This window comes from Mesocricetus auratus, unplaced genomic scaffold (assembly GCF_017639785.1).
Source record: "Mesocricetus auratus isolate SY011 unplaced genomic scaffold, BCM_Maur_2.0 Super-Scaffold_100676, whole genome shotgun sequence".
NCBI lineage: Eukaryota > Metazoa > Chordata > Mammalia > Rodentia > Cricetidae > Mesocricetus > Mesocricetus auratus.
Window position 1 is genome coordinate 110,722,600 of NW_024429266.1, and position 288,358 is coordinate 111,010,957.

At 42.8% G+C, this 288,358-nt stretch overlaps 4 protein-coding genes, 1 long non-coding RNA gene, 1 other non-coding gene and 1 pseudogene across 28 annotated transcripts; 3 read left to right on the forward strand and 4 right to left on the reverse strand.

The window, feature by feature from the left end:
- Positions 1–44,863: 44,863 nt before the first annotated feature.
- Positions 44,864–79,243, forward strand: Rnf32 (ring finger protein 32). 9 transcript variants are annotated; one of them, XR_005874188.1, is made up of 10 exons: positions 44,894–45,013; positions 45,460–45,515; positions 46,930–47,017; positions 47,556–47,820; positions 53,350–53,492; positions 56,444–56,476; positions 56,970–57,094; positions 57,466–57,574; positions 66,966–67,068; positions 78,047–78,086. XR_005874188.1 is itself a non-coding variant. In XM_005084198.4 (10 exons), the coding sequence occupies exons 3-10, from the start codon at positions 47,003–47,005 to the stop codon at positions 79,084–79,086; spliced, it is 1,107 nt and encodes a 368-aa protein (XP_005084255.1). In that variant the 5' UTR covers positions 44,910–45,013; positions 45,460–45,515; positions 46,930–47,002; the 3' UTR covers positions 79,087–79,243. The 9 variants fall into 9 exon arrangements, 8 of the variants coding, with proteins under 8 accessions (XP_021091071.1, XP_005084255.1, XP_021091070.1 ...); XM_005084198.4 differs by lacking the exon at positions 66,966–67,068 and adding an exon at positions 78,838–79,243 and having other exon boundaries at positions 44,910–45,013; positions 78,047–78,214; XM_021235411.2 differs by lacking the exon at positions 66,966–67,068 and adding an exon at positions 78,838–79,243 and having other exon boundaries at positions 44,910–45,013; positions 46,933–47,017; positions 78,047–78,214.
- Positions 79,244–82,866: 3,623 nt separating this feature from the next.
- On the reverse strand, positions 82,867–198,826 carry Lmbr1 (limb development membrane protein 1). Of its 13 annotated transcripts, XM_040738656.1 has the most exons (19): positions 194,712–194,728; positions 183,206–183,278; positions 182,117–182,730; positions 180,938–180,977; positions 179,269–179,391; positions 174,733–174,872; positions 159,678–159,781; positions 139,993–140,119; positions 138,473–138,541; positions 136,842–136,906; positions 131,764–131,836; positions 116,767–116,847; positions 109,377–109,453; positions 108,795–108,872; positions 105,789–105,862; positions 105,485–105,575; positions 103,746–103,812; positions 87,769–87,930; positions 82,867–84,563 (listed from the first exon to the last, which is right to left on the reverse strand). In XM_040738656.1, the coding sequence occupies exons 7-19, from the start codon at positions 159,729–159,731 to the stop codon at positions 84,478–84,480; spliced, it is 1,104 nt and encodes a 367-aa protein (XP_040594590.1). In that variant the 5' UTR covers positions 159,732–159,781; positions 174,733–174,872; positions 179,269–179,391; positions 180,938–180,977; positions 182,117–182,730; positions 183,206–183,278; positions 194,712–194,728; the 3' UTR covers positions 82,867–84,477. The 13 variants fall into 13 exon arrangements, with proteins under 13 accessions (XP_040594590.1, XP_040594596.1, XP_040594584.1 ...); XM_040738662.1 differs by lacking the exons at positions 179,269–179,391; positions 182,117–182,730; positions 194,712–194,728 and adding an exon at positions 198,804–198,826; XM_040738650.1 differs by lacking the exons at positions 179,269–179,391; positions 182,117–182,730 and having other exon boundaries at positions 194,712–194,913.
- On the forward strand, positions 174,160–174,636 carry LOC101831001 (annotated as a pseudogene).
- A 26,671-nt stretch (positions 198,827–225,497) lies between the features above and the next one.
- On the reverse strand, positions 225,498–235,834 carry LOC110343552. 3 transcript variants are annotated; one of them, XR_005873872.1, is made up of 3 exons: positions 235,724–235,834; positions 234,573–234,679; positions 225,498–226,625 (listed from the first exon to the last, which is right to left on the reverse strand). It is a non-coding gene; the product is annotated as an uncharacterized LOC110343552 (long non-coding RNA). The 3 variants fall into 3 exon arrangements; XR_005873873.1 differs by having other exon boundaries at positions 235,472–235,739; XR_002385858.2 differs by lacking the exon at positions 225,498–226,625 and adding an exon at positions 230,071–230,572 and having other exon boundaries at positions 235,472–235,739.
- On the reverse strand, positions 225,539–225,642 carry LOC121137308. The gene has a single exon (XR_005874568.1). It is a non-coding gene; the product is annotated as a U6 spliceosomal RNA (small nuclear RNA).
- A 193-nt stretch (positions 235,835–236,027) lies between the features above and the next one.
- Nom1 (nucleolar protein with MIF4G domain 1) lies at positions 236,028–255,893 on the forward strand. The gene is made up of 11 exons (XM_021235415.2): positions 236,028–236,999; positions 237,295–237,422; positions 239,285–239,480; positions 241,642–241,965; positions 243,169–243,279; positions 243,832–243,999; positions 244,778–244,899; positions 246,688–246,820; positions 247,249–247,380; positions 248,950–249,059; positions 250,088–255,893. The coding sequence occupies exons 1-11, from the start codon at positions 236,028–236,030 to the stop codon at positions 250,260–250,262; spliced, it is 2,571 nt and encodes an 856-aa protein (XP_021091074.1). The 3' UTR covers positions 250,263–255,893.
- A 22,121-nt stretch (positions 255,894–278,014) lies between these two features.
- Positions 278,015–283,494, reverse strand: Mnx1 (motor neuron and pancreas homeobox 1). Its single transcript, XM_040738794.1, has 3 exons — positions 282,464–283,494; positions 279,511–279,671; positions 278,015–278,949 (listed from the first exon to the last, which is right to left on the reverse strand). The coding sequence occupies exons 1-3, from the start codon at positions 283,149–283,151 to the stop codon at positions 278,581–278,583; spliced, it is 1,218 nt and encodes a 405-aa protein (XP_040594728.1). The 5' UTR covers positions 283,152–283,494; the 3' UTR covers positions 278,015–278,580.
- Positions 283,495–288,358: the final 4,864 nt, after the last annotated feature.

Below are 288,358 nucleotides of genomic sequence, written 5' to 3' on the forward strand. Positions count from 1 at the left end.
CCAACATCCCTTGATGATAAAGGTCTTAGAGAGACCAGGGGTGCAAGGAACATAGCTAAACATAATAAAGGCAATATGCAGCAAGCTAACAGCCAACATCAAGCTAAATGAAGAGAAACTCAAAGCAATCCCAACAAAATCAGGAACAAGACAAGGCTGTCCACTCTCTCCATCCTTTTTCAATATTGTACTTGAAGTTCTAACTAGAGCAATAAGGCAACAAAAGGAGATCAAGGGGATACAAATTGGAAGGGAAGAAGTCAAACTTTCACTATTTGCAGATGACCTGATAGTATACATAAGTGACCCGAAAATCCTACCAGGCAACTCATACTGCTGATAAACACCTTCAGTAATATAACAGGATACAAGATTAACTAAAAAATTCAGTAGCCCTCCTTTATACAAATGATACATGGGCTGAGAAAAAAAATCAGAGAAACATCACTCTTTACAATAGCCACAAATAACATGAAATATCTTGGGGTAACTCTAACCAAACATGTGAAAGGCCTGTATGACAAGAACTTTAAGGCTTTAAAGAAACTGAAGAAGATATAAGAAAATGGAAAGATCTCCCATGTTCTTGAATAGGTGGGATCAACATGGTAAAAAATGACAATCTTTCCAAAAGCAATCTACATATTTAATACAATCCCCATCAAAATCCCAAGACAATTCTTCACAGAGTTTGAAATAACAATACAATACTCACCTTCACATGAAAAAAAAAAACAGGATAGCCAAAGCAATGCTGTACAATAAGGGAAATTCCAGAGGTATCACTATCTGCGACTTCAAGCTCTGTCATAGAGCTATAGCAAAAAAAAAAAAAGCTTGATACTGGCATAAAAACGTGGATCAATGGAATTGAACTGAAAAGCCTAACATTAATCCACACACCTATAAACACCGGATTTTTGGCAAAGAAACCAAATTTCTTGAATGGAAAAAAAAAAGAAAGCATCTTCAACAAATAGTGCTAGCATAAATGGATGTCAACATACAGAAAAATGCAAATAGATCTATCCCCATACAAAAAAACTCAAGTTCAAGTGGATCAAATGACTCAACATAAATCCAGTTACACTGAACCTTTCAGAAAAGAAAGTGGAAAGTAGTCTTGAATCCATTGGCACAGGAGACTGTTTCCTAAATATAACACCAGCAGCACAGACTCTGATAGCTACAATCAATAAATGGCACCTCCCGAAACTAAAAAGCTTCTATAAGGTAATGGATATGGTAAATAATAAAAAAAAGAAAGCCTACAGAATGGGAAAAGATCTTTACCAACTGCATATCTGACAGAGGGCTGTTCTCCAAACTATATAAACAATTCGAGGAACTAGACACCAAAATACCAAACAAGCCAATTTAATGGTGTACAGATCTAAACAGATAATTCTCAACAGAAGAAACTCAAATGACAGAAAGACATATAAGGAATTAGTCATGAGGGAAATGCAACTCAAACGACTCTGAAATACTATCTTACACCTATTATAAGGGCTAAGATCAAAAACACTGGTGATAGCTTATGCTGCAGAGGATGAGGACAAAGGGGAACATTCCTCCACTGCTGTTGGCAGTGCAAACATGTACAGCCACTTTGGAAATCAGTATGGCAGTAGCTCAGAAAATTAGGAATCAATCTACGTCAAGATCCGGCAATACTACTCTTGGGCATATGCCCAAAGGATGCACAATCATACCACAAGGATACTTGCTCAACTATGTTCATAGCAACATTATTTGTAAAAGCAAGACCTGGAAACAACCCAGATGCCCCTCAACCGAAGAATGGAGTATTATTTAGTGGTTAAAAAAAAAAAACCAATGACATATTGAAACGTGCAGACAAATAGATCGAACTAGAAAAAACATCCTGAGTGAGGAAACCCACAAAGACAAACACGGTATTACTCATCTCACTCATAAGTGGGTATTAGACATAAAACAAAGGGTAACCAGGCTGCAATCCACAACCCCAGAGAAGCTAGGAAAAATGGGGGACCCTAGTGGAAACACACATGGAGGCCTCCAGGAAGGGAAAACCATTAAGCTCTCCTGGGTAAGCTGGGAGGGAGGTAGAAGGGAAGGGATGGGAATATGAGGGATTGAGAATATGAGTTCGGAGAGAGATGCTGGGGGAGAACAATGAAAGAGATATCTTGATAGAGGGAGCCATTATGGAGTTAGGAGAAACCTGGTGCCAGACAAATTCCCAGAAATCTACAAAGATGACCCTAGCAATAGGAGAGAGGGCCCGTGAATGGGACTTGCCTTTTAATCAGATTAGTGACTACCCTAATTGTCATCTTGGAACCTACATCTAGTAACTGATGGAGGCAGATTCAGCGACTCACAGCCAAGCACTAGGCTGAGCTCCCGTGAAGAGTGGGAGGAGGGATCATATGAACAAAGGAGGTCAAGAGCATGATGGGAAAAAACAGAGACAGCTGGTCTGAGCTAGTGGGGGCTCATGGACTCTAAACTGACAGCTGAGGAACCTGCACAAGACCAAACTTGGTCCTCTTAATGTGGGTGTCAGTTACATGAGCTGATATGTTGGTGGGCAGTGGCTAGCAGTGGCACCAGGACCTATCCCTAGGGCATGAACTGGCTTTTGGGAGCCCATTCCCAATGGTGGGATACCTTGCTCAGCCTTGATACAGGGGGGAGAGACTTGGTGCTGCCTCAACTTTATATGCCAGACTTTGTTGACTCCCCAAGGAAGGCCTTACCCCCTCTGAGGAGTGGATGGGGGTGAGAAGGATGGGAGGTATGGTGGTGGGAGAAGGGGAGAGAGGGGGAACTTGAGTTGGTATGTAAAATGAAAAATAACTTAAAGAAAAGAAGTGAATCTACTTCAAATTAAACAACAAAAAAAGTTCCTCACAAGTATACCCTTCATATTTGCATTTTAATTAATACGAAATGTAGTCAAGTTGGCAACCGAGAATAACCATCATATATGGAAATGCCACACCACATACATACTCACACACACACACACACACACACACATACACATGCATATACCATATGTGCACTTGCACTTAAAACACACACATGCACACACACCAAACTAACAACTTTAATTTTCCTAGTTTTGAGGTGAGGTAGCTAAGACCATGACTTCTCCACTGTGAAAGGACTAGTAAACATTAGAGCTCTTATTTGGATCAAAGTAGTATAGCTATCCAGTTCAGTTTATAAAGCTTGATGCCTAAATACAAAACTTAAACTGCATTGTTGCACCCAGATAGACAAAAGAGATGGGACCCTGCTGACCATCGTTATTTCACAGAGAAATTACAAATCTAGAACCAAAGAATTGTGCATGTTGAAACCTATGGAAAAAGGTGTTTGTGGCAACATAATGGAAATATTTAGTTTTATGTGCATGTATGAGAAAAAATTAAAATTTAGTGTACAAACATAAACTTGTAAATTCAAAGAAAAGAGAAATTACATATAGGCTATCTGTTTTAATAAACATTTATTCATATGTTAAACTCCTGTCCCCTGAATGGTTTTGAATATAGGTTCCTTAAAGAATAATCAAGGTTAAACATAAGACTAACGCACAACAAAAAGACAAGCACGGAAGGTGAGGCAAGCCTAACTTCCGGTGGCCTGAGCAGAAACACCGGAGACCTGAGGACTGTGCACAGTGGATACAGATCCCAGCCCAACGAGATTCAGCCCACCCAGAGACTGTCAGCTTCCAAGTCCCATTTTACACCCACGGGGCAGGCAAGGCAAGGGTCCAGCCTACCCAGAGTTTGCTAAGGTCCCAATACTAGGACAGCCTACATCCACGCAAGAGGAAAGCCACCAGGGTATTGGACATGCTCCCACCCACTGGAAAGAAACCGTGGTCACATACCCACAGGAAGAGACTCCTTCTGCACCCACAGGAAGAAAAGATGGGAAGGAGAAAGTACAAAAACACACCCACTAACAGAAAAATCAATATGACACCGCCAGAAACTAGAGAGTCTATACCCGCAAGACCTGAAAAGTCCATTGTGGAAGAAGCAGATGAGAAAGACCTTAAAAACAACTTCATGAAAATGATAGAGGCCCTCAAAGAAGATATGAGAAAATCCCTTAAAAACATGGAAGAAAAAACAAACCAAAAAATGCAAGAATTGCAAGAAATGGAGGAAAAAAACATTCCAAAAAATGCAAGAAATGGAAGTAAAGACAAACCAGAAACTTCAACAAACACAAGAAGGAAAGGAAAAGACAAAGCAAAAATTACAAGAAACAAAGAGTGCAAGGGTTGAAAACTGAAATAGAGAAAATAAAAAAACACAGTCTGAAGGAATGCTGGAAATAGAAAAGCTGGACAAATGGTCAGGTACTACACATACAAGCATAACCAACAGAATACAAGAAATGGAAGACAGAATCTCAGGTGTTGAAGATACACTGGGAGAAATAGATTCATGGACCAAAGAAAATCTTAAGTCCAACAAATCCCTAACACAAAATGTCCAGGAAATATGGGACACCATGAAAAGACCAAACTTAAGAATAATAGGTATAGAGTGTCTTCCGTTCCTTTCCCAGTTCTTAAGTGCTTAAGGTGAGCAGGGGCCCTATTCTGAGCCCCAACTCCCTGCATCCCTGGCTCCATCTTCCTGGGCATTTCTGTGCCTAGAGAGGACCTGCCCCCCCTGGAAGAATCGCCCTGAATCTGCCCACATCTCAGTCTTCAGTGTCTTCCAGTCCTTTCCCAGCTCTTAAGGTGCTTAAGGTGAGTGGGGGCCCTGCTCTGAACCCCAACTCCCTACATCCCCCAGCTCTGTCTCCCTGGGCGTTTTCTGCACCTAGAGAGGACCTACCCCCTTCCCAGAAGAATCGCCCTGAATCTGCCCACACTTCAGTCTTCAGTGTCTTCCGGTCCTTTCCTGGTGCTTAAGTGCCGAAGTGCTTAAGTTTCTTCCTGGTGCTTAAGTACCCTCTGGTCTCCGCCCTGTGCTTGAGAGTGTCCCAGACCCACCTGCACCCACTGAAGTATTGGACCTGGTTGAACGCACTGGAAAGGATCCTTAGACCCAAACCCACCAGGAGAGGAAGAGACCCCACAAGCTCCCACTGAAAGAAAGGATGGAAAGAAGGCAATAAAAAAACACAGCTAACAACAGAGGAACCAGTATGACACTACCAGAGTCTACAAATTCTACACCAGCAAGACCTGAACATAGCAACACAGACGAAACAGAAAAGAATGACCTTCAAAACAACCTCCTGAAAGTGATAGAGGCCCCCAAAGAGGATATGAGAAAATCCCTTAAAGAAATGGAAGACAAATCAAAAAATGCAAGAAATCAACAAATCTCTTAAGGAAAGCCAAGAAAAAACAATCAAACAGATGAAAGAAACAATTCAAACAGTTCAAGACCTGAAAACCGAAATGGAGACAATAAGAAAAATACAAACTGAGGTAATGCTGGAAATTGAAAGACTGAAAAAACAATCAGGAACCACTGATGCAAGCATAACTAACAGAACACAAGAGATGGAAGACAGAATCTCATGCACTGAAGATAAACTAGAGGAAATAGACTCATCGACAAAAGAAAGACTTAAATACAACAAATCCTTAACACAAAATATCCAGGAAATATGAGACACCATGAAAAGACCAAATCTAAGAATAATAGGTATAGAAGAAGGCAAAGAAGTCCAGCTCAATGGTACAGAAAACATATTCAACAAAACCATAGAAGAAAATTTTCCCAACCTGAAGAAGGAGATGCCTATGAAACTACAAGAAGCTTACCAAACACCAAATAGACTGGACCAAAAAATAAAAAAATAAAAAGTCCCCTCGCCACATAATAATCAAAACACCAAACATACAGAATACAGAACAAATATTAAAAGCAGCAAAGGAAAAAGGCTAAGTAACATACAAAGGCAAACCTATCAGAATTACACCCGACTTCTCCACGGAAACTATGAAAGCCAAAAGGTCCTGGATAGATGTTCTACAAACACTAAGAGACCACAGATTCCAGCCCAGACTACTATTCCCAGAAAAACTCTGAATCACTATAGATGGAAAAAACAAGATATTCCATGACAAAACCAGATTTATGCAACACGTATCCACAAATCCAGCCCTACAGAAAGTTCTAGAAGGGAAACTCCGACCCAAGGAAGTTAACTACACTCAAAATAACATGGACAATAGATAATCTAACTTAACCAGAAATCAGAAATAGGAGAAAAACTCACACATAAAACCACCACCAAAAACAGATCCAAAGCAAACAAGAATCAACAATCAATGGTCATTAATATCCCTGAATATCAGTGGTCTTAACTCACCTATAAAAAGACACAGGCTAACAGAATGGATACAAAGACAGAATCCATCCTTCTGCTGCATACAAGAAACACACCTCAATTTCAAAGACAGACGCTACCTCAAGGTTAAGGGTTGGGAAAAAACTTTCCAATCAAATGGACATAAGAAGCAAACAGGTGTAGCTATCCTAATATCTAACAAATTAGACTTCAAAATAAAATTAATCAAAAGAGATGAAGAAGGACATTTCATATTCATCATAGGAAAAATCCATCAGGAAGAAGTTCCAAATATAAAGGCACCCACGTTCATAAAAGAAACATTACTACAACTCAAATCACACATTAAACCCCACACACTTATAGTGGGAGACTTCAACAACCCACTCTCACCACTGGACAGGTCCACCAGACAGAAACTTAACAAAGAAACAAAGGAAGTAACAGAAGTTATCACCCAATTGGGTTTAAAAGACATCTATAGAACATTCCACCCAAACATAAAAGAATATACCTTTTTTCTCAGCACCATATGGAACCTTCTCTAAAATCGACCACATTCTTGGCAGTAAAGCAAACCTCAACAGATACAAAAAATTGGAATAACCACCTGTACCCTTTCAACCACCACGGCTTAAAATTAGAATTCATCGTCAACACAGACTGCAGAAACCTCACAAACTCATGGAAACTGAACAATGCTCAATTGCATCACCCTGGGTAAACGAAGAAACAAAGACAGAAATAAAAGACTTCCTAGAATTCAATGAAAACGAAGGCACAACATACCCGAACCTTTGGGATACTTTGAAAGCAGTTCTAAGAGAAAAATTCATAGCACTAAGTGCCCACATGAAGAAACTAGAGAATTGCCACACCAGAGAATTAACAGAACACCTGAAAGCTCTAGAACAAAAAGAAGCAAATTCACCCAGGAGGAAATAATCAAATTGAGAGCTGAAATCAATAAAGTAGAAACAAAGAAAACAATACAAAGAACCAATGAAAAAATAGTTGGCTCTTTGAGAAAATCAACAAGATAGACAAACCTCTATCAAACCTAACCAAAAGACAGAGAGAGAATATACTAATTAACAAAATCAGAAATGAAAAAGGGGACATAACAACAGACACTGGGGAAATCCAAAGAATCATCGGGTCATACTTTGAAATCCGTACCCCAATAAATTGGAAAATCTAAAGGAAATGGATGATTTTCTGGATAGATATCACTAGCAAAATTAAATCAAGAAGCAATAAACAATTTAAACAGATCTATAACCCCTAAAGAAATAGAAGCAGCCATAAAAGTCTTCCAACCAAGAAAAGTCCAGGGCCAGATGGTTTCAGTGCAGAATCCTACCAAAATTTCAAGGAAGAGCTAATACCAATACTCTTCAAATTGTTACACACAATAGAAGCAGAAGGATCAATGCCAAATTCTTTTTACGAGGCTACAATTACATTAGCAGCCAAACCACACAAAGACACAACCAAGATAGGGAATTACAGACCAATCTCCCTCATGAATATATATGCAAAAAGAATCAATAAAATACTGGCAAATAGAATCCAAGAACACATAAGAAAAATCATACACCATGATTAAATAGGCTTCATCTCAGGGATGCAGGGATGGTTCAACATACAAAAATCCTTCAATGTAATCCACCATAAAAACAATCTGAAAAAGAAAAACCACAGATCATCTCACTAGATGCTGAAAAAGCCTTTGACAAAATCCAACACCCCTTCATGATAAAGGTCTTGGAGAGATCAGGATAACAGGAACATACCTAAACATAATAAAGCAATATACACCAAACCAACTAAATGGAGAGAAACTAAAGGCGATTCCTCTAAAATCAGGAACAAGACAAGGATGCCCACTGTCTCCATATCTCTTCAATATTGTACTTGAAGTTCTAGCTAGAGCAATAAGACAACAAAAGGAGATCAAGGGAATACAAAATGGAAAGGAAGAGGTCAAACTTTCACTATTTACAGACGATATGATAGTCTATGTAAGTAAACCAAAGAATTCTGCCAGGAAACTCCTACAGCTGATAAACACCTTCAGCAAAGTGGCAGGATACAAAATTAACTCAAAAAAATCAGTAGCCCTACTATATATAGACAATAAAGAGGATGAGAAAGAATTCAGAGAAACATCACCGTTTACAATAGCCACAAACACCATAAAATATCTTGGGGTAACTCTAACCAAACAGGTGAAAGACCTGTATCACAAGAACTTTGAGTCTTTAAAGAAAGAAATTAAAGAAGATACCAGAAAATTGAAAGATCTCCCATGCTCTTGGATAGGTAGGATCAACATAGTAAAAATGGCAATTTTACCAAAAGCAATCTACAGATTCAATGCAATCCCTATCAAAATACCAGCACAATTTTTCACCAACCTCGATAAAGGACAATCCTCAACTTTATATGGACAAACAGAAGACCCAGGATAGCCGAGGCAACCCTGTACAATAAAGGAACTTCAGGAGGCATCACCATCCCTGACTTCAAGCTCTATTACAGAGCTATAGTCCTGAAAACAGCTTGGTATTGGCACAAAAGCAGACAGGTAGACCAATGGAATTGGAGATCCTGATATCAACCCACACACCTTTGAACACCTGAACTTTAACAAAGAAGCTAAAACAATACAATGGAAAAAAGAAAGTATCTTCAACAAATGGTGCTGGAGTAACTGGATGCTGGAATGTAAAAGACAACAGATAGATTGACATCTATCACCGTGCACAAAACTTAAGTCCAAATAGATCAAAGACCTCAACATCAATCCAGCCACACTGAATCTCTTAGAGGAGAAAGTGGGAAGTACCCTTGAACGAATTGGTACAGGACATCGCTTCCTGAACATAACAACAGTAACACAGACACCGAGATCGACAATTAATAAATGGGACCTCACAGACACTGAGATCAACAATTAATAAATGGGACTTCCTGAAACTGAGGAGCTTCTGCAGGGCAAAGGACACAGTAAACAAGACAAAATGACAGCCCACAGAATGGGAAAAGATATTCACCAACCCCACATCTGACAGAGGGCTGATCTCCAAAATTTACAAAGAACTCAAGAAGCAAGTCTCCAGAACACCAAAGGATCCAATTAAAAAATGGGGTACAGAACTAAATAGAGAATTCTTAATAGAGGGGTTCAAAATGGCCAAGAGACACTTGAGAAAGAGCTCAACATCTTTAGTCATTAGGGAAATGCAAATCAAAACAACTCTGAGATACCATCTCACTCCTGTCAGAATGGTTAAAATCAAAAACACCAACAACAGTTTATGCTGGAGAGGATGTGGAGAAAGGTGAACACTCCTCCACTGCTGGTGGGAGTGCCAACTTGTACAGCCACTTTGGAAATCAGTATGGAGATTCCTCAGGAAAATGGGAATCAGTCTACCATAAGACCCAGCAATTCCACTCTTAGGCATATACCCAAAAGATGCATATTCATACAACAAGGATGTCTGTTCCACTATGTTCATGGCAGCATTATTTGTAATAGCCAGAACCTGGAAGCAACCTAGATGCCCCTCAACTGAAGAGTGGATAGAGAAAATGTGGTACATTTACACAATGGAGTACTATTCAGCAGAAAAAAAAACAATGGAATCTTGAAATTTGTAGGCAAATGAATGGCACTAGAAGAAACCATCCTGAGTGGGAGATGTCATTCTGAAATCTGTCTCTTATTGGTTGTTGAATAAAGCACTGTTGGCCAATAGGAAAGCAAGATAGGTGGGACTAGACATCCAGGAGGACTCTGGGAAGGAGAAGCACAGGGAGTCACGATATAGCCGTCATAGGAGTAAGAAGTCCAGACCCTTTCTCCGGTAAGAGAAATACTTAGATTAACAATTATGGAGTAATTACTTAAGTCAGAGATAACCAGTAAGAAACCAAACAAACGGCCAAACGCTTCATAATTAGTATAGCCTCCTGTGTGTTCATTTGGGACTGATGCGGCTCTGGAACCAGGCTGGCGGGAAGGCTTTACCCAACAGGTAGCCCAGTCACGAAAAGAGAAACATAGTATGTACTCACTCATTTATGGATTTTAGACATGAATCAGGGGAGTGCCAGCATACAATCCCACTGCCAGAGAGTCTAGGAAACAGAACCTTCATCCAGCGACTGATGAAAGCAGAGGCAGAAACCCACAGACAAACACTGAACTGAACTCCTAGAATCTAGTGTCAGAAAGAGAGAGTTGATGAGCAAAGGAGTTAAGACTGGGCTGGTTTAACTCACAGAAACAGTTGACCTGAACAAGGGGGAGCTCTTGGACCCCAGATTGATGGCTGTGTGGAAAGCATGGACTGACCCAGGCCCCCTGAATGTGGGTGTCAGTGAGGAGGCCTAGGTAATCTATGGGGCCTTGGATAGTATTTATCCCTGGTGTACAAATAGACTTTGAGTGCCCATGCCACAATATGGGATGCTCTCTCAGCCAGGATTCCTGGGGGACGGCCTAGGCCCTGCCCTGGATGAAATGACAGTTACTGGAGATCCACCATGGAGGGCCTCACCCTCCATGGGGATCGAAGTAGAGATTGGGTGGGGACTGAGGGACCTGGTGGGGAGGGCGGGGGAGGAGAGGAGGGAGAGGGAGCTAGGATTGACATATGAAACAAGATTGTTTATAACCTAAATAATAATAATTATAATAAATTTTTAAAAATTAAAATAAAAGACTAGTGCCCCAATCTGTTAGAACTGGTGATCCTATGGAAAGCAATCTCAGGAAGATCATTTATCCTGACATGCTACCACCTTGATTGATCTTGGATTCCAGCCCCAGGACTCTGAGAAAATTAGCTTACATCATTTAAACCATACAGTGTCCAGTGTTTTGTGGCAGTAGCCTTGGATGAGTAATGAATGACAATTAGGACAGAAATAAAATACAAAAACAGCCAACTGACATCAGAGAGTGTTGGGGAAGTCCTGTGTATATGTTAATAAATTACTGCTGGCCAATAGGAATCTAGATAGGTGGGGCTAGGAGTCCAGGAGGGTTCTGGGAAGGAGAAACACAAGAGAGTCGAGATGTAACGCCATTGGGGTAAGAAGCTCGGAAACCTCTCCGGTAAGAAACATACTTAGATTAACAATTATGGGGTAATTACTTAAAGCAGAGCTAGCCAGGAAGAAACAAGCAAGGCCAACAGCTTCATAATTAATACAGTGTCTTGTGTGTTTATTTGGGGACTACAATGCGGCAGAGCCCAGGCGACTGGCGGGTGATAAACCAAAGCGGCTAGCAAAGGAAAAAGCTTCTCTTAACAGAGAGAGAGAGAGAGAGAGAGAGAGAGAGAGAGAGAGAGAGAGAGAGAGAGAGAGCCCTAGGTGCATCTTAGCACTTCAGTCTATGATGACTTTACATGACAATGAGATGAATCATTATCCAACTAGTTTTCTTCAAAATTCATTTCACTATTCTTGGGTCTTTTTCATTTTCATGTAAATTTTACAAAATCTATCAGTTTCCATAAAATATTTCTGTGAATATTTAGATTGGAAATGTGCCAAGCCTACTTTCACAATAACGTGTATTCCAGTTCATGGAGAGTCACTCTGGGGAAGGTCCAGGGCCATGAGATATGAAATCATTTTTCATTTATTTCCATGAGGTTCTGTAATTTTTAGTTCAGTGACCTCATCACTCACTTCTCTTACAACTGGGTATTACTATGCTACTGGTAAATTATTAAATTATAATTCTAATTATATAATGATACTCAGTAGAAATATAATTACTAATAACTTTGTAACCTTCAACCTGGAAAGTTTTTCCATTAATTCCAATAGGTTAATTCTTGTAGGGTTTTCTTCTTAATTCAATCTACTACCTGAACTATTTTCTGTTTGTATCTCAGACTGCTTTTAAAGGTATATGCAAGTACTGTGCTTCTAGATTGCAGCATATCAGTCTCTGATATGTTCATCCTCTTCAAGCTCGCACAATACACTGTGCCAACACCTACCTTCCTGCAAGGTTCTGTGCATGAGGCCTTCCTGATGTGTCTCCCACACTTCAATAGCAAATGCGGTCTTCTTCATCTGCATGGCCCAGTGCTTTCTGAAAGGCAAGGAACAGCTATAGAACTGAATCAAACTAAGTTATCAGAGTTCAGTAATAACCCAAAGGCTCATAGTGTGCTCTAACTCAATTTTCATTAAAATCTTTGCAATAGTAAGGGCAGATGTAAGTAATAACAGAGCTACAGGAGCCCACACATCAAGACGGCAATAAAATAGACACTGGACATCCAACTTCAGGGATGAGGATTTTGATTTGGGGTGGTCCAGGGTCATGAGATCAAACTTTTTTCCTCCCTGTGAGCTATTTCCTGGTGGACATTCAGAGTGATTGTCCTTTCTCAGTTTAACTTTTTTTTTTGAAAAGTTAAAAAATCCTTAATTTTTTATTTCTGATACCACAACCACAATTTACAGGGCAATATACCTGATGTAATAAAAAGAAAAGACAAAGCTACAACAGGTAAAAGACCTCAGGGATGTACATCTAATTGACACTACATTGCATTAATCAATGGCTGCACTTTTTGCAAACTGTGGCTATGACCGTCCTGAACAAGAAGGGTTTCCTGTTCAAGCTGCAGTAACTTTTCTGACTATGATCATCGGTCCTCCCGTGGCAAATTTTTACAGTTCCTCCAATGCGTTTAGGACAACTGTCTCAAAGTAACCTGCAGCTTTCCTGACAACTCCTCACTCTCTCCTGCTAAGAACTGTAGCCCTTTTCTGCTATATTCTTTAAAAACCTTCTGCTACCATATCCACCTCTTCCACCACCACAGGGACTGCCTGAGCTGCTTCCACCAAAGCTGCCCCCTTTCATGGTCCGTAATTTGATTGCTGTTGTCCACTATAATTTGCAAAGTCACTATAGTTTCCACCGCCACCATAGTTACCTCCACCAAAATTTCCTCCTTCATCATAACCATCATATGCTCCTCCACCACCACCACATCCACCACCCTGGTTTCAATATCCTGGTCCACCACCACCATAGCCTCCTCTACCACTGTAACCAGGACACCACCAGAGTTGCCACCATCACCTCCAAATCCATTCTATCCACCATCACCACCTCCATCACTACCTCTGCCACCACCACCTCCACCACCAAAGTTCTCACCATGACCAAAATTACCTCCACTACCTCCAACATTTAAAGTTGCCAGATATACCTCCATGACCTCTCTGTGGTCCAGCAGACTGCATTTCGTCTTTAGAAATGGCCGTTTTCACTTGACAGTTATGCCCATTAATAGTGTGGTATTTCTGAACAACAATTTTATCAATTGAGTCATGATCATCAAAAGTTACACAAGAAAATCCTCTTTTTTTCCACTCTGCCTGTCTTCCATAGTTTCTATGGTTTCAATCTTGTCATACTTTTCAAAATAGTCTCTCTGATTATATTCTTCTGTGTCTTCTATAATACCACCAACAAAAATTTTCTTCACTGTTAAATGGGCACCATTATTTACAGAATCCTCTCTAGAAACAGCTGTCTTTGGTTCTACCACACACCCATCAACCTTGTGTGGCCAAGCACACATTGCAGCATCTACCTCTTCAACATAAAAGTAGGTCACAAAACCAAAGCTCCTGGAATATTTTGTTTGGGAATATCTCATTACAACCCAGTCTGTAAGTGTGCTTCATTTTTCAAAATGTTCTCTTAAGCTATCATCTGTGGTTTCAAAGCTCAGATCACCAACAAACAGCTTAACTGTTCTGGTTCCGTTGGATCATGGCCCTCCTCCCTGCTGCAGTGGCAATGACAGCCATAGTCCTCAGTTTATTTTCTAATTGTACGTCACAACCAGCAGCACCTTGTAAGTATTGCTAGTCAGAACAAAAGGCATAGATAGACTCCAAGTAAATTTATGACAAGTACCAATAAAAAGGAACAGACTGAATCTGTCCAATAAAACCCTGGACCTTCTGCTCTATGCTTGATGTATGATTGTCTAAAACAAGTCTATGAAATATATATACAATCCCCAAATTCAGGTTGTCAAACATAGGATTGAGAAACATAAGGTTAGAAAAAACCCTAAGAATAAGATATTTTTTCCACTTTTTAAGCCCTCTAGTGAAATGGGAAGAAGGCAAAGGCCATTGAGTTCAGGTGAACATTGTCTTACTTCCAGTGCCTGGGGACTGCCTGGGGATCTCCACTGAGCCTCCCCTAAAAGCAGGAGCCTACGCACCCCAGTTTCCTGGTCTTCCCCACAAATGGGACCAGGCAATTCGGTGCCTGTTTCTGGGCCCCCATTCCAGTGCCTGGAGACCACCACTGAGTCTCCCCTCCTGGCAGGAGCCTATGCACACCAGATTCCTGGTCTTCTCCACCCAGAGGACCAGGTAAACCAGGCTCTGTATCTGGGCCTGCCTTCCAGTGCCTGGGGACTGCCACAGAACCTCCCCTCCAGCAGGAGCATTCGCACCCAAGATTTCTGTCCTTCTTCTCCACCCACTGGACCAGGACTAGGATCAGGAAGAGGAGAACTACCATACTATTGGACTTGCACCCACCAAAAGGGAACTCTGGTCCCCTAAACACATGACAGGAAAAGGCTTTTTCTGTACCCACTAGAAGAAGCGATGGGAAGGAGACAATACAAAAACACATTCAGCAACAGAAAAACAAATACGACACTGCCAGATTCACTGCCAGATACTAGAGACTCTACACCAGCAAGATTCCAAAATTCCAATGCAAATGAAGCAGAAGAGAATGACCTTAAAAACAACTGCATGAAAATGATAGAAGCCCTCAAAGAGGATATAGGAAAATCCCTCAAAGAAATGGAGGAAAAAACAAACCAAAACATGCAAGAAATGGAGGAAAAAACAAAGCAAAAATTACAAGAAACAATTCAAACAGTGCAAGAGTTGAAAAGTGAAATAGAGACAATAAAAAACAGAGACTGAAGGAAGGCTGGAAATAGAACACCTCAGCAAATGGTCAGCAAGCATAACCAACAGAATATAAGAGATGAAAGAGAGAATCTCAGGCACTGAAGATACACTAGTAGAAATAGATTCATCAACCAAAGAAAACCTTAAGTCCAACAAATCGCTAACACAAAACATCCAGGAAATATGGGACACCATGAAAAGACCAAACCTAAGAATAGGTAGAGAAGAAGGTGAAGAAAACCACCTCAAAGGGGCAGAAAACATATTCAACAAAATCATAGAATAAAACTCACCCACCATAAAGAAAGACATTCCAATGAAGGTACAAGAAGCTTACAGAACAACAAATAGAGTGGACCACAAAAAACAGTTCCCTTGCCACATAATAATCAAGACCCCAAGCATACAGAATAAAGGAAAGAATATTAAGAGCAGCTAAGGAAAAAGGTAAAGTAACATATAAAGGCAAACTTCTCAGAATTACACCTGACTTCTCCATGGAAACTCTGAAAGCCAGGTCCTGGATAGATATTCTACCAACACTAAGAGACCATGGATGCCAGCCCAGACTACTCTACCCAGCAAAGCTTTCAATCACTATAGATGGAAAAAAACAAGATATTCCATGACAAAACCAGATTCAAACAACATATCCACTAACCAAGCCCTAGATAAAGTTCTGGAAGGGAAAATCTAACACATGGAAGCTAATTACAACCAGAAAAACATAGGCAATAGATAACCCTACCTTATCAACAGCCTAAGAAAAGAGGGGTGGAAATCCATATATAATTCCACCAACAACAAACATTCCAAAACAAACAAGAATGAGCAATCAATGGTCATTAATATCCCTCAATATTAATGATCTTAACTCACCCATAAAAAGACACAGGCTGACAGAATGAATTCAAAGACAGAATCCATCCTTCTGCTGCATACAAGAAACACACCTCAGCCTCAAAGACAGACATTACCTCAGACTTAATGGTTGGGAAAAGATTTTCCAATCAAATGGATCCAAGAAAAGCAGGGGTAGCAATCCTAATATCTAACAAATTAGACTTTAAAATAAAATCAATCAAAAGAGATGAAGGAGGTCATTTTATACTCATCACGGGAGAAATCCACCAAGATGAAGTCTCAATTCTGAACATCTATGCTGCAAATACAAAGGAAACCACGTTCGTAAAAGAAACATTACTAAAACACAAAACACACATAAAGCCCCACAAACTCTAGACCCTCACCTCTAGACAGAACTACCAGACAGAAACTTAACAAAGAAGCAAAGGAACTAATAGAAGTTATGACCCAATTGGGATTAACAGACATCTATAGAACATTCCACCCAAATAAAAAAGAATATGCCCTCTTTTCAACAGCACATGGAACCTTCTCAAAAGTCAACCACATACTTGGCAACATATCAAACTTCTACAGATACAAAAAAATTGGAGTAACTCCATGTACCTTATCAGATCACCATGTGTTAAAATTAGAATTCAATAACAATACAAATTGAAGAAACCCTACAAACTCATGGAAATTGAATAATACACAATTGCACCATTCCTGGATCAATGAAGAAATAAAAAAGAAATTAAAGACTTCCTAGAATTCAATGAGAATGAGAACACAACATGCCCAAACTTATGGGACACTTTGAAAGCAGTGCTACGAGGGAAGTTCATAGCACTAAGTGCCCACATGAAGAAACGGGAGAATAGTTACATTAGAGAATTAATAGCATAGTTGAAAGCTCTAGAACACAAAGAAGCAAACTCACCCAGGAGGCATAGACGCCTGGAAATAATCAAACCGAGGGCTGAAATCAATGAAATAGAAACTAGGAAAACAATACAAAGAATCAATGCAACAAAGAATTGGTTCTTTGAGAAAAAACAAGATAGACAAACCACTGCCCAAACTTACCAAACAGCAGAGTGTGAACATGCAAATTAACAAAATCAGAAAGGAAAGGGGACATAACAACTGACTCTGAGGAAATACAGAAAATCATCAGGTCATACTTTGAAAACCTGTACTCGACAAAATTCAAAAATTTAAAGGAAATGGACAATTTTCTGGATAGCTATCACTTGCCAAAATTAAATCAAGAACAGATAAGCAATTTAAATAGACCTATAACCCCTAAGGAAATAGAAGCAGTCATCAAAAGTCTCCCAAACAAAAAAAGCCCAGGTCCAGATGGCCTCAGTGCAGAATTCTACCAGAAATTCAAAGAACAGCTTATACCAATTCTTCTCAAAGTATTCCATGCAATAGAAGCAGAAGGGTCTTTGCCAAACTCTTTCTACGAGGCTTCAATAAACTTGATCCCCAAGCCACACAAAGACACAACTAAGAAAGAGAACTTCAGACCAATATCCCTCATGAACATTGATGCAAAAATACTCAATAAAATACTGGCAAATCGGATCCAAGACATCAAAACAATAACCTACAATGATCAAGTAGATTTCATCCCAGGGATGCAAAGATGTTTCAACATACGAAAATCCATCAATGTAATCCTCCATATAAACAAGCTGAGAAACAAAAAAATCACATGATCGCCTCACTAGATGCTGAAAAAGCCTTTGACAAAATCCAACACCCATTCATGATAAAGGTCTTGGAGAGATCTGGGATAATAGGAACCTACCACAACATAATAAAAGCTATATACAGTAAACCAACAGCCAACATCAAATTAAATGGACAGAAATTCAATGGGATTCTTGAGATTCTAAAATCAGGAACAAGACAAGGCTGTTCTCTCTCCATACTTCTTCAATATTGTACTTGAAGTTCTAGCTAGAGCAATACAACAACAAAAGGAGATCAAGGGGATACAAATTGGACAGGAAGAAGTCAAACTTTCACTATTTGCAGATGATATGATAGTTTACATCGGTGATCCAAAAAATTCTACCAGGGAACTCCTACAGCTGATAAATACTTTCAGCAAAGTGGCAGGATATAAGATCAACTCAAGAAAATCAGTAGCCCTACTATATACAGATGATAAAAGGGCTGAGAAAGAAGTCACAGAAACATCACCCTTTACAATAGTCACAAACAACATAAAATACCTTGGGGTAATGCTAACCAAACAATAACTTTGAGTCTTTAAAGAAAGAAATTAAAGAAGACACCAGAAAATGGAAAGATCTCCCATGCTCTTGGATAGGTAGGATCAATGTAGTAAAAATGGCAATCCTGCCAAAAGCAATCTACAGATTCAATGCAATCCCCATTAAAATACCAGCAAAATTCTTCACAGACCTTGAAAGAACAATTATCAATTTTGTATGGAAAAACAAAAGACCCAGGATAGCAAAACAACCTTATTCAACAAAGCAACATCTGAAGGCATCACCATCCCTGACTTCAAGCTCTATTATAGAGCTGTAGTCCTGAAAACAGCCTGGTATTGGCATAAAAATTGACAGGTAGACCAATGGAATTGAATTGAACACCCTGATATTAACCCACACATGTATGAACATCTGATCTTCAACGAAGAAGCTAAAAATATACAATGGAAAAAAGAAAGCATCTGCAACAAATGGTGCTGGCATAACTGGATGCTGGCATGTAGAAGAATGTGGACAGATCAATGTCTATCGCCATGCGCAAAACTTAAGTCCAAATGGATCAAAGACCTTAACATAAATCCAGCCATACTGAACCTCTTAGAAGAGAAAGTGGGTGGCACCCTTGAATGAATTGGTACAGGAGACTGCTTCCTGAACATAACACCAGTAGCACAGACACTGAGGTCAACAATTAATACATGGGACCTCCTGAAGCTGAGAAGCTTCTGTAAGACAAGGGACACAGTCAACAAAATAAGAAAGCAGCCCACAGAATGGGAAAAGATATTCACAAACCCCACATCTGACAGAGGGCTGATCTCCAAAATTTACAAAGAACTCAAGAAGCAAGTCTCCAGAACACCAAAGGATCCAATTAAAAAGTGGGTTACAGCAATAAATGCAGAATTCTCAATAAAAGAGTCTAAAATGGCTGAGAGGCATTTAAAGTGATTAATATCCCTAGCCATCAGGGAAATGCAAATCAAAACAACTCTGAGATACCATCTCACTCCTGTCAGAATGACTAAAATCAAAAACACCAATGGCTGTTTATGCTGAAGGAGATGTGGAGAAAGGTGAACACTCCTCCACTGCTGGTGGGAGTGCCAACTTGTGCAGCCACTTTGGAAATCAGTATGGAGATTCCTCAGGAAAATGGGTATCAGCCTACCACAAGACCAAGCAATTCCATTTTTAGACATATATCCTAAAGATGCATATTCATACAACAAGGACATCTCCTCCACCATGTTCATAGCAGCATTATTTGTAATAGCCAGAACCTGGAAGCAACCTAGATGCCCCTCAACTGAAGTGTGGATAGAGAAAATGTGGTACATTTACACAATGGAGTACTATTCAGCAGAAAAAAACAATGGAATCCTGAAATTTGCAGGCAAATGGATGGCACTAGAAGAAACCATCCTGAGTGAGGTAATCCAGTCACAAAAAGAGAAACATGGTATGTACTCACTCATTTATGGATTTTAGACACGGATCAGGGGGTACCAGTCTACAATCCCACTACCAGAGAGTCTGGGAAACAGAACCTTCAATCAATGATTGTTGGAAGCAGAAGCAGACACCCACGGTTGGTTAAACAGTGAGCTGAATTCAAGGAACCCAGTGACAGAAAGGGCGGACTGATGAGCATAGGGGTCAAGACTTGGCTTGTTTAACCCACAGAAACAGCTGACCTGAACAAAGGGAAGCTCTTGAACCCCAGACTGATGACTGGGAATCCAGCATGGGACTGATCCATACCCCCTGAATGTGGGTGTCAGTGAGGAGGCCTAGGCAGTCTATGGGGCCTTGGGTAGTAGATCAATATTTATCCCTGGCATACAAATGGACTTTGGGCATCCATCCCACAATGAGAGATGCTCTCTCAGCCTGGATTCTTGTGGAAGGGCCTAGGCCCTGCCCTGGATGAAATGACAGACTATGGATACCCCCCCATGGAGGGCCTCATCCTCCCTGGGGAAAGGAGTAGTGATGGGGGTTTTGGGGGTTTGGTGGGAGGGCCTGGTAGGAGGGAAGGGAGAGGAGAAGGGACCTGCGATTGACATGCAAATCAACCTTGTTTCTAATTTAAATTTAAAAATTAAGGAAGACATAAAAAAGATCAGGTGAACAATAAATCTTGGAGGTAACCAATGGCTCCCAAAGCTACCCGAGGGCAGTGGCTTCTAAGCCTCACAGATTTTTTAAAAATGAATTTTACAGATAATGGAAGGGTTAGATTTTAAAAGTTTTATTACACAAGAGCTCAAGAAGAAAGCAAGCAGAGTTCCTGTATAGCAGAAGCAGGTCCCCAAAAAAGGTTGCCTCGGAGGATTTAATATGACTTTACTAGGTTGAAGCATGGGGGTGAACTGGTCAACCCAACCTACAAACTGCTCACATGCCTTTCCATCCAAGGATCTAGAAGGAGCTTCAGGCATACCTCCTTCAAAACCAAGCAACAAGCATCTGGTTATGCACTGCTTCCAGGCATCTGTGCTTATAAGTCACCATGTGAACATTGAAGAAATTAACACAGAACAACAAGAAGGAACTCAAGAAACTAGATCATGAACCAGCGCCCCTTAACATTTTTAGTATCTCTATGACCAAGACAGAACTAGAAATAGACCCAAGGAACAGTTCCATCTTCTATCCACACTGGTTGTCAGTGAAGCAGAGCACGAAGCAGAATTGCTCCTTCTTGAGTTCCTAACCCTAAAATGCTTGACAAGTTTCCATCGTAGAGAAGACCCAAGGGAACTGAGCATCACCCCTGGAACCTACACTGTCCACATGCACCCCACTACCACAGTGGTGAAGGCAAGGATGTAATTATATCACTAGACCCAAGAAAAATGATAAATGGGTGTTTACTGGGGAAATTACATAGAAAAATACAAAGAACCGCTGGAGCGTTTCCCTGCTCTTCCTACTGCAATCTGTTGACCTACCAGAAAGAGCGCCAAGCAAAGCCATGCCTCAAGCTCCTCTCTTCCACTTCTGACCACCTGAAGCCACACACAAAGGGGTGTGGCCACCATTACAGGTCCACAGACTAGTAAAAGATCAAGTGCATAGATGCCCTGACAGATTCCAGGAACTCTGAAGTGGAGGCATGCAGGTCCTGCACAGCCCCGTCGTAGCCAGCTAGTTCCCTGTGATTCTCCAGGCAGGACTTCTCACCTAAGGACTATCTAACTGGTGTACTTTTCACGCTGAACTCCTAAAAGACATGTTAGGGCTGCATGTGCAGGACCTCTCACCGTCACCCCTTTCAGCATTTGTGTGTGAATCCCCAACTCTGAAGAGCTCACCTTTCACTTCAACTCTGGCTCCTCTGCATTCCTCTGACAGGCCATTCAAAACCCAGTCTCATATTTGACAACTAGAACCATTAAAAAGTTCATCTCCTTTGGATGCCCATGCTGTTTCTTCTTCTTTAGTATTACCTAGGGCTTTGTACTCTCTTCCCAAGGTCAAAACATTTCCAGCAAATACCCCTTTCTCCTTCCTTTTTGCATAGTCGGTCACAGGAAAAAAGTGCCCTGCTCCAGGAAAGCCTTACAGGGCTTCCCACCTCACAGCCCAGTGCCAAAGAGCTGAACAACTTCTCCCCATCGGCACTGATGACAATGAGCTAAACTTTCCTCCAGTCTAGCCACCAAGATGAAGCCTGTACATGAAGGTGTCTGCAGCCACTCACCACGCTGGGATTTAGTCACTACAAATGACCAGACCTTTGAAAAGTGCACGTTCCTGAGTAGTGGTATTTGTTCTTATACTAATTTGGCTGTTTAATAAAAAGGGAAGGAAGGAAGGAATAAAGGAAGGCAGGAGGCAGGCAGGCAGACAGACAGACAGATAGACAGACAGATTTCCCTTTCAAGAAATGCATGTGATAGAAGCAGGAGGGCACGTTTTAATCAAAATAAATGAGAGGAAGAATCTTATTCTTTGTGACTAACTACATAGACCATTGTCTCTCTGTCCACTAGGGATCTAGGTAAGCTCTACTCTCCCCTTGCTTGTGTCAGTCACTTAGAACAAGGTACCATCAGTCAGTTTAAAGGGGACATGTTCACTAACAGCTCCATCTATTTAGTATAAATACACTTTCATGTTTATTTGCAAAAATTTAAGGTAGCAGACAATCTGAAATCACCACCCAAAACCTTCCAAAGCCTTAAATCCTCTTGTCAGTCCCTAGGCAGCTGTGTGTCTACTTCACACAGCACATAGCGTCAGCAGTCCCTGTTAAACTTCCTCTACTCCCAAAATGCCAGGAGCAGAAGCTAGCATGTTTAATAGCTAGTTTCCATTTTTACTACTCTGTGATGCTCAGACAATAAAATAATAATAGGTGTTGCCTTGAGCCAAAAAAAAAACTCCTTCCAATACAATCACCTCAAAATGCTGAAAAAAATCAGGAAAGTGTTTAATTGAAGATGATATATGCCTATGGATAGGCATGGGTAGGGGATAGACAGACAGACAGACAGACAGACAGACAGACAGACAGACAGACAGACAGGTGTAGAAGCAGTGCTAGGGATGGAGCCCAGCACATTACACATGGCAAGTAAGTGCTCTATCACTGAGATACACTTTCCAGGCTGGTCAGTGGATGTGATATATTTAATAGGCCAACAATGGCTTGTAACCTCATAGCCTGAGGCTTTTGGCCAATCATTCTGTGGTTACTGCGAGGCACAAAGTACAAAGTATAGATTTTAAGGAAATTTTAACAACAGATTGTAAGAGAATACCACCATAATTATAATGCTCTGCTTGCTTATATTTTTTAAAGATTAGGTAATATTTTAAATTGAATTTACCTATAAAATTTCCATAAAATAAAAATACATGATCTCATAAAATAAAATCAGTCTTTAATTGTAATAATAAAAATTGCATTTCAGTAATGGTGTCTCTGAGTTAATAGGTCCATAAAACAGAAACCATACAGCCAGTCTCTTCTACCTGGATGGCTATTTCTGCAGTCAGAAGGCAGGGCTCTGAGATACAGCTAGGCCTTGCTCAAGGCAACCTGCTAGGAAGGCCTTCCCAGGGTTAGGCAATAAACCCTGTACCAACGAAAATGATATTCGACTAGGAAAGTTAGGAAATTCTCATATTACAGTTAAGGAGGGGCATAGTAACTACAGTAACTCAGGAGGTAGAATTAATTTTTCACAGTATCATGCAGCTACTACTGATGTGCGGACCAAGGAATTTATAAATATGATACCTACTTGTTGTTTTTCCATTACTGCATCCTAGAGCTATCAATGAAGAGATTCAACTTTGTAGGTACTTTGTATTTCTAAGAGAGGCTTCTGTTCATGTAAGTCTTCAAGATCACTAATGAAAGAAGCCCAATTTTTCAATATGCTACCAACACAGAGCCCTAGCATTTCACACCCTTACTTCACATCCATCAACCTCCTCCCTGCAAGGATGTACTCTCCCTCAACTATCTGTCCTTCTCTTGTGACCCTCTGAAGTCTAAAGTCCAGCCTATACATGTGGGTGGAGCCATCGTCACATCAGACAAAGCTAGGCATGCTCTCATCTCCTACATCAGGGTCCAAATGCCTTCTTTCTCCATCTCTCTGCTCCTCAACATTCCCCACACTGATGCCCTGATTTCTATGGTCTCCACAAAATGGGGATCATCTGGGCTATCTACGCCCTTGTAGTACCTATGAAGGCTGCTAGCTAGATGAGGAAGCCTTCTGTTCTAAGCCCTGAGTTGTCTGTCTAAACACCATCCTGGCCACACTGACCCCTCTTGAAGAAGCTGTATCTCCTGCATCTCCTTAAGAACAGAGAAAGTTCTCAAGCTGGATGTGTCTGACTCCCAAGACCTCTCTCTCCCTTCTACCCTTCCTCCTTCCCTTTCCATGCTCCAGAGGATTATATAGCTTCTTCCAGTGCTCCAGGGACTTGGTCCCCTGCGGTGTGGTTTGTCATCCCCTCCCTTCCTGATCAGCTGTACTTTATTATAAACCTGTGGCAACTCTAAAAAGCTACCTCCTTCCCTAACTCCCAGAATATTTGGCAGGTTTTAGCATTTTGTCTTTTGAGTACATAATTTAACTCATTGGTGATAACTATGTTAACCAAGTATCTCTTCCTGCTGACTAGCCTGTAAATTCCTCTAAACACACCTTAAAATAATATTCTACCTCATGTCTCTCCACCTTATCCACTTTACACCTCTTTAGTGAATTTCTTTTCTGAATCTGGTAACAAGGGAAATTATAACTACAAAGTCTTCAACTCCACCAGAGACCTGAAAAGGAAATACTATTACCTGAGTAAGCAGGAAGCACAAGCAAGCAACTTCCAAAAGAAATGTGAGGAATGACAAAAACAGCTGGCTGCCTGGACAGTCACCCAAGGTTCCCCTGCAACATTGGGGCATCCATCTTTGGTCTACACACCTATCATATCTGACAGATGTTCCTGTGAAGCAGGATATTCTGAAGTGCTATCCTACCTTGTCTTGGCAAAGCTTGGCAGTCCTTTCTTTTGGGTCCTGCTTGTCCAATTTGGATAGCATATTGTCACCAGTTGAGGCAAGAGCAGGTTCTTGTCCATTGGCTAATTTTTGCCACAGAAAAGTAAACTCCTTATGGAGTTTCTTCAATGTTCATCATCTTCTCTGAAGTAGATTGGTGCTGCCAAGAACAAACATGTCTCATTGTCATAAAAATTTTTTAAAAACTATGTTATTAAAGCATCTTAAATGCCATATTCTATAGATCTCTGAAGTATTTGAAGACAGCCTGTCTATCTAAAATATATTTGTTTGACCTTGAAAACATACCTAATATGACTACAAGTAGGTGACTAATTACTAACCTGCATTTCCTTATAATCCTATATAGTCGGTAATAATAACTTTCAAGGGCTAAAAATTTGCATTACATTGTTAAATGGTTGCATAGGTACAATATCTTGAACAAAATTACAAATGTATATACAGTATGTTCTAACAAAATTAATCTCAATTTTGTATCAATATACAAAAAATCCAAGCCAATGTAAAATATTTAAAACTAGTAGTTGCTTTTTCGGTTTAAAAGAAGATTAAATAATCTACCTTTTTATTCTTTTTTCTATATACCCCCTTATTTCTCTTCAAAGTAGATTCAATAATCTACCCTTATGTCCTATCCAATCTGTATCCCATTTTTCAAAACAAGAACTCTGAATCTAACCCCTTTGTTCAATATTTTTCCTGACCATTACCAATAGTAACTTGTAACCAACCCCCTAAACAATTATAAATATCCATAACCCACTGAACAACCAAAAACTACCCACTCCCTCTTGGGAATGTGAGCACCATATTCTCAAATTTACTTCCTGCTATGTGGGGATAACACCATCTTTAGGAAATCCTGAAAAGAAAATTTTGGATTAATTGTCAATTCCTGGGAGAGATAGCTGTATCATTTGTTGTTCAGCCCTGAATAATGGGAAAGTGTGGGGCTTGTCCTGGCTAGAGTAGTCTGTGGAGCTGGATCATCTCATCTACCCACCTCAAAATTGTCCTGAGCAGGTTATAGTCCAAAGCCAATCTTTAGGTGGTATTTTTCAGCTTAGTGCTGTTATCATAGGTCTGATGGAATGGTCATTGTGGGGCCCCAACATCCTTTGGAGAATTCAAAGGTTGCTGTTAGACATGGTTATGGTTCACTGTAGAAAACATAACATTTTAAATGTCATATGAAGCAGATTTCAAAGAAGTTAAATGATCAATATTTGTTATGTACATCCAGAATACAAAAACTTAATTCCTAGTTATCTGATATATAATTAAATCCAAAATCATGTATAGGAAGCCAAATGAAGCTTTTTTTCTAGATCAGTTAGTACTCTATATGACCACTAGTATCATTACAAAAACTTTAAAATATATTAGTCTTATAAATTTTTAGATAATATTTATACCTCAAGAAAACCTTCAATGAGTCAAAATAAAACCAAATGATTATTAGATTAGTGGCAATAAAATAGTTCCTTAATTTTTGTTTTTCTTCTGTTCCATATCGTGTGGCTCTTATAATATGAAACAGAGATTCAGGATTTTACTTTAACAAACATGATTGGGTTTTGAGAAGGAGAGAGCCACATTCCACCCCCAAAGCCAGCTTTAATTTTTAATTGGACTGCAACTACAAAAAGACCATTTGAATTGTGTCTGTGGAGAAAAACAGAAACAAACCCTTGGGAAGACTTATGAAATTGTATCCTATTGGAGATGTGATACACTAATAGGCCAAATTACTCTTTTTCTTGGGACATTTTTTTCTGGATAATCTGTCCTTTTCCTTCATATGTCTTATTTGTCCAGTGGTTTTCAGATTCCTTATCTGGATGCCTCCATTCTCCTAAAAAGACAAAAACAAAACCCTTCCCCAACCCTAATTTTAGGGAGGTTCTCTTATGGCAAGTTATATCTGATCAAATGAAAAGCATTTGTTAGTTTTAACGTTAGTTTAGATTAAGCGGCCATGCTGTTTGATTAACTATCACCTCTTCTAACTAAGAGGTGTATCTTGTTCAAATATAATCTTTATCAATTTTGAGGTTAACCATAGCTTTTCTTCTGCTGTAGAAACAAAAGCAAAACCCCTTCCCCAATGTAACACATATCCTAGTTTCCATTCTGAAGTAAAAAATATCTTTAAAGTATACAGGCTGATTTATTTTCATAGTCTTTCTATTATCCAATGTCTCTTAGCAACCATGGTCCCTTTCTCATTAACATTCAGAAAATTCAAAGCTAATAAAGGATTATGCAATCTATTTATGGGAGAGTCTTTATTAACCCTTTCTGTTTATTTAGCATATCCTTCAGAGTTTGATTTGATCTTTCTATAACTTCTTGCCTTGTAAGGACTGTGTGTTATACCTGTAATACACTTCATATTGTAATAAGTAAAAACAATCTTTCATTTTACTTGAAACATATGCTGTAGCATTATAAGTATTAATTTGTACAGGTATACCTACCCATGATGGTCATAACTTCTAATAAACGTGTGATTACAGAATCACCCCTTTCAGAACTCAAACCATTTGCCCATTGAAATCCTGAATAGGTATCAAAAGTGTGGTATACATATTTTAACTTTCCAAATTCTAAAAAATGGAACACATCCATCTGCCAGATTTCATTCCTGTGAGTACCATTTGGGTTACTTCCTGTAGTTAGTGGATTTTAGTTATATAAAGAACAAGTAGGACATTACCTTATAATTTCCTTGGCTTCTTGCCAAATGATGGAAAAATCTTTTTCAAACCCTTGCTATTGAATGATTTTCTATGAAATTCTGAGTCCTTTAGCACATTTCCTATCAACAGCTTATCAATTTCATTATTACCTTGTGCTAGAGGGCCTGTCAGACCCATATGGGATCAGATGTATAATATATATATAATATTCCTGATTATTTCTTGTAAATGAATAAATAATACAGTCACTTCTGCATCATCTGGTATAAATTCAGCAGTTTCAATGTGCAAAGCAACTCTTTCTACATGTTAGAAATCAGTTACTATGTTGAAAGGTTCCATAACATCCATTAACACCATGATAATAGCGTATCATTCGGACTTTTGGGCAGAATCATAAGGGCTTTGAGCTACTTTGCTTAAATTTTCTGATTTGCAACCTGCCTTTCCTGATTTATATGCATCAGTATAGAATGTAGGGGCTTCAGATATCGGTGTTCCCTGTATAATGTGAGGAAAGATCCAGTAATTTCTTTTTGTAAATTGAATTCTCTTGCTTTTGTGATATTTGCTGTTAATCTCTCCCAAAAGATTACTGCAAGCTCTTTGATAATGTTCACTTTCTGCCAATTTCATCATTAGTAAAAGGTATTATAATTTCTGTAGGGTCTATTCCTTCTAATTGATGAAGTCTCAGTTTTCCTTTTAGAATCAATGCAGAGATCTTTTCCATATAAATTTTAAATTTTTTAATCTCTTTATGTGGTAAAAAGATTCATTCTAAGATAGTATCTTCCCTCTGCATTAATATTCCTTTGGGGGAATTCTTTGAGAATAAAATAACCAAAATAATGCAATCAAGTTTTGGGTCCAGATGATCCACGTGTTATCCTGTAATTTCCTTTCCACCAAAGCTAATTCTCTCTCAGCTTCATTTGATAATTCTCCTGGACTATTTAAGTCCTTGTCACCTTGTAAGGTTCTGAAAAAACTACTCAGTTGATTTTTTTCTATTCCAATCATGGTCCTTAGATAGGAAATGTCTCCTAGCAATCCTTGAAAGTCATTAAGATTCAGCAATCGATGTCGGGCGGTGGTGGCGCACGCCTTTAATCCCAGCACTCGGGAGGCAGAGGCAGGCGGATCTCTGTGAGTTCGAGGCCGGGTTGGACCGATAGCCTCCAAAACAATACAGAGAAACCCTGTCTCGAAAAACCAAAAAAAAAAAAAAAAAAAAAAAAAAAAAGATTCAGCAATCGAACTTGCAAAAAAAGATGGACAGTCCTGAAGGGTTCCTGCTTCATGAAAGAGTCTGCCAGACATTCTGCAGGACACAGATAAATAAGTGACAAACTGCCAATGCAGGCGAACACTTTCAAATTTCTTGCTTTGCTGAGAAGTTTTCCAGACACACTGTGGCCTATGGGCTGATGATGGATGCTCCAAAACAATACAGGAACTTCGGGTGACTGTCCAGGCAGCGAGATGTCTCTGTCAATTCTAGTGTTTATATTTTATCCTTCTGTGGTCTTTGATGGAGTTGAAGACAGATAATTATAATTATAGTTTTCCTTAGTTATGATGAAAGAAAAGTTATATATATATGTACGTATATATATATATATATATATATATATATATATATAAGACTTTAGACTCACAAAGACAAGATAGGTGATAGAATATTTTCTTTAAATCTTGCTAAATGCTAATGAACTAAATATTGTAACTATAATTCTTACTTGATAACTGTTTTGTTATGCATACTTTTACTATGTTAAAGTTAAAACCTTCTTTTTTTTTTTTTGGTTTTTCGAGACAGGGTTCCTCTGTGGTTTTGAAGGCTGTCCTGGAACTCGCTCTGTAGACCAGGCTGGTCTTGCAGTCACAGAGATCTGCCTGCCTCTGCCTCCCGAGTGCTGGAATTAAAGGGGTGCACACCACCGCCCAGCCAAAACCCTTCTTTTTATTTAGACAGAAAAGGAGATGATGGGGAATGTTCTATGTATATGTTTGACTTATTGGTTTATGAATAAAGCACTGTTGACCAATAGGGCAGTAAGATAGATGGGACTAGAAGACAAGGAGGATTCTGGAAAGTATAGGCAGAGAGGAGTTGTCATAGGATCCCAGTAAGTGACATAGAGGGGCAGAATCAGAATATAAGCAGGAACAAACAGGAAATCCCTCTCTTCTCTTCACTGAGGAGATGTTAAGCAGTCGCCATGTAGCAGACAAAGGAGTTGCATGTCTGGTAAGCCAAGACCACATGGAAATACATGTAGTGACGGGTTAAGAATAAGAAGTTCAAGTCACAAGTCAACAGCTTTATACAAAAAAAAAGATTCAGCAATCAGTCTCTCCTAATTATTTAGGATATAAAATTGGTCTACAGAAAATTAGACCCCAAAAGGTATAAATAAGGAGAGACTGTTCTTTATAATACCTTCTAATATTTTTCCCAGAAACATACATTAATTTACAGTTTGTCTCTGAGATTTGAAGAATGTTAATCTAAATATTCCATTTCTATAATGAATCATATGCCCATAAATTCATTGTTATGTTAGTCACATATGGCTTTAATTTTTCTCTCTGTCTTTCTGGCCCTATACATTCAACCCATCTTGCACTTGCACTGTTTTGCCTGAGATAAAGTTCCAATCCCTCAAAGCTGAACATTTACCTCGTGAAGTGGTCAATTTGTATGCCAAGATTCTGGTGCAATTATTTTGACATCCATACCAGTGTCAATCAGATCTTCAATGACACATCATTTATTCTATTTTTAATTTTGGAGTTTGTTCATTTATATAAGTTTGCCAAAATATTTGATTTATAGTTTCTCCTGAAATTTTTGTTTTCTCTTCTATAGCTTTTCTATCATCCAGAGAAGTATGATTTATTATGAAAGGCATTAGGTTCTTTAATTGCTCTAAAGAGTTTCCTCCACAGCTATAGGAAACAACTGAACCAAATTTGGCATGGGGATCTGTGAGAGGCCCCTCAAGGCATTTCCTGACAGCAAAGAGTTACCTTGACTGTCCCTTGTTGACATATATTCATTTGTCTAATGCCTGCCTTTGCCACACCTTCTGCATAATCCAGAGGGAAGAGGTATTCTGTTTGAATTACACTTAGAAAAAACATTGTTTCTAAGAACACCCTACCTACAATCCCTTTTTAAGTGACCTGTGTTTGCCATAATTGAAACTTTTGAAATTTTAATTTTTCTTCAAACCTCTGGAAATCACCTTTCCTATCCATGTATCATGATGGTCATGAGATTCAATATCGATTGTATGTTTGACCCAGTCCTCCAAGGATGTTGATGTTGCCTTTTGCATTGTGCATTAGCATTTTCAAAAGCCAGAGATTCAATTATTATTTGTCTAGCTTCTGAATCTGAATCATTCTATTTACTGCTGAAGTAAGTCTTTGTAAGGAAACCATTAAGACTTCCTTTGGGTCCTATATAACTTTAGTAAATGACTCAATTTCTTTTCTACTTCTCTAATTCTGTTCCAAGCATTCAAGTTGCTGCATAGCATAAATTCAGGGTGTGGTCATCATGTAGAGATTGCCTTTGTACATCAGCCTAATCTCCCTCTCCAATAAGTTGGTCTTGGGAGATTTCCATACCTCCGACCCTACTTATTGGTTAATGGTCTTAGCCTCATCTTTCTATCAGGTCTTCCATTGTAATGGTGGACCATGCTCCAAGAAGATTTTAACCAAGTCTCTCTAGACTCTAAGAATAATTTTATTACAAAGTGACCAAGAGTTAAACATCTGCTTCACAAAAGTGAATGAATGCCATATGAGACTATCACTTCCTTGAATCTCCTTAAATCTAACATTTCCACAGGAGTCCATTTAACTCTTGCACAGTCTTGGGGAGATCTATCATTTTGCAGTTGTTCTAAGGTGACTGGATAAATTAGAGTTGATTTTTTGAAAGCCTTAGACTGTTCCTTTCTAACCTTATAATGCAATGCTGAAAATGGTTCTGCATTAAATTACTCTGTCTGGGTCTGAATATCTCTATCTTTTTTTTATTAAGTTTTAAGTTTTTCTAAAACTTGTATTTTAGCACTCATATTAACCAACATTTTTAGTGATAAAACAAAAAAGGTAAAACTGATGTTTATAATTGACATTATATAAGTCCCATCTAAATTAGTTATCATCTCATTTAATTGTTCCATTGTCAAACCGTCCAGCATATTATCATACAGAGACCTAAATCCCTCCATTGTAATAGTGTTTCTCATTTTTTAATATGGGAAAAAAAAACTCACTCTTTTAACTAATTCCTCCATTTAAGAATTCCCAATTGTCTTACCAGATCTGCTGACGGTGACGGTGAGCTGTGAGGCACAGCATGCCTGAGCAGAGAACACAGGTGGTGAACAGCCTGGCTGAGGATGGGCACAGCTGCCAGTGTGTAGCTGGGAGCTGAGAGTGGCAGCCTGAGCAGAGGCGGTCTTAGGAAAGCCGCAACCCATGGAGGAGATGGGAAAGGGAAGGGAGGGGAGGGGGGGAGGAGAGGGGGAGGGGAGGAGCTAGAGACAACCATCTGAAAAGCACGCATGGGATTGTGGGGAAGAAGCACGTGTCTGGAGGCAGGGCCAGATGGTCTAGGGTGGGTAAGTCCTGTGGCATTTGGAACCCAGATGCTTCTGGAGTTTGGGTGCCAGCTGGAGACTGTTTCAGAGAGGCTACAGCAGGAAAATCCCACATTCACTCAGAATTAGGGAAAAAAAGAAAAGAAAACCTAGCCAGGAGGTGCGGTGACTCTGGTGGGAGCCCCAAGTGAGCTCTAGCTTGAACTGGTGGCTGCAAAGCCACAGGCGAGCAGCTTTTCATGAATTCGTGTCTTTAAATTGGGCACCAATATGTAACATGAGTTCTAATTGGTTTTGTAGTAAAAACCTGGAGTCAGATATTAAGGGATGGACGATGAAAGATCAGAGAAGCAGAGCAGCCAGCCAGGAAATCCTCAGACTGAAAAGAGACCGAGTTCTGTCTCATCCTGTCTGTACTCCTCTCTCCACCAAGTCATCTCACTTCCTGTCTGTCTGTACAGACCTCCAGACCAGCTCCGACCTCTGATCTTCAGACAGGCTTTATTTGTTACAGTATAAACAAGGTATCACCACAGGGAGCCCTTGTAGATCTCAGGATTTGACAGAAACTGTATCACAGTTCTCAAGCAGGCCTCCATTAAAGGAACCCTTGGCTCTGTGAGTGTTCAGCTCATCTTTAGACCTAGGAAGTTAGGATTTTCTTAGTCCTGGGCAGCATTTAGCATTGTAGCTTCAGGGCCAGGGATGCCTGAGACTTTTGACCTCCAAGATCTTTGGCCTCACAGCTCTCTGAAAATTTTTTGTGTGTGTGAACAAGTTTCAATTTCTCTTCTTGACTCTTTATAGCCTTCTATCCTTCTTCAGCCTCAGTTACTAACCTTTTTCTACTTCCAAAATTCCTTTTGCCCTGCCCTAGCTGCTCCTTCAAACTGTTCAGCTGACTGTTACTGCCTTGACTGCTCTCACAGATGCTGCCATTTGGGAGGCAGCCATGGGCACTCTTTGCTGCTGCTACTGCTGCTGTTGACGTTGGCCCCAAACACTGTCCTTTTTGTAGCTGTCAGTGCAATAAACATTCACCACTTTTGCAGATCTTTCTGCCAGTCCCTCAACTCTGATTCTTCTTCAGCTTGCAAACAGCTGGCTGTCCCACTGTTTTTGCAGCTCATCCTGCCTAGTGTTAGATGTCATTACTGCTGCTTCTCTGCTGCCTCTGCCATCAACACCGCTCTGCTGTCTCCGATACGTCCTCCTTCCTATTACCAGCTTAGCCTGCTCTAACAAAAGCGGGCAAGAAAAGACTATACAAGAGAAGCCATTTGCTGGGCCTAATGATGTAACACTGGAGAGACAGATAGAAGACAATCTTCCAGCAATATCACAAAACAAGCTAACCTGCCTGAGAAGGCATGTTTGCAAATAAAGGTCTGTATTTGTACCAATCATGGCAATGTCCCTTTTGCATGGGGCACAGTAGCCTCTCTGTCAAGCCACCAGAAAATGTGCTCCCCCTTTGGGTCTAGGTCACTAGTTCTCAACCTGTGGGTCTTGACCCCTCTGGGAGTCAAATGACCCTTTCACAGGGGTCACCTAAAACCATCAGAAAACAGATATTAACGTTATAATTCACAATACAGTTAGAAAGTAGCAATGAAAATGATTCTATGGTTGGGGGGGTCAGCACAACGCGAAGAACTATATTCAGTGGTCGCAGCATTAGTAACATTGAGAACCACTGCTCAGGAGGAAGCCCTTGTAGGCTTATCTGGAGTCCACCATGGCTGTGACAACAAATGTCCAGTAAAACCCAAACAGTCCTGGCCTGCACTTTGCCATCAGGCACCAACTACCATCACAGTTCAGTTTCCTCAAGCCATCCAGAGAGTGTTCAAAATCAAAGTGACCGTATGAGTAATCCAGATAGTTTCTGACTAACAATTCTTTTGTTCAAGAGTCAGAGCATGTCGCTAGAAAAACATCCAAGAGCTCTGAAACTGGTAGTAGAAGTGTCCAACCCCAAGCCCATCATTGCTTGTTTTTTGTTTGTCTGTTTTTTTTTTTTTTTTAGGAATAGAAACGTCTGAAGGAATGTTTACGTTAAGTACTTAATGAACTTATCAGTAGGGCTAGTGAGATTGCTCGGTGGGTAAAGGCATCTATTGCCAAGCCTGAGGTCCTGAATTCTATCTCCAGATCCCCTGTAGTAGAAGGAGGGAGACAACTTCTGCTATTTATCCTCTGCCTCCACATGCACCCTGTGACACCTGCAGAGTAAATAAAGAGATGTAAAAGAAAATTTTAAATAAATTATCATTAATACAAATACTGAACCAACACTGCTTCAACATTACTAATACCTTCCCAGTGCCCTAGACAGAGATGGATGGATCCCTCTCATCTTTTCATTCCCAAATCAGCCTGTGAATTTAATTCAATTCAACAAAAATCCCTCAAGAACTTTTGTGTATACATTCAAGCTGATCCCATACCGATAATGGAAAAACAAAGGAGCTAAGACTGTCAAACGACTGAGTTGTTTTACGTGAAGGAGTTGAGGACAGAACTGACAGAATGAGTTGGAAGACACCCACGGCACAGAGTGGATAATTGCTCTCTAGCTGCAGCAAACAATTATCTGCTAGACACCAGCTGCAAAGCCGGTGCAAGAAGCACCTGCCAGGAGAGCAGAACAGATTCAAAACCAGCCCCTCACAGACACGGGGCAGTCCTAGTGCCACCAGGACAACTGGATGCTCACAGAAATTAATTTCAATCAAAACTGAAACCTGATGGGCAAAAATGAACTGAAATGTATTGTAACTGTAAATACAAAATGTCACTCTGAAAAACTTTTAAAAGTCATAAGGAGAAATCCTGACACCAAAATCAATCCAAGAAAACAAAAACTGATTAACTGGACTTCATCGAACTTATGTTCCTCAACAAAAGGCAGTTAAGAAAACAAAAACATATTACTATAGACTGGAAGAAATTATCGCATATTCCCTTTATTACAAAGGACTTGTATTCAGAAAATACAATGAACTACAGTAACTTTTTTTTTCAAAAAATGGGCACAAGGATTAAACAAATATATCACCAATGAGAGTGTGTGGCTGACAAAAAAGCCTCAGCACTATTCTGCATCTTAGAAATACAAACCTGGATGAGCCTGCACATTATACATCAGTAGAAAATGGAAGAAGAGAGGAAAAACTAACAGTACTATATTCTAATGAGTATGTGAAGCACCTAGAACTCATCTATTGAGCTCCAGGAAAGTGGCAATATCTTATAAACTTTGCAAACTTGAACACATTGACCATAGGACCCAATAACTTGTATTTTTATCCAACATAAATGCAAACACATGCTCACACAGAAATCAGTACAGGAATGTTCATAGTGAATTGCCTGTAGTTTCCAAAAGCTGGAAAGCAACAATTGACCATCAACCAGCAAAGGAATAAATAAAGTGAGATACCATCCATGATGGAATAAATCTTAGCAACAAAAAACTGCATGCATGTAGCAGCATGCAAGAATCTCTAATGCATTCTGCTAAGGGAGAAGAGCAAGATTTCAAAAGTTACATATTGCAAATCTTCCTGAATGTAACACTATGGAATAGACAAAGCTACAGGCAGTTCAAACAGGTGAGTAGCTACCAGTTGCCACAAAGGGGAGGAACCACCACAAGTAACCTTAAGAGAGCATCTCCGTGGCAGTGGTTATGCTGTAAAGGTTGAGTATGGGGGTCATCATGTGACTGCATTTGTCACAGAATTGGGAATTGTAAAAGGAATATGTATTTTTCCCTCAGTACATTTGACTTTAAAAACATAGATGCATCAATGCTAGTTACTAGGCCGTCTCTTACTGTAGGGTATGAGACAAAAGGAATGCAGTAAGTGCGTAAGTGGATTATGCCATAGGTACTGCCCACACTGTCCCTGGTGATGTTACAATACACAAGCTCAAGTTCTGCAACCTCTACAAACGCAGACAAGCACAAAAGTAGCATCTAACGCTCACACACATATAAAGGTTCCCATCCCAGTCTCTATAACATTTCTTGATTTTAGCAATTATTTGTTTAAAACTAGAAAAAAGACAGAAGTAGATCGGTGCTGAGAAAGAATCTTGCAGAATAATCAACTCCACTCAATAAAAGAATCTGAGACCCAATGTTCAGATTGAGATTATATACCTTTGTTTTCCATCCAGTTTTTATAGTGTTTAAACAAGGATTTTTTTTTTAAGCCCTGACTTTTAAAAGGTCACATTGTGCAACATTTTTCTAAATCTTTGTCTGGTCTCACAACAAGGTAAGTTTCCTTAATGCTGCTACAAACCAGGTAAAAGGCATGCCGAGGTGAAAGTTAAATAGAAAAGCTATCTCAAATAGCATTTTTAAAAGGCAAACATCAACCTTGTTAGCATTAAAAGCACGTTCTAAAATCCATTCTGATGACAGTTTAAGAAAGCCGCTTTTATGTGCTGGGAGCCTGGCTCTGCAAGGTCTTTTAAATGCCAGTGTTTACCTAAAAATGCAGGCGAGGACCAGAATCTGGCCTTGAAGAGGCGCCTTTTGACTGCACACAGTGAACCCAATCTTTAACCAATAAATTGTTCTATACCTTTGTCCCTGCCAAGAGAGGCAGAGGTCTGCTCTCACAAGAACGCACAAGCCTCTTTAAAGTCAGGTAGCTTTTGACTCTGCACCTCTGTACTTGTTGGTTTAGAGTCTCTGAGTGACAATGCACATCACTGGTGTTATGGGGGGTTTTGTGCTGTCATCTGTGCTACTGATTGTACTTTGACTTAGATCAAAGTCAAAAGCTTCTAGAAAGACACACAGACCACAATGTGACAAATAGCATGCCACGTTTGACACGGCAAACAATAAATTACTTTCATCAACCTGATTAAGAATCCCATGTTTTCAATGCTAATTCTGATGTCTGAAATGATAGAACTTTCTACATTCTCAAACAAGGAGTTTCAAATACTAAGGAAAAGACATAAATAGAGCTCACATACCACAAGTTCTGAAATTCCTACTGTTCAAAGAACTGTGGTTTCAATCTGCTATTGTACAAAGCTCATTGTAAAGCTTAAGTTGAATAGTACACATTCAAACCAAACATGCTAACACACCACTATTTTCTTGGTTGGAAATAATTTGTGGTGCATCTCTCCCAGACCAGACTACATAACCAGACTTGGCAATGTGTAACAATGCTGCTACAACCAGAAGCTTTCCTTATGAGCCTCAACTACAGGTGCTCTCCACAAGGAACAGCGTCAGACAGAGCTGGGATAGAAGTAACTTCATCTGGACTGTCATACTCCGTCAAGAATGCCACAGTCAGCAGTGCTCATCTCTTGCTGAACGCATTACATATGATCTCACTCACTCCTTACAAAATTCTGCAAGATGGAAATTGTTTCTTCATTTTCTAGGTGATGAAATTGAAGCATAAAGGCCAAATAACTTCCCCCAAGGTGTCACACATCCAGTAAGTAATCCAGTCTGGATTTGAACCCCCCTCCCCATCTCTCTCCTTTGTGGTACTAAAGATGGAAACTGAGGCCTTGCAAATGCTAGACAAACATTTTACCACTGAGCTACACCACCACCATCCCTTGTCTTTTTATTTGTACAACCCATACTACATTATGACACCATCTTAGCTAACATATGCATATACATTTATAACCATAGAACCAAAATAGACAAATGGCAATCTGGGGTTCCAGAGTCATTGGCCCATCTTTTTTTTCCGGAGCTAATGAGAGATGAAGGAGAAAAATATGTAAGAAGCCCTGTAAAAATGGCAACCGTAGAAATGGAAAAGAATGGTTTTAAACTGTACAAAAGCAAAAACATGGTAACTTGGCTTTGCACACTCACTTATGGTTTACAATGGTAAACACATTTTAACGGTTATGATTGAACTTCCTTACTATTAGGAATCTTAAATCCTCCTCCCCTTCAATTTTAAAATGTATCAGAGTGTGTGATGTACATGACATGAATGTGGAGATCAGAGGAGTTGGTTCTCCTCTCCCACCTTTTCATGGCTTCTGGTGATTGAACTCGGGGGGTCAGCCTTGCACAGTAGGTGCTTTATGCACTGACCCATCTTGCCAGCTTTGAGTATTTTTTATATCTGAGCCAATAAGGAAGACTCTGGCCCAATATGGCAGGACACATTTCTTCCTTCTACCTTCACATATTCAATTCCCAGGCCTCACCCTGAAGGCCTGACATCCAATGGGATGGAAATACACTTAGAGTCCACATCCCTGGGACCCATTCACTTGTATGCACACAGTTGAGGCCCATACACCTTGAGGTCTACATATCAGGAAATGTACAGTTAGGGCCCATATACCCCAAGATCAACACAATTGGATTTCACATATTTGTAGGTTACACACACACCAAGAGTCGTCACACCAGGAGTACAAATACCTGGGGCCCACATTCCAGGTCTATATACCTAGAACCCTACATATCTGGAATTCACACACCTGAGGTCCACATACCTGAAGTTCTTATACCTGTAGTCCACACACACTCCCAGTGTCCAGGTCTATATACCTGGAGTCTGCACATCTGTAATCCACACTCTCGGGACACAGATCTCTGAGGACTATACATCTGGAGTCTTCACACCTGAGGCACATAGCCCAGGTACCCATAACCCTAGGGTCTATAAACCTGGGGCCCGTGTGCAGTCCTCACACATTTCTCACTCTTAGGGATGGCCCCAACAGCTCTTTGTAAACACTACCTCCCCTCCTCCCTCCTGTTCAACCATGTCCTCTGCTCAGCTTCTCCACCTACATGCCTTGTTACTATTTCCAGATGCTTCCCCACTCCCTTGCTTTCCAATATCTTGATCATTGTTGATTCCTAAGGCCATTATTACTCCAAATCTTGTGATTCTAAAGTCTGGCCTCCAAATGTAGATGAGGACTTCAGATAAGAAAGCATTTCTGGGCAATCTCAAGAGGACACTGCCACAGCCGAGGTACTGGACCCAGCTGCACTTAAATACAGATGTCGTCCTGAAACCCATAGCTGCTTTATTTGAGAATAAACACCATTTCTTCATGACTCATTTTAAAGATAATAAATGGATAGTGACAAGTACTGCAACAAGATTTAATATCTGTGGAAACAACCTATCAGCAAGATCAGTCTGCTATTGCTAAGAAATTGTCCACATAAAAGAAATAGGTTTTCTCTATGGAAAGTCCTTAAGGATTCAAAGTAGGAGTACAAACAAATATTGTATGAATTAAAGAGTCATTAACAACTTTAAGTTTTTCACAAAAAAGTATTTACTCCCAAACTCTTAATTTCATGTATGTAAACTACAAAATAGTAGTTTAGTAGTCTCATTTTTAATACTGATCTGTGAATTCATAAATACTGAGCTCTTGGACTGATATCTTACTTGAAAGGATAAGTAATAATACATTTCAAATATGATGCTTGAACCATCTTCAATTATGCTGTCTCCTCTTCGTGTATTTATGTGCAACCATTTTCACTTACCTGGCCAAAGCAAATTACCTGGCTACACAAGAGATGGGGGAAGGCCTCTTTAAACCCGGCTCACATCTCTCCTGCCTATGCACATGCATAGTACCAAGCAACGCTAGTTCAGAGCCCAGCCACGGACCTATTTTGACTAGTAACATATCTGCAGAAGTAAAGAACTGAAAAGGCCCCCAGCATTCTGCACACCAGGTGTAGCCCTCTTAGCTCCATGAAGAACTTGCTGAGCCAGCACAAAAGCCTTAGGGAGTGGGACTAGACTGTCTCATCATCCAGATATGGCCAGATTAGGTGACCCAACAGCTCATTGGTGCCATCTGAATATTACCTCTTTTTGGTTATTTTTTCTTCCTTTTTTTTTTAGAAAGTCACCATTCATCCCAGATGAGACCAATACAACCTCCTACTTAGCTTCACTATAATCACCAATCTATAGAGTAACTCATCAGACAAGTAAGTCTGCTGCTTGGCTGCCCTGGCTAGCAGTAACGAGGTGGTGGCACAGCCTTAATGAACATTGGAAACTGACGCAGTTCATGGAAGCACTCAGAGACTCATGCACAGCATGATATAGTTAGTATGGTGAGCTCCTGGGCATCCCGCCTGCTTCCCAATTGCGACCAAACAGAGAAAGTCAACTATGTGTGTCTCTGGACTACAGCACCAAAGGACACAGAATTCATTTTTAAAAAACCTCAAAGTCACTGTGTGAGTATGGAAAGCTAAAATCATACTAGAGGATACTGAGTACCTTGATCTCTTTCCTGCTCCGACAGTCAACAACCCTACCCAAAGAAGCCTCAGATCTCGTTAATGCTAACAATCTAGTGGCTTTAGATCGTATCACTCAATGCACATGTCCAGCTTTCAACAGGAAAAGACAGTGCATGCAGGAAGGCAAGAAGATGCACTTCCTGAAGCAAGAAGGCACAAGAGACAAAACCATGGCAGAGAGTCTGAAGTTAACAAAGGAGATATTTAAACTGTGATTAATGAGATAATGGCTACTATGGTTAGAATGTTGTCTGTTCTCCAATGGTTATGTTAAAGGCTTGGTCTTCACTGTGGCAGTGATGGCAGCATGAAGTCTCGGGGCACTGGAGCAACCTCTTGGGAAAAGTAAAGGTAAGATCAGGGTTCTGATCAAAGTAGGACCCAAAGTTAGTTCTTTTGTTACTAAAAGCCTGAGACGATCTGACTCACTAAGGCTTCTGGTCAAGCCACATAGCCGCCCTACCACAGAAACTCTTACCACTGCATAGCATTCAGTATGAGTCTCTCTCTAGAGTCAAGTTGATGCTCAAACCATGCCTATGAAACTCCAACATCAAGCTAAATAATCCTTTTTCTTTCTTTATAAAGTAGCCTGCCCTGTTGTGGTAAAACAAGTATGCCACCTGCAAGGGCAGATGGGAAATGTGAGCATAGAAAAGGAAACAAGACAGAATCAAAAGGAAATAGGAGTTGAAAACACTATAACAGAAATGAAAGTTGTCTTGAATAGCCCATCAGAAGAATGGGCGTGCCCAACCAGAATCTGTGGGTCAAAGATTTGTCAGGAGGGTACTTCCCACTGAAGAGCTAGTCCATGAAGACACACCACATCATCAGTAACAAGGGAGATACAAAACCATAATACCACTTCTTAACTAATGGGATTTTTTAAGTAGAAACCAGACATGGTCGCTCATATCAGAATTCCACCACATAGGAGGCTAGGGCAGAAAGATCATGAGTTCAAAGCAACCTAAGGTAATAATGAAAACCTGTCTCAACATCAAGGCAAAAGTAGAAAGCAAGTTTTAGGAGAGCTGTGAGAGCATTTAAAGCCTCAGACCTTGCTTATAGGAACAAAACGTGGAGCACCCGCTGTGAAAAGCAGCCTGGTAGTCACACATACTGACCAGAAATTTCACATGCACAGAAGTGATAAGAACAGACATGCAAACCTGAGTCCATATAATCAATTGGGATATAAATGTATAGCACTGATACATACTATGACATCAAATAACCTCAAAAATATATAAAAGAAGCCAGACACCAAAGGTTATGTATTGTATAAGTCTAAGCCTATAAATACAGAATGCAAATTGGCAGCTGCTAGGGGCTGGGATGGGCAGACCCTGTTGGATGGATGTGAGATTATCTCCACTGTGCAGTACAGGAATATCTTAGAACTAGAGAAAGGTACTTATACAGCACTGTAAACATATAAAACACCACTGAACTACTCACTCTGTGATGATCAGTGTTGTTCTATGAAGATTTTACTTCAGAGAATTTCTTTTAAAAATTGATGCGAAATGTTGGGCATGATGGTTCACACCTGAATTCCTTGCAGTCAGGAAAGCGACGGGAGGACTGATGCCCACACAAGGCCAGCCCAGGGTACACAACAAGTTATAGGCCACCCAGGAATACAAGTTAGACCCTGTTTAAAAACAAGCAATGTTCTTTAACAAATGAAAAGTTCAGGAAGCTACCACCGGAAGACCTAACTTCCAAGAACTGTCCAGAGAAGCCCTGCAGAGAAAAAAGAAAGTAATTTAGGACAGAAACTCAGAGCTAGTCTGTTTTTCCATCTTCCAGACTGATCCACTGATTCAAAGAAAGGAGTGAGGACTGAGTGCTTACAACGAACAGGGGAATGAGTGGCATGGTGTTAGAATTCACATGATGCTGTAAGGGATGGGCACGGGGACTGGGGATCGTTTGTGTAGGTGCCTGCGCTGGCCAGGACATAGTACAACGTTACTGAACTAAAAAGAAAATTTTTAAAGTATTTTGAACTACATGAAAATGAAACCACTAGTCTTCAAAATCTGTTGGATGCAGCAAAAGCAATGTTTAAATGAAAAGCATAAGCCAGACATAATGGTTCATATACGTAGTCCCAGATACTCATGCCCCTGAGGCAGGAGAATAGTTTAACCTAAGTCTTGGGTCCTAAGAGATCAAAATCACACTGAGCAACATAAAAGACCCCTCCTAAGGGGGATAGAGGAGAAAACCGATAGCAAAGTAATAATAACGAGGTTAAGTTTTCAATCAATGACTAAAGAAAAATCTTTATGACTAACTGAAGAATGGCCAACCTATTTTGAATAGCAAAACATCATGAAATTTTAATCATTTGGATAAGGTGGGGAATTTTAAAATGGAATTTTTTTAGTACGTTATAAAGTTGAAGAAATACCACAAAACAGAATGATTAGGAGGCACTGTCCAAAGCAAATCACATACAACATCATGTTTTAACTTCACCACTGCCGTAAGGTAGTAATAGAACCCCTATCTTCGTTGAAATTCTTCCTGCTCCAAGTAACAGAAAACCAGACCCACGACAGATGAAGCAGGTAAGAGAAAAGAGCCAGCACTGGGCTAGCTCCGGGGCTCAAACTACATCGCCCGTCTTGGACTGTGTCCAAATCCCAGTTCTGCCATTTCCTGTGTAATCCTCCTTGTGAGGTTCACCTGGTGGCCCCACACCTTCAGGCTCTCACCCCGTGATGCTAATGGAGCAGACGCAGCTGCAGTTTCGTGTCCCTTCTTGTTCCTTCATTCGGTAGGAAGAATTAAAGGAATTTTCAAATTGCCCCCCACCCCGCCCACTTGAGTTCCTGTGACTGGCCCAGCTAGCCCAGGTACCTCCCCTTGCTGATGACACCATCATCATGGTACCAGAGTTTCCAACTAGTTTAGATTGGCCACGTGTTCACTCACAGACTGTGGATGGGGATACGTGATAGATGTTCAATGACAGGATTCAGCAAGGTCTCCTTTGTAAATAAGAAATCCATAGCTTAGAAAAGCAAAGTGAGCTGCCAGAAACCAGACATCTAGAAAACGAGTGTAGGTTGAAACTGAGGTCTAGCAAAAGCTGTAACCAACGAGGATTCAATAAAGACCAGTCTTAAGACTGCTAAAAGGTGCCTTACTGCTTTCCCGAATCCATCACTCGCTGTAACATAGCTAAAATTATACTTTTTCCTCAAAAACTCCTGAACTACCATATGAAAATTCATAACCTAAAACTAATTGTGAATTTGACTTTTAAAACAGTTTAATCTGCTTTTACTTGCTTCAGACAGTAAGAGCTAGTTCAGAAAGTTCATTGCCAAGAAAAAGTTACAACTTTTAAGTGGAGTTTAAAATTATATTGTTCCAGAGATAAATCATGTGTACCAGATTCATATCGACTTTTGGGACTTTAGCGTCAGAAGACCAGTTTTCTGGCTCAGTAACTTCTGCAGGCTTTACTTTGTAGAGAACCCTGTGTCTTCTTTGTACTTCCACGTGAATTGTATTCCAATTAATGTACAACAAAACTGTCATTCAAGGCAGGAGAAAATCAATGCAGACTTCTGCTTGGGGCCAAGAAGGGAGAGACTTTTAAAGGACCCCAGGGCTCACGCTTGGTTCAATGGACAGCGCGGGGAGAGCAGGTTTAAGAGGGGTAAGTAATGTCACTGTGAGCTGAGGGGTTAGGTACCCCAGAAGGCCAGTAGCCTCAGGGACAGCTCTCTCCACCTTCCCCTTGGCCCTCAATGCAACATGAGTGACCCTAGGGCCAGGAAGGAGTCACTAGAGGAGGGGGCGAACGCGAAAAGGCCAGCACCCGGCAATACACAGCAGGCCGGGATTGTCCGGTCAATTCCCGGGAGCCAAGGCTGGACAAAAAGAAGCCATCGTGAGAGGCGCGCGGGGAGGCCGGGAGGCGACGCCAGGGCGCACGCGAGAGACGGCCAACAAATTTCTCGACTTAGGGGGCGACAGCAAACCCGCTGCGAAAAGCCACGCGGGTGAGCGCACGCCCGGGACGCACCGCACAGCCCGACACACCAGTCCACCCAGCCAGAGTGCGAGCGACGGCCGGCGCGCGCCACGCCGTCCACGCCCTCGGCGTGCACTTCGCGATGACGCCGCGGGACTCGCGCTGACGACACGCGAGGGGCGGGGCCGTGACGCCAGCGCCGGAGCATCCAGCCGCTCGCTGCGGGTGGGGCGAAGGCGACAGGCCTGGGGCAAAACCAGCGAGCGTGCGCAGCGCCGAGTGCCAGCCTCCGGCGAGCATGCGCACTCCGCCGTGCGAGGGCTGCCGGTTGCCGTGGTAACTGGGAGCGGTTAGGAGAAGGCGGCCCGAAGGCGGGGAGGTCGGTGTGCTTTGGTCAGCGCTGTCTGAGGCTTGGAGGAGTGCGGGTGCTGAGGGAGGCGGCGAGGCCAGGACGCCGGGTAGCGTTGGGGCGGGGGAGGGGGGAGCAGGGGTGTCGCGGGAGGTCCGGGTCGCTGTGAGCGCTCCGCGTGTTGTGTGGTTTGATGAAGGACATTATGGGCCACGTCCAAGGGCATCTCTCAGCTCTGCAGGAGTATTTACAACTAATAAGCCCTGTCTCGTGTGCATTCTTATTGATGTGTGTATCAGCTGCCTTCCGTTCACTTAGAGCAATTGTTGACTAAACGTCTTGTCACCAAGGGCTGTGTTTTTCCTACCTGGCACAACCTCCTAGCCTTGTGCAACCTGAGATTTACAAACAGGCGGGTTTCTGTTGTGGCTGTTGGTGTCTGGCAGAGGCTAAGTTTACCACTTTCCTTTTGCCAGGCTAATGGGTCACCTCTTCTCCGTGTATATTTTCTCAGACAGCCGGACTACATCTGGTATGTTTGGAATATTTTTTAGAATTATACAGTCTGCTGATACTATGGGGCCTTGACGAGGCGGTTTTAACGCTTGATATTGATCACATCGGTATAATAAAAACTAAGTGAAATTGTAGACTAAATAGCTACCTATGGTTAACGATAATATGAGTCTTGTTGAAAAATTAAACGATTTTTGGTATGATGCATACTTGGTCCATACTGAATTATAGGCATTTTGAACTTGGAAAATGATGGTAGTGACCTTTCAGTATTTTACATGCCTTTTTCCAGCTTTGGCCATGGCAAGCAAGGAACACTGAATACAAACTTCTTGCATAGAACTCTATGCCAGAACTGAAAAGGAACAAGGAGGACACAATGAAAATTATCTAAGCTGCTGAAAAAACTGAGCAGCCACTGGTTCTTTTCTTAGTCTTGACTCTGGCATCTCACACATTAGCTCCTATGGAGCTCACTTTCCTATAATCTTTTAGGTTGTAGTGTTGGGACTAGAACAGAGAGGGATGGCCTCTTGTGCATGCTTGGGAGACTACTCTGCCAGCACCCTGCTAAAAGTCCCTTGGTGCTATCCCCTAGGTTGCTCTTTTAAAGACGCTCTGTTTCCCTTTGCTGTGGAATATTGTAGACTCTTGCCTTCATAAAAATAACACCATGAAATAAATAAATACATTTATTAAATAAAAAATATTGCATGAAATTCCCAAGGTATTAATACAAATATTGCAAAAATAACACTGTGGTCCCAAAACTAAAAGATATTTCCCCCAGCTTTGAAGGGAATTGGAGCAACAGTACCTATTTACAGGGTATCTTGTGCAAAACAGTCCTTCTAAACCCTTAGAATGTTTTGTTCTTTTGTATAATGATCCTGCAACGTCAGTGTTTTGTGGGTTTTTTTTATAGATTCAAAAACAGCTGAAGATGTTTAGATAGCTTACCCCAAAAAGCAGAAGGCAGGTTGGGACGCGGTGAATCTGTCCACCTGCGTGTTGGTCAGGTTGAAGGTAGCCAGCATGCCCTTATACCCACTTCTTCACTGTTTCCTTTCTCCCTGAAAAATGAACACACCATGCTGAATGTCTTTACTCTTGCTCCTGTTACCTAACATGCTCATTTCTCTTCAAGACTTGGCTTAAATAGTGTCTTTAAGGGTTGTTCACTTACGTAGTGACTGATTTTGGTCTGAGACCTTGCTCTGAAACTCTTGGTTTTGCTGCTAGACTATTCTTTGTATTCACATTCTTTCTAGCACTGTGGGGAGCCGTTGGAGGACAGGGATGGATTGGGTTGTAACTGTATAAATTGGAAGGCGTAGCCCCATGCTGCCCTGTAGCTGGCCTGCCTGGTGTTATCCCCATAACTCTAGTAGATGTGAACATTCATGAACACTCTCTCTTTCTGTTCACAGCAGAAGAACAGAAGGAACTGTATTGTGTTGCCATCGTCTGTTGAAGCCACACCGCCATGTTTCCTGATTGAGCATGTTAAAAAATAAGGTATTCCATCTTCCTCAAAACTGATCCATGGCTTCACTCATGGAGTATAATCTAACTGGATTTTCTTTGAGTATAAAAGTAGTTTCCAAGCCGTGTGCCCATGAGGAGCTGTGAGGGAGAGGGAGGTGTATAGTGTGGGTAGCAGGCAGTAAGTCACTGAGGCCTCTCCTGACTCAAGCACCTTGTCCTGTAGGAAATGCTGTAAGTTTTCACCACAAAGCTTATGTGTAAGAGCATAGTGTTTGCCTGAAGTCTACTTAGTTCAACAGCAGGGATTTATTTAGACACAAACGGGTTTGAATTTATTGGTTTATAATAAGGCTCCAGTAATTACATCAGAAGGCTTCCTTTGTTTCTCACAGATGTTGGGCCTGGGTCTGCTCTGACTTGGGTACAGTGGCTCTGGCATTCCTTCTCATTGTTTTGGTAATAATGCCGTTGGTACAGCACGAAGCCTCAGTTTTCTTCTAAAAGCTGTTATTACCTATGTTACACACTGTTCCAGAAAATAAGACAATCCCCACCTTCTACTTTGTAGGGTTGTTCATCTAAAAAGGCTAACGTGGCAGTCACTGCAGTTGCCTTACAGGACCACATTTTACGTGATCTTCAACTTGGACATCTCTCAGTAGCGGACCCTTATAAGACAAAAGTGCAGAAGAATGAGAACAAGTCAAAATCTCTCAAGAGAGACGTGACAGCCGTAATAGATACCGGGATTAGAAAAACTACACAGGCCCCCAAAGCGGAAGATCCAGAAAAGGAATATGTTCTAGACCCCACGCCACCACCACTAACTTTAGGTAAACTATCTGGTCATTTGTCGGCTTAATGCTAGTTAACGCAGTGTAGCCTCCTCAAGCTGGACAGCACCCTATTTTTGGGTTGAAGCAATGGTGTATTGCTTGGGGTAAAAATACAACCTTAACATTTTCATTTATTGGCAGATTCTGATAGCTAAGTATGTTATTTGTAAGGCTTTAAGTGCCAACTCTTCATCTGCCAAGGTTTTTCTTTTTTTCCCCCTCTTCTGGTGGAGCTATTCAATAAAAAGATGGCTGTCAGCAATACTCTAAAGTTGCAGCAACAAGGTAGGTGACTTGCTTTTATGAGTAACTTCCTGGCTGTGTACATTGTGCCCGACTTTATCATGTGCCCTGTGGCACTCCATATAATGCCAGAGTTTGTCTGCGCTTCTGCATTTTAAGCCTTTCTGCCTTCCTTTGCATATTTTTGTTGGCTCTGGGAATCTCTTTGTGTAGCCCAGGCTAGCCTCCAACTCTCAGTCTCCCTGCTTCAACCTTCTGAGTGCTTGGCTTATAGCATGTGTCTGCATCTTTGTGTTTTGTGAATGTAGTTTCCATCTGGCATTTTCTAGAAGAGCCTGATTACATTGAAGACTAATTTCAGGTGGTGTCCTTCCTCCTTAACCAGCTCCCTCACCTCCAGGTTAGGCAGCAGCGTTCTTCTACGTTGGTGCGTAGCCTCAACAGTAATCCATCTACTCTTCAGCCCAAACCTTACCTTAATCTGTGTAGTGATCTTTCACTTGAACTAAATCCTTGATGTTCCTCATTTCAAGGGACCCCTTCCCAAAATTTTCACAGGTTCAGTGCTTTCTGGTGAAACCCTTTACATCAGTTTAAATACCATCCACAAATTTAGTGCCTTTTCTATCTTAATTGGATCCCTGTCATACACTGGGGCCATAACTTTTCTTTGAGAGAAAGTCTCAGTGTGTAGTTCAAGGTGCCTTAAACTCAACCTCCCAGCCTCTTCTCCCACCATAGCCCTATATGACTATTAATCAGAGGTAAATAAAACTGTAAAATTCTCATGAGTCTATTTTTCCGTATTTATAGTTTGGCTGAAGATTTATTTGTCTTACCTTGGCAACCTCAGCATATTTGTTTTCTGTGACATCAAGAGCTTTCCCGTTTCACTTAAAGAAAGCCCTTTACTTCCTCTCTTGGGCACATCTGAGTGACCCAAAACTCTGCTGTGTTGCTCTGGAGCCTCAACAAAACCTACAGCTGTGGTACTGCCACAGTCTGTCTGACCACAAAGTCTACTACAGAGAAACAAGGGTACATCACATACACAGCCTGATACACTAGACAGGAATGGAGCACAGGACATCAAGATTGCATTGTGCTGCTTAGATGGGCCAAAACTGAAAACTTATGGATTTCTTCTGGAATTTCCCATTGAATATTTTCAGATAATAGTTGACTGTGACTCATTGAAACCCCAGAAAATGCAACCACGGATAAGGAAGCATGACTTGAGTGGATAATCAGCTCAGCATTAATTCCCTGGTTTCTATAGTAGCATGTTGAGGCCACAGAATTCTTTATACCATTCTTACAATCCTTCTTAGTTTCAGATTGTTTTACCCTGGAAAGCTAGAAATAAAAGATTTCTGAATGATTAGGCATGGAAAATGGGTTTGGTTAGGGCTGATGAGTTAGGGCTGATGACAAAGACAGGAGACCTGCTGCACCCCACACAAAGGGAACTCCCTCATCAAGCAGTTACCTGTTTTATACCCTTTTGTTCTTCTAACTGCTGAGGTAAGGAGCAGAAAGATTTCACATTTGGTTACGAGTGCAGAATAGCCAGCCACGAGTGACAGGCTGACGGGTACCTTGAGAGAAAGCCTTGTCACTGGAGTTGACCAAGAAAGCCTATTCTCAGCCCTGCTGTTTGGGGAATTATTACAGATACAGATATGTGCAGTTCAGAGTCTGGCCCTTGACAGTCACTTCACCTACAGTAAGTCTAGGCCCGTCAGTAGTCTAAGAATAAGTAAAGGTTGAGCTCATTGCCCAGTACGGTAGGTACTAAATCAAGACAGGAGAGGCTCTGGGCTCAACTCAGCCTTTGTTTCTTCTCCTGATGGCCTTAGTGTTGGTATTTTTCCAGAAGTAAATCAAGTGAGGTGAGTTCATCTCACCTGTATTATCTGGTGAGTTTGGAATATAGGTGCTCTTCACAGGATTTTTGTTTGTTCGTGTATGGTTTCACAGAGGTAAGCATGTGCACTGGAGAGCACATGTTGGTATCAGTATCTCCCTCAGTCACTCTCTACATTAAGTTTTGAGACGGGGTTTCTCACTAAACTAGAGCTCACCGATTCTCCTAGACTGGCTGGCCAGCAAGTGAAGCTCTAGGGATCTCTTATCTGCCCTGCCCACAGTAGGGTCACAGACACACACTACTCACTGGGGTCACAGACACACACTACTCACTGGGGTCACAGACACACACTACTCACTAGGGTCACAGACACACACTACTCACTGGGGTCACAGACACACACTACTCACTGGGGTCACAGACACACACTACTCACTGGGGTCACAGACACACACTACTCACTGGGGTCACAGACACACACTACTCACTGGGGTCACAGACACACACTACTCACTGGGGTCACAGACACACACTACTCACTGGGGTCACAGACACACACTACTCACTGGGGTCACAGACACACACTACTCACTGGGGTCACAGACACACACTACTCACTGGGGTCACAGACACACACTACTCACTGGGGTCACAGACACACACTACTCACTGGGGTCACAGACACACACTACTCACTGGGGTCACAGACACACACTACTCACTGGGGTCACAGACACACACTACTCACTAAGGTCACAGACACACACTACTCACTAGGGTCACGGGCACACACTACTCACTGGGGTCACAGACACACACTACTCACTGGGGTCACAGACACACACTACTCACTGGGGTCACAGACACACACTACTCACTGGGGTCACAGACACACACTACTCACTGGGGTCACAGACACACACTACTCACTGGGGTCACAGACACACACTACTCACTGGGGTCACAGACACACACTACTCACTGGGGTCACAGACACACACTACTCACTAGGGTCACAGACACACACTACTCACTGGGGTCACAGACACACACTACTCACTGGGGTCACAGACACACACTACTCACTAGGGTCACAGACACACACTACTCACTAAGGTCACAGACACACACTACTCACTGGGGTCACAGACACACACTACTCACTAGGGTCACAGACACACACTACTCACTGGGGTCACAGACACACACTACTCACTGGGGTCACAGACACACACTACTCACTGGGGTCACAGACACACACTACTCACTAGGGTCACAGACACACACTACTCACTAGGGTCACAGACACACACTACTCACTGGGGTCACGGGCACTACTGTACAGATGTTTTACATAGATGCTTATGTGATTGGCACTTTACTGGCTGAGCCAAACCCCCCCACACACACACACTTTGGGTTTAATTTTATGATTATCTCCTTTTCTTATTCTATATTTTTCCTTGTGCTTTGTATTTTATCTTTATCAATTTCATTAGAAATGTCTCTTTGGAGAAAAGACATTTTAGGTTTATACCTACTATTGGATCTGGTTGCATTTTGGCACGTGTTTTCTTGGAATTTCTGCTGTTGTCATTTCCTTTTTGTTTCTTTTACTTTGTTGTATTTCCTTTTCTAGCATCTTAAGTAAAACATCTGTCTGCAGACTTTGTTTCCTGGCAACTGCATGCAGATATTCCTGTCCCCGTGAAGTGTTATTTCCCCCCATGTTGACACAAATGCTCTCATAGTTACTCAGCTCTTGGTACTTAGGTCTCCCAGCTGTCGTTTTTTTTGTCTTCTCTACACCCCAAATTATTGAGTCCCATAGGTTGTGGATCTGTTATGTGACTTTTCTTGAGAAAACATAGAAGTCTATTTAGCTAAAAAATATATCCTCTTTCTGTGAGATTACCTTTCTGTTCTAGCCTTTCAAAGTATGTTCATACTTCTACCATGACTTTTTCTAGGACCAAGAGTGCCTTTCTGATTGTCCTTTGTGCTGGGCTGATTTTTTTTACTGTACCTTTACTGTTATTTAGCAGTTTGTAGATAGTGGTTTACACTCACAGTCCTAGCAGCCCTATGCCCAGGTACTTTGTCGAAGTAAGTGTCCCCATGGGAGATAAGTTCATGTGATGGGTACATATAAGCCTCTTACTTAAGGAATGTATCCTTACATAGCATGTGATTGATGTGCACTTTATAAATGCCATTGGTGAGGGCAGTAAGGGTAAGTGGAAGAAGGCAGTGCTATAGGCTAACAGTTAAATTAGGTGAAAAACAAGAAGGAAAATGGCAAAAAAAAAACAGTGTTCTTCAACTTCTATACAACTAAATGTCAAGATTGCTTGAAAATCAAAATGATGACTAAGTCTGTATAATAAAAAAATGATCATTGAGAACATCAAGTGTTATCACTGCCCTCCATAGAAAAGCACCTTGTTATGTGTCGTGAAAGGTTGCATAATGCCTCCCTAGAATATCTGCATGCAGATTGTCTCTTTAAAATTACATGTGATGACAATTAGGGTAGTCACTAGTCCAATTAAAGGGGAAGGCCTGTTCTGACACTCTCTCCACTATTGCTTGGAGTTTTAGCAGGGGTCATCCTTGAGAATTTCTCTAGCATGAAGCTTATCTCTAATCCCACAATGACTCCCTCTATGAAGATACCGAGTTCATTGCTCTCCTTTTCCACCCCTCCCCCAACTCAGTCTTTTGCATCTCTCATGTTCCCATCCCCTCACTTCTCCCCCTCCCAGCTTACCCAGGAGATCTTAACTGCTTTCCTTTCCTGGTAATTGTCATCATAGAACCTACATCCAGTAACTGATGGAAGCAGATGCAGTGACCCACAGCCAAGCACTGGGCTGAGCTCCTGGAGTTCAGTTGAAAAGAGGGAGGAGGGATCATAGGAACAAGTGGGGTCAAGATCATGATGGGGGAAACCACAGAGACAGCTGACCCCAGCTAGTTGGAGCTCACAGACTATGGACTGACAGCTGGGGAATCTGAATTGGACCAAACTAGACCCTCTGAATGTGGGTGACAGTTATGTGACTTGATCTGTTTGGGGGGGGCAGTGGCACCAGGACCTATCCCCAGGGCATGAACTGGCTTTTTTGTAGCACACTCCCTACGGTGGGATACCTTGCTTGGCTTTGATACAGAGGGGAGAGGCTTGGTCCTGCCTCAACTTGGTATGCCAGACTTTGTTGACTCCCCAAGGAAGGCCTTAACCTCTCTGAGGAGTGGATTGGGAGTGGAAAAGGTGGGAGGGGGAGGGGAGGATGGAGGGAGAACTGGGATTGGCATGTAAAATGAAAAATAAAATTTTAAGTAAAAAAAATTACATGTGACTATGTATGCTAAAATGCATAAGCTTACATTGTGTCTTATCTTTCCTGTAGCCCAGAAACTGGGCCTCTTGCCACCTCCCCCATTGCCACTGTCATCAGAAGAATGGGAGAGAGTGAAGCAGAGATCCTTCCTGCAAGGGGACTCCATGCAGCCATGCCCAATATGTAAAGAGGAGTTTGAGCTCCAGCCCCAGGTACATGACAGAGGTTTCGATCAGCAAGGCAATACTTCCCCCCTATTAGCCAGTGAGACACCCAGTTCCTTGCTTCCTTGTAACTTTCAAATACTTAACATTTTCTCTACCACCCCTAAAGTGTATGTGTATGGCTGAATACTATCACTTGGCAGTGTCCACTTGCTGGTGTGACACTAAGTCCATTTGCATCAAAGGATGCTTTGAATATCTTCAAAGAACTATGGGAGAATCCTGGTATGAAGTAAAATCTTTGTTCTCACATCTCTCAATATAAGATGGGTGGTTATCCTGGTGTATAAAAAGCTCATGAGCTGCCACACAGATCCATTGCTGTGCCTGACTAAACTGCCAGCTCCAAGGAGCTAAGGTCACTCATGCTTTCAGAATTTGGGGGAGAAATGTCGTTTTCCCTAAAGATTTTACATAGTTGTAGCCTTAGCTTCTATGTGGTAGGCACTGAGACTGCAGCTGAGAAAACCCAGCAACATCCAGGGGTGGGTCCCAGCTGAGGACCCCAAACTTCATGGGCTATCCTGACTTTCAGACTTAAAAACGCTTCATTATCAGCAAGGAAGCTCACAGTCACTACACTTTTGCCCATCAGTAATGTGAATAAGATGCTTGAAGTACACTTTCATTCTAGTTCTCCAAGAAGACCTAATCTTATGTAGGAGTTGGATATTGGAAAGATTTCAGGCAGCCCTCGAACCACAGAACTGTCATATGTAGGGAAGTTGTAATTTAGTGCCGGAGCACAAGATCATTAAAGCTGCAGGGACTCTTCCAGCATCAACAACCTCATTCATTGTCCTGAACATGTTTAACCTGGCTGTATGAAGAATGAAAACTTAAATAAACACCCTTAGGGGTGGTTATGTAAGCATTTCAATAAACTTTGTCATTTTGTTTGGTTAAAGATACTAACACTATTATGTTAATCTTGCACTTAGTTGTAACACGAAAAATAAAAACTCCAAGACTGATATTGGGGCTCAAGTTTCAAGCTGAAGATATGAGAAGCAGTCATCCACTAGCTCTTACCTCTACCTCAGGCTGAAAGGGCTGATCCTGTCTCCAGAAGTTCTCCACCAAGCCTCAGACTGCTGCCTCTCCTCAGCATGGCTGGAGAATAAATCTCTAATGAGACCCTTTAGTTCTGCCTTTTATACCTCTCCCTGCTCAGCCGTATCACTCCTGTCTCCACCTCCTTAGTGCTGGGATTAAAGGTGTATGATCCCAAGTGCTAGGATCAAAGGCATGATCTCTGTTGCTCTTCAGGCTTATGTAGGCCAGGGTGGCCTTGAACTCAGAGAGATCCATTGCTTGTCTCGAGTCCTGGAAGGTGTGTGCCACCACCGTCTGGCTCTATGGCTTGTGGCTAGCTTTGCTTTCTGTACCCTCAGGCAAGTTTTAATAAATCTTAATATATCACCACATTTAGTATTCCCGTGTTAGATTTCTTCTTAGTTAAAAACAGTTTTTCTGGGTTTGAGAGATGCCTCAGTGGTTAAGAGTACTTACTGGCTATTCTTCCCGAAGACCCAGTACCCACACAGTGGCTCACAACTTTAGTTCCAGGAAATCCTATGCCCTCTTCTGACTTTCATGGGCACCAGGCATACAAATCAGACATACATGCAGGCACAACAGCCACACACAAAAAATAAATAAATAAATAAAAACAAAAACAATTTTCCCAACATATGATGATTTCAAGATACTTTCAAGTAATCTCTCCAGTAGGTGACACCATTTAACAGTGAGAACAGAACTCAAGGGATTCACAACAGGTCAACTCGGAAATTGTGGCAAAATGTAAATGGAGTTTAGTCCTCACTTGTGTAACTGTCACCCTAAACTGTTTGCCTGTAACAAATATATGGATATCTCAAAGTATAATATTCTAATAAATATTAAAATTATATAATTATATTTTAGAGCAGATCAATATCTCTTAATAAAAGACTTTGAAAAATTATATTGAAAAAAATAACCACAGATGGTTTTAATACAGTAGTTTATTAAATTTAAGCTTACAGTTAACACAAGTTAAAAGCACTGGCTGCTCATCCAGAGTACTGGGGTTCAATTCATAGCACCCACATGGTGTTTACAACCAGCTCTAACTCCAGTTCCAGGGAATCTAATGCCCTCTTTCTGGCCCTCATGGGTACCTTGTGGATATGGTGCACAGACATACATGCAAGCAAAACGGCCATACTCCCAAAGTAAAATCAATATTTTTAAAAGGTTTTAGGTGTTTATGAGCTCTATTTTGAAATTACTTTCCTTAATCCCACTTGAGAAAAGTGCAGAGTGAGTAATGGTCACTCAAAACGGTAGGACATGCATCTGCCCTTTCACCTTCTCCACAGCCAGTTATACCTGCCCACGGCTAATGGACTAAAATCTTCTCTCCTTACGGAGTTTACACTAGTTTTCCTTTTTCATTTTCACTGTTGGGTGGGGAGTTTGAGTCATAAGAATGAAGTTGCTTATGAACTTACTTGTTCTCCATTTAAAAAGAAAAATGTAATTTGTCTCCCCAGTGTCTTGCTATTTAAATGTAAGATTCTCAGAATTATGTAATAAAAACCTGTGATTTTAAGTTTAGGAGTGTAATTTAACTGAGCAAAGCCCTGTAAAAGATGTCGTGTCTCTGTTCCTTCTCCTACCAAGTCCATACCACATGGAGGCTCCTTCCTGCCCTGCCCCATCTACCTAACAGTGTCTACCTTGCCATTCCTTTTGCTGGCTTCATATCAAGCATGATGTGTTTTACAGTATTGGGGTCATTGGCTTTGTTTAGGTGATATGCTTAGACTGTATTAAACTTAAAGCTGTGCGTGCTCAAGTGCTCAGCTGTGTGAATGTTGCCTTCAGGTACTCAGATGCTCTTCTAAGGGATGCATTACTAACCCAGGACTCCTTTCTCTCCTGGTGGACAGGTGCTGCTTTCTTGCTCACACGTGTTCCACAAGGTAAGCAACCCCACTTGGGCCTGGCCTCCTTCCTTCACTCATTCAAAGAGCTGCCTGTTGGTCCGCGAGCACCAATTGCAGTGAGAAACATGGCTTTAGGGTAGACGGCAGCTCGTCCTGCTGTGGAAATCATGGATCTTGGGTGACAGGACCACTGGTGTCTGTGTAGCAGATTGTTAGTACTGCATATCAAAGCCACCAATGGCTCACCCCCTGCCGGCTGTTAGCAGGCATCTGACACATAGTGTTTTACCTCTACACCGCTTGACTCTCAGAGGCTTTTGAAGTCTCTGCATGCATGTTCTTGTGGAAAATCATTTTGGAACAGGTTTCATGAGGAAGGTGTTAACATCTGATGAAACTACTTCACTTCATAATCTAAATTGAACAGAGTCTCAATTATGAGAAAAACAACACTATAATTACATTAGAAGTAAAAATGTTGTTTATAAGTAATTACTTGTAAAGTTTTAAGTGAAATCCTTTTCTTCAGGCATGCCTTCAGGCTTTTGAAAAGTTCACAAATAAAAAAACCTGTCCCCTCTGTAGAAAGAACCAATATCAAACCAGAGTGATACATGATGGGTCCCGCCTGTTCAGAGTAAAGTGTGCCACCAGGTAAGAGTGTCCTCAGTGCACCTGGAGAGGGGAGACAAATATTTGCAGCTCAGGCTGTGATTACTAACCCAGAAGGTCACCAGAGTAGCCCAGGCTGGGAGGAGAACTTAAGTGTTTGTTAAAATGAGGCCACCAGAAGCTGGAGAGATGGCTCAGTGGTTAAGAGCATTAGCTGCTCTAGAAGACCCAGGTTCAATTCCCAGCACCCACATGGTGTGGCTCACAACTATCTATAACTCTAGTTCCAGGGAATTGGCTGTCCTCTGACCTCCATGAGCACCAGGCACACAGCATTCATATACATAATATAATTTTTAATTTAAAAATAAGGCAAATTAGGTGGTCATCATTTCTCCAACTCTGTGTTTTAGAATCCAAGCCTACTGGAGAGGGTACATCGTTAGAAAGTGGTACAGAAACCTGAGGAAAATAGTCCCTCCTACGGATGCCAAGTTAAGAAGAAAGTTCTTTGAGGAAAAGGTGGGTGGTCTGTGTGAGACTATTTGGGACTAGTAAAGCCAACAGGAAGTACAATTGCAACTTGCTTCACTTTTACAGCTTTTTGCTCAACTTAGTAGCCTCCTTGCATGGGAAAATGACATTCAAATCAGCTTTAGCTTGGACATTGTGTACTGTTTGGTGGTACCATCTTCTGATAAAATAAGACAAACTTGAGTTTTTACCACTCTAAAAGGCCAAGTTATGCCTACAACATCAGTGAAAATGGAGATCTCACTAGCATCTCCCGGTAGCTGCCTGAACCTTGTGGGATCACAACATTACAGAAATAAGCAATTCCTGTTTGTGCTTGAATATGCTCACTTTCCATTTTTTATGTTACATGGCAGGGTGTGGGACTGTCTTAGTTAGGGTTTCTATTCTTATGAAGAGATACCATGACCACAGCAACTCTTATTAAGGAAAACGTTTAATGGGGTGGCTTATAGTTCAGAGGTTCAATCCATTACCATTACGGTGAGACATGGTGGCATGCAGACAGACATGGTGCTGGAGAGGTAACTGAGATTTCTACATCTTGTGCAGGCAACAGGAAGTGGTCTGAGACATTGGGCATGGCTTGAGCATATACCTCCTAATAGTGTCGCTCCCTCTGAGGGCCATTTTCTTTCAAATCACCACAGATGAGGTGCTTTTCTAACAGTTTTCTATGTCTCCATTTGAACAAAAAGGACTGGCAGGTCTAGCCACCATGAGTAGGAACTTTGGGAACTTTTTCTACCTGTGATGTAAATGCCACTGCTGGCCTAAGGATCGGTTATAAAGAAAACATGGTATGCACTAGATTTTGTATTTGCTGCAAACAGTATCTTTCCAACTTAATTTTCATGTGCCTTGTTTTAGGTTTGCTAATATTCTTTGTTTGTTTATGGTATCCCAACTGTGGTATCCCAACATGCCAGCCTCAGATCACTGGGATAAACTTCTCAGCCAGACATGATGATCCATGTCTATAGTCCTAACACCTGGGAAACTGAGGTAGAAAGACTGCTTGAATCTGGAGTTTGAGGCCAGCCTAGGCAACATAGCAAGACCCCATCTCAAAAAAGAAAAGGATTGGGCTAGAGAAATGGCTCAGTTGTGAGAGCACTAGCTTCTCTTCCAGAGGACCTGGATTCAATTCCCAGCACCCACATGGCAGCTCACTGCTGTCTATAACTTCTGTTCCAGAGGATCCGATGTCCTCATACAGATATACCTGCAGACAAAACACCAATGTACATAAAATGAAAATAAATTATTTTAAAAAGTGAAAAGAGAGCTGAGATGTTAGTTCAGGAAAAAGAAAGAAAAGCTCAACTTGTTATAATCACATTGTACTGTCATCATTGCCAATAGAAGTATATCATTGACAAGCTTAGTTTTGCTCTTTGGTTTTCCCTTTAGGATGATGACTATAACAGACAGCCATTAATGAAAAACATGGTTCCTTATTTTCTAACTATTTTCCTCATTATTGCCACCTTTAGCACAAGACTGAGGGATCACAACCATATACTTCCCAGTCCCATAAGTGACTCATTTACCTCAGAGGAAGAAATGGAGTGTCTGTGACCCTGTGTGTGGCTTTGCCCTTACCTGTGTGAGCTAGCCCATTTCAGCTGTGCTAGAACTCCATTGATTATAAAGCAGTATAATTTTTCTAGTATATTTCAGGCAATGATGGGACCGGTATCAGCACAAGACACTCCAAGATCAAGTTCTCAGCACAAAGGAGATTTATTTGCCCCACAGGGACAAAGGGCAGGGAGGATAAGAGACAAAGACAGGAGACAGAGGAAAAGGGGGAAGGGAGTAAGGGAGAGAGGAAGGAAAGGGTATTTGTCCTAGAGAGACAAAGGACTGCCTCTGGATATAGAGGAGATAGACATGGCACTTAGACAAATAGCAGTTTGTAAATGTAAACAGGGAAACCCCAGTGTTAGCGTGAGGTATTTAATTCTAACTGGGCATGTTAATTATGTGAACCAAAGAGGGCTTCTGGTTACTGGATTTTAATATTTAATAGGTGGACCTTTGTTACAGGATTCCTGCCTGGGTCCCGTCACTGCTTTAGCCCTCAAAATAACACATGGAGACTCTATTAGTTACAATGCTGTCAGCCAACTAGCTTCTCATTGGCTAGTTCTGTCTTAAGTATTAACCCATGACTACTAATATATATATACATATATATATATATATATAGGGATGAATTTCTAAAAAGAATCCCTCATTCTTGTCTACTGTTGAGTGAAAGCTTCCTGTTTTCCCACATTGTCAGATCCTTTCTCAAACACTGCCATTTCCAGAAGAACTAAAATTGAGTCCTGCTCATTAGCTGAATGAAAAGAATGTGTCTGTCTTCACTCCTGAGATGAGTTGCTTTCCCTACTAGGTCTAATGCCAGCCTCCCTCCTAGGTCTAATCTCTATCAGGGCATCGTTAATCAAGATTTTACCCTGAATCAAACTGGGATAGGCACTTTGGGCCAATTTACAATTTTCCAGACATAGAGCTTAGTTTCATCTTCCCTCCAGTCTGATGTCTTCTGCAGTTGTTCTCATCATTGTGTCCTCCTGTGCATTATATTCTGTGGTTTGATGGTCATTGTTATTCTTGGAGTCATTCTTAATAATTATTTTTTTGTCTTTTTTCTTGAGAGAGTCTCACTATGTTGCCTAGGTTGGTCTGAATTCATAGGTTGAAGTCTAAGCTGTGACTACAGGCAAACAACACTGAGCCTGAAGCACTTTATAATTTCTAATGTGCAATAATATATGACTTACAGGTCAAAGTCATTGTTTGTTTTTGCAAAATTTTAAGCCAGATTTGATAACTGCTTACCATCTGTATGTGGATAGTTTGTTCATGTTTACATGTAATGGCTTTGGAAAGTCTAGGCTATACTTTACTGTCACATAAAGCAGTCATGACAATCAGTTGATGGTCCTCACTCACTAATATTTATCTATGAGGCTGTGACACAGCACATTAACTCATGTGGTTTGAGAACATGTGAAAGGCGCATTGCTGGTAGTTGTTTTAAGAGCCCAGTGATGGTATGGAAGTTCGTGAGGCTCTGTTCTGAAGCAAAGGGAGCCCTAGTAGTGCCTGAGGCCCAGCCCTATGGCTCTGTTCCATCTCTCAAATGTTTTTCAGACACTGAAAACATTTGTTGTATCTTTACTTGCTACAAATGAACCCTATTGTCGTTTTTCCTTTGAGGTTTTTTAAGTCTCCAAATAACTCATTACATGTTAAAAACACACACACACACACACACACATTTTCAGACTCTCTTAAGAGTGACAAGGAAAACTAGGACTATCCATCTAATGAAGGCAGATGTCTGCTCACCACCACCTTCCATCCCGTGGGGAAGGAAGAGCTGGAAACCTTTGCAGGCCCACAAGGCCTGTGGCTTTATGTGTCTATTACAGCATCAGTTCCACTTCTCTGAAAAGGACAGCACTTGGGCAGTTGTGTCCACTGTGGTCTGAGGCTCTTGGTTAGTAGCCAAGGACAGACTATTTGTTGTCCGTGGGAGGGTGGGAAACAAATTAAAAGTGAAAGAATAGAAGTGAATATACTAAGGAAGTAGAAGCTGGGTGTAAGCAGGAATAGCTATGCTAATAACTGAGAGAGAAGACAGGTTAAAGGGTGGAAAGATGGGTTAGCTGAGAAAATGCTTCACAAGCATGTAGAGCTGATGCTCAGTGCCCAGATAAAAGCAGCACACACTTTTAATTCCAGGTGGGCACAGGAGGATCGTGGAAGCCCAGTGGCCAGCCAGGCTACTTAGGTGAGAGACTCTGTTATAAAAGTTAAGGTGAAGAGCAATTAAGAAAGATACCAGACATCACCCTCTAGCACACACTTGTACCTGCATACATATACCCACCTGAACACATACATACACTAAACACATACCCAAGAGAACATAGCAATTTCAGTTAGAAATTTGAAGCAATAAATAAGGTGATTACAATTTCATAAAGTAACAAAATGTGTCAAGAATGTGCAGTGAATGTAGTATATAAGCACTGGACATTGGTATCCCTGCTTTGTAAATCATGTACTCCTGGGTATTAATTGACATGTGAAGCAACCTTGTTTCTAATTTAAATTTAAAATATATATATGTATATATATATACATATATATATAAAGAATGCAAGTGGCCACGAGCAGTTCTCTAGCTCATAGAAAATTTAAAAAAAGAGTGATATAATAATATGGGAATCACCCCAATTCTCACCAAAGATAATCTATACCAAAAACTCAACAGAGAAAACTGTGCCATAACTCAAATCGACATGTAGGGATTGTTCTACCCAACAGTTATAAAACACAGATTCTTCTCAGGAGCCTATGCGATTTTTCTCCAAAATAGATCACATTTTAGGCCTTAAAGCAAGTTAATAAATTTAAAAAATTTAAAGTAATGCATCATACCACAGTGGCATAAAACAAGAAACCAGTAATGAGAACTTTAGAACTGTACACATGTATGAGACCAAGCAAATATGCTCCTAAGTGCTTGCGAAGACACTGGGGAGGAAAGTATAAAGCAGTATATCAGAATCTTGGCAGTGCAGCAAAGGCAGTGCTGTAGGGGAGTTCATAGAAATGGGGCTAGCTCACCTTAAAAATTCAAAGTTACTGAAAATTAATAAAGATGGACCTCAAGACCTCCAAGTAGAACTAAGTGAACACAAGATCAGAACTAAAGGCTCGATCAGGGCAGAAGTTGATGAGACAGAGACTGGAAGAGCCAAGAGCCAGACAAAGTGTTGGGGACAGCCCCTGCTCCCACTGTTAGGAGTGCAACAATTAGATCTAAGTACACAGCTGTCACATATATGCAGAGGGCCTAGGTTGGTCCCATGCAGGCTCCCTGGTTGTTCAGATTCTGAGTTCCTGTGAACTAGCTAGTAGTTTCTGTGGGTTTTGTGTAATATCCTTGACCCCTCTAACTCCTATAATCCTTCCTCCCTCTCGGGGAATCAAGCAGGATTCCCCAAACTTGGCCTAATGTTTAGCTGTGGGTCTTTATATCTGTTTCCATCAGTTACTAGATGAAGGTTCTTTTATGACAATTAGGGTGGTAACCAATGTGATCACAGGAGATGACCAGTTTAGGCTTATCAACTATTGCTAGGAGTCTTACCTAGGGTGATCCGTATGGATCCATGGGTGTTCCCTTGCATCAGGCTACTTGTGTCCGAAATTCCACCCCCCTTCCAGTTATCGCCTTCAGTACTCTCCCTCTCCATCCACTCCCCAACCTAATCCCTCAAGTTCCCATCCCCACCTGCCCTTAGTTCATCCAGGAGATCTCTTCTATTTCCCCTTCCCAGGGAGATCCATGCATCCCTCCTTGGGCCCTTCTTGTAACCTAGCCCCTCTGTGTCTGTGGATTGTAGCATAGTTATCCTTTACTTTACAGCTAATATCCACTTAGGAGTGAGTACATACCATGTTTGTGTTTCTGGGTCTGGATTACCTCAGGATGACTTTTTAAGGATACAAAAAAAATTATAGATCAATTCCTAATAAAACACTAGGCAAGCTGAATTCCACAACACACGGGAAAAAAATCGTGCACCATTGTGTTATGTTTCTGTGCTTGTTATGGTTACTATTGCTGTGATGAAAAGTCATGACCAAAGCAACTTAAGGAAGAAAGGATTTATTGATTATCATCACTGTTAATTATCAAAGGAAGTCAAGGCAGGAACCTGAAGACAGGAGCTGATGCAGAGTCCATGGAGGAGAGCTGTTTACTAGCTTGCTTTCCATGGCTTGCTCAGCCTGCTTTCTTATAGAACCCAGGACCATCAGCCCAGCAGTGGCACCACCCACAATGGGCTGGACCTTCCCACATCAATCACTAATTAAGAAAATGCCCTACAGTGTAACCATTTTCTCATTTGAGGCTCCCTCCTCTCCTATAGTTGGCATAAATCTAGCCAGTACAGTTTCTCGTTGCTATGAGAAATTACCAATGGAAACAAAAGTTGGAGAGGTTTACTTTGGCTCAGAGTGCCAGAAGGAGAAGTCCATCACAGCAAGAAAGAACTGAAGATGTTCACCCTTAAAGACAGGAACTTATTCACATCATTGTGGATCAGAAAGCAGAGAACAGGCCCAAAAGCTACAGTCCCAACTGTCCCACATCCTCTCAAAATAGTGACACCAGCTGGAGACCAAGTAAGTACTCATAAAAATGATCCCGTGTGCAATAATCACACTCAAGCCATGACAGCCATAATGAAGTTGGTATCATTCTTGCGATGGGTGGGTTCAACATCTGCAGAATAACAAATGCAATATAGCACATAAATTCAGAAACAGAAATCAATTATGTGATCATCTCATAGATGCAGATAAGGCCTTCAACAGTTCAACATCCCTTCCCGATAAAAGGTTTGAAGAAACACAGGAAAGAACAAAATACTTGAACATAATAAAGGGCGTGTATAAAAAATGTTAGCCACCTTCATACAAAACGGGGGAAACCCTCAAAGCATTCCTCCTAAAACCAGGAGACAGAGATATTCATTCAATATAATATCTGAAATTTTTGACAGAGTGATAAATAAGGCAAGTAAAAGGAATAAAATGGGTACAAATAAGAAAGGAAGTCATAGTTTGCTTTGCAAGTGATGTGACCCTGTTCTTAAAGGACCCCAAAGGCTCCATCAGATCAGAAAGTGCTTCTTGAGAACACTTTTAGCCAAATAGCAGAATAAAAGAGAAAACCTTTTCTATATACCAATAACAAGCATGATGATAAAGAATGAAGTGAAAACAGTCAAATTCATAATAGCCTCAGAAAAATAAAACACCCAGGGATAAACCCAAGCAAAGAGTTGAAAAACAATGAAAATTTAAAACACTGAAGAAATTGATGGAGACATTCAAATATGGAAAGATGCTCATGGAGTTACAGAATCAATTTTGTGAAAACTGGCCATTTGAGCAAAAGCAATTTACAGATTCTGTGTAATCTCCACCAAATCTTTGATAACATTCTTCATAGGATTGGAAAAAAGCCTAAAATTGATACAGAAGCACAAAATAGCCAAAATAACCCTGTGCAGAAAGAACAAAGCTAGAGGTATAATACCTGATCCCAAAGTATACGACAGTCGTAATAGCAAAACCAACATGATGCTGACACAAAACTGGACAAGTGAACCAATGGGGTAGAATAAAGGAGCCAGAAGTAAACCCGCACTCCATAGTCTCCTAATTATTGACAAAATGTCAAAAGCACATTGAAAACAAATCTTCAATTAATTGTGCTATGAAACTGGATTTCACGAGAAGAATGGTACTAGATCCTTCTCCTCATGTAGGAAATTCTATTCCAAATGGAACGTGTACCTTAATGTAATACCTGAAACTAATAAAAGAAAACATAAGTGCACCACTTCAAGATACAGACATAGGGAAGGATTTTCTGAAGAGGACTCGAACAGCCCTGGAAATAATACTGAGAATTAACAAATAGTGTTGCATAAAACTTAAAGTTTCTACACAGCTAAGAAACAATTGGGTGAAGATACAGCCTTTCAGAATCGCAGAAAAAGTACTTTCCAACTATTCATCTGACAGTGTCGAGGCTACATAACAAAAAAACAAAAAAAATGAACCCAAAACTCATTAAGTCAATAAATGGCCAAATAAACTTCCCAAAATAAACTCAAAAGGCTAATAAACATGAAAAGACAGCTACTGTTTTTAGTCAAAATTAGGGAAATGCAAATCAGAACTATACTGGTAGTCCATCTCCCCCTGTTCACAAAAGCTAGTATGAAGACAACCCCAGCACACCAGTAAGGATAGGGGAAGAAGAACTCTTGCTGCTGCTGCTGCTGCTGCTGCTGCTGCTGCTGCTGCTGCTGCTGCTGCTGCTGCTGCTGCTGCTGCAAACAGTTATCGTATGCCCACTAGGAAAGTCAGTATGGATGGTCCTCAAAAAAAAATCTAAAAACTGAACCGTCATGCACTACAGCTGTGCCACTCGTGGGCACACACCTGAGTATCTTGAATCAGAAAACAGACAAAAGTGCACAGCCATGTTTCCTGCACAAATGTTCACAGCAGACAAGGTAAGGAACCAGCCTGGATGTCCACCTTCAGGTGGATGAAGAAAGAAAACAGGAAATGTGGTTGACATACATACACAATGTAATTCTGGCAAAAAAAAATGAAATTAGATCATCTGTTGGAAAATTGATAGAGTTCATGTTATGTGAAATAAATTCTATTAAAAACAAACAGATATCAATGTTTTCTCTGATACACAGGAACTAGATTTATAAATATATGATATGACAGCCTAAGGGGGACCACTTGGAAGGAAAATTGCTGTCAGGGAGGGGAGAATAGAGGGTTTGGAGGGACAGACATGAGCAGAGTGTTTTATATATATATTTAATATTATATTTATTTTCATATATATTATATCCCTATATAATATATATGACAATGTCATACTGGTCCATTCCTTGATATGCTAATTTTTTACAAACTAATAATTACAGCTTTTAAGAGAAAAGGAAAAGTATAAGATATATTTAATATATGTTAAGTCTGGCTTTTTATATTGGGTTAGTGTACAGACGAAAATGCTAAGCACAGACATTTTTGTTGTTGTGTAGAGCAGTGGTCTAAAAGACACACACAGTTTTTCTGAGTCACAATAAGAGACACATTGTTTAGAGACCCAGCTTATATGTACACGTGACAAAAAAAAAGCCTTTGTTCTTCATCCACCTGAAGGTGGACATGCAGGCTGGTTCCTTACCTTGTCTGCTGTGAACACTGGTGCAGGAGACATGGCTGTGCAGCTTAATTTGTTCTGTGATTTAGGGTACTTAGGCTTGTGGCCAAGAGTGGCACAGCTATAGTGCATGATGGTTCAGTTTTTATAGATTTTTTTAAAACTTCCATACTGACTTTCATAGGCTTGTTCGAAAAGCCTTTAAAGAGAGTAGACTCGCTGTTACCACATGCACACTATGATCGCTTGCAAAGGGCAGCCATACTCCATAATTGCTGGAATCATTTGGGATTGTTATGTGGAGCAGCTTTTTACATAGAAATAGTTGGACATTAATATAATCAGCCTTCTTTTCTTCCAAAGATAATCTTGCTTCTTTCAGGTATGATGTATGGGCAGGGAGGGACACAGCTATATAATTCAGATCACCATGAGGTTGTACTCAAAATTCAAGTCATGTCACAAACAGGCATTGTGTCAATGCCTCTGATTTAGGAGTTTGATTGATTCTGGAATTCAAAAATTCTCAGCTCTCTGCTTGTTTTCTAAGCCATATCTTAAATTATCTCTCTTTAGGCCTCATCACTGCCTTCTTTCCCACTGGGCATTTGAAATTCATAACCTCAAGTCCATTTTAAGCAAATGAAGATTATGGTACAACATGGTGCACTGGCAGCAGGCATGTACCCTTGTCACTGTCCTTGGTTGTCTGGGCTGTGTGACAGTAGTCAAATGACTATCAATGTGATGGCTTCTCCTTCTCTTAACAACTGTGTAGAACTCTGAGCTACAGAAATACTCTAGGAAGTATCAGTCTGCAATTTGTAGAAGTTAGGTTTGTGGAATCTGGAAGACCAGTGAAGTGGGTTATTACTGAACTTCACACTACCCAGGTGTCACCTTGATTGGTTTAAGGGCTGCTCGGGTTATCAGGCTGACATTGTCCCTGGGTGTGCTGTGGGGTGTTTCCAGATGAGAGGTGCATTAAATTCATGAACTCAGCAAAGTAAAGCACCCTCCCCAGGGTGGCTGCACAACTTCTAGGACTTATAACCCCTTTGAAGCCCTAATAGAACAATTAAGAGAACATGAGAACAGAAATCACTATAAGCAAATATTATGATCTGGGATGGGAGTCACCTTCCTCAGTATGGTAGACCCACAGTAAAGACAACTACACAAAATTGTCAAAATGTCTTTATAGATAGAAAAAGTACAGAGACTAATGGCAAATCATGAAATATATTTGTGATTTAAAAAACATTCTAGAAGCACATTTTCTTAATGCACTATCAGATATACTCCATATGTTTAAAGCTAAAACAAGAACCTGTTTGACCTATGATATTGGCAAGAATTAGAAAGCCTAACAACATTCTCCATTGCAGACCTGGCAACTGGCTGACAGCCACTAAAATTTTATCCTATAGTATATGCACTCATTAAGGCTGGGGATTAGCTAAGTTGTTAGGCTGCTTGCTTGGCCTGATTTCAATCTCCAACACCACATAATCCAGGTATGGCAATATACACCTGTAGGCATTAGAAGTAGGTACTTGAAGTAGGCAAGAAGATTCAACATTCAAAATTATTCTTAGCTACAAGCTAGGCAAGGATGGCAAGCTACATCCTAGGCCCTAGAGGCCAGACTGGGATGCAAGAAACCCTGTCTGTCTGTCTGTCTGTCTGTCTGTCTGTCTGTCTTGTTGTTTTTGAGACAGGGTTTCTCTGTGTAGCCCTAGCTGTCCTGGAACTCAACTCTGTAGACCAGACTGACCTCAAATTCACAAAGATCCTCCTGCCTCTGCCTCCCAAGTGTTGTGATTGAAGGTGTGTGCCACCACTGCCTGGCCAGAACAGAATTTTATTTTTTAACAAAAATGGTTTCAATAAAAAACAAAGTTTGATGTTTCCATTTAGAATGGCTGTAAAGAAAAGTGTGTGTGTGCATGTATGCGTGGGTATGTTTGTACAGGTGTATGTACAGGTTTGCATATGTGTGTGCACAGGTGTGTTTGTACTGGTGTATATACAGGTATACACGCATGTGCACACAGGTGTTGGTACAGATGTGTATGCATGCAGGTGTTTGTGCAAGTGGTATGAATGTGTGTGTCTCGCACGCATGCCGCTGTGTGCTCATCCAGAGGTGTGTCCTGTTATACTGGTTTCTACCTTCTTTCCTTAAGACAGGGTCTCACACTGCACCAAAGACTTGCTGTTTCAGCTAGACTGAATAATCAACAAGTTCCAGGAATCGACCTGTCTCTGTTGAGGCATTGGCATCCATGTCCAGCTTTTTACGTTGGTGTTGGGGATTAAACTCAGGCCCTCAGGTGGAGCACTAAGTGGGTCATCCCCCAGCCCCAAAATAGTTTAACATAAGGTTGTAAATAAAGATTCTTTAAGAGTTAGATTAATATATCTAAAATAAAAAATGTAACTACTACCCCTGGCTTCTTAGTATGTGAGTAACTTTTCTATCAAATGCAGTTAGCCCAACAAAGGCCCTTATTCCCTGAACCCCCTTCCCTTTTGAGCCAATTAGCCAGTCACATCAGATAATGAAGTCTAGCTCTCAGCAGTGGGATGAGAAGTAGTCACTTCCTGCATGACTATTCGTGTGTTAATGAAATATGGAGGCTTGACCAGGTGTGTTTACTAGCATGGTTTGGATTCCAGAGGACCCTTGTTTTTTTTAAGAAATTGCTTTTCTAAACTTATTTTCACTTTCTTTGTGTTAGCCCAAGCAACCTTACTTTATAGTTCTAAAAGTTTTTTGTTTGTTTTGTTTTGTTTTTATGTGAACTCTGTAGCTTGAACCCATCAAGGTCTTCAAAAACAAAAATGTTTACTAAAATTAAAGTCCAGTTTCAGGTGAACCAGTGTGTCTAGAGGTTTCCTAGTCGTAACTCCATTAAGAACAAATTCCAAAGCCACAATGAACAATGGCTCTAGCAAGGTTCCTTTGGGTGAGAGACTAGCTTTGTGATACAGTTAGCAGCATTCCAGAAATACCAAGTTATTCTAGGGAGATGGAAGGCCCTATGTTTTTTCACGTGCCTTCTGGCCAACATAACTACACAAAACCTCAGATCAGTAAACTATCAGAGCCTGAAGGTTTGGGTGTCAGAAGCTGGAGATTCTCCTAACAGGATGTAGTGAATAACATGTGGAGGTGGCAAATTACCTGTGGAAGGCAACAATTATTTTAATCTGGAAATTACCACATATTTAAAATATAGCTCTCTTTTCACCATGATCAAAGAGTAATGGACATTCATTTGTAGTCAAAAAAGAAATTGCAAGATACTAGGAGAAATAAATCTACTGGCTCACTGCAGCGAGAGACAGCTAACTCTGCTTCTGTGGGGCAGTAGAGCAGAAGTGGCAGCTAACCCTTCCATGCAGCCACTGTCATCTGTGCCTTAATGGAAACCAGAATCAGAGACTTGTTAAAAAACAAAACACCATTTATCTTGGTATCATGTAATGGCAGTTGAAGCAACAAACAAACAAAAACCAAAAGTCGTGCAGCACCAGGAGAATGGCTGCTGAGCTGCCGCTCTGCTTCACAAGCTGACCTCATCGGCGCACTGCCGCCTTAGCTGGTATGTGGGCAAAGCTCTGCTCTGCTGGGAACCACTGGCCTAGATCCAACATAGAGTCCCAGTGGAGAAAAAGGAACTCTAACATAATCGCCCACTGGAAGCTTTAACTGTGAACACCTGGAGGTGCTAGTGTCCTTGAATGCTTCATGTGCTGAGATGATGTTCTCAGGACTCTGGATCAGGTTAGCCATTCTGACTTTATAATCTATCTTGCTTATACACAAACTGTGGTTCTGCATTTCCCCTTCTCTTCCTAGGAGAGTTATGAAGCCCTTTTCTTTGGTTTTTATCTATCTAAATTCTACAAACAAGATGTTCCCATACATTAGGAAGTTCTCTTCTCAAGGTGGCCTAGCTTTAAAGTATCATTGGCCCGTTGCTAGCAAAACAGAAGCAGAGCAAAGTGGTGTAGTGTGACAAGGCAGGTTCTTTTAAGCATACTGAACTTTTGTGGTAAAAACCACAAAGGTCAGGTGTTGGGTTTTGTATGGGTGAGTGTTGGGATTAAAATTCAGTGAGGGAGTGTTGGACCTGTCTGGCTGATACAGTAGTCTTGGTATACTTAACTTGCTTGAGAACTCAGATCAAAGGACCTGGAAAGGTTGGGAAAACTGATGTGCTAATTCCCTAGCAGTGTGTACAGAAAGCCTAGTGTGGCCCAAAGTGCAGTGACCACTCCTTGGATGCCTTTGATCCTTATCTGTAAACTCTGCTAGCATCTGTCATATAATTGAGGTACAGTCTTTTATTGCTGCAATTAAAACTTTCCAAATGCACTATGTTATCTTTGCCCCAGCTAAAGTCCAGACCATTGTTTGAAAGGTGAGGCTAACAATCTGTCAGATGCTGGACTTGAGGACCCAGCTCTCACACACCCCCAACCTGTGACTTCTCTGGCTTTTTCATTTCCATCTCACCAAACAGCACAATGGTCCTGAAGTTTGTTCATTCCTTTGACTCCCTTTATCACAGAGATGGCAAACATTCTGTTGCTAACTTGAAGTGGCTCCAAGCTGCAAGCCTGGAAGGATATTAAACCAGTAAAAGCTTATCAACTGATGCATTGATATGCTGTAAATTCCAGGCTTTTCATTTTGCTTTTGAGGGTGGCCCTAAGTCAACACATTAGTAAGCAATTTGCTGACATGAGATGGATCACTTACGACTCTCCTGAGCAGACAAGAGTTCGCCTAAATGCTTTTGTTAGTGTTTTTTTAATGTTTAGCCAGTAATTGCTTTACATATCAATGACTAAATTTATTAAATATCCAAAATAGGAGGCTTAAAAGGAAGAATATGTTATGGTACTCATTTTTCCTAATTGAACTTTTATATATTTCACGTTTATATGAAATTCATAATATTAAACATGAATTTTTAAAAATGAGAACTAGGTTTACATGGTTTTTTTATTCATCCTTACCCTTTGAATTATGAAGGTTAGCAACTCATAAGTGAGGGAATAAGAATTTCTGAAAACAGGAATGTGACACCTCAGAAATATTTAGTAGTTGCTTTGAGTTGATTGCGTTGAGCGGTCAGTACATGTGTGTTGACTTTTTCAGTATTAGCCTAGAGTCTCACCCATGCTAGCACACACTATCCTCCTGGCCACAGCTCTAACTCTGAAGAGATTGCTGTTTCTGAGCTGCACACTACGACGTTAAAGATCAAGAGCAGCTCTGTCTGCTCCTTCAGAAGTGCACCCTGACAGCCTTCAGTGTCTTGACAACCTTACATCCATGTTGTGGTTTTCAGCTAAATACTGGAGTTTTACTGAATTTTGCCACCAGAAGTCACTTTAAAATCTAAATAAGCATTGTTCTTTTTCACCTTTTCCCTCCTCCAAGAAGGAATTGTGCTGCTTCCAAATATATGCATTTAGGGCATATATTTGTTCTCATCTCTAATCTTTTGCAAACATAAAGTCAACTTTTTTCAGTGCTAAGGGCCTACATAGATGAATCAGGTGCTTCCCTAGATCTGTGGTACTCATCTGAGGAGATAAGAAATGTACACAGAATAGATAACATGGGCCCTCAAGAGCCAGAAGTCTACTGGGTGAGGGGAAGAGAGATCACTTTCAGACCACATCACAACACATAGAGGAAGAAGAAAAAGAAGTTATTCACAGAACTGAGCAAATGCGTGGGCCAGACCACACGATTCCTTCAAGACAGCTTTTGCTGAAGTTAGTGGTGATCAATGAGACAAACATGGCAAAAGCTGGTGCAGCCTCAGCTCTGGCTACCTGAGTTCTAAAACACAGTACAGCTCCCTCTCCTCACCTCCCAGGAGCCTGCAGGTTCCCAAGTCACCAGCATTGTCAGTGGTGTTCCTACTGCTTTAGGAGCTCTTCATTAAAAGAACAGTGTTTGTGGTCTTTGATCCTCAGGGCAGCACACTGCCTTTTAAATACTAGCTCAGTCGCCAAGCTGTTTTAATAACCAGCCCCACAGAAGTGGTAGAAACCTTTGTCTACTTCATGTAATGCCTGTAACTGATAAAGTGAAATTTAGTTTAGATTCAATAAAAAGCATTTAATAGTTCTTAACCATCATTACAAATGAAGGAAAGTATTTTTATTTAAAAACAATTTCTTTAATAGAGTTTAAAATAATTAAGTTTATAAAATTAAACGTAAGGAAGTATACAGGGGATATTACTCTGATTGGCAGTGAATTCCTCTCCGAGTTCCAGGCCAGCCAGAGCTACAAATTGAGATTCTGTCTCAATAAAACAAAACAAAACAATTAAAGTTTCAAGGAACAATAAGTGCCAGGAAGGCAGACATGGAGAGAGGGAGGGAGCAGAGGTTAGTCTGAATAAGGGATGTGGGTAGATGAATGTGAACAGAAACAGCCAGTGGATCCCTGCTGTCTCACCTCCATGATGACAGGGTCCAATGTATCATTGGTAGTAGGCAGCCTCTTACTGGAGTGGGCTGGGTGCTGGCCTACAGGCTACTGGAAAGGGTAACAGCCATGATACATAAACAGAGCCTGCTGGGAAAGGGCTCAGGGACAGACCACTGGATCTGCTCATGAATCAATGTAGGATCTTAAGGAAAAGATGCCTACAGGTGTGGTCCTGTGACTCGGGCCCACATCCAAACTTAGCTCTGTTTGGAGTTGGGGAGGATGCCTTGGGCTTGCTGCTTGGGGTGCCTGTGAGATCTCAAAGTGAAGTGCTTCCTGGCAGCAAATAAGATTGGGTGAGCCGAACAGATAGGATTCAGTACTGCAGTAAGCTGCAGGGTGCACAGGGAAAAAGACAGAAAAAGAGCAGACTCTGCAGCTAGCCAGCAGAGAGAGATGAGAGAACTACATGTCTGGGAAGCCCACTTACATCTCCTGCTCCCAGAAGGGAGTGACCAGGTGTGGGTGTGGGAAGCAGCCTTGCTCCCCAGCATAGTCTTGTCAAGAGCGCCTCCTAGAGGAGAGGCCAGGAGCTATGAGTGGGAACAGCTGCAGCTGATGACAATTATGTGAGGGATATAAGTACGGATTCCATCCAGGTGATGGGACCAAACCAAATTATGAAATGAAAACACAGAAAAAAATTAATAGTTTTTTCTGCCCTTTCAAATTTTAGTGATCTCTTGTTTGAAGTAACATTCTAAATTATTAGCATGAGCTAATCACTTAGCTTTAAACTGTATGGTGTCTGTTTAAGGACAGATGTGTGGACATAATTCACATGTGGAAGCTCAGAGTTATATTTCCCACCAGCACACATGCCCATCACTTCTCAGCAGAATAGCTGCACTGTTAAGGAAACTGGCTGCCTGGCCTGTAGGCCACATTGCAGTTCCAATATTCTGTTGCTGGTACCTCAAGCCTTTCCCCTCACCAGCACATGTGTGACACGGCTCTGGGAAGATGTGAACAAGTGTCTCCTCATTCCAGAAAGGGAACCAACAACAGGGCAAAGTCACAGTACCACCAAAGGCCAGCTTGGTGAACCAATGACTTTACTAAGGTTACTGGATGACTCAAAGGCATGTCCATCACAGAAAGCCCACCACAGCATGGAGGTGCCCTGTACACAACATGCAAGTAGTTGGACAAGTCAGAGTCTCCTCTCTACAGCAGTCCTTACTGCTTATATAACCTGGGGGGGGCTTGTATGTGCTCAATTTCAGGGACCTCCATTGACTATGAGTTGCTTACTTCCTGAGTCTTAATGAGCTTCTCTCTTGGATGGAATTCCTAAACAGCACTGGGGTCACTGGTGAGCTCTTTCTGCCATGGAAAGGGCCCTTGCTTCCCTGGCTGCTGTTTTCTTCTCCTTTCACTGGGCATGTCAGGTTGCAATAGGCCCCATCATGTAATTAGAACTGAGAAGGAAAAGTGAATATGTAGGACAAAGAGAACAGCTAGAAGCAGCAAAGGAAAAGGATTTTCCAGATCTGAAGCTAATCCAGAGCAAACTTAAGTGGTCAAAGGACTCTCCATAAGACTTAAAAGGGGGGGTCAGCGTTCCACTTAGTAATGCTGTGGAAGACCTCAGGAGCAAAGACACCCAACAGGCTGTTCAAAGGAACAGCACTGCACCACACAGATGTCACAGAGGTTCAGCATGAGCCAGAAGTCTGGACATCAGCAGGGGAAGTGCAACAGCCTAGAATTCTATGAAAACTGTGACAACAAGAGTCTGAGAGAGACATGAGTTCAGATGGACAATGCTGTTATGACTCCAAAATGTCTTCTTGGGAAGAGCACTGAAAATTGCATTCCCTAGAGAAAGAAAATTACCCTAGATGGGAAGTCTGTGTATAAGTAGTAAGTAAAGGGAAAGAGACTTACAGGCATTGAATCTGCCAAACAAGAATAACAGTGTGTCCCCAACAAGTTAAGTCAGAGAGCTCTAGTATTTGCAAATCTGGACCAGAAGGGGATAGTCAATTGAAAGCATGCAGAGATCCTCATGTTGGCTGTGAGGATGAAGATCCTGGTTAACTTTGGACTGTGATAATCTAAGCATGCATCTCTAGGATGGGAGCTAAAAGAATAAGAGTTTTCACCTTTAAGGTGATAGAGAAAAAAGCTAAAAATACAAACTTTTTATAAGGAGAACAGAAGTTTATTTGTTTTGTCTTTAATGTGGGCACACTAAGATGGCTCAGCAGGCAAAAGCACTTGATGTGGAGCTTGATGTTTAGAGTTCAAACCCCAGGACCTACATGGTAGAAGACGGGAACTGACTCCTAATAGTTGTCCTGTGACCTCCACCCTTATGTGCACACCCACATAGAAAACAAGTGCAATAGTAATGGGTAAGGTAACAGAACAAAAGAATGCACAGGAGAGAATAGAAGAGGACACAGCTGGACAGGCATCAGGAATTACACAAATGGACTGATCAGCTGTAAGGAGAGTGGGCAGTCACATCCAAGTCTTACTCGTGGGTGCAGTAGGTGCACTGGCCTGCAGGCAGCCAGCCTGTGGGTCTCTAGGCTCACAGGTGAATGGAAAAGTTTCTAAGTGAGATACCAACTGCTGTGAGCAGCAGATGAGCATGTGATGGTCATCTGTCTCTCTTGTACCCCTCTAACACCCGTCTTCTATATTCTAATTTCTCAGCTCTTAAGATTGAATCCAGTGTCTCACTTATGCTAGTTAAATGAACTGCTGCCAAGCCCTTAGATTTTCAAAAAAGAGCTGTGGGTGGCCCTGAATTCTTGCCTCAAATAGCACTGGTGACTAAATTCTTAGTGGTCTCATCTCCTAAACTGCTTGTCTTTCTGGGGCATCAGAGTCCTACACAGATGACCACAATGCAAAAGACGGGTCTAACCTGAGATGGGGAACAGTATGTAAAATACCCCATTAATAGTCATTCAAGTGGAAGTGGTGAAATGGTATTCTGGATATACTGGGTAGTAAAATATTACATTTATAAGCCTATTCAACATGATTACTAGAAATTTTAACACTGCACATGTAGCTCCAACTGCATTTCTGACACAGTGGTGTAGTATAACTCCTGAATCTTTCAGGTCCTCAGAGCAAATATATTATGGCAAAAGATGTACAAATACCTGTAAAGGATGGGCCCAGAAAGGCATTACTGGTTGAAGATACAAATAATCTACTTGTTAAGAACAAACAGAGCTAGGTTAGCTCACCTAGTGAATTATAAAAAGCATCTGTAAGTTGGAAACTCAGTTTGATTACAGAGTGCTCTTATGACTGTCATGCCCAGCTTTCATAAATACTGGTATAATAGAAAAATACTGTGAAATTTCATTTTCTAAACTTATTATATAATGAAATTCTGTGTGAAGTGGTACCATCTATTAGTCATTTATATACATTTGAACTTGTCTAGAATTCCCTACAATTGTGTTCGAAGTAAATAAGACCACAATTACAATGACATTTAAGCACAGGACCAATAATGTACATTTTAAAACATGTTTTAATTAAGAAAAATAAGTCATGAAAACATACAGAAAAAAATGAGCTGGAGCAGACTACTATATAACTTTGTAAGCAAAACACTAACAACAAAAAATTACTTTGAGACAGGGTCTCATGTAGCTCAGGCTAGCTTCAAACTTTTGATGCCTTGCCTCAAGTCTCCTGACTGCTGGGATTATGGGTGTGCACCACCATGCCTCCTTACTGTCTTAATACAAACCCACTAAAGTTTAAGGCATGTTACATTTCTAATAAGTAATATAGTACTCAGAAGACTTTGCTCTTTTCAAATAGGTAACAGCATTGTGAGGAAAGGGCAGGCACAGTGTCAAACCTTTGTAACTGTAGAAGGTACAACCACAGACGTCAAGAATCACAGCAGACATACCCAGATGAGTCAGGACGCAGGCAGATTAAGGTCTATTTAATAGCAGTAAGTAAAACTAGTGGGAAACTTGCCCAGGAATGCCCAAGCTTCCTGTGTGTGTGTACAGTAGTTCACTCTAGTATGTGCTTAAAAGTGTTGGGAGTCCTGTGCATCCAGCAGCTCCTGTTCATGCCATTAGGAAATGACTAACATGCCCTGCCACAGCCAACCAGCATCTAATGCCCAAGTCATTTGTCCTAAGATCAGTTGCTTTCCTAAATCTGTTTTTGTATGTTTTTATAATTGTGTGTGTATATATATTATGTATATATGTATATATATAACTTTATAAAGTAGCTGAGTTTAGAGGAACACTAGAGACGTATTTAAGATTAATGTTCAAGTGGCATGCATATGCTGCCTCTGTACTGTCACTACCAGTGTAGAATTCAACCTAAGTCCCAAGGGATCTGTTCTGTAGTGGGGCATCTTAGTTATCCATATCTGTGCTTAGAGGAAGATTTTTAAAGTCATTAGGCAAGGTGTGTTTCAAATTGTGACCTTAGAAAAAAGGGAAAAAAGAAAGCAAAAGACAACCCTCCTTTGCTTGGATTTCCTCTTTTCTGCTTACACTAAGATCATCTATAATCTGGAGCCACAGCTTCACGGGCGGATAAGCAAAGCATAAGAGATAGCTCTAGTCCCCACATGCCTGGTAGCCGTGCCAAGAAGTTATACACTGTGCTGTGTAAGTCCTCTAAGATTCTAATTCCTCCCTCCTGTCAGCTTTAGTCCTAGACACATTCCTTGCTAACTGCAGCAGAGGAAAAAGTATCTTTTCTTTTTTTACACTTCCCTAAATTGTTGAGTTGGAATCCTGTGAATTAGACCAACAAAAGACAGATTAGCAAGAGAAAAGTGTAAACGCTTACTTAATAAAGTCTCCTGTGACATGGGCACCTTCTTACAGAAATAAAGACCTGAGTCAACAGCTAAGCAGCAGTGAACTGGGCTCTCACTGATGAAGAATGTTAAGTCCCCAAAAGGAAACAGCTGAGGACAGTGACACAGGCAGCTTGGCCTGGTCTGTTCTAGGTTTTTCTCAGGACCACTGTCCTCAGAGATAAGGGCACTCCTGTTACTTTACAGTGGGGCCTACCAACAGCTTCTGGAGAGAAGGGGAAGCCAAGTTCCTCCTTCAGGAATGACTCTGCCCTGTCATTCAGATGCTCCAGCCTATGCCTCTGTTCTCAGTTCACAGAAATCAGCCACCGAATCCTGTGCTCATACAACACCAACATAGATGAACTCTTCTCAGAAATCGACCTCTGCTTGGCTGTAAATCGCAGCATTCTTCAGCAGTTAGATGAAAGGTGTGGCCATGAGCTCACTGAGGAAGACTGGGAGAAAATCCAAGTGCAGGTAGGCTTCAGGCCAGTTTCCTTGCTGCCTCTGCAGAATGGACTGCAATCACACATAGGTCTGTAAGGGTGGGAGCCTTGGTGAGGTATGCCTTGGATGGAGACACCAGACCTTTGCCATGAGCTCAGTGATGACCATTAGGGTCTTTCATTTTGAAATGTTAAAAGTTGTAGTTCGATGGTGGGTGTTATGAACAATGAAAACCCAGAAGAGCAAGGCTATGCTTCCTGCCCTCCTCCTATATCTGTAATAGCCTAAGGAAGGAAGGCAGGGCTTTTCAGTGACTCAAAGCCAAGATGCAGAGAAAACTTAAAACATAAAATTGGGAGTTTAAAAAAAATCCTAAAACATAAAATTGGGAATGTTTTAAAATTTTAACAGTTATCAGCCAAATGTTTTTCCACTTTTAATTAAAAGGCACCTTATATTCTGTATTAATAATGCTCACCATTTTAAAAGTATTTTTATTTTAAGATGCTTATTATAATCTCTCATCTCACATCTTAAACATTTAAGATTTTCAATGTACTGCCCATTTTTAGAGGCCCCACATCGTGGGATACAGTTCTCACTGTAAGTCTGAGTAACTCCGATTACAAATCCGTGTCTGCTTTGTGCTACAGGCCGCTCACCGGGAGATCTATGAGTGTTCCATCTGCCTGACTCCACTCTCTCTCCGTGCTGACTGCCGGCAGGCAGCTGTGGGAGCCAGCAGCCAGCGTCCCCGAGAGACAGTCCTCCTGTCCTGTGCACACCTGTTCCACCATGCCTGCCTCCTGGCCTTGGAGGAGTTCTCCTTGGGAGACAATGCCCCTTTCCACGCCTGTCCTCTCTGCCGCTCCTGCTACCAAAAGAAAATTCTTGAATGCTGAACGAGAAAGGGGGTAAAAAGCTTACCTTGGTTTCTGATGAGTTGTATGAGTTTTGGGTTGTGTACTACACTGCTGTCTGTCCTTTGTGATTGTACAAAAGAAATATAAGGACCCACCTATAACTGTACCCTTTATTATATAAAAAGTAATTTGTGCATTTGTGAGTTTATTCACTTGAAATAAATGAGGAATAGTGTTACTCAAAATACAGCTAGTGTCTGACCAACAAGCCAGGAAACTAACACACTTATCCAATGCATAAGTATCTTTCCTTTGTTTTTATGTAATAGATTAGTCGTATAGTGAAGTACTTTAACATCTAAACTGAAAAATATTAGTGGTATTCCACATCAAAACAAGTTAAACCAAACGTTAATGGCAGTGGTGCAGAATACTGTGATCACATATGAGCCAGACAACTGAAAAATCCCTGGAGTCCACAGGATTGGTGCCAGGGCTCCAATGCCAGACCCCACAAATGCTCAAGTCCCTGGTACAAAATGGGACATTATTCCTTTGTAACTGGCATAGGTCTCTCCACATACTTTGAAGTCACTTCTAAATTATAATGCCAAGTATAGTGTAAGTGCCCTGTGAACTGTTGCTGCACTGTATTACTTAGGAACAAAGGACAGGAAAAAGAAAAAAAGTGTGATTATTTTTTTTTACTTTAAGCCCCAGGTTGAACACAGAGAATAGTGCTAAGATTGGTGTACATAGTAGACAATGAGCAGCTCTGCTCAGGTGGCTCCTGGCCACTGGAATAGATAAAGACCCATCCAACAGAATTAGCAGTATGGTAATCAACACTTGGGGGTCTATCTTACAGACTTTTCAAGCTCGTTTGCTCTTTCTATCTCAGGGATTTAAGCCTCTTTTGCCTCAGGCTCCACCAGGGAATCTGTTCTCTTTGGGGAAAGAGCATGTTGACGACTGCTGGGCAGTGTTCATGTGAGACAGCATCCCAGTGAAGGGACCTCTATTGGCTCAAGACACCAAGATCAAGTTCTCAGCACAAAGGAGAGCTATTTGTCCCAGAGGGATAAAGGACAGGGAATAAGAGACAAAGACAGGAGATAGATGATGAGGGATAAGGGGAAGGGAACACAGGAAACGGATATTTGGGGGGGGGGGTAGGAGAGTACTGTCTCTGGATAGAGAGGAGACAGATGTGGCTAATAGGCAAATGGCAGTTTATTAATGTAAAAGGGAAACCATGTTAGAATGAGGTCTGATTTTAACTGTGCATGTTAATTAGGTGAACCAAGGGGTGGGGAGTTGATTGCTGGGCTTCAATACCTTGATAGATGAACTTTGGTGGTCAGCTTCAGGAAGAGGAAGTGGCCAGATAAGGGAACAGACCTTGGTGGCTAGTTTTAGGAATGTAATCTAACGGTTTTTAGCAAGGCAGAGGGATAGGGGAGAAGGGCAAGGCAGCCTGCCAGAGCCATGTTTGCTATGCTCAGGCTGGTTAGACAGTCTTCACCCAACCTGGATGGTAGCACAGCACAGAAGCAGGTAGCAAGCAAAGGTACATGCCAGGATTCAGAACTGCCCCTACACAATGTGAGTGTGTTTAAAATCCATGTTTATATTTTTATCCTCTTTAAATGGCTCTTTTTGGTTTATAATGTAGAAACATAATTTGTGGATAAGTATGTATCTGTTAGGCTAATACTCAAGAAGTTCTTAATGATTAAAGACATACTATTACAACATTTGGAAACTTAGAGAATACGTTAACAAGTGACAGAGATAACCTGCATCTCAGAGACTAACTTTTCTACTCAGAAAATTCAACTGCAGGTGTCTCAGCATCTAATGGGACTGCAGCAAGGGTTCCAGGAGTCTGACTGCTCTGACCGTGGAGGGAGGCCATACACAGACTGAGATGGCACTGCCATTCCTGGAGCCTGTGAATGTCCACAGTAAGCTCTGCTGCTGAAGTCGCAGAGTCCATTTCTACTGACACAGGAATGGATGCTAGCTGTTGGCAACAAACAGGTCCTGGGGTAAAGTACACATGAGGCATCAGCTTTGTGGGGGTTCTGAGGGCGGTGAAAACTCTAGTGTTGAAGGTAAGGCCTCAGGCAACTTGCAGTAGTCAGTGACAACTCGGGTACATTTCGTATGAAAAAGCACCATTTCAAGAGGACAGCGCAAACTTTTACCATACTATCATGCTTTTGGTTGGCTGTCACATGGAAACTGGCACACTGATTGGGACACCACATGCCAGTAAGGTTCAGAGACCACAGAACTCTCAATGTGGCTTCTTTCTCAGAGCAGTCTTTATTTTAATGAACTGATCTCTCCGTTAGCTTAGCAGATGTCTCATCATTCTTGCAAAAAAGAAAGCCTTTTTCTCACTGTCTCCTCCCAGTGACTTTAATCATACTTTGGAGGCTGGCATGCTCTAGATTGTGGACAGTTATAAAGTCTTCCTTTCTTCTCACATGGTGGACGGACATGAGTTCTTCCACACTTATGAATTTGTATGACTGCTGCTTCTTCATCAGACCTAACTAATCCGTGGGCACTCTCAGTAACTCATGAACTGAGTAAGACACTGACCAGAAGTGGTCTGTGTGAGCCAACAACAGGTTTTCTGAGGCTTTTTCCAGGACCTAACAGAGCAGTGAGAGATCTAGAAGGCTAAGCTTTGTAGGATTCTTGTCTTCCCTTCACATGAGACAGTCACATGGTTATAAAGCTGAAATGCCGCATGGTCCTCTGTTAGCTGTCCTTACCACTCAGGGCAGAAGTAATGATTTGGAAATGGGTTATAGATTTTCTTTTTTTAGTACCTTCAGTTCCTATGCAGAACTCCCTATCTGGCCCTGGAAATTCCAGGGCCAAGGCTGGTACCAACTTTTCAGGCTGTAGCTACAGAGTTTCCTGCTCTGCAGTGTAGCCAAAGCTGGACCTACTTCAGGCTTCCTGCACCCTAAATAAAATTAAGGTTTGAGTGGAGAGAGAGAGAGAGCAAGTGCTTCAGGCAATGTGTGACAAGGGCAATGCTCTAAGATAGCTGCTACTATTACTATTTTCAAGCTCTAAGTCCTCGCAAATTACATCCATAAAATTGGTCTCATTTTAGAATCAAAACATCTTAGATATCTGCATATTGATCTACATTAAGTGTCTGCTTCGTGTAAAGAATAGAGAAAGAGGGTCACCACGTACAAGGTGCATGGGCAGGCAAGCTATGGTGGCTGTTCACACTCTTAAGCCCCATCAACACACAAAGAGTGACGTCTCCAAGACCTGTCTGCTGACTGAGAACTCTGAACAAGCCAATGGGAGTCACTGGGATCTGGGCAGTCCAGACGACCTACTTCTTTACTCAAGAATCGGCAACTCAAGCACCTTTAGTTTTCTTGGCTGTGTTCCAAAGCCATGAACTACAGGTATACATTTCCTGTTTGATAGTGTTCAGAGCTACCCATGTGTCTAGAAGGAACACCTACTTACTTCCTTTCCCCATGCTCCTTCACAGTCTGATGTGCGTTCACAGTAAGAAATATAAGACAAATTGACCCACCCTATAGCCTGATCAATGCAGGGCCAGTGAGACAGCTCATCAGGTAAAGACACCTGAATTCAATCACAGGCACACACACGGTGAAAGAAAAGAACTGACTCCTAAGTTGTCCTCAGATCTTCACTCATGAATGGACGGGGACACACACACACACACACACACACACACACACACACACACACACACACACACACGCATGCATACACAGACACACACGAACATTAAGAAAATTTAACTTGAGACATATTGAAAAGTTTAATAATTTATGAAATATTCAGACACCTTACCTTACAGATTAGCCAGGAGCTCTGTGTTTGGATGTATCAGCAAATGCTGTGCACTGAAAGTGAGTGCAGTGGAAAACTGCTCTCTGATCTCTCCTTCACTTGGTCTGCCCAAAGGATGAATTTCAAGTTTCAATAAAAAGCAGAGCCTGGCATTAACTAACATAGGCATAATGATCGGGGAAATTGGAAAGCAGCTGATTTGCATTGTGCTAGTGCAGGAGCTCACACTCAGGAATCTACCAGTACTCACTGAAGGCATGCACTGAGTCACTCAGAGCCACAGCACCAATGGTCCTTCTCCTTAAACCTTAGGAATCAGGAAATGCTATGATGTAAGTAAAAAAGTGCACTCAATGGCTTGTAAAAGTACAGCTAAATTTTCTTCTTTTTCTAAGTAAAAAGAAATTATGTCATATACAGCCTGTTTTTCATAAATTTCTCCAAAAGAAACTATTTTCAACAATTTGAGGAAAAAAGGTTTTACTTCTTTCTGAACACAAACCTGTTTTGTCACCCACACAGTGCATGAGAGCATCACTATATTTCTGTGAACTGTGTGCTACCTAGGGACAGCAACAGCGTGCACTCGCGTTTTTAATCAGTAGACTCAGGAGTTGAGAAACCATCTCAACAATTACTTACAACTGAGTAATTATGAGCTCGTATTACACTGCACCTGAACTTCCATGACCTTTAAGTTCTGGTGACTTTCCTGAGGTGGAGTATATGAAGGTCACCAAGGCCTGAGAGACAAGAAGAAGAAGAAGAAAAAGAAGAAGAAGAAGCAATTTCCGTCTATGGGTTTCACAGGCACAACAAGCACAGGAAGTAAAGCAGTTCTTAAAAAAGGTTTTAAAAAGTGAATGTACATATGGCCTATAAGGCAAAGTCTAAGTTACAAGTGTGAACAACACTGGCACTGTGCTGTGAGAAGAATTATCAGGTGTATACACACAAAAGTCCAAATCTACAATTATATTTTCTTCCTACTGCAGCTTACCACAAAGATAGTCCTGGGGCTGCCCACCAAGGCTCAGGTTTGAAAAGAATCTAGTATTTTTCCATTGGCTCGAAGTCTAATGACGATTCTGTAATATGAATCAGAAACTCTTGCTTTTGGTTTTTTAAGGAAATAAAAATTTTAGTTTGCTACTAGTACAGAAGTTTCCAAGACTTTCTGAAGATATTTTGGAGTACCAGGCAACTTTGAAGCAGGCTTCTACCTGCAGACTCAAACTTCTTATGGCATAAAGCAAAGCCTCAGAAAGTCCAAGTCTGCCTCATGGCACATCTCCTCCTCTCATCCAGATGACTCCCTGCTGTAGACGTCCAACTGTTCCTCAGTCTCAGACTCAGGGTTTAACCAAAAGCTCTAAGGTCAATGAGAAAACTCAAATGTGAGACTTATCAGCAATACCAAGTTCTCAGTGCTGATGAGAAGGCAGCACTGACAGGTGGACTCAGACCCCACCAGGAGCTAGCTGATCAGTATCTGTGGGAATGTCGGGGATCAGGAGTTGTCAAGGCTTGGCTGCAGAATGCTACTGAGGCAGTCAGGTCTCACAGTGCTTTCTGATGCCCATTCACAGAAGGCTTCGCAGTTTCTGAATCCCTTGAGGTATGTGACAAGTGAAGTTTGTGAAGTCCTGCAGGAAAAATAGGATAAGGATGAGAACGGGTCAGTTAAGGGACCAGGTGACCAGACAAGACCTGTTCAGCAGCAGGATAGCTATCTTGTGGAGACTGTGATGTGTTATCTAAAGTCTTCTGGAAATGAAAGCTTTCTCCTCCCTGGAGGCAGCTCTGTGGAAGTCATGCCTCTTTTTCCAGGACTGCTACCTCCAATCACTGGGTGACAGGTGGATATGGCTCTTCTCAACACAGTGGGGTCCTACCGTTTTTTTTTTTTTTTTTTTGAGTGTATGTGTTCAAGTGTATGTGCCTACAGATAGAAGTCAGAGAACAATCTTGGATATCATCTCAAGTGCCACCCACCTTGTTTTATGAAGCAGGGTCTCCCACTAAACCTGGAACTCCCCAAGCAGGTGAGGCTGGCTAGCTACCAAGCCCAAAGAGCCACCTATCGCCACCTCCCCAGGGTTGGGATTATGTATAACTTTTTTACAGGGGCCCTCATGCTTGTGTAACAAATAGGTTACTGACTGGGTCATCTCCCCAACCGCTCAGTGTGGCTCTGCTGGGGCCTCCAAAGCATAATACCCCACAGACCACAGGTTTCAAAGCACACGTCATTCTGCACTGCTTCTTCTTCCGCCTTTCAGAAGCCTCTTGCCTAGAAGCTAACCTGATACAGATACATGACTTTTTTGTTTTAAAACACATATATGCAAAGTGCATGACGAATATCCCAAAATATTAAGCACATAATTGTTGTAAAGAAATGCAAAAACATCAATAGTGTGACAAAAAAATTACAAAGGAATAAATACACAAACACTCCAAGATACTTTACAGGATAAAACAACCATCACTACGTTTTCAAGGGCATTAATTTCCATTTTCTCACATAGCAGTTTCTCACAGAATACACCTGACACATGGATCATAGTGCACCCACACAGAAAAGTCAGAGTTTAGATCATACTAAAGCTTCAAGTACTTCAGCGAAAGTGAAAACTATGACGTGAGAGTTCACAAGCAATGCATCCACAGGAGAGACTGGAATAGCACCCACACTACTCAGATTTTTAAATGCCTCAAAAACTAAGTTGGGGGTGGGGTGGCCATTCATTCTAAATTTCCAGATAGTAATTTTCTCATTAGGAAGTTTTGTATAACTTCTAAGGCAATAAAGTACCCCCTAATTTAAAGTCTTTATTACTTGTATAACTTAATGAAAGGAAATTTAAGCTTGAGCCTATAACTGAATTAGAAGAAAAAAGAAATCAGTATAAAATAGTATAATCCCAGAAATGGCCAAACCACTGAGTGATCAGAGAACCTCTGAAAATTAAGACAAGACATGCACTGAAGAAAACTTGTTAGAAAAAGGGAAAGGGGGAGGGATGGGGCATTGAGGGGCATACTTGCCACACTGACCTGAAATCATACTGTTTCTATGTGAGGAATATGTGAATTTCAAACACAGGATCTTATACTTGGTTGGCAAGCATTCTACAACTGAGACATATTCCTGACCCTGGAACTACTCTTTTAAGACAGAAGACATAAGAAGGTTAACTTTTTTTTATTTTTTGTTTTTTCAAGATAGGGTTTCTCTGCATAGCCCTGATTGGCCTAGGACTCAAAGAGTTCTGCCTTCCTTTGCCTTCTGAGTGCTGGGATAAAAAAGTATGTAGCACTGCCTGGCCAAGTTGTACTTGACACAGGACATGCATTCTGATAAAACTGCAATATTGTCATCTGTAGACCTCCCCAGAAACAGTCCTTTGGTCACCACCACCACCACGGATACTGTGCAGCAGATGTTCTCTGAAAATACCTGTTAGCAATGGGTTAAAAGTCATCGTGGGCCATTTGAATCTATATTTAAAGAGGATTTTTTATATGAAGAATTGCCCCCAAAGAATATACAAAAGGATAACAGAAAACATTTGGAAAGGAAAACAAGTGTCTTGGGAGTGTTACACAACCCTTGAAAACTCCAGTGTCTTATGGTCAGATTGCTGTTATGACAAGGGCCGCTGGCCTCTGGCAGGTTGACTAACTCAGCAGAGGCTCCACAGTAGGACACCAACACTGATGCACTGCAGCCATCTCAGCTGGAGCCAAGTGGGAATTGATCTGAGGTCCTAGCTAAAAATGAAGTTTCAACCAGACATGTGACTAAGGGTTTCTTAATCCTAGGCATCTCACTGTTTTTAATGTGGCCAGTACTGTGAAACCCAGGCACTAAAATTCATAAATTATCTGGTGTTTCAGCTGAGATGTAGCTTTTTCATTTCAGGGAAATATTTTTATCAGTTGATCCTTCACAATGTATGTTCCAAATAAAATATACATGGAGCAGTAACCTGGTGGGTTTTTTTTTTCTTTAAAGGTCAACCTTTCAAACACCAAGGTCATAAAGGTTGGTGCTATGAAAAGCCTTATTGATGCTCCTATAGTTTAGGTTTTCTGAAAATGGGCCTTAAATGAATCTACAAATATGCTGCCTCTTAAAATATCAAAAACCACAGCCTATATGGAACATAAGCATTCAAGTGGTCTCAGGCAAATGAGTTAACGCCAGTGTTTTTCCTATATTTCCTACAAGAAACCACCACCTTTCATTCTGCTATGGAGGTAGATGCCTGGGAAGCTTCCAGAGTGCTTTTCATCCTAAAGCATAAACCCTGGACTATATTCAGCATGAGTGTAGAAGTAAACACAGCAAACCTACATCACTTAGAGCAGACCTTGATGCCACCACAATATATAGGACACAGCACATGACAGCAAACCTCCAGAGTTACCCGGCTTAGTGAAGAGAATTATAGATTGCTTGTACACCTAAAAAAATCCAAGCCCCCTCAAAAAAAAAAAGGCTTCAAGAAAACAGCAATAAAGGCCATCATTACCAGAAAGCAAACCTTCAGTATTAAGTCTTTCTCACCATTATCGTGATAAGAACAAAGGGGATGATTGTGATTCCCAAGTTCTTAGGATGTCCTAGGCACTGTACTAAGGCCCCCACAAGAACCACCACAGTTCCTACCCACACACCTTACAGATGAGGCCTTACAGTACAATGACATGATTCCAAACTAATCACAACCAAAACATGAGTCAAGATGTAAACTGACAGCCATGCATACTTAGAAACTACATAGAAACGCAAATACAAAGTCATGATTAGTAGAAATAAATGTTCATAAACCTCAAGATTACCCAGGGCCTTGAAGAGTTCTTCTCGTACAGCTGACGTGAATTTTCTGACCAAACACAATGTTGTCACAATGGCAAAGAGTAAATTGTAGGATAATACGATATAGAAATTTCCCAGCCAATTAAATCTTCCAAAGTCTCCAAGTAGATCAAATCTAGTAATCCCTGTTAAAAATAAATAAAGAGTCCTTAATAAAGTGAGGTGCATTCATATCTATAGCAAAATACAGTTGAAATCAGGTCAGAGTCCACAGACTTTCTCAGATGTTTATGGGATGTTCTGGGAAGGCTCTGCCATGAATCATATGACTGTTTCCTAGCAGGGCAACCCAAGCCATCCTCAACCTTCATGTCTGTCCAGTTATTGCATGTGATACACAGGAAAGTGGCATGAGTGCCTATCACCTTTGTGTGCCTGCATTAACGAGAAAGCTCAGGTGCCATTCACTTGAGCCTGTTCTTCCCACTAGTTACATAGGAATGATGTCTATAACACTCCTGCAACCCCAGTTCCAACACCTTACACATTCTTAATACTCATCACATAGTGAATAAATAGGATCATTTCCTTACGATACACAATTGGCAGAATTTACTGCTACTGATTTATAAAGTAAGAGAAGAAATCTAGGAATGTATGAGGACTACATCACACATGGACTGGACTTAAGTTAGTAAATTCACCCACATACACATTTAAATTGTTTTTAACTGAAAGAATATTTAAATGAGTATGTATACCAGGTCCAAAACTTATCAGGAAGAGGGCATGAGTAGTAAGATTTTCTGGCCATGGATAGGTAAATACATTCTACCAGTCAGATGGGTAAGTGTAATGAGAAAAAAGGCCATGACAGTCTTGAGGAAGACACTGAGGACTACATGGGGCTATATGGACCTATAACAAAGAGTTACAAGAAGCAATAGATACTTCCTGTAGAACTGTACAAACACAATTATGTAGTGCATATGCTACAGGTCATTTAAGGGTTTTATGGGTGATTTCAAAAATACCTTTGACTCAATTTCACATCATCAACTGACTTGAGTTTGGCTTTCAGCCCTGATCCAACACACTTCCATCAAACACTACTGCAAACCTCACAGAGAAGCTTATGGACAGCAGAAAATCTCCCTGTGCAAACAGTACAGTTAGAACAGGGCATTTCAAAAATAGCTCCATAGTCACTTCCACCTGGAACCAATGTATGTACGTTTGAAAGACACTGCCAAAGTGTTTTAAAAATAGATGAAGATTAATGAAGACATTAGATAATACCTTACAAAAAGAAGTTTAAAAACCAGATACCAGAAAAGCATTCAGTGCCTATCCTGCATTACTTTAAGATGATGACAACTTTGGCTTCAGTCTCTCAGTGATAAGCCTAAAAGAAAGGACTTTGTTTTAAGGAATCAATGCCTAATTAAATACCTTACTTTTCAAACCAAGATATGTAAACAGTTATGGTCGTAACAACACAAGCCTTAAGGCTTCAGCAAGACCCAAGACTGGCAACTGAAAGATCTCCTTTAGTGTCCAGTAAAAGCTATAGTCACCTCATAAGAAAAGCACTCTCAAAGTTCTACATCTGTAAGGCTCCCAAAGGAGAAGCTGAGTACGCCCTGGATGATGTCTACTACGATGGCTAAGAGCAAAAGGAGAAATTGGTGTGGATTTAACACAGGTATCATATGTTTAATGTGTGCACTTGATTAACCATTGCTATATGCACTACTGACATATGGACAAATCGCCTTAACAGTCATAACAGTGATACAAATACAATGGCTAGTATTTTCTTATCGGTGAACCTGCATGTGTATGCAGATACCACTTTGGACCCCTGCTGTCTACAACTCTGTAGAGTTAAGCTGAGAAGTCAGATCAGTCACATCAAGCACAAAAGTCCTAGAAGAGTGAGAAGAGTGATCGCAGGCCCTAGAAATGGACCCCACCTGGCACATGGAAAGTAAGGTTCTGGGCCTAACAGGATGTCTAGTCAAAGGACAATCTCTTGCTCAAAAGCTTTGTTTTCAGGTGTTTCAAGCAGATATACACAGACACCTAAGAGGAACAAAAATGCTAGTTCACAGGCTTGGGTCTGAGGACACTATTGTTCCAGATACACTTTAGAAAAAACCTTGTTGACCAACCAAAAATTGTTCTGGGTGGCATAATAACTCTACCTAGAAGCAAAAAAACTATCATTTCTCTGAATTCTGGCTAGGCGGCTTTTGTCCCAGCAACAAATAATAAAAATGTCTTTTTCAAATTGAAAGTACCAACACTTAAGAAAAAGTAACAATGCAGAGATAAAGTTTATTATATAAATGTATAATACTTCCAAACTTGTGTTTCTGGACAAAGGTAACATGGCATTAAGACATCACGTTTTAAAATATAATAATATCAAACTATCAGATACCTTTGGGCAAATATCTGAAGGTCTTCACCTATCCTATCACTGTTAAAAGACAAGCAACACACACACACACACACACACACACACACACACACACACACACACACACACGTACGCACCCAAGCACATGAAAGAAGTTTCATTAGACAGCAATAAGGCACAGGGTCATGAGACCTGCGTACAACACTTCATGACAAGCAATGCATTGCCTCCCCCACACAAGGACTCAATTCATGAGTAATTCTTTCAAAAACAACTTTTTTCCTACTCACGTTTTTAAAAGAACTGGTGCACAAAATACAATGACTTTGAGAAGGCGCAGGTTGCCCCACCCACATTGTAAGTCAATAGAACACATGTTCTTTTGCCCACCTGAGTCAACTTCTACTCTGAGCAAGCATGTTCATGTTGGCGAAACTGCACAAGGCCATTCAGAGCATTTGTAAGGTGTGGGGCACAAAGGGCCTGAAAGTGATGTTATCAGTAAATTACACAATCTGGCCTAGGACACAAGTATCTAGCCCAAATGCTCATGGTTTTAATGTAAAGGTGCCAAAACAACATGTGTTTTTATCAAATTTATTAATTTGTATTAAAATTAATCTCTAAACTCAAATGATTAGTTTCAACACCACCTTCACTATGTTTCCAGATTCCCTCCCCTACTTACACTTCTGAAATAATTTGGCTAAGATAGTGTCTAAAATAAGAATGACCTAGAAGCAGCCAAGCAATAAAATCTACAGTCACTCTAAACATCCATGCTTTCAGGATTGGTATAAGCAGGCACATTTTTATTTAAAAAGAAAAAAGAGTTACTACAAAACTAAGTTTCTGTTCTGGGGGTAGAATGGAAGATGAAAATTAAAAATCAAAGACTAACTTGAAATTTTTATTTCATTAAAATCTTTAAACATGTATTTATCTTATGTATATGTAAGTTTGTGAGCATGTATGTGCCACTGCACATGTGTGGGAGTCAGAAGACAACTTGTGATAGTTGGTTCTCTCCTTCCACCATGTATGGGTTCCAGGGATTGAACTCAGGTTGTCAGATTTCAGAGCAAGTGCCTCTACCCATTGAGCTATCTTGCCAGCTTCCATTTTTAAAAACATTTGTTTGTTTGTGGGTTGCATATACCAGAGCACTCCTGCAAAAGTCAGAATGGTCAGTCTTACTATGAAAGAATGTTTTTGTTAAACTACATCAATTAGAAATATGACTGCAGGCTTCAGGTGCTAGCCAAAAGGGAATAAAAGAGACAAGATTTTCTCACCTACCATAACAACTTAAAACCTGGATGTGATATTCACAATGGTTTTCAAAACTCTAGATATCAAGTCATGAAGGACAGTGACTGCTGAAAGATGAGGAACAAGCAAAGTGAGCCCGTGAGTGCTGCTGCTTCCTCCCTCAAAAGGCCTTCCAGGAGCAAACAAGGCCAACACCCTCCCCAAGGAGAAAGGAATCAGCATTCAGCATGAGGACGGCTTAGTGAACAGAAAGATGCTTGGAGTGGAGTCAGTGGAGAACTGAGCAGGAAACCCAGAAATGACTGTTACCAGTGGCCACAACCTTTCCTATAGTACACAAGCTAGAGGAAAAGTTGAACTTACTAAGTAAGTACACAAAAGATTTTAAAAGCCTGAAATTGACCTATAAAACACGGTGTAAACTAGAAAAGCATACTTGATAGGATTAAGAGCTGGCTAGATGTTACAGAGACTGGCGTAGTCAAAGACAGCAAAGACAGAACAAGGAAACTAACAATGTCAATGAACTAAATTGATTCCCAGTAGCTGATGATGCTCTTACTGTCCAGAGTCCCTAGAGAGTAGTTGCAGAGATGCTTGGCCAGTTAAGTTCTTGCTATGTAAGATTGAGGACCTGAGTTCAATTCCAAGAATCTATGAAAATATGAGGTTAATCCCTGGGTGTTGCTGGCCAGCCAGCCTGACTAACCTACTCAGGCGAGCTCAAAGCCTATAAAAAAAAAACACTGTCTGAAAAATCAAGGTAGACAGAGCCTAAGGAATGAAACCTGAGGTTGACCTCTAGACTATACTCACATGCACAAATGCATCAACACCTGCATGAATACATACACATACTACACACAAATGCAACCCCACATACATGAATGTATACACAAGGACACACACAGACACACACACACACACACACACAGTCTCTATGAGATTAAAAACAAGAATAAATTCCTTCAAGAAATATTGGTTTAGGAATTGCCAGCTTGAAATATTCCAAATTTGATGACGCATATGGCATAATAGACTCAAAGACCAAAATAATTCTAAGGAGGATCCTGTCTAAGCACAAAATAATCAAACTGCTAACCCTTCCACAAGAAAAAAAAATAACAAATAAGGATCAGAGAAAATTTCTTGTCAAAGCAATGTAAAGGGGAAAACAATACAAAATATTTTAAAAGTATGTGTGCTGGTTTGAAAGGAAATGCCCCTCAAAGGGAGTGGCATTATTAGGAGATGTGGCCCTTGTTAGAGGAAGTGTGTCACTGTGGGGGTGGGCTGTAAGGTCTCTTTTTCTCAAGCTTCCCTCAGTCAGTCAACTTCCTGTTGCCTGAAAGATGGAGCCCTCTCAGCTCCAGCACCACCTCTGCCTGCACGCTCCATGCTCCCATCATGATCATACCGGACTGAATCTCCGAAACTGTAAGCAAGCTACCCTCAATTAAATGTTTTCTTTATAAGAGTTGTCATGGTCATGGTATCTCTTTACAGAAATAGTGAACCCTAACTAAGACAATATGAAAGAAAAATCTAAATTTCATGTCCAAAAAATATCTTCAAAAATAAGGGCAAATAGAGACATCCAAACAGCATGGAATTTATTAACAACAGTCTTGCATTGCAAGAAATGTTACACAAAATCTTAAATTATACCACAGAGCTATAGTAGCAAAAACAGCCTGGTACTGGCAAAAAAAAAAAAAAAAAAAACATACACCAATGAAGTAGAAGACACAGAAGTAAGCCACCACCATCTGGTTCTTGACAAAGGAACCAAAAGCATTGGAGAGAAACAGCCTCTTTAACAAATGGTGCCAGGAAGGGCAAGTATCTTTAGTAAAAAACAAAACCCAAAACTAGATACTGCCTCCCCTGCACAAAAATCAACTCAGAATAGGTTTAAAAACTGCAGTGTAACCTAAAACTTTGAAACTACTAGACTAAAGGTAAGAAAAAATATTGCAAGATACAGGCACAGTTTTTCTGGGCAGGACCACAACAGCTCAGGAAACAAAAGCAAGAGGATACAAATGGGACTGCATCAGACTAGAAATCGGCATAATGAAGGAAACAATGATAAAGGCCTATGGAAAGAGAGAAAATCTTTGACATCTAACAGGAGATTAATATATAAAATACACTTTTAAAACTCAAAAAATTAAACACTAAAAGAGCAAATAATTCAATAAATGAACAACTGAACTAAACTGTTCTCAACAGAGATTTTTTAAATGACTAATAAACACACATACAAAAAAAAATCTAACATCTTTACCCATCAAAATGCCACCAAGATTCCATCTTACCCCAGCCAGAAATGCTTTTATCAAACAAATAAACAAAAACCAAAAGTAACAAATTCTGGTGAAGATGTGGGGAAAGGAAACCTATTCACTGATAATAAGAATGTAAATTATTCAAGCCACTATTAAAATCAGTATGGAGGGTTCTCAAAAAAATTAAAACTTGAACTCCCAAATGATCCAATAGTATCCCTTCTACATATGTATTCAAAGGAATCCAGGCAGCTTACTACTGATATACTATGAATATCACTGCCCTATTCACAAAATTGTAATACTGTATAAGCCTTGACGTAACTGGTCAAATAACTTCCCAGAGTTATATCAATAGACCAACAAAGGAGAAGTTTATCTGTAAGGATGCAGATGAAGAAGAAAGGGGAGAAATCAATTTGATATGAATACTCTCGCTATTCAAATCCAGACAGGATCACACAGCTATTTAACATAAAGACACAGGTTTAAAGTATAAGAATGGAAAAGCGTCATAAGAAAGGAGAAATGGCATTTTAACATGACTAAAAGGAGACTTCAGAAAAGAGTTACCAGCTAAGCAATGAGCACCACTATCATAATTGCACTGGGGACCCCCACACTTATGCATCTGATACCAGAGCTTTAAAGAATGTGAAACAAACTGATAGAAGTACTCAAGAGAGCGGTCCACAATCCTAGCCAGTGCTTTCAGTCCCCTCTCATCAGCAGTCAAGTGGACCCAAGGATCTGGGAGGCATGAGGGCACCTGCCAGCTAGTGAACCTGACCCTGGAAAACACAGCACCCAAGTGAAGCACAGGCCCGCCCTTTCCTTTCTACTGTGCCTTGCACGCAGGCTGTAGAGCCTGCTCAATAAATTAAAACGATGCCACACACGCAAAGTACATTCCTTGACATTGACATCAACAATGAAGCTAAACTAACAATTACCAAAAAGCAAATCTCTTAAACATCCCCAAATGTTTGGGAACAAAATACCATACTTCAAAATATCCCATGAGTCTGGAACTGATCCAGACCCTCCTCCCCCAACCTAGGTATCAGAGAGGAGGCCTCAGCAATTTATGGGACCTCGGATAGTAGATTAGTATTCATCCCTGGCATACAAATGGATTTTGGGAGCCCATTCCACATGGAGGGATGCTCTCTCAGCCTGGACACACAGGGAAGGGCCTAGGCCCTGCCCGGGATTATATGACAGACTTTGAAAATCTATGCATGGAAGGCTTTACCCTCCCTGGGGAGCCGAAGGGGGATGAGATAGGGGGTTAGAGGGGCTGAGGGGACACGGGGTAGGAGGGGAGGGAGAGGGAGCTGGGAGTAACATGTGTAAAAAGTTAAATAATTTAATAATCAAAATAAATAAATAAATTTAAAAGAGTAGGCTAATTAAATTACACATATATTTTCACTTCACTAGCTCTGTTCCTTTAGAGGACCCTGACTGATACACAATAGAAAGAGATTTTTTGATGTTATTCAACTGTAACTTCATGTAATACCCATAAATAAGTAATTTTATAAATATATGTATTAATTGAATGGTTTCCCACTTAGTATATTTCCTCAATGAAATTAACGACACATGAAAGAAAATAAAATCCCATGAGTCAAAGAAGAAAAAGTACTCTTAACAAAATGAAAATTAAAATGCTCCGTGTGAAGGTTTGGGGTACATCAACAAGGGTGATGTAGCTGTGGGGGCGGCAACAGGGAGGCACAGCGAGGGATGGGTGTGGAAGAGTGGCACGGGAGGGGACACAAGGGAGGGGCAGCACAGAGGGGAGCAGCTGGAGCATGGGGTGCGGTGGTGGGGGTGCAGAAACAGGGGTGGCTGCAAGGGGAAAGGGGTTGCAGCCAGCAATACTCGGGTCGGGAAAGGAAAAAGACCTCAAGAATCAGTGAACTCAGCTCCAATTGCAAGAGCGTCAGAAAATACACTCCAAAGGACTAAATCGATGAACTGCACAGTGAAATCAAAGCTGCCACTTGGGAGGGCCATCAATCGACACACGTGGAGAGGGAGGCAGCACAAGGGTCTGTGTCGGTGCAGAGTCTCCACTTGTACTGGTGGCTGAGGGAGCCCACAGGCCTGACACTGCTGCTGACATTAACAAAGCTGGTTCAAGCTGAGGGGGCTCTTCCCATAAGACACAGAACTGCTGCTCAACCTCGGTGAAAAGTAAGTTTCCAACAAGACAGCATCGTCAGTAAGCAATGGAACACTGAAGGAGGAGAGGCAAGTCTGTGAAAACCACCCAGGGAAACTCAAGTGTTTCTAAACGCATGTAGTGAGGAAAGCATTACATACACATCAAAAGCAGAAAGAAGCTCCAAACAAAAAGGGAGAACAATGTCATCAAAAACACTGAAGAAAATGCCTCAGCCAGTTTTCATTATATTAAACCCAAAAAGATAATACATCATAACACATGGAGCTCACCCAAGAAACAGCAGACTAACACTTGAGAATTAATGTAATTCAACATACTTCAAGACTTTTAAAAAGTGTGCGGCTGTCTTGATAGATGCATGAAAGGCATTTAACAAAGCCTACCATCCATCTTGGGAAGAATTCCAGCAAAGCAGGGAAAGAAAGGGTCACACTGAGCATGGTGGATGACAACTACAATAAATACATCAATAAACAGACAACAGCCAAACCCTTCATGCCAGTGCTTGTCACGAGACTGCTAGGGCGGCAGCTCTGTCAGTAGAGCGCTTGCCTTGCACGCGCTTGCGTGTCCAATCCCCAGCACTGCCAAGAAGAAGGGGCCAGGGGAGGGAGGGGAGGGCAGATGAACAGAGAAGGGTGAGGTTGGCACCCCAAGGTGAGCACTACCTATACCACTTTGGCCACCCACAGCATCCTCTCCACCTGCTCCCTCCAACCCCACTAGGATCATGTTATTGGGAGGCAACAGAAACACTCAAAGGCAACTGCATGACCAAACAGTGAGGCCTCCACATCCATGACAGTGCCACGACAGGGGATAGTACAATACTTTCTGTGCACATATTAAGCAACGGGTTTTCCTCTTAAGTAACTCAGATGAAAGTCACATCACATATAGTTAACCACTTAGACAAACAATTTGAAGACATTAAATACCTTCTCCTCAGTTCCAACATAAGTGTACCTCTCCAAAGAGATACTCCACTTCCACAAGGCAGTTTCCATTGAGACTCTACCTTCACCCCTGCCCCTATTAGTGACACCATACGGCATTTGGCCATTTGTGGACAGGCCATGTGGATAGGCACAGGAAATTTCCAAATTCTATCCACCTTATGCCATATATCAAGACTTCCTTTTCCTTCGTTTTTAATTGTGGTAAAAGACATGTAACATTAAATGTACCAACATAAACGTTTTAATGCACAGCTTGGTACTATTAGTAATAGTCACATTGCTTACAACCATCACCATCAAAATCCTTTATCTTGTAAATCTGAAACTATTCCCAAGCAATTCTCCATCCTTCCTTCCAGGGCCTTTGGTAAGCACCAACTGTCCTTGTCTCTATAGACAACTACTGCAAGTCCTCTTGGAATCAGAACTCCACACTGTCTGTCTCTTGACTGGCTGCTATGGGTTAGTAGCACTCCATTTGATGTGCTGCATACCAAGTTTGCTTGTCCTCTCATCTGACAACAGGCTGTCTCCACCCTTTGGCTGTTGTTGTAAGGGTCTTCTGAAACAATGCCTGGTCAAACAAGCTGAGAGCAGGAAAGTGACGGCATGAAGGACTGAGGGAAGGTGCATGGAAATGACTGCATCTACCCTGAAAACAGCCATCCTCAACAAGAAGCTTCCCAGACATCATTTGAGCTTACCAACTACGGCTCTATAAGCCAAGAAGATGTAGGAAGTGGGCCTTGTCCTCTAAGGACTGAAAAGTTTCTTAAGAACATCAATTCAAACAGGCAAGTGTAACACAAAGTTGAAAGTCCAAAAACCTGAGACATTTTACCTGCAACATAGGGTTTCACTTCACCTCAAAGAACGAGGTGTCTTGGGATAGCAAAGAATGGTCAAAGGCAGAAGGCTTTGGGAGCATGCAAACTAAAGCTTAGAGATGGGGAAATGTGTCTGAAATTATCATTTTTCATAACTGTTTACTTGCTATGAAGCTACTTTGTTCTAACTGAAGGCAATTTAATGAAGTAGCCAGGTGGACTTCAGTGTGTGGACTCATATATAAACTACAATCCAATGATGGAGAATAACAAGAAAGAACCAGTTTCAAAGATGGGAGCATCTGGCCCTTTCCTACGGAACTTTCTTGGTCTGGCTTCAAATCTTCTTACCCTACTCTCCTCAAAATCAAAAAGAACAGGAAGGCCCAGAACCCACTTTGTATGTGTGGACTCCTCTCAGGTGTTCAGGAGGAAGAAAGGAGGCTGCCTGCAAGACAGCAGAAACCCTGCCATGACTTTGTCTCTGACCTGACTGGCGTCTTGGAGGGAAGTGCCTAAGATGAATGAGCTCCGCTTTTCCATGACCTGTGCAGTATAGAGTGGGCTCCAAGGCAGCCCAGAGCTAGGCTGATCTCTGCTTAACATGGGGCAGGCGATGGGTCAGAGATGTGCATTTTTGAACAGATGATGAGTGGTAGCAATGAAGGAGACAGTTAAGGGATTGACAAAGGAGGAGGAAAAAAACAGGGGAAAGTGGGTAACAATAATGAAGATGAGATATGGATGTGAGATCACAAATGTCAGACGCCAAAGCTGGGACAACCCAGGGATCCGCAAGCAGCCTGCACCATACAGACCTAATTAAGTGCTTTGGTTTAAAATTAATTTTCAGATGTCTAGATGCTGACAGAGGAAATAAGTTCAAAACCTTTCCTACTTTTTTATCATTTTTTATTTTAATTTTTAATAGCTTGTTTTACATGTCAATCCCAGTTCCCTCTCCCTCCCCTCCTCCCACACTCCCCTTCCCCCCCACCCTCCCACCCTATTGCCAAATCCTTCCACATAGGGGATATCTAGAGTCTGTCATTTCACTCTGGGTAGGGTCCAGGCACTCCCCTAAGAGTCCAGGCTGAGAGAGCATCCCTCTTTGTGCTATAGGCACACGATGACTGTTTGTCCTATGCTGGCCTCCCCACTGTCGCTCTGGGGTCCAAGAGCTCTCCCCTGTTCAGATCAGCTGTCTCTGCTGGTTTTGCCAGCCCATTCTTTGCCAATTTGCTCATCACTCCTCTCTCTCTGCCACTGGGTTCCTTGGGTTCAGTTCAGTGATTAATTGTGTGTTTGCCTCTGCTTCCATCAGTCACAGGATGAAGGTTCCTAGATGGCTATAGACATCAAGTTCATTATCAGGAATGGGCATTCGAGGTGGTCTCTCCACTATTGCTTAGCTTGCCAATTGGTGTTATCACTTTAGATCACTCGAGGTCACTCTGGTACCTGATCTGGACCCCCCAAATGTGAGTGTCAGCGAGAAGGCCTGGGCAACCTATGGGGCCCTGCGTTGTGGATCAGTGTCTATCCCTGGAATACAATCAGTCATCGTGTGCCTATAGCACAAAGAGGGATGCTCTCTCAGCCTGGACTCTTAGGGGAGTGCCTGGACCCTACCCAGAGTGAAATGACAGACTCTAGATATCCCCTATGTGGAAGGATTTGGCAATAGGGTGGGAGGGTGGAGGGGAAGGGGAGTGTGGGAGGAGGGGAGGGAGAGGGAACTGGGATTGACATGTAAAACAAGCTATTTAAAATTAAAATAAAAAATGATAAAAAAAGTAAAAAAAAAAAAAAAAAGATTGTAAGAGCTAGAGTTTAGGGAGGACTTGAGTCAAACAGTGTTTTCTGAATATGACCTCACAGCAGTTGTGGTTGCCCAAACAAGGCCTGCACAATTTCAAGTCAGGCAACATTTGGGCATGGAGCGGGGAGGAGCTCATGAGCCCCACCCACCTTGGTTGGGAAGCTATTGATAGTTGATGACTTCTGAGGAGGGAGAGTCAGTTTTCTTTAGAGATCTGACACCAGGTAGGTTGACATGCTCCAGTGGAAGGCCCTACACTAATGAGCACATGTGCAACACAAATTGGTATCAGTGGGCTTTGAAAAAAGGACACAAAGCTGAGAGGGAGTATGGGGTGGGCAAACTGTGGATCTGGGAGGAGTTACGGAGAGGAGGGTGAATATGATCAAAATACATTGTGTATGCCTGTGACAGTCTCAAAAAAGTAATGAAAACACTATTTTAAATTTTTTTAAAAATCATGGTCAGAAGCCTCTTCAGCCCAATCTAACACTTAATGTTCATAAATGTAATCTATGTATTTAATTACATAATTATTTTTAAACATTTTCTACAACTGAGATAGGCTGTTACCCTGTCTCCAAGTTGACTGCATTCGTTCCACTGGAGATACTCTCTCAGCTAGGTCAGGTTTCTCTATTCTTAGTATAAATGAGACCCTTACTATAACTGTCAAGCTCTGACATCTTCACATTTTAAAATGGATCCTTAAGGCTCCTCACCAGATGATCCCAACTGGAATGACTGTCACACAAGCTAAAGCTTAGGAACTCTTCAACGGGCAGCTACGTTTTAACTGCCATGACCAGCACAGCACTGGAAAGCATGGCCAGGACAGGCAGACATGAGTAAGGTCCATCACCAGATGCTCTCCTGGCTCTGACATGTAATATAGGATTATATGTCAGATCTTCAAATTTTAGTGTTTAAATATATAAGGAACACTAGAAGTCAGACATAAGTTAATTAAAACTGCTTATTTGTTATTATCTTTAATGCAACTGGATATAATGACATTACATACGTTTTTCCTGAGAAATTTTCAGTATGAATTTTGAAACTACTTTTACATAGATACCATAACTGGAATATATAAATTACACTTCTGTTTCACATCTGCCACTGATGGATATCTATGAAAGCATCATTTCCTTCCATCTTACATTGAGAAACAGGAAACAGGCAAAGCCCAGAGTGAAGACTAACAGTTTACCCAAATAAAAAACTCTTCAAGAAACAGTAATTTCTAACAAAGTCCCTGAATCAAGATGCAACAAAAGAGAATAATCTACCTTATCTCCTGCTAGATGACAGATTGCTGAACTCAGATGAGGAATAGGTGGAGATACCTAAAATATGTACAAGCTGATATAAAGGCATTTTTGTTTCAGCATCATAAATACTTTTTGTAAGTCAGCATTTGGACCTAGCCTAACTTGTAACTTATATAGAAAAGGTTTCCAAGATAAAAATAAAGGTAATTTTGAAACATAATTAACAAATGTAATTCAAAGACAGTTGTCTGCAACTGAAGGAAAACTTCTCTGGGACTTCAGATGAAGAATAATGAGAAACAACCTTCAATTGTTTTTTTCTTCACAGAGCACTATAAGGACCATGCTGGCAACTATATGAGACGTGTTCTTCAAAACAGAGAAGACTGGGCATCTACAGATGATTGTGGTTCACTGCTCTGAATTCACCATTTTACAGCCATACCCTCTAGTCACACTCAGACTGTGTTAAACAGTAATCTATTACTTAAGAGCATCCACTATGCCAAAACAGGGACTCTTCACAACCACAGTTTGACCACACAACAGAGCAATGCATCACATCATAGGCCGCACAATGCTCTTACAGGTTTTAAAGGGCTGAATGCAAAAATCTTACATTTGCTACATACAATAAACTACATTTCATTAACTTAAAATGCCTGCTCAAAATAACCCTCACAACTTCTTTGTAGCAAGTGATAAGCTTATTAAGTTACTTAGTGAACATTTTTCAATGAATACATTTTCCCCATTCAAATGTAGCACACTATCTGAGAGTAATGCTTTAATGAGCACTCAAACTTTCAGCTGTAGACTGCAGTACCCATGATGCAACAACAATAGCAGCTGATTATTCTTAAGAGAAAATAGCTACAAGAAAACTCCCTGGTTTTTTTTCTTGAAACTGTATCACCAAATTAACTATGATACTCTGGATTCAGTGTGCTTTCAATTCATAATTGAGATCATCCTCTCCACCAAACCATCATTGAAATAGAGAAAAGTTTTATGTTAGGTTCTATATTTTGTTCCGCTGTATCCCATTTCTCCTAATGACAGATGCTGTGGGCTGATCTCACAGGAGCCAAGGAGACCACGCTGAGGTCAGATCTCCTTGTGGGAGGCGAGGAGAGAGGGAAACTTTCACAGCGAGGAATGTGGTTAATGCATCCTCTATTCTCGTCTCAAGCTTTTCAGCTGGTGCATCACAATCCTGCTCTTCAGCAGGGGCACACTCACTACAGCTCTCTGTATCTCACCTTCTTAAAATCAAAGACTCAATCCTAAAGCGTTAACAGAAGAATTACAAAGTAACTCTCTAGTTTGCATTTCCCATAATACTAAAATAAGGCTTTATCTCTAGTCTAGAACTTTGCTTTTTTAATACTGCAGAAAGCCTCCGTGAATCTGTTTAACGTATTTACTCTTTTCATCTATTCAGTGCCACTGGGCATAACACGTATTGCAGTGCGTGCCGCTGTCTTACACGGCGCCACATGACTCACTGTACCGCGGCGCACTCCACTAATCCTGTTTGGACAGCTGGGTCCAAGAGCTTCTCAGCTGCATTTTAATTGTTCCATCTTTTTTTTTCCTTTTTATTTATCTCTATGGCAAACTACTCAGGAATTTAATTTGTCAGGCTTCAAAAGGTAAATTTTGCCATTAATTTGTTTTCTTTGTATTAAGCCTATACGAGGTGTGTAATTTTTTTTCTCCCACAAAATCGAAATACATTAATGATTACCAATTACTCTTAAATAACGAAGTACAATAAATAAAATTTGCAGAGGTTTAAAGTGGAAAGATGGCTGATCACTACCATTATCTGCTGGACTGTGCTAACAGATACAGCATTTAGCTTCAAATGGTGGCACTAATGTGCATGTTTCAAGATTAGCACACCATAAGCAGACGTGTCCTACCAATCAGACACAAAAGAGACATACCCACTAAATGAATGGCTGGTGGAATAGAGGTCTCTTTTACACTTACACTTGAATTCTACTTTTTATTAAAATATGGAAGACTTTGTAAAAAACAATTACCAAGAAAACAACAACGTTCCCACTTGCTGACATAGCTGCAACACTGATGACATGAGTCTTGAATCAGTAACAGAGGCAGTGTCTGAGCAGAGCAAACCCCCAGGCCTACAAGCGCTACTGAAGCCAGGGTCAGAGTTCACAGATGAAATCCATCTGGTAATTTTCTAATCACTAATTTCCAAAGTTAAAACCTAAGTCTAGAGAATTGTATAGAACTGCCTAAAAGAAACTTCTGCCTGAAATAATATTTAGCCAAAAACACACAGCCTAGAACAATGCTTTGTAAAAAGGGTTAAATGACTTATAACTCAACTCTTTCAGTGACAAAGTAGAATTCTCTTTTACTTTTAAAAGATGGTAAAACCCTATCTGAACCCTGACGACGTAAGGAAATGCTATGATTGGCAGGCATGTGCTCCCAGGGACTGCACATCATGCTCAGCTCTATTTTCATGGACACAAAGCACCTTAAAATGGGTTTACAAATCTCTACTTTTAAAAATCACACATTAAACTACACATTTGGAAAGACACTTCCCGTATAAAAAATTGGTTTAATATTTTCTAGGCATTAAACTGTTTTTAAAAGTCAGCTTCTACACTAGAATATTCAGAAGCCCAACTTGTGAATGTAGTGAGGGAAAAAAAGTCTATTGTTTAGGAAAGGAATGTTTGAAGTGCCTAAAAAATAAATGGCCTTTGTCTAAGAAAAGCACTTGTTTTGGTATGGCCCTATACACAAATGAAATACAGAATAATGTAAAAGAAGTATTATATTTCAAAGGTGATTTTGAAAAACAATTTACAAAGCAAAAGTTGAGATTTAGTAAATCTATCTATAAAGATATGGATTTTTAATGAACATTTCTCGGTAAAATTTACCCAGTGTTCTTGACATCACAGGCAGAGCAGAACTCAAGACTAAGATTGACACACAATTCCCAATGATCTGTGGAGAGAAAGAAAGAATGGTAAGGAGTAAAACTGCAGGAGGCAAAGAGCCACTAACAGCACTCTGGGAAGCCACAGTACAGGGCACTAGGCAACTTCTTAATGATACTAACCATTAGAGTAAAATTTAAATATAATGAGCCTTTCCATTTAAAGTTATCTCTATGAATTCCACAAAACACATATAATGTAGGTGCAAATATAAACTCAATAGAATACTTAAATCACACACATTTTATATTATTGATGTTAATGTGAACGCTTTGACTATGAAATAAAAAAAAAGAATACCTTTGGACTTCTGACTAAATCTTAAGGGCTGGTTGCTGCCAAGTTCTTTTATATAGTATCTACTCTGATCTGTTTAACTTATTATAAGATTCAGTCTTAGATCTGAAAACACTAGAAACCAAAATATCTTCTGTTTATTCTTTCATCTTCAATAAGAGGCACTGAAAACACCGATTAGTATTTATAATCAATCACCTCAACTAAATACTGGCTACTTATTGACTTTCAAGAATCTTTAGCCTTGGAGAGTCAACAAAGTCTGGCATACCAAGTTGGGGCAGGACCAAGCCCCTCCTTCCTGTATCCAGGCCGAGCAAGGTATCCCACCACAGAGAATAGGCTCCAAAAAGCCAGTTCATGTCCCTGGGATAGGTCTTGGTGCCACTGACAGGGTCCCTCCCCCAACAGATCAAGTTACATAACTGTCACCCACATTCAGAGGGTTTAGTTTGGTCCCATGCAGGTTCCTCAGCTGTCAGTTCAGGAAGCAGGGAGAAGGGGAGGGAGGAGAGACTCGGGTTGGTATGTAAAATTAAAAATAAATTTTTAAATAAACTTTTTTTAAAAGAATGGAAAAAGAAAGAATCTATAGCCTTATACATCTGGATGGATGGATGGATGGGTGGGTGGGTGGGTGGGTGGGTGGATAGATAGATAGATAGATAGATAGATAGATAGATAGATAGATAGATAGACTATATATATAATATGTATTATAGAGGGGAGGTTCTTTGTCATACACATACATATATCTATACATACATACACACTTTAAATAGGCTGTAAATATAGACCATATAATAAAAAAGGAAACAGGCCAGCAGCTTTTAAACATTCTTCTTAGGCAGCCTGTGAGACTATTTTACAAAGATCCATTTATTATGTAAGATAACAGTCTTTATTGTTCTGGCCAATGACATATTATATGAAGTCAAATTAGCCTCAAACCACACAGTTTCTGAACAGAGAGCTCCTCCTTCTCACATTAATTATTCAGAATTGAAATACTTTGTCTCTACTACTTGTAGCAACTAAGTTCTTCAGATTTCAGAAAAGTTCCTGAAGTACAGTTAGCATAGTCCAAGTTACTCATTAGCAATATGCTCTCTTTAAGAAGAAAGGGGGTCCTTTCAGGAGAACTCTACAGCTAGTTACCAAGTTCTGTAGTGCTATGTATTTACAAGTGAATGGACGCAGTCCAAATTACACAGAGCACATCCTTTCCCAGTCACTCAGCATTCTGAAAGTCTTCCTTTGTGTGTCTGCTGCTTAAAAATACCTACCAGCTAAGATGAACCATTCAGGGCGATTACTAACTAAAGCACTTGTTTGTCTTGGACGCAAAAGAAAAGCTACCAGCACCCAAGACTTTACCTTACCTTTGTCATAGTTGTGTCATCCTTCTTGGGTGTAAAGTTTCCAAAAAATCTGAGGCTATAGAAACCAACAACAGAAGACACCATGAGATAGCTGTGAGAATGAAGGAAAAATGCTCCAAGAGAATGCACATTTCCCAAAGTCTGAAGCCCACAGGAAAAACAAAACCCAACAAAAAGCCATTGAGGCTTGAGAAGGACCAACTTGCTTTTCCTTCTAGACAAGTGTCTTACTAAATTACCATGTCCCCAAGAACTAGACAGAAAACTTGTTAATAGACATAACATTCAGCTGAAGAAAGGATACAAAATCAGAATGATTTCAAGTGCAGCTCCCACAAAGCCAAAAGTGGAAAGAGAGGCGCTTCCTATCCCAGGACCCTGCAGGGAAGACACTCCTCAGAACCAGTGATACCATTACACAAGACAGTTCCAATTGGGAGCATACAACGCCTAAGAATACCATGAATCTCCCAAAAGCCAACTGACTTCATTACAAACTCAGCAGCATGTTAATAATTTTAACAGGTTCAAAATTAACCCGATTTACCTCAGCTGTACTTTTAAGTCCCTTGCCAAAATGATAACTTTACAATTACTGCTATAAAATGGAATAATCTACTATTTGAGAAAAGCATCTTGAATATTCTAGGAAATTTTTAACTAGACTAATATATAATAGTTTAGAGTATAATAGAGACCCAAACAAGGCAGAAACAACATATGAAAATTATACTATAAAGCCTACCAAATTTAAGATACACTTACAAGTCATGTATGTATATCCGGTTTCCTTTTCTCAAATTTTTCTCAACAATTCAGTTACAAAAGTGTGACTGCTATCACTTTTTTAAAAAAATTAAAGTAATTTTAAAACAAAAAACAGTGCATAACTTTCATAAATATTAGCTCAATCTCACCACCTACCTTTACCAAGAACTTAGACAAAACAGAAAAATAATGTCCAGATGCGGATAACTGACAGTATATATCACTCCCCACTAAAATAGAAACAGTACTTTTAAAGCTTATTGCTAGAGATTAAAAGATAATCTCTGAATAACCATCACCATTCCCCTGGTCGTCTTAAATTACAATAGCAGAGGTAAAGCAAAATGCAGTCAGACTAATAAATAAAACACAAATCAATACATGGTATCATACACATTACATATACACTCTAAGTTGGACATAAAGGAATAAGAATAACCATGGCAATTCCATACATGAATAAAGTGATAGCATGAGTATCATATTTGTCATTTAAGAGAACATGAACAATGCCAAGGGCAAGTGGTCAGTTTTTGGACACATTAGCCCAACGTGGCACTCTAGGAAGATCCCTTGTTGTAGGGGCTGTGCTCCCTACTCCAGAGAAGAGGAGCCTCCTCCTTCCTGAAGGCAGGACCCAGAAGTAGTAGACATATGATTAGGGAGCAGCACACCACACCCTCATGGTCCAGCTTGCCCACTGCTGTCCACTCCTCAGCAAATGGAAGCTAAGCATTCATAAATATTGTATTAAATAAATCCATCCACTTTTCTCTCACTATACCTTTTGCTACTCACACCTCCACCATGAACCCTGTGCTGGATAAGGAAAAGATCCTACTTTCCTCCCCTACAAAGGTATACGGGCCACGATGGAAAAATGTTCTGGAATATTCACTCTCTCAAGAGAGACTGGGAAAATTAAAAAGGGCTCATCTATTTACAGGAGCATGCAGGGAGCCCTGGAGGTACAAGTCACTGTACTGTGTAGTAAGGAGATGACACAAAATGCACCCTGCTCCTCTGCTACAGTCAAGTGTGGTGAGAGTCAACAAAAGTCACGGGAGCCGCTTAATGGTTAGGGACTTTGGGATTTAAAAAGACGCTCTGAGTTACAGAGAGAGGAATGCTCTTTGCAGAAGACACTCAAGGGAGAACTGCTGGGTGAATCAAGGGTGACAGAGGGAAAAAGGTCCCAGACACACTGCTAGTTGGGAAAGTCAAGAAAACGGCTAAAGAAAATAAAAGCAGGGTATCTTCATCTCGTATGAAAAGAAAGGAATTAAGATAGGGACTGACTTTTTTTCTATGAGAAAAAAATGGCAACATCTAGCTTACAGAGAAATGTGACATAGTAAGGTCAGGAGGGTTTTAAAGTCACTACTATGATGACCGGAAAAGCTGGTGACATAGGAAAACAAAATGAACTTCAAAATGTAAATCAAATACCACTTTATATATTCAAAAGCCCCCAGATCTGATGGCCCCTACCTGTAATCCCAGTATGCAGGAGGTGGGAGCAAAAGGATCAGACGTTAAGCTATCCTTAGCTCCATAGGGAGCTTGAGGCCAGCCTAGGCTACATGAGATCCTGTCCCAAAACATAAACACAAGCATGTATGTATATGTATTTATACAAGTATGTGTACATGCACAGACATGTGCACATGCATGTGTGCCCACACACACACACCACCAGCAACAGCAGCAGAAAAGGGATGCTTCCAAATTTTATAAACCCCCTAGAAAAGTGTGCAAGGTAAATATAGTGGCATACATCTGTAATCTCAGCATTTAGAAGGCTGAGACAAGAGCATTGCAAAAGGATGACAAAAGACAGCATGTTAACTATGAATATTTAATGATATATGTCTTCCTAAATGAAAAGACAGTCAAATATATGCCAGAATCTAACAAAATGATCAACTTTTTTATTTGGGACTATTTTTGAGACAGGGTCTTCATGTGTAGCCCAGGCTAGCCTTGAACTCAAACTCACAACGTTCAGTCTCTGGATTGCATGCTAGGATTATATGCATGTGACACCATGACTACTGGAATCATCAATCTTTAAACCAGATAAAAGTTTACTTATGAAAGAAAACACATCTGGACTCTCCTCTAATAACCACACACATTAAGCAATTTCATAAATTTTGTGATACTTCTGACATACAATTCCCTCCACTTTTCCCATTAGATAACAAATTTGTTAAATCTAGTTGATCTGCTCTTTATACATCACTATTTTAGAGCATGCATTTCTTTAAAGAATTACAAATAAAAATGTCAGTAAAAATCAACATCAAGTCTGACACTGAAGTCTATAAGTAATCCTGATACTTGAAAAAAATGCCCTAGAAACCAAAAGTGTGTGTGTGTGTGCATGCATATGTGTGTTTATGAACATGTTTGTGAAATCTCTTTATTTGGAGAAATTCATAGGGCTTAGAATATTTACATCCAGAAAGGTGTTTCCAGGAACTTAAACAAAATATTCAGACACACATGTAGAAAGACTTTTGAATACATTTAACTTTACCCTTGTTCCCTTTGGCATTGCAGTCTCATCAACTAGCAGGCAAAGAATATTGCACGCCACCAAGAGGACCGAAATGGACTGCAACAGAGAGGGAGCTGTCAGGTCTCAGTTTCAAATGCTACTTTTGACAATACCCATCACATGTGTCTTTCAGAATGGGGGACAGCACAGTGTATACAAGAACTCCCAGTCAAACTCTAAACATTCTGAAATTCTAGTTTCAAGGGTGGATTTACTATGTAGACTTCTCAGTGAGAAGCCCGCAGCTCCGCAGACTCTACCAGGGTGAGTTTTACCACAGTTAATCTTGGACAGGAGCCCATCCCTTTTGGAGCAGCAGCCATGCTTTCTGCTTTCTTAATTCTCAAGCGAACCTGTAGTCCCTGCTGCAGGGGGAAGTACAGCCTTAAGGATTTATCTAATTGTCATTTCCACTTTTGCACTGCTGAATTCTTACAAATTGATATACAGACAGATTTTGATTCTGTTGATACAAACCCAGTTTACTGGGAACAGCTTCACTAAGGGAAACACTAAACAAAAGACAATACACTTTATTTAAGCCAGCAAGTAACTTCTTACTGTTTCAATAAGAAGAAGAACCATAACAGCAGGATACACCAAATTTCTCTCCCACGCTGAAGCCTTTTTTCGCCTCTCTATTAAAAATATAAAGAAAATAAAAATTTTCAGCCATTTTCAAAAATTCTCTCCCGGTTCATAATTTCATCACACCTTTAAAAAACATAAATTTTAAGATAGTTTTTTATTTTCCTCTACAAACTATGAAAATCCATTTGAAAATCAGCTTACTACATTAAAAGTTCAATAAAATTTCAGCTTGGTAAAGACAATTTTGCTTTTAAGGAAATACAGCTAATAAGTATCTCACTTTTAAGATGAAGAATATGTATATGTGATACACATGTATATAATGATAAAGACAGATATTTGAGTGAATAAAGGAGTGTGGACAATAATTCCCTCTAGTCTCGGGTCCAAGGCTGAGCATCTGTTTTCCAAAGACTATAAGGGAACTTCCCTTCTGGCTGAAACAAACTACTTTATACCACACCTGTCCCAGGCTATCAACACTAGGGAAGAGGGACTGAACTTGAAAACCATCTCTAGATGTATTAGAGCAACAAGATAAGGAAAGAAAGAGTAGTGTAGTGGAGGTGAGCCCTCCCTGTGGACATCCATCCCCAGCAAGGCATTTTCAATATAGAGTTGGCATGGGCCCAAGAGTCTAAGAAACCAAGTGAAAGCCAAGGGACAATGAATGGCAAAGAGCTGGAGTGGCTCAGCAGCTCAGAGAGCTTCATGAAAATGATAGAGGCCCTCAAAGAGGATATGAGAAAAATTCCTTAAATAAATGGAAGAAAAAACAAACGAAAAAATGCATGAAATCAACAAATCTCTTAAAGAAAGTAAGGAAAGCCAAGAAAAAAAAACAGATGAACAAAACAATTCAAACAGTTCAAGACCTGAAAATTGAAAATAGAGACAATAAAGGAAACACAAACTGAGGAATTGCTAGAAATAGAAAAGATGTGGTAAATGATCAGAAACTACAGATGCAAGCATAACCAACAGAATACAAGGGATGTAAGAGAAAATTTCAGGCGCTGAAGATAAACTAGAAGAAATAGATTCATCAACCAAAGAAAATCTTAAATCCAACAAATCCTTAACACAAAATATCCAGGAAATATTGGACACAGCGACAAAGACCAAACCTAAGAATAATAGGGATACAAGAAGGCGAAGAAGTCCATCTCAAAGGCGCAGAAAAATATTCAACAAAATCATAGAAGAAAACTTTCCCAACCCCCATCCTGAAGAAGGACATGCCTATGAAAGCACAAGACTTAAAAAACACCAAATAGACTGGACCAAAAAAAAAATGTCCCCTCACCACATTAATAATGAAAACACCAAACATACAGAATAAAGAAAGAATATTAAGAGCAGCAAAGGAAAAAGGCCAAGTAACATATAAAGGCAGATATATCAGAATTACAACAGTCTTCTCCATGTGAATTCTAAAAGCCAGAAGGTCCTAGATAGAAATTCTACAAACATTAAAAGACCACGGATGCCAGCCCAGACTACTATACACAGCAAAACTCTCAATCACTATAGATATATCCACAAATCCAGCACTACAGAAAGTTCTTGAAGGAAAAAACTAACCCAAGGAGGTTAACTACACTCACAAGAACATAGGCAATAGATAATCACACTTTACCAGAATCCAGAAATAGGGGAAAAACTCACACACAATACCATCACCAAAAACAAATGCAAAACAAACAAGAATCAACAATCAACAGTCATTAATATCCCTCAATATCAACAGTGTTAACTCACCTATAAAAAGACACAGGCTAACAGAATGGATACAAAGTCAGAATCCATCCTTCTGCTGCATACAAGAAACACACCTCACCTTCAAAGATGGATGTTACCTCAGAGTTAAGGGTTGGGAAAAGATTTTCCAAGTAAATGGCCCTAAGAAGCAAGCTGGTATAGCTATCTTAATATCTAACAAATGAGACTTCAAACCGAAATTAATCAAAAGAGATGAGGAAGGTCATTTCATATTCATCACAGGAAAAGATGAAGTCTCAATTCTCAACATCTATACACCAAATAAAAGGCACCCACATTCATTAAAGAAACATTACTAAAACTCGAATCACACATTAAACTCCACACATTTATAGTGGGAGACATCAACACTCTGCTCTCAACACTAGACAGGACTACCAGACATAAACTTAACAAAGAAACAAAGGAACTAACAGAAGTTATGACCCAGTTGGGATTAACAGACATCTATAGAACATTACATCCAAACACAAAAGAATATACCTTCTTCTCAGTGCCACATGGAACCTTCTCTAAAATTGACCACATACTTGGCAATAAGGCAAACCTCAACAGATACAAAAAAAATTGGAATAACCCCCTGTATCTTATTGGACCACCATGGCTTAAAATTAGAATTCACCATAACACAAATTGTAGAAACCCTACAAACTCAGGGCAATTGAACAATGCTCAACTGCATCACTCATAGGTAAAGAAAGAAATAAAGAAAGCAATCAAAGACTTCCTAGAATTCAATGAAAATGAAGGCACAACATATTCAAACCTATGGGACACTCTGAAAGCAGTGCTAAGAGGAAAGTTCATAGCACTAAGTGCTCACATGAAGAAACTGGAGAATAGCCACACTAGAGAATTCACAGAACACCTAAAAGCTCTAGAAAAAAAAAAGGAGCAAACTCACCCAGGAGTAGTAGACACCAGGAAATAATCAAATTGAGAGCAGAATCAATAAAGTTGAAACAAAGAAAACAATACCAAGAATCAATGAAACAAAGAGTTGTTTTTTTGAAAAATATCAACAAGATAGACAAATCTTTATCCAACCTAACTGAAAGGCAGAGAACATTCAAATTAACAAAACCAGAAATGAAAAGTGGGGCATAGCAACAGACACTGGAGAAATCCAGAGAATCATCAGGTCATACTTCGAAAACCTGTACACCACATATTTGGAAAATTTAAAGGAAATGGATAATTTTCTGGATAGATATCACTTACCAAAATTAAATCAACAACAAATAAGCAATTGAAATAGACCTATAGCCTCTAATGAAATAGAAATAGTCATCAAAAGTCTCATAACCAAAAAAAGCCCAGAGCCAGATGGTTTCAGTGCAGAATTTTACCAGAAATTCAAAGAAAAACTAATACCAATACTCCTCAAATTGTTCCACACAATAGAAACAGAAGGATCATACCAAACTCTTCTTACAAGGCCACAATTACCTTGGTAGCCAAACCACACAAAGACACAACTAAGATACAGAACTACAGACCAATATCCCTCATGAACACTGATGTAAAAATACTGAATAAAATACTGGCAAATTGAATCCAAGAACACATCTGAAAAATCATCGACCATGATCAAGTAGGCTTCATCCCAGGGATGCAGGGATGGTTCAACATATGAAAATCCATCAATGTAATCCACCATATAAACAATCTGAAAAAGAAAAACCACATGATCATCTCACTAGATGCTGAAAAAGCCTTTGACAAAAATCTAACACCCATTCATGATAAAGGTCTTGGAGAGATCATGGATAACAGGAACATACCTAAACATAATAAAGGCAATATACAGCAAACCAACAGCCAGCATCAAACTAAATGGAGAGAAACTCAACGTGATTCCTCTAAAATCAGGAACAAAACAAGGCTATCTATCCTCTCCACACCTCTTCAATACTGTACTTGAAGTTCTAGCCAGAGCAATAAGACAACAAAAGGAGATCAAGGGGATACAAATTGGAAAGGAAGAAGTCAATCTGTTACTATTTGCCAATGATATGATAGTTTACATAAGTGACCTGAAGATTTCTACCAGGGAACTCCTTCAACAAAGTGGCAAGATACAAGATAAACTCAATAAAATCAGTAGTCCTACTATATATAGACAATAAGGAGCTAAGAAAGAAATCAGAGAAACATCACCCTTTACAATAGCCACAAACAATATAAAATACCTTGTGGTAACTCTAACCAAACAAGTGAAAGACCTGTCTAACAAGAACTTTGAGTCCTTAAAGAAAGAAATTAAAGAAGATACCAGAAAATGGAAAGATCTCCCATTCTCTTAGATAGGTAGGATCAACATAGTAAAAATGGCAATCTTACCAAAAGCAATCTACAGATTCAACCCAATGCTATCAAAATCCCAGCACAATTCTCCACAGACCTTGAAGGAAAAATACTCAACTTTATAAGGAAAAACAAAAGACCCAAGATAGCCAAAACAACTCTGCACAATAAAGGAACTTCAGGAGGCATCACCATCCCTGACTTCAAACTGTACTATAGAACTATAGTAATGAAAACAGCTTGGTATTGGCACAAAAACAGACTGGTAGACCAATGGAATCTAATTGAAGACCATGATATTAACCCACATACCTATGAACACCTGATCTCTGACAAAGAAGCTAAAACTATACAATGGAAAAAGGAAAGTGTCTTCAATAAATGGTGCTAGCATAACTGGATGCAGACATATAGAAGATTGCAGATAGATTCATATCTATTGTCATGCACAAAATTTAAGTCAAATAGATCAAAGACCTCAACATAAATCCAGTCACACTGAACCTCTTGGAAGAGAAAGTGGGAGGGCCCTTTGAACAAATTGGCATAGGAGACTACTTCCTGAATATAACGCTAGGTGCACAGACACTGAGATTGACAATTAATAATGGGACTTTCTGAAACTGAGAAGCCTCTGTAAGGCAAGGACACAGTCAACAAGACAAAATGGCAGCCCACAGAATGGGAAAAGATCTTCACCAACCCCACATCTGACAGAGGGGTGATCTCCAAAACACACAAAAAAACTCAAGAAGCTAGCCACCAAAACACCAAATAATCCAATTAAAAAGTGGAGTACAGAACTAAATAGAAAACTCTCAATAGAGGAATCTAAAATGGCTGAAAGACACTTAAAAAAGTGCTCAATATCCATAGCCATCAGGGAAATGCAAATCAAAACAACTCTGAGATACCATCTTATACCAACCAGAATAGCTAAAATCAAAAACACGAATGACCGTTTCTGCTGGAGAGATGCCCCACAGTGGAGCAGGTCCCTAGAGCAGTACTTTTCTGGTCCAGCTTAATGAGATTTCAGAGCCAGGAAACTAAATTAGTTATCTGCATTACAAACTGAGATTTCTTCCTCATAGGAATGCAAAACAAATGTCAACATTCCAAAATGCCTATTTCCCCATCAAAAATTGCCAAGCATGCAAAGAAACACAAAATAAAAACAATAATATGAAATAAAGTCAATTATTTGAAGCTTATCAAGAGCTAACAAGTACGTCATAATTCACAGGCTAAGAGATTAGAAATGCTTTTGTATTAGTTAGGGTTTCTATTGTGATATATAACACTATGACCAAAAATAACCTGGGGAGAGAGGGGTTTATTTCAGTTTACAGTTGTAGTACATCATCTAAAGAGAAGTCAGGACAGGAACTCAAGACAGGAATGTGGAGGCAGGAGCTGATGCAGAGGACACAGAGGGATGCTGCTAACTAGCTTGCTCCTCATGACATGTTCAGCCTGCTTTCTTACACAACTCAGGACCACCTACCCAAGGGTAATACCATCCACAATGGGCACTCCCACATCAGTCATTAATCAAAAATATTCCCACAGACCAATTTAGTAGAGCATTTTCTCAATTGAGGTTCTCTCTTTTTAAATGACTCTAACTCTAGCTCAGCAGTTCTCAACTTGTGGATCTTGACCCATTTGGGGTCACCTAAGACCATCAGAAAACACGGATATGTACATTCTGATTCATAACAGTAGCAAAATTACAGTTATGAAGTAGAGACAAAAATAATTTTATAGTTTGGAGTCACTACAACATGAGGAACTGTATTAAAGAATCTCAGAATTAGGAAGGTTGAGAACCACTGCTCTAGCTTGACAAAACCATAGACAACCAGCACAGCTCTCAGAGGAGTTACAGAGACTGCTCAGTTGGTAAAGTCCCTGCTGTGCATGCACAAAAACCAGAGTTTGATCACCAGAATCCACATGAGAAAGCCTAGTATAATGCACATGCTTGTAATACCAGGGCTGGAGAGGCAGAGACAGGAAGCTCTCTGGGACTTCTGGCCAGGCAAAATAGCCAAATCAGTGAGCTATAGATTCAATAACAAACAAAAAATAAAAATAAATTGAAAATCTCAAAAAAAATCAAAGAAGTACCAAGGAAGAAATCTAGTATTAACTGCTGGCACGCAAGTGCACCCAGGGGTGAGCACACATGTGAGAACACATGCACACACACACACACACACACACACACATACTTAGAGTGCTCTCCTAACTATATTCCTTCTTTTTCCTAAAGAGTTGAGGGAAGCAGACTGAACAATGTCAATTAGCAGCATGAAGATAACAGGCCCAAGCAAAACTGAAAACCAGTGTCTGAGAACAAAAAACAGCAGTTGGGGTAAAAGACAAATCAGACCTGCAGAAGAAATGTTGAGATGAGTGAAACAGCAACAGAAACTATCCAAAACCAAATACAGAGAAAGTCAGCCTTGAGCTACAGTCAATCTGCAAATAACTGAAGTCCCTGGAAAGGGTAACCTAGAGGAGAACAGAAAAATATCTAAAGAAACTAACAACTAAAATTTCTCTAAGTTATATGAAAAGCATGAATTGCCACATCCAAGAAAGCTGATGAACCAAAGAACAAGAAAACCACATTAAAATGACACCTTAAAAGTACATTTTTTAAAAAATCACATTGACAGGAATGTTTTTACATATTATTTCTCAAAAATAAAGCAAGTGTGGCTAACAAGATGACTCAGTAACTAAGGGTACCTGCCACCAGCCTGACAAGTCAGGTTCAACCCCCAAAGCCCACATGCTGGAAAGAAGGAACCTATTTCTGCAAGTTGTTCTACAACCTCCACACCCACTCTGGCATATGTGCAGCCACACACAGGAAAAATCAACTCAAGTGAAGAAACAAAAACCCAACATCTTTGAATATTAACATATTTGAAAAGTAACTTGAGGGGCTGGAGAGATGGCTCAGTGGTTTATCACCAACAAGGTGATTAACAACTACTGGTAACTCCAGTTCTAGGAGATACACAGATATATACGCAGGCAAAACATTCATACATATAAAAATAAAAAAGCCTTAAAAAAACAATTTCAGAGAATATATACTTACCCCCTCCCATAAGAAAGACTAGTCAATGACTCTGAACACAGAAAGTTTTTAACACAGACTAAACTTTCATAAATTTTCAAATATCTTAAGATTATTTACAGTCTTTTAATAACTAACCAAGACCAACAAATAAATCCAAACAAAGTACAATACCTAATTTTGTCTTAAGGGTCTTTACATTCTCAAGTTCTTGCTCCAGTTCCATTATGTTGTATCCCACTGATGGAGACAGCCCTAGGAAAGCAGAAGTATTTGTAAATGTAGCCGTGGAAGCATTAACACTTGGGACCCACTGATGCTGGGAAGAACAGATGCTGGTGTGAGTCACACGAACGCTCACCGTTTAGAGCAGCGGTTCTCAATCCATGAGTTGAGACTCCTCTGGAGGTCAAACGACCCTTTCACAGGGGTCCTCTGACCATCAGAAAACACAGATACTTCTTCTGATTCATAGCAGTATCAAAATTACAGTTATGAAGTAGCATTGGAAATAATTTTTTGGTTGGGGGTCACCACAACATGAGGACCAATATTAAAGGGTCACGTCATTCGGAAGGTTGAAAACCACTGAAGAGCATCCAAGTTCTTGATGGCTGAAATCAGGTTTCTTAGAAAAAATGTCTTTCCTTGCTTGATCTACTATATTAATCTTTTTTATGTGCTTATTTACTGTAGCAAGAACGAGGAATCAAGACCTCCCACTCTAGCTCACTCCCCTGAGATGGCAAATATCGCCAGTGTGGCTGGTGCTTCCATGGCTTTCTTCACATTCATATTTAACTTCCGTCTTACATATGGGTTTTCTCACTCATCCAAATTCTTAGACAACTGTCAAACCAGAAACATTAGTTGACGGTTTGCTGTTGCCTGTCAATAAACATTTCCCAACAGCTGAGTATGCACACCACAATCTGGATGTGCTGCAACTTCACTCAGCATTATTTTATTTGTCAATATTCTGGTGAACATTAACATAGCCAGTTCATTTGCTTCTATTATTTCTGTGAGACAGATTTCCAAACTTCAGAATGGTGGGCCATTTGCAGTTTTAAATGCGTTTTAAAGTTTACAGTTTACAAATGTTCTTATGTATTATAATAATTCAAGTTATTGTAACAGTTTCAACTTCTACCAATAGCTTTTGAAAATTCCTATTTTCAAAATGCCTGTATCATCACTAGCACTGTATGTGGCCAACTGTTGAACTTTTGCCAAAGTGCTGGGCTACTTAAATGCACATTTTCTTAGATGCATCAGGTCACATCTCATGTTTCTCATGTCTCTACCTGTCTCTCCAGTGGTCTGTGTACAGTATCTTCCTGTTCTTTCTGCTTGACCTCTTAAATCCTGAAACATATAAATTTAAATCCCCAGATACCAACTTGTCAGGTTAGGTTTCCTCCACTGTTAAACAATTATTTTCATTATGAATGTGCATTTGGTTGCTGAGGGTCTCCCTTATTATATCTCTAAGATGGTTACATGTTTCTTATAAAAAAAATCTTACCATTTCATAATGATCATTTTCTTAAATGTCCTGCAACCTAAATTCTGTTTTGAGAACTTTAAAGTTTTCCTTCCTTTTCAGGTTTTACTTGCCTGGCATTTGTATTTGTGTGTGTGTGTGTGTGTGTGTGTGTGTGTGTTTCACTGTAATCACTCTCTAGCTAAATCTTATTTGAAGTTTAATGTCTATTAGTTAAGAATTAATTGGTAGCCAGTAGGTGATGGTGCACGCCTTTAATCTCAGTAATTGGGAGGCAGAGGTAGGCAGATCTCTGTGAGTTCAAGGCAAGCCTGGTCTACAAACTGAGTTCCAGGACAGCCAGAGCTGTTATACAGAGAAATCCTGTCTTGAAGAAAAAAAAACCACAAAACCTCAGACCCATGGGAAAATTAATGGCAAAGCCTTCCTTCCAGGTCCAAGTGCAAATGTTGTTTGTGAGTGCAGAAAATGTCCACCATAGCTTTTTCCCCCAGGACTATTTATGGCCTGAAGATTGCTACCCTACAGAGACTGTTACTACTCAGATTAACTAACCCTGCCTCCTAGTTCAGCTCTATGCAATAACCCTGCCTCCCTATTCAACTCAATATGATAAACATGCTGAGTTGCACTTGCCTTGGTTTCCCCATTAGAAAGCCCAGTCCAACCAATACAATTTCTTTCTGTGTCTGTCTTTGCTTCATTGAAACTTAGAAATAAGAAAACAGGCCAGAATGACAAGCATAAGTAAAATATAAGAGGTATAAGAATGTCAGAGTTGCCTTCAGTCAGGTCTGTCCCTGGAGCCTTGAAGAACCCAGCACAGCAAGGAGCAGTCAACCTAACCATCTAGACTCCAGAGTGAACGTTCAGGAGTGCTTCCTTCCTCGGCTGGAAATGTGAGGGGAAGGAAAACTGCAGAGCTTTGCTTCCTCGCAGAAAGGGCCAGCAGGACCGGAGCAAGATCATGTGCTGAGCAGCCCACTCTAGTTCACTCTGTCCTTCCACAGTCAGCCCATCCTATTACACTCAGCGAAGTGCACTACCTGCTTTCAGAACAACTCAAGACATCAGCTTTCCACAGTCTTAGTTTCCAGTGAGTTTTAAAAGGTTTGTCCTTATCAGAATGAAGAGTGCACCAAGCTCAGTGTCAAGCATTTGCCTGGACTCGTTTCAACACCTGCTTCTTCCTAACACCACCTCACCAAGAAGTGTTTTGATGATTCTTCATGCCTCATGGTGGCCAGGAAGCAGAAAGAGAGGAAGGAATCCCAGGCAAAATACCCTGCCAAGGACATGCCTCCAGATTCCCGAAGATAAGAACTACCTTCTAATGCAGTGTTTCTCAACCTGTGGGTCATGACCCTTTTTACATGGGTTGCCTAAGACCATCAGATAGCACAGACATTTACAGTATAATTCATAGCAGTAGCAAAATTGCACTAAATAGCAACAAAAATCATTTTATGGTTGGGGGTCACACAACATGAGGAACTGTATTAAAGGGTCTCGGCATTAGGAAGATGAGAACTGCTCTAATGCTTGCAGCATCTTGCAAACTAGCACCACCAGGCTGGAGCCTTTAGTCATGAGGCTATAGATTCAGCACTGCTTTTGAGAAGTCTGTAGCCGTTCTCAGTCTTACCCCAGAAAGGTCTGCTTGTCAGTGACACTGTAAACTGTACAGGATCTTTGTTCCCAGTATTCTTGTTGTGAATACCTGTCTGTGCAGTGTTGGAAACATGGTGAGCATTTTCAATCCCAAAATTCATACATCAGATGACAGCAATTTCTTGATCCTGACATTTTTCATATTTTCTCTCTTAGCCCTGTCAGTAAGGAATGTCTTGTTAGCTAGAGGCTGTCTCTACTAAAGGGGTTTCTAAAATTCTTACCTCATTTTTCTCATTCTGGATTATGTTCTTATTTCTAAGTTTCAAGACACCTTTTGTGAATTTGATGTCCCAGACAATAGACCTTGGATTTCTCATGAAAGTGGCCTCCTTGTCCATCTGAGGGTACGAGGAGTGTTTCTTCTTAAGTCACTCTTCCCGTACACCCCATACCCACATGCGCATGCCTGCTTGTGTTCACATGGGAGGCTTTCCCCAGCCACCAGTCTTGGTTGCTAGGTTTTAAGAATGAAGCTATGAGGAGTAAATGCTGGTTTGAACTTTAGACAAGTTTCACATATGAAAGTCCAGTGATTCCCTATTGCTAGAGCTGCAGAGGTTTCCTCCTGAGTTCCTGAGAAGAACCCTCCTGACCTTGTCAAATAAAGTTCAGTTGTTCAAGTGGAGAAGGACGGAGCCTATGTGTTTTTGTCTGTAAGCACCCCCACCCTTCTGCTAAGATGGACAAGAGGCATGTGCCTGGCACCTTGGATGGAAGCAAAGGATGTGGAGATTAAGCCACTTCATGACAGTTATTCAATGAGCCCCCTCTTTCTTAGTGCATACTACCTTACCTGGTGGTGCCACTTTGTGATTTGGGGAGATTCTAAGGAATAAATCAAGCATAGAAAACTTAGGAGTGGACTTCTTTTGTTCTGTTAAACTAGTTAATTCCAACATTTTCCTGTCTGCTAAATTCTAAATTTTTATTGTGGTTTTTCTCCTTGGAATTTTCTATCCTCTAAAGTTTATGATTCTCTGGACCTCATTGCTCTCACATGTGGAATTGCATGGACCCATCAGGATGCTTTCCACTAAATCACAAACCCAAGGTTTAGATTAGAATGTATGAGAAGAGCAAACCTCCGTGTGGTTTTCCAGCAGCTCAACAGTGACATCAAGAGACTAAACTGTGCCTCCCACAAGCTAGACTGATGTGTGATGAGTAGGGATTTTCCCTCTGGGCAGGGCAAATGTGTAGACTATTCTACCTTGCCTTTTTCTTTTCCTTCTTTCCCCAGCTACAAGGACCTTTGTTGATTCTTTCCTGAGGTCCATTGGGTACTTCAGTGCTTACCTTCTCATTGGTAGTTCTCCTATAATTATAATATCAGTATAAACAACCTTAGCCTACAGCCTGCTTTTATGTATAGAGTACTGTGTCAAGGTAAAACTCTCACCACCACATTAGCTAATCATTTCCTTATGGCTTCTCACCCTTTCCTCCAAATCCTCATTTTGCTGAAATATTATTTCAAGACTAATGCTACATTTTTCTTTCAGTGTAGAAGTTAGAATAGTGTCTGGCATAAGTTCAGTTCTCAATGCAGAGATGTGAAATGAATAGGTTTTTTTTTTTTTTGCTCTAATAAATAAGCAACATCTTGGGGAATGTGTGTGTAAAACCCTTTACAACTGTGTATGTTATTTAGTGCCCTATAGCAAGTTACAGTTGGTAAACTGATGCTGAACTATCTATTATTCTTTTTTCTGAGACAGGGTTTCTCTGTGTAGCTTTTGGAGGCTGGCCTGGAACTCGCTCTATAGACCAGGCTGGCCTGGAACTCACAGAGATCCACCTGCTTCTACCTCATGAGTGCTGGGTTTTAAGGCGTGCGCCACAACCACCACCTAGCTGAACTATCTATCTTAAATATATACTTCTACTAAAAGTAATTTTTCATGTAATATATTCTGGTAACAATTCCTACTGCCCCAACTCCTCCAAGGTCCTCTTCACATCCTACACCTTCCTTTCCCTTCTTTTTCTCTCTCTTTAGAAAACAAACAGGCAAACAAAAAAAAAAACAAATCAGAATATTTTGTTGTTTTTTCAAGCCAGGGTTTCTCTGTGAAACAGTTATGGCTGTCCTGGAACTCACTCTATAGACCAGGCTGACCTTAAACTCAGAAATCCACTTGCCTCTGCCTCCAGAGTGATGGGACTAATGGAATGAGCACCGCTGCCAGGAAGAATTTTTTTAAGAAAGAAAAAACACATACACACACAACCAAAAACCATTAAAAAATCATAAACCATAATATACAAGCAAATGAGTAAGGAAACAAAAGTCTACAAAAATACCATTGAGTTCGTTTTGTTTTGTTTTGTTTGATGGCCATCTACTGCTGAGCCTGAGGTCTAGCCTTAAGTGTGATTAATATACCCAATGAGACTCCATTGAAGACAACCAATTTTTCTATGCAAGTGATTAATCAATTGGAGATGGTTTCTTGGTTAGGAATGGGAGTTTGCATCTACTTTCTCCAACTTACATTTTTACAAGAGTAGGGCTAAATATAGCACAGCGATACTGAGGCATTGTGACCCAAAGCTATTACATCTGTACTACAAATTTCGTTTTGAGATTCTAGCAACCAAAGCAAAAAAGAAGCAATTAGGTTACAAAGTTAGTGGGCATCTCCAAAGGTAAGAGGACTTGCAGAGGACAGCACAGCACTATAAGACTGTGAATATCTTTAAATCAAAGTGCAAAATAGCTAACAGTGACATTTTACTTCCAGTAATCAGTTTGAGGCTTGGAGAATAATTGATGAATATTCTGAACTTTTAAAGAGAATGGCTACCAGGACATTGTTCCTGGTGTCAATATGAAATTAAGTGAAGAGACTAGTAGTCTACCTTGTGATATGTCTACAGAGCTCAATATAAATGTCTATAACATTGAATACATGCTTCTTCAAAGAAAAATAGCTGAAGTGACATTTTTTTTAAATTTTATTCTGTGTGTGTGTGGTTGCTTTCCTTCATGTATGTCTGTGTGCCGCGTGTGTGCAGTACCCTCTGAGGATCCCAGACTCCCCGTAGCTGGAGTTAGGGTGGTTGTAAGCTGTTGTGTGTGGCTGCTGGGAATTAAACCAGGTCCTTTGGCAAAGCAATCAATGAGTCATCTCTCTCCAACCCCCTGAAGTCACATTTCTGAAATGTGTTATTATTTCAGGTAGCCCAACTCCAGAAACACAAGAGGTAATTGGTAAGTACTATCTTTCACATAAATCAAAACCATATTCCTACTGTCCTCAGATAAGTCACCCGAAGTAACAGTTTTCCAGGGCATTCCCTTCCTTCATTACATGGTAATTAACAACCAAGCAAAAAGTAAGCTTTGTGGGATAGAACCCTTCATTATAAATGACCAAAGGCAACAATGGCTAGTATGAGGACTTATGACATACTGTAAACAAACACTCAACTATTATATAAATTTAAGCTGCATCAAAAATGAAAATATCCTAAAAACTGTATTATCATTCTTTTATTTCAAAACAAACCTAAAATGTTCAGTGTCAGCATTGTCTAGTCAATAAGTCAAATTGCAGACAAAAACCTGTTTAGACAAGTCCTGAAAAATAAAAAGGGATTCTCCAAGAAAACCACAAAGCAGCTCATTTAAGGTCAATTTCACGGTATTATTCTGTTTTTCTTCCAGCCCCGACATAAGATTTCACTACCTCAAAGGAAATTGTAAGAGTATCTATTTGCATTCCCCCCAGGTGATTGGCAGTTCAACACCAATTAGTTCAAAATTACACTGTTACTAGCATGCAATAAAAACAACACCTTTCATCTTCCTTACACAGGTAAGAATACCTTCAGAGCCAATAACTTTGATCAAATGAGTATTTTTGATCCTGCCCCACCCATGTCTTTGGATTCAGGAAAACTAATAGCTGAAGGCATTCTTCCCAGCTTTATTCTTAAGCTGAAGAACTGGTGTGGTACAGAAAATATTTTGCTCCCAAGATAACAGAATTTCCCAAACTCCCTCATTTCTTCAGTAACTGAACTGCCCTTATACTTTTTCCAATATATAAAGGGTCTCAATATATAAGTTAGCTTCAGATGTTCAAGAGCAGATATTATTTAATTTAAAATATACAGTGTACTTTTAAAGAAATACACATTTCAACTTAGGCATATACATAATTCAAATAGCTTGATGAAATAAAATTATTTCCACAAAAAATTGTACCTTAAATAATTCAGCCTCCTGTTAGTATTTTTTGTAAACAGCAATATCCAGCATAAACAGATTATATTCATTTTTTAATTTAACAAACAAACAAAAAGGGGTAAATTAGAAATTCTGATCCAAGTAACTATAAAATTTTAATTGCTTACAACTTTAAATTTGACCACCAATTCCATCTCCAAGAATGGGAGATTTTTCAAGTTCTGATATTATTTCAAGTAACTTGGGAGAGAAGCGATCATTCAAGCCCAAGGCTCCTAATGGTTCACAGAGCACAAGGACTGTCCCAAGAGACACCACACCATGTTCCACAAACCCAATGAATGAAGCATCTGGAAGCTGAAGCCTCATGTCCAAGTATCCAGTGGATCTGTTTTTGTGTACTAACACTGAGGCTGGCTGTGAATCACAGACACACACATACAAGCTCCGTTTCTATGCCCACTCTATTTGCAGTGTTCATACTTATTAACAGTATAGTTTCTATTGGCTTGGGGGCACCAGACTATTACTATGAACCTGGTGTTATAAGACTTCTGATACCTAGTACAACTGTGGGCATGAAAATATACTTTCACTATTAGTAACTACAAGCAAGGGCAAAAATATTAAAACAACCAGCTTTAGGAATATTATAGAATGCTAGGTACAGTCAAAATAATGGTTTGATTCTTTTCTATTTCAGATACAAACACTGTAGATCTTGAACTAAACAAGATGTTAAGAACCACCCCCTACCCTTCATATTTGATGCTACTGTTAGTAACATTACTATTCACATAGACTGCAATTGAAAGGGAGCTGACACATGTTGAATTCACATTCCATTGTTTAAAATGTGAATTTTATAATACAACGTCTCTTATAGATCCCATAGACTATGACACATATACCACACCACAGGGAAAAACCTGACAGAAGGCTCTATGAAAAAGCAGCTATAGATATATTCCAAGTCACTATCTTCGCAAAACCCTGAAACTCAAGCTTCTAAATAGCAAGAATCAAATACTGACAATGACACAGAGACTAGCTGAGAGGTTACCAAGGTCCAGGAAGAGGCTGCACAGGTATGTCTTGTTATTTTCAGTCCCTTTATTTTTCAGTGTACGGAGGTATTAAAACCTAGAAAAAGCTTCTACCTCTTCTGTGCTCTAAGAATAAAGAGTTAATGTAAGTTTCGATGAGAAAGGCTTTTTCAAAAAAGATTAGAATCAAGAGACTGGAGACAGCTCAGAGGTAGAGTGCTTGCCTAGCATGCATAAGGAAGGCACAGTGCTCAATCTCCAGTACTGAAAAAAAAAACAGAATCAAGCAAGCAAGAAATTGCTACCAAAAAAATATATACAAATTTTTATCATGAAGATGAAAATAGTACCTGACATAACTGAATTATAGTTCAAAGACCATAATATTTTAAAATAAATCACCTTAAAAGAACTGTGAAGGTTTTGAACTCAAACAACAAAAATAATTTCTATTCATTATGGAACTTCTAAAGTTACCCAGTACACCCATGGGCTATACACACACAAAAGCTAATTATTTCAATTAATGCTGCTGCATTACTTAAACATTTAAGTATGTTAATGATATATGTATCCTCTTAACACTGGGAAAAAATTATAAAAGATTTTCTACCCAATTACTGTAATGGACTCTCTGTCAGGCTCCTCTGCAGGAGTCCTGGAAGCAAACACTTCTGACTGCTCAGATTTTGTAGGCACAACATCAGGGAAAGCGCCTCATTTCCACCTACCCAAACTCAGCCGTTTACTGTGGCCCAGTGTGTCTCCCTTCCTAAACCTGTCCCCTGGAATTATGTTTTCTGTTCTCTCACTGAATTTCACTTCCCCAACCTGCCGTCTTAATGCTCTGCCTTGTGTTTTGGTCTTGTTTTGTTTTGTTATCTACCCAATGATTCAAGCAACACCCATGAGATACATATATTCTACACACCCAGCCAGAACCTTGCACAACAGTGGCGAACACTTACAAAGTTCTCTGCTCTGAGAGGCTCTGTTCAATGTGGAGAGGCAAGAATGTCAGAGAGTTAAAGGACTGTGGAGAAATAAAGGAAGCAGTGTGCAGTGGAGGTGGACTTGAGGATGTATGACTTGATGCTTGCTGTGCTCATGAAAAATATGGCAAGTCCTGCAAGAAGAGCTTTTGAAATCAAGACCTAGGACAGAGAAGGAAAGTCACTTCTGTATCACAATTGCATGTCTTGTCAGACCAGTTGTTATAATGTAGCTCCCAAGGTTCACAGCTGGGTAAGATCAATGGTTTCTTTTCTTTTCAGTAGCTTGCATAGCACCTTCCTGCACTATGAAAGCTAGCTAGTAGGGAGGAAATTTCCAGGCCTGAACCAGCTTGATCCCTGGACGTCTATAGTATCTTCAGCAATTGGACCTTACATTCATGTTCAGAGGGTAACCAAAAGCACTGGCAACAGACTGTAATGTTTAGGGCTCTATGGGGCTTCACCAGCCAACAACTCCAAAGAGATAACCCAACCTGACACTGGGTTTTTTTGTTAGCCTGTGGTATTTAGTAGGAGAATTGTAGGAGAATTGTTGCCCAATACAGGATAGCTCCATTTGACTTTTTAATATACAGATATATATGTATCACGTTTTCTCTTATTTGTGCATGTTAGCTTTGATCTTTAACATTCATAAATGAGAGAAAATGTGATGTTTGTCTTTCTGAACCTGTGTTACCTCACTCAGAATGACTGTTTTCAGCTCCACCTATTTATCTGTGAATGTCATAATTCATTTTTCTTAGCAACTAAACAGCATTCCATTGTGTAAAGGTATCATATTTTCATTAGCCATTTATCAGTTGATGGACATATAGGCAGTTTCTATTTCCTGGCTATTGTGAACAGAACATCAGTGAACACTAATAAGTATTCTATAGTAATATATAGAGTCTTCTGGATACGTGTTCAAGGGAGGTATAGCTGGATCATGTGACAGATCTACTTCCATCTTTTTGAGGAATGTTCACACTGATTTATCTGCAACAATTTGCATTCCCCCAGTAGAGAATATGTATTCCTCTGTCCCTGAATCTTTGCCAGCACTTGTCTTCATTATCAACTGTGGTCTTTACATAGTACAATAACTCTTAATACTTAACTCCTCTAAGACTTTGTGCCTTTGAGTATCATCTCTTCTTTTTCCCACTCCTCCTTTTCCGGCCTCTGGTAGCCCCTCTGAAACATCAGCATCTAGTCTGCAAGCTGGGTCTCACACTATGTCAGTTATCATGGAGGACCTATAGTTTCTAGTTAGCATCACAGGGCAGACAGAGGCAGATGCAGAACTCAAAGGGATGTAGTCTGTCTCCTAGACCAGGCACCATGCATAGTGTTCCATCAGGGGGCCAGACACAGGACTGGGGAAGGGTTGGTATAACAGATCCTGGAACGCATGATCTCTGTCCTCACTGGGCTTTTCTGGGCTGGTCCTGTCCTCCTACAGAACTTTTGTAAAGATAATGTAAAAACAATCTTTTAAAAAATGTATTGGTGTCTCCATACAGATGGAAATGAGCAAACTTGGAGAAACGGCAGAATGGTAGCAACTAAGTCCCTGGGTCAGTGAATAAAGACAGGTGCTGGCATCTGAGCAAAGTGCACCTGAGCCAGAACACAGCCATGACAGCCAAGAGAAGAGGCTGCACAGTGAGGGGATGGGCACTGACAAGTTTGGAGGAAGAAAGCAGCAGGTAAAATGTCATGTTTGCTTCTAGTTCCTCAAGGAATGGGAAACAAGGTCAGCAGCTGAGGTAGTGAGGAACACCTGAGAAAATAAAAGTCACCCAGCTATCATGAGTAAGGCAACAATGAGCACGGCAAAGCAAGTGTCTGTGGAGGAGGTGTCAAGTCCTTTGGGCAGATGTCAAGGAGTAGAAGATCTGGGTCATACAGTGTAGTAATTGGAATGTAACTGGCCCCCATAAGCTCATAGGGAGTGGCACTATTCAGAGGTGTGGCTTTGTTGGGGTAGGTATGGTCTTACTGAAGGAAGTGTGTCACTGAAAAGGCAGGCTTTGAGGTTTCATATATGCTCAAGCCATACCCAGTGTCTCAGACCACTTCCTATTGCCTGTGGATCAAGATAGAAAATTCTCCAGCACCATGTCTGCCTGCATACCAACATACTCCCAGTTGCCATGGTCTCCACCATGATGATAATGGACTAAACCTCTAAAACTGTAAGCCACGACCTCAATTAAATGTTTTCCTTCATAAGAGTTTACATGGTCATGGTGATTCTTCACAGCAATAGAAACACTAACTAAGACATACAGTACATATATTTTTAGCTTTTTGAGAATTCTCTAAAATGTTTTCCATACTGACTGCACAGATTTGCAATCTTACCAACAGTGACTGAGGGTTCCCTTTCTACCACGTTGCATCCAGCATTTGTTGTCAATTGTTTTGTTGATCTTTGTAATTCTGACTGGGGTAAGAAAAAAATCTCAGTTGTTTTAATTTGCATTTCCCTGATTGCTAGGGACTATGAATACTTTTCTGAGTATTTCTAAATCCATTTTTTTCTTCCTTTGAGAACTCTGTTCATGTCCCAGGCCCACTTTTTTGTACAGGTAGTTCATTTTTAATCTCTGGCTTTTGAGGGTTTTTTTTAATATGTATTCTGGATAGTAATCCTTTGTCAGATGTATAGTTGACAAAGTTTCTCTCCTGCTCTATAGGCTTCCTCTTCACCTGGTTGACTGTTTCTTTAAGTGTGCAGCAGCTTTTTAGTTTTATGAGGTCACATTTGTCAATCATTAGCCTTAATTATTCAGCAAATGGAATCCTATTCAGGAAGTCCTTTCCTACACCTATATCATGTAATGCACTGCCTATGTTTTCTTCCAGCAGTTTCAGTGTTTCTGGTTCACCTTTAGTTCTTCACTCCATCTGGAGTTAGCTTTTGTGCAAGGTGACAGACACAGGTCTTCTTTCAGGTAGACATCCAGTTTTCTCAGCACCATTTATTGAAGCTGCTTCCTTTTCTCCAGCTTATCTATTTGACATCTTTGTCAAATACTAAATAGCTACAGTTATGTGTACTCACTTTTAGGCCTCAGATTTTGCTCCATAGGTGTTATGTCTATTTCTGTGTCAGTACCATATTGTTTGTACTAATAAGGCTCTGTAATTGATCTTAAGATCTGGAATGGTGTGAGGAGTGGTGGCGCACGCCTTTAATCCCAACACTTGGGAGGCAGAGGCAGTTGGTTCCCTGTGAGTTTGAGGTCAGTCTCATCTACAAAGAGAGTTCCAGGACAGCCAGGGCTGTTACACAGAGAAACCCTGCCTCATAAAAACAAACAAGCAAAAAATCTGGAATGGTGATCTCCCAACATTGTCCTTTTTTTCTTAGGATTGTTTTGGCTATTCCAGGTATTTTGCATATGAATTTTAAGATAGTTATTTCTATTTCTGTGAAAAATGAGATAGCAATTTTGATTGGGATTGCAGAGGCAGGATCTCTGTGAGTTCAAGACCAGCCTGGTCTACAAGAGCTAGTTCCAGGATGGCCTCCAAAGCCACAGAGAAACCCTGTCTGGAAAAACCAAATAATAATAATAATAATAATAAATGTTTTTTAAATGGCCCCCACAGGTTCACCAGGGGAAAGGATAACATGTAGGGAGGACACAACAGAACCGCACAATGTGCCCCACCCCCAGAGAGAAGGCAAACTGTAGGAAGACAGTCACCACACAGGGTGATGGGAGAGCAGAAAGAGCAGGGGTGAGAACGCAGGAGTCACAAGTAGATTAACCTTCAGATAAAAGCAGCACACACAAAAGTTACAGGGGCTAGGGAAAGAGGAAACTCAATCAGAAATAAGACAGTGATGCAGGGTAGAAGTCCAGATACTTTCATCTGTCACAGAGAGTGAGGGCTAAGTACACTCTTTGCCTTGAGTCTCTAGGCAGCATTAAGGAAACTGCATGCAGAATAGAATGGAATTCTGTCAGGATCACAGGGAATGCAGAAGCTGAACCTCTACTCCTGCTCATTAAGAGGGGGCATCAGACAGTGGCTGCCTTAAACACATATGTAGAATTCTGTGTATCCCTCTTACTCTCTATGTGCGTGGGTACTAAAGCCTTATTCATTTTTATTCTTTATTTATTCTCCATCAATCAGCTAGTCTACCATCTTGAGACAATCTTAATTCATCTGCACATCTGAGCCAAAACCGGGAAGACAAAGGGAATAATATACCTCAGGACAGAATAGCTTCCTCAGGGCAATGATACTGTAAACAAGCAGGGCTTTTCTACTTCATTAACACGGCTTATGATAAAGAACAAAACCACTCAACAGTTCATACAACAGCACTGTCAAGTGTCAGAAAACACTAGAGAAGCCACGGACAGGCATCCCATGTTTCAGCTACACTCATACATTTAAAGGGACACGGGAACTCCATGCCACTACAGAGTGCTTGCCATAACACACCATGCTACCATCAAGGTAAAACAAGTGTTAGTCTTATAGCAAAGTCCTTCTTCCCCCCAACCAAGTGGAGAGTCTCTCCAGGAGAGCACTATAAGAGCACTCTTATAGTGAGTGCCCTGGAGAGAACACGTATCCCAAAGCTGTCTGTAATAACACCCCACAGCCCACACACTAATGAACCATTAGTAAAATGCCACCATCAGTTCCACAAAGCAGCATCATGAGTGCATTTTTAGAGTCTGATACTCTTGCTGTTCTGTAATTCTTCCCAGAGTAAGGGTGAGACATACATTAACCTTGTAATTTAAAATATAAAATAACTGCTACAACAAAATATGTTTAACATTATATCATATTTAATGAAATCCATGAGGATGACTAACCTTTCTAAGGGCCTACTTCTACTCTTTCCTAAAAGCAGCAAATCATTGGGGCTGGAGAAATGGCTCAGTGATTAAGAGCACTGCCTGCTCTTCCAGAGGACCCAGGTTTGATTCTCAGCACCCAAGTGACCGTTCATACCATCTGTAACTCTAGTTCCAAGAGCTCCTTCTATCATCCATGGGTACTGCATGCACAGGTGTTTGTTTGTATGTGTGTGTGTGTGTGTGTATATATATGTATGTATATATATGTATATATATATATATAGTTTAAAACAGCAAATTATTAAATGTTCTTTTCTTCTTGCTTTTTTCCCTCTGTAGGCATTAACCGATAAACCACAGAAGCTTGCAATTCTTAATAGAGTCAAATATCAACTTGACCCTCAAATAATTTATATAATAAACAGTTCAGCCTATTAGTTTTCACCTGAAATAGCCCACAGTGGCCAATCACAGCAACACATTATTTAGAAGTTTCCCTAAAGTCATCATCTTAAAGGCAGCCTGCCAGCCAGAGCAGTTCCAATGGTACAGAACTAACCCAAGGCTGGTATAAAAGCCACCCGAGTTAACAGTGCTCCTAAGGATCTCCTAAGAAAGGCTTCTCTTACCTTCAGCTCTTAACAGAAAGGAAAAAAGCAGGCTGAGTCACTGAAGCAGTGTGCATACCTGCAGCACCTTTTAAGTGCAGATGTCCAAGTGGCTGCTGCCTCCAGGAAAGCCAGCCACGTGGCCCTGGCCCATTTCCTTTATCAAATTCTCACAAACTCCCTTTATCAGGAAGTTCCTTTGTCACTTGCAAGCCTCTGAGGAGGTATCTATTTCCACTCTTCAATTGTCTGTCTCTGTTGAGTTAGTTTTTCTACCTGATCTAACCATGTAACACACATACCGTGTAGTCTTCTTTGGAGTGCTTCTTCCTCTAGGGTAATCATATAAATTTGTTCATCCAAGTCTTCAAGAATCTAAATTGAAAGATAAACTACTCAATAATGCAGTGTGACACACTCAAGTATATGACACCCCAGGCTCTGAAGTTTATTATTTAAGACCATGTGTTATATTGACTCATATAACTAGGACCCCAAAATTAAATATCCAAACTAAGCATATTTTACGTACTTTATTTTTAATACATTTATGTTTTTTTCTATTTTAGTACTAACCAAACACTTCAAAAGTTGATATAACAAAATCCATATTCATTTAAATTAGGTATTTTAAGGCTTAAAGGATAACACTTTGTAGTATTCTCAGGGGCTAAAAAGGGCATGGATTTTAAACAGAGTGAGATACAGCAAATACATCTTTATGCACAAGCTGTTATTTTAGAGCTAAAAGGAAGAGATCATCTAGTACAGTATTTGTCTCCCATGTGTTTTTACCTACTCACTAAAATTAGAAACCTATAACCAGGAGCTGGAGAAATGGCTCAATTGTTATGAACACTGGCTGCTCTTCCAGAGGACCCAGGTTGGATTCCCACCAGCCACAAGCTAGCTCACAACCATATATAGACTAACTTCATCTACGTAGCAAGTTCCAGGCTAGCCAGAATTATACAATGAGACCCTATCTCAGTGTTAAAATTTTTTTAAAAACCAAACTTATCAGAGACACACAGGACACCCCATTTTTTAACTTGATACAGGAAGTGCTTCCATGAGTATTAGAAGCTAAGATCAAAAAATTCATCTGAGACAAAGCCTTAGAGAAGTAGTGTGCTTACATACACACTCGACAGCATGTCATACAACAGTGGAGGTGTGTGGGGTGTACTCATCAATCACCAACTGCGTGGGATAGTGTCTTTACTGTCTTCAAAACTAATAAAACCTAAAACTTCGATTCTGGCTGTGTTACAGTAACTGTCCTATGAGAAGGTTCTGTCTTCCTGGCTCTGGAGGAAGCACGAAAGCAGCAGGGCTGATGGTAGTACACTCTATCACTCAAGCCCAAGCTACTGATTCCAGCAAAGCAATAAAAAGGGAAGAGTTGCTGGAGTAAAGTAAGAATGGGGGTAACCACGGTATACGAATTAACTTTGGGAGCCCACTCCACATGGAAGGATGCTCGCTCAGCCTAGACACATGGGGAAAGGCCTAGGCCCTGCCCTGGATGAAATGACAGACTCTGGAGATCCCCCCCAAGGAGGGCCTCATCATCCCTGGGGAATGATGTGGGGATTGGGATGGGGCGGGGGGGGGGGGGGGGGGGTGGAGGTGGGGATGGGGCTGGAGGAGGGAGAAGCAGGGGAGCTTGGATTGACATTTGAAGCATGCATGTTTCTAATTTAAAATAAATAAATAAAAATATTTAAGGAAAAAAAAGAATGGGAGTAACCGTTTCTGTGCACCTGCCAACCTGACAAGTTGTCTAAAATCATGTGGTCACCATTTAAAAACATTCGTAAAGCAACCCACTGCTTTCCAGTCTCTTCACAAGTGTCCACGGTTCCCTTCAGCATGGCACTAAGCTACCATTGAACAGATGTACCTACCACCAGACCCACCCTGGGCATAATAAAACAATAAAAACAAAATAAATAAGAAAACGTATATTTGGGTCTGTAGGATCAGTCCCTTCATGTGCTCCAGCAGATCACAGATGGGGTGGCTATTGGGGTGGGCCAAGTCGTAACCTTGGTTCTGGGCCTGGGTAGTTGCAGGGTTGGTCAGCCTGCCAGCTCTCTCTTGTCCTCACCACCAGGGTGACCTCTACTGCATTGCCTTGGCAGCCATGAGCAAGGGGCATGGCCAGCCTCTTTGCAATGAACACTTGCAAGTAAAGATATATGAACAAAGGGGTTTACTTCGTGACTCACTGTGTCACACACAGCTTCCATGACAAGATTCTTTTCCCTTTTCCCTCTTTTCTTTCTTAAATTGTATGGGGGTAGGGTGATGCAAGGAGGGAAGGCAGATACACAGGGGCAGGGAATGAAGGAGAATGAGATGCATGATGTGAAAGACGCAAAGATTAAATGAAAAGAAAGTTAAAAAGAAAGAAAAGGTAGATAATAGATAATGACACGGAGTGGCTGTCACCTAAGAGGAGGAAGGGGACCTCTCCAGAGACCTTACCAAGGCTGAGAGGCAGCACGTGCTAGAAAGCATGAGGTCCTGAGCAGGAGTGGCCCATGATGAGGTCCACTGGATAGCCAATGGGAGAGTAAGCCAAGACCGTTACTCGATGAGGGGACAGAGACAAGAACGCTCCTCTCGGTCAGTGTTTCCCATCACTTTTGGCTGTTTGAACTCAAATTGATCATGTTTACCTGTCCTAAATTCTTTTTTTTTTTTTTTTTTGGTTTTTACCAGACAGGGTTTCTCTGTATTGTTTTGGAGGCTATCGGTCCAGCCTGGCCTCAAACTAACAGAGATCTGCCTGCCTCTGCCTCCCGAGTGCTGGGATTAAAGGCGTGTGCCACCACCGCCCGGCACCTGTCCTAAATTCTAATACTTTAAGGATTTTCATTTCATAGTATAAATTACTGATAATTCAGACCATAGTTGAATGGCACCAGGAGAAGCACAGAGATGTATATCGTGTACCTCTGAGCATCCCAGCAACCTCATTACTTCATACTCTAAGAAGCAAAGGCTTCACAGGGAAACTCCAAGTGCCTTCAGGGCCTTGGCTCATCACTACTGTAAACTAACAGGAACTCAGACATGAGCACCCCATGGGACAACAATGGAGATAAGAATTTCAAACAGTACCTTTGAGATTAAAATAAATGTCAAAACTGAGGTTTGAATAAAAAGTTAGCAAAGGTCAGAGAGAAAAAGTACTTCCACTTGAAGAGAAAGAACACGCAGTGTTTCTAATGGCTAGAACACCTGATTGACAGCCTGAACTCTAAGAAGGGAACAGGCACTTCAGGTAAAGAGAGCCATGTGTAAACACGGAGGCAGAGAGGAGGCAAGCTCATGAGGAGGAAGTCACTACTCGGGAATTCTTAGACGACTAGAAGTTAGTGGTCGGGAGCCTGGGCTCCGGGTTCAAACTTGTCTTTACACAGCTCTGTGACTGACTACTCAGCCTCCCTGGACTGAAGCCAATTTACCTACAAAATGAGACCATCAACACCCAAGTTCTGGCCTGTGGTCAAGATGACATGAAACCATGTGTCACATACAGTACCTAGCACCAGCATGGGAGAGATGCAGAATCGCTCAGGAACTAGCCACAGTCACCGGATAGTAGGAGCAAGGAAGAAAACAAGGACAGCTAAGGCTGTGGAGGAGTTAATAAGGCAGCGCCAGGAGCAGTGACACAGAAGCACTCTGGCTTCATAAGCAAGGAGGTGGAGCTGGCAGCCCCGCATTAGTCAACAGTGCTTAGCAGACTGCAAGTGCCTTCCTGGTCTTCTCACTACCATCCGCAGACAAGGCCCAAAGCACACAGTAGAGCAGTAACAAAACTTTAGACCAAGAGTGGGAATCGAACACCCATCCACAGGAAGTAGAAAAAAAAAAAACAGAGTAGAAGAAACTAAATGAATTCTGTATCACAAAGCCTCTTTTAGAGGGAACTGAATTAGAGAATGTAATTTTCAAAATCAAGTAATAGTTTACTGAAAGATCATCTACCATAATATTGCCTCACCACAGCCGGGCGGTGGTGGCGCACGCCTTTAATCCCAGCACTCGGGAGGTAGAGGCAGGCGGATCTCTGTGAGTTCGAGGCCGGGCTGGACCAATAGCCTCCAAAACAATACAGAGAAACCCTGTCTCGTAAAAACAAAAACAAAAAAAAAAAAAAAATATTGCCTCACCACAAGGGGAGGACAGACGCATGGCCAATATGACCCAGCAGAGATCCCTGGTCAGACACAAGCCATAGACACTGGGAAATGTGGAGAAGGCAGCACAGTGATGTCTGCACTTCCCTCGGGAGCCTGCTGAGGGCTGCAGCAGGTGAGCAGCTCTGCACTGACAGAGCAAGCCTGGAACCCACAGCATGGAGCCCTGTGGCCCACAACAAGGCAGCTTCAAACTGCTCTGAGAGTCCATGCAGGAGCAGAAGAGGGGCGCAGCACAGAGCGCTGGGAAACCTAAACGGGTAGACAGCTGCGACTTAGCTGGCGGCAGTGAGGATCAAGGAAGGAACTTAAGCGCCAGAGTTTCTAGGAATAGCTAAGAAGTTATTATCTGTAAAAATAGCCAAAAAAAAAAAAAAAAAAAAAAAAAGCCGGGAGGTGGTGGCGCACGCCTTTAATCCCAGCGCTCGGGAGGCAGAGGCAGGCGGATCTTTGTGCGTTCGAGGCCAGGCTGGACCGATAGCCTCCGAAACAATACAGAGAAACCCTGTCTCGTAAAAACCAAAAAAAAAAAAAAAAAAAAAAAATAGCTCAAAGATTGGAGAACTAGGAACAGATCATTATATTGCTACCCACTAAAAGTCATTTAAAATAAATATGTAACATTTCTCAAAGTAAAAGTATAATTCAGGATACAATATGCATATTTTCAGAAACTGGTTTCAAAAATCAAAGCATGGATACAGTCAATTTTCTTTTTGCCTCTGTTTTGTGTTTGTTTGGGGACTTTAGCTAATTTATTTGTTTTATCTGTGGACAACTCTCACTCTGTGGCCCAACTAGTCTTGAGCTTACAATCCCCAAGCCTCTCATACCCCAGAATCAGGGACACTAACACCATGGTCAGCTGTGTGATCAGTTCTGAAACACATAAAATTACTGTTGGATTCAGGGCAATGAACACAAAATACAGACATCTGCAAAGTTTGTCTTGAAATTTTCTATACAAACTTTTATTTAAGTGTGTATAGTTAGTTATTATTTTAAAAAGCAAAAAAGATTTTGTTCTCTAAAAAAGTGATTTAAAATATTAAAAATGTGAATGATAAACTTAAAAAAGTATCCTTAGTTTTTTTAATCTTTGTTACATAATCAAATATATAAACACAGGTATTCAGCTAACCCAAATAAAATAAAGTACTTACCGCTGGCTTCACCAGCAACTGACCCATCACTGTGAACATACGGGAAAGGCCAACTGGGGTGCACACTGTAGGAAATAAATCACCAGTGAGGAAACAGGAAACACACTGTAGGAATAAATCACCAGTGAGAAAACAGGAAACACACTGTAGGAATAAATCACCAGTGAGAAAACAGGAAACACACTGTAGGAAATAAATCACCAGTGAGGAAACAGGAAACACACTGTAGGAAATAAATCACCAGTGAGGAAACAGGAAACACACTGTAGGAAATAAATCACCAGTGAGGAAACAGGAAACACACTGTAGGAATAAATCACCAGTGAGAAAACAGGAAACACACTGTAGGAATAAATCACCAGTGAGAAAACAGGAAACACACTGTAGGAAATAAATCACCAGTGAGGAAACAGGAAACACACTGTAGGAAATAAATCACCAGTGAGGAAACAGGAAACACACTGTAGGAAATAAATCACCAGTGAGGAAACAGGAAACACACTGTAGGAAATAAATCACCAGTGAGGAAACAGGAAACACACTGTAGGAATAAGTCACCAGTGAGGAAACAGGAAACACACTGCAGGAAATAAATCACCAGTGAGGAAACAGGAAACACACTGTAGGAAATAAATCACCAGTGAGGAAACAGGAAACACACTGTAGGAATAAATCACCAGTGAGGAAACAGGAAACACACTGTAGGAAATAAGTCACCAGTGAGAAAACAGGAAACACACTGTAGGAATAAGTCACCAGTGAGAAAACAGGAAACACACTGTAGGAAATAAATCACCAGTGAGGAAACAGGAAACACACTGTAGGAATAAGTCACCAGTGAGGAAACAGGAAACACACTGTAGGAATAAGTCACCAGTGAGGAAACAGGGAAAGAGTCTAAAGAGCCCCTTAGGTATGTATATCCTCATCTCCAACTCAGCCTCACCAGGCACTCTGCCAGAAGGCCCTTCAACTCCACCAATGAAGAACCAGGACAGTGTGAGGAGGCCATGAACATCACATGAAATGTGAAGATGAAAGCCTATGGTAGTCAGGATTGCAAAGGACCAACACTCTTGTTTAAAACGAGTTAAACAGACCCAGAAAAAAAACACACAGTATTTCACCTACTAGAACTGAGAGCCAGAAAAAGGTATCTAAAAGTGGCAACTGTAGTCACAAGTCCTTTGAACTATGTTTGACAACTTATACTATTCCTGAGATAGAGTATGATGTCTTCAGTAAAACCAAACAAATTTTGAAATAAATACTACAAAGTCATCAGACAGAACTTTACTCTCTGCATTTAAAGTAACTTCAGTGTTATACTTGAGCTAGAGGTAAAGAATATGCACATGAGGTGGGGGGACAGAGTACATGGGGTACATGTTGGTTTTGGTGTATGCATGTGTATCCAACAGAGCAGAAAAGGCTTTCCTTAGTGAACAAAAGCACCTAATTATTTCAAGGTTCTGCTAATTAAAATGTATCTGGAATACTAAAAATAAAGTTAAGGACAACTCAATAAACAGTCTCCATTGTTAAGGACTCTCATTAGAAAAACTGCCACAATTTTCCAGGGTACAAGACGACTCTGCCTTCCTGCCAGTGTCACAATGAAGAGTACTTACAGAGAAGCAGCAAGCATCCCATCAGAGAAATGCAGGAGTATAAATATGGCAAGTAGAACTCCCAGAGATCTGTGAAAACATCAATGTGTTTAAATAAGTTAAAGTGTGGCAATTAAAATAGTCTATATTTCCAATATCCCCTCATTTCCCCAGGGAGGGTGAGGCCCTCCATGGGGGTGTCCATAGTCTGTCATTTCATCCAGGGCAGGGCCTAGACCCTCCCCCGAGAGTCCAGGGTGAGAGTGCACCTCACATTGTTCTATGGGAGTCCAAAGTCCATGTGTATACCCAGGATGGGTACTGGTCTACTATGCAAGGCTCAATAGATTACCTAGGCCTCCTCACTGACACCCACGTTCAGGGGGTCTTGATCAGTCCCATGCTGGATTCCCAGGGTGTGGGAGGAGGGGAAGGAAAGGGAGAGGGACCTGGAATTGACATGTGAAGCAACCTTGTTTCTAATTTAAATTTAAATTTAAAAATAAAATTTAAAAAAAAGGTTGAGAGAGATTGAAAGATAATTTGATAATGCAAATTAGAATAGAGGGCACATTAGGTACAAGACTCTGGATTCACTAAGATAGGATAGATAATGGAGTATTTTCTCTGAATTTGTCAAATGCTAATGGACTAGACATTCTCAATGTACTTATTGCCTGTATATATTTATATAGTTATTGTACTTATTGTATATAGTTTTTCTTATAACGTTTTTGCTTTTAGACAAAAAGAGATATATGGTGATAACTTCTTTGTACAAATAAAGCATGTCTGGAGATCAAAAAAATAGTCTATATTTTACCTTAATAAATAGCAATATGTGATAAACATTTTAACTGCCTATCTGAGTATATAAATGATCTAACTTCTAATTAAGAATAAAAAGATCTAAAGCAGGAGAATAAGAAATAAACCTTCTGAGCCAGTGGTGGTAGTACACGCCTTTAATCCCAGGCAGAAACAGAGGGATCCTTGTGAGTTCAAGGCCAGCCTGGTCTACAGAGTGAGTTTTGGGGCAGCCAGAGCTACACAGAGAAACCCTGTCTCGAAAGAAAGAAAGAAAGAAAGAAAGAAAGGAAGGAAGGAAGGAAGGAAGGAAGGAAGGAAGGAAGGAAGGAAGGAAGGAAGGAAGGAAGGAAGGAAAGAAAGAGAAAGAAAGAAAGAAAGAAAGAAAGAAAGAAAGAAAGAAAGAAAGAAAGAAAGAAAGAGAAAGAAAGAAAGAAAGAAAGAGAGAGAGAGGGAAAAATCTGTTTCAGAGGAATACTACATGGAATTTTAAGAACAAGAACCAATTAATCAAAAATGCATGGAAAATACTTAGACTTTTGAAACAATGAATATTCACTGATTTGAATAAATATCTCTAAATACATCTAAATTCTGTAAGTTAACAGACAGTTAACCACACAAAGAACTATTTAAAAATTTTTAATCCAAAAAAAAAGTTTTTATATCCTATATAATTGTATCCCAAACTCAGATGCTCATCATAGGAACTAGCTAAAACAGTAATCAAGTACCATATAAAGACTCCATGCTGGCAGCATCACTGTCAATCAGGGCAGAAGCCACCCATACCATCCCAAGAATCAGCAATGCAAGAAGCAGCAACATGACCAGGGTTTCCAAAACTCGAGCTCGGATTCCCTGAAAATACAACAGCAACAGTGTTTTAGTACTTTATATCACCTCATGAGCAAGTAGGCTTTTATTTGAAAGCAAAAAACCATCCCTTGGGAGGGAAGAAAAATATATATTTATACTTAACAATTTGTTTTTCATATAAATCTGTATTTATTAAAGAAAGTGTTTGTGGTTTATGTTTAGAGTGACTTTTAAAAATTATATTTTAAAAAATAATAAACTTGGGATAAAACACACAAAAAAAGTCAACCATACCAGCATTTTACAGAAGCATTTTGAACTATTACTTTACTAGCACTTCCCAGAAGAAGGAACACTTATGGATTTCCATCTGTGGTTCTAATCAAGGAATGTCAGATTGTTTGATACACTGGAGACACAGGGCTAGGGCACCACCTATCAGGAAGGGCCCCAGCAGCACCTTGCAGCCTCTGGAGCCCTCTAGTGACCAGCTAGAGAACTGCTTGCTGGACAGCAACACCAAGAACCCCACAGATAGTACAACAATATATAACCCATTCATTTTTCATATATAAATACACTAGTTTACCAGGAGATCAACTAGTTTATAAGACATGACTAAAATAAGGAATCATCATGCATATTTTTAAAAGTAAAATAGATTCTGACCTCAAAAAGTCAGGCTGAAAGATCAGACTGGGAAACTGCTAAATAAACCTAAGTTGAAACTTTCTTACTCCTAAAAAAATCATCAATAATTGTTTCTGTAAATAAGTTCAAAGATTTACATCCCTGTTTTATGTCTCTAACTTCTAACAACAAACTTGCAAGTGTACCCATTTCTCAGTAATCTATTCCTCCATTCCATACCGAGAATGGTTTAAAGAGGTGAGTTACAAAGACGCAGACACACTTCCACTTGGCTGATCTTGCTAACCCCTGCACTGCAGGAACAAGAACAAGGAACACTGACATCACATCTCCACAGTCCTGCACATGAGACACAGAGAAGAAATGTCCCAGCCCAGTGTGCCAATGTCAGGGGTAGAGTGCCTTTTTCCTACCTGTCCTTCAACAGTGTCATGGTCTTGTACAGGCTTTAACCACTTGCTCAGACGTGTCAGCTCATGTGTGTATGGCCAGCAAGGCCAAGGAATCAAATGGAATCAGGCTCGTATCATAGCACATAAGTTCTAGTAACAAGCAGCATTTCAAGAAAGGGGAAACCGAAAAACTAGGTGAGCACAGTAGTTCCAGTCTGCAATCCCAGCACTCAGAAGCCTGAAGCAGGAGGGTTCAGATTCCCTAAAAACATAGTTCAAGGCCAGCCTGGGATACATAGTAAGTTCAAGACCAGCCTGAGGTATGAAGTAAGATTCTGTATCAAAAAACTGATTTTAGATTTGGCTCCACCCATATCCAAGAAACTACCTGCAACTGATACCCTCTGACAAAAGGAAAATCAGTTTTCTCCAATGAGTCTCAATGGAAATATCAACCACACTTCAGGGAAGGCCCCATGCTCAGGAGTAGTTGGCTAACACAAAACAAAATCAATAGTATTTTTATGGACTTTTAGTTTCATTTTGCTCTGTTGGGCCTTTTCTATGTGTCTTTTGTCTTTTGGTTTTTTGCTTTGATTTTCATTCTTGTGGGTTTTTTGCTTTGTTTTGTTTGTTTTGTTTTTCAAGACAGAGTTTCTCTGTGTAGCCTTGGCTATCCTGGAACTAGCTCTTGTAGGCCACACTAGCCTCAAACTCACAGAGATCCACCTGTCTCTGCCTCCCTGAGTGCTGGGACTAAAGGCGTGCACCACCATCACCCAGTTCCTTTTTGTGTTTTTGTGGAGAATTTTTGTTTCTTGGCTTTTGTTTTTTTGTTTTGTTTCTTGTGGGGATTTTTGTTGTTGCTGATGGTTTTTTTTGTTTGTTTGTTTTGTTTGAAAGACAGAGCAAACATAAGTTGGGTAGGTAGGAAGGTAGAAAGGATCTAGAAGAAACTGATAGAAGGGGAAAACATCAAAATATATTGTGTAATTATTCCATAAAAAAGAAATAAAATTGTTTTTAATGTTTAACTATTTATTTATTACAGTTCAACTAAAAGGTTAAACCAAGGGCTTCATGCTCAAGGCCTCACACATACTAGACAATCACTCACCACTGAGCCAAGGTATTTTTTATGGGTTTTTTTCATTTAAATTAGAAACAATCTTATTTTATATATCAATCCCAGTCCCCTCTCCCTCCCATTCTTCCATGCCTTCCCTGCCCGCCAACGCCCATCTCATCTCTTCTCCTCCATAAAATGGGTGAGGCCTTCCATGGAGGATCATTAAAGTCTGTCACATCATTTAGGGCAGGGCCTATGCCCTCCCCTGTGTGTCTAGGATGAGAGAGTATCCCTCTATGGAGGATGGGCTCCCAATGTCCATCCATACACTAGGGATACATACTGTTCCACTACCAGAGGCCCCATAGACTACCCAGGTCTTCTAACTGACACCCACGTTCAGGGGGCCTGGTTCTGCCCTATGCTGGTTCCCCAGATGTCAGTCTGGGGACCATGAGCTCCCCCTTGTTCAGGTCAGCTGTTTCTGAGGGTTTCACCAACCTGGTCTTGACCACTTTGCTTATCACTCCTCCCTCTGCAACTGGACTCCAAGAATTCAACTTCCAAATAAACAGAAGTTCCATGCTAATTTTATTTCAAAAATAATAAAATATGCAGAACCTTATGAACAAATGTCTCAAATCCTAACAGACAACCTCCATTCACTCTCCCTTCCAAATCTTCCAGGGTGCCATTCTTACCTAGACTCTGAGGAGACCCCGTGTATCATATGGTAACCCTGTATCAATACTGTGTGATGCCCCGTCTTCCACCACACTGACTTAAATACTCCCCACTGATGGGTTAGCCTTGCCTGCTCATCCTAAAGATTAGTATCTACTTTGTTGTTTATGTCAACACTGGAAATTTCAATGTCAGAACCTTTCCTGCCAACTCCTCTAGCCCCAAAGACACACCCCGAGCTTTAGCACCAATCTTCTTAGTACATTATGTGATTACAAATCATACTGGCCCCTCCTCTTCCCCTCTCCATGTCTCCACCCATTGGGAAAGCTTACACATGTCCAAGAGCATGGCTTTTCTATTACAGACCTACAAATACATCAGGAAACTCACAATAAAATAAAAGTTGCCTTGGTCATGGTGCCTTCTCACAGCAACAGAACATTAACTAAGATGGGCATATACTCAAAACACTCTTACTTCCTACTACAGACACACATATTCAGCCAAGTTCATAGCTTCTCCATTGACAATCTGGGACATGGAAAACTGTCTAAATTTCCATCAATTGTTAAATATATAATGAAATATGATATCTATATACAATGGAATTTTATTCCACTACAAAGAAAAAAGAAAATTTCATTTAAATGGACAGAGCCACAAAATACACTAAGTGAAGTAACTCAGATCCAGAAAGACAAATATCACATGTTATCTCTTCTATGTAGATCTTAGGGCTAGAATCATTAAATTTTTGTGTTTAATCAGGAGTATATGTAGAATCCAGAAAGCTAGAAAGGGACCGCTGGTGGGAGTGAAGAAAGTTCTTAAAGGGGTGGGGACTGTAGAACACATGTGATATGAAGGGGAGAGAAGAAATGCTGAGGAGAAGGGGTGGAGTAAGGAAAAGGATATAAGGGTGTGGTGACTGAAAGAAAGGAGTGGCAGGCACTATTGGGAGGTGTGCCTTTGTTGGAGTAGGTGTGACCTTGTTGAAGGAAGTGTGTCACTGTAGATGCCCCCATGCCCGGGAATATATTGGAAGCAGATCCATCCAGTAGTATATTAAAAGAAAAAAAAGGGACACAAAGTCAGGTGGGTGAGGGAGATAGGGGTAGTCCTGAGAATAGATAGGAGGAGTGAAGTAAATATGATCAGAATATACTGCATGAAATTCTCAAAGAGTTAATACTTAAAGGTAACTAAGAAGTTAACAAGTAAATAAAAGTACTGAATTACAAAAGTTCAATATAATTCAAATGTGTGAGATGTGTCTCAGTATATATTACATCACATCAAGACACTTTATTGGTTGCCCAGAAAGGCTCTTTCTTCTATTTCTATGCTAACAATTATTTAGTTATAAATTTCACATTTAAAAAGTGATTGGAATCCCCAAACTCCAAGCCTACTTCTAGTCACCCATCTCTCATACTGGTTTTCCCTGATGAGTCCCTCAAGAACCAAGCCTGCCTGCACTATTCTACATTCGTGGGCCTAGATCCAGACATGTAGCTCAGGGAAAGGCCTCGCCTAACGGGTTGCTCTAGAACATCACCTGCCTGTTCAAGCTCCACACTCCAAGGTCAAGCTCCAAATGTACTGTTCATAAACTAGCCTTACCCGGTGTATTCATCCATACCCTACCCTGTCTGTGCTATCCCCATACTCCCAAGCCTCGCTCCAGTTGTGCAGCTTCTACGCCAGGCTGGACTCTCATTTCAAACATACAACCAATGAAAGAAGTCCCAGGTCACATCACAAAACACAAACAATATGAAAATCCAAGACAGTATGTTCCCATCAAACTCACTAGGCCCTACAGAAATGTTCTCCAATGACAATTACCTTGAGGAACCCCAAGACAGAATTTTAAAGAATAATCACAAATTAGGAGGACTTCCACCAAGAGAGTACTAAAGACTAGACATCCTTATGAAGTCCTTATCTCAAAGAACATCTCAAATGCTAAATAAAATATTAAGTCTTCCTACAATCTCCTCTTTGTCTACTAACTCTGAGTAACATACCAACTGGCACCTTTTAGTGTCAGTGTCCTAGTTAGAGTTGCTATTGCTATGATGAAACACCATGACCAACCAAACGCAAGTTGAAGAAGAAAGGGATTCATTTGGCTTACACCTCCATACCATAGTCCATCATTGAAGGAAGTCAGGACAGGAACTCAGACAGGACCAGACCTGGAGGCAGGAGCTGATGAAGACGTCATAGAGGGGTGTTGTTTACTGACTTGATCAACATGGCTTGATCAGCTTTTCTAATAGAACCCAGGACCACCAACCCAAGAATGCCACCACTCACAACAGGCTGGGCCCTCCCCCATCAATTACTAATTAAGAAGATGCCCTAAAACCAGATCTTATGGAGATATTTTCTCAATTGAGGTTCCCTCCTTTTGGATAACTCTAATGCAGTATTTCTCAACCTAATGCTGTGACCCTTTAATAGAGTTCCTAATGTTATGCTGACCCCCCTCCACCATAAAATTAGTTTTGTTACTATCCTATAGCTGTAATGTTGCTTTGTGTTTTCTGATGGCTTTAGGCAACCCCCAAAAAGTTTAACCCCCAAAGGGTTGCAACCCAGAGATTGAGAACTGCTGCTTTTACAAGTCAAGGTGACATAAAACTAGCCAGCACAGTCAGCTTCTCTCAAATGCTTATTTTTATTCATTTCTCTTTGTATTTGTGAACCCTTACCTTGTTTTCATTTTTCAGGGTGTATACTCATTGTACGCAATTATGTATTTCACAAAGACATTTTCATTTAAAGATTCAAGTATCATGTACCCCCATACCCTGCCCTTTCTCCCCCATCCCTTACCACTAATGTTCATGATCAAATCTGGGGGTCTTCATGAGAGGAAAATGTGGTATTTGTCTTAAATCTGCTTGACCTCAATGTGATGATTCTCTAACTCCATCCATTTCATGAAAACACAATTTCATTCTTTTTTTGGGACTGAATGAAACTCCACTGTGGATGTGTGCGTGTGCGTGTGTATATCTGTGTCTGTGTGTGTTCAGTCATCCACCTAGGCTGACACCACCAGTCAAGATTGTGAACTTTGGCACAATAAACACAGACCTGCAGGTATCTCTGTGGTGTACTGACTATGAGTTTTTGTTGTTGTTGTTGTTGTTGTAAGCAAATACCTGACAAGAAGCAACTTAATGGAGAAAAGGTTCTTTTGGCTCACAGGTCAAGATGTTATAGCAATCACAGCGGGAAAAAGTAAGGCAGTAGGAGTATGTAGAAGCTGTCACATTATGTCTGAAGTTAGGAAGCTAATGGAGATGAAAGCTGATGCTCAACTTGTTTTCTCCATTTTATTCAGCCTATGAGATGATCCATATTTAAGGTAGGTCTTCCCTTTCTGCAAGCATCCTCAAAGGCACATGCACCTAGAGGTATGTCTCCATGATGACTCTAAATCCAGTCAACTTTACTAGAGCCTTTGGGTTCCCAGGAGAAGTATGGTTGGATCATATAATAGTAGTTTGATGGTTCATTTTTTGGTTTTTTGGTTTTTTTTTTTTTTTAGGAAATTCCATACTACTTTTCAGGGTGGCTAGTCTGACTACATTCCCACAGTAGTGTATGAGTGTTCCCTTTCCTCTCATTCTTGAATTTGTTGGGGTTTTTTTTCTTAATGATACGCATTCTGATGAAGTTAAGATAAAATCTCAATGACATTCTGATTTTCATGGTTACTCTTTTCATCATCTCCTATCTCTGGTGGTGGTGGATCTTGTGAGCAGCTATCTTGTCACTTTCTCACAACACTAGGGCCCATATCCCCTCCCGTATCCCCTGGTGGGTATTACTACTCTTGCTGGTCAACACTCCCCCACTGACCATTCCAGTCTTCAAACCCTTCAGCCACACAGCCATCTGAGTTAACTTTCACTAAAAAAAAAAAAAGGCCTATGGAAAATTTGGAGCAGTTACACACAGACATTCATCAGAAATCTGCAGACAATGTGCTAACAGATAGAGGCTGGGGGGGGAGGATGGAATCCCAGAGGACAACAAAATGAAATGTGCAGGTTGTGCATCATAAAGGGCAGGCATCAACTTCGTCTTCACCACACGAGCCAGTTAATTCTCCTTATCCATGTCCTTCCCCATGTCTCACTTGTCCATTTCCAAGTCTTGAACAATGTTTTTAGCTGACACCATAAAATTTTTGTAAACAAAATAAACGATTAAAGTGGGTATCTCAGTCAATGTTCTATGACTGAAGAGAGACTCCATGACAAGGCAACACTTGGAAGAGAGAGTATTTAATACAGTCTCAGAGGTTTAATCCATTGTCATCATGGCAGGGAGCATGGCAGCATGCAGGTACAGATGCTGGAGAAGCAGCTGAGAGTTCTATATACAGAAACTCAGGCAGCAGGAACAGAAGGACACTGGGCCTGGCTTAGTCTTTTGAAACTTCAAAGCCCATCCTCAATGACACACTTCCTCCAACAAGGTCACACCTCCTAATCCTTCTCAATTGGTGCTACTCCCTAATAACTAAGCATTCACATATATGATCCTATGGGGGCTGTTCTTATTCAAACTACTACAGTAGGGAAGATTAATAATATATTCTCACACTAATTACTAATGTACAGTAACACAAACACAATGAATGACATGAAACACAATTTAGGGTTAGCTGTATTTCAATAAAACATTTAAATTAAATAGTGTCAGGTATGGTGGCTCAGGCCACTTAGAAGGCTGAAGCAGGGGATTTGTGAATTTGAGAAAAGCCAAGGCTATATGGCAAGATTTTGTCTAAGATGTTAATGGAGCCGGGCAGTGGTAGCTCATGCCTTTAATCCCAGCACTCGGGAGGCAGAGGCAGGCAGATCTCTGTGAGTTCGAGGCCAGGCTGGTCCCACAGCCTCCAAAACAATACAGAAAAACCCTGTCTCGTAAAAACAAAAACAAAAACAAAAAAGATGTTATTGGAAACAGACAGTTGTCAATATGCACAGGTTTAGCCAAAACCATATGCCTGTGAGAGTGTCCAAGCACACCAAACACAAGGAAGTAAGCATGGAGATTCTGAAGCCCAAGTGCGCTCAGGAAGGAAGGAAGCACTTGCACTGTAGTGTCAAATCCCTTGGGAGGACTTAAAATCACCCTTCTTATAGAGTTTAGTAAGGTCATGAGAGGCCAAAGCAGGAAAAAAATGGCAGGGGGAGAGGAGGAAAAACCTTGTGCCCATCTTTAGAGAAGAAATCTGAGCAGTTTCAAATAGGGGACATGAATCTTTTTTGAGCCAAAAACAAGGGCAGAACACAAAAGTTAGCAGGGAATTCTATGACTCCAAGCAAGAACTTAAAAGGACTCAGAGATGCAGGTTGTGACGACAAGACACACACATGGATAGGAAGGAAACACACAGCATATAACTAATCAGTCTGCCCTTCTCAGCCCTGACCACAGCACCTGTGTAAGCAATCAGTAGTATGACCTGCATCTCACTATGCCTGGACAAACCTGCCTTAAACCTGTACTATATAAGCCACTGTTGACCAACACACTTAAAAATACTATATGTTCAGTTAGTATTATACATTAGATTAAGTGATGAAGTAATATTTAATACTTTTCAGTAACTTTTATGCTAGTTTCTTGACTTAGGGTTTTCTGATAACACAGATATAATACTGAACATCAAATTCTTGGGAGATAAAAGTGGATAGATAAACTCCCAGGAGAGATATCCTTCTGTCAGTGGCAGAGCATACACAAATCAATTTGTCCTGTGGCTGAGAACTTTTCACAAGGAGGCATTCTGCACCTCCTCCATGCACAGTGGACTCACATTAGGGCTGACAGTCCCCATCATCTCCTTCCCTTGATCAGGAGGCAGTGGGATCACATGCTCATTTACTCTCTGGGTTTTGGACCCAAAATTTGTTTTTTGTTTGTTTGGTTAGTTTGGTTTGGATTTTTTGCTTCTTTGACAACTACACACTTAATAATACACAATGCTTGTTACAGAATTAAATTGTTTTACATAGTCATACTTAATTATGGCATCAGCTAGTTAACTTCCTTTAAACTAACCATGAAAGACACTCCACACATGGGGATGTATGGAGCACTCCTGGGCCTTCTCATAAATTCAGAGGACAAGAGAGTACTTAGCTTCCATGCCTCATTTTCCTGCACAGCATTCTGTCCAGTGTCCCAAGCACTTGTGTCAAAAGCGCATCAATAAGCAATCACAATATAACCTGCTGTGGGAAACCTAACAGTTACAAGTACAGAAAGCCACTGCAGAACATTAGGAGAACAGTCAAGAACAGGATGCTGGAAGGGAAGGCCACGTGGGACAAACAATTTACAGACAGAGGCAATGACATCTGCACGTAGACTCCAAGCTGGGAAAAGGAACAGCAGGCAGGTTCCAGGCGGGGACAAGTTCAACAAGAATAGCACAGGATGAGCAGACCTGCCTAGTGGAAACAGTGGCTTAAAAGACAGAAGGCCGACTGGAAAGATGATCCAGCAGTTAAAAGCACTTGCTGCCCCTTACTGAAGACCTGGGTTCAGTTCCTGGTTTCTATTTAGCAGCTCACGATCTCCTGTAATTCTAGTTCAAAACAATCTAATACCCTCTTCTGTCCTCTGCAGGCATCAGGCACACACACACACATATAAAATAAAATATAAATAAATCTAATTTTAAAAAAGTTTAAAACGGAGCCAAGCTTACAGAGCACTCTGTATGTAATGCATGCAATGGAAGTTTTGACAAGTTTGTTAGCAATTAGAGGCCATCAAAAATTTTACGGAAGTTATTTATATAAGCAACCGTATGTTTAAGAGAACAAAATTAGAAAGCATTTTGTATGGGAAAGGAGACTAGATCCAGAGGGGGAAAAAAAAAAAAACAGATGGTAGTTGGACTCTCCAAGTGAGCAATCAGGAAGGTGAACCAACATAGTGACAGAAAAAATCAAGGATCATAACTCATCTAATGCAATATATTCTTGCCACACATAATAAAGTAGTCTTTTATTACATTTTTTCTAACAAAAAATAAATAAACTATGTCAGGTGTGATGGCACATGTCATTAATCCCAGCACACCAGAGGTAGAGGCAGGCAGATCTCTGTGAGTTTGAGGCCAGTCTTGTCTACAGAACAAGTTCCAGGACAACATAGAGAGAGATCCTGTGCCCCCCACCCAAAAAAAAAAAAAACAACTAGAAATATGACATAAATTACACGTGTTTTAAGAAGAATAAAATAATTATTCAGCCAACAATTCTGATACCTCAAAAAGTTTTAAAATGTAAGTCTTGGGAGCTAGAGAGATGGCTCCCAAGACTTAGGAGCAATTACAGTTCTTGCAGAGGACCATGATTTGGTTCCCAGCACAAATATGGTTGCTCACAATCACCCATTAACACCAGTTCCAAGGGATCTGACACCTTCTTCTGGCTTCCTTGGGCACTAGGTACACATATGGTACATGTGTATACAAACATGCAAGCAAAACACTCATACACATAAAATAGAATAAATCTTTTTTAAATGTAAACCTTTCATAATCTATGATAAAACCAGCTGCTTATAGAATGTAAGACTCATTATTATGTAACAAAAACATTAGTAGGTAATCCCAGTTAGAATAAAAAAGTATAAGTATTTAAACCTACTATTACAAAATAATCTAAAATTTCTTCTTACATTGTATTCCAGGAAAAAAAGGGAACTGTTTCCATAAAAGTAATCATTTTACTATATTTAACTTAATTTTTTGGTTATAAATGTACCCTTCCTTTTTTCAGTTTTTGCCTGCTGATCTCATTTTACCTACAAAAAGATACATTTACATATGTTGTTTAACATGTCTGCTGTTTAAAATTCATCACCCCCGTATGACTAGAATTTTCTTTTCTTTAATTGAAGATGTGCACAGCAGTCTGTGAAGTGGTGTCACTGTCAAGGACTACAGTAGTTTACCACAACTTGGAACACCATTTAAACTAAGCTGTCAAACAGTCTCACTGTCACTTCTATTCCTGGTATACAAACTACATAAATGGGCTGTCACTTAATACACTGCACCACATTTCAGCCAGACAGTTTCAGCTGTAGATTCGGAGAGACACTGCCAAACATTTCATAGACACTGCAAATTGTTACCAGAGCAACATGCTGAAAAATAATTTTATAGGCAAGTAAATATGAGTTTAAATGCCAAATAGCCACAAGACCTACAAATTACGCTGCATGGTGAACACTATCTGGTAGGCCTGGGATCCTGTAACTAAGAAGTCTCCAGCAACATTAAATCTTACATCTAACTTCACTCTCAAACAAAACTCATTTTAACCCATAAGTGGACAGATTCCAATCCCCCACACATACAAATTGGGAGGAGGCGTTTCTAATTAGCAATGATTATTTCTATAAAATTGTTTTCTGAATGTAAGGATCAGGACCATGGTAATTAAAAGCATATTATTTTCAAATGTGAAGCTAGTAGCTTTTTATTTCTTCCCTAACAAAGCTTTTTTTCCTCATTTAACAGAGGACTGAACTATGAGACGTTAGTTAATTTAATTATCCTATAAAATAAAGTTTGAGGTTTGGTTCACTATGAAAGCTCCACAGCCCACCTTTTACAACCTGCACTTTTCTAAGTAAAACACATCTTATACCTCAAGAGGCAGATAAGCAAACAGATGTGCCCAATGACAATACAATGTAACTCTTTTTAAAACCTGTTCTGATACCTTGTACGCCAAGCTAGCCTCATACTTGCAACCTTCCTGCTTCTGCTGCCCAAGTGCTGCAATTACAGGTGTGTGCCTCTCCCTGACTCAACGCAATTGTGCTACCATGTAAAAAGTAACCCCCATACACAACACTCTTGATGTCTCATTAGCACCTCCACATACTAGACACATGTGAGCACTGAGTATAACTGTGCTCCCAGCACATCTTAGGCATGTTACCAACACAGGTGAGAGCAGCAAGCTGCATAGAAAGACTGAGAAATACACCTGAGAAGTAGTAGGTAAGGAGAGTCCAGGCTGGAGCCTGGAAACTCAGTATTATGCAAATAAAGATAATCTACCTTTAAATGTAGAAATCCCTCATTTTTTACAGATGCAGAGAAAAATTAAAGTAATACTTAGCAGAGCAAATCAAAGCACTATAAAGCCTGAGAGCTGAGTGGTGGTAAGAAAACAATGTCATCAACAAAACCAGACACTGTAACTAAAGATGTAATTAGTGCCCTCATACATGCCAGGGTACTGAGAAGGGTGGCTAGTTAGGAGCTACATTAATTTTAAGTCAAAGTCTTTATAAACTTGAACAATTGTTTAATTGAATGTTGTGTTATTTCCCTCGCATTCACTTCCTCTGAGATCCTGCATGCACCTTCAGATATGGAAAGCTCAAGAGACCCGCACTGCCTGCCACCTTCCGCAGAGCCGTGCTCCTCTGTTTGGAAAACAGCCGGTCCTATCCTTGCTATTTCTGGGAAGAAACCAGGGCTCCCAAGTGGGGGAGGGCAAAGAGTTCTGATTAATACATGACTACATCTTTTTTTCTTGCAGGTGTTTGGAGAATCAAATTAACACATAGCAACAGTTAGTGAGATATGACTTCATTTTCTGTAATAAATGCCAAGATCAAAACATGCCCAAGTCAAATTTCCTTGCAAGGTTCCCAGCAGGAGCCTTCCTCTTGTCTGTGATTTCCTCTCACCCAGCAGAAGCAGGCTGAGTATGCGCATTTGCCACTAACACTAAGCAGCACTTCCTTAATCGCTCATTTCCAACAATTTATGGATCATCAGTGGCAAAAAAAACGAGCAAAAATAATGAAAGAATGCAATGAAAGCTCATGGAGTCCCAGGCTGGACTTCCTACTCACTCCTCTTTAAGATGGAGGCCTGAGACAAATTAGCCACTGAGGGGAAAAGTCATCTGGTCATAAAATACAGTACAAGGTCACTTTTATGTAAGTTTGCCAAAAGCGACATAAACCAGGGCAATCTCAAACTGTGACACAGGATAGAAACATATTAAAACGATCTTTGTTCCTCCTCCATTGTGCTGTCATGTTGCTTGGCTTTATGGACAGCCCCAGCCCAGCACAGAGAGCTTCGCCTCCACCTGGCCAGGGCAACTAATTAAGAGAGGAAGTGACCTCAGATTTTGTGCACTTTACTTTTATTATGAAAGCACTTTGTTTGAAGTTACAGAAGCTAACCTCTTAATCCTACAGATCATGTGCGAGGTTCTGGACACTCTAGGATGGCTGGATGGTTTGGATAATTGGTCAGGATGTTGCTGTCGTTATGCTAAGTTTAAAGATAGGCATTAAAGTAAAGGGCAATATAAATCTGCTACCAGAAAAGTCCTGGGCTTATGAATTAATCTGTCATGATGTTTACATTATACTTACAAAACAATCATATGGTAAGATATTTTCCCCACTTTAAGTTAATTTTGTCTTTACAAGGTTTTAATTCAAATTATAATGGTAACATACAAAATGGATCAGATATATTTCTCTCATTTAAACACCAGTCAGTGGGTTAACCTCTGTAGTTCATTATGAAATCAGAAAACATCACCTGGAGTTACAGCCAATAACCAAGAGGTCTTTTCTGAATAGGGGAGGAAGAAAACACCGTGCCAGGGACCAAAGGCAATAGCCACAGCAGAGTGGTCTGCCCCAAGATGATTCCAAACCCTAAGACCCACTGACTCTCCCATACCAACAAATGATGTCAAAACAAATTCAACATGGGCATTTCCTATCAGAGTTGAATTATGATTCAAGCACAGAATCAGGTTCAAGTATGTAAGACCCAATGCCTAAGGTAATGCAAGTAAGTGGCTGCAAAACAGTCTACACCTACAAAACCTCACTGCAAGACGAAGTTAAATACCTAAAACAAAAGCAGGCGTCTTACAAAAAAAAAATCACTTTTCAAGACTATGCTTTCTTAGACAGTGAGGAGATGGCCCTAATAAGAGAGCAACTCACCCCGGTGTAAGAAGACAGAAGAAAGGCTACTTACAGCTCTTAAAGGATATGGCCAGCTCCCCAGCCCTGTTTGAATTAACATAACTGTTTAATTAAAAACTAAGTAAAGAATTCTGCTTCATTGGATTTTCAACTCAAGCTCTACATCCATCCTGTAGCCAGTGGCCAATTTCCGCATCTCTGCACAATATGCAAGAAGCTGTTTTAAAATCGACTGCCCAGGGGAATCCATGGATGCATGGGGGGCCATGTGCCACTTAGAGAATATGCCAGATGTAGACTCAGTAAAACAGCCCAGGAGGGTGGCCACAAGGGAAAGGGAAATGGAACTAGCCAGACTCTAAGTTTGTCATGACTCAAATCAGTGGGTACATTCACACTAAGAAAGCTTCTACCCTCTCTCCAGTACCAGTCATCAACACACAAGCCCAATGAAGTCAATCGGCAAACAGCTGTGCATGTACTCATTAGCCAGCTTCGTAAACACTCGGATGACTGTGATCAATGACAGCATGACCAGCAGCCTACAGTGAACTTCACTGTTCTGATGTAGTCTCCTAAGCTGCATGGATGGCCGCTGCTTGAGAAACACTGAGGACCTGTGCAGATAATCCCCAGGAGTCAAATGTCACACTAGATTTCAAGGCACTACAGGGACATTTACTGGGCAGTGCCAACAGCCTTTGAAGCTTTTCTGTTAACTAATTTTGAAACAAAAAAAAATACATAAGCATTTTAAAATAACATTGCTCACTTAATATGAAAACTTTCTAAAAATTTCTACTAGGCTCTGTAATACACCTTACCATCCAGTGGCTTTTTGTCAAAGGATGCTACTCCTGATGCTAAAACTGATTTGCTTTGCTTCTACACTCTCTACTTCAAAGTGCAGAAAATAATTTGGGATGTTAGACTACCTGATAATGTGTCATTACTCAGAGCTGGCCACTGCTTTCGATAAGCACTCATTAGCTGAGCACATTTACTGACTACATACTTCTTAATTAAATCACTGTGCTAAGTAAAACAGCACATTTAAGTCCAGAGGGCTGGCCATGTCCTTTCAGAGCCTTTCATCTCTCTTTTATTTTAATTGAATTTATCTATTTGCTTGTTTGTCAGGAGGCACCTGTGCCACAATGCACATGTAGGGGTCAAAGGACAACTTGCAGAAGTCAGGTCTCTCCTTCTACCGTATGGTCCTTGGGGCTGAACTAGGTCCCCAGTCTTGACAGCAGGCACCTTTACTCACTGAATCACCTTGCAGACCCCATCTATTTTCTTACTATAAGCTGATACTCTCTTAGGGCCATCTCCTCGAAATTCCCCTTATAAATATTCAGATCTAAGGAAATACAAATGGTTTTGAGAAAGTAAAAAAGAAAAAAAACTGTACTAAGTCCTAGTCTGTGTGTATTTACATAAATTACCGCATTCAGTCGTCAAAATGATACAATGGAGAGCCAGACGTGGAGGCACACGCCTTTAATCACAACACTCAGAAGGTAGAGGCAGGTAGATCTCTCTGAGCTCCAGGCCCACCAAGGCTACATAGGGAGACCTTGTTTCAAAAAACAAACAAAATAATACAGCAGAGTAAATATTACTACTGTACCAAGCATACAGAAAGAGAATCTAAGTTCCGATGAAGTAACTCAGTCAGCAGTCTGACGTTAACCCTGATACACCTGCAAATGCCCCTTCTCCTTGGAGTGCCAGTGTAGCCAGGCCTCCCCACTCCATCTCCAAGCCTCAGCATCTCTTTCCATCCTTAGCATTAAGAAACTTGCTTACCAAGTCGGATCAATGATAGTCACCCTGGCCTCTACCTCTTAGCCTCTAGCTGCTGGTCTCTACCTTCTGGTCTTTTTTTAAATTCCTTGTGGCTGGGAATCTGCTCATTTGATGGTACTGACTTGTCTTGTTCAAACATTCAACACTTCTGCAGTCCCATCAAAGATGAAGAAAGGCATGATAACCCTGAAGGGTTTTGAGAGACAAGCATGGTTAAATACATGTTTAGGACAAGTATCTCTTTAATCATAAAAAACTTAGAAGTAAAAGTAATTAACGGCAAGAGACGTACAAATGTGGGTGTGAGATGTCATGCTTGTCTCTTGGGTCCCTGCCCAACTGGTTCTCCCTGCTGATGTGAAGTCTAGACAGTAGTTCTCAACCTATGGGTCTGCAACCCCTTTGGGGGTAAAATGGCCCTTTCACAGGGTTAACCTAGACCATGTGAAAACACAGATATTTATATTATGATCTATAACAGTAGCAAAATTATAATTATGAAGCAACAACGAGAATAACTTGTGGTTGGGGGTCACCACAACATAAGAAGCCATATTAAAGGGTCACAGAATTAGAAAGGTTGAGAACTCCTGGTCTAAGAGGAGGAGCACAAGAGGTAATGCTTCTCGGTTTTGCCAACAGGTCTTAATTTCTGAGGATGTTGTTAATCATGTCTCACAAGCTGTAGTGGAATCCCTTTCCTGGCTGGTCAGTGCAGACAGGGCAGAGGTAAGGACTATCCAAATTACAACCTGCCTTAAGTCATGATCTACCTAGTTAACAACTACAACTTCATAAGGAGTATAAACTGAATTCCTGGAACACCAAACAGGAGCAACACTGGACCAACAGTTACACCTATTGCTTGCATTTAGTTATTACTAGCACACTGGCAGGATTAGGAAGAGGAGGGACTGTGCACACAGCAGACATCAGCATCAGCACGTGGTCAGTGAGTCTACACATCTGTGCCTACACATCTGTGCCCTGCCACCTGAATGCTCCCCTCCCCAAACAGTGCTTGACATTGGGTGACACATGTGCTCCAGGGTATTCCTTTCCTTGATGACAAATGAGAAACACTGAAATGCAGACTAATCACTATACTTAAATGAAATGGTGGTTGTAAAAACCCTCCAGAAAAATCTCTTTCCAGTTCCCTGTTGTCTATAGCATAAAACCTAAACTACCTGCCAGAGCTGAAGCCTCCAGGACCTTACCCTGAGGTTCCCCATGTCCCTGATTGCTCCCCATCTTCCAGCACTCATCAATTCAATCAAAACTAAATACCACAAGGGAAGCCTTGAAAGTCCCTCTTACAAGTCCTGCTTACCCTTAAGGCTCAGTCCCATCCCACCTGGCCACCTCCTCTGTGCTTGCTCCAAGATCAAGACACCACTTCTGTTAGTGGTTCCCACAGTTCCTTGGCTACATCAAGCTAGTGCTTATTTGTGTGCATTGCTGATCCCCCCCCCACACACACACACTGTCTGTCCCTTGATTGAAGATTCTAAGCTCTTCATGAGCAGCCCCAGCAAGCTCCTTTAGGGGCACACTAACTCATACTTAGAGCTGCTTACTAAATTTCTGATGGACAGACACATATCTAGGAAAAACTCTAGCTGCAAACTTCCACAGACACTGACATCTGCAGAGTCTCCCGAGGCTCCCCCTCAGGCTGCCCATTCTCTGGAGTACTCTGTAAGGCTGTGCATTCTACACATATTCTAGAAGCCCTGTGGCCTCAGGCTTCAGGTGTTGCCTCCCTTTCTTCACACCCTCTAACAACACAGCTCCTCTGCTGCCAGCATTTCTTGATCCTCTTGTCTTCCCTTTCCACATTCTGTCCTTGGCCATCTCCTCTTTTCTTGCTAGCTTCCTTGTGCTTTCCAGTTTGGGTCTACGGAGAGAACAGTGCCCTTTGGGAGTGCCACTGCTATTTTATACATGAGGTTTTTAGACAATTTAATAGTATTCAATACCTTTGGGCCTCAGTTTTAACCATATACAAGAATAATTTGAACTAAATCAGTGATAAGACCTTGTTTAATTCCCTCAAGAAACTATAAATAATAAAGCAGCTTTCATTTTTGGTTGGTTGGTTGGTTGGTTGTTTTTTCAAGACAGGGTTTCTCTGTGTGGCCCTCGCTGTCCTGTAACTCACTCTGTAGACCAAGCTATTCTCGAACTCAGAGATCCACCTGCCTCTTGCCTCCCAAGTAATAGAACTAAAGGTGTATGCCACCACACCCAGTACAGCAGCTTTCTAAATTAAAACAAAGTAATTCTTTCCTATTACATAATTTTCACTGCCAATCTTAAGACATAAAGATAGAAAATAATTCCAACATTAAAAAAGCCAGTTTTCTCAAGGTGAAGCTTGCTAGCAAAGTACAACTGATTCTCATCTCAGTACATTTATTAAGTAGGAAGTCAGCTGACAGTTTTCAGGGGCACATCTGAAGTAACAACAAGGTCAGTCCACAAAAGCACTTGACCTCTCAGTGGCCCTTCCCCTGTGTCGCTCAGACTATCGAGTGTTAATCTCATTTCCAAGACCCCACATAAACAGCACTCCTTTGACAGCATAATTAAAACTGAAACAGCACAGTTATCAGCATACCCCTGGGCAGGGATGACACACAAATTCATGAGGCATTCTGTGCTTTGTAAAGTTATGTGAGGGTCTGAAGACGGGGCTCAGTCAGTAAAGCATTTGCCATGTAAGAATGAGGACCTCAGCTCAAATACTTAGCACTCATCTAAAACTGGTACAGTCCTGTGTCTGTAATTCCAGTGCTAGAGAGGCAAGGACATACAGATCCTTGGGGCTCATTGGCCAACCATCTGACCTAAGTTATTGAATTCTAGATTCATCGAGGTCCCGGTCTCAAAAAAAATATGGCCAAAGGAAACTGAGAAAGACACTCAATTTTGATCACTGTCCTCTACATGTGCATGCACCTGCATGAATACAAGCAAACACACACACACACACACACCAAAAAGGGGGTAAAAAAGTTATGTGAAATAAAAAAGCATAATCCACACAGTTTACAACTTCCTGTGTGAAATTTATAACATGGTTAAGCACAATTCATTCCATATATTGCAACAGGAATAGAAGTAAAAATCATAAAGGTGTAAGATACTTCAACTGTAACACTACATCACTCTTTCAAGTATTTACTTAAATCTTTTCATTATATTACAAAGTTTGTGGTTGGACACTGTATTCAAAGTCAGAGTCAGTCATCCCATCCTATAAAGTCATAGTATGTTTTCAGATGTTCTCAAAAAGCTTCCCAGTATGCTCACTGCCAGGCCTTCCATATTCATGTAAGATGAGTCATTCTCAGTACTATGGGGGTCTACATACTGTAGAGTACTTGATTGTATAATGTGCTACTATCCTGACAATATGAGATGTGCAACAGCTTTTACATCAAGATGTACTTTAGGGGCCAGAGAGATGACTCAGTGGTTAAGAGCACTACACCAACTGCTCTTCCACAGGACCAGCATTCAAGTCCCAACACACACATGATAGCTCACATCTGTCTGTAACTCCATCAAGACCTGACACCCTCACACAGACATGCATGCAGGCAAAACACCAATGCACACAAAATAAAAATAAATAAATAATTTTAAAGGATACACTTTAAGTGCATATATCAGGCCTTAAGTAGATGAGGCCTCTAAAGGCCTTTCAGCTGTGATATCAGGCTATCAGTTCCACAGGAGACACTCCTCCAGGGGCATATGCACCACAAATGTACCTTCTGCTGAGCACACAAGCAACTCACTATACAATGTTATTAATATTATTAACAACAATGTGTCAATACCCTTATTTAGTAATTAAACTACTTGTTTAAATCAACTTCTAGGTTAATATGAGTGACATGCAATTCATCATTTAACAAATTTAATCCAAATTCAATTTACTTACCTTCTTCAGGCCCGCAAAACCTTCTGATTCCAGAAAGAAAAAGGCAAAGGGCATCAAGACAAATAAACAGAGGTTGGAAAATAAGGAAGCAAGATTCCACAAACCTATAAAGATGGCAACAAGAAAATAGGGTTAGACATTGCCATGCTGTTTCAAAGTTCACTAAATTGTGGTGCTCATCAAGATCTACATTTTTAATAATAAAAATCAATACCTATTTGAAATGACTATCTACACTTGGCAATTAGAAAGTAATTATATACTTACTTTAAACATTTTGATCTGGCCGGGCAGTGGTGGCACACGCCTTTAATCCCAGCACTCGGGAGGCAGAGGCAGGCAGATCTCTGTAAGTTCGAGGCCGGGCTGGACCGATAGCCTCCGAAACAATACAGAGAAATCCTGTCTCATAAAAACCAAAAAAAAAAAAATTTTTTTTTTGATCTGTGATTTGTACCTACTGGGGAAAGCCAATATAGAAACTAGCTACTTTTCCTCACTCCCTCAAGTAAATTAACCAAGTATCTCATATATACAGAGATCCAAAGGCACAGATCCTTAGACATATCAGCACTGAAACATTTAGAGTCACTGACTGGCATCTGTTTACCATTCAGCAGATTCGGGGTTCACACCAAGTGTATCATATACAAGACCCATTAAGTCTCAGAAGACAGCCTAGAGGAAAACAACACTTCCTGGACCCCACGAACCCAGACTGCTCTAAGTGCCTTGTAGATCTTCTGCGAACTCATTTCTAGGCACAGGAGTCCCTGAGCATGCAGTACTGCTGACCACAGGACTGCAGTGGAGGCTGTCACCTGCCAAGCTGCAGAGCACATGAGTATCAAGGCAGACTACCTGGAATCCTGAAAACTACATCACAGGAGTTCTGACAAACAATTCCAAGTGGGAAAGAAAAGGCTCACAGAGTCATTTCCCTTTTGGTCATGGTATGCCATAATAAACGGCAATGAAAATAAGTACATTCAGAAAGTGACAATTTTAAGTATGTCATTGGCAGAGTGTTTAGCCCAACATCTATTTTTTATAGGAAAGACACTAAAATTCAAAATTTGAGTTTCAAAATGATGTCTGTAATCTTTAAAATGGAGTCAAAGTTAAAATTTATACCAATGCATTTATAGCACTGCATGCAATTAAATATATCAACTCAAACTTCCCATACTATGGCATGAATTAACATGTGTGTGAAGTCACCCTGTTCCTAGAACAGTGTGGAAGACAAGGAGTTAAACTCCTGAGTATTTGCATTACTTACATAAAGACATTCATTTATTTTAGAAGATATTTAATAACATCAATTCATAGTTTCTTATCCAGAAATATAGATTTAATATATGTATTATACACATTTAACCTTTTCAAGACCAAAAAATCATTAGAAATCAATATCTTAATATATTTTTCTTTTCTTTTTTTTTTTTTTGAGACCACATCACATGTATCCCAAGCTGGCCTTGAACTCTCTATGTAGCTCAAGTTGATTCTTAATCCTCCTGCCTCCGCCTCCTGAGTGCTGGGATTAAAGGCATGTACCACAACACCGGGTTAATGGTGCTGGGACTGGAACCCAGGGTCTCACGCATATCAAGCACTCTACCAACTGAGCTACATCTTCAGCTACTGTCCTAACGTATTTTAGTGGAGAACTAATTTGAACTTGTTAAAGGAAAAATTGCTTTAAAATACTTAAATATGTTGTGACCCTTAAAAAGAAAAAAAAAAGTTAATCCAAACACACCTCTAACCCCATATACTAGAGAGGCCAACCAGAAAAACCACTAGAGATCACAAGCTCAGGGTCAACCTGGATAACTTAGGGGAAATTGCCTCAAAAAAGAAAAATAAACTTTATTCTTTTCTTTACTGATGAGCTCTAATCACAATCACAGGAAGAGATGTAGAATGAGGGAGAACCAAATGCACACACCTGAGTCACAGACTTGGCTGTGGCAGCCTTGCCAGGTTCCAGGTTCCTCATTTGTATGGCCATCATCAGGGTTAAATGAAATAAGCCATGGCTGACAACTGGACCAACGCCTCCAAGAGCAGGAACTTCACGCTTTTCTGCTTTTATTAACCATCTTCCCAGAGGCAACTAGTTGCAGGACTGTTAGCTCCTAGCATGTTAGGCTCACCACTCTCTGCATTTTCCTCTCCTGTTTCTTTTCCTCTCACTCCACCGAGGTGGATCAACTCCTGGTTTTCGTTACTAGCAATCTACATGTGTCTATCCACAGTCTCCCCATGCCTAACCTGCTCTGAGTGAAGGTTTCAAGACACAATTTTTCAGAAGCTGTATCTGAAGAAAAGAATAAATGGGCCTGGATCAAAGCTGTGCTGTCAGGTGCAGTCCACTAACTTTTGTGTGTCTCTGGTCCCTTTTTTGGGTGCTCAACATTATTTTCTTTAAGGCCTTCCAGATATAAGAGATAGGGCAGTAATCCCTATTATATAAATTACTACATCCTTGAGACACATCTAATGTTAATATGTTGCTTTAGGTATAGTGGGAAACAGAAACAGCAATTTAAATAACCTGTGTTAAAGAAGATGCCATGTGTCAAGGATCATACTCAACTTGGAGGAAATAGTTTTAATGCAATTAGATGGCACATGCCCTTTTTTAAAGAAACTACCTGCATCTGTTAAAAACCTACTACAGCAGCATGGGGCATCCCCTAACCCTTCAAGAAGGGCGCTTGTTCTACAATCACTCCCAGGTTCAGAAATGCCAGATCAGGGCTGGAAACATGGCTCAGCAGTTAAGAGCACTAGCTGTTCTTTCAGAGAACCCAGGTTGAATACCTATCACCTACATGGTGGCTCATAATCATCTGTAACTCCAGTTCCAAGGGATCCCATACCCTCTTCTGGCCTCCATGGGCACAGGCACACACATGGTACGCAAACATGCAGACAAAACAGTTATATATAACATTTTTTTAATGTTTAAATTTTAAAATTAGTAAAATAGTTCATTTTTTAAAGCAAAACTAAAGGAAAAAGACGAAAAGAAAAGAAAAAGCCAGATCTGAAGCCAGAAAGCAGCTATACTACACTTACTAATTTGTTGAGATACCTTCGGGCAAAATAAATTAAATTTCTTAAACTTCTCATACTAATTCCACATATCTGCAAATTTTCTTATTTATGTGCATGCATGTGAGCCTGTATATATGTACCATATATATGCTGGAACCCTCAGAGACCAAAAAAGGATGTGGGTCCCTAAGAACTTGAGTTACAAGTGGTCGTGAGGCCACCATGCGGATGCTGGGAATCAAATCTGGCTCCTCTGACAGGGTTGGTGCTCTGATCCATTAAGCCATCTCTCCAACCCCATATCTGCAATTTTACAATGAGAAATTTCCACATCCAATCTTTGTAATGCATCATATTGCTCTTCGTTCAAGTGCCCGACTTCGTCCTTAGAGTTAAATTTTAATTGTTAATATAAAATGAAGAAAACCACAATGTATACAAAAAAATGTTCATCTTAATAGCCCCACTGAGAGTAAAGTACAGTGCGCTGGCTCAGTTGCGGTTTGAATGTACCTCCCCACGTGCCCAAGGGTGGGAAGCCTGGTATCCAGTGCAGCAATTTTGAAATGGTGGACTCTTTAAGAGCCAGGGCCTCCTGGAAGATGATTAGATTCTAGGGAGCGATGTGAAGGGACTAATACTTTTCTCATGGAAGTGCATCCTTGTTCTTACAGAAGTCATGGTAAAAATGTACCATTAGTGTGGTATGTTCTGCACATAGCTAACTACTTCTCTGGTGGGCAAGGACCTCCTTCATGAGGAGGCCCATACTCCTGACTGCCAGAGCTACAAGGCAGACCTTCTTCCTAAAGCACCAACCCCAGATGCTGTTACGGCACATAAATCTGACTAATGCACGAAGTGTACAGCTTGGCAAGTGTTGACTCTAACCCTTCAAACAGATAACGAACACGCCTGTTGCTCCAGACATTTCCACAAACCCCGCAGAATCTGCGCCTCCTGCCCTCTCTTCATCACCTTACTTACCCAGCCAACCACTGATTCCATATTTCAAAAATAAATAAGCTTTCTACAATTGTTATTATTTTTGGTCTGGCTTCTGTCACTGTGATCTGTGTCCACACCAAACCCTTACTGAATTGCCCCACCTGTAGATGTCATCTGAGTTGCTCCCACCTGTGGTTATTACAGATGAAGCCATCATTGACTATACATGTTCAAACCTTGCAATGGACACAGGTTTCACTTTGGGTAAGTATGCAGCAGAGGACGGCAGAGGAAGGGAGCCGTGTGTTTGACATTTCGGGAAACTGACAAAATGTTTTGCAAATTGGTTGTATTTTCCATTCCCACTAACAAAGGAAAGTTCTTCACATGCCCTGACAACAAATCCAGATATTACCTGAGAAACAGTGGTGCAGCCCAGAGTCACAGAGACTCTCCTGTCTGCTCTGTACCTTTTGCTGTTTACATTTAAGCCTATGATCCTCAAGCCACTTCTTTATGTGGTGCCGGGTATAGACTAAAGGTCAAGTTTTGTCTGTGATTATCCAACTGTTCCAATTCTATTTGTTAAAAATATCCTTTACCCACTAAATTTTATCTCTGTGCCTTTGTCAAAAGTCAATTGACAATACAAGTGTGCATGTTCTAGGACTCAGCACCCTGCTGGGCTGACCACTGCTCTGTCTTTATGCTGCTACCACACTGTCTTGATCATCACAGACTCAAAACTGTATTGAAGTAAGAAGTCCTCTAATGTTGTTTGGGCCACTGAAAATTCATTGACTTCTCATCTAAACTTTAATCAGTTTATCAGTTTCCACCTGTCTTAGTTAAGGTTTCTATTGCTGTGAAGAGACACCATGACCACGGCAACTCTTACAAAGGAAATATTTAATTGGGATGGCTGGCTTACAGTTCAGAGGATCAGTCCATTATCATAATGGTGGGGAGCATAAAGGCATGCAGGCAGACACGATGCTGCAGCTAAGAGTCCTACATCATACAGCTAACAGGAAGTCAACTGACTGTAACACTGAGGGAAGCTTGAGAAAGAGACCTCAAACCCCACTACAACAATAACACACTTCCTCCAACAAAGCCACACCTCTTAACAGTTCCACTTCCGAACCACCATACCACCCAAATGCCTATTGGGATTTTGACTGGCATTGTGTTGAATCTATAGATTAATGAGAATGAAGATTAGCCTCTTAACATTACCATGGACAAAACACCACCAAACTCACAAATTGGAACCGTGATCCCCAGTGTAATGACTTCTGGAGGCAGAGTTTTGGAGAGGGCATAGTCGCTGCGAGAAAGCGGAAACTAGAATAAATGGCTGCAAAGCCTCCTTTGGGACAGGGTCCTATGACACTGCCCAATACCTGCTACTGGTATTCATTCTTGCAAAAGAAGACCACTTAGAAAAGATTCACACTTTCTATCTTCTCAAGACAAAGAACAGCTTCTCTTTTTTGTAACGGGCTAAACAAAGATCACTGTTTCAAAAGAGATGAACCACTTGTGAGAATCCAAAAGTACAATATTTATATTAACTCCAAAAACAGCATAGTAACAGAAATTTGAAGAAGAAAATTATCTCACTCAAAAGCAAATTTATTTTTTGTTTAAAGAGTTTCAATAAATTTCCCTCACACACAAATTCCCTAAGTCACAATGTCACACCTGGAACTCGACTGCAGGTTCCTTTCTGTCTCCACTAGTCCATGCCTCTCAATCTTACTATTCTAGGTGAGACGGGAATCATAAATTAATTTCATTTTTTTATCTACCAAAAGAACACATCAGTTTTGTAACATTTTATTCAGGACATATGGACAGATTGGCCCATTAATTCCGTCCATTGGCATAAAACAAAGTGCTTAACTGAGCCCATGATCATTTACCCTATTAAACAGGACAAGGCAATACTACAGTTATCTTTCCAGTTATAAACGTACACACACACACACACACACACACACACACACACACACACACACACAGCCTCCCTAAAACACTTTAAAACTGCAGGAACATTTTTTGGAAATTCAATTTCAAGCAACTGGAGGGACAGCTCACTTGGTAAAATGTTTGTTCTACAAGCATGAGGACCTGAGTTGAATTCCCAGCACCCATGTAAAAATTCAGGTGGTATGAAATATGCTTATAGTCTTAGAGCTGGAGGGCTGGAGGTGAGCGGATCCCCAGGCTTACTGGCCAGCAACAGCCCTAGCCTACCTGGTGAGATTCAAGCCAATTAAAGACTGAGTAATAATAACATCTGAAGTTGACCTCTGACCTCCACATGTATACATGTGGACACAGAGTACCCACACAAATATACAAGCACTCACACACCAAAAAACATTTCAATTCAATTTTAAGAACACTAGATAAATTCTATGTACCCAACGCACTATACTGTCTTGCCCTATCTGTGATTTAAAGCAGCCAGCCTACCAGTCTTTACAGCAGTTACCTAAGTGAGAAGAACTCTACATTTGACACCCAGAGTTTGGACCTCTCAACTGTCACGACCTTGAAAGAACTTCAACTCTGTCACTGGTCTTTCTCCTGTAAAATGGATTATGACTCTGGCTCTTAGCAAGGATAGAGGAAAAACAACACACCAATTTTTAAACAAAGGTTTTAAAAAATGAAAATTTCTAATATACCAGCACTTACAAAAAGACAAGACAATGGTATGAATTATAGCTAAGGCTAGTTCAACTCTTTCCTTGCCATTCTCATTAATTTTACTCAAAAAGGCTTACACTACGAAAACACTATATATTACATGACATTAAAGACACATAAAAATGATGGTGAGGAAAAACTAGGCGGGAATGGGGAACTGACTCAGTGTTGTAAGTGCATTCACACTGCAACATGAGGACCTGAGTTTGAATCCGTGCACCCACACAAGAAGCCAAGCATGGCTTTGCCTGCCTGTAGCCCAGCTCTGGAACACAGAGACAGGGCATCCCAAGAGCTTCCTGCCCAGCCAGCTCCACTGAAACAGCTCCACTTCCAGTTCAGAGACAAATCCTGCCTCAAGGAAGTAAGGGGGAAGAGGATAAAGGAAGACCGCCGGTGTCCTGCTCTGACTCTCACATGTGTGTGATCAGGTGTATACACGACACACCACACATAACACATGTGTATACCCACACATACACACAAACACACGTACAAACACAAATGAGCATTTTAAATGAAGCATAAAAAGTAATTTCCAAGAGATGTACAAGTTATTAACAACACAAATATAGCAGACTGGTGGACTTTTCTTCCTATCTACCTTCGGTATAAATCTTCTATAAGAGGCACAGAAGTACTCTAAAATTCATGAAGTGTATATTTAAACACCTCTGTGACACATCTAAATCTCCATGTCTCTGTATCACATTAGTTTCCCCATACAATGCATTAAAAGGGCAGAAAACAACAAAGATAGACTGAGCTGGATACCCAGTCCAGGCTCTCTGCTGTTAGCGACACTGTCAACACCATTCAAACATCAGCCTCAGAAAAACTACCAAATACAAGTATGTGGATGCTAATATCTACTATATTTTCAAAAACAGAAAGATTTGTCATTTGTAGCACAAAAAGAACTTTTTATTCTTAATACTAGTCTATACATATATACATTTCCAGAACAAGAAATCCAAATTCTATGCAGGTCAAAAGTCAAAAAGTAAAATTCAAAAATCAAAAATAATGATTATAATTACTCTAACCAAGTCACTTACTTAAAACCAAGATAGGGCTACAGAGCTAGCTTAGTCAATGAAGTGTTTGCTGCATGAGTATGAGGACCTAAACTTAATCTCCAAAAACAGTGTAAAAGAGTCGGGAGTGGTGACACACGCTTGTAATCCCAGGGTCAGAGAGGTAGAAACAGGAGGTTCATCAGAAGTCTGAGGTCAGAATGGGCTATGCAGCCAGTTCCAGGCCAGCCAGCCAGGCCTATGTGGTCAGACACCATCTCAAAAAAAAGAAAAGAGTGTCGTCTGGACAAGTGAAAAAAATTGCAGGGGATTATCACATAGTTATACATACAAACTGATGAAATTAGATGTCTTTGCCATGCATTTTTAATTAACTTTATTAGGCAGAAGAAATGAAAGTGAACTGAATTATGATGATCTAATTGTAGAATGCTGTAACTCACCATTAGAAGTTTGTCTGATACACAAACATAAAAAGTGTATCTAAAGCCAGATGTGGTGGCTCACCTGTAACCACAGCACTTGGAAGGTAAAGGCAAGGAAGACCCTCACCACAAAGCTAGTACTTTCTGGGGAAAAAAACAAAAATGTGTATTCAATACGCATTGAAAAGTGGCTTACCAACTTTTCAAAGCGCAATACATTTCAATCTTTCCCTTAAAAGCATTCTACAATTTTGATACAGTTGAAAATTATTGTTGCCAGCATTACACATACTTTATGCTTCTAAAACTATATGCTTCAATATATAGAATGCAAAACTTAAGAAAGGTGACTTGTCAAAGTTAGCATCTACAGAAAGCTATTGAAGGTAAGCAGCCAATGCCCAGGCCCAGAAGACATTTCAGTTGGAGGCAACCACAGTCCCAGAATATGCAGTTTCAAACACAAGACCAAATCATCTGATCACCATAAGGTTCTTTATCTTCTACCGCCACCTACTGGCATCACAAAATCTTTCAAAACACACTACTAAACTGTGTTGAAAGAGCCTCAGGGTTAGAGCTTCTGCTGATCTCATAGACTTACACAAAACAGTGAGAAAAGGTCCTGGATTTGAGCCTTTGTACTACAAAATAAACAAGGCAAAGTAGGGCACATCTGATTGCAAATATCCTTTATTTCAACCTCTTTACCTAACAAGATGTATTCATTGGCATCCTCATCTATAATGTACAGCAAACCAGTCCAGTTTGGATCCACAGAAATTTAAGTCATTTTCCTCCTCCAAACACCAAGGCTAGTTTTCAGTATTATAAACAGTATCTCAGTGTCTAGCCCCTATGCTAATGCAAACTGTGACAAGAAACTGAACTATCAGTGTCGATTCACTAAATTGCTAGTAGCATTCAATGATCGTACAATAAAATTTAAGGTTTATCTTTCAATAACTATTCATATGTAAATATATCTTCCTTTTAAGTTTGATTGCTGATAACCTAAAAGCTTGTTTGACCTTCTCTGGATCTTAAAAACAGACTTTGAAAGAAAAGATGGGTTTTGCACTGTTCCTTCATGATGCCCCCAGCTCACTGTTCCTAATAAATCAACATAAAGTGCAGTATTCACAGAGACCAGCCAGATCACTGAAGCTCTTTTAACAACCGAGCCCAAGCTGGGCAGCAAATAAAAGTGAAGCAAATACTAGGTACCACTGGAAAAAAACACCTCCAACACTGGAGATTATTTCCAGACTTTAAGACTAGAAGTTAATTCTGTCACTCTCCTCTCTTTCAAAATGTTTTCATCATTGGTTTCTAATTTTAAACTCACTGCAGAAAAGTAGTCATTCTGAAGTAAGATCTTCAGTGGCATGTGGCATATTCTGAATATTGTGCAGCCACCACCTCTGTCTAGTTCCAGGACATGCCCTACACTGTACCCTGCTTATCCACACGTAGAACTAAAGTTCCGTATCTTCCCACTAACTTACTAACAGTGCACAAGACATGAAGAGTAAACACCTAAATGGATCTTTCTGTCTATCATCTATCCTTTTACTTCTGTTTTAGTCACATCAATGATGCCACTTTGTCACCTCTGCCTCCTCTGTTCCAGCTTAAAATGCATGGCATGCTGAATCAAAGAATCACAGTGGAGTTAACCTCTTTGGATAACTACTTGCCTTTTGAGAAACAGCTCTTGGCCTGATATTGAACTTTCACATAGACTAAGTGTTTGATCTTGGGGCGATGGTAAACCTGAACTTCCTATCTTAAAAGAATATCTTATGATACTCCTAATCCAAAACACTAGGCATATCATCAAATGGAAATGATGTGTGTATGATCCAGCATAAGCAGGCCCTAATAGAACAAGTGATTTCATTTAGAATTGGCGCAAATACTCAAGGCTTCTCCTGTCTATGCAAATTGTTCTCAGCTGAGAGATGAAGGGTCCTGGGCCCTGTTGAGTCTGTAGCACTTGCAATCTCTATAGGTATGTGGGTGGCTCCTGCTCTACAGTGCCCTCTGAACAAAAAAATAAAAAGATGCCTGTGTCCCATGCAAATACTCCCTGGATAGAGGAGATATTAATAATCAAGAGGATAAAAACGACATGATAACCCAAAAGGATAACAGTGGGCCGTTTACCTCCTCTTCCTCTGGAGCAAGCATTAGACAAGGCAGGTACTTTAAACTCTGTATACATTCCACTCTCCATACATAAAAATGCAATCAACTAGCTCTTGTTCTGCTCATTCTTCAGATAAAACACTAAGACTTGAAAAGCTTAAACAATTTGCTCAGGGTTTAAAACACAGAGCTGAAATTCAAAGCCAGGTCTAGCTGACTCCAAAGCCAAGAAAAAGACCCTCATGGAATAACTTCCAAAATAAAAAGGTATCATTAAAGACACTACAGAAGGGGCCTAGTAAAGTGGTGGCACTAGGACAGCGAGATTTGGAGGGTGAGGGACAAAAAGGTACTCTGTAAACTCCCGATGGAGTAAACAGTCAAGTGCAAACACAACTGCTGACAAGAAGAGAGTGTTAACATCCACGGAGAGAGAGGATCTTCTACAGAGAAAAATAACTAAAGAAACCACAGGAAGAAAAAGACCAGGCAACACAAAAATATAAAAATTCCAGATCCCCAAAGAGCATACAAAATCAAAACAGCAATTATAAAAACATTTACAGAGGTTTATTTTTACACATAAAGAAATCACATACTTCAGTATAAAAAAACAGAAAAGGGAAAGAACACTGTCGTGTATGTATTAGATGTCTGTAGACAAACTAAATTGAAAGATGACTAGTTTTTCTAATAACAATCATGAGAACTTCTTAGCCATATCCTTGGCAACAAAGATATCAGTATTTGATGCTGCTGGGTTTATGTTAGAAACAAAGGCACCTACACTGTCTGTCAGAAGGATATTAGCAAGTATTGCTAGAAAACAGTTTGGTAATGATATTTATTAGCCTAATAATTTTGACCCTAATTATCTATGTAAATTATAAGAAACCCAAAGTCACCGTGAAAATCCTCTGGATAGCCAACAAGAGAGAGTTCAGTAAGGGCCCCACAGGAGAGAAAGCTGCTTGGTAGCTGGGGAAACACAGACCTCATCTAGTATCTGTTGGAAGTCACTGGAGAATAAGTGGTCTCGCTCCTAAAGGCTACAGGGTAACTCTGAAGACTTCTGGGTGAGTATACAAAAGCTCTGGTACAGGCCCTAAAACTTTTCAAAGAACAAGATGAGCAGAAAGATGATCAGCAAGGATCCAGGCTTGAAAAGATGCAAGTTACAAGTGCTACAGAAACACGGTGCGCACATGCACTGCAAAGGAGCCGGTGTCGTTTCCTGCCTTGCTCACTTTGGAGTGCTCACTCATTCCAGAGTGAACACATACTACTGCTGTGCTCAGTAAAGGAAGTCACAGCTGCAAGCACAGCTTCCACTCCTCACGCCCAGAGTCGTCTCCTCGGCAACAGCATCCGCAGAAAGTGCTTCCTGTGCTTTCACAAAAAGAAAATATACAAAGCTTACTCCTGTGTCAGGAAGAACTATACTTCAGATGACAGCTTGCTGGTTCATAGCAACCACATGACCACTTCAAACTCACTGTCGCTCTCTAGAGGCTTCAGCACAAACATCACTGTACTGCAACTGAAAAGGAAGCTCTATTTCACAGCCAGCATCAGAACAGACAGTGCTAGATGGAGAATTGACTCCATCTCTCAAATTCCAACTCGGGAAATTACATAATACAAACAAGGTACCTTGGACACAACCTTTTCTAAGTCAAATGGCAAGTCAGCCAATTTTTGTTAAAGGAAAACATTTTACCATTAACTCAAAAGAAGGCTCCTAAATTAGAAAAAAAAATCTGGAATCCTTTAGCTTAAAAAACAATAAATACAACGGAGGGTGGTGGCGGTGCTGCACGCCTTTAATCCTAGCACTTGGGAGGCAGAGATAGGTGGGTTTCTGAGTCTTGTCTATACTGAGTACTGTGAAACAATCTTTTCATACACTATGAATATGTATTACTCTCACTGGCTAATAAAAAGCTGATTGGCCGGTAGCAGGGCAGGAAGAGATTGAGCTCAAAAGTCAGACTAGGAGAAATCTGAAAAAGGAAGGTTGGAGTCAGAGAGCTGCCAGCAAAATGCCGAGAAGCAAGATGAGAATGCCATTAAAAAAGGTACCAAGGTTAAGCAAAGAAAAGAATTATGGGTTAATTTAAGTGTAAGAGTTAGCTAGTAACTAGCCTGAGCTATTAGTTGAATACTTATAAGTAATATTAAGCTTCTGAGTGTTTATTTGGGAACTGGCGGGATGGAAAGAAACGTCCGTTTACATGAAGAGTTCCAGAACAGTCAAGATTATACAAAGAAACCCTGTCTTGAAAAAAAAAAAGGTAAATTCCTGTCACTGACTATTCTTCAAGATATGGTTTCATAGACTGTTTCCACTATTATAAAACATCTTCACTGGGATAAGGGAAATGATTTGTGTCCACACAAAAATATCTCCAATTGAGGTGTCCCAATTTTATCTGCCTTTGGCGTTCATAAACAATGTATCTAATCTCCAATATAACTATCAAATTATATAAACATAATAAAATAGCTTGACAGTAATAATACCATAATTAACAAGACTAGTCACAAAAATCAACACTAAGAAAACAGGAATGGTATGGACAGGAAGAGTAAGAAAGCTATCCAAGTATCCAAGAGTCATAATCCAGTCTATCAGACACCATATAGCAGAGACTATAGTTTAGTACATAGAAATAAATTCATACGACATCTATCACATACTAAGTGCCTATTAAAGGCAGGTATTTTCTATTAGATATATTCCTAAAAGCAAGTGCAAAGTGCATTTACTATTCTACTTAAGAGAGTAGTGACCTGAGGACAGACAACACAGTGGCCTGCCCAAAGTTGCACTGTAGATCTACCCCACTTCAAGGGAAAGAGACCTTGTGATCTGTACAGTCTTGTGTGCATGTGCATGCATGTGTGAGTGTGTGCATGTGTGTGTGTATGTGTGTGTGTGTGTGTGTGTGTGAGAGAGAGAGAGAGAGAGAGAGAGAGAGAGAGAGAGAGAGAGAGAGAGAGAGAGAGAGAGAGAGAGCGCAAAACATGGTCTCACTATCTAGTCCTAGATAACTTGGAACTCTGCATACATCTGTCTTCCAGTGCTAGGATTAAAGGGGTGTGTTACCATATGCAGATACCATCATTGCTTTTAAAATCACATCAGAAATTTAACTTTACAGTGTTTTTATTCTATCATGTTTTAAAATGGCTAAGAAAACAAAATAACAACTGTATCCCCTGCTCTATCCAGTCTTCAGTGGAAATTGAGGCCCTCTGACATATTCAGATGAACCAAAAAGTCTTTTCATACAATATTTAAATGAATCAAAATCAAGTCAATACCCAGGCTAGTAGCTCACATCTGTAATCCCAACACTTGAAAGGCTGAAACAGGAGAACTGTCATGAGTTCAAGACCTACAAGCAAAGTCCAGGCCAGCTGAGGTTGTAGTGTGAGACACTATTTCAAAACAGACAGACAGACAGACACACACACACACACACACACACACACACTCAAGTGCAAAACTTATAGTAAGTATAAGAACTGTTTCTTAGTGAAGTAAAGGAAAATACCCAACTAAAACTAGCAATGTTAAATAAAAGCTAGTTTCTCACTTCACAGAGGTCTTTGACAGTTGTACTGGTTAATTTTTCTGTCAACATGACATAAACCTTCCATATGTAGGAAGAGGGAATATTAATTAAAAGTCCTCCAAAAGATTGGCCTGTAGGCAGGTCTGTGGGGAATTTTCTTGATTAGTGATTAATGTGGGTGTCAGTCCAATGGGCATAGTGACACCCCTAGGCAGGTGGTCTTGGAATGTGTAAGAAAGCAGGCTGAGTACACCCTAAGAAGCAAGACAGTAAGCAGAACTCCTCCATAGCCTCTACATTAGCTCCTGCCTCCAGGTTCCTGTCCTGCCTTCCTCAATGATGGACTATGATGTGGAAGTGTGATCTGAAGCAAATCCTTTCCTCCCCAAGTTGTTATTGGTCCTGGTGTTTATAACAGCAATAGAAACCCTAACAAGACAACAGTTTACGGGAAGAAATTACAAATTGTGGAGGAAACTAAGAAAACCCTGTAACTCAACAGTGTAGTTAAAAATTCAAGCATTATTCTTTTTCTCAGGCTGCCAGGAAGATGGTGGACATTCAGACTGAACGTGCTTACCAAAAGCAGCCCACAATCTTTCAAAACAGGAAGCGGTTCTGCTGTGAGAAACCAGCAAAGAAAAACTCCCTCAGTACTATACTACAAAAACATCAGTCTAGGCTTCAAGATGTCCAAGGAGGCCATCGAGGGCACCTACATAGACACAAAATTCCCCTTCACTGGTAACGTCTCCAACGGAGGTCAGATCCTGTCTGGTGTGACCAAGATGAAGATGCAGAGGACCACCGTCATCTGCTGGGACTATCTCCATTACATCTGAAAGTACAATCTCTTTGAGAAGCACCACAAGAACATGTCTGTGCACCTGTCCCCCATTTCAGGGATGTACAGATGAGCGACATCATCACCTTGGAAGAGTGCAGGCCCCTGAGCAAGACTGTGCGCTTCGATGTGCTCAAGGTCACTAAGACTGCTGGCACCAAGAAGCAGTTTCAGAGGTTCTGAGAGGACTCTAGCCAATTCCCTAGAACAAATAAAGTTATGTTCCAGCTTAAAAAATTCAAGCATTAGTCAGGATTATATTAAGGAATATATACTAACCATGGATCAAGGAGCCATTTAGCCACTGAATATAGTAGTTTTGAGGAAAAGCAAGCAGGATTTCATTGCTGATGATTGAGAAGGGTAAAAGCAAAACAGCTCCAGCTGAAACTGCTAGAGTGAAGGTGCTCAGAAACAACCTGCAAGAGAGAAGAGGCATCATCACTGGGGGTCTGGAAGGCAGTAAACAGGAAAGCAACAGACAGTATATTACAGAAGAATCCCATTACAGACATGCAACTGAGGGACAACCCGAGTGCATAGGATCTGGACAGTGCAACCAGGTGGGATCCATAACAAGAGAGAGAGAGACAGAGACAGAGACAGAGAGAGAAGAGACAGAGAGACAGAGACAGAGAGAGACAGAGACAGAGACAGAGAGACAGAGACAGAGAGACAGAGACAGAGAGAGAGAGCTGTACAGTTTTAAGAAATTATCATTATTGTGTGTGTGACAGGGGGAGGAGGACAGGGAGAGACTAGAGTGGGGAGGGTGAAATAAATAGCATGCATATAAGGTCAGGGACAACTATGTGGAGTCTGTTTTCTCCTTCTACATTTACACTGATTCCAATATTGAACTCAGATATCCAGGCTTACAGAACAAGTACCTTGACAGACACCCATCTCACCAGCCTTGATACCTCATTAATCAAGGTTAAATTAAAGTAGTAAATACCAGAGAAGTAGTAAATAATACTAATCAATATTTCAAACACTACTTCAATATTTCTTAAATAATACAGCTTCAATATGTAAAAAGGGTCTAAAATAAATTGACTCAACAAAGCAAACTGAAGAAAAACATTGACAGTAATACAAAGCCGGCTCTCTATTCACACCAAGAAATGCTTACACATCATCAGGAAATGTGTTGTTCCAAAATCCATCATCATTTTTAACAACCCACAGAACACAGTGCAGTCATGAGGGACTTCCACTTCTCAGTTACACATTTCTGAAAAACTTTAAATTTTTTTATAACAAACACCTAATTTTGAAAATGTTTTTAAAAATGAATAAATAGCAAGACAAAGGAAGGAGGACTTCTGTGAGTTCAAGCCAGCCTAGTCTACATAGAGAGTTCCAGGCCAGCTAGGGAACATAGTGAAACCCTGTCTCAGAAAACAAAGGGGAAGGAAGGGGAGAGAAGGAGGGAAAGGAGTGAAAGGGAAAGGGAAGGGGAAGGGGAAGGGAGGGAAAAGAGAAGAGAGGAAAAAGGGGGGGAAGGAACGAAGAAAGACGGCAGATAGGCTGCAGACACAGCAGCAGTAATGGCAAAGGAACCTTATAAGCATTAAAGATAGAATTTGACTATCCGAAAGACGGAAGTTAATATTCAAAGAATGTGAAAATAAATGTAAGATTTTTTTTAAGTTATAGTAGTAAGGCCAAGCAGTGGTGGGGCATGCCTTTAATCCCAGCACTTGGGAGGTAGAGGCAGACAGATCTTGAAAACAACCAACAAAAGTCATAGTAAATGTTTCACCGTGAATTTAATCAAGTAACCTTGCACTCAGTGCCATCCTGTGGCAAACAACAGAAACGCAGACCTACATAGCCACAAGTACCCTGGATACCCCCTGAGCTTGGTAAATCAAAGGCCAACAACTATTAAATGTAGATCAATGGGAAAACTCCAAACAAAGCCTAACTCAGACACAGGAGCATCTTGAATTGATCCAAAGAGTGAACAGCACGTGTCCTGGAAAAGTACTCAGAAAAGTAGCTCACCTAGCCAGTTCCAGCCCAGAGAGAACCATCACTCTGATTAGCATCATTCCTGCCAATGTCAAAGCCAAGGTCGAATCCAAATACTCACCATCCCAGGGACTGCACAGCCTCCCAATACCCTGGGTCCCCCAGCAGGACACATTTCATCTTACACTTATTCCCCAACCTGTTTCCTAACCCTCAATGGATTGTGTAGTTTCCAAGCCTCTGCCCACAGGCTGTTCTCTCTCTCTCTCTGTATCCCTACAACACTCCACATGACAGATTGCCTGAATAGCAAGACAGACCTCAAATGCCACTTGCTTGTGTCCCTTAATTCCTACCTTCTTGTTCCTCTCCATAAAATCAGCTCCTCTTTCGTCTTACCTCCCATAACACTTGATTACATATCAAGCCAACATAACTTCCAAATCCAATACCTGACAAAAGGAGTTCACTTATGAGACAAAGAGATAAATCAGTAGGTCACAAATGGCCCAGAAAATCTAATGTATATGTCACCATTACTATTATGCTGTTTTTCAACAGCTATGGAGCATCCACTCCACACTTTGTTACTGTGATAGACCTGTCCAGAAAGCAGAAAACCACTTTTGCTGACTATGAAGAGCCACTCATAAAAGGTTCCTGTAGAGTTAATACTGACAAGGGGTTCTTAAAATAAGACCCTGAACTAGAAAACTATAGTGTAGACACTGCTTGTGTAATCATAGAACACGCCCTTTCAGAAATGTCACTTTCTAAATGGAGTGGGGGAAAAAAACCTACATCCAGAATATTGTACCTTCTATGATTATGGTAGTAATAAAACAAAAATATGAATATCTGCCATTTGTGACTATCCTCGGTAAGCAGGAGAGTGTGTGAACCTACTTGGATGCTAACTGCTTTCAGTGGCTCAGAAAGCCACCATCTACAAGTCATAGTAAATTACTTCAACAAGCCCGCCACACATACATCCAAGATTCAGGACCTTGAATGTTGGGTCTTGGATATTTCAAGTGGATAAATATTTCCTTCTTGAAATTCTACAACTTCTTCAGCATTCCCTCCTTTCTTTCTACATTCTCTATGAAATGTATCAATATGTCATTCTAAATGTTTTGGTTTGAATCTGAAATGTCCCCACAGGCTTACATTTTGAAGATACATTCCACAGTTTGTGGCACCATTTTAAAAACTGCTATAGTTGAATGAAATGGGGCCTGGCTGACAAAGATCATAGGTCTCTAGGTTTCATCAACCTCTGGTTCCAGCCTATATGCTTGCTCTATTTTCTGGTCCATCTGCAGGTAACAAAACACTGGCATACACTGCTAACACTGTGGACTGTGAACTACATAAATGTTTATAAACCTTTCCTCCCTCATTAGCTTCTGCCTGATGTTTTGTCACAGTGGTGAGAAAAGTAACTGTCACAGCCTTTATCTGGCTAATCAATAAAGGCATGCTTCATGAATTCAGCCCCCAAGTGCTCACTCTGACCAGTGCTCCTTAACCAGTGGGAACATCAGAATGTATTACCATCAGGATCACACACAAGCAACCACCTGAAAGGGCTTCTGCTGATGCACACACCACAGACTGACCCAGGAGGAATCGCTGGGTGATACTCACTCACTAAACAACATTGATTCTGAACCAGCACTGTACCTGGCATGTTAAAACAGTAAACAAGACATTTTTTGCCTTCATAGGGCTTCTAAACAGAGCATCGCTTAATGCTATGAGAGCATCAGACAACAAACAATAAAATATTAAATGGATAACTGCATAACATAGGCACTATAGAAAATAAAAACAAGTAAGGAGAACTGAAGTGGCAATGGTAAGACAAGACAGACTCTGAACACAAAACCAGCATGGCTCCTGACAAGAAGCTGGAGAGGAGTCAAAGGCGATGGAGAGGCCAGGGGCCTAACCTGGGAGTCTGGTGTCTTGTGATGTGCTAAAGGCAGGCTGACTGGGGAAATGAGGAAATCAGCCTTAGACAGATGGAGTTTGATGCCCACAAGGCAGGACTATCACAAGCTGCTGCTCTGTGATTTTTCTCTGCAGGCCACAGGAGTTGCTGTCTCTCTACTGACCCCATCTCCTTGGTCCCAGGTCAAGGCAGTGACTACCAGGGTGGTCTACTCTAAGATATTCTTCCTTTCAGTTAGGATTTTGTGGAAAGATAAGTTTGAAACTACAAGAGAAACCTGTCCTTGTCAAACTTCCAATCTACTGGTTTCTATCAGAATGGACTCAAGACTGTCCAACTATATGCAGTGGCTCAAATCCATTACAATCATTTATTTTGATATTTAAATAGTCCCCAATTTGGTGTAAGGACCCTTAAAGAACTGTTTCTTTTAAAATATCCCAATAATTCTTACATTCTTATATTCTGTACAAGTAAAATATAAAATTAACCTGGGCCTTTCCCTATCCTGCCCTTCTATGATCCCCCTTTAAGGAGTCCTGGTTCTACTTAGTGGAAAATTCTATTTAAACATGGCCTATCAAATCCCTGCGGCTGGGAGATCTCAGGAGACAGACAAGCTGTGGCATATAGTGTGCAATCTGCATGTACAAACACATGACCTCACTCACTTTTATACTGCAGTGCTACTACTCGCAGGTGTTGAAACCATGTGTTCATAAGGACACAACCCCAACTCCAAACCAACAATTCAATGATCATTTTTGTTTTCTCTTTTTCCCTTAATTTTTGGTTCCTACTGACTTTAATTAAGCCTCCCCACCGAACAAGGAACCAATTTCCTTCCATACTGATTCTAATTATACACAGATACATACCTTCCTGTCTGGGTAGCTCCCCATTCTGGATTGAATGGGCTTGACACTCAAGACATCCTCCTTCCCCAACTCAGCTCCAACACACCCCTGGCAGGCTCCCTTTGGCATGGATACCCTCTTAATCTATGGTGACAATGACACTCTCATGAAGACTTTGCCACCCTTTGGGGTCCCTGAAACTGGAGTTAGGGATGGTTGCAAGCTATCATGTGGGTGATAGGAACCAAACCCAGGTCTTCTACAAGAGCAGTCAGTGCTCTTAACCACCAAGTCACCTCTTTGGCCCCAGACACATTTTAATAGGCAAAATCTAATAGAAAGAACTTAAGTGTTTGCCATTCAGTTTGATACTTTAAAAATTAAAGTACATTTCTATCATATCTCCTCCACAAATATAAGGAACCTACAAAGCAATCAGGCCCCTCAGTGCTCTCACTGGGCAAATGTGTCACTCTGACCAGAAAGTCTACTTGCTGCTTGCCTCAGAGTCTGCTCAGGACACAAAGTAAATGGCTGACAGCTTGACTGTTTTCCCTTTTACTCAGGGTCTTGCTGTGTGGCCCAGGCTGTCCTGAATCTCTCAGTCCTCCTCCCTCTACCACTAGCGTGCTGAGACCACAAGTCTGTACCCACTCAGCAAACTCGGTGCTTCTTAAACAACTCTTCCACCTTTAAGCTCTTTCCTTCATTAAGTCTCCAGACGATAAAATCTAACTTGTTTTGTGTTGTTTCGTTTTTTGTTTTTCGAGACAGGATTTCTCTGTGTAGCGTTGGACCCTCTCCTGGCATTTGCTCTGTAGACTAGGCCAACCTGGAACTCCTCCCAAGTGCTAGGATTAAAGGTGGTGCCACCACTGCCTGGCTAAAATCTGCCATTTCTTTAAATAAATACTTAGCAGGGGAAAGGAATGTGGTCACATGTAACCTAGGCTGGCCTTACTTACTACGTATCTGAGGCTAGCCTGGAACTCCTGATCAATCCACCTCGCCCTTACCATTATTAGGATTACAGGCATGTGTCACACTCAGAGACAATCAGTTATAAAGTAACCATGTGTATTTGCTTACATGTACTTTTTAAGAATATGATTAATGCGCACGCCTTTAATCCCAGCACTCGGGAGGCAGAGGCAGGCGGATCTCAAGTTCGAAGCTAGCCTGGTCAACAGAGTGAGTTCCAGGACAGCCTCCAAAGCAATACAGATTTACCCTGTCTTGAGAAAAAAAAAAGAAAAAAAATATGATTAATAAGAATTACTATTTTAGGCAATTATTTCCTTCCGACTCTAACTTCAAAACTATAAGCAGTAAAATTAGAATACTGTGGTGGTTTGAAAGAAAACAGCCCCCAACGAGAGTGGCACTATTAGAAGGTAAGGCCTTTTTAGAGAAAGTGTGTACTATGGGGGTGGGCTTCGAGGTCTCTTTTCTCAAGCTTCATTCAGTATGACAGTCAGTTGACTTCCTGCTGTCTCTGAGTCAAGTTGTAGGACTCTCGGCTCCAGCACCACATCTGCCTGAATGTTGCTATGCTCCCCACCCCGATGATAACCTGCTGAGCCTCTGAAACTGCAGGCAAGCCACATCAATTAAATGTTTTTATATATAAGAGTTGTGGTCATGGTGTCTCCTCACAGCAATAGTAAACCTAACTAAGACAAATACATACGATATCCTGTTGACTACAGCATCCTCATCTTCTTGTTCATCTGCAAAAAAAAAAAAAAACAGTTTATAGTGTTACTATTTTATCTCCAACAAAATATTTCATGAATTTATCAAAAAAAGTACCAAAAATATAAAGTTTTAAAAATTAAATTACTAGATGAAAGACCTTCAAAGAGCATTTTGTAAATATTTCAACAATGATCCAAATGTAAATTTCATTATGAGTTGTGATTTAAAAAAAAACTTGAATAACTGACTGATACATGTACATTAAAGTTTTACAAACACACAGTCCCAAGAAAATAAAACTGAGAACCACAGGATGATTGTGAAATGCAGGTAGACAATGTCAGTATATACTACTTGGGAATGAAATATTCTGGCTGTTAAAAACCAACAGACATTTCTATTATAAAATGCCATACGCTTAGAACTTAACTGTTTTTCTTTAATTTGAATTTTTATTAGTAAATGAAATACTAATGTTTTCTTAAATCATTCTAAACTACCTTGGATAGCATTATCTTAACAACTGGAAAGCATTGTCCAAGTTACAGACAGAAAAAATACACTCTCTGTATCTCTTTAAGTACCATGCAGACTTCATTAGGATACCTCCTCCCCCTCCTCTTCCTCTCTCAGGCCTCTGGGCCACCGTCTCTTTTGTCCTTGTTCATAAACTTGCAAGTCAAAAAGACTGCCTAAGTACACAAACATTGCAAAACCCTCCCAGTCCTTCCAGCTCCGTCTCATGTCCTGCAAGGCTCTCCTTGGGTCTGTGAGCCTCTGATAGTTCACTTGCCTCAATGTCAGTGGTGAGTTTTGGCCATTCTTTGTAGTCTTTATCATGAATTACAGTCTGTCCAAAATAACTTTACAGTCAAAGACACCACAAAAATCACACTCACAATTTCCATCCTGATACCCCCACACCTAACCCAATTGCCCTATCTGGAGAAAAGGCTCACTACCTCCTTATGCACATCCATTCTATTCCACCAGCAAGGTCTGTAGTCTTTCTTACTCCCTGAAACTGCTGGGTTAGTCTGAGCATCATCTGAGTCTACAGTTTCCCTGTGTGTCACCCTTAACTTCCCCTTAAACAATATGTTTATACTTTTCACTCAAACTCTCTCCTTTCTCCTATGTGTGTAATCTATGAAGCCATGTGACCAGGTACCTTTAAAAATAACTGAGGCACTGTCTTGAATCTGCAGATCTTCACATTTCTGGCAGATTACATGATTCAGGATACTTCTAAACCATCATAGAGATGACAGCTCCAAAACAACATACTGCAACAAGGGCTGTTCCTTTATTTCTCTCTAGTTTGATGAATTTTAAGCTGATAATATTATATCAAAGAATCTTTAATACATGGAACCTTTAAGTATCATAGAGCAGTAGCCAGCAGCTCAGCACCACAGGTAGGAAATATTATGATCTTTTTAAAAAGCTGAGTACTAACAGAAGTACATATAAAACTCTAACTAAAAAATGTGTGAATTGATCAGCTGCTTAAAAAAATAATAAAGACAAGAAAACCCCTCTGATTAACTCAAAACAAAATGAAATAATACAAGGATACTATATAAATAAATACTGGTACAATTATGGATACTCTAAATTCTACATTGCTTTGGAGAAGGAAAACAGTGGCTGGAGAGATGGCTCAGCAGTTAAGGGCACTCGCTGGTCTTGCAGAAGACCCAAGTTTGATTCTCAGCAATTAAATGGAGGTTCAAAGCCATTTGTAGCTTCAGCTCTTGGGGATCCAGCACCCTCTTCTGGCCTCTGCAAACATGAGCCATGTATACAGTGCATAAATACACATACAGGCAAAACACCCATAGCACATAAAACAAAAATGAGTAAATAAACAAACACATCTTTCTTAAATGAGAGAGAGACAGAAAGACAGAAATGATGAGACAATTCTGTAGTGAGAAAATTAAGGAGGCTGGGGTGAATAGGATGCCACAGTGAACCAAATACCCTAATAAACTCTGGATTTCCCAGGTACTAAGCAGCCAATGCTATTCTTAGCTGGACATGAAAAGTGTGATAAAGCAAGGACTCTGGTCTAGTAAGGTGACCCTGAGCATAGTCAGGTTCCCTAGGGGTTATTTTTAGAGTTTAGTACCAGGCAACTGTTTACTTCAGCCAGCAGCATATTCAGCATGGCTGCACTACAGTGTGTAGGTGGAGCCCATATACCACCCACACACCCAGCTCTGATGAAAGCTGCAACAAACCTGCTTCTACTTACCTGATTTTCTCTTGTATCTTGTAATGATGAAGTAGGAAACAATGTAGAGAATGGCAAAAAGAAGAAAACATATCTGAAATGAAAATTAACAGGTCATTTACATTTTTTGTCTGTCATTTTTATAACAAAAGATACAATCCTTAGTATCTAAGAAACTAAAGGATCTAAACTATTAAAAAGTGAAACTTTTCAACATTTCACAAATGTAACATTTTTATTTAAAAAAATTATTAATTAATGTCAATTTTGAAATTCTGCAGTATTCTAGTTTGATACTATTTTGGTGAGAAAGCCCCCTAGAGAGTTTCTCTTTTCATAACTTGATCAAATGTCTTTCAAAGTTATGTAGAAGGGTAGAGAGTCAAGCCATTATCAACAATTCTGAAAACTGAAATCAATGAGCACACATTTCCCTCCTGGAAATCAAAGCATGCTAAGAGCTTCAGTAATGCATAAAGGATGTACTGGTAACCCATCCTGACAGTCAGTCAGATGAAGCTTTAGCATAAAAGAAGCATCACAGATCAATGCAGATAAAAATAACTTCAATAAATACACCTCATATCAAAATTATTCATCTGTGGTTTAAGTCTTAAAGATAAATTCCATTTACTTCATCCAATAAAAACTGTACAGTATTACTATAGATGACCTGAGGTTCTGCTACCCCCATGCATAGCAGTGCCCTCCCTCACTGCGCAATTAGTGGAGGCATGAGCACATCAGCTTACCATCTTTACTGATTAGAACTTACAATATACTCTCAGGGTTTTTAACATACACACAGTGCACTGTTCTTCATCACTCACTATGTCACACGGTAGACCTACTAAACTCACCCTCTTATGGATGTTGGCAACCACTGGCTACACCTCAACCTGGCTGAACTGTTTATTCTACTCTCTACCTCTATGAGCTCAAATTGTTTAGATGCCATATACAAATGAGATTATTCAGTGACTGTTTTTCTATATATGCAGACTTCACTTGGCAGAATATCCCCAGACTTTGCCTTGTTGTCCCAAATGGCTACATTGTACATGTCAGGATTACATTTTCTTTATCCTACTGACGCATGCATCAGTTGCCTCTGTAACCTGACATGGTGAACCCTGAGCACATTGTCTCTCATAAACCAATTCATTTCCTTTGAATGTGAATCCAGAATAGAAGAGGCAGACCACGTGGGCTATCTGCTTTGCATTCTGGAGGGTACAACATGCTGTTTCGATGCCAGTGGTATGCAAGGCTTCCTTTTTTCCATGTCCTCAACAGCATTCTCTCTTGTTCTTTGGAAGCAGCCATTCCAACAGGTATGAAGTGATTCTTCCTTTCCATTTCTCTATGATAAAGGATGTTACGCACATTTTCATACACATGTTGTCCATTTGTATGTCTTCTTTTGAGAATTGTCCACTCAGGTCTTTTGCCCATTTTTATTTGGGTTATTATGTTTACACTGCACTCCTCTTGTCAGAGCTGGGGCAACAAGTGGGTAAACAGGGGAAGGTCAAGAAACAGGATATCCATCAAAGATTAAATGCTACAAATAAAGCCCCCGTCAAGCTTATGCAGCATGTAGAAAAAATATGAAGACTTTCAGAGTGCTGAAATCTAGAAAGCATCCTGAGCATGCAACTGTCAGGATAAGTTGTGGGATATGGTAACAAAGACTTGGTGCCTGTAATGATACTACTCAGAAAACACTGAAAATGGAGAGGAGCACTACAAACTGAGTGGTAACATTCTCAGTACATGGGGGAGAGAAATGAAAGACAATCCTAACACCTGTTCTGGAAGCCTGAAGACTGTTAGGAACACAGGCTAACAAGAGGATGCTAGCTGAGTTACAACCTCCTCCTGAAGTCCTCTGAAGTACAGAAAATGGGTCAAAAGGAAAACTAAATGGCGAAGAAACATAAAGAAATAATGGTCTACAATGCAATGGAAGTCAGGCTCCAAAAGCAAGGAAAGAGGAATAACTTGGCAGTAAAACAATAAATCATAATGCTAAAGTCAGATGTCAGGTAACTGACAAAGGCTTCCTGAGTTGATTTGTAGGGGATACTACATCAAGGAACCCATTCTAAACTAGGGACACTAGCGAGCAAAGGTGAACCCTTGTGATACATTCCAGAGAGAGAAATAACAATACAAATAGATATCAGTGTGTTTGAGGATGGTTAGTCTGGGCCTAGGAAAATAGAGAGAACCATTAACAACAGAGGCTCATCTCAACAGGATGTCATTTGAGAAAGAACGATGGGTCAAGAGGAACAAGACTAGCAGTGTGTGATATAGAGAAATCATGTCAGGGGCCCGAGGCAAGATGGCTCGGTTGTGTTCAAATGAGAGGGAAGAACAAGAGATGAGCCTAGGGATTAACAGGAGTCCCCGGCACAGAGGACTTTGTTCCAGGTGCTGGTACTTACACATGGTAACTGACAGGTTGGTTCTGATCCTGAGGGAAACAGGAATCCATGCAAGATTGTGAACAGAGGAGTGACATGATCAGATTCAACTCACCCCAGGTGCCAGGACAGAAGCAGCGACCAGAAAAGAACTGAGCACAAAACGATGCAGAAGAGACCTCACTCAGACCTGTGGAGTGAGGCTTTAAGAAATGTGTTTTGAAAGCAGGCCTGCTAAGACTCATAAAATAAACACAGAGTTCTAGTCCTGGGAAAGACTGAGGTGCCAAGTCCTGAGTCAGGGAAGATTACAAAAGGAATGGTCCGGAGGAGGAACAGGCTCTGCTGAGTTTGAGGTATACACTATGAAGGAGAAAAGCTGAGTGAGTAGGTCTGTATATAAATCTATACTTTCCAGAGGGAAAGGCTAGGTTACAAGTCAAAAAATAAGAACTATTCAGCAGATGACACACAGTGTCCCAAGATTGATGTGCAAAAGCAGGCAGAGAAGTCTGAAAACAAAGGGCAACTCTCAGATGCTCAGCATCAACACAGAGGCTACCAGACAAGCAGTTGGCAAGGATGGGGCACTAAGGACCTGCACATCTGACCCACGAGAAACTTACAACAGTGTCAAATACTGCTGACAGGTCAAGCAGAATGAGAACAGAGGACTGACAAGGGGATTTAGTGCCACGAAGTCACTGCAACCTCAACAAGAGCTGTTTTTCTGAAGGAATAGAGACAAAAGTCTGGCTAACGTGGACTCCGGGAAGAGCAGAAAGAGAAATGCAAGCAAAGGAAAGGCACTAGAGTTCTCCCTGGTGCTACAACCAAACAAAGGAGTCGTGCAGAGGAATTCAGAGTTAGGAGGCTTTTTTAAAAGATGAGAAGTCACAGAAGATAGAATAATCCAGCAGTCAAAACAAAGAGGGAAATGAAATAACACTGAAATAACCGCAAAGCTGAGGGACTGGCAGAAAATCTTTCTGAATAAAGGGGCGGGGAGTGAGGGGGAGAGAAGAGAAGAGAGGAGGAGGACCATAATAATGACGGAAGTGCAGCTGAAACTGGGTTAGGCACCGGGGAAGTTACCGCAACTTCGACAAGAGTTGTAGTGGAGACAAAAACCTGGCTGGCATAGTGCCAGGAAGAGATGGAAAGAGAAAGGAGAGGAGGGGAAGGAGGAGGAAGAGGGCAGTTCCACTCATCTCTGCTCTCAACTCCTGTTCTCCTCGCGGTTTGAGCTCAAAGGACCCAGGCATGGAAGGGATGACCCAAGAGCCAAACTTCAGGTCCTAACGTTCCTTGGCCTCCATGCAGCAACCTCTGTCAGTAGTGTCCTTCCTTCTCTGACGGCTTCCCTTTTCCTCAGCCTTACCACTGTGCTCCTCTGACTCCTGGGCTGAAAGCACCCTTCCAGTCCCATTCCACAAGTTCTTCACAGGCTCTCTCGTTTTCCCGGGTTTAACCTCCAGCCCCAGGAAGCCCTTGACCACTAGAGAAGCATCCACTTATGAAAATGCAAAACAAAGTGAGACCCAAGAAGACTGGAAGACAGTGGAGACGAGGACAGCTGAGGACGAGAAGAGCAGGAGCCAGAGCAGACACTTGGCTACAGTGAAGGTCAAGGACAGCAGAAGAATAGATACGCTGGTGGAAGAAGAAGGATCGGGGAGGACCAGAGAAAAACTGTCTTCTGGACATGACAGGCTCACTGCACTCATGAACTCACAGCAGTGTTGGTTGCCTGAATAAGATCTCTGTAAGATCAAGCTAGTCAACTTGATTCCGGCATGGAGTGGGAAGGACTCACAACCTCTACCCTTAGCTGAAGGGCTACAGAGTGATGGTGGACATCCTTCTGTATGCTGAGAATATATGTTCCTTTTATTGATTGATGAGTAAAGCTGTTTTAGTCAATGGACAAGCAGGATTTAGCCAGGCAGGAAATCTGAACAGGGCTAGAGTACGGTAATAGGTGGAGTCAGAGAGATGCCATGTAGCTACAAGGAAGGTAAGATGGATGCCCAGGAACCAAGACTACATGGAGATACACAGATTAATAGAAATGGGTTAATGACTAAGAGAGAGCTAGCCAATAAGAATCCTGAGCAATAGGCCAAACATTTTATAATTAATATAAGCATCTAAGTATTTATTTGGGACTAAATGGCTGCGGGACCGGGCAGGACAGAAATTTTCATCCACAACAAAGAGTTAAAGACTTCTGAGGAAGAAACAGTCACTTTCTTTAAGGGTATGCCACTGGTAGGTCAGTCAACCATAATCCAGTAAATGGTCCATACTCAGATGTATATGGACAGCAAAAACTGGATGGTCAGAGAGGGGAATATAAGGAGGGAGAGAGGAGTCAGGATCTAGGGGGATGGCAGTCTGAGGCTTGATGGAGAGCAGTGCAGTCTGCATTGCACTTTGAGGATTCCTGGAGACAGGATCACCCTTTTTGGACTGAGGTAGAGGTAAGAGCTAGTGGCTGACTGCTTTGCTTTTCTGATCTTCAGTTTGAACCCCAAAAACTGTTCATGGGTTTTATTAATCATGTTACAAAAACTAACCAAAACCTTACTTGAAGTCATAAAGACCCCAAGAATCCAAAACAATCCTTAGAGAAAAAAACCAGTATGATCAGTGGAGGTACCACAATTCTTGACTTCAAAATACACTACTGCACCATACTAACAAAATCTGCATGTATGCAAAATAAAAACAAACATGTAAACCAATGGAATAATAATGGACCAAGAAATAATCTATGCATCTACAGCTATATGGTTCTTAACAAAGTTCCAAAATTAGACAGTGAAGAAAAGGTATCCTCTTATACAAATGGTCCTGGGAAACTGAATATTCACATGGAGAAGGTTAAAACTAGATCCCTAAGTCTCACCCTATACAAAAATCAACTGAAAATTAGATCAAAGATCTTAATGTAAGACTTGATACTACAAGAGGGAAGCACAGGAGAAGCACTCCAATAGCTCAAGAAATAAACGCAAGAACTGACAAATGAAATTACAACAAATTAAAAGGCTTCTGGGGAGCAAAGGAAACAACAGTGTGAGGTGTCAACCCACAGAGTAGGAGAAAATCTCTGTCAGCTATTCATCTGAAAGAGAATTAAAAACCAGAATATTTAATTCAAACCTTAATAGCAAAAGAATAATCCAATCAAAAAATTACACATGATCTAAACAGATACTATTCATTAAAAGGGGGGGCTGGGTGGTGGTGGTGCACGCCTTTAATCCCAGCACTTGGGAGGCAGAGGCAGGCAGATCTCTGTGAGTTCGAGGCCAGCCTGGTCTACAGAACAAGTCCCAGGACAACTTCCAAAGCAATACAGAGAAACCTTGTCTTGAAAAACCAAAAGAAAAAAAGAAAGAAAGAAAGAAACACAAATGGCCAATGAATATATTGAATATATTTTTAAATGCTCAACATCCTTAAGTATCAGGGAAATGAAAATCAAGACTCCACTGAGGCTCCATTTCATCTCAGCCAAAATAGCTTTTATCCAAAATGCTGATGAAGATGTGGACAAAAAGGAGTCTTTATACACACTGGAAAGTATGTGAATCAGTACAGCCACTATGGAAATGGAAATTCGTAAAAAACTAAAAACAAAACTACATATGACCCAGCTATACCACTCTTGAATATATACTCAAAGAAAGTAAAATCTGCATTCTTGGGTTTATTACAGTACCATTCACAATAGCCTAGATGCCTACTGACAGATGACTGAACCAAGAAAATATAGTATACATACACAGTGGAGAATTATTCAGCTGTGAAGGAGGATGAAGCTATGTTTTTTGCAGGGAAATGGAAGGAATGAAAGAACTCATGTTAAGTGAAGACAGTCAAGAAAAAGAAGTATTAATTTTTTCCATAAGTGGAAACTAACTTTATTAAAGACCTGAAAGTAGAAGACAGATATTAGGGAAAGGTAAAAAGGGCCAGGAGTTGTGTAAAAGAAGAGGAAAGCAAATGGGAAAAGTGAACACATCATGTCAGTACCTATGAGTACATAGAAATGTCACAGTAAAATTCAATCATTGGTAGAGTTAATGTACATTAAATAGTTGTGATTGAGGCTGGAGAGATGACTCAGTGGTTAAGAGCACTGGCTGCTCTCCAGAGGTCCTGAATTCAATTCCCAGCACTCACATGGAGACTCATAACCATTTGTAGTGGGACATGATGCCCTCTTCTGGCATAATGGCGTACATACAGATAGTTCTGGAAAAGAGATGAACATGTGACTATCAAAGAAGGCTTGTCTTGAATGAGGTCACAGTTGAAGACACCTGTGAATAGATATTTGTTTCAATGTAACCCTGGCATATCCTGCACACAGATCCATAGTATTCTGAATGTGATAGGAATGAGTATGACCTGAACTCATTCTTTAGAGACTTGGGGTGTAAGCAAGGAAGAGGCAGACCTACACTAAAATGGTTCCTAAAGTAAACTGTTTGAAGAAATTGATATAAAGATTCTCCAGAGGACGGCTTTGAAATTTTCATGAATGTCTGTCCTTAATGTATGGAGAAATAAAAGAATTATGGGCTTATAACACAACTGAATTAAGCACTGGTTCTTTGAGAAAGAGCTATCTTCAGAAATCTTGAACTTCAGTGACCTTGATGGACAGTAGGGGAATCACACATGAAATCCCTTAAATAAAAATGTGTTAACTTTACAAAAAAATAAAACACTATTTTAGCTAGGAGACATTAATTCATTATGAAAGAAAAAGTAAACCTAAACCAAATAAGTAAGAGAAAATATGAATTTTAAAAGATCCTAAGATTAGGACTGGAGAGATGGTTCAGAAGGTAAGAGTACTAGCTGTTCTTCCAGAGGACCCAGGTTCAATTCCCAGCACCCACATGGCAGCTCACAACTGTCTGCAACTCTGGTTTCAGGGGATCTGACACCTTCTATACCAATGCAAATAAAATTAAATAAATAGTTTTTTAAAAAATTTAAAAAAATAAATCTTAGAACAAAAATAAAGATCCTAAGATTAGAGGCCTCCCTCAATTGTTAAAGAATATCTACAAAGCATCAATAACATACTTAATAATGAGAAACTGCAATGCTTCTCTAAGATCTACAAAGCAAGGGTACTTTTTCTCATAATCTTCAACAAAGTGCTAGGAATCCTAGTTAGTGCAAGAAGACTAAAAAAAGGACCTACATAAAACTGCCTTTGTACACAGATAACTACTAGCTATACAGAAAAATCTGAATGAATATACAAAAGCCTAGAGCCTAATGCATAACTGTAGCAAGAATGAAGGTCACAAAGTTAATATACTGAAGTCAATCACTTTCTTATATGCCAGAATGCACAATGAAATTTTTGCTTTGGTTTGGTCTTGGTTTTAGGGTTTTGCTGTTTGCTTTTTTGTTTTGAGATAAGGTCTCACTATATAGCTCTGCCTGTTCTGGAACTCACCATGTAGACAAGACTAGCCTTGAAATGGCATAGATCTGCCTGCCTCTACCTGTGGAAATGCTGGAATTAAATGTATGTGCCACTCCCACAGCCACAAAAAAAAAAAAAAGACTGGGAAGTGGTGGTATATGCCTTTAATCCCAGCACTAGGAAGGCAGAGGCAGACTCACTCTCTGTGAGTTTGAGGCCAGCCTGGTCTACAGAGCTAGTTCAGGCCAATCAAAGAAATCCTGTCTTGAAAACAAACAAAAAAAAGTGTGTGCTACCATTCCAGGAACAAGTGAAATTTAAAGGTAAAACCACATACCATTTACACTAGCATGCCAATATATATATAGATACGAATGGATTTTAACCGCCTATTTAGAAATCTAACAAAATGCATTCAAAATGTTCATTAGAAAAAACCATGAAACTCTGATGGAAGATGTCTAAAAATAACTTTAATTAATGGGAGATAGGATAGCCCATGTTCATGAACAGGAAGTGTCGGAAGCTGTCTTTGTCAAGCTACGGTCAGAGCCATGAGGTTAGTAACTGAGAGCCACAACTTCTCGTGCCTGGCCTATCAAGTCAGAAGTAGCCACACCTGTGCTCCCTGGGGTTTCCCAAAGACAGCCCTCAGAGCCTGAAGGGCACGCTTGTGCTGCCACACCAGTCATGTCTCAGACTCACGAGTCTGCCAGAGCACATCCACCCTGACAGAACTTTCAGGAGCTAGCAGATGTCCACCACCAGGTGCCCCAGACCCAGAGGAATGAGTGAACCTGCCACTTCTCTGGGCTGGCACTGTAGTTCAATGGTAGAGCACCCATGTTTGGTGTCCAGCAGCAATGGGACAACTTACTACTAGTTCTAACTCCAGTTCCAGGTTATCTGGTGCCCTTTTCAGGCTTCCATGGGCAGAGGGCATATGCATGATCCACAGACATAAATGCAGACAAAACATTCATACATATTAAATAAAATAAATGATTTTTGTAATAAACTGAAAATTAACCTATGGCCTTAGAAGCCAGAGCAGCAGTTACCCTTGGAAGAGACAAAAGTGACAGCTGTAGGGGAAAGGTGGGCTCTAGCACAGCAGTAAAACTCTGTTTCTGCTTCTGAAACCAGGATTAGTCAAATATGTTTAGGAAGAAATGCATCTAGGGCATACTTACAGTCATAGATCCCTTCCTTGAGGTATAAATGTTGTGGGAGTAACCAACCACTTTCTGACTGGATTTAAGGTCCACTCCACAAAAGGAGACCCATACCTGGCACTGTTCCTGGAGACAAGAACCGGTGGCTAGAAAACTCATAGGCCCTAAAAGAGAACCTATTACTACTCTATTGCTAAATAGACATCATAGTAAACTGACTCCTAATGACTTATTGCTATATCTACAGATCAATGTGTCTTTTAACCTTCATCAGAGATGCTTTCTGTGTATATGACTACTAATAGAGGTCAAGACGGCACAGCATAAGAGACTAAAGATTGAATGGAACACTCAGGAGGCAGAGGCAGGCAGATCTTTGTGAGTTCGAGGCCAGCCAGATCTACAAAGCTACCTCCGGGACAGCCAGAGCTGAGAAACCCTGTCTCAATCCCGCTCCAAAAAAAAAAGGTATACAAGCAGATTAAGCACTCATACACATAAAATAAATATTTAAAGCCAGGCATTGGTGGCACACACCTTTAATCCCAGCACTCAGGAGGCAGAGGCAGGCGGATCTCTGTGAGTTCGAGACCAGCCTGGTCTACAGAGCGAGTTCCAGGACAGTCTTCAAAACAATACAGAGAAACCCTGTCTTGAAAAAACAAAAAGACAAAAAAATTAAAAAAGATTGAATGCTCAGTCCTAAATAGAACTTCTATATCATTCTCCCTCTCCTTAAGGTTTAAAATAATTATGGAAGAGGGGACAGAAAGACAGTAAGAGGCAGAGGCTGTAGATGGCCATAAGGAAGCAGTGTTTTCCAGTTACACAGGGCAGTTGTACAAATGAAATGAGGATGATTGTGAAAACACAGACAAAACCTGGGCAAGTTCAATCCAGACAAAATCTCACCATGGAGAGGGGAAGCGGGCATGAAATCCCACCCCTAACTGAGAAGTTATTGGCAACTGATTGATGCTGAGAGAGGGAGAGTCACTTTTCTTTAAGGGTATAGTACCTCATAGGTCAACCACACTCCAATGAATGTCCACACACCTACGAATATAAGGGCAGTACAAATTTAATTCAAATGGTTTTTTTTTTTAATGTCACAAAGTTGAGTAGATAGGAAGAGGTCTGGGAGAATTTGGAGAGGGGGTGAATATGATCATATAGTTGTATGAAATACTGAAAGAAATAAAACTTAAGCCAAATATACCACACCAGACTTCTGCATCTCCTTTTACTCCCAAATGATTTGGCATGCCAATCCTCAATTTTCAAAATCGGTAACTGCACAAACTGGTCTACTCTGAACCAGAATTTGCTCACCTCAAACCAAGGGTGTGGCTGAAGAGGAAAAGTGAGCTAAAAGAGGGGTGGGGGCAAATATGTAACTTGGACATACTTTACACAATTATGGAGACGCAAATAAACTCCTTTATACACTATAGGGTATCCTGAAAGGTGCTCATCACAGAACTTAGGCAGTCAAGCTTTCCTGACCTTTGGAAGCAGCAGAACGAAGCAGGCCTATCCTTTCCCGAACAACTGCTTCAGAGCACTGTGGGCTTCTGCTGTCACCCGTCCCAGGAGAGACCTGCCTTCCCTCCTCTGGAAGTTTTTAACTGTCCTGGCCACGGGGGCGGAGGGATGTGATGTGAGTGGGAGGCCGCAGTCAATGCCAGGCTGGAAGCTTGGGAAGCCCAGGCAGTCTGCACCGCCTCCACCTTAGCCACGGGCAGCTCAACCCAGGTACCACCGCACCAGGCTAGAGGGCACGCAGCAGCCCCCATCACCCCGCACCCGGGGCGTCAGCAGGAGATAAGAGATAAACGCAGGTGAAGAAGAAGGTGAAGACGGCGAAGCAGGTAGTAAAGGAGATGAGGGTGCGTGAACACACACACGCGCGCGCACACACACACGTGTAGGTGACTGGGACAAGCGACAGGAGGGGAGAACACTGGCGATGCGAAGGGTTGCAAGTGATGGGAGGGGAGTGCAAGCGACAAGAGGTGGGCACGGGTGGCTGAAGGGCAGAGATGACAGAGTGCAGGTGACGGGAGGGGACACGGGTGGAGGGGGTGCAGTGGGAGAGGAGCAAAGGCGATAGGAGGGGGGTAAGGGTGATGAGAGCGGGGCAGGAAGGGCAGGTGCGGGGCGGGGGCACAGGGTTAGAGAGGGCAGACAGGAGGGGAGGGAACGCGGGTGGCGCCGGGAAGGTCTACGAAAGGGAAGGGCGGCGGGTGACGGGAGAGGCACCCAGGTGAGGAGACGGGGAACAGGTGACCGGGTCGCAGGGGACAGAGGACGTAAGTGACGCGGGGCGTCGGAGTCGGTCTGCAGCAGACCCGGTGGGGCGCCGGGAGGCCGGCATGGGCGGGGGTCTGGGGAGGAGCCAGGGGACCCTCCAGGTCCGGCGCGCGGTGCAGGACCACGGGAGCCGCCCGGCCACGCACCGTGGACTCTCGCACTTGGCTGTGGAAGTGCTGCTCCCGCGCCGACACCTCGTCCTGTCCTTCCATCCTCCTTCATGCCCGCCGCAGGGCCGTCCGCGTCCGCGCGCTCCGCCGCACCATTGCCCGCGGACGCCGGGGCTGCACAGCCGCTCGCTGCCGGACACGAACGCCGCCTGGACCGCAGCGGGCACGGGAAACGTCGCCTCAGCCGCCGCCTCAGCTCAGGAAGAAGAGGCTCAGGCTGCGGGGGGCGGGGAACGGCCGCCGCCTGGGCGGGGCTTGAAGCCGGGGCGGGACTTGTGCGTCACTCAGAGGGCGCCAGACGTCAAAGACGCGCGCCTCGGCGCCGGGGGCGCTGGGACGAGGGTCGGTAGGCGCCAGGGGGGTGTGGCCGGCGGGGTGGGGGCGGAGTTTTAGGACCCAGGTCTGAACTGGGTATCTAGCGCGTGCTGGGGCATTGCCGAAGTCTGTAGCAGGGTCTGCGGTGTTGCATTCGGTCTTGATGCCCATGCCCAGGGCTGGTAACAAGGGCGGTGCCGAGGCTCCAGGCAGGGAACGGTCTAGAGGCGGAACCGTAGGTGAGGGAGGGATTTGGGGGCGTGGTGAGATCCAAGCACAGGTGCTTCTCTCCCTCTTTAGTTTGCTGAATCTTTTGAATGACCCACGGGCTGATCAACCTGCTCCTCCCCTGCTCCCCCCCCCCCCCCCCCCCGCATCTGAGCTCAACACTAGGCTAGCCTAGCCTGAAGAACTGGGGTCTACTACAAAAATTCTCTGCCAAGCAGGTGCAAGGCTGGAAAGCGGTTGCAGAGTGGCGCTCTGGGCGCAAGCCAGAAGCCCATTCTCTGCGGAGATAAGAGAGACGCTGTTTTTCTGGAGGACAGAGATAGCGCGGTTCCCAGCCCTGCAAATGAGCAGGGCCGCTCAAGTTCATGGCCCTCTGTAGGCCTTAACGCGCGTATTTGGAGCACTGCTAAATATGCCAATACTGTAATTTCCCTCCATTCTGCAATTCTTTTGTTTTAAAATGGTAATTTAGAGGAGTATTTGTTTAGCTGGTTTGGTTTTCGAGACAGGTTCCTCCGTGTAGTCGTCGCTGTCCTGGAACTCGGAGATCCACCTGCCTCTACATCTCTCTGCTAGGACCAAAGGCGTGTGCCACTGCCACCACCCAGCTCTTAGAGAAGTATTCGTAATTTTGTTTCTGGGTTCATTTGTCAGGAGATCTTGGGGACCTGAGGTGCTCCCAGACTGTGTTCCAGATACAGCAGACTGATCATCCAGTAACAACTTACAGCTGGTTGAATTCAAACCAGTTCACCTTTGATATGTCTTTAAATATCTCAGCCCTAAAGAACTAGGAAAAGACTAGTATCCTGGTCTCTTTTTCTTGACACCCACATTCTGAGAGCTAGGTTAAATACCCACCTGAACTGATCTAGATGATTTCTGGGTAAATCTGTCCAAATGAGAGGATAAACACATCAGCTTTTAAGTGTGTGGCAGTTGGGTACCTGTTCCAGAAAGTGAAAGCATACAGTATTTCACACCTTTCCAATCAGATACTGCAACCACTTAATACCTTTACATTTCTGTTACAGAGCTATTTGTGGAGGCTTACCCACCCTTTATTTGGATGTTTTGCTGTCTTTGTCACTTTTGAAACTTAACCCAGGATGGTCAGCTTCAAAAATGGACAAAAACTCCTACTCCCCTGCCAGGCACCTTGGCTCACCCCTCTGCCCTATGGCTTTGCCTCTCTTCCAATGAGAAACACTCACCCTTGAATCTGGCCCTGATTATGTGACATGCTCTAGCCAATATGAAACTCAAATTTTAGAGCTTGTGCCTTAGAGCTTGTCTTTCCTGTGTCCCCTAGCAACTCCTGCAGCTGGTAAAAAGAAGCCCCAGGCAAGCTGCAGTTAGGCAGTCCACTACTGAAGGGACACTACAGCATGTGGCTCTGACAAGCCTTACCCTTCTCTCTGTTCCCTCTGCCTTGAAAAAAAAAAAAGACTACATTCCTAAAGCTAGCCACCAAGGTCTGTTCCCTTATTTAGCCGCTTCATCCTCCTGAGGCTGACGACCAAAGTCCAGCAATCAGAAGCCTCATCCTACCTTTATAAACTGCCATTCCCTATGGACCATGTCTGTCTCCTCTCTATGCAGAGGCAGTCCTTTGTCCCTCCAGGATAAATATCCCTGCCCCTTTCCCTTGTCCCCTTCCCCTTCTCCTTCACCCCCTATCCCCTTTACCAAACATCCCAGCCCATCCTAGCACAGACCTCCCATTTTCTCTTAAGAATGACACCTGCAAGGTCGTTGGCTGCTGTTTTTCCACTTGAGTCAGAAAGCAGCCACTTTAACTTTTCTTCTCTGCTTAAAAGGGGGATCTCTCTGTGAAAACAGGTGCTTGGGTCTAATTTAGGATCTGGAAGGAAGGCCCTGCTGCATAAGAATTCCCTTCAATTACTTCTGCTATTCTAATGAGTACCCTTTTCCCACATCCCTCTTCATGATTAACCATACTAGCTATTCATAGAAACCAGGTAGTGGTGGCACACACACCTTTAATCCCAGGACTCAGGAGACAAAGGCAGATGGATCTCTGTGAGTTCAAGGTCATCCAGGGCTACATGAGACTGAATCAGTCTAAATGAGAAACAGAGCCCATGGCTTTAATCCCAGGACTCATGAGAGGTATTTAAGACAGGAACAGGGTCTCAGAGCTGGCATTCATTCTCCAGCCACACTGAAGATAGGAAGGCATTCATTCTGCAACTACATTGAGGAGGCAGCAGTCTGAGGCTTGGTGAGAGCTCTTAGAGACAGGATCAATCCTTTCAGTCAGAAGTAGAGGTAAGAGCTGGCTGTTTACTTTTCTGGTCTTCAGCTTGAAGCTTTAACCCCAATATCAGATTCTGGGTCATTTATTATTCATGTTACAATTAATCTTAGGTAAAATAAGTCAGATATAGACAAATGTAGCATGTTTTATACTCATTTGTGGATAATAGGTTTTGTATTGATTCCTAAAACATATTCATATATGTGCATATATAACATGTAAGTAAAAGCAAGAATGTCTAGAGGAAGAAAGAGGACTAGCCAGAAGGAGAGGAGAAAGGATGAGGAGTGCATGGAAGTGTACATGATAAAAGTATGCTTGAAAGAAAATGCTGTTAGAAGCTGGGCGGTGGCTGCACCATCTTTAATCCCTGCACGGGGTAGGCAAAGCGGGCGGGTCTCTGTGAGTTCGAAGCCAGCTTGGTCTACATAGATAGTTCCAGGACAGCTAGGGCTGTTACAAGAGAAACCCTGTCTTGAAAAAACCAAAAGAAGAAGAAGAAAGAGAGAGAGAGAGAGAGAGAGAGAGAGAGAGAGAGAGAGAGAGAGAGAGAGAGAGAGAGAGAGGCCTATAATGATGTACAATGAACATGTGAACATGCACCAATTAAAAATTAATAATTGGGCCAATAAGATTGTTTCTAAACCCAATGGCCTTAATTCTATACCCAGGACTCATGTGGTATAGGAGAGAACCAACCCCACAAATTTGACCCTCACATGTACCCTTGTCACATGAGCATACACACACCTAAATAAATAAATGTAATTTTTAAATTTAGGAAAAATATTAATATCCCTAATACTATTGTCATGTAAGCTTGTTTGGGCCATTACAAGGCCTTAGAATTTTGCTCTGGAAGGTGTTAGCATTCTGGAATTACAATTGTCACATACCATACTGTATTTGGAGACAAGTCAGCAGGTAAGAGTGAAATCATGAGACTCACTGTGTTAATTCAGAGCCCATGTATTGGATTCATGTGGAGGCAGTCCAAATGATAAGAAGAGGTGTGAAGACTAGATGTGTGTTCACCTAAGAGAGGACTTTGGTAAAGCAAGTGAGGTGAGGTGTGAACCAAGCTTCCTAAAATGAGGGAGTGATACACCCTGCTATCAGTATATAATGTATACCAAGATTTGTATCAGGAGGGCATGACCAACAAGTATTTTAAAAGACGTTTCATTTACTTAATACTTTGAACACATTGCTGAAACCTAAATGATGCAACTCATCACACTTACCTGATGGGATGTTGTCAAGAATGTGCGGGTCCAAGAAATTCTCTCGAGCTCCAAGTGAACCAATACAGTGTCTCCAGAACATAATGAAGCCTTCTCTTGTAAACCTGGAAATAATCAGTCAGCAAGTTATTGGCACATGGATCTGTTTCTGTTTGTACAGTGTTGCCATAACAGAGATTTGTTTGCTATTTTTCAACAACAAACACAATCCAGAGCCTGACATACAACAGCAACTCAGTGAGACTTTGTTGGATAAAGAAAGAATTAAATAAGCAAATGACGAAACTAGCCTGGGTTACATAGTGAGACCTCCAATTACATGCTGTGGTATGCGCGCACACGCACACACACACACACACACACACACACACACACACACGCACACGCACACAATAAAGAAATGTAGATAAACTAAAATCTTGCCTCACCATGCATTACATGCAGCAAAACTACCAGGCCCTGCCCATTTTCTCCCCTCCTAAATTCTTTGGCAGTATTATGTTTAAGCTGAGTATGTACTCCAGAAAGAGAGGAAGGAAGGAAGGAAGGAAGGAAGGAAGGAAGGAAGGAAGGAAGGAAGGAAGGAAGGAAGGAAGGAAGGAAGGAAGGAAGGGAAATGAAGAAATCACAAGCAGACATCCTCACCATTCCATGAGTTTGAGGAGTAACAAACGCATCAGTGTTGTCCAGAGAAACAGGCCCAATGGAGCTGAAGAGAAACAGGCATAGAAGGATACAGTCAGTAAGGATTTGAGTCCCAAAGTTTCAGTGGGCAAGATGGAGACCTGTAGGAGACAATAGTGAAAGTTCTAGACTGAAAGCTGGCAGGTCACCCCTAGATCTGATATTGGAGTTTGAGGACAAAGTCAAGAAGAGACCAGTGTCCCAGGTCAAGAAGAGCAAAGTTCTCCTTTATATGTGGAAACCCTGAGACCTCAGCTGATTGTCAGAGGGCCACCCACACGAGACAGAGCTATCTACTTTGCTTGGTCCACCAATCAAATATTCATTTTGTTCAGAAACACCCTCACAGACACACACAGAATAGCGTCTGTCCAGCTGTCTGGACCCAATCAAGTGTATACATCTGAAGAAGAGATGTCTCTTGTGACCACTCCATCAGGATGGGGACAATTAGCCTCTCATGCTGCTAGCCCCTTGGTCACTGCCTGTGGAAGGTTTCTGAACATTATCAACTAAAATAGCTGCGCCAGCCAGGCATGATGGCACACACCTTTAATCCCAGAACTCAGGAGACAGAGGCAGGTGAACCTCTGTGAGTTTGAGACCAGCCTGGTCTACATAGGACAGCCAGAGCAACATAATGAATCACTGTCTCAAAACACACACACAGAAAAAAACAAGAAACCTTGCATTAAGCTCTGTTACAGAGGGGCAGTTTGAGTTTAAGTGAACTGAACAATTTAGTTCAGTTTCTACAGGAAACATCAGAAACACGTTAAGTCTACTGCTGGTGATCTGAGTCATTTTTATCAACTCATAATGAAATCACTCATATAGCTTTTCCTTAATGCATCTTAGCTCTTATTTTTTCTTCCAACTTCAGCATGCACAGGATAGGAAAGGAAAAAATAGAGGGAGTTTGAGAATAAACAAGCCATCTATGCAACAGAGGAGCACTAATGTCTGTGGGCCACCAGAGGAATGACAAAAGTATAAAGCCAGCAAGACCTCCAAGGCTTGCTGCAGCCAAGATGCAGAGGAGTGTGCAGTCATTCATAGGGACTCATGCTTCCATTCTTCCCACCATATCCCATTCCCATGATGGAAAGGTTGGCAACCACCCCACCACCAGCAGCCTGCTCTCCCGGTGAGTCACTTCACTGTTTCAGCTGCACCTTAAGGTCTTCCTGGCTCTCCAGCTTTCACTTCCAACAAAACTGGCTCACACGCTGGGGCACATACAGTTCTCAGGTGCTTTCTTACTCCATGCTCAGATCCGAGTGGCATGCAGCCAGGCCAGGATGCTTATGCTCTCTCTCAAGTGTAGCGATTGAGCACAGAGGAAAAAAGATCCTCAGTGAATAGATACAGAAGCCATAACCATAACCCGCTTGTTCTAATACCTCCTAACAGCAGAACATAAGACCTCTTCAAGACTATCGTCCACATGCTAGGGAGGTCTGGGCCACCACGAACATGAACTGACTCTGCTTTCTTGGTGGGACTGAGAGCGTAACCTCGTTTATGCACAGTATTAGGGATTAAACCCTGGGTCTTTCACATGACAAATACTCTGCCACTGAGCTATGTATCCTCAGTCCCTAATTACCTCATTATAACCGTGTATTTGAGGCAAGATATAAGTGAAAATATAAGTGATTTTAAAATGATAGGCAACTGATGACAAATGGTAGCTAAGTGGATATATGATAAAAGATACATGCATGATAGATGCCCTACTCTGCTTTGTAATGTGATACATACCATAACCAAAAACAACTTGGGGAGGAAAGGGTTTATTTCATCTTACAGCTTGTGGTCCATCATCCAGGGAAGGTAAAACAGGAACCTGGATGCGGGAACTGAAGCCGAAGCCATGAAGAGTGCTGCTTTCTGACTTGGGCCCTATGGCTTGCTCAGACTGCTCTTTTATACAACCCAGGACCACGCACCCAGGAGGCACGTCACCCACAGGAGGCCAGAAAGTCCCAAGTCATGAAGACCCATGTAGCGCCCTAGGCATGGTCCTCCAATGCCTGTAACCCCAGCACTGAGGACGGGTGGATTCAGGAGGATTTTCTGCAGCTTGCTGGTGACCAGTCTATTGTAAAAGCAAAAGTCATAAGCTCCACGTTCAGGACAAGACTCCACCACAAGGGAATCTCATGGAGAGTAATAGAGAAGGGTATGTGACACCCTTCTCTGGCCTCACATGCATACACAGGCACTTACACTCACATACATGTACACTCACACACAAGAGAAAAGTTTAAGTCAAGGTAATTGTCTTAAAAAATATTGAAAGAGCCAGTGGTGGTGGTGGCGCATGCCTTTAATTCCAGCACTGGGGAGGCAAAGGCAGGTGGATCTCTGTGAGTTCCAGGACAGCCTGGTCTACAGAGAAAACCTGTCTCAAAAAACCAAACCAAACCAAAACCAAACTTCTGACTGAGAAACTCTTGCAGACTTTTTCTTTCAATCTTTTTCAAGACAGGGTTTCTCTATGTAGCCCTGCGTGCACCACCCCCACCCAGCTCAGAAGTTTTTATTACAAGAAAAAAAGTAAACTTGTACCAACTGAAGCCTTAAAAAAGTCTTATTTGAAAGAATATCATGCTGGAGAGATGTCCCAGCAGCTAAGAAAGTGCTGACCGCTCAATCAGAGCATCCGAGCTCCAATCTCAGCACCCATATCTGAAGGCTGCAAGGGATCTGACACCATGGACACCCGAACACGCAAAAATAAACAAACACATAGTAAATAAATAAAATATAAACAAACCTCTTTTTTTAAAAGAGCATTCCCACATTCCTTTATCCCACAATTAATTTAAAATGGTGTCTGCAAAAATGTCAGAATAAGAACTTGCAAAGCACCCCTCCTCTGTTGAGGCCATGAGAATTCAGACAGAAGTTGTCAGAATCAATAGCATCAGCACTCTGGAAACTTACCAAAGGTTTGCAGCAGTCTGCAGAGCTTGTATCCAAGAAAGTAAGCTGAACCTAGGTGTAAAGAGCAAGTTCTGTGGGCGGTGGAAACCCTGGATTTGTCTTCAGTACCCTGGCTTAGGTGATGCCCTCCAAAATACCACATTAACACATCAACAGGGAACAGCAAAAGGTGAGACAGGAAAAGACAGGCAACAGAGAGGGTCCAATCAGAACTTGCCTTCATCTTGTCACAGACACAAACGCATTGCTCTAGAAGCAGCTATGGATTTGCATGTGTGCATGTGCCTCTGGGCTGACACAGATGCTTCTCTTCGGCCTGTCAGCTGAGAAGGGCCCAGAAGTAACGATTCCCCCAGAACAATGAGCAGACTCAGTACCAAGATCTTTGTTTCTAACACTGATAACAGACACCACGAACATGTGGCGTAGAAATAGAAATGAAGCCTAGACGCATAGTCCAGCAGCACAGGCAACAGGCAAGCCTCCTTTGTTGGGCCTCAGCTTGAGCGAGCTAACTCAAGTCAAACTGGTTGTCACTGATAGGAAGTAAGCAGCTGCTCACTGGAACAAAGGAGACAACAGGCTTTTACTGATTTTTCTGGGGTTGTGTCTGAGATAGGGTTTCGATTGCTGTGAAGAGACATCATGACCAAGGCAACTCGGTGCTGGAGAAGGAGCACAGAGTTCTATGCCTAGGTCAGCAGGCAACAGGAGGACAGGGTGAGCTACTGGGCCTGGCTTGAGCTTCTGAAACCCCAAAGTCCATCCCCCCTTCCCCATCCCCAGTGACAACTCACTTCCTTCAACAATGCCACACTTACTCCAACAAGGCCACACATCCTAACAGTGCCACTCCCCATGTCCTATGGGGGTCATTTTCATTCAGACCACCACATGGGCTCAAGGTTCATCCATTAGTTGTGTTTTGTCTTGTTTGGCACAAATATGCTGGCCTTGTACTTGATGGGCTAATGTACAGTCAATGTCATTCAGGAATTGTAGCAATACATCTGCCATTAAGTCCCTCACCATGTGATGGGAGTGATGGTACTTGAGCTGCTGAGAAAGCCCAAGGGAGCAGGCCAAGTTCCCTGTGTTCGACATTTCTTCATGCAGAGCTGGGTACAGTCTTACTAAAAGGCTGAGGCAGGAAAAGAGACAGACACTGTCCATGAAAATATCTTCTACAAAATATCAGACTAGGATTCCCCAGCATTGTCAAGGTCATTGAAAAGAGAAGTCAGAGATACTTCCCCAGGGCAAAAGCGGCTCAGATTAACAGTGTATCTAAACTGGTTCATTGGCCGTGACACATAGACCACAGTCAGGTATTGACAGTGGGGGGACTGGATATGAGGAAAATGGGAGCTCTTTGTTCTGTCTTTGCCATTTTAATGTAAATTTGAAGCCACTCTAAAAGTTACAAGTTTATTTTTAAAGAGGAATTAGAATGCTACCTGGATAGCACACATCTGGGAAGATGGGTGAGAATAAAGGAGTGTCACTACAAACCACACAGCTCCGCATGTCGCCACACAGACACTGGTCACCTCTACTTCCTTTGGACCAGAATACAGCTGTTGCTTACCATGATGGGCTGGGGTGCACATGTCTGCTTAGCAGAGCCTGGGTCCTCTACTGCAAAGAAAGTATTTGGTATTGGGAGCTGCCATCCTTGCTGTGCCAGATGGGGAGTCTCGTAATACGGAGGGAAGTTTCAAACACTGTTCAGCCAGAAACAGTACAAAGCTCTCAGAAGATGCAGCATAGCCCAGGTATAAAATCTAAACTGTAAAGAAATGGACTTTAGAACTCAGTAGGTGGTAAGCAGGCAGTAGGACCTCAAGTGGCTGTTGGCACTGGCTCCTACAAGCTAGTGGTTAATTTCTAGGAATTTTGCAAGCTGGTGTTAAACACAACCATTATTCTAAATTAAATTTCATAAACTTACACACATTGTGTATTCAAATGATAATAAATATTTTAAAATCTACCAATTCCTAATTATCTTACTATGCTGTATTCAATCACCTGATCATCCTCTGTGTGTGCATGTGTTCTGTATGCTGTGAATATATGTTTCTCTTATTAGTTGATGAATAAAGCTGTTTCATCCAATGGACAGGCAGGATTTGGCCAGGTGGAAATCCAAACAGGGATAGAGAAAGGTAGTAGGAGGAGTCGAGGAGTTGCCATGTAGCTGCCAAGGAAGTAAGAGACCCAGGCATCACCGGTAAGCCAAGACCACATGGAGATATACAGAGTAATAGAAATGGGTTAATAATTAAGAAAGAGCTAGCCAATAAGAAGCCTGAGCAATTGACCGAACAGTTTATAATTAATATAACTTTTTGTGTGCTTATTTGGGACTAAACAGCTGTGGGATCAGGCAGGATAGAAATTTCAAACTACATCAATGGATCACAGACGGCCCCAATGACTTTATTTAAGCTTGCCTCTGTAAAGACCCTGTCTCACACACCTTTAATCCTAGCCCTGGGGAGGCAGAGACAGGCGGGTCTCTGAGTTTGGGGCCAGCCTGGTCTACAGAGTGAGTTCCAAGGTAGCAGTGCTGCACAGGGGGGCGGGGAACTGTCTCCAAAGTCAGTCCCATTCTGATGTCCTGGGATTTGGGGGATACAAATCAGCCTGAGCCAGGATGTAAGATCTGTCTTTACTCTACTCCTTCCTCGGGAAATAGACGGCAAGTTCAGGCGACCAAGGGGAGAGGTGAGGAGTGTGAGAGACTTCAGGAGGGAAGAGGGAAGAGGGAAGAATGAGGAATCGCATCATCTGTGGTTCTAAACAGCACTAGGGCACCAACTCTTCAGGCACCCTCAATGACAGCATGGACACCTGTTCCAGCACGGATGTCCCATCTGCTCAGAGACTCTATTAGCTAAACACAGTGTCATACTACGTTATGTGTTGGGCAACACCTGGGTAAGGTTAGATAAACTGAGATTCTGATCATTGGACAGATTATTTAAGATCCTAGGTCTCAATAGCATGAATTTGAATGCCAGCTTTACTTTTGGGTGCCTGAGCTTGGTTGAGGACTTATCTGTTCTATGCCTCTTGTTTCCTTATCAGTAAAATGGAGGGGGGAGGAGAGAGAGATATTCACCAGGTGTGGTTGCCATAACTGTTGACATAGCTATCAGACACAAGGACTTTCATAAAACTCAGCTCTTGGTCCTCATCTGAAACACTGGGATCTGAGGGGAGAGTCTACCGACATTTGTAATGTTGTATTTATCATAATGCTCACAGTTTTCCAAGAACAAAAAGATACTGAAAGCCTTGCATGGTGGTGCATGTCTGCAGTCCTGTAACTCAGAAGGCTAACAAGAATAGAAAGTTTGAGAAATCTAGACAAGCCTGGCTTACATATCAAGACGGCCCAAAAAACAAAAGCAAAAATGCTTAGACTGGTAGAGAGGAGTTTTAATTTAGGTTGGGGATTTGTGACTGAGTTAGCCACAAGAGCTGAGGTCAACAAGAAATGATCAGAGGAAGTGAATGGATACAGAACTTGAGCTGGCTCAGAGAATCATGGACAGCTTATGTGCACACATTGTAACCTTAGCCTCCAAGACTGCCACACATCTATGTAAAGGCTATTAATGTAAACTTCAGTGACTGAGTCTCATTGAAGGATAATGATTGTGTGTAATCCTTGTGCAGCAGAGGCTGAGCCTGGAGTGTTAAGAGAAGCTTTTTCTTTTGCTAGCCGCTTTGGTTTATCCCCCGCCAGTCGCCTGGGCTCTGCCGCGCCAGCCTGGTTCTAGATCCGCATGAGTCCCAAATAAACACACAGGAGGCTATATTAATTATGAAGCTGTTGGCCTTGTTTGTCTCTTACTGGCTAGCTCTGCCTTAAGTAATTACCCCATAATTGTTAATCTAAGTATGTTTCTTACCGGAGAATAGCTCCCGGCGTCCTACCCCCATGGCGTCACATGTTGACTCTCCTCTGTTTCCCCTTCCCAGAATCCTTCTCGACTCCTAGTCCCTCCTATCTAGGTTTTCTATTGGCCAGACAGTACTTTATTGACAAATGCACAGGCAAATAACAGGACTTCCCCAACATCTCCTCTTTTCTGTTTAAACAAAAGAAAGGTCTTAATTTTAACATAGTCAAATTGTATATGACAGAACAGTTATCAAGTAAGAACATAGTTACAATATTTTAGCAAGATTTAAAGAAAATATCATCCATCCCATCCTTGTGAGTCAAAAGTTCTATATGTATCTTTTATCATAACTAAGGAAAACTATAATTATAACTATCTGTCTTCAACTCCATCAAAGACCACAGAAGGATAATATATAAACACTAGGATTGACAGAGACATCTTACTGCCTGGACAGTCACCCGAAGTTCCTCTGTAACGTTGGGGCATCCATCTTCAGCCCATAGGCCACAATGTGTCTGGAACACTTCTCAGCAAAGCAGGAAATTTCAAACTGTCCATCTGCGTTGGCAGTCTGTCAGTCATTTTTCTTTGTCCTGCAGAAAGTCTCGTAGACTCTTCATCAAGCAGGAACCCTGTAAGACTGAGTTCAGTAGTCACTTTCCTGTGGGTCCTGCATGTCCAGATGATACAACAACAGTCAAACAATCTAGGCAAGAGCAGTTTCTTGCCCAAATGGCTAATCTTGCCATGTTGAAAGCAAACTTTATAACGAGTTTCTTCGATGCCCATCTTCCTCTCAGACGTAATTGGTGCTGCCAGGAGCAGACATTTCTCATTGTCAAGACAAACCCTAAACCATTTTAAATGCCATGTTCTGAAGGTCTTTGAGAGGTTTGAAGACTGTCCATCTCAAATATATTTCTGTATATCTAGAAACCTAACTTATGTAACTAGAAATTCTATTATAAGTAACTATCTATAGTCTGTATTCAATTATGCATTACATTTTAAAAGATCAGTATAAGCACAATACTTAATCAAGAGGAGAAATATACACATCACAAAATTGACCTTGAATTTGTATCAATAAATGAAAAACAATACCCATACCATAATTCCCCTTTTTACCATTAAAAGGAGATTGGTTGTGATCATTAACCAATTATAAACACTCCCATTTAAATGAAAACAAAGATTTATAAACAAGATGGGAATTGGGACGTCGCTCATTCCAAACTGCTTCATGCTGGAAGGGGGCGCTGTTCATACCATGGGGATCATGACAAAACTCAGAAACCTGTATAAGTCCATATTTTCGGGGTCTGTAAAGCTGCATCATCTTAACTGTCTCAATTGTTGGAACACCTTGTCCACTGCTTCCGGGGGTCTTGGTTCGTCGAACCACAGAAGCCTGGAAGGAATCCTCAGCTTTTCATTTTCTGTAGAAACATAAGCAAAAACTCCTTTTCCGAGTAACATATCCTTATACTTAAATTTTGAAGTCAAGGCATTTTCAAAAGATAGAAGTTGGATTAATTCAGCAGCATTTATAATCAAGTGTACTTTAGCATTTGTTCCTTCCTTAGCAATCAAAAAACTGAAAAACATAATAGCGTACAGTATCCAGACTCTCTGTGTATTTTCCATCTTTACGTGGCTTATTTATTTATTATTATTATTCTATTTCTTTTACTTTTATTTATTTTTCTCTGAGACAGGGTTTCTCTTTGGAAATCTGCCTGCCTCTGCCTCTGGAGCAATTCCTACTGGCGTGTGCCACCACAGCCAGCTTTTGTATTTATTTACCACTTTGTCGTTTCATTTTCTCTCTCAATCTCACGTATATTTTTAAACACACTGTAAACCTTTAGAGGTTTTGTTCATCCAAGTCTGACTTTACTGTAAAGCTTTACGTTTTTCTGGCCACGTGTCTTATCTGTAAAACCGCGGCTGTTTTAAACTGCCGTTTCAAGGTGGCGGGCGTAAGCGTGATCCCAGCTTACCGCCTCAGTCCATGCTGACATCCAGCAAAAGCTGCCACTTCCAGCTGTACGTACACTCTTTTCAATCGTTAGCAGAGTGTCTTAAAACAACCTTGTTGGTTTTTTTTTTTTTTTTATGCCGAGTCAGGAAGACTCCGGTATGAATCTCGGCTTGTCGCTAGCAAAACAGAGCACACCTGAGAAAAATGCTGCTACCAAAATCTGTGCTTCTCTCTGTTCTTCTGTTTCTAAAATTCCTTTAAAGCTTTTGTCATTCTGCGTGGAAATTCAATCCCACTCCTGATCACCATTATGTTAAGAGAAGCTTTTTCTTTTGCTAGCCGCTTTGGTTTATCCCCCGCCAGTCGCCTGGGCTCTGCCGCGCCAGCCTGGTTCTAGATCCGCATGAGTCCCAAATAAACACACAGGAGGCTATATTAATTATGAAGCTGTTGGCCTTGTTTGTCTCTTACTGGCTAGCTCTGCCTTAAGTAATTACCCCATAATTGTTAATCTAAGTATGTTTCTTACCGGAGAATAGCTCCCGGCGTCCTACCCCCATGGCGTCACATGTTGACTCTCCTCTGTTTCCCCTTCCCAGAATCCTTCTCGACTCCTAGTCCCTCCTATCTAGGTTTTCTATTGGCCAGACAGTACTTTATTGACAAATGCACAGGCAAATAACAGGACTTCCCCAACACTGGAGGGTCGCCTGGATGAAATAGCAAGTTCAAGACCAGCCAGACATGGTAAGAACACATCTCCAAAAACGAATGAGGTACGGCCAAGGGTCTGCTAGCAGAAGAGACAAGGAGGCATAACCAGAACACATGTTATCAGTTTGGTGCCATGAACCCCATGTGTGATTGGCTTGGTTTAATGTCTGAAGGGACGGCAGGAGCAGACCCTGCAGTAATGCATGCATCACAGGGTCTCTGGGAAAGAAAAAACTCACTGGGCCTAGTGTGAGAGACCTGTTCAGACATCATGTGATCCTTCAGCTCTGGACAGCACAGACATTGAAGAGCCTGATCCATCCAGTGAGATTCAGCCCAACCATGGAGAGGGCTGACTGGCCTCCTGGGACACACACTGAATGGTAGGAAGTCGGCTAACAGGATGAGGAAAACACTGGGCAATTTGGTTCATGATCTGGGAGAAAAACAGGATACTTCAAGGCCAGAAGGGCAGAGTCAGGCAAAGGACAGGATGTTTCCCTGTGGTCCTTTCAACCCAGGTTGTGGTAGAAACCCTGGAGGGACTGATTAACCCACCCCTGTCTGGAACCCATGGGACAGGGAGTTCAGGCATGCCCATCCACAGAGTTCTCACATATGTCTTGGGAGTAAGCACTTCAAAGCCAAGTTTGAAACTCTCTGGCTGGAAAACACTCTAACTACACGGTTGCCTCATAAATGCTCCAGGAAGGGGACCACGGAGACGGGTGGGCAATACCTGCTTCACACTAGCTTTTGAAGTGTACTTCCTGAGAAGAAGGGCAGAAGCAGCGAGGAAGGCACGTTTGAGTACTGCACCTTTCTTCCTCCTACTGGCATCGGCCACTTTTAAGCTCTGGGCAGCATCTGAGAGTAAAGTTCCTCTGGAATTCTCTGCATGCACGCACATAAGCACTCAGCAGCTTACCATTGTGATCGCAAGCTCGCTAATGACACACCTCGGTTACTTTCCCATGTTCAGTGCCCAGATCTTATTCTTTGGTCAGTCATTCACTGACTAGCATGGCTGCATTTATTTAACCAGTCTCGGGTTACTCTCGGTGTTTATTGGCTTTGATCCCATTAAACAATGCCCAGGCATACTTCACCTGCTCTTCACACATGTGTGCAAACCTAGGAGGGTCTCCTTGGGTGAGACTGGGTATCCGGGTGGCTCCTGGAAAATGCTTCCCAAGAAAGAATCCCTTGGGTTCCTCCCTAGGGAGCATTCCAAAAAGTAGAGGACCAGACCAGGCAGGACAGGAAATAGGACATAGGATATTTTTTTCAGTCTCACCGGCCCCTAGCTGGGTGGAGTGAAACAGTACTTATAGGAACCTCAAAGATTTTCCCAGACTCAACAGGCCTCATGCAGTTCCCATGAGGCAGCCAGCCCAAAGCCTACCCAGCCCAGGAACATCCACTAAGCATGACGTCAGAGACCTGGTAAGGTTGGAATCACCTGGAGTTGGCTCTTAACCCAGGAAGAGGAAGAGGTTCCTGCCCCCAAGACATCGGGAAACATGGATTGAACCCCTGGGGTCCCGGATCTGGTGCTGGCCTGCCCAGGGCTTCTAGGCCTGAGCTCCAGCTCAGAGGTGAGCTGAGGGAGGAGAGGAGGCAGTGGACTGGAGCAGAAGTCGACTGAGACTCTCCCTGCTCCAGACTCATGGTTTCCTGATTGTTCCCAAAAGTTTAATTTCCAGACAAACTTTATGTCATTTGTCTCCCCTTTAGCCCCCAATCCCTGGTGACACATGATTGGAATTGAACTGGAAAAAAGGCATGTTTTCAACTTCTGGACCTTCCTGACCAAAGAGAAGGATGCCTTTAGGTTACAAGTCAAACCGTCGAACAAAACACGTGAAGGAATTTCTGGGAACAGGCTCCTCCCCACACTAAAGTCATTTGGACCACAGGGTCAGGGCACACAGAGCACAGCAGCCTCTCTCCTCCCACTGTCCTGGTTCACTGTGGAGAACCAGTCCCCAGCTGCTAGACAACCTCAGCGCCAAGCAAGCACCCTTGTGGGGTCTGGGAGAAGGGCCAGGAGAGCCTGTCTCATTGAGGCAGCATACAAACCTTGATGGAGAGATCTGTGTCGGCTCTGTGCCCACATGCTATGGCAACTCCAACACACCCTGCCGCTCTCAGCCCCCCCCCCCGTCCTTGCATCTGCAAACTGAATCCCCAAGGGGCATGCTATAACCCCTGTGTTTGGGCAGTCCCTGGACTGTGCCCATCACACAGACCTTTAAAAGAAAGATGTCAGATGCAGCCAGACTAACCCTGCATGCTTCATACAACCCATTGCTTGCAAATGGACTACAAATCCTACAAAGGGTGTACAAATGCCATCAGACAGCAGATATAAAGAGCTACTTCCCAGCTGTAAGTGGGGACATGGTTAGGTTTTATGACTAGAAAAACAGAGAAAAGCCCCTCACTCTGGACAGAGCTGGGTCATTTGACAGGAGTTTGCTTTCTTGGATGCATCAAGACAAACACACAAAACCAAACAGAGCAGTAGATGAGAACGTTATGTTGCTTTTTTAGTTTAATGGGACATATGACATAGTCCAAAGTGACTGTTGACATCTCTTGCACTCCTGTGTATGTCTTCTGTGGTGACTACTCTTGGTTGTCAACTTGACCACATCTAGAATTAACTAAAACCCAAGAGGCTGGGCACACCTGTGAAGAATTTTTTTCTTAAGTAAATCATTTGAAGAGGAAAGACCCACTTTTAAAACAGATCTTCTGAGGTGTGAAGGTCCACCTTTAATCTGGACCACACTCTCTGCTGGCAGCCTGTGTAAAAGACAAGGAAGAAGGAAGTTTGCTTTCTTTGCCTGCTTGTTCTCTCTCTTGCTGGCAAGTCTATTTCTTCACTGGCATTAGAGCCCACTTCTTCAGGATTCCAGCATATACTGAAGACCAGCTGAGACACCAAGCTTCATGGACTAAGAAACCACTGGATTCTTGAACCCTCCTTTGATATACAGCCATTGTTGAATTAGCTGAGCCTATATATATATATATATATATATATATATATGTTATAAATGTATACTCATTCTATCAGTTCTGTTCCTCTAGAGAACCCTGACTAATACATCTTCTAGTATAGTTTTAGAAACTGAAGTTTCCAGAGAGGGGGAAAGAAGGCCAAATCTATCTTAAAGACCCACTGATTAGAGATTCATGACTGTCAAGAATCAGAATGCTACAGATCAAAATTATCTAGGGTTATTTCTAGTCCCCTTAACAGCCATCCATTGCCCACTCCTGTGTCTAACTAACATCCTTTAGAATGCATCATTAGCAGACTACACTATCTTCCCCCAACCCAAACACTAAGATGATTGCCATCAGACAGCATCTGAAACTTAGAGCAGAATCCCCCCTGCTGTGCTGTAACCCACCTACCTGCACTCTCCACCAATGTGTTTGGTAAATGCTTTGATTGTGACTTCCTCTTTCTGTAGCAAATAAAATATCATGTGCCCACGTTCTGTGGAGCTTGCCTTTCAGGGCAACCTGTGTTCCCAGGCCACGGCCACTAAGATTTGACTCTAAATAAACTCTCTTTCCCTTGGAGGTGAGAGCTGTTTTGCACAGTTTCAAATCTTGCAAGGCAAGGACCACAGCCTGTAATTTCTTTACAGCACCTAGGAGAGTTCTCACAGGGGCCCCTAGAAAACATTTGCCGACATTAGGTGTAAGATTTAAAACCTCTAATGGACTCAGTAATAAGTGGTTCATTTGTACATTGCTATAACAAGTCCTTGCATGAAGCAAAATACTTTATATAATCTACTTAAAAATTCAACACCATGTGAGGAAGGACACCTGCAAACTCAGCGACTTTGACCGTAGCAGTGGGAGGGTAGGAACTCAAGGCCAGACTTGGATACCTTTCTAGTTCAACTTCAAGGCCAACCTGGACTACATAAAGCCCTATCTAAAAAGATAAAAGAAAAACATCTATGCAAAAGCTAGCCAAACAAGGACTTTGTATAACATCACTTGTGAAAAGCTTTTAGTAACCCGTGTCTGGGGTGACCCTGTGAGTCCGCACACGCGCACACGCAGCATTAGGAAGTGGTAACAGAAGGTGAAGTCTGCCTCCCTGAACAAGAAGGCACTCTGGCTGACGCTTCCCACCGCCACACCATTCCTTCATTGATCTAGAGAGGGAGCAGCCTTTCTTGCTCAGCCCTTGGCGTTGCTTAGGGGCAGTGACAACACACTTCAGGCCATGAGCACCGCTAGGAGGCGCGAGCGCCACACGCAGCGCTGGGTGTCCTCCAAGCCCCTGTGCTGTCTTTTCTTGAAAGGGTTCCAAGCTTGCAGGCAAACGCCCATCGTGAATTAAGAGTATTGAAATAATTTGAACGAAAGTTAATGTTGCTTATCATACTTATCTTTACATTTAATGCTTCCAACCCTGCCTTAGTCGGGACCAACCTTGCAGGAAAGGGGTTCTTCAGTGTAATCACTGACTTTAACTCAGGGAATCTATCTCAGGAATAAATCACAGTGGTTTTTCTGAAGAAAGAACTTTAAAACAAAAACACACCCTCTTATTTTACCTCTCCAACTAGACCCAGAAACTTTAGTCAGTTATCATATTTAACTTTTAGGTATTTTCTTACAGATTTCCACAACACGCATATTTAGCTTCACAATAACCCAACAAGTAAAGAAGTGCTGTCTGTGATCACTATTTGCAGACGAGGAAACTGAAAAGCCATGGAATTAAATACAATACCCAGGAATGCACAGCTAGCAAACTGCAGAGCCAATTCTAAACTGCGCATCCCAGGCTAAGCCCATAACTCTCTCATCTACCCTCATGATTCTAGCATAGAGACAGACAGGCCAGTCCGTCTAATGCCAAAACAACCCTGAACACCAAATTGTGTGTGAGATGGACTGGAGAGATGTCTCTGTGGTTTACAGCATTTGCTGCTATTACAGAGGACCCGGGATCCAGTTCCAGCATCCATCTATTGCAATCATCTATAACTCCATTTCCAGGGTATCTGTCCACCTCTCCTGGCCTCCTCAGACACTGCATGCATTTGGTGCACATACATACACACATAAACTGTGTATGAGAGAAGAGAGTTAATGATATTGACAGACTTATGGAGACAGCCCTAAATATGGCTATGAGTGTAGATATAAGCAAAGACATAATTATAATTATGAATACAGGTGCTATCTATACAAATATATATAGTTACTGTTTTGGATGTAGGTATAGTTATATATTAATATGTTAATAGAGAAAGACACAGATACAAATGCCGCTTCGTGCTGGCCACACTAAATACTAATCCACAGCTGGATCACACCTGTACACACAGTTCAGCCTCTGATAGCTTCTTCAGTTCATGAAAGTTCCAGTTTAGGGAATGTAATAAATATATGACCTACCCCAGAAATGATGTCTGTGAAATTAAGAGTGCTGATTGATTGCTGAACACTTTTTTTTTTGGTTTTTCAAGGCAGAGTTTCTCTGTATTCTTTGGAGACTGTCTTGGAACTCTCTTTGAAGACTAGGCTGGCCTCGAACTCACAGAAATCCACCTGCCCTCTGCCTCCCAAGTGCTGGGATTGAAGGCGTGCACCACCACCACCCGGCTTTGAACCCAGTTTTTTTAAGACAGGGACTCACAATATAGCCCTGGCTAGCTGGAACTCAATACATAGACTAGGATGGCCTTGAATTAACAGAGATCCCCCTGCCTCTTCCACTCCCTGGCAGAATAATACAACAAACTATGCACCACAACAACTAGCTAAGTCAGCATTTTAAAAAGAAGATTTAAATATTCCTTTTTCTTGTTATCAAAGTCTGCTTTTTCTGTGATTAGAGAATGTGAGAATTTCCTGGATAGTCTGGAATATCATTTTATAAACTGTATGTATCTTTCTGTACTTGAGGATAAATGTTAAAACTCAAAAAAAGAAAAAATTATTATTGTATGTTTTTACTATTATAAAATTCTGAATTTGGAGATACAATACACTTCCAGCCAAGGTAGATTTTAGGATAATTATGTTTGTCTCTTCAGTAATGTAAGTGCTATCAATTTATTACATTAAAGGTTTGCTTGTGAATTTGAGATTATTTGCAGATTTATAGTCCTTTCAAGTAAAAAGGGTTTTCTTTCTTCCTTTTTTTCAGAAGTACTTTTGATTTCCTCTGTCTGGAGATTCACTTGCCATCAATAACCCCTCCTTCCGAGACCCTCTCAGATAAATCCAGCCTGGCGTTCCTATAAAGAGCAGGGCAGAGGGCTCTGAAGATGAGAAGCAATCCCTGCATGAATTATATCGGGCCAGCATGTGAGAAAACATCATCCCACAATTTATGAATTTCGAATGCTCCTAGAACACACTTTGGTGTTCTGAAGGGAGAGGTAGGTGTGTTCGCTGAGCTGACAGCCTGGATAGATGTTTATTGAGCCCTGAAAACTGCTGATCTGAAAAAACCCATCCGTGATCATGATTCTGGTCTACCTGCAGTGCTCACTGCTCACGTCTTCAGAACGCATGACTCTATCACCCAGGCAAAGGCCTTCTGTGTTTGGTTTCTCGGTGTAAAAATCGTGTTCTGGCATCCACTGTAACCTCAGATGTGGCCTAAGCCTATACCTGTGCCCAGCACCTTGATGGCACAGAGTCCCTGCTTAAGCCTGGCTTCATCTGCTTTGGAAGCTAGGAAAGGTTGTGTGTTGAAACCCGCTAAAGGCAGAGTTGTGTTCCAGCATAGTTGCAATTGTTCTGTTGCATTGCTACCTTAGAGTTGGTATTTTATCAAGTCATATCTGACAATGCAGCTACAATATAAGCAAGTACAATTTTGTGTGAAAGATACTGTAGAGGGCCGGGTGTTGGTGGCGCACGCCTTTAATCCCAGCACTCGGGAGGCAGAGGCAGGCAGATCTCTGTGAGTTCAAGGCCAGCCTGGTCTACAAGAGCTAGTTCCAGGACAGCCTCCAAAGCCACAGAAAAACCCTGTCTCAAAAAACCAAAAAAAAAAAAAAAAAAAAAAAAAAGATACTGTAGAGGACGAGAGATGGGATCTGGGATAAATGATACATACTGGTTTTAATTCAGCACACAACTTCATTTTCTGTCCTATGACTTTATCAGTAACTATGAAGTTTGATTTTTTTTCATTTGCCTGAGACAGGGGTAGCCCAGGCTAGCCAAGAACTCTGTATATAGCCTTGAATTCCTAAGTTTTTTTGCTTCCCCCTCCCGAGTGCTGGGATTGCAGACATGCACTACCTCACCTTGCAGTGCTGAAGACCATAATTATTTTCAGCTGCAGAGATGGCTCAGCAGTTAAGGGCATTCATTGTTCTTGCAAAGAACCTGAGTTCAATTCCCAGCACCCACATGGCAGCTCACAACCATCCTTAACTCCAGCTCCTGGGGATCTGATGCTCACTTCTGGCGTGGTGGGCCCCAGGCATTCACATGGTGCACTGACACACACAGAAAAACACTCACACACATAAAAATGAAATAAATCTACAATATCACTATATATAATCACCTCAGTCCAATCTGTAAGAGCTTCATACATGCATGCAATGCTCTTTGATCATATTTACCCCTAACTACCAGATCCACCCTCCGTGTCTCCTAACATTGTTTCCTCTTTTTAATTAAACCCACCAAACCCTGTTTGTGCTCCCCATGTATTTATCCATAGCTAAGGGTCTGAAGCATAAGCAACCTACCAGGGACCACACTGTTAAAGAAAACTGACTGTCCCTCCTCCAGAAGCCAGCTGCTCACAGCTCCTCAGCTAGGGACGGAAGTTCATGGGTCCCTCCCTACCCCATGGTGGGATGGTGACTGACTCCGTCTTATGCAGCTCTGGTGCAGGCAACCACATCTGCTGTGAGTTCATATGTGCAACATTCCTGTCATGTCCAAAGGACACTGTTTAGCTCAGGTCCTCCTGACCTCTGGTTCTTACAACCTTTCTGCTGTTTCTTCCAGGATGGTCCTTAAGCCCTGGGGAGGAGGTATGACATGAATAGCCCGTTTCTGGGTGAGCACTCTACAGACTCTTACTCTCTTCAGTTGGACCTGTTGTGAGTTTCTGCATCAGTCACCATCAACCTCTGATAAGGTCTGAGAACTGCAATAATCTATGGATAGATACAGATTTAGAGGGAGTTTGATACAATGTCTCTTTAGCATAATAGTAGAAGGCTTACCACTAAGGGCTGTCAGCTCCCCTACCACGGGTTCCTAGCCAGTTCTACAGTATCAGGCATGCTTCTCCTCCTCCGGAGTGAACCTTAAATCCAGTCAGAAGGCAATTGGTAGTCTGTGCCACTATTGCGTCTATGCCCATACTTCCGGCTAGCTGTCACTGAAGCTGACTGGATTCACAGCAAAGTAAGAGTGCCAATGACTTTTTCCTCCCTGAAGCATGAATAACAACCTCTGGCACTATGAACACTTGCAAACCAAACAAACAGAAAAGGAATTAAAGATTGAGATCTCAAACCCATCCCACCATCAGCCTTCAGATGAGAGAGAGAGAGAGAGAGAGAGAGAGAGAGAGAGAGAGAGAGAGAGAGAGAGAAAGAGTGCATGTATGGATTCTTGAGGATCTCTGGAGGAGATTCCATAGCCAATCTTAGTAAAGGTGTTAGTGTTTGCACTCCCCGACACCATCCCTCTTCAATTGCACCTCATTCTAATAATGTCTATGCACTTATCATCATACAAATCCCGGTGGGTAGTGTGATAGAATTTAATTAGAAATTTTAGTTGTGAAAAGCAGGCAAATAAATACTTAACATTAAGTGAGGGGTGATGTCTTTTATAGCCACTGTATCTATTTCTATAGTTGGAACACAAAATAATAAAAAAAATTAGTCATTCCTCAAAGAAAAACAATAAAATGTAAAAACCACCACTCCTCTTCTGAGGGATTTGCCCAGAAGCATTGCAGTTCTCGTGGGAATAAGTCAGGCTAATTGTCAGTATTAGATGGGGCAAGCTTTGTTCTGAAAGGACGAACATTCTACTCTAATAGAATCCCAGTGCAGGTGATTCTTCCTAGCATTTGATAAAACTAAAGAGAACACTGGTGCAGTGAGCAGCCTTGGCCCTGGACAGTAACTAAGTTGGCTCAGAACCCATGATGTCAACATTGTAAAAATTCCAATCTTCAGTTTCTGTCTCATTAGCAGAAATAAATGGCGTGAGGCTCGCAGACTAGTCCTGTAAAAGGTTCAGGGTCACTCACAACAGAAAGGCTTGAATTCACAGGCAACTTCTTCCTCAGACTTCACCTTCCTCTCCTCAAAAGGCAAGTGAGAGAGATAGTAACATTTAGTAGCTACTGCACAGGCAACCTGGTCTCTGTGGAGGGCCTGAGCCAGGAAGCAATTCAGTGCTACAAGAAGCTCCTGCTTCAGCCCTGACATGCAGGAGGACCCAGGAGGTGTGTAGCCATAGCTGTTAGTGTGCGCTCCTGGACCATTTCATTCATTTCCACATTTCTGCGCCCTATGTTCAGAGACGGAGAATGGTCCACAGAGGCGCCAAGCCCCTCCCAGTCTCCAGCTTCCTAATATTGAAGTCAAAATGACCAGGATGAAGTAAAAATATGACCTGTCATGTCAACAGCCAAGAGAGTCACAGCCTGAGGAGGGGGTATGGATCAGACAGTGTCAATGTCAAGACCCATTAGGGGTCAGGGTTACTGGGCAAAAAACTGTGCTGGCCAAGAATAAAAATGCTTTAGAGACTGAAGGTGCAGTTCAGTGGTAAAGTATGTGCCTAGTGCATCTCAGGCCCTGAGTTTGATCCCAAGAACTAAAAAATAAGTTGATAAACCAATAAGAAAGTTTCTGTGAATAATGGTAATTTCCCTGGAAATGTGAAAAACTAGAAACTCCAGTAAAGAAAATGAGTATCATTTAAGAAGAACAAAGAATGAAAGAATGAACATCATAAAAACTAAAAATACAATAACCAACACAGGAAACTGCTAGACAGGCTTGGTGTTGATGGGAGAAGAGAGGTTTGGGGACTAGAACTCACACCTAACCAAGAGGCTCAAGACACTGGGAAGGGCAGATCTTCAGAACCAGTAGACAATGACAAAAGACACAGCATTAGGATCATCAGAGTCCCAGCTAAGAACAACATGTTTATATTCAAGGAATAATGTCAGGAAGCTTACTAATTCAGTAAAAAGACAAATGACAGATTCAAGACACAAAGCACATCCCAACAGAACAAACCCAAGAAATCCACACAGAGACCCAGTGAAGCACAACAATGGCGGAGACCTCTCAAGGTGAGAGCAGGGACAGCACCTTCTCCTGCGGGTGGGACATACTGAGAATGAAGCCTGTTTCCATGTGACTTCACTCAGGGAAGGAAGCCTCCTCCCCAAGGCTCAGGAACCATCTCAAACGAGGATGCGGAGGTTGGGATCTAGGTAAACTGTCTCAGGGACGTGACAGAGAGAGAAGACTGCTGCACTCAAGACTCACAGCAACTGTGGCGCCTGCGCTGACGTCAGGCCAGCCAACATTCCAGCACAGAGTGAGGAGGGCCTCATCAATCCCCACCCCTAGCTATGGGTAGCTGGTGACTTGTAGGGGAGGGAGGGTTAGTTATCTCTATGGTGTGGTCTCTTGTTGGTCAACCACGCTGTAGTAGATGGCCTCACTCCCAAGAGTATATGGGCAGCACTAACTGGGCACACTAGGTTATGGGAAGACAAAAATAGAAAGAGAGGACATGAAATTGCAAAGAGGCCATTGAGGGCTTTGGGAAGGAGTTAAAGGAAGAAGTGGGAGGTAAGTATGATCAAAATACATTATATGAATGTATGAAATTCTCAAATAATGAGCAAACACACACACACACACACACTCACTCACACATACACACACCAAATTGCATATGATGGTCCACACATGCTATGCTCAGAAGACTGAGGCAGGAGGACTGCTTTGAGCTTTAGGCTAGCCAGGGGTAGGGAATAAGCCCCTCATACAGTCTCACACACCCTCACACACACACACACACACACACACACAAAAATCAAAACAGCCTCCCTACCCTCAAAAAAGAGTGAAATGAACCTGGTGCACACATGTAGTCCCAACCCTCGGGAGACAAGATGACAGATTCCCAGACAACCAGGCCTTGTCTCAAAAGTTATTTAATTAATGATTAAAGATAAGAAGAAAAGTGAAAGAATGTGTCTCAGAACTACCTTTAAGACAGCTAAAGGAGGTTCTTACACATCAGGGAAGTGAGAGACTACAGTCCTGGGTGAAAGCGGCTGCTGGTAGATTTGAGCTCCGTGGCTCCCACCAAGACCTACACTTCCTGAGCCTGCATCCTCTGGCATGTTGTCATCCAGCACACTGAGTCTAACAACTCCATTTCACAGAGTTCCATCCCTTTAGGCCTTTGATGTCACAGCCTTGAGTCTAGCATCTTCAAGGTGTTTACATTTTCTATTGGGACTTGCACACAGGCCAAGCTGGAAGCTAGTTGGAGCAGAGACCCAACTGCACTGGTTTTACAATCATTTCAGGATGTAAGCCCAATCCATGCTTTCATGGGCATGGGTGTGAAATCCCTGAGACCAGCTTTGGGTCTTCCACTGAAGGAATTTCTGAATCGGTGAAGGTAAGTAGAGGCTAGACCTCGAAACAGCTGAGACGCTAATGAATCTGGCCTTGTGAGGAGTGTGTGGAGGATCCCTACAGAGTCAGTGTGTTGGCTCTACCAGAAGAGAAGCAGGCAGCCCTGGAGGGAGCATTGGATTTCAGGGGCCCTCAACCTAAAAGGTAGACTGGGGGAAGCAGGGTAAAGGGGGACTCCTCACTTGCCTACCATGGGTAATTCTAAGTATAGGTCAACACATCTGGTTAGCACAGTGCCTGTTGCCCTGCAGGACCATTCCAGGCATCACCCACTTGCTCCTCTATGTTGAAAGCTCATTTTCACACCCACTCTGTTTGTGCACATGGAAGAAATAATAGCAGAGGTGGAACTCTAAACAAGAAGAGTTGAGCCAGGCAGTGGTGGTGTGTGCCTTTAATTCCAGCACTTGGGAAGCAGAGGCAGGATCTCTGAGTTTGAGGCCGGCCTGGTCCATGGAACAAATTCTAGAACAGCCAGAGCTACACAGAGAAACCCTACCTCAAAAACAAAAAACAACAAAAAGAGCAATTTAGGAAAAAGCTAGAACATTCCAAACCACTTAGGCTGTCCTGGAAAAGTGGAAAAGGCAATTGTAGAATTGTTGATACCAATATTGGAGTGAGACCATATTTCAAAATATCATCTGCATGTGATTGTGAGCTGCATATTAACTGAGGAATTATTATAATTCTGTAATTTACTACTCTACCAAAATAAACTAGTAAGATAAATAAATACTACTGTCTATGCCCAGTTGACTAATATGACCCGAACAGAAGTAAAATATTAGAGGAGGAGATGTCAAGATTAAGCTAGATTAGTGACAGAATCTCAGGGTCCTGTTTTGATATAATTAAATATATGATTTAATGTGGTTTTAGCTCCAAATCATCATAAAAGGTTTTGCAAAATAATAACATAGAAATGAAGACACCCTCACCCAGGCTGCAGAGGAATAAAAGGTTGTCATATTTCTGCGCTCTCCTGGCAGGGCAATCCATTCCCATCAATCTCGCATGCTGCCAAGAGACACAGGGATGTTTTCCTTCCAGTCACTCATGGTCATTATTTAATGGAGGGTAGCAGCCACCATCTTCATTAATATATTAACCTATGGCTCAAAGAGGCCTTGCAGTAAACCAACTGACAACTCCTCATGACAGGTTTATGCCACAGGGCTTGGGGACATTAACCATCAGAAACAATGGCCTCTGGGAAAAGTCCAGTGTTCTCACTCCAAGGAAGACAGCTAGCCAGTGGAGAGGTATCTGGGAGAGGTACCCCAGCATGCCAGCTCACCATAATGACTTCACGTCTAATACAGAGGAGATGGTTACAAACACTCCTGATGTGGGGCTGGAGAGAGAGCTCAGCCGCATAGAGTACTGACTGTCCCTGTAGAAGATCTAGGTTTCATTCCCAGCACCCACATAGTGGCTCACAATAGGCTGCAACTCCAGTTCTAGGGCTTGCAATGCCCTCTTCTGGCCTCCACTGGCCCAAGTATGCATGTGAGTGGTGGTAGACAAAGGACCAGGAGCTGAAGGCCAGTTTGATTACATATCGAGCTCAAGACCAGCCTTGGCTATGTGAAACCTGGTCTCAGAAAAAATAGAGCTGTGTGGTAGATTCTTTGCAGCTTCATACATTATAGATATGTAGAGCCAAAGACCATGGGCCAGTGGATCTTGTATGTGGGAAGAGGAAAATGCATAATGAACTTGTTTGTCTAACACTCGGGAATGAGGGGCTCCTCAGGTGGACTCCTGGCCTGCTCACCCCCAAAGCACGGCATGGTAAAGCTTTCTAAGCACTTCTTTAAAAAAATAACATTATAAAACATTTATGTATGTGTGTGTGCATGTGCATTCACAAGCATGCGTGTCTGTCACAGTTCATGTGTGGAGGACAGAGCACTACATATGGGAGTTGTTTTTTCTGCTTCCTTCATTTGGGACCTGGGCCTTAACTTGGTTGTCAGGGTTGATGTAGACACCACTATCCACTGAGCCTTCTCACCAGTCCTAAAGCAGTTCTTAATGCCCCCAGCTGTACTGAACTAAAGTCACAGACACAGACAAATGTGTTGCCAGAGCACAGATGTGTCTGCAGATTCTGCTTCCTGTCCTTTTCTTCTTCTTCCTTTTTGGGGGGCAGGAGGTTGTTAGAGGAACTAGTTTTTATTTCAAAAAGGCATTTGTCAGCCGGGCGTTGGTGGCGCACGCCTTTAATCCCAGCACTCGGGAGGCAGAGGCAGGCGGATCTCTGTGAGTTCGAGGCCAGGCTGGACTGACAGCCTCCAAAACAGAGAAACCCTGTCTCGTAAAACCAAAAGAAAAAAAAGGCATTTGTCAATATTCAAAAATCAAAGCAGTTGCACTATGAGGTTTTTTTCCCCATTTGCCTCCAAAATTGAGTTTTGGCTGTTTGTTTTGAGACAGAGTCTCATGTAGCCCAGGTTGACCACAAATTCTCTATGTGGCCAGCAATGACACTGAACTCCTGACCTTCTTGCATGTATCTCTCAAGTGCTGGGATTACGGGTATTCACCACCATGCCCGATTTATGCTAGAGACGAACCCTGGGCTTCATGCAAGCTGGGCAAGCACCCTACCGGCACCCTTCCGACAGAGCTGCAGCACCCAGCCCAGACCCTGGTGCTGCACCAGGCTCCTCACATCACTGCCCCAGCAGGAAACCAACCATGGAAGCCACTGGGTACAGTCATCTGCAGCAAAGCAGATGCTGTACATAAAGCAGTTCCCAGAAAGAGCCCCAAGCGGCCATTGTGGGTGACCAAGAAGCCTGGCCACCCAGCTGATGCACATGAGAACCTACACTCATTTTTGTTTCTTTGTTCATTTGTTTGTTTTGGGAGACAGATTTTCTCTGTGTAGTGCTGGCCATCTTGGAATTTGCTCTGCAGACCAGGCTGGTTGGACTTGGAGATCCGCCTGCCTCTGCCTCCCAAGTGCTGGGATTAAAGATGGGTGCCGTCACTGTCCGTGAGCCCTACACTCTTGGTAGAGCACTCTGCAGCTCTCTCTGCAGGCCTCACTCATGGTGGTGCTCTCCAGATCCAGCTAGGCTGATGTCACTCAGGCTATGGCTGTATACAGATGGAAATGACTGAGCTCCAACTTCACACAACATGCATCACAATCAAGCTTTGTGCTTGTTCTTGAGGATGGCTGTGAGGTGGGAAATCATGAAGAATACCTTAGTAACTGGGACTCCAATCAGATTGGGCTATCACACCCCTCTTCTAATAGTCCACTTGGAGGCCTAACTGAATATGCTGTTCACATGCTCACCTCTCCCACCTATGCACCTAGGATCTGTTAGCAACCTCAGACTCCCACCTGCATGGGCTAAATACACACCCCACCCTGGACAATAGGTAAGTTTCTCTTCTCTGACAACCATCAAACTTGGACGCTTCTATTCAAATGTATACTCAATATTTACAGGTCAATCTGGTCTGAGCTGATTTTAGTACGTGTCCTTGAGTGAACTTTTAAGGAGCAGTCCCTATTTATGACCTTATTTCTGTGCATAACTGAGTATGCTTATGATTAAAATCAGATGCATTATGGGAAGGAGTACAAGCAGTAGGAATATGACTACTACCTAATCTATCAATCAGAAGAGAACCACCCTCACTACACCCCTAATAACCAAAAGCCCCCCTTCCCTTCCAGGAAGAGGAAGGAGGCCTCAAACAGCACCCAGCGTCCTTGAGAGGCTTCACTATCATGGTCCCTCTTGCTCTCTTGCAGCATAGTCTGCCCTTCCTACCACTAGCCTTTGGAAAGGTTTCTTGGTTACTTTTGCAAATCTGTGTAAGCCTTTATTTCAGTTCTTTGGATGAGAGACAAAGAACCTAAAAACACCCAGCCCAGACCCCAGCCATCAATAACAGCAGAACTAGACACTCCCAACCCTGTGTTCTCATCAGAAACACTGAGCACTGACTCTGTGCACAGGACTGAGAGGAATAGAGCCTGGCCTGGCCCCTTGTCCTGTGCTGATAGTTCCTCTCCACTGCGTGGCTACAGCATGGGGTAGCCTCCTCTCCCCAGGAAGAAATGTTTCAATGCATAACAGCTATACAACAGTGTACATGATTAGGATTGCTGGGGTTTCTGTTTCTGTAATATTACTATAGAATGTTCCTCCCTGTTTCTGATAATGTTTCTATAATATCACTATATAATATTCCCATCTCTGATAATTTTTCCATAATATTACTCTGTCTTTGATAATGTTTCAATAATATTACTATGTAATGTTCTTCTGTCTCTGGTAATGTTTCTATAATATTACTATAGAATATCCCTCTTTCTCTGATAATGTTCCTATAATATTGCTATAGGATATTCCTCTGTCTCTGATCATGCTTTAATAATATTTCTATGTAATGTTCCTCTCTAACTTCTTTGCTCTGAAACCTACTCTGAAGGTGTTTTAGAATCCCTCTGTTAGGGCTGTTCAAATATGTCAAAGGGTAAACATGCCTGCAGCCAAGTCTGATGACTTGAACTCAGTCGCTAAGACTCTTGTGGTGAAAGGAAAGAACTTACTCCCATAGGTTGTCCTCTGACCTCCATAAGTTCACCACTGCACAAGCCACCCCCAATACATACATACATACATACATACATACATACATACATACATACATGCAATAAATAAAGAATAGGAAATCCCCCTTATGATCTTTCCATAGTATCCTGTGTCTATTTCTTTTTTCCTTAAAAATATGGAATGCCACATGAATTTGCATGTCATCTCTGCACAGGGGCCATGTTAATCTCTGCATCATTGCAGTTTTAGTACATGTGCTACTGAAGAGAGCACTTGTGTCTATTTCTTAGTGTAGCTTTGCTCCTGGTTGCTCCAGCCTCTTCCTGTCTCCTTTGGAGCTCCAGGGATGCGATCATCAGATCTTATGTTTCCTGCAGCTGTTTTCCCAGCCCCTGTCCACTTTCTCTGTCATCTCCACTCTCTTCAGTTCATAGCTTCTGCCTCCGTCCCCTTCACCCTGAAGGTGAGCTCACCCACTCAACTTTTCCTTTGCATCATTTCTTTTATTTCAGTTCTGAAACTTCCTCTTGGTTCATCTTTGTATTTTACATTTATTTTCTGGGATTTTTATTTCACTAGTCGAGGCATTTTTTGTTGGACATTTTAACATCTCTGCCAGACAGAGAAGCTTTCTACATGGTCTGTCTCCTTTGGCACTCTGCAGCACAGACACTGGGCAGCTTCTGGTGGCCTCACAGGGTGGATGTGGCCTCCTCTAGTCTTCACTGACACTGAGGGGCTTGCTTTTCTGTGGAGCTTGTCTCGAATGGAGCAGTCTTCATCTACAAGCTCACGGCAGTGCTGGACATGGTGACACATGCCTTTAATCCCAGCACTCAAGAGACAGAGGCGGGCAGATCTCTGTGAGTTCAAGGACAGACTGGTCTGCATACTGAGTTCCAGGACAGCCAGTGCTTCAAGGTGAGACCTTGTCTCAAAAATAAAATAAAAAAAAGCTTTCTGACTTGAATGCATCCCCTTTCCTGGATCTTTGACTAGAGAAGGCAGCTCTTTTTGCCTGTGCAGACCGGAGTTTCTGGGTTCCTACCTTCTTTAGTTCCAACTCTGAATGAAACACACAGACAGAAAGAAAACCCAGGAAATTCAGCCCATAGTGCCCTTGGGCTCCAGCATCTCTTCTGGATCTCTCTTCTTTACACCGCCATCCATATTTTCCTATGATTGTTTTGTATTTCCTGCACAGTGAATTTAGTTGTCTTTAGCAGGAGAAATAAGGAAATAACTAATCTGTCTTCCTAGAAGCAAAAAGAATAATGTTAAAGTCACAATAATGTAAATGCTGATTTTTAGTTTTAGAGCCAACTTATAAAGTGGATAGTAGTCGGGCGTTGGTGGCACACGCCTTTAATCCCAGCACTCAGGAGGCAGAGGCAGGGGGATCTCTGTGAGTTTGAGGTCAGCCTGGTCTACAGAGGGAGTTCCAGAACAGCCTCCAAAACAATGCAGAGAAATCCTGTCTTGAAAAACGAAAAAAATAATGAATAAATAAATAGATAAAATAAAGTGGATAGTAGATCCCATCATGGCCCCACAAGGGATGCACGTGTGGTTGCTGAAAACAAGATGGCCATGTTGTGATGATGGCAGAATCAAGAAGAGAGCAGAGTGAAGCCATCAAGAGAGACAAATTCTACCTGACAAGGCAGGGGTCAAAGGCAACATTTTTTTAGACAGAATCTTACTATGTAGCTCTGATGGCTTGAAACTCTCTAAGTAGGCCACACTAGCCTCAAACTCAAGAGATTCAGCCTCCAGAGTGCTGGGACTAAAGGCATGTGCCATCATGTCAAGCCCATAGGCATAAATTCTAACTTGATCATAGTTGCTATTTTTAAATTTTTTATCATTTTAGCAATTCTATCTGTACCTTTGAAAAGTTTTTAAGTTCCATTTAGTCAAAATGAGATTTTAAATGATTTGTTTATTTTTATTTTGTGTATACGTGATTGTGAAGTCAGAAGAGGGCATCAGATCCACTGGAACTGGGGTTACAGATGACTTCAAGCCACCATGTAGGTCCTCCGCAAGAGCTGTGAATGCAGTAACTACTGAGCCCGCTCTCCTGCCTCAACAAGTTGTATGAAATGTTAGGATCTTTGAAACAAAATCTCACTATGGAACCCAGGCCAGCCTTGAACTCACGGTAATGTTCCTGCATCTGTCTCCCAAGTTCTAGGACTACAGGTGTGTGTCACTAGGATAACAACTGTATTAGTTTTAACACACGGGCATGTGTAATTACCACCGCTCTCCTGACAATACAATCCAGCATGGATCTGCACTGTGTACTGCTGTGTTCTTAGCAATCTGGCAGCAATTTAAAGCGTCTGAGAGATGATGTGCAGGTAAATGCAAACCCTGCATCACAGCAGCTCTGTACATGTTGGAATTCCTGCGGGTCCTGACGTCTGCTCTCTGCAGAGACAGGGGGATAGCTGTGTCTCCATTCAGGTGTCACAGTCAGCCTGATAAAATAGCTTTCTAACCTTAGCTGAGCTCACGCTTGTGCTGCTCCTGATGCCAGCTGGCCAGAGGTTTCATGGCTTCCTAGGCTCCTGGGACAATTCTATGTCCTCAGCTGAGGGAACCTCCTGCTCCTCTCATTTTGGAGGTCACATGACCAGATTGGATAAGATGCTGAAACTTTTAGGTGCCTGGGATGTGTAAAAAGAGTCAACATTTCAATGCTGAATTTGATGTCAGAAAGCCATCACCACTCTGCCTTTCTTGGTGACATTATGAAAAAGGCAAAAAGTACATTAAGCCTTGTAGAAGTCCACCAATACATAGTTTCTGGCTGGGGCTTTGTACACCAGACATGGGTCAAACGGGCTGGAACGTCCCGGAAGGATAGCCAGCTGCTCTGTGAAGCTCCAGTGAGCACTTGCCAACCACAGATGCAGGCCTATAACTCGGCGATTAAATATACTATCTAACAGAATGCAATTGTTTGGGGGATGACTCATTGATGAGTAGTGCAGTCCTCGACTGCCAATACGGTAGAACTGGCCCTTAAGGTACAGGTGTGGAAGAACTGGCCCCACCCCTTTGCTCATCCCTGCAAAGGGTAAACTAGCCAGGGCAATGCTGGAGAACTCACCCTGTGCTGATACATTATTTATGGTTTATTAAAGCTTGCCTGAGGGTTCAGGAAGCAAAGCCAGTCACAAGCCATAGATGGCAGGCAATGGTGATACATACCTCTAATCCCAGCAGCCATACTGACTAGCCATAGAGCCAGGCACACACCCTTGGTCCCAGGACTCAGAAGACAGGCAGACGGATCTCTCTGAGTTCCAGGTCACACTGAGCTACATTAAATTGATCCAGTTCTAAAGAGAAAGAGCTCACACAAAGGCACTTGGGATCAGCACTGGGGAGGTATAAGAGAAAGAACCTAGGGGTCTCGTGTGGATATTTATTCTCCAAACTCGCTGAGGAGAGCCAGCAGTCTAGGGTTGCAGCTGACCGGCTGATTTGCTTTTTCTGATCTTCAGCTTGAAGCTTGAACCCCGGTACCTATCTCTGGGTTTTTATTATTCGTGTTACACACCCCAGTGGTGGAGACAGGGGAGAGGTGGCAGCTGACCAACCCTGCAACTACCCAGGCCCACAACCAGGGTTAAGTGTTGGCCCACCCCACCATCCACTGCATCTGTGATCTGCTGGAGCCTGGGGGACTGGGGGCGGGGCTGTCCTGTGGACCCAGGGCTACAGGACCTCTACGACACAGGGCAGCAAGAGGACATCCGATTAGAGTCCCAGTGAGGGTTCAGTGCTGATAGTATGGCAGAGGCCAGGGGCCTTGAACCAAACCAATGACTGTTTGCAATGAACACCTGATCTCAAGATGCAGGCTAGCACAGAGGGTTTACTGCATGACTCACTGTGTCACGGTGCAGCTTCCATAACGACATTTCCCCTTTCTTCCCTTTCCCCTCCTTTCTCATCTTAAACTTTTTTTGGGGAGGAGGTTGCAGAGGCAGAGGGCGGATGCAAGTGGATGGGAGATGAGTGGGATGGGGATTCAGATGTGAAAGACACAAAGAATAAATAACAAAGAAAAAGAAAGGAAAGAAAGAAAGAAAAAAGGAAAGAAAGGAACAGAGGGCGGGAGGGAGGGAAAAGTCTAGCATAATGAGTGACTCGCCTTGTTTTACAGGATGGACTTCTGAAGGCCACCAGTAGGCGGCCCCCTAGGACCAAAAATGCTGAAGACTTTTCCTCCAGGACTGTAAGGGTTAAAATCTGAGCCCACAATTTGTGTCCTAATTAGCTTTCTATTGCTGTGTTAAATACTGACCAAAAGTAATTTGGGGATGAAAGGTTTGTTTCAGCTTTTAGTTCATGGTCCATCATGGAGGGAATTCCAGACAAGAACTCAGGGCAAGAGTTGAAGCAGAAGCCATGGAGGGACACTGGTTACGGGCTTGCTCCTCACCGCCTGCTCAGCTTGTTTCTTACAGAACTCAGAACCAACCGTCTGCCTGGAGATGGTGCTGCCCATAGTGGGCTGGGTGTTCCCACAGCAATCAAGAAAATGCCAGTGTGATGGAGGCAAGTCCTAAATTGAGGTTCTTTCATCTCAGATAACTTCTCTCTCTCTCTCTCTCTCTCTCTCTCTCTCTCTCTCTCTCTCTCTCTCTCTCTCTCTCTCTCACACACACACACACACACACACACACACACACACACGAAGTTGGGATCATGCTTGGCTCATGGTAAACACACAATATGCATTTGCTATTCTTGTGTGTCTATGTTAGCATGTGTGTACATGTGTGTGTGTGTGTGTATACCTGTGTAGTCCAGAAGTCAATGTCCCATGTCTTCCTCAATTGTTTCCACTTGTTAAAAAATATTTTCCTTTATTTGTATTTGATGTGTGTGTTTTGCCTGCATCTATGTTTGTCCAGTGCCTGTGGAGGCCAAATGGGGCCACCGAGTCCCCTGGGAACGGAGTTACAGCCAGTTGTGAGCCGTCATGTGGGTGCTGGAATCAAACAGACTCTTCAAGAAGAGCATCCTGAGTTCTTCACCACTGAGCCATCTCTCCAGCCCCAACCTTATTACTCTTTACAAATTTCCTGGCATTTATTTGTTTGTGGAGATGGGGCATGCATGTGCCATGGTGCCACACGGAGGTCAGAGGACAGCTATAAGAACTGGTCTTTCCTTCTACCTGTGGGTCCCAGAGACAGAAAACCTAGGTAAGCAGACTTAGCAGTAACTGCTGAACAGTTTCATTGACCCTCTCCATCTTATTTTCACTGTTGTCTTAATGCTTTACTTTTTATTTATTCTTTGAGAATTTAATACATGCGTACAATGTATTTTGATCTCATCCAACCCACTCACTCCTTCCAGTCCCTCCCAGGCCCCATCACCTGTCCCAAGTTCATTTCTTCCCTTTTTTTTCTCTTAATCTGTTTTTTTTTTTCTGACTTAGATTTTGAGTAAATTATAACTGAACCTAGAACTCACTTCATTTGGCTATGCTGGCTAGCGGTAGAGCTCTATCTCGCCGGTGCTGGGATTACAGCGCATCCTTCTGGGGCCAACATTTTCCGTGTGGTTGTGGAAGGTCACATTAGTTCCCCGGGGCCTGTGTGGCAAGCACTTTACCGAGTGAGCCATCTCCCAAGCCCTAGTATTTTCTGTTTTTAAGATTGACACGGAGAGTTAAATTCTACACAATTTCTTTATATGCTAAATATTGTTGGGACAAGGTGGCCCACAGCCCAAGGCATGGAAGTGGGAGGGGAAGCTATAGGAAGTAAGAGGCCAGTGAGAACTGAGTGGGGGAGGGCAAATGTAATCAAAACACTTTGTGTGCATGTTGGGAGATGTCATTCTGTAAATATGTGTCTGATTGGTTTGAATAAAGCACTGTTGACCAATAGGGAAGCAAGATAGGTGGGACTAGGAGTCGAGGAGGATTCTGGGAAAGAGAGACACAGAGAGACACCATGTAGGTGTCCAGAGTAAGAGGTCTAGATGCTTTTCTCCAGTAAGAGAAATACTTAGATTAACAATTATGGATTAAATGCTTAGGTCAGAGATAGCCAGTAAGAAACAAGCAAGCGGCCAACAGCTTCATAATTAATATAGTGTCCTGTGTGTTATTTGGGGGCTAAATGGCAATGGATCCCAGGCAGGAATCCCGCAACATATGCATACCGATATTACATATACAAAATAGCAGAAGTATGTCCAGTGCTAGTTCAGAAATTGTTGGAAATTCTGTCCTAATCCCAAGCTAAAATTTATTGCACGATCTTTTAAATTTAGGTCCATTTATTATTTCATATGTATGAATGAGTGTTTTGCCTATAAGTGTGTGTGTGCATGCCTGATGCCCTTGAATGTCAGAAGTCTTCAGATCCCTTGGGTCTAGAGTTACAGACAGTTGTGAGCCACTGTGCGGGAGCTGGGAATTGAACCCAGGTCTCTAGAAGAACAAATGCTCTTAACCACTGAGCCATTTTCCAGCCCTCTTGTGTGACTTTGTGAAACTCAAATAATCAACTCTGAGGCTTTTTTTTCTTTTTCTTTTTCTTTTTTTCGAGACAGGGTTTCTCTGTGGCTTTGGAGGCTGTCCTGGAAATCGCTCTGTAGACCAGGCTGGTCTCGAACTCACAGAGATCTGCCTGCCTCTGCTCCCGAGTGCTGGGATTAAAGGCGTGCGCCACCAACGCCCGGCTCAACTCTGAGGCTTTATACTGTCAAATTAACAGGATCTAGAATCACCTGAGGCATAAATCTCTGGGCAGGTCTGTTAGAGACCATCTAGGTAAAGATAACTGAAGTGGGAAAACTAAATGTGGGTGGCGCCATTCTCCAGGACTGTGGTCCTGGGTTACAGAAAACAGACACTGTAAACTGAGCACCAACACTTCTCTCTGCATCTTCCTGTGGATGCGGTGAGACCAGCCTCACACTCCTGCAACCATCTCTTCCTTGAACTTTAAGTCAAAATGAACCCTTTTCTCAAGTTGCTTTTGCTAGAGTATTTTATGGCAGCAATAGGACAGAGACTAACACAGTAATTAAAATCTTTTCCTGATTCTTCCTTTACTACTGTAGAGTATCCGTCTTTCCTTTCACATTCTAAACATTTATTTTATTTGTACTTATGCATATGTGTGGGTGTTGTGTTATGCTGGTGTCAGAAGAGACCAGAAGCTGGTATCAGAACCCCTGGAACTGGAGTTACAGATGCTTGTGAGCCACCTAGTATGGGTGTTGGGAACTGAACTCTGGTCCTTGGCAACCTGAGTCCTCTGCATGGGCAGAAAGTGCTTTTAACCACTGAGCCATCTCTCCAGCCTCACTGAACAGCAATTTTTAAAACCAAGCATTCTAGCACAATTCAAAGATATACACATTTGATTCTTATGTGGGGGATAATGGCAGGAAAACATTAAGTCCTCTTTTTCTGTAGTTAGACTGTTAATTCTTTAAGAGCAGAAAACTTTGCATGGGTAGTAAAAACACTGGATTTTATAACGTGTTCCAGTGTTTATTGGTATTTTTTGGCATGATGGCATGTGTAATGCAAAGTGTGTCTGTTACATGTTGAAGGCTACAAGTGGTGTTGTGTGGCGGCTCATCCCTGTAATCAATCCTAACACTCAGGATGCAGGGTAAGGAAGATCTCTATATGAGCTGAAGTCTAGCTTAGTCTACAAAGCACGGTCCAGACCAGCCAGGACTACACAGTAACCCTGTCTCACAAAACAAAACAGAACTAGGACTGCAACCCAGGACTGCGGTGAAGTCACATGATACAACACAGGTAAATGAGGCAAGAAACCCTGGCTTCAGGGAGCACTTAGTTTTAAGTTTGTGTTTGGTTGTTACACATTCAGAAGCCTTTCAGAGTTGCCAAATGTTTCACGACTCCTGTGTTTGGTTATGTGCTCAAGTATCGACTTGTGACCCACAGTTTAGGAAGCTGTGTGCTTGATAATATAAAAACATAATCAAAATAGAGGGACAGTAAAGGAAAAATTAAGGCACTAACAGGAACGGGCTCTGCATCTGAAATCCCACAGAATCAGAGGCAACCTTATGCTGCCCAGACGAGTAAGGACCAGTCCACGGGGACTGCACTGGGAACAAAGGTTTCTCAAGGACCTTGGTAATTGGGTGAGATTGATAACTACAACGGAAGCCACCGAATTAATAATAAAGGGATCAGTGACACAAACAAATATATTTACAAGTCACTGACTCAAGTTGAGGTCTTCGAAGACCCAGATGTATCACCGCTTTCAAATTTATTTATGGATCCATGTCCTAATGTGATAAACAGTTGGCTTGTAAACTAAAGCTACTAAAAACTACCACATATAACTCCAGCTGTTTTTCCTCATATTCACTATGTGAGAGATGTCAGCAAGGCCACTGGTCCAGGACAACTCCTTACTCATCTGATGAATGGATGAGTGTGTCAAAGGATGAGCAGCCTACAGCTAACTCTTAATAAACAACAGCTCAGTCCCCTGTGGAAAAACTTGGTGAGAACACCAAAGTTCCGCCACAGGGCCAGCAATGTCCCTCTTTAAGGCCAATGTAAGCACACTATGCAAGCAAGTGCTGGCCACAGCTCATGAGGGAAAATTGAACCCCTAGGCTTTCAGTTGAGCCATTCCACAATTAATTCTGAGAGGAAAAGACAGAAGTTAGGACCTCATCACCACCCACCCACTGCCAGAAAGTCCCAAAGAGTATGGAAAGTCCTTTCCATCTTTCCTTTCTCCTTCCTCTCCCTCCCTTCCCTTTGTGTCTTAGTTGTGGTTGCTATTGCTGTGATGAAACACCATGACCAAAACCAAATTGTGGGGACGGGGTGGGGTAGCTGTGTTATTTCTCTCTTGGTTCCATATCATTAAAAGTCCTGAGGGAAGGAACTCATGTAAGGCAGGACCCTGGAAGCAGGAGCTGATGCAGAGGCCATGGAGGAGCACTGGCTTGCTCCTCATGACTTGTTCAGCCTGCTTTCTTACAGACCCCAGGATTACCAGCACAGGGGTGGCTCCATTCACAATGGTCTGGGCCCGCCCACATCAGTCACTAATTAAGAAATCGCCTTTCAGCCAGATCCGGAGATATTTTCTCAATTGAGGCTCTCTCCTCTCTGACGGCTCTACCTCGTGTCTAGTTGACACAAAACTGACCTGTACACTTCCTTTTCTTCCACTCCATCTTTCTCTTTCCTTGCCGTATTCATTCGACCAGCAAATGCCTGAATGGTTCTTGTGTTCCAGGAGCGAAGAGAGCTGTTCTGGAAAAGCAAAGCAAGACTGAACCTGAGCTTTCCTCTCTGCAGACTGTGACAAGGAGACAAATAACCACAGTTCCTGCTAGTGGCACCTCCCACACGTGTGAGCGTGAGGTGGGGCACTACCTGGACAAGCTGGAAGACTAAAGCTGGGCAAGCAGAAGTTGGTCATGCCCTGCTTACCACAGGCTGGGGCTTCAGGCTGCGAGGAACTCATCTTTCACTCCAATCCTACTTCACACTTGACTCTGTAGACTAAAGACAGAGCTACTGAAGAGCCGAAATAGGGGAGTGACCGAGGGAGGCCTCCTTCCTACCCAGTGCCTGCCTCCTCCACTCCAGCAAAGTGACCCTCACTGTTCCCCGATACAGAGCTCACCCACATCTGCACCAACACACTGTGAAAATCCACGTGCCACATTAGGAAAACCTCTTGGAAAACTGGCCTGCATCCGGCTTATTCAGAAGAAGGCTCCAGCCTCCTCCGTCACTCCCTACAATGTCCTCAAGATGGACCCTCCCTCCATCTTCCTCCAAACATTCTTTACAGCCTCCTCCAAACAAACCTTCTATCCCCCTCCTCTAATAAAACAAGGACGCACCACATAGCTAACTAGACCCCCATAAGGTTAGAGAAATGCTAAAGTGACGCTTCCTGATGTGAGGACATTGAATAAATTCCAAGTCACACCACACTGGAGGAACCAGAGCATCCATCGATGCGGGCCCCATCCCAGGAATGTGCTCCATCTAACTTCTCCAAACAGACCCTGTATCCTCCTGCATCACACCCACCTCCATCGAACTCCTCTGGACACGGCCACCACCCAGTTTCTTCAGACAGGGGCCCCACACCCCTTGTCCTGGTTAGGGTTATTATTACTGCGATGAAACACCGTGACCAAAAGCAAGCTGGGGAGGAAAGGGTTTATGTGGTTTACACTTCCACATTGTAGCCCATCACTGAAGACAGTCAGGACAGGAGCTCAAGCAGTGCTGGAACCTGGAGACAGGAGCTGATGCAGAGGCCACGGGGGTGCTGCTTACCGGCTTGCTCAGCCTGCTCTCTTATAGAGCCCCAGGACCACCAGCCGGGGGATGGCATCACCTACAATGGGCTTGCCTGCCCTCTCCATCAGCCACTGATTAAGAAAGATGCGCCTGCTTCTGCTTCCGAAGCTTCACTTTTCCAAAGACTCTGTTAGTGCCTGTGACTGCCGCCCTCCGACCAACAGAGGGCACCGTCCTCCCATCCCAACGTTTTCTTCTCACAGCAGGGCTCGCCCGGAAGTTCCGCCCCTAGCGGAAGTCATGCCGCTGGGCACCCCGGAAGTTAGCCGCGTCTGCAGGCATGGTCGCTGCGGGCCGCGGTGGAGCGCACCGGCGCATGGCTCGCCCGAAGCGTCGCGGCGGCGGCCGCGGTCCTGGTGGCGGGGAGGGGGCCCTGAAGCGGCTGCGGCTGGCCGTGGAGGACTTCGTGCGGGCTACCTCCGAGAGCGAGGGCGGCGAGGGCCGCGGCGCTGCGGCCCGTTCCCGGCCCGGCGGGCGAAAGAGCCGCAAGGAGCTCCGTAAGGAGAAGCGACACCTGAGGAAAGCGCGGCGCCTGCAGAGGACGGTGGGCTCCGGGACCGGGGACCGGGAGGGTAGTGGCGCCCTTACTGGCGTCGGGAAAGCTCCAGCGCCCTCGGAGGCGCGACCGACCCCCGCCACAGCGAACCCCGCCAAGGCCAAGGCGCCCTCCGCTAGCGTGAAGGCCACGGCGACCCAGGCTGAGGCCAAGGCGTCCTCTTCCCCGGCCACGGCGACCCAGGCTAAGGCCAAGGCTAAAGGTACTCCCGGGAAACCCGTCCCCGCCGCCGCCGCCGCCGCCCGGAAGCGGGCACTTCTAGCGGCCAACGAGGAGGAGGACCGAGAGATCCGGAAGCTGGAGCGGTGCCTCGGCCTGAACAAGCGCAAGAAGAAGGGCGACGGCAGCTCGGTGCCGCTCAGCTTCGCGCGCGACGGCCTGGATTACATTCTAGGAGCCCTGGAATGTGGGCGAGGCGGCGGCCTGTACGAAAGCAGCGAGGGGGAGGAGGAGGGGGAGGAAAAGGGGGAGCCTGCACAGACGCTCTTGGAGAGTGACCTAGAGAACAGTTCCGAGGAAAGTGAGGAGGACTCAGACTCGACGGCGCAGCAGGGGGATCAGGAGGACGTGAGCCTGCAGACCGAGAAAGAAGCAGGACGTGTGAACACACTAGGAAGTAAAGGGAATAAGAGAGTCCGTTTTGCAGAGGCCGTAGAAAAGAGCGAAAGTTCTTCGGAAGATGACACAGGGCATCAGGTATGACACCAACAACCGGTAGGACCTCTGGGCTGTCATTCCATACGGGGCGAGGGAACCGGGTCCAGAACAGTATTGGCAGTGACACACAGTGGCAGCCGCAGCCTGCTGAGGGAAAGGCTGACCCAGGCCATACCAGCATTCGCTCAGTAGAGCTTCACTTAGTTAAAAGACGGTGGCCTGTAATGATGGCTGCTCCAAATCCTCGGCGGTTGGAGTATTAAGAATAAATAACGAGGAAAAACACTAAATTTGTCCACTCTAAAGTGTTTGCCGTTTTATTCCTATCTTCAAGGAGCATGACTGTGCTGAAAGTGGTGAGAAGTACATCCCACCTCGGTCGAGGGGCGAGGAGACAATGGATGCCCACAAGAAAGAAGAACTGGAAAGGCTCAAGAAACACGTCAAAGGCCTGATTAACAGGTAACCTTACAGAATTACGACACACCATCACGGAACTATAGAGGCCATCTAAAAAGCAAATGGTGGGTTAGCACTAGACAATGTTCTGGATCCTTGTTCTTGGTGTGAAATAACTGGATCTAACCTTAATAGAGGTAGGGTGCTCAGCTGTTTGATAATGCCCTTTCCATGCTTGAAGCTCTGCTACGGGTTATTCTGGGAAGCAGAAAGGAACAGGGCAGAGTTCTGTGTCATCCCAGGAATGGCGCAGCTAAAGTCACCCTTCCCTGCAAAAGTGAATTATCTGGTGCTGAACAGGGTCTTCAGTCACCATTTGTGTCTTCCTTTGTTATTGTCCATTTTAAGATAAAACATCAGAAGGTAACTGGAGAGATGGCTCAGAGGTTAAGAGCACTGGCCGCTCTTCCAGAGGTCCGGAGTTCAATTCCCAGCAACCACTTGGTGACTCACAACCATCTATAGTGAGATCTGATGCCCTCTTCTGTCATAAAGTTGTACATACAGACAGAACACTCATTCTTAAAAAAGTAATTCTTTAAACAACCAGAAGGTTCATTGGAAGCCATGCGATGGGAATTTGTGACGTCCCTTCCCTGCTGACTGTCTAGGTCCCACAAATGACTGGAATCGCTTACTGAAGCCCTTCCCCCTTTCTTTCATGTCCCTCACTCACTTAAGTGGCAGAGGCAGCAGATATCTGAGTTTGAGCACAGCCTGGTCTACAGAGTGAGTTCCAGGACAGCCAGGGCCACTCAGGAAAAACAAACAGCTCGTCCTTATAGATCATGGGGGTTAAAAACCAGTGTAAGGAAGTCCTTAGAAGGATCACTCCAGCCTGTACTGCAGTTAAAGACAAAACACAGAGGGCTGGGGGTGGGGCTAAGTTGGTAGAGTACTCATCTAACAAGCACAAAGCCTGCTGCCCTCGCTTGCCAGACCACATAAACGGAGCATAGTGAAGCATGCCTGGAATGTCTGCAAACCCAGGACTCTGGAGGTACATGTAGGAGGGTCAGAAGTTCAAAATCAGCCTTGACTACATAGGAAGTTTGATACAGTTTTGGATACATGAAACCCTGTCTCAAATGAAACTGACACAGCTCCAACAGTTTTTTTTACCCCCTCGAGGCAGGGTTTCTCTGTGTTGCTTTGGATCCTGTCCTTGAACTTGCTCTGTAGTCCAGGCTGGCCTCGAACTCACAGAGATCCGCCTGTCTCTACCTCCCGAGTGCTAGGATTAAAGGTGTACCCAGCTAGAGACAGTTTTTTCAGGTCTTATCATTTTTACAAGAGAGAGATTGAGACTGATTCTATAGAATTTTGTTGCATGAAAATTTGGGTGACGGCCTCCAATATCAAGATGCATGACTATCCTATCACAAAAGGCTCTCATGCCAGCCCTTGTCACATCTCCTCTTCCCTCTGTGCTTTTATTTCTTTTTCATTAAACCTCATGCTATTTCCCTAGTATCCTGTAATTCCATCATTACCTGTTGTTTTGACAGCAGGTTCAGTATTAAGCACAGCTACACAGTGTATATATAGGACCAGAGTGTGTTTGTGTCACATAAGACATAAATAAGTTCACTTTTGTTTAACTCACCACCCAGGAGTGATCACTGCCTCTGGGAGATACTATGTCAGGCTACCTGTGGGCATATGTACAGAGTTAGAGAAGATCCTAGGGTATGCTTCAGTGGCTATGCTCCGCTAAAAGACAGTTACATTATTATTTAAGAATTCTAGAATGTGTTATGAGCAGTATGCACCAAGTTTTTGTGGCTAAGTCAGGGTGGTTTCTGGGTCAGAAATATGCATAAAACATTATGTATCAGTAATACTTTGCTCATACTCCACTGCAGGTTGAGCGAGCCAAACATGGCGTCTATAAGTGGGCAGCTGGAGGAGCTGTACATGGCCCACAGCAGGAAGCACATGAACGACACCCTGACCGCCGCCCTCATGGATGCCTGTGTCACCACCTCAGCCATGCCCAGCAGACTGATGATGGAGCATGTCCTCTTAGTCAGCATCCTTCACCACACAGTTGGAATAGAGGTACATCTGTGCCTTTTCTCCATACCCTGACTATGCCATCTGGAATAGTAACCCAGCATGGAGTCAGGAGTTTGAGAAGCAAAGGTGTTGGGAAGCTCAGGGCAGAGGAGAGAGTGGTGAAACCACCTCAAAAGCCCTGCTGTGCAAATCTACACTGGCTGTCTCAGGAACTGTGCTTCTGTAGTGTCCCCACACCCCAAGGGCTATGCTTATTTCACATATGAATGCCTGAGTCCATTTTCTTGCCATTACAAAGTGTAATGGACGCCCTGGACAGCTTTCCTGGTGCCCCATAATCACAGTAATTGACACTGTTCTCTGGCTTCTGTGGTGCCTCCCCCATCCTATACCACACTGGAACAGTTCAGCAGACTTAATCAAAGTGATTTGAGTGCAGACAGCATTTCAGTGAGTTATTTTAAAAGTCATAGATGTGACCACCACAGCACATCAGGAATTTACTTGGTTTGAAAACCTGAAATTATTGGTCCTACTTCCCATTTAAAACCTTTGCTAATAGCGTGAAGGACAATGAGATGACTTGTTCAAGGGAAGCCATTATAGTACTTTAGCTAATGGCATCCACTAAAGCTTGTGCCAGATATGCTATGTTCTCAGGATGCTGGTTCCCATTAAACTGTGCTGAGAAAGACCTCCCAGGAACTCATGGAAAGAAACAGAAATTGACCATGCAGCTACTGTGTGCCTTCTCTCAATCACTTAACATTCATGCCTTTGCAGATCTGCTAACATTCACATAATTGGAATTGAGGGTTTTCCCCCTATTTTTAGGTTATACTAGTATGTTTAATTTTACAAACATTAATAGAATTAATATTTTAGCCTTTTATGTAATTGAACCTATTTGTGTACTGAAAACACACCTGAATTAGTGTCTCAGTGTTTCTTGTTCTCTGAAGCATCCTGACTGTTAGCATTCTTCATGAGCATAAGGTGTTACTGCTTCGAGAGGGTGTTCTTAGGTTTTTCTTCAGTGAGAAAACCTGAACTGGGAATCAAGCCTCTGGCCTTTAGTTTTGGCCTCCAGAAACCAGTATTGCCCGTCTTCCTAGCTCCATTGTTTTGCAGTCTAGCAATGCTGTGTGTACTTGCCCATTACACTCTGAGTTATATATGGATCTCAGTTACCCTTGTACATCTACCTGTCTTACCTTACATGAATTTTAGCATAAATATGCACAGGTCCAACTGACATTGAACTTTTTTTTTTTTTTTTTTTTTTTTTGGTTTTTCCAGACAGGGTTTCTCGGTATTGTTTTGGAGGCTGTCCTGGAACTTGCTGTGTAGACCAGGCTGGCCTGGAACTCACAGAGATCTGCCTGCCTCAGCCTTCTGACTGCTGGGATTAAAGGCGTGCGCCACCAACGCCTGGCTCTTGAACCATATTTTGACCAGCATTCCACAGCCTACTTAATCCTGTCTAGTTCCTGGAGATCAGACCAAATGCTGGGAATTATACCCAGCAATGCCTGCCCTGCTAGTCTGGTTACTTTATGAGCAGCCCTTTCTTTCCCATGTATCCCCGCTGCCTCACTCATCTCCCAGCGGGATGTCCTGCTGGAGAAAGTGGTCGCAAGACGATGCTCCTAGCAGGAGGGTCTCTGCGGTTTCCACCTTCAGGTTCACTGCCTCCGTTCCTGGCCTTCTTCCTCCCCAGCATATACTTAGAAATTGTAAATAGAACGTTCCAGAACAGCAAAAGGACAGTGCCATAGTGACCTTGCCCAGCTTCATCAGGCATCTGCTAGTTCTTGGCCTGGTGCTGTCTCCTGGTTATCACCTTTAAGTAGACTCTGACGTCAGGCTCTGATCATCAGGTGGGAAGCAAACTCCTTTATGCGGAGCCATCTTGCCATTACCTTTTTTAAAGAAACTTTTCTAGGGAGCCACTTTGTTGTTGATTCTAAAGAAATGAGAGTATTTTTACAGAATATAAGGCAAGCACTCAGTACCATGTCTGCTATGTGGAATCTTCTCATCAGTATGTGAAGCCTGAGTTACTAAAGTCTGCATCCTTAGCTACCAACTCCTCTGCTAGAATTCTTACCCACCTGTATCCGTGTTGTACTTTACAGGTATTTGTGCATATGACAGGCAGGGTCCCAGAATGACATGGTGGCATTTCTTCCATCTCCTTCAGGTTGGTGCTTGCTTCCTTGAGGCCGTGGTGAAGAAGTTTGACGATGTCTATAAGGATGGAGGTGAGGGGAAAGAGCTGGACAACCTGTTTACCATGATTGCCCATTTGTACAACTTCCACGTGGTACAGTCTCTCCTCGTCTTTGACATTCTGAAGAAGCTTGTTGGAACTTTTACGGAAAAAGACATTGAGCTGATCCTGCTGATGCTGAAAAATGTGGGCTTTGCATTGAGAAAAGATGACGCCCTGTCACTTAAGCAGCTGATCACAGATGCCCAGGCCAAGGCCAATGGGGCAGGCAGCAAGTTTCAGGACCAGAACAGGGTAGGAGTGCCACTTGACCTGCTAAGTGCCCTAGAGGGACATAGAGTGACGGAGCACAAAAGAGTATCTGGCCAAACACTTGTTCATGCCCTAGCACTCTCTGTTCTCTTCTGCCTTATTGGTACTTACCGTGGCTTTGTCTTCAGTCAGCAAACTGACCTTGGTTCTGAGGAATTTGCTTTTGTTTCCTTGAGTTTTTGAGATGGAGTCTCACTATGTAGCCCAGGCTGGCCTCAAGCTCTTGATCCTCTTCTGAGTGCTGGGGTTATGGGTGTGTACCACCGTACTCTACTTGAAACTTGTTTCTTCATTAAGAACCATACATATTTTATGATTATAAGTGATTTGTTTGCCCTCTCAGAAGCTGTTTCCCAGGCTTGGGTGTCAGCCTGGGTCAGATGTGTGACACTATTTCTGAGCAGCAGAGGCTTAGTCTTGTCAGCCAGTTTCCTCTTTACAATGGGCTCACAGCTCTGACCACTTTTGAGGGGTTAGGACAGAATCTGAGAAGTCCTCAAGGAGGAAGGAGAATGTTGTGCTGAAGAGCACTTTGACCCCAGTGTAGAAAAGATGGGGCCAGAGCAGAGGAAAGGCTTCAGGGATCTTTAAACAAAAGTAGCATGTGTAAGTGGTGACGGTGGGTATAGGCTTGGGAGTCTGAAGTGGGTGACTTTTAGAGGAGCAGGGACATGGGATGGGAGTTCAGGGTCACTCTGTAGGACATACAGGAGGAGATCTGAGGCTGGAAGGGAAGGCAATTACCTCTGAATAGTCAGCTTGACATCTCGATGCGTCTTGAAGTGTTTGCAAGGAAGGGTTACCCTCATCCCAGGGTTGGGTATTGGGAGTAGAGGAGAGAAGGCCTCTGGGTAGTGAGATGCATCTATTTTAAAATACTCTACCACTTTTTTGGTTTTTCGAGACAGGGTTTCTCTGTGGCTTTGGAGGCTGTCCTGGAACTCGCTTGGTAGTCCAGGCTGGTCTCAAACTCACAGAGATCCGCCTGCCTCTGCCTCCTGAGTGCTGGGATTAAAGGCGTGTGCCACCAACGCCCGGCCCAATACTCTACCACTTAAAGAAAGGTTAAAGGTATCACAGACCGACTCCAGGTTATCAGTGCTCTCATCAGTGGTGTTTCTTGCCACTTGGAATACTCAGTGGCTGTTAAATGATGAGGTCAAGTGGTTTTCCTTTTCCTTTAAGGTACGGTTCATGTTGGAGACGATGTTGGCTCTGAAGAACAATGACATGCGTAAAATCCCTGGCTATGACCCTGAGCCTGTGGAGAAACTAAGGAAGTTACAGAGAGCACTGGTGAGTGACACCCTGTTCTGCATCGTCCTGAGCCTCCATGCCATCCTGACCCATTGTGACACTAGTCACAATATGTTCAGCACAAGTCTCAGAAACTGTATGTCTGTAGTGAGATTGTGGAACCTCCATGCACAGGAATCATCAAGTTTGTTGAGTGCCCAGTGTAAGCCTCCTGAGGTACTATAAGCAAAGGCTGTATGATAAGATCCTCTGTTGATACTCAGAAGGCCAGAGCCCACCTAGAACCAGGAAGCTCCTCAGATGTCCAGCCTGTAGTCTTGCCATTCCGCCTTGGATGGTTACCACAATCATTCTGAGTCTTTAGTCACATAGTAATTGTTGCAGAGTTCAGGTCACACACATTTGGATAATGAACTCACACACTTCACAAACAACACAGAGTTGATGGCTCATTCTGGCATTTTTCCAAACAGGCTAACCGTTCCAGTTGTCCATGATTCATTGCCATAGTCATACACCAAAACTGCCATTTTCAAACAAAGCGTGACAGAAGTGCAGTGAGCACTGCATGAAGCCTTTTCTTTCCATCAGGTACGCAATGCTGGCTCTGGTTCTGAGACTCAGCTCCGAATCTCCTGGGATGGCATCTTAAATGCAGAGCAGACTGGACGCTGGTGGATTGTGGGGTCTGCATGGAGTGGGACCCCAATGATCGACAACAGTCATCAAACACAACTACAGAAGCCACTTGCAGGAACGGTATGAAGACCCCTGTTGGCTACCTGATCTGCTGTGTCACAAGTCTGCTCTGTTGTTCCTGAGGAGGCATCATAGAAGTAGCTCCTGTTGGCATATGATTAATTCAGTTTCTGTGTCCTGAGAATTTTTAAAAGTTCCAAAGCCTGCAGGGCGGTGGTGGTGCATGCTTTTAATCTCAGCACTAAACTGGTGGATCTCTGAGTTCGAGGGCAGCTTGGTCTACAGAGTGATTACAGGACAGCCAGGGCTACAAAGTGAAACCCTGTCTTGAAAACCAAAAAATGGAGAAAAAAAAAAGTTCCAAAACCCAGTTCAACCAAAATCTAGAAGTTGAATAGAATGAGAATGGGGTGAGAATGAAGTTCATTTGAGAGGGGCTGTTGTTGGAGCTCGGGCACCAGCAGGTGTAGGTTCCAGTTCCTACTGGATTCAAGTTGTAACTCCAGTTTCCTTTTGTCTTTCCTTTCTGGGGACCCTGGTCTCACTTGCTGCTTGTGCCTCCCAGATGCTGGCAGCAGCTTATATCTGAACTTGATCTTCATTTGCTGCACAGATCTAATCCACAGATCAGAGGAGTTGCCTAAGAATACAGACATGTCATTCACATGCATACATGTACATAGAGTTTGCAGTCACATTATGCTTAAATGTGTATGTTAATGCTTCAGAAATTTTAAGTTCAGAAAAATGCTATGCTAAGGAACAGTGTCCTGTTTATGAGGAGACTGCTTCCATTGGGATGATGGGAGGGTCTGAACACTGAGCTCTTTCTTTTCAGGTTAGCTCCAAGATGCTGGAACTTGCAAGGAAGCAGAGAATGAACACTGATGTCAGAAGGAACATATTCTGCACTATAATGACAAGTGAGGACTTCTTGGATGCTTTTGAAAAGCTGCTGAAGTAAGCATTGGTGTGAACGTTTTGATCTGTTATTTAATAAACATAACAAAGTACATTGATCTAGGTTTCAGCTTTTGGGTAATTTGAACCACTGAATCTTTCCCATTACTTTCCTCTCACCTGGGTTTCTGGGGGCTGTGTGACTCTCCTAAGACATTGATCCCACTAGTGTGCCCTTGATAAGTAGCATGTGAGAGCTTGGCTGGCAGTGATAGGTCTGTCAAGGTAATTGTTATCTCTATCTTTCTCTTAATATGGTTTCTATTATTAGTTGTAAATTTTACAAAATGTTTATAAACAATTGAATGTCAAATCCTTTATTGGCTCAAATTTAGAAATAAGTGCAAGTCTTGATTGAGTTTTCTATTTTATTTTTACTTTTACTTTGTTGGTTTTGTAAGACAGGGTTTCTCTGTGTAGCTTTGGAGCTTGTCCTGGAACTCACTCTGTAGACCAGGATAGCCTTAAAGTCACAGAGATTGCTACCTCTGTCTCCCGAGCCCTGGGATTAAGGGCGTGCACCACCACTGCCTGGCCTCTGAACTGGGCCTTGTTGATATGGAACCCTTGAGATTGCTTATGCTTCTGAGACCTTACTGTTTGCTGAATGTAGGTAGCACTGAGTCCCCCAGTCAGTGTCTGTTTCAGGGGGACTTTGTTAAAGGAAGATTAACCAGACTTGGACAGCCACTTAATGGCTGTTGACAGAGCAGAATTAGAGAAGCACAGAAAATACATCCATGGTGGCCTGTGTTTCAGGAAGATGTCCTGCTGTAAAGGAAGGAAGGAGGTGTAAGGCTATAAAGAACTGTGTTTGCACTGTGGTGGTTTCTACCTGACCTGTGGGCCTATCCACACTCACAGGACTGTACACAGGAAAGAATGCATTTTGTTGTGCATTTTACCTGGGGGACAGGGTGGTTTGGGGGTTTGAGACAGGTCTCCCTGTATAGGTCAAGCTGCTCTTGAGTTCACAAATCTCCCACCCCATTTTCCTGAGTGTTGGGTTATTGTTATGTGGCATCACAGCTGTCACCTTAAGTTATGAAAGTGAAGAAGTCACCTTAAATTATAAGTCAGAAAGTGCCGGATATGGTTGCACATGCCTTTAATCCCAACACTAGGATCTCTGAGTTCAAGGCCAACTTGGTCTACTGGGCAAGTTCCTGGACAACCTGAGAATAACCAACACAGAAAAACTCTTGTCTCAAAACAAAACAAAAGACCTCAGAAAATAAGTTCAGCCTTTAAGAGTAATTGGTACTGCTCTTCCATAGGACCCAGGGTTGATTACTAGCACCCAGGGGACAGCTCGCAAACATCTGTACTCCAGTTCTAGAGCCTTAGATGCCTGGTTTTGGTCTCCATGAGCAGTAGACACGCAGGTGATGCACACACATACATGCAAGCAAAACACCCATACATGTAAAAATTTAAAAAATTTTAAAATACAATTTAAGAAAATCAAAAAATAAAGTCATTACTTTAACCACACCCAGCTTCATGTATCACAGGAGAGTTCTCTGTATTATCTGCAAGAACCAGTATTCAGCATTGTAGCTACTTTATAATTTGGGAGTTATATTGTGCCACACACATTTCTCCTTATTATTAGGAAAACTGAGCCCCATAGAAGCTAGGAGCAAGACTGGGTTGTGTCCCAATATGTGACTGTCACTACCATCTTTACCAGCTCACTCTCTTACGGACTCCTCAGTCAGGGAGAGGCTGATTTTGCCATAAAAATTGCAAGTAGAATACATTCTTAGTCTGGCTGTTTGTCTGCAGGCTTGGGCTAAAGGACCAGCAGGAGAGAGAGATTGTTCACATCCTCATGGATTGCTGCCTGCAGGAAAAAACCTATAACCCTTTCTATGCTTTCCTGGCTAGCAAGTTCTGCAGCTATGAAAGGAGATTCCAGGTAATTTAGAAGATCACCACATCTGCCTAGCTCATTACCAGGAGGTTCGTGTCCGCATCGCGGATCTTGGCCAGGCTGGCCCGCAGTGGAGAGAAGACAGTGGGGCAAGGTAACAAGGGTCCAGGACTTCCCTAGACTCCTTGTCTGTTACAGCTGGAGGAGTGCTGTCAGCCCGCCGGACACCCGCCTCTGCAGTCTGTCCAGCACTAACCTCTAATAGCTGGTTGTCACTATGTGATGACGTGTGAGACAAAATTGCAATCAAAAAGAGGCTTCTGTGTGGTGACAGGAAGGGAAGTTGCTCTTCGTCCTGATTTGGGTTATTGACAACGAGGAGTAAGAAATAGTGTACCTTTAGAGCACGTTCATCCTGAGTTGTTCCAGCGATTTATTACATTTTATCTTTTTTCTTCTTTACTGTTAATTAGATGACTTTCCAGTTCAGCATATGGGACAAATTTCGGGACTTAGAAAATTTGACAGCCACTAAGTTCTCAAATCTGGTTCATCTGGTGGCACACTTGTTGAAGACAAAGTCACTTCCACTTTCTATCCTGAAGGTATGTATAATGGAAGAAATTAGTAAAATTATTTTTATTTGCTATAGTTTTAAAATGCATTTTCTGAGCTTCTGAAATATTTTCTTGGTTTTTGGTTTTTGTTTGTTTTGTCTTTTGAGACAGGGTTTCCCTGTAGCCTTGGCTGTCCTCGAATTCACTCCAGGCTGTCCTTGAACTCAGTTCTGCCTGCCTCTGCCTCCCCAGCACTGGGGTTAAAGGTGTGTGCCCCTGTCGCTGCCATTCACCCCTACTACCCCTAGCTATGAAAATGTGTTCATTATCATAACCATCACAGAACATATCCAATCAATAAATAATGTAAATTTACTAGCGAGGCTGGGCAGACAGGCAAAGAGCAGAAGCTCCCTTCTTCCATGTCCGTATATGGATGGCTTCCAGCGGAAGGTGTGGCCAGATTAAAGGCGTGTCTTCCCTCCTCGTGCTCTATTAGAAGCGGATCTTCCCATTTCAAATGAAGGGAAAATCCCTCACAGGTGGGGTTTTAGGTTCAAAGGTAGTCAAGCTGACAACCAAGGATAGCTGTCACAGGGCCCTAGACACACCCCTGACCCTGTTCCTGGGCTCTTGACTGTGCCCTTAGCTTTTCTCAGGCAGCCACTCTAATGTGGTGTTAATTCTTGTTCCTAGGCATGCTTTTTTGTTGTGAGCAGAGTGTATGTGGGCATAAGTCAGGCCTCTCTAAGCAGTACCTTGTTACCATACACTGTACTTCTGCAGCTCGCACGTGCTCACTCGCCCGCCCGCCTTCCCTCTGCCTCTCTCCCTCTCCCTCCCCCCCCCCCCTCATTCTCTTTTAAGAGCATGGGCAATTTTATTAGCATTTTAAAAAAGGAAAAGCTACAGGCAAGCTGTAAAATCTCAGCAACTGCCTGGAAGAGAGAAGGAAAAATCACCGTGCCATTTAAGCTGGCATGGAGGTCAGTCACAAAACAAAATAAGCAGCCGTGGGATGGGATTGAAGTTGTTAGAGAAAGAATAAAGAAATGCAAAATTTTAGAGGAAGACCCCAAAGTTAAGAAAAGTATGTTTGGAATAGCTTGTAAGTTTGTGTTTCCTCCATGTTGATGTCTGTGGTTCTCTGAGCAGTGGCTCTGTGTGGAAGTCCACCATGATGGGAGTATAGTGTGCTTATCCTACTGCTAAAATTGACGTGCTTTGTGTACTTCCTGATGCTTTCGTGGGCAGCACGGACACACTGTGTGCTAATTGGCTTCTCCTATAACCTACACCCCTCTGTGAGTTGTTACTGAAGAGTGACTACTTCAGAAGACAGAGGCAGTACCTGTTTCCCCTCTACTAAGTAAACCTCGGGTTTGGAGTGTATATCCCCTGTAGCTATGACACCACCACCCCACCACCACCACTCCCCACCCCCACCCCCGACCCCCGACCCTGTTGATGTTGTACCCTTGAAGCCAGCCTACCCGCCCTGCCGGCAGTACTCTGTGCACTTACCAACAGTTGGTGTTGCAGAGAGCAAGAAGCGTCACACAAATCATGGCAACACTGAATCAGCAGGGTGATGTTTTCCTATCCCCTGACCCTTAGGTGATTGAATTCAGTGAATTGGATAAACCTAGAGTCCACTTCCTACGGAGAGTGTTGACTGAGCTGTTGATAGAAACAGAGGAAGAAGACCTAGGTTTAATTTTCTCAAGGTATGTACCCAGTGTTTCCTGATGAGACATGAAAAAAAGAGCAGAGAGATTGCCATTTGAGCAAGCGTGGAGGTTACTCCCATTTCACTGCTGGTGGCTTATAAAACCAGGGTTGTGCCTAGTGCGTGACTTTAGACCTAATTCTAAGCTATAATACCTATGCACTGGATTGCAGAATTGCAAGACTTGCCTGATAGAGAACAGTGGTTTGTAACAAGTGCATATGTAAGCTGCTCCTTGAGTTTCATTTCCTTTACTTCTTATGAGGTGATGGGACTTGGGCCCAGGCCTCTGGGCTGAGCATATGCTTTCACCACCCCACCCCTCAGGAAGTTCTTAAGTGCAAGCTGGGCATCTGGGTTCACACCGTAATCCCAGAAACTCAAGGCCAGCCTGGTGAATTTGAGGTCAGACTAGGATACAGAGTAAGACCCTGTCTCAAAAAAAAAAAGAAAAATTTTATTTTACTTTTTGTTTATTTGTTCATTTTATTTTGTTTTTTGAGACAGAACCCCACTATATTATTTCTGGCTGGCCTGGAGCTTGCTATGAAGACCAAACTGACCTCAATAAAGGAGGTTCTTAACAAAGAATACTGCTTCAAAAGAAGCTGGGGGCAACCAGTGTGGCAACATGTGCCAGGAGTCTAGCACCTTGGAGACCGAGGCAGGAGTGTTCCAAATTTGAAGCTATCCTAGGCTGCTTTGTCTTTAAAAAGGAGCCAGCTGTAGTGACATTCCTGAGGTAACAGTTTCTAGAGGCTGAGCAAAGGAGAATCTTTTAAGTCCAGGAGTTCAAGGCCACTTAGACAACACAGCAAGATTCTGCCTAAAAATAGATTCCCTTAAGTAAGGGGCAGGCTGGGGTGTCTCGGTAGTAGAGCACTTGTCTATCTTATACAAGACCTTGGGTCCATCATCCAAAACACAAATGCCTAAAAGTAGGTTTTGCCTTCCTGCTTGAGGTACCAGACACTGAGATCTGGAAGACCAGCCCATCCCTGACCTGTGTCTCTAATTCCTTTTCAGAGTGTCTGAAAACCCAAAGCTGGGAATGTTGCAAGAAGGCCTGAAGCTCTTCATTAGCCACTTCTTACTGAAGCACACACAGACTCTGCAAAGTGCTGAGGAAGCCAGTCTGCTGAGAGAGAGGGCAGGCCTTGCATCCAAGTCTTTACAGGGCAAAGCCATCCTGAGAATGTAGCCAAAGGATAGGGAACATTTGACCAAGAGATGTCATTTGTGAATTCAAAGGTCTGTCCTGCCTCTGTAAGAGCAGGAGGAATTATGCCATGATCTGTCATGGTTTAAATATTATATTTTCAGATTTCTTTTTTAACCTAGGGTTATACTGTGTATTTCAAATATATATGTATGTATATAGCAGATCAAAAGGAAAGGGGCGAAAAGATGGGGCGTTAAGCCATGGGAACTGGGGCGAGATCATAAATTGGTGACTTTTTTAATCTTCTAAAATATTGGTTAAAAGTTCAGAGGCTAGGGCTGGAGAAACAGCTCAGAGGTTAAGAGCACTGGCTGGTCTTCTTGAGGTTCCAAGTTCAATTCCCAGCAGCCACATGGTGGCTCCCAACCATCTATGGCAGGCAGATCTGTGAGTTCAAAGCCAGCCTGGCCTATATAGCAAGTTCCAGGAAAGCTAGAACAAATTGTGAGGCCCTGTCCCAAAAAAAAAAATGTTCAAAAGCTAAATTATTAACTGTGGTGATTAACTGTGGTGCTTAGGATCTGATATCTCCCATTCATCAATCCCACCTTGGGGACTATTTGGGAGAACAACTTCAGATAGATATTGGGTATTTGGTGAGAACAGAGAGATGAACATATGTGACTATAAATGATTGTGGTGGGTAAGGAATTAGCATGGGGCTCACTGGGGTACAACAGTCTGAGAAAGAAGGAATGACCTTGGATGTATGAATACTCTTTATTTTACAGCCTTACAGTTTGCTTCTCTTTCAAGTGCTGTAGACTTGACTAACCACAAACTTCAGTTGTTGAAAAACAACTGAATACAAGTAGAAATCGGAGCGTAAGTCATAGCCCTTCTGCTCAGCAGAGTCCTGTGTAGAATGCACATTCCAGGAAGGTAGGCACAGACCAGGGATGCTGCTCCTATGTGAGTCACCTCTTCTGTTTGAATTTTAAAACAGTGTGTCTGTCCCTGTAACAGTGTGCTTGAGGTGACCATGTGTAATCTGGAGGTCTCCATGCAGGTCCCTGAGGATTGACCCTGAGGTGAACTAGCAGTGTCTGCTGCTGTCCTTGTTGCTATGACAAGCACCTGGCAAGAGCAGTAGTAGGAAGGAAGGGTTTCCTGGGGCTCACACTGTGTAGGCACAGTCTGTCATGGTGGAGTGTCATGCAGTAAGAACTCAAGGCGGCTAGTCACTTTGTGTCTTTAGTCAGGAAGCAGAGATAGACACAGGTACTTAGCTCACCTCCTTTTTATTAAGTCCAAGACCCCAGCCCATGGGGAGGTGACACTCATGTTCAAGACAGGTCTCCATCTAAACTAGCCCAGTCAAGGAACTCCCTTACAGCTACTCCCAGAGGTTTGCCCCAGGTGACTCTGGACCCTGTCAAGTCGATAGTGCATATAGATTTGGGGGCTGAGAGTAAAGCTCCATGGCAAAACACTTGCTTGAAACCTGGGCTGGCTCTTCAACTTCACACGGGAAAGAAAAGTGTATTTTCTTACTTTTTCTAAATTTTATTTATGTGAATGTGTGGACACGTCTGTGTCTTTGGAGGCCAAAAAAGGGATCCCTAGCACTGGAGTCCCAGGTAGTTGTAAGCTGCCAGTGTGGGTGCTGGGAACCAACCTTAGGTCCTCTTAGAATAGCAAACTAACCACTAAGCCACATCTCCAGCCCCCAAATGTGTCTGTGTTATCGTTGTCTGTCTTTTTGAGACACAGTGTCTTATGAAACCTTAACTGTCCTGGGACTCAAAAGGCTAGCCTCTAACTCACAGAGGTCCACCCGTCATCCCTTTCCCTGCCCTAAATGATGGGATTAAAGGTATATACCACCATGTCATGCCCTAAATATGTACTTTAAAAAATGTGTTATGTCTACATTTGAAAAGTACTGCAAGGTGCTGAGATACCAGTTCTCTCTGTCTCTGTCTCTCTATCTCTGTCTCTCTATGTCTCTGTTTCTGTCTCTCTCTCTCTGTGTGTGTGTGTGTTTCTTACAATAAAGGTTAAGAAATAATGTATAAACTAGGTGTGGTAGCACACACCTTTAATCCCAGCACTTGGGATGCAGAGGCAGGTGGATCTATGAGTTCAAAGCAAACGTGGTCCACATAGCAAGTTCCAGGACAGCTGGGACTAGATAAAGAAACCCTGTCTCAAACATATGTATAGATCACTTTTTTAAAATGGAGGGTTTCATCTATAAAATAAAGATGTAAACTTTATTTAAAAATAAATCTCTTTTAAGCTATTTTCCGTAGTGCGGCACCACCACTGAGTTGTGAGACTATCTTAAGTTCCATCAGGAGAGACTGGCTTCCACCATCCCAGAAACTGCTGACACAAGGCTGTGTAAGATTGTTTATACTGGGTTTGTCACCAGACTCTTCCCTTTATCGTGTGACTTTTCCTGGGGGGGAAACAAAAAGCATGTTGGATACAAGATGGCCATAGTCATATCCAAGTGGAGAAAACAACTGCACCTCACAGGTTAGCCTTCTAATGATAACTCTTGATTGGACAGTGAGTGTCTAAGGTGATTTTTCTATTTCTTCTGTGTTTATTATTTTTTGAGGAGAGGGTTAGTGTTTGTTTTGTTTTCTAGAGAGAGTTTCTCTGTGTAGCAGTGGCTGTCCTGGAACTCACTTTGTAGACCAGGATAGCCTCAAATTCAGATCCACCTGCCTCTGCCTCCCAAGTGCTGGAATTAATAGCATGCACAGACTCTGCCCAGCCTGTGTTTATTCTTATTCTATGATAAGAAGCAGCACCCTTTCCTCCGCTATTGACTCCTAGATCCCCATATTACCTAGTGTAAGGCAAGGAACTATGGCCTGTTTTATTTATTTATTTATTTATTTATTTATTTATTTATTTATTTATGTATGTATGTATGTGTATAGTGTTTTGCTTGCATGTATGTTGTGAGCTGCCATGTGAGGTGCTGTGAACCTAAGTCCTCTAGGAGTGCTCCTCCCTGCTTAGCTATCTCTCCATCTTACTCTAAATTATGTGGTTGACACATAAACTGTTTCAGTGTGTACAATTTGATGAGTTTTGGGATACGTATGCCCACATGAAACTGTCACCTTTTCAGAGTGTGCTCCCACCCCTTCATTATTGCTGTGGCTTGGGTATGGCTGATGAAGTCATTTAGCGTCAGGTGCGTTTAAGTGCGTGACACAGCTGTTAGCCATGCTTTAAAGTCAATGCCAGAACTCCTTCCTCTACATTGTTGAGTGATGGTGCCCTTGGACATAACTGCCCTTGACAGACAGACACTTCCTACTCTGCTTTCGTGTGTGTTTCAGAGGCCGTGGGAAGGTGAAGTCATGTAGTGTCTGTGGCTTATTTCTGCATGGTGTCGTCCATGTGGTCACAAAAGACAGGACTGTTCCCTCTGAGAAGGATAAGTGTGCATGCAGACCATGTTCTCTGTGCATTCACCCATCTATGGACACTTTGCTCTTGTGGGTGCTCTGCAATGGACATGGTGGTGCTGTCTCTGGCACTGCATCCTCAGTTCCAGCAGTGGGCTTACTGCACCCTGTGGCATTTCTGTTGTTAGCTTGTTGAGGAACTTCCCCGCTGTTTTGCATAATGGCTGTACCAATTTTCATCCCACCCACACAGTACAAGGACTCCCTTTTGTTCACACCCTTGTCACTTGTGTTTGGTGTTAGCAGGAGCGTGCAGACAGGCATGAGGCAATGCCTCAGTGTGGTTTTCATTTGCATTCCCCTCATGATTAGTGATGTGCAGCCTTTCCTCGCTCCTGTTGGCCATTTTATGTCTACTTTGGGGAAAAACTTACTCAATTCCTTTGCCCCATTTTGTTTTTTTATCAAGTTTTGGGGTTTGTTGTTTGTTTTTCTGCTTAGTTGCATGAGTTCCTTGTGTATTTTCGTATTAACCCCATGTAAGATCCAGGATTCAAATGTCTTCACCCATCCTGAAAGCTGCCTTGTTACATTTTATTTTTTGCTGTGCATGTGCCTTGGTGTACATATAGCCGTCAGAGGACAACTGAAAGGTAGGCACCAACCTTTGCTCTTGTGGGTGCTCTGCAATGGACATGGTGGTGCTGTCTCTGGCACTGCATCCTCAGTTCCAGCAGCAACTGAAAGGTGGGTCCTGGGTATTGAACTCAGGTCACGCTGGAACAAGCATCTCTTCCCACTAAGTTATCTTGCCAGCCCCTGGAGGCTGCCTTTATACTGTTGTTTCTTTGTGGAGTCTTCCTAGCTCCATGCTGTCCCACTTGTTTACTTTTTCATCTCTCTGCTTTGGGATTCATATCCAAAGACATTGCCAAATCCAGTGTCAGACAGCCTTTGCCCTGGGATTTCCTACAGACCCACAGTGTCAGGGTTACTTTTTAGTCTTTGATCAATTGGGAGTTGGTTTTTATGTGTCACTTAGGTGTCTAATATTAGTCTTTTAGCATGTGGATATCTGGTTTTCCCAGCACTGCATACTGAAGACATGGTGATTTCCCTATTGTCTGCTCTTTGCACCCTGTGTAAGTATTAACTGATCGTGTCTCGATCCTCTTATCTGTTTGTTGTTCATTCTGCTCTAATGACTGCCACTGTAGTGTAGTCTGAAATCAGGAGGATGAAACCCTGGCTTTGTTTTTCTCAAGATCACTTAGTTATGGTCTTTTGTGATATAAATGAATTTGGGGTTTTTGTTTGTTTGTTTTATTTTGTGTTTCCCCATTTCTGTGGGAGGAAATGCCATTAGATTGTGGTAGAGTGGTAGAGACTGCTTTGAGGGATTGTGGGAATATGACACTTAAGACAGTGTAGAACATAGTCTTTTTTTTTAAGATTTATTTATTATGTATATAGTGTTCTTCCTGCATATCAGAAGAGGACACCAGATCTCATTACAGGTGACTGTGAGCCAACATTTGGTTGCTGGGAATTGAACTCAGGACCCTTGGAAGAGCAGTCAGTGCTCTTCACCTCTGAGCCATCTCCCCAGCCCAGGACATAGACTTTTTGTCTGATGTACATGTGTCCACCCCATTCTCTTTCCATTACCACTTATGTGGATTGACTTTCCCATTCTGTCTATGTGTCCTTAACGGTACAGTGAGTCCCTGGTGTGCAGTGATAGTTGGATCTTGGGAAGGTGGGAAGGAGGCTTGTTCCCATCTACCCACCTATGTCTTGTGGTGGAGAGGTTAAGTTTTTTATGTTATCAGGGCTAGGAATATAGCATCTTCGGGGGTTTTCTAGATAACAACAGCATGCAGCTTAGATTTCAGTTCCTAGAACCGTGAAAATGAGAAGTAAAGTTGCTTTTGCCAAGTAAGGCTATTGCTGTTTTGTGAATTGTCTTCTGCTGTAGGGGCCCTGACCCTTTGTTCCTCGCTGCTGTTTTTATTTCATTTTGTTTTTATGAGTCTTTTGTACTGGTGTACTTTGTCTTAACTTGAATCACATGCAGAAACTACATTACTGCTTCTCCACAGTATACACACCCCCTTGCATTTGGTTGTGTCACAATTCACACCCCTTCCTTGATGTATCCACTAACAATTTAATGTAGCTGTTGTATTTTGAATACTTGTCGTTTATGCTAGAGATAAAAATAATTTTAAAACTCCCTTTACAGTTCACTTGTATTTTGGGTTTAAGAGTGTCCATGAGCTACCTTGGCTTTTGTTTGGGGGAGTTTTTACATCCCCTTCATCTCTGAAGGACAGCCTTGCCGGAACAGTATGTTGAGTGGGCAGGGTGGGGTTATTTGGGATATATGTAACAGTTTTAGTCAACGTCAAATTGCGGAAATGGAGATTCACATAGGAAGAGACTCTCGGTGAGGATCTGTCTAGATGAGACAGTACACATTTGCGTGTGTCTGTAGGGGATTGTCTTGATTACTTGATGTGGGAGGACAAGCCCTCTGGGTGGCATCTAGGGAGGTAGACAGGAAATCCTAGATTGTGTAAGAGTAAAGCTAGCTGCATTCCAGGCAGCATTCATTTCTCTCTGCCCTTGACTGGATATGAAGTGAGTAACTGCCTCAAGTTCCTGCCCTGAATTCCCTGCTGTCATGGACTGTAACCTAAAATTGTCTAAGTTTGGGTTTCTGTTGCTGTGAAGAAATACTATGACCATGGCAACTCTAATAAATGAAAACATTTAATTGGGGTGGCAGACTTACAGTTTCAGATGTTTGGTCCATTGTCATCATGGAGGGAGTATGGTGGCATGAAGGCAGATGTGGTGTTGGAGGAGTAGCTGAGAGTCCTACGTCTTGCAGGCAACAGGAAGTCAGTCTACTGTGTCACTGAGTGAAGCTTAAGCAAAGACCTCAAAGCCCGCCTCCACAGTGACACACTTCCTCCAACAAACAATACCTACTCCAATAAGACCACACCTCTAGTAGTGCCACTTTGTGGCGGGGGGGGCATTTTCTTTCAAACCACCAGAGTCCTCCCGTTTTTTGTCAGGGTCTTATATCACAGCAATAGAAATGAATTAGAACCAAGAGACTAATATCTTGGGTTTGATGGTTGTGTTGTTCTAATTTTAGCATATCACCCCACTGTGCTTCTTTCTTCTTGGTGCTTCCAGAATTCTCTTTTTGACATTTAATGGTTTGGTTATAAGATGTCTCAGTTAAGACCTTCATTTCATATGTTTGGAGTTCTTTATCATTATAATCTGGAAAGTCCCCCCAGTTACTTCTCTGTATAGCCTTCTTCCCCACTCTCTGGGACCCCATGCTGCGTGTTTTGATGTGTTTTACCCTAAACCCTGTAGGATTCTTTGCTCTCTTGGTTCTCTTGTCTTTTTGCTCAGAATGTAGATAGTTTCCATATCTGCCGAGCGCTTGCTGGGTCTTCTGTCTGACTGTGTGCACTGTTGAAACTCTGAAATTCCACAGTTCCAATGTTGTGTGTTCTTCAGCTCTGAATTTCCAAGAAGGTTCCCTTTGAGGTTTCTTTCTCGGGTGTTGCTTTCCTGGCTGCTCAGCTGTCCGGCAGTGATCCCTTGCAGCTCAGTGGGCTATTTGAAGGTCCTTCAGTGCCTTCTCAGGCTATTGCAGATAGCTCCTCATGTCTCGGATGTCTCTTGGGTCAGCCCCTGGAGCTCAACTTGGTTCCTTCAGTCCTTGCTGTCAGTGTTCTCTCAAGCCTTGCCTCACCATCTTGTGTATTAAGAAGCCATTGCCTTCTACCTTTGCTAACCTGATTTGGAAAAGGCTTTACCGGGCATCCCAGCCAGGGCTCAGGGAGATGCTCAGACCTCTGGGCACATCTGCTCCTCCTTAGAGGAAGTCTTGGAACTGTAAGCCTAGTTTCCATCCTGCAAAGCCAGGTTTGATGCAGTGAACCTCGCATTTATGTCCCCTAGGGTGGTTGGTACCTTGCACTGTTCTACCGTCTGCCAGCCCAGCAGAGTGGAGCTGCTGCTAAGAGCCACACCTGCTGCTGAGGTGATCTCCATGTACAGGGGTCACCTGACACTGGGGTGTGCTTCACCTGAGGGGGTTCTGATCTGTAAATAGCTTGTCCTGGGGGGGGGGTCCTTCTGGAGTCCATGCTGGTCACGGGCACACACCTACTGAGATCTGGAACTCAGGCTTTACACACCTCTCTCAGCAGTCTCTGTGTGGTTTGGCTGTCTTGAGTCTCTTAGAGTTCTGGGGTGAGGCAGAATGCCCCACCCTGGACAAAGCCCTACAATATTGGAAAACCCACTTCCTTTTGAGTGAAATCACAACTGAGGGGCCTCTTTGAGGAGGTATGACGTGTAAAATGTCCTTACCTTCGTGTGTGTTCCTGGATGTTTCCCTCCACTGGGTCCTGGCACCTCCCACAAAGTACAAAGTAGCTGTAAGAGTCAGTGTCCTGTTGGGGCTTAGGGCTGGAACCCCTGTCTTAGCTCTTCCCATGAATACTTCTGTGCTTCCTTTGGTTGGGGTCAGAGGAAACCCTTCAAACAACCTCTGCAGCTTTCTGCATACCTGCAGTGCTGTTTGGCATTTGCCTGTTTTGTGGCACTAAATTCCCATACTTTCTCAGCCATTTTTCCAATGAGCCTTGTCCCCCTGGGTGGGGAATGGTGTTTATAAACAAGAAATAAAGTCCTGCAGAAGTGCCTGAGCAGTTAAGAGTACTTGCTACTCTTGCAGAAAACCTGGGTTCAGTTCCCAGCACCCACATTGTACATCTCACCAGTAACACCACTTCCAGGGACTTCAGCCCCCTCTGGCTCCCACTCACACACATATAGTACACATATATACACTCAAAAACACTCTTGCACATAACTCTTTAGAATTGGTGTAAGAGAAGATAATGATGTCAAGAGCACCAACAAAAAGCAGGTCGGAGCGCCTCTGCCCCAGGAAAAGGAGAAGTAATGATGATGATAACCACCTCCCGCCCCATACCAAGAGGAGCAGTAGGAGCCCATCTTCCAGGACTCCTGGGACACAGAGTCTGTGAGCAGTGATGGTGGTGGGAGCAGCAGCATCAACAGGCTGGACAAGGCCAGTGGGTCAGAGAGCTTAAGCCAGATCATCCCCAGAACCTGACCCAGCACCCCCCAGCCAGTGCCTGGGCAGTCTGAACTGTGCCAAGGCCCTTACTTCCCTATCGGTCAGACCCTGAAGGAGGCCCGCTTTCACAGCCTACAGCACCGAGGTCGGCTCTGACATGATGCCCCGGCAAGTTTTTTGCCTTCTGTGAAGGCACAGCACTGTGAGGATTGGATATTTCAACTTAATGATTTGTTTTTAAAAGTTGCACACGAGAAAAAAAATGCCTGTTGGTTTTCAGTCTATATTTGAGTATTGAGTCAGCAGGCAGCTGTTTACCTTGGGTTTTGCTACACTATTTTGATTTCAGAGAGGCTTGGGAGCAATTTTTTATAGGGTTCTTTTTTTTTTTTTTTTTTTTTTTTTTTTTGGTTTTTCAAGACAGGGTTTCTCTGTGGCTTTGGAGCCTGTCCTGGAACTCACTCAATAGACCAGGCTGGTCTCGAACTCACAGAGATCCGCCTGCCTCTGCCTCCTGAGTGCTGGGATTAAAGGCATGAGCCACCACTGCCCGGCTATAGGATTCTTTTGAGAGAGGGCATCAAGTCTGTGTCATGGCAGTGTCTGAGGAAGTCTCCCCTGACTGATTTCCACATCTGTCAATTAGACTTGTACTGTATGTAAGAGCCTCTTAAAGTGTGGTATCTTCAATTTTTTAAACTAGTAAAGAATATCTAGTTTCCATTTAAAAAAAAAAAAAGGTCATGGTGGCACATGCCTTTAATCCCAGCACTCTCAAGGCAGAGACAGGTGGGATCTCTGTGTATTCCAGACCAGTATAGTCAACACATAACCACCAGGGCTACCTAATGAGATCCTGTCTCAAAGCAAGAGGGAAGCTTGTCTTAGTTAATGTTCTACTGCTGTGGAAATATACCATGATCAAGGCAACTCTTTTATTTTCTTTTTTATTTTTTTAGAAACAATCTTATTTTACATATCAATCCCTCCGTTCCCTCACCCTCCCATGGCCCCCATTGGCCCCCATAACTCACTCCCCACCAACTCCCCAAGGATAGTGAAGCTTTGCATGGGGGATCATCAAAGTCTGTCACATCATTTGGGGGAGGGCCTAGGCCCTCTTTCTTGTGTCTGGGCTGCAATAGTGTCCCACCATAGGGAATGGGCTCCCAAAGTCCATTTGTGCACTAGGGATAAACACTGGCTCCACTGTTAGTGGTCCCATGGACTGCCCAGGCCTCCCAGCTGGCACTCTTATTCAGAGGGCTTGATTTGTTCAATGCTGGTTCCCCAGCTTTACCACCAAGGTCTCTGCTCTCACTAGGTCAGGTCAACTGTTTCTATGGGTTTTTCCAGCACTGTCTTGGCTCCTTTGCTCATCCCTCCTCCCTCTCTACAACTGGATTTCAGGAGTATGGCTCAGAGTTTAGCTGTGGGTGCCTGCTTCTGCTTCCATCAGCTACTGGATGAATGCTCTAGGATGGCAACCAAGGTAGTCATTAATCTCATTATAGGGGAAAGACATCAAAGGCCTGGATTCTTAGTTGGAGTCATCCCTGTGGATCCCTGAACATTTCCCTAGTGCCAGACCTCTCTAAACCTGTACTGGCTCCCTCTATCAAGGTATCTCCTTTCTTGCTCTCCTCTATTCCTCCCCTGTGGCAGTCTTCCTGATCCCTCTGGTTCTCTTCCTCTCTCCTCTTCTCCCCTTCTCTTTTTCCTACCGCCCTCCTTCCCCCCCCCCATGTTCCCAATTTGCTCAGGGGTTCTTGTCCCTTTCCCCTTCTTCGAGGGACCATGTGTTTTTCTCTTGGGGTCCTCCTTGTTTCCTAGCTTCTTCGGTGGTATGGATTGTAGGCTGGTACTCCTTTGCTCTATGTCTAATATCCACATATGAGTGAGTACATACCATGCTTGGATTACCTTACTCATGTTTTCTTCCAGTTCCATCCATTTGCTTGTGAACTTCAAGATTTCATTGTTTGTTTTTTTTTTTCCGATGAGTAATACTTCATATACCACATTTTCTCCATCCATTCTTCGGTTGAGGGGCATCTAGGTTGCTTCCGGGTTCCGGCTATTACAAACACCACGGCTATGAGCATAGTTCAACATATGTCCTTGTTGTATGAATATGAATTCTTTGGGTATATGCCCAAGAGTGGAATTGTTGAATCTTGAGGTAGACTGATTCCCATTTTCCTGAGAAACCTTCATACTGATTTCCAAAGTGGTTGTACAAGTTTGCAATCCCACCAGCAATAGAGGAGTGTTCCTCTTTCTCCACATCCTCTCCAGCATAGACTGTCATTGATGTTTTTGATTTTAATCATTCTGGCTGGTGTAACATAGTATCTCAGAGTTGTTTTGAGTTGCATTTCCCTGGTGGCTAAGGATGCTGAATACTTTAAGTGTCTTTCAACCATTTTAGATTCCTCTATTGAGAATTCTCTATTTAGTTCTGTACCCCACTTTTTAATTGTATTGTTTGGTGAGTTTTGGTGGCTAGCTTCTTGAGTTCTTTGTATATTTTGGAAATCAGCCCAAGGCAACTCTTATAAAGAAAGCATTTGATTGTGGGCTTCCATACAGCTTTAGAAAGTTAGTCCACCATCGTGGCGGCAGGAAAGCAGGCAGGCAGTCAAGGTGCTGGAGTTGTAACTGAAAGCTACATCTTGACCCACAGGCAGCAGGCAAGAGACTCTGGGCCTGGCATGGGCTTTTGAAACCTCAAAGCCCACCCATAACATCTAGCCCTTCCAAACAGTTCAACCGGGGGCTAAACATGCAAATATATGAGCTTATGGGAGGCATTTGCATTCAAACCATCACAGCTGTAGATATGTAAGTGTGCCACTCATTTCTGAGATGGACTGTAGGTATGTGTCTTAGGGTTTCTTTTTTTAAAAAGATTTATTTATCATGTATACAATATTCTGCTTGCATGTACACTGTCATGCCAGAAAGAGCGCCCGATTTTATTATAGATGGCTGTGAGCCACCATGTGGTTGCTGGAAGAGCAGCCGGTGCTCTTAACCTCTGAGCCATCTCTCCAGCCCCGTGTCTTAGGGTTCCTATGACTGTGATGAAACACAGTGATCAAAGGCAACTTGGGGAGAAAACAGTTTATTTGGCTTACGTATCCTGAAGTACAGTCCACTGAGGGAAGCCAAGGCAAGAATTCAAACAGGATGGGGACCTCGAAGCAGGAGCTGAGCCAGAGACCAGGAAGGAAAACTGCTTACTGTTTGCTCAGCCTGCTTTCTTAGAGCGCCCACGACTACCAGCCCTGGGGTGACCCCATCCACAATGAACTGGGCTCTCCCGTTTCAATCACTAGTTTATAAAAATGCCCTACAGTCTTGTCTACAGCACCACCTCTTGGAGGCAATTTCTCCATTGGGGTTTCCTCTCCTCAGATGACTCTAACTTATGTAAATTGATATAAACTAGCCCACACAATTTGGCTCTCATTTCTGAGATACCAGGTTTCCTTCTTAGCCCCTTTAAGAACAAGGAGAGAATCCTGTGAATGCCGTGTGTAGCCGGTGCATTAACCCTGCCCCGATGACTCAGGTGCCTACCCAACACTCCAGCGGTCACCACCCTTCCCATCCCACATCTGCATCTCCCTCTCTTCTGTGTAACAAACATCTGCTTACTGCCTCAGTCACATAGCACAGAGTGGTCTTAGGTTGGCTGACTGAAAGACTGTAGAGAGCTTTGTGATTAGTTCAAGATGTGCTTCTGAATCCTCTGGGGTTGGTGCTGAGGGGGTAGAGCCAGCGCACCTGATGCTGAGTTGGGAGGCTTGGTTCTCATTTCCATGGTCTGAAATGTAGATAACACCATGTTTTCTGTTTGTATTCCACTTGAGCCTGCCCTCCATCCTCCTGATTTACGGATTGTAAATTACCTTTAACAAACCATTATATTCGTGGAGTTTTACTGTGTGCTGTGTCCTTCTGACATATTCCAGAGCAAGGAACCTTTGAAATTCCAGATATTCCTGTTTATCAGTAAACCAGATGTGGGTCTCTGGTGTGCCACAGCTGTGAAAGTATGGCTTATTGCCAGTGGCAGCGGCCATGTGCCTTTTTGTGGTTCTGATTACGTGGAGATGCATGTGCCAGGAACTGTGGGTTGGAGCCAGCTGGCTGTGGTTCTCGGAGGGGCCCTCGCCTCGCCTTGCCCGCAGACCTGCGTCTTTGCCGTCTCAGTAGGCTGCTGGGATGGAGTGAGGCGCCTATGCTCTGGGGCCCCATGGTTTTCCCCATTGTTCTCTTGGTTTATCATGAGAAATCAAATTAATACTCTGCCCAATAGCTGGCCAGTGGTGGTGCTTGCCTTTAATCCCAACTGGTGGGAGGCAAAAGCGGGTGGACCTCAGTGAGTTTGAAACCAGCCTGGTCTACAGAGCTAGTTCTAGGATAGCCAAAGATACACAAAGAAACCCTGTCTCAGGAAAAAAACAAAACAAAACAAACCACAATTTTGCACTCTGTACAAGCATCTCCTGAGGTCATTGCCCACTCCCACAACCTTGGAGCTGTCTACACTCACCGTAAGGCAGCTTGCTTCCTTTCTCTAGCTTGCCTATGGCTAATTGGGCTGGGTCAGGATGGACCTCGAGGCAGGTGTGTTGAGTGGGGTCAGGTCTTGTAGAGTTGGGTGGGAGGGAGGGCTGCATGGCAGGAACTGTGCAGAAAGAAATTGCACAAAACGGTGACCAGAGCCTTGAGACAGAGGGTGACCAGACAGAGTGCGGAACTAACTCATCTGCTGGCGGCGGCTGTCAAGTCAGTCCAGGAGCTGTGGATGCTTGGGCGTGCTGCCTCCCCCTCACCTTCAGGGTACCCCTCACTAAGGGCTCCAGATGAGATGAGAGCTGCAAGCTTGGACACCTGCGTGAGCACAGCTGGAAGGTGGGGCAGACATGTCACTCACCATGCCCCAACTGGCATCAAGGTTGGAGACACCCAGAGTTGTTCTGTGACAGATCCCAATACTGGCTCAAGCCTATTATGGAGGCAGATATGGGAACTTCCCAAGGTCATTCTGCAGGGCATCCCTGAGGCCAGATGTAATGATATTTTGTTTGTAATCTAACAAACAGCACTTGCCTGAAGATTAGAGTGCAGAACTAAGCTGCTACTTAGCCATGGAGGACAGGCAGTGGTGACCATAATTTCAATCCCAGCAATCGGGAGACAGGCAGATGGATCTCTGTGAGTTCAAGGCCACCCTGAGCTACATGAAAATGAATAAGTCTAAAAGGGAAACAGAGCTCATGCCTTTAATCCCAGCACTAGAGAGGATTGAGTGTAAGGAAGGAGCTCAGAGCAGTGCATGCCGTCTGAGGTTTGGTGGGGACTCAATCTGAGGATTGTGGAGACAGGATCTCCATTTCAGTCTGAGGTAGAGGTGAGAACTCTCTAGTGGCTGGTGGCTTTGCTTCTCCGGTCTTCAGCTTGAACCCCAATATCTGTCTCTGCATTTTTATTATTTGTGCTAAGGCTAGATGTGATGATGCTTCCAGCCTCTCCTGCTGTGGTTTGCTCCCCAGCCGGATGCCTGTGCTGAAATCGCAAGGCCCTGAAGAGATGAGATAGTGAGATGGAGCTGGCAGGGTGACATGTCTGCTTAGTGTCCACATTCCCTAGGAGGCTGCTGGGATGCGCTCTGCTCTGATCTTACTCTGATCTTCCTCCACTGACTGCTTCACAACATAGCAGTGGATTAGAAAAGTACAGAGGGCCAGGTGGTGGTGGCGCATGTCTTTGATTCCAGCACTCTGTGAGTTCGAGGCCAGCCTGGTCTGTAAAGCGGGTTCCAAGACATCCATGACTGTTGTACAGAGAAACCCTGTTTTGAAAAACAATCAACAAAACAATTTTTTTTAGAAAAGTACGGAGTGGATGAGTATGTAGTCACCTAGCAAGCCACTCACAATATCACTGCAGGAGACCATGACAGTACCTTCCCAAGGCAGCACCCTGTGACTTGATAACTTCCCATGAAGCCCTCTTTTTAAATGCCCCACAGGTCCCACACTGCCACCCTGAGACCCAGTTCCCAACACACAAACCTTTGGAAACAAACCACGCTACTGCAGTAGTAGACGCTGCTCAGAATTTGGAAGCTGAGGAGACAGGGTGTGAAAAAAGGCTATTTAGGTCTGAGGCACACTATATTTTCTAAGACCAGAGGAATCTTTGGTGGTCAGGGCCAGGCAGACTCTGCTCCGTCTCTGGGAGGAGCCTGTGACCTCCAGCATCAGGATCCCTGGAGGAGAGTTGAGTCATGAGGGAAGAAAGCTGAGAGTGGACCTTCTGGACAGGGCCAGCAGCAGGACACAGACCCAAAATTGTCCAGTGAAGTCAGACACACAGTGGGAGTATGGATCTGGGATGCGTGGACTCATTAGCACCCTGCCCATGTCTGCTGGAATGCCTGAGCCACTAGTCCAGGTGGCCACAGAGGAATTAAAGGTCCTGGCAGGGCAGGGGCACTTTGCCTCCCCTCCCCTTCATGTACTGGCACAGTGGTAGGAGGGACTTGGCCGTTTAAGCAGAGCTCATGGGAAGGGTACGTTTACCTTGAGCAGATCAGGATAATGGTGAAGAATTGTTTGCATGAGATGATGAGAGGGGATACTGGGCCCAGCAACGAGGTCCAGATCTCGGGTCTGTGGCTCTCGTGCATGTTAAAGGCAGCAATGCAGCACGTGTCCCAATGGAAGGCAGCTTTGCCCAGGTTGAGCGATTGTGACCTTGATCCAGACGAAGTGACTGCTGCCAACCTTTCCCGGGCCCCCAGCTCATTTTGCCACAGTAATGGACATAGTTTCTGAAGGCAACTGACTACTTTAGAGTAGGCTGTGGTCCTGATTCCTGCCCTGGAAACAAGCTGTCAGTCACTCCTTGACAACCTCCCTGTTGGCTGGCAATTACCCCAGCACCTATGAGAGAACAGCAAAGACAGCAAGCTTGGCGGGGTGTCAGAGGGAGGAAAAGCAAGTGGACTGCTTTTGAAGGTATTCTCGATGATTCCTGATAGTGGGTTGTTTGTTTCATTTCGCTTTCTCAGAAGTGCTTCCAAGAAAAGAGCAGCAGCCTATTGCCTTCATTAATTGTTTTTGCTTCTCCAGGTGCCCACAGCCTGCAACACTAACCATGTTCACTCTCCCATATGCTTGCACATACAGTTACATATGCAAGTCCATGAACATTTTGGTGCTATTGCCTGAATGAGCAGCTGTCACCCTCTTCACTCCTGACCTCCAGCCTGCCCCTTCCGTGAGTGCTGACATTTCTTCCATACCCTCAACACCATCATAGCACCGGACAGAGGCTGTGCACTGACTGCTACACCACGTGTCATCAGGACTGTCAGACATGCTGCTCCTGGTTGAGCTATTTCTATAGCCTCTTTCCCTAAGAAGGAGCAAATGGGGTTCAAATGTCATGCTGACTTTTTATTTTTCCTCTATATAGAACACCCCTGCCGCACACTTTCTCCTACCATCCTGGGCATCTTTATTTAAAGGATATGTTTATTTTATGTGTATGAATGTTTTCCCTGAATGTATGGGTGTGTGTGTGGATGTGCACCATGGGTGTGTCTTGTGCCTGCAGAGGTCAGAAGACGGCATTGGATCCCCTGGAACTGGAGTTACAGAAAGTTATTAGCCATCACGTGGGGGCTGAGAATCAAACCCAGGACTTGTGCAAGAGCAACAAGTGCCCGGTCGCTGTCCCCTCTCTCCACCCCTACATTGGGAATCTTTTAAGAACCTGGCCAAGCCTGGCTGTGGTGGTGCACGCCTTTAATCCCAGCATTCGGGAAGCAGAAGCAGGCGGATATCTGTGAGTTTGAGGCCAGCCTGGTCTACAGAGCGAGTTCCAGGACAGCCTCCAAAGCAATACAGAGGAACCATGTCTCTAAAAAAAAAAAGAAAAGAAAAGAAAAAAAAAAGAACCTGACCAGCTGTGATTCAAATGTCCCTCTTCCTCCTGGTTAACGTTGAACAATTAAACATGTTGAACAATTAAACATGTTGGGTAAGGCTGCTGCCTGGGACTTCTAGGCTCTTCACAAGACTCAGCAGTCACCTGCAGCCCAAGGCCCAGGTTGGGGTGTGGTCTTGCACACTATAGTAAAATGGCATTCCATTATCCACAGACCACTTAAAAAGTAACTAGAAAGGGAAAGCCTCACCCAGTGAGGTGCCCCTGCAGTCAGATGGCAATCTGTGGACAACAGGACAGTAAGACCAGGAGGGAGCAATCACATCAGACCCTGCTGAACTGATCAGGGATCCAGTTCATGGCCACAGAGTCCCTGAATGGCATCTGTGTGTGAGGTCAGTCATCCCTCGGTGCTCCCTAGTGTTCAGCGGGGCTGAGGTCTCCAGGGTTACCTCCCTGGGTAAATGAGGATGATCTCGAACTTCTCACCCTCCTGCCTCCACCTTCCGTGTGCTGGATTCCAGGTATAAACCACCATGCCAGGTTTATACACTCCTGAGGGTTAAACCCCGTGTCACATGTGAGCACTCTACCAGACAAGCTACAGCCACAGACCTAGTATCTGTTTTATAATCCTTAAAAGCTGATGGGTAATCCACGACACTTTTTCTCATCTCAGGAAAATAATTCCTAATGAGAGGAAGGCAAAGCCCAGGATGCTATCAAGCATTTATGACAAGACCCAAGCACCCCGGTGAGCCTGGCTCCCAGCATTCCAGTGAGCAGGATCTGGGATGGCCTGTCACAACACTGGGACCAAAATCATCAATACTATTTTTTTATATTTTATTTATATATTATGTATACAATCTTCTGCCTACATGCCAGCAAAGGGCATCAGAGCTCATTCAAGGTGGTTGTGAGCCACCATGTGGTTGCTGGGAATTGAACTCAGGACCTTTGGAAGAACAGTCAGTGCTCTTAACCACTGAGCCATCTCTCCAGCCCAATCATCAATACTATTATTGTTTAGTTTTGTATAGCCTTGAAAAAAAGAGCAATTTCCTAGAAGGAACCAACCCCAAGCAGCTGTACCCAAAGGTGTAATTATCAGACTAGACACAGAAGCTACAAAGGCAAACCAGACTTCCTGTGTGCACATACTTATCCAGAGCTTGAGGCTACAAAAAAGCAAGTGGCTTACACTTGGGGCATAAGACACTCAATTAACTCATCAAAAACACAATGTGATTACTTGAGAATTTGTCCTTGCCCACCACCATTTGATTAGTGGATCTGGCCCCAAAGGGTGAAACCCTGTGGTGGCTGCCAGGACCCTGTGCATGGTGAGTGTGGGGCTTGAACCCCTCTATCTTCTGGTTAGGTCTAGTAGGTGACATGCCTGCATGTCCACTTTAGCAGCAGCAGGACTTGCTAATAAGCTGAGCTGTGGATAGGTGCTGGCCTTACCTTGTAGTCAAACTTTCCTTTGGGCCGCCAATTCACAAATAATGTCACGGAGACTTACTATCAACTATGAATGCCCAGCCTTAGCTTAGGCTTGTTCCACTGCTCTTATAACTTATATTAAGCCGTTTATTTTCATCTCCATTCTGTCCAGTGGCTCGTTACCTCAGCTCTCTGTGCTGTACCTGCTGCTTCTTTCATCTTCCCAGAGTTCTCTCTCTGCCCGGAAGTCCCGCCTGTATCTCCTGCCTAACTATTGGTGGTTCAGCTTTTTATTACACCAACCACAACAATACATTTTCACAATGTGTGCAAATAATCCACACCATGACCTGGGGAGCATGCCACCACGGTTTACATGCCACACACGCACAATACCCAATGCACATGTAACTGGGACATGCTACACCACAATACCCAATGCACATGTAACTGGGACATGCTACACCATAGGTGTCACGTGTGCTCTCTCAACTAGGCACTGATAAAATAGTCTACCAAGATAGCAGAAGTGTTCACCACAACACTTGTTCTCAGCCTGTGGGTCAAACGACCCTTTCACGGGGGTTGTCTAAGACCATTGGAAAACATAGATATTCTCATTATTATTCATAACAATAGCAGCAAAAATAGTTTTATGGTTAGGAGTCACCACAACATGAAGAATGGCATTAAAGGGTCATAGCATTAGGAAGGCTGAGAACCACTGCTCCAGAAGGTTCTGTCCAGGTCTGGGCTACCTTAGAACACAGAAACATCCTTAGAGAGTCTTATGGCCTTATGAGACCATCTGTCACCATTTGGAACATCTAAACAGAGCCATATACCACCTGCAGGCCTGCTAGGAGCTGTTTTACCCAGAAACAAGGGGCCCAGTAGCCTCCCAGGACCCTGCCCTCCAGAATTCCAGATCCTTCCTGGCTTAGCTCCCCTGAGGCAGGTAAGGAGCAGAATCTATAAGAGCAGTCTCATGAATGGCTTCCTGCCCCCAATCAGAGACTCACTTCAGCCAAAGGGGGTCTGGGGTGTAGCGGGAGTTGGTCCTAGCACCATTGTTCAGCTATGGACTCCCCCACTGGCACCTGTTCCTTTCAAGTCCAAACTCAGGTCACCCAGTTCTGAAAGCCTCATGTCTCACGTAGCCTGGACAGATGGTAAAGAGCTCTGCTCACCCTCTCCCTGGCACCACCGTGGGAGAGTCCCAGGGTCGGAAATCTGAGTGTCACTATAGCCACAGTGGGAACCACCGGCTGAGGCACTCCCCCCTCTTAATGGCATAATAAAGCGCTTTGTTACCTATGAGGGAGAGGCCTGATAAAAGCAAAACATTATCACACCGTCTGCGATTAGGAGGCAGCCAGGCCCTGAGACTGAATGACATATATGAGCAAATATAATTTATTTCTGTTCTCTGATTATGAAGGTCATGGTGGTTTAACCTGCTGGGAAGGTTGCAGACATTATCTGCTCCAATAGAACTGGGAAAGAAAACACCAGCAGTCATTAAAAGCAAATTACTTTGTTTTATGAAGATAGAGAGGAAAAGGCCTCCAAAACTCTAGACGTGGACCATAGAAGGGGTACCATAGAAGGGAAACAACTGGGGTACTGGGTGCTGAGCTAGCATTTGGTAATGACCCCAGCCACCTGCAGCCAGAGGGCAGAGAGCAGCTCCCCTAGGGCTTCTGGGACCCCTCGTCTCAAGGTTTTTCTGAAAGTTCAAAGACACAATAGCATGCCGCTTGAGGATGTAATGTTTTCTGTGCCCACGGAAACAAAAGAATTTCAGAGGCCTGCTTTTACAACAAAGAAGCACAGAGCCAGTAAGATGGGCCATGGAGTTTACAGATGCTTACTTGTGCAAGTCTGATGGTCTAGGTTCAATCCCCAGAACCCACATGAAAGTTGAAGGAGAGCCTGGTGTGGTGGCACACACCTATAATCCCAGCACCTGGAAGACAGAAACAGGCAGACCTCCGTGAGTCTGAGGTCAGTCTGATCTATATATTGAGTTCCAAGTCAACTAGGACTACACAGTAAGACTCTGTCTCTTAAAAAAAAATGGAAGGAGAAAATGACTCCACAAATTTGTCTTCTGACCTCCACATGTGTGCTATGCTATGAATACTCACACACACACACACACACAAATAAATAATAAATGAAACATTAAAAAACAAAAGTTGGATGTGGTAGCCTTTAATCCCAGCACTCAGGAGGCAGAGGCAGGCAGTTCTGAGCTCTGAGGCCAACATGGAGCTAGTCCCAGAACAGCTAGGGCTAACAGGGTAACCCTGTCTTGAAAAACCCAACAAATATTTAAAAAGAACCAAGCTCCTGAAACAGGCAGTGCCACAGAAATAGGGCAGAGGGTACTTGGCACTCAGAGCATGAATTGAAGACCCCGGAGATGACGTTTGGATGGTGAAAACTTGAGGTACAGACAGGGGAGATGGCACCACTTACAGTGGTTAAAAGACAAACACATGCAAATTTTACCACAGTAACAAAGGATCCAGATCAGTTACCTGTGACAGAAGTTGTTTCTCTGTAGCCTCTTATCCCGCCATCAGTCTTGTCCCTGGAGGTCCTGTGTGGTTGTGTAGTGAGTTCCAGCCAGTGGAATGGGGAGAAGATGCAGTACTGAAGTCCTGAGGAGTCACACTGGTCAGTCCTTATCTCCTGTGATGGCTGATTGTCATGGCACTATCAACTGGACGAGATTTAGAACCACCTAGGAGATACACTTCTGAGTATGTATGTGTGGTCATTTCCAAAGAGGTCTAACTAAGAGAAACAACACCCCAGTGGGTCCCAGGCTGAACAGAAAGGAAAGAGCAAGCTGAGTACCGGCATTCATCTCACTCTGCTTTCCAACCTCAAGCCACCAACCCCGCCACACCTTCCTGCCAGAATGGATAACCCCTCTCAAGCCATGAGCCCAAATAAACCCTCCTGGAAGTTACTGTTTGTCAGATATTTGGTTCCAGCCAGGGGAAATAACTATACAACATATCCTTTCCCCCAACCCCCACCCCCACCCATCCCACCACCCCCACCCCCACCCATCCCACCAACCCCCACCCCCACCCATCCCACCACCCCCACCCCCACTTGCTAGTAGGGATATGGAGCCAGGGAGGGAGTCTGATCATCCGTCCAACCCTGGACTGTTCACATGAGCTAGAAATAAACTTCTGGCTGTTACCAGTTACCTGGAATCCCTGTTATTGATCCACCCTAATCCTGACATGCCCTTGAACTCAAGCACAGCAATAGTGCAAGATAGTACCCTCACATGAACAGAGGATGACTTTCCAAACCTCTCCTTTAGGGACTGAGACTCACTCTGCCTCTTGGGAGGGTCTAGACTGCTGGACACAGAGTGTATGTATTCTGTCCGGCACTGTCAGGTACCTGGATAAATACTGCTCCATCAATAAGGCAGCCGTCTGTGTAACTATAGACAGTTCAGAGCTCAGTGACATATCATGAAGCCTTGGCTAGAAAATATGAGCTGTGCCAACAGTGCCCTCACAGTATCAGAGCTTCTGGGTAGTACATAGCACAAGGAGGGACCTAAAGTCTTTCCATGATGATTGTTCATTTAAGTGGGAGTTGGCCAGACTTATGGGTATGGCTGCTATCACTTGCTGACATCTTGGGAGAGCTGTCCCTGGCCAGTCTTTCAACCTGCCGCTGGCAACCTAGAACAGCAGGCAGAGTGGCAGTTGTGCTTTAAGGCTCTGGTTTGTGTGTGCAAGTGTCCCTTAACTAAATGGGCTACCAACTGAGTCAGGGTTCTTTCCAGGTGGAGGGCTGGAAGAGGGGGTCAGGAGGTGGCTCAAACCAGTAAGAGCACTGGCTGCTCTTGTCAACATCCACCTGGTGGCTCACAACCTTGTGAAACTCCAGTTCCAGGGGATCCTATGCCCTCCTCTGGACTCTAAGAACACCTGGCATATAAATATATGTTTATTTATATATACATGTAAGATAAATTTTAGAAAAGAAAGGCTTACAGGTTGGATTAGTTGCTCTGGGTGGCACAGGTTCCTGACCTAAAGAGACCATGATGGTGAGTTGCCTGGAAGACAAGAGATAGTATGTACGTGCTGCACTGTGAGGAAAACAAGATTTATATTCCCTTTGTAAATTATTGCTGTCGTTTTAAAACGCTGAAAGTTTCCTGTCTGTGTTAGCCTGACTTGAAGAGCTAGAGTCAGCCAGACCTGAGAGCTGCGCCTCTGTTTGCACGAAAGGGCCTCTGACACCGGCTGAGGCACAGTTTGCAAGAGGCAGCTAAGCCAGGGCTTAACCCAGGCAGTCTGTGACCACCTGGGAGTCCCAAGCTGAGTGAGCTGAACAACAGCCCCAGACACTCCCTGCCCCTTTTCTGGTTTCTTGTTTATTTTGTTGTTTTCCTTCTTTTCTTTCTTTTATTGAATACCAGCATAAAAACAAGTATTACGGTTGAAAGAAATATTTTAATCAGAAAAATTTAAATGTAACAAATAGAAAACCTGCAGGCATCTTGGTGAAACTGGGTAGGCCCTTTTTTTCTTTAAGACATCCAGAACTCTTCCTGGGGTATTACAGGAGCCTGTGTGGGGGAGAATGGCCCCAGGACCTGGGTAAGACCTGTTACTGCAGCCATAGCTTCTGGGGCCTATTTTAGCACATTGCTGAACAAGGACCTGGAGACTCGACTGGAGCAGCCCTGGAGTCCCCGGGGATCGCCGCTCCGTGGAGCCTAAGCGCAGGTACTTCCCTTTTGCGTTCCCAACCTAGGGTCCCGCCCCACGCCCCAGGCCTGACCCCGCGCGATTCTGCCCCGGGTCGGTTGCGTCGGCCGGAGAGATAAGCGCGCGCCTTTGTTCCTCCCCAGCTGGGTAAACCGCGCGCCCGCCCTCGCTGCGCCCGCGGGGGGGGTGTCACCCTGCGTCCCGCCCCTGCACCGCCCTGGACAATGGGTCTGAGCCGCGCATTGTCAGACACCGTGTGTACCCGGGGCGGGGCGGCAGGTGCGAAGGCGGCGGCGGAATGCGGGGTCGGCGCGGGGCCGAGCGGCTAGGAACCCCGCGGGCAGGTGACCCCGGGCCGCTCCACCTTCTGCTGGCTGCGGACTCGGGGAGGTGGGAGCCGTGAGCAAGAGGTGGTGCGCGGCGCGGAGCCGAGTTGCTACCGCCATCCCCGCAAGCCAGCGCCGCACACCTGGCGCTCCCTAACGTGATTTACGAAGTGAAAGTGTTAAACGAGGCCACCAGCTGGAGCCCGGGCCGGCTTTATGCGTTTTATTAGGTGTCCTATTATGGAAAATAAACTTTAATCCTACCATAAAATCTAAATCTGAAAAACATATTCGCCCTTGTAGTCTGAACACTGCGGCATTCTTGGCGCAGGTCACACCTCCGAAGGATTAGTTTTATTGAGGGAGACGCAGAGTACCGCGGGACTTTGATACTGAGGGGCAGGGAGCATTCCTCTGGGCACCCACACCTTGCGACGTTTCTGAGAAGGCTCCCAGACCCTTCCTTAGGATCCCCAACGTCTCCAGGTCGCCTCCCTCCCATGGCCACTCTCCTCCCAGGGGTTCCCACCTAGCTAGCCCTGAGCCCCTACTGGGTCAGAGGACTCAGACTGTTCCTGCATCCCTGAGAATAGGGGAAGACTCCGGGGTTCCTTTAACTGTAACCCTGAAAGGTGTACGGTGGAACCACCATGAAGGATAGGACCGAGCCACACTCAGAGCCATACTCGGTTCTGCGAGGCTAAAGGACGACGGAGCGACCAGCTTGACGCTTAATTTAATTTGTAAGAGAAAGGAGAAAGAAGCCGGGGGGGCGTGTAGAATGCATAGGCTTGAGTGAAAACGTCAGAAACATCTCTTTGTTTGGATGGGGTCTTGCTATGCAGCCCACAGGAGCTCCAGCTCCAGGGGCCCTGGATCTTCTGCCTCTACCCTTTAAGGATCCTGTGCTCACAGGAACACACACAGAGACATATGCATACACATTTTAAAAATTACAAGTGAAGTTGTAGCACTTCCTTCCCTGTGGCTGGTTTATTTCCTCAGGGCAGGGGTCTCCTGGACTCATCCATGCTGCGGCATGTAGCAAAACCACCTTCCTTTCTTCCTTCCTTCCTCCTTCCTTCCTAGTGTGAACATTTTGTTCATAGATTCCCCTGCAGTTAAATTCCTAGCTTGCTCCCGGCTCTTGCCTCTTTTGAATAATGCTGTAAAATATGAGTGTGCATATTTCTCCTTCAGAGCTTGCTGTCGGTTCTTTTAAATATTCAGAACTAACTCTGCTGGCTCATACAGCGGTCTGATTTAATTTCGTTGCTGTTTGGTAGCAATGGGAATTGAACTCAGGACCTCATACATACTAGGCAAGCACTTGCTGCTGAGTTGTACTCTCAATCCAGTTTTGATTTTTTGAGACACTTCTATATTGATTTCCACAACGACTACACCACTTTACACTTCCATCCGGTCAGTACACAAGGGATCAAATTTCTCCACACCCTCACACCAACATGAGTAGTCTTCTGTGTCTGAAAAGGGTTCATCATCGTCAGGTCTGACTGGTGTTTCTCTTCCTAGCCATCTGTGTGTCTGTTGCAGTCTTTTGTGAGTCTTTCAGCTGTGCTGTTTCCATTTCTTGCTGTGGTTGAACTGGAGCCCTTTATTCCCCAAGTTGACCCATTGGCTTGCGTTGTTTCCTGTCTTCTAGGCAGACCTTTCCATAAGCCGTGTCCTTCCTGGACTGCAGTTTTTCATTGATGGTCTCCCAGTTGCCTGTCTGATTGTTTCTTTTGTCTGGTCACGGAGTTGTAAGCTTCCCTCTCCAGGCTGACTCCCATCTGGGCACTGGACTGGGGGTGTAGGAGCAAGCAGGCCCATCTCCTCTACTTCTAGTTGCCTTGGTTTCTAGACCCTGTATTATTAACCTGCTGCGTCTACGGTCTCTCACTGGCCTCAAGGGCTGTAAAGGATCTCTAAAAAAATCAGTCATCTGCAGGGGGGGGAGAGAGAGAGAGAGAGAGAGAGAGAGAGAGAGAGAGAGAGAGAGAGAGAGAGAGAGAGATCAGTCATCAGAGTCAGACCTTTAAGTTATGAAAGTAGAGCTGTGGAGCTGGGCTTCCCGGGAGTCCAGGTCAGCTTTGGGTGGGGGCTCTCTAATCGGATCCAGATCTTACATCCCAACATGGGGCAGCAGAATCGCTCTACAGAAGCATGTTTAGGTTGAAGAGAGACACATCTTAGGGACCAGGCGTGGCCAGCAGAGAGTTGGGTCACCTGAGGATATCTGTTTACGATGCTTGGAATTCGAACTCCGAACATCAGGACACTCACTGTGTAGACCTGGCTGTCTCTGATTCTGGGAACCCAATCCTTGGGACTGCAAGGATTTTCTAGCCCCACTACCTGGCCCGGGGTCACAGAGGCTCAAGAGCTGAGGAAGGAGAGGCCCAAGGCAGTCTCTGCACAGCCAAATTGGTGAACCCGAGTGGGGTCCACAGCCCTCACGCTCGCCAGAAGGCCTCCGGGCAGTGCAGTTCGTTAGGCGGAATGAATGTGCACCATGCCCGGAGTGAGCTAGGATGAGGCAGTGATTATATTTAAATTTGCTATAATTGATTTGGGGAAGAGCTACTGTGACAAGAACGAATTGATCATTAAATTTATTAGCGAGATAAATTCCGCTGCGATTAAGCTGCTGGCTTGAGACACTGAGGCCGCCTGCGGATCTGCGCGCCAAACGAGAGACTTGCTGCCCAGCTGCACCCGAGTGGGGAGAAGTGGAAGGGGGTTGTCGTGATGGTTGTTTCTTCCTCCAGCTTTCCATGGGCCTTTGTTCCAGGGGAGCATCTCTCCTTGGAGTGGGGGTTCCCCGAGTCCCTAGGTCCGTTGTTACTCTTCCGTCCCAGATCCAGGCCTCCCTTTTCTGTTTACCCAGTGTTTAAGGCTCCAAGCCTCTGAGACTGGGATGGCCATCCTCAGAGGAAAAATAACCCCCAGATGTGGAGAAAGCCTGCGAATCTCGCCAATGTGTTAGAAATTAAAAAGAGATACATGCATCTTTTTAAAAGACGGGAAAAGCATCTGCTTCTCTCTCTCTCCTCTCTCTCTCCCTTTCTCCCCCTCTCTCGTTCCGTTCGCTCGCTCTCCTCTCGCTCTCGCCCTTTCTTGCTCTCTCTCTCTCTCTCTCTCTCTCTCTCTCTCTCTCTCTCTCTCTCTCTCTCTCTCGCTCTCGCTCTCGCCCTTTCTTGCTCTCTCTCGCTCTCTCTCTCTCTTGCTCTCTCTCTCTCTCGCCCTCTCTCTCGCTCTCTCTCGCCCTCTCTCTCTCTCTCTCTCTCTCTCGCTCTCTCTCGCCCTCTCTCTCTCGCTCTCTCTCTCTCTCTCTCTGTCTCGCCCTCTCTTGCTCTCTCGCCCTCTCTCTCGCTCTCTCTCGTCCATTCCTCTCAGATTTTCCCATTCCCTTTCCTCCAGTCCTTTACTTTCTCCGCCAGCTGTAAACCCAGTCCGGATTCGCCCTAAAGAGCCTTTGTATCTGGAGCTTGGGACTCAGGTCGTGTGCCTGGCGCTCAGCAGCTGCCCTACCTGGCTTCCAGCCCCACGCCCGGCTTGGGCCGGCTTGGATTTTACGGAAGGAGCCCGGGGTGATAATGAGCTTTCAGGAGGATATTAATCTGGCTCGGCTCTGAGATGGAGGCGTGCCCTGCTGGCCCCGCTGCAATCACCCAAATGAAACTCTAGACCCTTCTGAACTCTCATCAGCGGGGAGGGAGGGCAGAAGCAAGGGGAGGAGGATGCTCGCCCTCACCCAGGTGTGGGAGAGAAAGTGACCCACCGACAGGAGGCAGACACTAGAGAGTCTGCCTCTTGAGCTATTCTCAGTCGAAAGCTGGCCACCAAGACAGCCAAGGGGTACTGGGGAGGAGGGACGAACCAGACACGGAGGACCTAGTGTTCCCTGGCCAGAGTCAGGAAGCAGAGGACCTGCGCGCCTAGGCTGGGCCCTGCATGTGTGCCGCACATGGTCTGGGGGCTGAATGATTGATGGCATTCGCTGCAGAGGTTTATTAACCCAGAGTCATTGCAGCCCTGGCATAGAGCATTCTTGCTGCTCGCCTCCGCAGCTTCCTCTCAGAAGACATTTGCACAAAATCGTTCCGGGCTAGCACAAGGGACATCGTGCTGGCTGAGGGTCCTCAGTCAAAAGGAGAATGCGCTGCATGACGCCTTTAAGCGCTTTTCCGGGAAATGTGCTTGCTTAGAGATCGCTAGGACTTCAAATGCCACTAACACCTAGTTGTTGGCAGCTTATTCTCCGAAACATTCAAATCCTATATTCCCATGCCACTGGAGCTAAAAGATCCAGCAAGTAAATGCGAAATAAAGTGTCCAAAATCACTCAGCTAGGAGTCTCATGACCAACACAAGGTTTAAGCCAGGCACTCGCTCTGACACCTGGCCTCTGATATTTTTAGCCACAATTCACACCTGCTGCTAACTGCTACCCCATCTTGCACCTTTGGCCTCCAGAATCAGGTTTGGTTTTAGAGGGCCCAGGCATGGAGGTGGTCCTGACACCCATTTGCCATTCTGATTATCACCCTTTGCTGTTAACCAAAACAGCCAGGCTCCACGGGATTTGCTCTTCCTAGGCTGCCGATGTGGAGCAGTAGCAGAGCACTCGCTTTGCTTGCCCAAGGCCCTGGGTTCAATCCTCCTTCCAAAATTAAAGTGTTCCTTTTTTTCACTGTCATCCAGTACAAAACCAATTTATTTTACATTCCATCTCCACCCTGGGGAATGGGGAAGCTAAATAATAATTTAGCATGCATAAGTAGATGTTTCTTTCTTTATATATATAAATACAATATACAAAAATACACTACCATTCTGAGGTTTTCAGCAGTCTGAATGCTCATGACATAACACCCCCCCCATACACAGGCATAAAACCTTTTTTTCTGTTTTCAATTCTCAGTAGAATGGTGTCTCCAAAGGAGGTTTCAAGTTTCTAGGTCACTTAACACTGTAGTTTTCCCTTCTCCGATGAGGGAAGAGGCAGGCAGGAGCCACTCATAGAAGGGGTATGTTCTTCTCACAAACACCTCTGGCCAACACAACCCGAAATTAAATTTAAAAGAACGAAAGTTCACATTGGAGGTCACTCTCTCTCTCTTTCTCTTGCTGTCCTTCGAGGACCCAAATAGGATTCCCCCAACCCAGCGCGCACTGCCAGACTGGCTGCAGGCCACAGGATGGTGTTGAAAGCCCGCACCGGGGTAGCCGTAGCGCGCGTCCCTGCTGCCGAGTTTGGGACGACTACTGGGGCGGAGGTTGGTGCCCTGGGCCGCCCGGCCTTGGGGGCGGCGAGTCGTCCTCGGATGAGCAGTCAGACGAAGCTACGGCGGTGTGGGTACCGGCACCATTGCTGTAGGGGAAGTGGTCGTCCTCATCATCATCCTCGTCCTCATCCGGGTCACTGTCTCGCAAGTCCCGCAGGCGACGGCCGCTGGCCTTGTCCACGGACACCGGCGGCCCCAGCAGCTCCTCCTCGGCCTTCTCCTCAGCGCAGCTTTTGCCGGAACCCCCGCCGCTGCCCTTCTGCTTCTCTGCCTCCTGCGCAGCCTGCTCTTTGGCCTTTTTGCTGCGTTTCCATTTCATTCGGCGGTTCTGGAACCAGATCTTCACCTGCAGGCACAAGTTGGCGTGAGAAGCCGGCCACTTACATCCCCACGAATCCAGAAGGTGTGAGCACCCAGGGCCCCTGCCCATCGGCCTACCCTCACCCTAGAAAGGGTTTCCCTAGAGTGACTGGGCAGCGGCTTCTCCATTCCCCCACCCCTACATCCACTCTATTCATCAGTAACCCCATAGCTGTGCTTGGTGCCCCCCAATCCCCCAGTTGGGAGTGTTTTACTCCAAGCCCTTGGTCTATCAAGGCAGCTGGCAGGTCTCTAATCCCTGAAGTCCAAGTCCGCACCTTTCCAGAAAAATAGTCTCCAAGAATGTAGCCTGAGGTATACCTTCTCCAGAATAGCTGGTTAAATAGGATTCTCAGCCTACTGTACCCCAATCTACTGAATCAAACCTCCTCCTAAAGACGCTCTGGCGTCTTCCTAGGACCTCGCCCATTGCGAATTAATACCGAACCTAAAGGTCATGAAGCTGGGACCCAATTGCCCAAATCAATACCCTCCTGGGTGGTTTGGTGGGATTGGCTGCCCCGGGGGCTGGGTATCAGGTGTGCACCTGGGTCTCGGTGAGCATGAGCGAGGTGGCCACCTCAAAACGCTTGGGCCTCGACAGGTATTTGTTGAGCTTGAACTGGTGTTCCAGCTCCAACAGCTGCTGGCTGGTGAAGGCGGTGCGAGGTCTTCGGCACTTCCCCAAGAGGTTCGACTGCGCCTGGGCTGTGGACCAAAAGGGCGAGAGGCCTTTGTAGGCTTGTTCACTGCCCGGGTTCCTAGTCCCTCTCAGGGTCCAGCCTCCGATACCCACCCTGCAGACATGGGCTTCTTTTCAACATCAGAGCCTACTCCCCAACAGACCAGAGGACCCACATCTCAGACACAAGCGGAAGTGGAGAGCTTGTCCCAATAGACAATCTTTTCATTTGAGAGTCGCGATTAAATAGGGCCTGTTGCCTGCTCGCAGTAGACACCTGTATGAACACTGGTAGGTCTAAAAGCTTTGGTAGCCGGGCTGGATCAGCAAGAGACCAATCACCCCTGTCTTGGTGGAGGGCCTTACTATACCTCAAACTGGAAAAGCACCCATCCTCTTGGTCCCACCACCATCTTAAAGCAGAAGAGCAGGAGAGAGAGAGAGAGAGAGAGAGAGAGAGAGAGAGAGAGAGAGAGAGAGAGAGAGAGAGAGAGAGAGAGAGAGAGAGAGGACAGAAGCTAGAGCCTAAATAAGCATATTCATCAGGGTGTCTCCAGGTCTGTCTTGACAAGCTCCCCGCCTCCTCCTAGTGCAGAGGGCAAAGAGACTGGAAGCCTGTTCCGAGGATTCTCATTACTCAAATTAAAGGTCCAAATTAAAGGCCGAGCTGTGAGTGGATCTGGCTTTCTGTGTGTTCCAGGAGATCTGTCCAGCTTTATTTACATAATTTCGCACGGTTACATCACAGAGACTTTTATTACCTCAAAACGAGACTTCCCTTGATTTCCCAGGAGTCCAAAGAGTGTTAGACAATAAAAGAAAGAAAGCAAAGGAAAGAAAGAGGCCAGCCCCTGGCTGGGATGAGCTCAGGCTCCCCTGGGATGGGCAATTTGCTTTATAGGAAGGTCCACGCCCCCTGCTTTAGTTAAACAAGGCTACGAATTCCCAACTTGACAATACATTAGAACTCTAATTAAAACACCAGCTCGGAAAGGATCATTGGGAAATGCCATCCAGTGGATAGAAACAACCAATTAAAGAAAACCAAGCCTGTTTTCCCAGGTGAGAGGGAAGTCCCAAGAATGGACACATTCAGCCACTCTCCTCTGCTGCATTCCTTGGTGCTGGTCCCGGGATGGGATTTGGATTCTCTTCCTAATGTAAAACTGGTTTTACTTTTAATGCAGTCACTATTGAGACACCACGGGCTTGGTGTGCTGGCAAAGAGATCCTACAGGCAGGGATTCTGAGTGATTATGGCTCCAGGAAAACATCCTTTCTCCTCCAGAGAGCACTTGAGTGGTCAGGAATCCCAAAGCCATAGAGTTCTGTTGGTGACCAGTGACCAGCTCCTCTCTGGGTACCTATGCATCTCAGGCCTAGGGAGTATAGTCATAATGGACACATATGGGTAAATTTCCATCTGAAGGGGTTTGCTGGGCTCCTCAGTCAGGTTTAGATCCTGCCCAGGACTTACTAGATAAGAACAATTTCAGCGACAGCTGAGCTGCACCCCCCCAACTGAGGTCAGTGGAACCCTTCCCTCTTTGCTGAGATCAACAAGGCTGGTCTTCTTGGAGTCAAGCTGGGGAAAACCTGGGTGGCTGAGAGCAAACAAGAGTGCAGGCTGGGATTCTCTCACCACCTTGCTACTTCTGCAGCTCTCCGGGGTCCTCACTTTCTCTGTTTAGTCACAACCACTGCTTCTAGCAGAGGAATCTGAATTCTGGCAAGTGTTTATTTCTGTTTTCTTTTTCGCTTTTTTCCCTCCAGTGCCTGCATCTCCCCAGTCTAAACAAACCCACTCAGACGGAAACAATGGGGTCTCTTTGTTTGGGTGTTGGGCGGCTGACAGGGGAAAGTCATATACATCTTCTGTTCTGGCCTGAATGGAAAGGCAGCTTGTCCCTACCCATGTGGGGCACAGGGCAAGAGTCAGAGCCAGGGTTGCCCTACACAGATGCAGCTGTAGTGTGTGCCGGGATGTCTGAACTGGCTCCTGAAAGGTTGTCCCTCTTGGGTAGCAGAGAAGATGCAGCAGGCTGGACCTTCTTTGCTCCCTCCTTGGACAGGAGCTCCCAAAGGTGTTTGGCACCTGGAGTTCCCAGGAGGACACTTGCTATTTAGAGTCTCAAGACCTTCTGGTTCAAAACAGACCTCTTGAATATTGTGTGTAGGGACCCACACCACACCACCACCACCCCCACAGACACACACAGAAACACACCACACACACACACACACACACACACACACACACACACACACACACCCCACATACATACTTTGGCCCTTCAGAGGAAGGCAGAATCCTGACAAGGGTCAGAGAAGAGCTTGGGCTCTGGCCTCGTAGCCCTGCTACGTTAGGAATCCATTTTCTCCTTAGCTACTTCTGAACATAGTGAGGAGTCTCTTTGTAAGCCATTAGGGAGCCCCTGGCCAAGTTCATATTCCCCATGATAAGTCCCAGGTTTCAGTGACCCTAAAAACCTGCCCTGTTCGAGGCCTTTTTTGGCTAGCATTCCCGAGCACTTCCTTCTCCAACCTGCAAGTTAATCATTAGGTTTCAGCCTCACACCTCTAACCTCCCCTGCCCATTAAGAGAGAAAGAGAAAGCAAGGCCTGAGCGTGGCCATCTTAATAATTCGCTGCTGCTCTCTCACGCCGCTCGGCCCACGCGAGGCCTCACAGGCCCAGGGATGAGCCGTGGCGGCTTTGCTGTGCTTGGACAGCTAGCTGAGAGCAGAGGCAGAAAGGAACAGGTTGCGGAAGAGGAGGATGCTCGAGAGAACTGCCCCGGTGCTGCGCAGGTACTCACAGCTGAAGTCCGGCATCTTGGGCAGGATCATGCCCGCGGTGGACGCGCGCAGCCACTGGTCCAGCTGGAAGGTGCCGGCACCCAGCTTGATGGGGTCGGCAGGGTGCGCGGGGTGTGCGCCCTGCACCTGAGGGTAGGAGTAGGAAAGCGCAGGGTGCTGGCCCGCCAGCGCGGCCGCCGCCGCCGCCGCCGAGTAACCGTAGACTGGGTGACCGTAGAGAGCTGCCTGTGCAGGGAGGCCCGCGCCGCCCTGCGCGCCCCCCGGGTGCAGTCCCAATGCCAGGCCGCCGGCAGCCGCGGCGGCGGCGGCGGCAGCTGCGGCGGCGGCACCAGGGTGCGCATGGTGGTGGGGAGTGCCCGGCCCACCCGCCGCGCCGCCGCCTCCTCCGGCGCCCAGGAATCCCGGCTTGGGCAGCAGAGCGCAGTGCGCAGCCAGCAAGCGCGGGGGTGACGGGCTCTCCGCCCGCAGCCGGTCGCTGGGAGCTGCAGTGGCCTCAGAAGACACGGGGCTGCAGCTGCGGCTCGCCCCGCTACTGGTCCCCCCACCACCGCTGCCGCCTCGTCCGGGGCCAGATGCTGTGGCCGCGAGCGAAGTGACCAAGGCCAGCGGTGCGCTTTGAGTGGAGGAGGCTCGCGGGGGATCCACCGCCAGCAGGGCGTCGATGCGGAAATTTTTGGATTTTTCCATCGGCTCGTTTGGAGCTGACGATCAGTGCCCAGGGACGGGCGACGCGGTCGTGTGCGGGCTAGCTGAGACTGAGCGTGGCGGTGGCCAGCTCTGGGGCTTGATATTGTTACTGCGATTATTTGCCAATAATCAAAGTCGCAGCCGGAAACTCAGCCGCGAGCGACCATGGTCTAGACGCCTCCTCCTTGCTGTCCTCGAGGCGACCGCGCTCCACTCACTGGTACAAACTCCCACGAGCGCTCCTGCGAGTTTGGGTTAGGGAGGCCGGCTCTCCGCTCTCAAGCGCTCAAGCTACCGAGCCGAGGCCGCTGGCGCCTTGGTGGGGACCCGCGCCCCTCCGCACACTTGAAGCTCAGCTCGGTCTGGGATTGGCGCACGCAGCGGGGACCCAGGGAGGGGTGTCCGTCCGGCGATTGGCCGAGGGGCGCACCTGTCACGGTCCAGTTCTCCTGCGGCCCCGCCCCTGCGCCCCCAGGTCCTAAGTAGCGGGTGGCGAGCAGCAGTGGTGGGGGAGTGGAGACGGGAAGGAAGAGCTTGGAAACTGAATACAGGCTTGCCGCTTCGTTGGTGCTGAGTGGGTGGCGGGCGCTGGGTCCCCCTGAGTCCCCTAGACACCTTGTTCCGCCAGAGGCGGACATCTTATCTTTCTTCAGCTACTCTTGCGCCCTTGCCGGAGTTGTGGACTGTTCAGCTCTGGGGAACCAGGTGGTTCCTCACCCCTGAAGCCCACCCTGAGCTTAGCAAGCTGAAGACCAGAATCTCCCGCGTTCCTGAGTCTTGGGCACCTCAAGGTGGTTTGAGTCCCTGTCACTAACCCTCTGCAGGTCGAACCTTCGAATCTGCGCCCCCACCCCATCCCACCCCCAGTCTCCTGTGCAGCCGATGTTTGTTTGAAGGTTTCCGGTGTGTATAAATACGGTGAGTGAGAGTTTGACGCCCACAAATCTTTGTCGGGAGCTTCCCCATCCCACCCGGTCAGAGTGTAAAGAGAGCAGTCTTCCAATTCTTCCAGTGAGGGACCCACATTGGCTTCAAGGTCGGTCGTTCAGGTGCCAGCCAATGAGCCGGACCTAGGTGACAAAATTCTTTTGCCCGATCCTTGCCTCTTGGACGTTCGATGGATATAGGCTTTGAGGGGGTCTGTCGAGGGCTGCACCCTTAGACTGCGCCCTCCCCAAGGCTAAGGGAACCACAGGCAGGCCCTCGCCTCCTCCCTCCTGGCCGAGTCCAGGAAAATCAGAAGAGGGCTTCCGACTGAGTAAGATATTAGAGTGTGAATCCAGACCTCACCCTACACCACACACATCAAACATTTACAGTAAAAAAAGCTTCCTTCCAGGTTTTTTTTGGTGTTTTTTTTGTTGTTTTTTTTTTTTGTTTTGTTTTTGTTTTTGGTTTTTCGAGACAGGGTTTCTCTGTGGCTTTGGAGACTGTCCTGGAACTTGCTCTGTAGACCAGGCTGGTCTCGAACTCACAGAGATCCGCCTGCCTCTGCCTCCCGAGTGCTGGGATTAAAGGCGTGCGCCACCAACGCCCGGCTCCAGGTTTTTTTTTTTTTAAGTTTCACAAATCAATAAGTAAATTGGGAAACCAAGCGGCTACTAAGCTCCATCTTCAGGTATCTTCCCCAAACAGGGGGAAGGCGAGAGGGAGTTCCAGGTTCCAGAAGCTTGACTTCCGAAGCAGGTGAGAGGTTAACAAAGGGGCGGATGTGGGTCAGGAAGGGGCAGAGGATCCCTAAGAATCGATGCTGGCTGAACATAAAGGTAGGCAAGGACCTGGCCTTTAATCCCAGAACTCGGGAGGCAAAGGCAGGTGAATTTCTATGAGTTCGAGGCCAGCCTGGTCTACAGAGCAAGTTCCAGGACAACTATGGCTGTTATGCAGAGAAACCCTGTTTCAAAGCAAACAAGAAGAAGAAGATGAAAGAAAAAAAAAAAGGCAGCAGTCCTCAGGAGTTTTTTATTAAGGCAAGACTTAACACAGTGGTTCTGTTCGGATGAGTGGGATTCCTTTTTCATTATGACTGGGTGGTTCTGAGGTGCACAGTCCTGGAAGGAAAGTCTGGCACAGAGTAGGCGCAGTTTGGAGTAAATGCTACCCGGCTTTGCAAAGGCCAACCGCTAGTCACGAAGAGCACCACGTCTATGCTGCTGCTGTCCTTAGGTGCTGTCTCTTTGGTGATGATTAAAATGCAGCCCTGCCTCTTAGTAGGAGCACTTCTGTTCCATGAAAACCTGCTATGTTCCATGATCTTTCTGTAATTATTTTTACTCTTCATTATGATGCTACAAGGAGTTTATCATCTTTGTCTTCTAGAGCACAGGTTCAAAGAAACTGAGATCAGTTCTGGTTTTGGGGGCCACACCTGCTGCTTCTCATCTGTATCTGTCCTGGTTCCTCATCCCATCTGACTCATTAAAGGAGAGCTGAGATTCCCTGCACTTCCATGGAGGAAACCCAATTCAGGCACGCAAGGATGCTGGGCTGCTCCCCTCTCCCCAGGATGCAGCTTTTTCTAGATGAGAGAAGAGAGTAAGTTGACTGGTCCCAAAAGGAATTATTCAAGATGGAAGAGAGTGACTACAGATGAGATTTCCCTGAGGTGGACCTCAGTGGACCTGTATCTTCTCTGGCCTGCAACACCAGAGTTGTTTTTGTTGATTGGGGGGGTAGGTTTTCTGAGGTTCAGGCACAGGTTCCCTCAGTAAAATCATCTGAACAGAGGAATTGATTACCTATTTGTTTTTTAGGTGATGTGTTCCCAAGGCCTCTAAATCTCTTTCCCCTTTCCACTGTCTGGAGTTTGAGAACCCACAAGGCCATAACCCTACCAGTCCCTCACCACCTGTGAGCTGAGTGAGACAGTATCGTATCAAGAGCCTCTTCCGTGAAGGGGATCTTTGCATGCCAGACTTGATGGATTTATTTCTTTGTCTGGCAAAGCAGGGGTTGGGCCAAACAGAATCTCTGAAATCAAAAGGCTTGAATGTGATCATATATTTTGCTTCTGCTTGGGAATAAGTTAATGCACATTGGAGGTACCCGGTAAGTTGTTCACTGAGAGAGGCAGGAGTGAAGAGAAAGACTGGGAGTTATCTGGAACTGGGATCTTTGTGTGTTTTACAACGTGTGAAGTGAGCATGCTGGGCCTCTTCCTGTTCCCAGTGTCTATTGACCCAGCCCAGCTGGCTTTGGGGCTGCCAAGGACTAAGCTGGGGGCTTACTAGGGACTCAATGAGACATCAAAGGTCTGGTCCCAGCGGTGGTCCCAGCCCTGTGCCTCCAGGTAGCCGCTTTCTCCAGCAACCCCCAGGACCAAAAGAGGCTTTGGGAAAGCAGGGTGGAAGAACTCCCTTACGCAAAGGAGGCTGGGATTAAAGGCCCGGGACACCTTCAATCAGTTGACAACCAGTCATTTTCCCTCCATGCTCAGCCAGGGTCTCTTTTTGGGGTCTTGCATTAAGTAAGTTACTAAGAGTAACCTGCAGTTGAACCTCTTCCCATTACTGAAAAAAAAATAGCGTTGACTTATATAAACAAGCACAGAAGAGTAAGCTGTTGGGGAGCTGAAAGATGGTTCCCATGGTTCCACAGTTCAGAACTTGAGAGTGAGTACGGCTCTTGCAGAGGACTCAAGTTGGGTTCCCAGCATCCACTCACACTCACACAACCACCTGCAACTCCAACTACAGGAAACGTTACTTCCTCTTCCGGCCTCCTTGGGTACATGCACTCACCAGATAGACACAAATGTACACATAATGAAAACATAAAAATAAAACCTGGAATTATACAAGAACTCAGGACAAAACCTACATGTGCCCAAGGTCACAGGAGCCAGGCCAGCATTGATTCTTTTACTGTCACTTACTCATTTGCTTCCTCCTGTGGAATGCGGCAGGTACAATGTACAACAGCCATTAATAAGAAGGCTAGGAGCCTGGAGCCGTGGCTGGGAAACTGGATAGAAGACAGTCTTCCCTGCACCCCCCTCTGCACACCTGCTGCTTGTCTGGTTATTTCCAGAATTGAAACAAGCGACCCCCCCACCCCCTACGCTCAGCCTCACAGAGAAAGGCCCATGTGAAGACTGACTTCTCAGTCTTATTGTGAACCTTCAAGGGAGTTAACTCAGTTCAATTTCAGATCAATATTTTAAGGCTCCCATTCAGGAAAATGAGGCTGGAGGATGTGGTGGTGGTGGTGGTGGTATTTTCCCAGGCTATATAAGCTCAGGAGGACAGAAAGCAAGCAGGGAGAGTGCCATACCTGGAGGGAGATAGACCACCCTCCTTCAGGTCTGGCTGACTTCAGTGTTTTGAATTTCCCCCTGAGGACATACCCCCAGCCTGGGAACACAGACTCCAGTGGAGAGCCTGGGGTCACTGGAAGGTGAGACCAGGAGAAAGAGAAGTGTGTTGAGTTCTCCCCACTCCTCACAGCCCCTGCAGAGCCTGAGGGCCAAAGGTACCATCAACATCTTTATCACCCTCCTTTGATCTGCTGACCTCTTCTCTGACTCCTCTCCTCTGCCCCATCCTCACTTCAGCTTTTAAAGGGCTGGTTTTCAAAGGTGTCTCACAAGACAGTGACCTGAGGACTACTGTTCCAGCCTGCAATGAACTGCTCTTGCCCAGGATACTAGCCAGGCCCTTTCTTTGCCACCCCCACCCCCATTCCTCTCCCAGCACGACTGGATTTCCTGCCATCCTGTTTGGAGAGCATCCTCCACCCTCTCTATCCCTATGCTGAAGCCTACACTGCCTGGACCAGCAGGAACCCAAGCCATCCAGTCTCGCTGGCCTCATTCCTTACTGTAAAGAAAAACCAATCCAAACCTGGGCCCTAAGGGCCATGGGGAGAAAGTCAGTGGGGTGGAAACACAAAATCCCAGCAACAGACTCTATGTTTGGAAATTGATGCCAGATACCAGGTTGGTTTTTTGTTGTTGTTGTTTTGTTTTGTTCGTTTGGATGCTTGTTTCTGTGTGCCCCGGAACACAGAGAAGAGCCTGAGCTCAGCCTTGCACCCCGGTTCTTTCGGACCCAGGAGTCAAAAGCATTTTCAGTTCCCTTACACATCCTAGAAGCCATGGGTCTGGGTCATAAAGAGAAACAAGGCGGAGTGGTTACCTCAGTTCTTTTAATCAGCTAGGGCCGGGGACAGCACCCTTAGAAGAAATGAAATACTTCCCAGGAAACCTG

Excerpts from the sequence above, each read along its gene's own strand:
- Nom1 (XM_021235415.2), top strand. The coding sequence starts at position 236,028 with ATGGTCGCTGCGGGCCGCGGTGGAGCGCACCGGCGCATGGCTCGCCCG. Across the intron at positions 237,000-237,294 it reads AAGATGACACAGGGCATCAG|GAGCATGACTGTGCTGAAAG; the intron begins GTATGACACCAA and ends CCTATCTTCAAG. Across the intron at positions 243,280-243,831 it reads GGAAGTTACAGAGAGCACTG|GTACGCAATGCTGGCTCTGG; the intron begins GTGAGTGACACC and ends TCTTTCCATCAG.
- Mnx1 (XM_040738794.1), bottom strand. The coding sequence starts at position 283,151 with ATGGAAAAATCCAAAAATTTCCGCATCGACGCCCTGCTGGCGGTGGAT. Across the intron at positions 279,672-282,463 it reads CAAGATGCCGGACTTCAGCT|CCCAGGCGCAGTCGAACCTC; the intron begins GTGAGTACCTGC and ends TTTGGTCCACAG. Across the intron at positions 278,950-279,510 it reads TCATGCTCACCGAGACCCAG|GTGAAGATCTGGTTCCAGAA; the intron begins GTGCACACCTGA and ends TTGTGCCTGCAG.
- Rnf32 (XM_021235412.2), top strand. Across the intron at positions 53,493-56,443 it reads AGTTTGAGCTCCAGCCCCAG|GTGCTGCTTTCTTGCTCACA; the intron begins GTACATGACAGA and ends CCTGGTGGACAG. Across the intron at positions 78,215-78,837 it reads GGGAGAAAATCCAAGTGCAG|GCCGCTCACCGGGAGATCTA; the intron begins GTAGGCTTCAGG and ends TTTGTGCTACAG.
- Lmbr1 (XM_040738650.1), bottom strand. The coding sequence starts at position 194,777 with ATGGAAGGACAGGACGAGGTGTCGGCGCGGGAGCAGCACTTCCACAGC. Across the intron at positions 174,873-180,937 it reads GCTGTAGTCAACAGGATATC|GTTGTTTCTGAGCACCTTCA; the intron begins GTATGTATTTGT and ends TCTCTCTTGCAG. Across the intron at positions 84,564-87,768 it reads AGAACTCTTCAAGGCCCTGG|GACTTCACAAACTTCACTTG; the intron begins GTAATCTTGAGG and ends TTTTTCCTGCAG.